General features: G+C 32.4%; 13 protein-coding genes, 2 long non-coding RNA genes and 1 pseudogene across 24 annotated transcripts; 8 read left to right on the top strand and 8 right to left on the bottom strand.

Moving 5' to 3' along the window:
• The first annotated feature begins 3,444 nt into the window (after window positions 1-3,444).
• Window positions 3,445-37,392, top strand: LOC148613558 (copine-3-like). Of its 3 annotated transcripts, none has more exons than XM_088586941.1 (18): window positions 3,445-3,570; window positions 13,339-13,414; window positions 14,506-14,729; window positions 15,368-15,447; window positions 16,549-16,661; window positions 17,576-17,700; window positions 20,691-20,785; window positions 23,539-23,622; window positions 23,843-23,908; window positions 24,582-24,686; window positions 26,218-26,296; window positions 28,098-28,154; window positions 28,768-28,938; window positions 29,322-29,474; window positions 31,318-31,428; window positions 31,994-32,125; window positions 34,043-34,241; window positions 36,968-37,392. In XM_088586941.1, exons 3-18 carry the CDS (start codon window positions 14,535-14,537, stop codon window positions 37,042-37,044), a joined length of 1,842 nt encoding a protein of 613 aa, XP_088443067.1. In that variant the 5' UTR covers window positions 3,445-3,570; window positions 13,339-13,414; window positions 14,506-14,534; the 3' UTR covers window positions 37,045-37,392. The 3 variants fall into 3 exon arrangements, with proteins under 3 accessions (XP_088443067.1, XP_088443066.1, XP_088443065.1); XM_088586940.1 differs by having other exon boundaries at window positions 13,339-13,417; window positions 14,502-14,729; XM_088586939.1 differs by having other exon boundaries at window positions 13,339-14,729.
• Window positions 7,461-8,367, bottom strand: LOC148613559 (uncharacterized). Its single transcript, XM_088586118.1, has one exon. The coding sequence runs from the start codon at window positions 8,331-8,333 to the stop codon at window positions 7,722-7,724; it is 612 nt and encodes a 203-aa protein (XP_088442244.1). The 5' UTR covers window positions 8,334-8,367; the 3' UTR covers window positions 7,461-7,721.
• Window positions 37,393-46,669: 9,277 nt separating the features above from the next.
• LOC148613557 (potassium voltage-gated channel subfamily KQT member 1-like) lies at window positions 46,670-102,121 on the top strand. 2 transcript variants are annotated; one of them, XM_088586937.1, is made up of 15 exons: window positions 46,672-47,699; window positions 64,141-64,231; window positions 70,010-70,136; window positions 71,540-71,618; window positions 75,260-75,356; window positions 75,680-75,808; window positions 76,380-76,490; window positions 83,062-83,157; window positions 83,407-83,635; window positions 85,970-86,090; window positions 92,743-92,772; window positions 95,445-95,520; window positions 96,752-96,846; window positions 100,382-100,481; window positions 101,472-102,121. In XM_088586937.1, the coding sequence occupies exons 1-15, from the start codon at window positions 47,377-47,379 to the stop codon at window positions 101,571-101,573; spliced, it is 1,806 nt and encodes a 601-aa protein (XP_088443063.1). In that variant the 5' UTR covers window positions 46,672-47,376; the 3' UTR covers window positions 101,574-102,121. The 2 variants fall into 2 exon arrangements, with proteins under 2 accessions (XP_088443064.1, XP_088443063.1); XM_088586938.1 differs by lacking the exon at window positions 92,743-92,772 and having other exon boundaries at window positions 46,670-47,699.
• A 7,802-nt stretch (window positions 102,122-109,923) lies between these two features.
• Window positions 109,924-117,403, bottom strand: LOC148613556 (uncharacterized). Its single transcript, XR_015923413.1, has 5 exons — window positions 117,192-117,403; window positions 112,855-112,983; window positions 112,026-112,180; window positions 111,010-111,076; window positions 109,924-110,540 (listed from the first exon to the last, which is right to left on the bottom strand). It is a non-coding gene; the product is annotated as an uncharacterized LOC148613556 (long non-coding RNA).
• LOC148613555 (uncharacterized protein CXorf65 homolog) lies at window positions 117,399-127,295 on the top strand. Of its 2 annotated transcripts, none has more exons than XM_088586933.1 (6): window positions 117,399-117,538; window positions 119,672-119,758; window positions 121,540-121,656; window positions 124,260-124,334; window positions 125,037-125,078; window positions 127,098-127,295. In XM_088586933.1, exons 1-6 carry the CDS (start codon window positions 117,514-117,516, stop codon window positions 127,202-127,204), a joined length of 453 nt encoding a protein of 150 aa, XP_088443059.1. In that variant the 5' UTR covers window positions 117,399-117,513; the 3' UTR covers window positions 127,205-127,295. The 2 variants fall into 2 exon arrangements, with proteins under 2 accessions (XP_088443059.1, XP_088443058.1); XM_088586932.1 differs by having other exon boundaries at window positions 121,537-121,656.
• Window positions 127,296-130,557: 3,262 nt separating this feature from the next.
• Window positions 130,558-177,362, bottom strand: LOC148613554 (nucleolar pre-ribosomal-associated protein 1-like). The gene is made up of 34 exons (XM_088586930.1): window positions 177,123-177,362; window positions 175,493-175,632; window positions 174,566-174,853; window positions 173,036-173,132; window positions 172,575-172,657; window positions 168,923-169,081; window positions 167,880-168,010; window positions 167,179-167,374; window positions 164,994-165,131; window positions 163,098-163,265; window positions 161,809-161,899; window positions 161,269-161,510; window positions 160,024-160,125; window positions 159,274-159,598; window positions 157,077-157,137; window positions 156,059-156,126; window positions 154,016-154,164; window positions 152,198-152,404; window positions 149,415-150,384; window positions 147,455-147,568; window positions 146,199-146,419; window positions 144,841-144,905; window positions 143,801-143,958; window positions 143,369-143,479; window positions 141,729-141,792; window positions 139,829-139,991; window positions 138,935-139,031; window positions 137,892-138,164; window positions 136,872-136,978; window positions 136,526-136,669; window positions 135,233-135,342; window positions 133,891-134,052; window positions 131,310-131,953; window positions 130,558-130,716 (listed from the first exon to the last, which is right to left on the bottom strand). The coding sequence occupies exons 1-34, from the start codon at window positions 177,253-177,255 to the stop codon at window positions 130,643-130,645; spliced, it is 6,255 nt and encodes a 2,084-aa protein (XP_088443056.1). The 5' UTR covers window positions 177,256-177,362; the 3' UTR covers window positions 130,558-130,642.
• A 197-nt stretch (window positions 177,363-177,559) lies between these two features.
• On the top strand, window positions 177,560-200,550 carry LOC148613552 (charged multivesicular body protein 1b-like). The gene is made up of 7 exons (XM_088586931.1): window positions 177,560-177,668; window positions 180,710-180,807; window positions 183,236-183,382; window positions 193,559-193,627; window positions 194,825-194,976; window positions 197,429-197,510; window positions 199,119-200,550. Exons 1-7 carry the CDS (start codon window positions 177,662-177,664, stop codon window positions 199,158-199,160), a joined length of 597 nt encoding a protein of 198 aa, XP_088443057.1. The 5' UTR covers window positions 177,560-177,661; the 3' UTR covers window positions 199,161-200,550.
• LOC148613553 (complement C1q-like protein 2) lies at window positions 187,737-189,991 on the bottom strand. 2 transcript variants are annotated; one of them, XM_088586934.1, is made up of 3 exons: window positions 189,887-189,985; window positions 188,479-188,547; window positions 187,737-188,249 (listed from the first exon to the last, which is right to left on the bottom strand). In XM_088586934.1, the coding sequence occupies exons 1-3, from the start codon at window positions 189,957-189,959 to the stop codon at window positions 187,936-187,938; spliced, it is 456 nt and encodes a 151-aa protein (XP_088443060.1). In that variant the 5' UTR covers window positions 189,960-189,985; the 3' UTR covers window positions 187,737-187,935. The 2 variants fall into 2 exon arrangements, with proteins under 2 accessions (XP_088443060.1, XP_088443062.1); XM_088586936.1 differs by lacking the exon at window positions 188,479-188,547 and having other exon boundaries at window positions 189,887-189,991.
• A 3,414-nt stretch (window positions 200,551-203,964) lies between the features above and the next one.
• LOC148613551 (nucleoporin Nup37-like) lies at window positions 203,965-221,911 on the top strand. Of its 2 annotated transcripts, none has more exons than XM_088586928.1 (7): window positions 203,965-204,153; window positions 206,656-206,786; window positions 207,913-207,985; window positions 208,776-208,961; window positions 210,751-210,932; window positions 214,618-214,753; window positions 221,626-221,911. In XM_088586928.1, the coding sequence occupies exons 1-7, from the start codon at window positions 204,001-204,003 to the stop codon at window positions 221,755-221,757; spliced, it is 993 nt and encodes a 330-aa protein (XP_088443054.1). In that variant the 5' UTR covers window positions 203,965-204,000; the 3' UTR covers window positions 221,758-221,911. The 2 variants fall into 2 exon arrangements, with proteins under 2 accessions (XP_088443054.1, XP_088443055.1); XM_088586929.1 differs by having other exon boundaries at window positions 204,088-204,227.
• A 3,634-nt stretch (window positions 221,912-225,545) lies between these two features.
• Window positions 225,546-231,309, top strand: LOC148613550 (uncharacterized). The gene is made up of 6 exons (XM_088586925.1): window positions 225,546-225,696; window positions 226,315-226,692; window positions 226,958-227,311; window positions 227,626-228,153; window positions 228,481-228,584; window positions 230,733-231,309. The coding sequence occupies exons 1-6, from the start codon at window positions 225,648-225,650 to the stop codon at window positions 231,216-231,218; spliced, it is 1,899 nt and encodes a 632-aa protein (XP_088443051.1). The 5' UTR covers window positions 225,546-225,647; the 3' UTR covers window positions 231,219-231,309.
• Window positions 231,310-231,518: 209 nt separating this feature from the next.
• Window positions 231,519-248,308, bottom strand: LOC148613548 (uncharacterized). Its single transcript, XM_088586926.1, has 7 exons — window positions 248,149-248,308; window positions 242,973-243,060; window positions 242,182-242,258; window positions 237,519-237,644; window positions 237,134-237,224; window positions 234,607-234,785; window positions 231,519-232,349 (listed from the first exon to the last, which is right to left on the bottom strand). The coding sequence occupies exons 1-7, from the start codon at window positions 248,212-248,214 to the stop codon at window positions 232,164-232,166; spliced, it is 813 nt and encodes a 270-aa protein (XP_088443052.1). The 5' UTR covers window positions 248,215-248,308; the 3' UTR covers window positions 231,519-232,163.
• On the top strand, window positions 234,785-236,856 carry LOC148613549 (uncharacterized). Its single transcript, XR_015923412.1, has 2 exons — window positions 234,785-236,422; window positions 236,790-236,856. It is a non-coding gene; the product is annotated as an uncharacterized LOC148613549 (long non-coding RNA).
• On the top strand, window positions 248,298-251,902 carry LOC148613547 (uncharacterized; annotated as a pseudogene). The gene is made up of 2 exons (XR_015923281.1): window positions 248,298-248,433; window positions 250,770-251,902. The product of XR_015923281.1 is annotated as an uncharacterized LOC148613547 (transcript).
• On the bottom strand, window positions 249,350-256,568 carry LOC148613546 (uncharacterized). 2 transcript variants are annotated; one of them, XR_015923411.1, is made up of 5 exons: window positions 256,484-256,568; window positions 254,445-254,553; window positions 253,244-253,443; window positions 252,047-252,760; window positions 249,350-250,165 (listed from the first exon to the last, which is right to left on the bottom strand). XR_015923411.1 is itself a non-coding variant. In XM_088586927.1 (4 exons), exons 2-4 carry the CDS (start codon window positions 254,479-254,481, stop codon window positions 252,650-252,652), a joined length of 348 nt encoding a protein of 115 aa, XP_088443053.1. In that variant the 5' UTR covers window positions 254,482-254,553; window positions 256,484-256,568; the 3' UTR covers window positions 251,961-252,649. The 2 variants fall into 2 exon arrangements, 1 of the variants encoding a protein (XP_088443053.1); XM_088586927.1 differs by lacking the exon at window positions 249,350-250,165 and having other exon boundaries at window positions 251,961-252,760.
• Window positions 256,569-260,139: 3,571 nt separating this feature from the next.
• LOC148613545 (monocarboxylate transporter 12-like) lies at window positions 260,140-272,025 on the bottom strand. 2 transcript variants are annotated; one of them, XM_088586922.1, is made up of 5 exons: window positions 270,156-272,025; window positions 267,939-268,160; window positions 266,362-266,505; window positions 264,199-265,332; window positions 260,140-263,087 (listed from the first exon to the last, which is right to left on the bottom strand). In XM_088586922.1, the coding sequence occupies exons 2-5, from the start codon at window positions 268,144-268,146 to the stop codon at window positions 262,903-262,905; spliced, it is 1,671 nt and encodes a 556-aa protein (XP_088443048.1). In that variant the 5' UTR covers window positions 268,147-268,160; window positions 270,156-272,025; the 3' UTR covers window positions 260,140-262,902. The 2 variants fall into 2 exon arrangements, with proteins under 2 accessions (XP_088443048.1, XP_088443047.1); XM_088586921.1 differs by having other exon boundaries at window positions 270,300-272,025.
• A 143-nt stretch (window positions 272,026-272,168) lies between these two features.
• On the bottom strand, window positions 272,169-277,490 carry LOC148613544 (uncharacterized). The gene is made up of 9 exons (XM_088586923.1): window positions 277,366-277,490; window positions 276,007-276,140; window positions 275,488-275,580; window positions 275,316-275,401; window positions 274,794-274,890; window positions 274,478-274,547; window positions 273,810-273,846; window positions 273,176-273,239; window positions 272,169-272,421 (listed from the first exon to the last, which is right to left on the bottom strand). The coding sequence occupies exons 1-9, from the start codon at window positions 277,409-277,411 to the stop codon at window positions 272,263-272,265; spliced, it is 786 nt and encodes a 261-aa protein (XP_088443049.1). The 5' UTR covers window positions 277,412-277,490; the 3' UTR covers window positions 272,169-272,262.
• Between the last annotated feature and the right edge of the window lie 2,483 nt (window positions 277,491-279,973).

Here is a 279,973-nt window from a genome sequence, read left to right as displayed (position 1 = left end):
AAAAATATAGGGGAAACAAGACGTCAGACACAAACAAAATAAGCCCAAGCCAGTAACAATATAAACTGCCACAAACTTAAAAAAAGAACGGGAATGACATCAGGTTCTCCGGAAGGGTAAGGATGTCCTGCTCCGACAGTGGCACCCGCAATATTGCTAGTGACTACAATTATATAATCCGGTAATAATCTAGACACAATAATGCAGTTTCATAATGAACTTCTATTTCTTATATTTCTAATGATGTGTGACAATGTTATAATAGCATTTGCATTACTAATTTCAAATTTTTGTATAGCACTTTCATTAAAAACAGTTTTACCACGATCTACACGTTTGTCGCAGAAGACAAGGATCTAGATTAAACTTTCATTCTAGAATCATCGGCTGAACCTTAAGCAGTGACTGTGAATCTACCCATCAGATTACTTTTACTTTAAACCATTGGCTATCGTGGATAACCAAAATATGACCACTCGTGCCAATAAAGCATTAAGGTTTAACTCGCGTACTCGTTAAATCTAGGCGTTCTTCGGCAATCGTGATCATATGTTGGTTATATCCAATGACGTAATCGTTTTTTTTTTTGTGTCGTGGGTGGATATTAAACGTACTTAACGTTAATAACATTTACCAGTTTCTCTATAAGTCGGTATAAAATAGGGCTAAGGGAAGTAACTCAATATTATCTTTATTGTCGTTTGAATTGTACAGTCAGTATTTCCTGATCACGAAGTAGCTTTAATCCTTTATGGTATTTTCCCGACGCATTCGGTATTGAGTTCGTTTTGACGTCACGTGATTCCCATGATGCTTAATCATGGCAACGTAACCGACTGAGTTTCATTGGACAAAAGTGATAGCAACCGTGGAATTCAATGCTTCATTAGGCACATTAGTGTCCGGAATATTTTCAATCAGTTTATAGACAATATACAATAGACAATTTTATTTGCACAAACACATTTACAGTAAATGGTTATGGCATAAACAAAAACAGTACACTGTAATATACATTACATATAAACTAAATTTATGACCATGGTGCGACAGTGGTGTAAATCTGATCAAAATATATAATATATAGTTTGAACTCTGACGTTATATATTGATAAAATTTCTGTTGAATTAAGTTGACCTTCGATTCCAACATTCATTCATGAATTTGACAGTTATGTTTAGTATTTCTTCAGAGCTACTGTTTATATGCTATATATCTTGGTGTGAGGTGAGGTTTTGATGAAGATATTAAATTATGGTTGTCCAATTTCATTCTGTATTGATTTTATATTGAATTATGAATAATAATCTTTTATATATCGAATAATTGGAAATAGCTTACTTGTTGAAAAAATTAAATAATTGAATTACAAAACCTGGCGCAATGTTCACAAAGTTTGCAAATAAATTTGGAATGAACAAAGCGAAAAAAAACCAGATTTTTAATGACAAGTACTTGTTTCTTTTGGAGTCTAAACTGATATTCAGATTCAATTTTGTTATTTTCTTTTATAGTTTTTTTTAGCTTTCTTTAAATTCTTTATTTGTTATCGCCATATAAAAAAACTAAGTTTTCGCAAAACAATGAAGTCAAAAAGTACAGTATAAATACACTATAGGATGTAAAGGTTTGATCATTTAAAAAGTACAAATACCTGTTTATTTTTATATCACTGGTCTAGTAAACTAAATAATCTTTAAATTGATTTAATTAAGTATTCACATGTAATTCTAATAAGATAACACTAATAGTACGTGTAGTTGCTTCGCTTTGTGCAAATTTGGATTGTAAATGTTCGTATACATGTCTCCTGCATATATAGACACACCAGTATGCAGGAGACATGTATACGAAAATGCTGTTAAAGATGAATATAGGCAACTACATATATTTTCCATCACTTAGGACAAACATATTATGGTGTACAAAGATCCGTCCGTTCGTGCTTACATGTACATGTCGCATCAAAACTTTAGAATATATTAAATTTTACATAGTATTGTTTATTATGATGGTGGCAGGATCTGCATGACGTATTCTGTTTTATAATTCAGTTGACATTCAATTATTCCTGAGTTATGGATTTTTTTTTAAACATGGAAATGGTTTTTCAAGTTGTTGCTTTTTATTTTAAGAACATAAGTTAAAAATGCTTCAAACTTAATTCATGCAATTGTTTAGTGTGACGACTTCAAGGTCTGCATGTAAACTTTAGAGGTAATATCCTATTTTTGTTCCAGAGTTATTGAATTTGGTTTAAAACAATTTGAGGGGGTGTTTTGCTCAAGCCATGTCGAATATCAAAAATGAAAAGAAAACCTTCTTTCAATTGCTTCAAACTTCCTTTGTACACGTGTAATCTTAAATGTAAGTAAGAAAGGAAATGAACGTCTGTCGCTGCGTGGAGCGTGGAAAATCCAACTTTTGTGAACGAGTTCGGGTAGTTTTTTGGTTTGCTTTCATGACGCGACGGGTGTGTCATGCTCTCACGACACCATACGATATGGATGGAACATGTATGAGAAATTTTAACCCATTGAATTATTTATTCCAATGTAATATTTATATCATATGTATGTCAAATAGTACAAAGTTTTTTTTGCAGATCAACATTGGATTATTTTACAGTGCCTTAAGAAAACAACCAAATTTTGCAGTATTTAAAAAAGTTATCCCACTTTATCAACGAATTTAAATGCTTTTTTTGTTATTTATTTTTCTTTAACCGTTGCAGTTAATCAAAGACCAACATTCAACTTTGAGAAAGAATACATTTGTGATATGAAGTATTTTAATTATGAAAATTTTTGATGTGCCACCCACTGCCTGATTTTGCGTGGATGACCTCTTAATAGACATATTAAAAGGTCATGACATCCATTACACTTATATAATACATCATTTCTCTATTTTCTCTCACATAATTTCTGCTCACATCCCAGTTTAGAACGTGCTTTTATCAAATTATAAGTATATGAACAGATATTTTGGCAAGTGCTATCTTTTATCTCGACTTCTAAGATTGTTTTTATTTTGAAATTAATTTGAGCTAGTCTAACTTTATGCTGGTCCTTACGTTTATTACGTATTCACTGGATTAATCGCACATCTGATCATTTTCATTAGAAGAAAGATTTGTTACACTATATTTCAACCTTGTTTGTTGGGCGTTTTTTTGTTCCAATTTTACATTTTATTTTTTTGTTTGTTACATCGCTGACAAGGTTTGTTTGTTGATCCGTTGGTAGGGGCTAAGACGTTTTTAAAATTAATGGATTAGTAATAGCCGACTTTTATTCATTTAATTTATTACAGGAACTTTTAAAACAGACATTAAACAAATAAGTATAGTTTACTTTTATCGTTATTCTAGTTTTTAAGCAATAGACCAAATAGAAACAAAATAGTAACTATCTAACTATCTATTCTTTCCTAAAAGACCTTTAAATAACAATGATCAAGTCCTTGCTTGGATTATCATGGGTGACGACGCACTCGTATATGATTTATTTAAAGATATCGAACACTATACAAAGTTTGTTTACATACGGGCATCAGGTGTGCTTAAGGTAAGAAATTAGATACTCTTTTCATATTGTACTTTATTGAAAAAGATTTAGAAAGTGGTATTGTACAGTCAAGTAGATTTTGTTTATAACATGTATATATCATTCTGGTACCATGCTCCTATGATTTCGGGATTCTACAATGTACCTGTCAATATTGAGAACGCCAAGTATTGCACGTGTTCATCATTTGCATAAATATATTGGCAGTTTAATATGCTTTATGATGTGTACATAAGTGCAAAGATGTTGTACCTGTGGACTTAGTGGTCGAATTCGTATAGGTACACGAACGCTTTATTTAAATTCGGAACATTTTACATTTGTACATGTATAATACATGATATTAACTCTTATGAGTTTTTAACTGAATATAATAATAAAAAAAACTTTAACAAAACAAATCAAAACCAACAGACAAACAAAAACAAAACAAACAAATAAAATATTCCGTCGGTTGCTTTTAAGTACATATCTGAAAATAACAGAATATGCCAGAGATTTTGTATAATGATCTTATAATGTTTTTTTTGTAACGTTATTGGAAATGTTATTACAATGTAATAAATTAATAAATAATTAAATGCAAAGCGAAACAAAACGAAACACAAAGAAATTTGATTGATGTTTGTTCAGCCTCTAGTCGCAAATACTTCTTACACTACACGGACGAGTGCAAGTAGCAAAAATCAATACAGATAATATAAACTAAATGAGATGACATGTATATATATCCGGTGATAGGAAAATAAATGTTTAAAAATATTAAATTTGTAGATAAATGGCATGGAATTGTCACTCCAATGTAATCCTCTAGATATTTTTTTTAGACACATTTCCCAATAATATTCAAATAAATATTTTCTTTCGAGATTGTAGTTAAGTAAATCAACCAAGAAAAGACATTTTAAAAAGTTCTAAATTCTCGATTTAATTTCATCAGGTCGGTGTTAAAATTTGTAGAATCTCCTTTATTGTTGCTTATCATATAGATAGTTTTAGAAAGTATTTTTGCATAATGATATTGTCTAAAATATTTTCGAAGTAACTAACGTTTTGGTAGAGGGTAAGTTTAATTTACTGTTGACATGATGACAAATAGGAATAGTGACAAAGTTCAAAGTACTTACATGTACATGTATGTACATGTATTAGTCTAAGATCAGAAGACAGTTTATTGTATACGTAGTAAAGAGATTAGCCAGTGTCTAATATATCCTGATAACTTGTATAAAATTCAATTTGCATCTACACAAAATCAAAATCCCCTGGGTAGTCAACATGTTATTCGATTATCTAATATTGTAATTTCAACTGGAAACATTTTTCTGGACCTTTGTACATTACATTCATTTTCATGTTTATATATTTTTTCCATGTATTTTTCTCTGTACCTAATGTGGTAACTGGAGAATGAAAATATTAATATAGATCGATGACAATAACGAATCTAATAGTTTGTAAATCGGTACTGATTTAATCATGAACATCTGTAAAGTAAAGATATTACTTATAAATAAGAATTTTCATTCATAATATTGAAAAATCAAAGTACTCATGTACTGAATTAATTTATATCGATCGCTTGAATATTTACCTCTCAAATAATCGTCATATTGCAAAAAATATGAGATAAAGCAGAGATAAAAGGAAAGTACATGAATAGAATTCAAACGTATCTTTATTGTTGTAAAAGGTTAATATTGAACTCTGATTTATTTTTAAATTCGCCATTCTGATTACGAAGGACATTTAATAAACACACAACAAAATTCGCGATGCATCGTAGGATGCAATGCACCAGTTTGCGAAATATTCAGGTTCGATGATGGTTTACATGGAGCACCTAGATGAATTAATACAAAACATCCAACATACTACATAATTGAACTATTGACTGGTTGGCCTTTCCCAGTTTCTAAATTTTTAATTCGAAATTCAATTTAAAAATCTTCAGGTCGAAACTGTCTGTTAAATAATTCAATCTTAAGCCACAATCATGGAAATAAACAATACCCTTAGATACATGTCCCTCTCAATTAGCCACAGTTCTCAGTAGTTAAGCTATGTATCCAGTTATTGCACAGACACCTGTGTGTCATATAAAAGCGCTTAGTTTCTGGCCACCTAGTTCCACGTACATTAACATAAACACAAAAATCTTCGAATACAATTTTAAAAATCATGTCTGGTGCAGGAAACACTCGCCATGCACTTCTACGGCCGTGAAGCACCTAAAACTCTATCATTATAACACATGGCCAAATAGCCAAGTAGATTTATCACATCAAAAAGCAATATTACAAGACCACTAATACCATTCCTTAGAAATGCATTATCGAAATTCCTATGCCATCGTCTATAAGCAAAGTTTCATTTTTATTTGTCATCTCCGGGCTTCCGATGTCACGAGGCGTTAACCGTAATAAAAATACACGATACAGTGGGTGGTAGGTCAGGGTGGTTTCGGGGGTTATGATACCTTTTTGTTAAAAGTTTAGCAAACAAATGAGCGACAAATATTAGCCTGGAACAGGGAGTGTAGTCCTTGCCTGCCCTGGGATCATCTTTCTTTATATAAGTTTCTTGATCGAAACCAATGCCCCCTGCATGGAATTTCTGAAAGACATCCTTTCCAATTGACACTCAGCATTGCTCTTTTTCATTTCTATTAGCGATGACTATTTATAATCTCGCAGGGTTTGTATTTCTAGATAAACATCAAATGGTTTATTATGCTCTAAGAGTATTGTATTTGTAGGCGACATATTGAATATAAAATAAAGAACGATTTGTTTATCATGGTAAATGCATAGATTCTGAAATAAACAGGTACTGGTGATGTTAGAGATGTTTACTTTTGCGCCACTTTACTTTTCGATTTTCATAGTTAAATTACGCAAATAAATTCATGATCCTTTTCCTCAGAATACAAGTTAATTTATATTTGTGCTACATTAGATGCGTGGTGTGGTTATTGTATTTTATTCGCCATTTTTTGAAATATCTTTATAATGCATTGGCTGTTTATCTTATATTTTAAGTCAATCTAAATGACTGCATTACAAATTTACATCCGTAAACCAGTGAATTTGGCCTTCTTTTTTAATCAGCTATGGCACATGTTAGCGACAGACGGACGGACAAGCAATACTTTATCCATTATGAAATAGGAGAACTATTAAACCATTTACATATAAGTTATCCAGTTATTTCTCCTTTCTTTTTTGTTAATTTTAAAATTTAATGTTGAAAATTGAAAAACAAATGATTACAATCAAATTAAAATAAAAATAAAAGTAATGAATAATTATAATAAATAATTTATATTTGTTTTTTTTATTCAGGATACATTTTTAAATATATATGTATTTTTTATGTTTCTTTCTTTAATTCATTTTTAGTTAATTTTCTTTATTTTATGATCATTTAACTTTAGATTGTTACTTCTTTGATATTCTTTATTCGTATTTGGTGCGAAAGGTAGTCTCTCTTTCTGGCGGAAAAGGAGTACACGGAAAAATATTTTTTGGTGCAGTTTAAGTGCGATTTTATATCCAATTGGCGCAAAAGGACTATGCCCGTTAAAGGTCAACTATTTTTTAATTGGATCGTTGTTAATACAAACCAATTTAATCATCATATTTAGTTCGCAGTAAAAGTTGTTTATTGGGTTTGTTTATTGGCGTGAATAGCATAGAATTAAATATGACATATTAGAAATACCTATAAAGTGGACCTACACTAGTGTAACTATCTACATTTGAACTTTAATAGGGTGTGCCAGTGGGACTATTTTCCTGCGGTAGTATAAGATAATTTCAGATGCTTACAGGTTTTACAAATCTTAAGGATCTGGCGACTGCTGTATCAGTTCTGATCTTCGATCTAAATTGATAAAAAACATTTTATTTTAGCTTCACCCATAATATATGAATATTCCATACGTCACTTTCTCGTTGATCAAGATTTTGGTACCATGTTAACAAGTACACAATAGTGGCAAGTTTGAAAGAGATTCATACTGATAAATGACATTGTTCTTAATTATTAATAAAATTATTGAATGGGCAGCAAACTAAACATTAATAAGCTATTAGTACTTTCATTACACGAATCTAATATACTATATTCTGTTACAAATCCAATATCTTTTACTTTGGCATTTCTCTTAAGCATTCATTAACAAGGTTCTGGGTCATTAAACAGTCTTTACAAAAAGCTGAATGTGCTGCTATAAACTTCCCATAATAATCACAAATAAATTGTTTTTGATGTTTTTGTAGAATTTCTATTCTTCCAATAATCATGTCACCGATTTCTGCACATTCTTTTTCTTTCATGGATAACATTTGGATAGCATGTTGTCGTTCGACCGTTGGTGCACGTTTACTGTGATTAACCTTATCAGCCTGGTCCTTTACATGTCTTAAACCTTTCTGGACATCCTTCCAAAGTTTTCTGGCTTCCATTACAATGCTGAATCTGTCTGCGAACTGTTGGAATTCTTTTCCAAGTTTTGTAATATCATCCTCCAGGAGAAGGTATAGGTTCTCACTGTCTTCCAAAACACCTCTGAACATTTGATAACGAAACCAGTTCTCGTCACACAGAAGGAGTATCGTATCATTAAATGTTTTAAGTGTACCTTTCATGGTTTTGATGCTATGAATGTATCCAGTTGTTGCCCGACTGAGATGTTTGAACAGCCTTACCTGCTCGTAAAATTTAGGCATTACTTTATCAACGTCTGAATCCGGCTCCATTTCTTCTCCGAATGCTAGGCGTTGCTATGGACAAATTGTTTGTGATGTTAAACGTTCTATGACGCTGTACATGTACTTTCCGACGTCTGGAACTTGCTTTTTAGAAAGAAACGAATTACAACTAAACGAAATACCTGTTTAGCACGCTTAATTTTGACTGTCGTTATTTGCAATCGGAAATGAGAATTATATGTCTGACTATTCCATTTGAAAATGTATGATAGTTTTAAGCCGTTTCTACGTTTCTTTTCTGTTATATACATATATGTCAAACGGTAATGTATGTTTTATTTAACGTGGGTGAACACACATGCAATAACAAAACCTTTAGAATTAACTGCGATATTTACGGCCAATTGGAAAACAAATTCAATTTGAAGGTCACCTTGTCTCTACAGTCTGGGATGACAGTCTTCACATTTTGAACTTTTTGCCTCTGACGAAGGCCGTAAGTCCGAAAATTTGGGCCTCATTCTCTATATTTTTATGTATTGTACTTATATTTCATTTGCATTTTGTCCCCTTACTTTTCAAATGCGATTATGTTCACTTATTTATTATTCTTATTTCATGTTAAATGAGCCACTTGAAAACAAACAAACAAAAAAAAAAGCACTATTCATATGGAAAGCACAGGACGAGTTTCTCTTACGGTCGCCAGGTTTCAAACCCTTTGTATGTAGGAAAGGCCGATTTACCAAGTTGGAAAATCGGTAAAATCTAAGCTAAGGTACAGACGTAAGCGTAAGTAACTATCTGGAAACCTATTGAGAAACTGTGCATGTTGGAGTCGAACCCACACTTCATGATTGTAAGTCCAGTGCCTGATACATTCTGCTCCCTACTTGATACAATCGTTACCGACCGTTCCGGGGCAAATCTTAAAAATAGGCGCCATCGGTAGCGGCGTCTGGCAGTGTTAATAGCTAATAGGCGCTACAGAATCTAAAATAATCCCGTAAGGATATTAACCACTAGTAAGGCCAATATTATAACTTTTTTAAAAAGGCAAAATTTTAATAGGGAAAAGCACATTGTGTTACTTAAATTGCAAATTTGTTAAAAATCAGATGATGGAAAGGTACAAAAAATAGTAACAAAAATCGTTGAAAATGCAGTTTCGATATATTTGCTCTAAATTCGACATTTTAATCGGGAATTTTCAAAGTAGCACCGTTTAATACAACCAATATAGCGTAAAGTTTTCCGCGTTCTGTGATTAAAGAAGATGTTTGTTTGTTTGTTGGGGTTTAACGTCCGAGCAGCAATATTCCAGCTATATTCAGACAATGAACATGAAATGAAAAAAAGAAAGAATGGGTCACAAGGATAATAGGGTCGACAAATTTTGATTGCCACTGGAAAAAGGGGGGGATGGGTAAGGTCGGGCAAGTTAGCCTCCTGTGGCGGAGCGCAAAGGTTCCTACTCCTATCGAATACCACAGCAGGGTTCTTTAACGTGCGAGGAACGTGGCATCTTTCCCAACACGGTGCACCACTATGGTTTGCGGTCAGGTTTTCCGTATTATAGCCTGACAACCCCAGCATGTAACACGCCAGGGGTACCCCATTCCAACACCTGGGGCACACATCCCAGTTGCTCTGTGGGCAGAGCGCCTAGCCTCCGGCTAGGTTTCTGAGCACTATTTAGTCGCCTTATACGACAAGCTTAGCGCTGCTGCAGGCCTATTCTTTTAACACCCGGACCTGCACGGGGGATTAAAGAAGAACACATCTTATAACAAGTTATTATATCCCCTTCTGTCCCGAATTCCCAAATCGGCCAAATATAAAATCAATTCATGACGTATAAAAAGAGCCTAATTATAGTATTAATTTGTGAATACTTTTCTATAATCGAACGAAATCAATGGGAAGTTTACCCAAGTCTTTTGTCAATATCCTAGATACGTAGGTGTACGCATGCTCAGTGTCTCCTTGGTTAAAATGATTTTCCCTTCCTAAATTTTCTGAGAGTCGCGGAAGCTTGATACAATCAAACTCCTGATCAACGACAATTGTGGAATGTATATTATTCTGTTATTCTGTTCAATACATTCCCTCTGCACTCTGGTTTCTGACACGATGTATATAAAAATGTCTGAGTTTTAACAAGTCATTTTTTTTTACAAATGCAGAATCCAATTAACAATATTAATAGAACGAGGAGATCTATTGGTAATATTTATGTGAATTAGTAAAGTTTAAATCAAGAAAACAATACCTGCGTATAGAGATAGCTATTGACATTAAAAAGACTATAAAATTACATTTTTTTTCGCATCTCCTATTTTTGAAGCAATTGCGAAAAGTTATTTTTTTTTACCGAGGAACTGTACGTATAAGTTTATACATGTAACAGAATCGATCATACTAATTTACAATTATCAAGTACATGTATATTGTTAAATCAAAAATCCATACATTTATCTTTATGAACAACCCAAGGCATGGTAAATTATATGATATTACATCTTAATTGGTGGTCGTCAAAATTCTGGCGTGAACAAACCAATACTGGGTGTTAAGGAGGTATACCTAGGAGAAGAGACACAACTCTTACAAATCATTGGAACGTTTATGTAAAGCATTTTATGTCAATCTCATCTAAGCATCAAAGTAACTTTGATTTATTTCATTCTATTTCAAATGAAAGCTTGATAGGCTATGATGAAATTGAATATAACATATCACTAATTTCAATAGTTACATATATGTATGTCCCTTACTCTAGGTCTACCTCCTTAAGTATTGCAGTTCATTGGCCCTTAACATCATCCGTTGACGATCAAACTGCTATTGTTGATAACTGTTATCGAAATGTTCAAGCATCACTTCTATCGCGTGTCCGTCGGATGGGGTTGCAAAGAGGTTCTAAACACAAAAATACCAATCATATGTATTGCAACTTTCGATATGCTGTACACGTGTTTCAAGGAGTAACCTCTCATCAACAGCATAGAACCAAATATGTAGAAAGTCAGATCTTAATCCAAAATTTAATGGTATACAAGAAGTACTCAATAGTCCGTAAGATAGTGGTATTGACTGCGACAGCGATAATGACCTCGCCTGCTGCTCGGTCATTATCGCTGTCTTAGTCACTACCCCTGTCCTGTGGGCAGTCTAAATATCACGAGCTCTTGACCAATCTACAATGTTGTGTTTCGGGGTCTTACATGGGAATTTACGTTATTTTATTGTTTCTGTTTATCTCGACTTCATATTTTCTTTACTGTTGGGGAACTCGCTTCGCAGGTGTTACTTTGCGAGGGACAGGGACTCGGCGGGAGGGACCTTAAACAAACCAAGTTCAATTTATAGTTCACATCTTTACTCTTGTCAACAGCTAAGTCAATATATACAATAATAATAATGAATAAAGTTACAAAATAAAAATTATATATAATTCAATTTATCTTTTAAACATTAAACATAATCAAACATTAACTCAAACTTTGAGCAGTATTTTATTCTCTGAAGTACTTATTTCCAAATATAAAGAACTGAGTGAAATACAGCTTTGTCTTGGTTTAAATTAGCTTATTTAAAGAAATACTTTTATCTTAAAAATGAATGTTTTAACAAAATAAATCATATTAAAATCATTCGAAATGAGTAAGCACCTTAAACTAACGAAGTTCAATTTATAGTTCACATCTTTACTCTAGTCACCAGCTAAGTGACAAGAGTGCCTTTCGTCGAACTTAAATAGTGAACTGGTCAGGTGCCTTAAGCCAAAGTGTACATTATCCGAAATATTGAATATCCGTATTAAAACTTTCCCAACAAGTATTTTATTTCCTAAAGAAGTTTAAGTCAATAAGAATAATACTTTTTGCCTTTAAGAATTATGTAAAATTGTTTTGATTTAGCAATACTTATTCTATATACCCGGAGGTTATCTTTAAAACTTTCTTGTTGAGTATTTATAACCTAATTATCGCTTTTATTACTTATCACTTTTGCCAATAAATAACATGAATCTTATTAATATCAATAACTGACATTTATCATTGAAAGAAAACAAATCTAAAATATTACCGAATATATCAATTAAAAATAAAACATTATTTCTTAATTTTGATATTCTAATTTAAACCAATCTCTCATATAAATGCTAGAAATCTTTCAATTCATTTAATTCGTAATTTATACCCAAATTCCAACCTTATAATTTGATCAACAAATATTATAAATGCTGCGGTAACTAAGGTACGCGAGGACCACATTAAAATTATAGACTCATTCTGGATATTTGATGGTTGAGTTTTTTTATATTACAATAGTGGTTACAAGATTTGATTATAAACGTCTTAATCTTGGATTGGGTTGCTTGGTACTTCACTTTTAGTATATAACGAGACGTTAGCTTGATTCAACTTTTGTATAGAGTTTCAACGTATGTATGCAATCTGACGTTAAAATAATTAAGCGTTTAACAAAAATGGCGTTATTGTAGTAATGTCGGTAGCAGTTGTCCATTGTGATATATTTTTGACAGTCTTGGGACAACTACGCCTAGCACCACAATGTACTTTCTCTTTCTGCATTAAATGATCTAAGATAGACCAAAAGTACTATATCAACAGATTACAAGCGTTTAATCGATTTACAGACCACATAAACCATCTTCAGTCGTCTTGCATCTTTATTTTATTTTCGTAGTCTTCTTGTTTTTTTTTCTTTTTTCTTCTTTTTGTTCGCTTTCTTCTCATATCATTATATAATGATAAAGTAAAGAATTTCTGGCCTCTGTATATATTTTTTTCGTTTTCTTTATGTCGTTGGGGGGGGGGGCAACTTTTTCGGTGTACCCGTGTATAATGTTGTTTTAAGGCCAGCTGCAGCCCGCCCTGTGGTGTGAGGCTTTCCCTATCATTCATTGTTGACCTATAGGTGGTCTTGGACTAACATTTTGGGGTTGTTGTCTTTTTGACATATTCGCCATAACCATTCTCGTTATACTAATATAGTAATTCAACCTTTAACAATATCATTTCAGTCTAAGTTTCATGTACATGCTAGAGAAGTTTATTGTTCTGTCACTTTAGACCATGAGAACCAGTTTTACAATACAAGTAAGTACAATATGCATGTATAGTACGGTTTTTAAGAAGCACTGTACTAGTATTACCATTGAGATTCTTTAAGACTGAAATCGTCATGAATAAATTTGAACAAATTGTTTATTTCGTGTCTATTATTGCTATATGTCATTGGTCAAGGAATAGATTGTCAAAACTATATTCGTTGGCTCTTTAGACATATCTTTCTAAATTGCGCTGAATGACGATCGAGTTTCAATGAATTGGCCGAATTTGATCTGGATTTTATTCCGAAAACTACTAATATCATACTTTTTTGTATACTGGATACTTTTATGTATGTACCCTATGTCAACATAAAAGTAACTCGGCATGCTTTATGTTCATTCAAACTTTTTTTTATTTTCAAATGGGTTTTGGGCTACCCTCTCCATTGATGCATAGAAATACTCTCATTTCGAAGATTGAATTTGATGTACTGATACACATAATTGTTCACTGCTCGTACATGTAAATGGCGAACGAAAAGAAGCCGAGATTAAAGGCGGGAAAAAATGTCGAAATAAGATATTTGTATTGCGGAATAATACACATGTACAATGCAGAAAGTACAAGGGTAAGGCACATAACTCTTGAAATCAGTTGTATGTTTGTATCATATTCAATTTCACCAAAGCCTATCAAGCTTTCATTTGAAACAGAATGAAATCAATCCAAGTTACTTTGATGCTTACACGAGATTGATGTAAAATGCTGAATACAAACGTTTCAATGATTTGTAAGAGTTGTGTCCCTTACCCTAGGTCAATCTTCTTATATACGTGTATTCATAAAACGTGTGCAAATTCTACAACAGGATGAATAATTACATACAATTTAAATTTTTGTTTGAAATGTGAGATTTAAATCCGGAAACAATATGATACATAGTTACATAATGTTTGATTCCTAACATTAAACTTTATATTGTCAAAAACTTATTCATTTATTAGTGCCGAGGTAGGGGGCCGGATAACACAGACTATTTTGATGTTGTTATGGTCTTGTTATTCATTTTTTTTGTTTGAAAATTAATGTTTTATTGACTAATATTTAAGTTTTGTATTTTGTTCATTATGTATGAGAAAAACAAGCTTAGTGCGTACGAAAAAACATGACGACAGACCTGGACCCAGCCCTTCGGGTGCTCTCTGGATGTAAAGTAGAGATACTGATCAGTTGTACCAACCTTGTTGATCTTGATGAATTCACTAAGACTGATCCAATGTGTGTGATGTTTATTAAACAGTTTGGACAGTGGAAAGAATATGGAAGAACTGAGGCCATCCGCAACACATTAAACCCGAAGGTGAGCAATTAAGCAATTGTCTTTGTAAGAATCATGCAAATTCTGTAATATGTGATACACCTCTAAAAGGCTAAACATTTTTATTTTTGTTATTAAGTTGCTTTATAGGTCGACATGATGTAATGTATAATTGTTCATTTCTATCAGTCTGCTCTTAGGAGATAATCCACATTGAAAATACAATAGTTTCTATTGCATTTTATAGTCATTTACAGAGTTATCTTCCTTAATTTTGAATTCTACAGTACATTCTATATAATGTATATCTCTTAGGAACAATGGTTATATAAAAACCACATGTATTTTTTTAGTATAACATTTTGAACAAAATATCAAAAATAAAAATATGTACGCTTTCCAAGCATGAATCACATTTTGTATGATTCTTATATGGAGTGCTACTTAACAGATCTGAAGTTTAATAATGAGATAATATGAGGCAGATGCACTATTTGCTTTAATATACGCATCTTCATGTCGACAATGTATAGTAGAATTCCAATTTCAAGCCGAAACAACACGAACATTTTAAACTCCTCAATCACTTTTACTTGATACCATAGCAGAGAGGTAAACAAGAACACATCACAATTAAAGATAAAATGATAACTCGTATTTTTATTTCAATGTACTTACAGTTTGTTGGATCATTTGTTATTTCACTGGAACCATCAATTAGCCAGCTGCTCAAATTTTCTGTATACGACATAGATAGTAGGTAAGAGAAACTTTATAGATATCCCATACCAGGCATTCTATAGAAATTGACCGTTACTGTTTCCCTGTTACCTATGCAAGAGACCATCAATAACATCAGTAATAAGTTACTCTTCCCTCTGGTAATTTAAAAGGCACATCGATATGTTCTGTAAATTCCCCTGGTAAAAGACAATATTTATTTAGATAGTAACTCGGCCCCTGATTAAACACCATCAGTAGTTAGTAATTCGCCCCTGGTATATAAAAACCTTTCAGCACCTAGTGATTCTCCCCTGGTAAAATATTAATAGTAGTAAGTAACTCTACCTTTTCGCCGTGGTAATAAATCATCAGTAGAAAGTAACCTTCGCCTTAATTAAAAAAAACATCGATAGTAAATAACTCTCTCTTTCCTCCGTGGTAATAATCATCAGTGGTAAGTAATCTCATCCTTAATGAAAAAAACGATAGTAAATAACTCTCTCTTTCCTCCGTGGTAATATATCAGTAACCTCCTCCCTTAAAAAAACATCGATAGTAAAATAAAAAAAAACATCGATAGTAAATAACTCTCTCTTTCCTCCGTGGTAATATATCAGTAACCTCCTCCATCAAAAAAAAACATTGATAGTAGAATAAAAACATCGATAGTATATAACTAACTCTCTTTCTACGTGGTAATAGATCATCAGTAGTAAGTATTCTCCTCCTTATTAAAAAAACATTGATAATAAATGACTCTCTCTTTCCTCCGTGGTAATAGATCATCAGTAGTAAGTAACCTCCTCCCTAATAAAAAAACCATCGATAATAGGTAACTCTCACTCCTGGTAAAAGGACCAACAACAAGTAATATAATCTCCCCTCCTGATAAAGATACTAGATAATAAATGCAAGTTACTCTTCCTCTGGTTAAACCATTGATAGTAAACAACTCACCTATCCTGATAAAATTCCATAAAGAGCCCCACGCCGGTACATTTTTGTACTTCGCTGTTGTCCAGAATGACAACAACTGATATTTTGCTCTCGTTTGTATGGTCATACATTTTATAAATGTACATCATGTAAGAAAATGAATATTGCATCTTCTTAAATACATGTTAATAAATATTTTCAGATCTCAGGATCTTAAGCACCATGATTTTGTTGGTTCAACTGAAGTTTCGATATTGAAGTTGCTTAATTATCCAAAGATGGTGTGTACGACGAGCCAAAACCTTCGTATAGCAGGTCTGCAGTGTAAAATAACGTGAACTTGAAATATTGTAGTATTTTATTATAATAATCAAATTATTAAGTTTATAAGGGTACGATGACAAAATTTGTTCATACCTAATGTTTTGGAAAATTATTTTAAATAAAGAATCAAATCAACCAATGCAAGCATACTATCGATTGCAAATAACACAGGGATAAAATATATTTTGTATTTGGTAGCAAACAAACAAAAAAAAACAAAAAAACAAAAGGACAAAACTAAATAAAAAACAATAAATAAATACGACCAAACAAAAAAAAAAAAAAACATAACAAACAAAAAAAAAAAAAAAAGACGGAAGCAAGAAAACGGACAAATTTAACTGCCACTGGAAAATATCAGAAATGGTTAGGACGTCCATTGATGGGATCTTTAACGTGCATGAAATGTGGCGTTCTGATCACTGGTTGAGCCAGCATGATTCACGATCAGGGTTTATAGAACGAGCTGTAACGGATTGTTTCTGTATAAAAAGAAATAGGATCAGCCAATAGCTACCTGTGGCTCTTTTAAGCAGAGCGTTAATTGTTTCCGTGCTCCTGTGAAATACAGAACAATTCATCCGGCATTTTAAAAGAAACCATATGAACAGATATTTTAAAGTTTCCTGGTTCCATCATGAAAGTTACAGCAATAATCCAAAATTTTCAAGAAACTAGATTTTTACTTGGTATGATCTTGAATTTACAAGTTTTTGTCTTGAAACTTAAAGTTATAATAAAATTATCTTGAAATTTCAAATTATTATGTTGAATTTTCAGCGTGTTGTCTTCAACTTTTTATTATATCTTGAATTTTCAAGAAATTAGCATGAAAAAAACATGGATGGTCGAGAAAAGCTTCTGTTATATAACAATCATTTTATGGTAGTTTATGTATGCTTTAGGTGATTCTAGACCACGTGGTATGATCAGCATAACTACAGAGATATTACAGGACTCAAGGAACAAAGTCTACATTCACGCTGGTGGTCATAAACTCGACAAAAAAGGACTATTCTCTATGAACAAGGTACTCATTTATCGGCATTTATCTTTGAATACATGAAGTAAATCTCCTCGGGGGGGGGGGGGGCACTTCCTTTAATTAAGATGATAGGACGTGCCGTTGGAATAGGTACCAAATATGTGAATAGGCGGAAAACAAGCATGCTTCTATGTTAGGTTAATAAAGTTTACATAAGGAATTATATGGTTTGTCAAAAATATCCTTCTCCTATCATCTGTTGTGTACGGAAGCCCATTGAGCTCATTTCGAAAACTAAAAAAAAATATTTCGCGTTATAACGAATGAGTTTCGCATTATTTTGCGAAAGTTTGGCGTTATAACGCGAACAAAAATGTTTTTAGTCTATGAAAATGAGCTGAATGTGCTTTTGTAGTTGCAATAATTTTTGTATTTGTAGAATAAATGTATGATGTATATTTAGGGGCAAGGCTACTATTGGGTAGTACTTAAGGGGCGAGTCTTTGTCTGAAACGGGACATGTACCCAGTTCATCGTCCCAGAACAGGAAACAGAACACCTAAATCAAGTATCAAATGCATATTGCTCACCTGTCGGTAATTTCTAAATTCACAGTACTTTAAATAAAATGTTAAAAATTTTCCTTCTCTTTGAAAATAATCTTCGAAAAGTTACTTCTGAAAAGCAAGATTTTTTTCTCAAATATGTTTACAAATATCTCTTGAAATGACAGAATGATTTTAGAAGATCTGATCCGTTAAACAGAAACTAATGGATCTGACGTTCCAGTGAAGTAACCATCCCGCAGTGACGATGGTTACAGGAAATCGTACAAAACATAATGTCAGACTTAAATTACTAAGTGCATCATTATTCTTATGTGTCAATTATCTTGATATGTTCTTGTTTAAAACAATCTGTTTTTAGAATGTATGATCCTGTATGCTTGTTATGGCAAACATATAACGATTTGTTCAAATTAAAAAAAGAAAGTGACTTTGATATAAACAAAATCTTTAGTCAGTCCTTTAAAGTGTATGTGTGTGTGTGTGTGTGTGTGTGTGTGTTGTGGGGGGATGGCGTCCGGTGGCCGTTGATCCGCCACTGGACAGAAAGAAGTATTCGTGTTCTATTACGTGTACATATTACAATAATCTTTCCTTATGTCTTTTCGATTGTGATGGCTCTACTAGGTTTGTGACTACCATCCAAAACAGTTGGTCCACCAGCAGTTTTAATATACATGTATATAAATATAAGAGATCTTCACTAGAAAATGTTTTTAAGCATGTCACTATTTCACTATTTTAGTCCTGTCATATTTGTAAAACCGACTCTTGCGGCGTACATCACTTTTTTTTACTTAAGTACCTGTCCACATAAAATTCAGACACTACCAATGGTAAAGTGATTCATGGTCAAGAAAAACCCACCAAACAAACGATGCTTTTTTAGTCTACATATGCTATACTTTCACATAACAATAACCCTTTTCTGCGTTCAGATTTGCACTTTGTAGAAAATCATACATTTATCTCCCACTAAAAGCAACCAAATGAAGCCAAATAAAGAAGGATAACTCTTGCAAAGTGCAAAGTTCATGCACAATATACGTAATTTTTATCTCAAAAGTGCAACAACCAAATGAAAAACTAAGACTGGTTACGTAATCAGTTACTGTTTATGAACAAGAAATACAACTGAATTTGGTGTTTTTTGGACATGCATGAATCACCTTCTGTCTGATTTTTAGAAAGACTGCTACTTAATTCTCTAAAATATTATTTTGTTCATGATACTGAATGTAAAAGTTAAACATTTAAACGCGTTTCCTGGTAATCAATATAATTTTATTTCGCTAATAGTCAATTGTGCCTGACACGGTCAAGGGCTTTAGAAACATCACAAAATCTCTCATCCCTCTAAAGGTGAACATATATGATGACTGGTGTGAAGTGTTGAGTGCCAAATCATAAATGACGGGTGTTTCTAGAAAAGCAGAAGACGCTTACTCTACCGAGGCACTTGGTCCGTTCTCACAGTTTGTAGTGTAGTCCGAATTTCTCATTTACTTTTGTTACTTTGTACTATTATTTTGGTTAATTTATGTTCTTTTATGTCTGGTATTTGTTCCTGGATTGGTTTTTTTTTAAATTTCCGCCAGAATCTTGGTTCCCTTGATTTCTTTCCGAGATACCATAAGGTAAAAGCAATAAATATGTTTAAATACAACTTTCATATACCGAAATGAGTTTATGATGTGATGGACCAGTTTGAACTTTTTTATGTGACGCAATAACTATTATAGCCTGATTTCTATGTTGGTGGAAATTTATCAGTTTGGAGCCGTTTAAAATTGGATTCGATCTGACAAAGGTTTAATATTCCTTTTGGATTGATACTTTAAATTTTCAACTTCTCTGTTTTGATTAACGATTACGGATTCTTTTTCTCTATTCGTATTAGTGATGCCGAAATTTTCAGTATTAATATGAGTGGTATTTTGTTTATTTTGCAGCCACTATAGGTTGATTTAACCGCTAGTGGACCAAATAATCACAAACCTAGTATTTAGAATTTTCTTTTACAATTTTTGTCGAAATTTGCAGTTTTAGGAAATTCAAAAGCCATTATCATAACACACCGAGGCTACTTTGTTTGTATTGCACTTAGTAGAACGTCTCTTTGAATACGTTTGGTTTTGAGTAATTATATATAATTTCTTTTAAATTGTGATCTTCCTATGCACTATGGTGAAATGTTACTCCTTAAATGTACTCTGATAGAATGATACTCCTCCACTGAAACACGTGAATAACCTACCAAACTTGCATTATTAAAATGGGTAGTATTTTTTTTTTGTATTTTTATGGAGAACGATTCTAGAAATCATGAAAATAAACAACAATGCTACAAGTAGAAGTAGTGTACATTATTTCCCCACTGGCTGAATTTTTTTCACTAACTACTGAAACGTATACTTTGCACCTCTGTCTCTAACGTGTGTTAATTGTGGCTTTTGCTTTGGTTTACAGCCCGATGTTTATTTGGAGATATCACGGAGTATCGACAACGTCGTCTACCACCCAGTGTATAGAACTGAAATTGTCTATAAGTCTACACACCCAAGGTATTGTATAATTTACTCCTTTTTGTATGTCATTACATGTAGCCCATTCTTTAAATGTTAAAATATAGTATAAATTTACGGGAGGGTTTGCTAGCCATAAATTCTGCTTTGACCTATCATTGCATTTTTAAAAAGCTTGTACCAATTCACAGACTTTTTGGTGGCTAATTTCGTTTTTTTTTCGGTTTTCAGGTTACCTTGACTTAAATGTTATGTCAGGTTTTGTCATCACTTGGTGTCTGAACATTGTCGTTTTCATCTGCCGCCCATCATTAAATTTTCTTTAAAAAAATTTCTCCTCTGTAACCATTCGGTGGATTATTACCAAACTTAGTCACCAACATCCTTCGGGTATTTACTTCAAAAAATGTATCGATTATATAGATCAAGCGTAAAACATGTCCGCCATTGCTATTTTTAGACCACAGGGGTCGTGTTACCATTTCTACACATATGTCAAAAACTATAAGAGATATTGGAAAATAAATAAATAAAAATTCTTCAGCTTGAATACTGTGGCTCTAAATAAAAGTCTGTATTCGGTCAAAGTTGTCGGGCGACTCCTTGTTCGAGTTATTAGCCTTGAAAGGTGAAAAAAAAATGACATTTTTTTTGCAGTTTTAACCCAATAATGTGAAAACTATAATAGATAGGGGAAAAAACTTTCAATGATGAAATGATCTTTATAATAAGGAATACAAAAGTCTCTTTTGGGTAAAAGTTGTCGGACAACTTAAAAGGCGAAATATGAGTTGCTTTTTTTGTAGTTTTCAGCCAATATCTTGACAAATAGGAAAAACTTACGATTGATGTAATGATCCTTATGAGTCTATTTTGACAAAATTGTTGGAAGACTCCTTGTAAGAGTAATTGCCCTTGAAAGGCGAAAAAAGGTCGTTTTGCAATTTTTATTAATTGGTTTATGTGTCAAGTTTGATATCTCAAGTTTATCTGGCATGGTTTGCAAGGTGAGCAATGCAGGCTCTTGAAGGCCATTTGTTACCATTATTATTTCATTCCCGATTTGTTAATATAATTTTTGTTATAAAAATGACACGATTCATATGCTGAAACATTCTAAATAAGTACTTGTATTTGTACACTATTCAATATGACCTATTGCAAGGCTTTGAGACCCAAAATGTGATGAAATACCAGATAATCTTATTGTTGTTAAATTGATTCAATCACGTCAAGTGATAAGCAGATTAGCCCATTGACAAGATACATTTCAGCTCAACTTTATCTTGTCAGTCATTGTTGTTTGAGGATAATGCAAAATAATACCTCGGGCTGGGTTTTGAAATAGAATTCATTTTTGAGCAGCTTACTGGTATACAGTTACAGTAATAATTCACGTGACGTTTACGAGTTAAATTAGTTTTGGGATTATTAAAGAACAAACATAGCATGTGTCCAATCTTTGAAGTCGCGTATAAACGGAGTTTTTCATTAACAGGTTTTGATAATAATGCATAACGTACAACTGAAATTGGGCATAACTTAGACTAATGTTCATTAAATCTTGAATTGTAGCTTGGTTATCAGAAAGCCATATGGTGACAGTTTTCCAATTAAATTGTAACAATTTAAATACATCTGCCGCCTCAGCATAAAAAGGATTCCTCTCAATTAGACCCTTTCGTTTTTAAAACTTTGCAGACCTGTGAATGATATCTAAAGTCGTGTAACAAAACCAGTAAAATAACCGTTTCTCTTTCATGTTTAGTTCAACACATAGCGATAATCTTTTTTGTAGCCGAACATTAATTTCGACAAATATCAGCCCCGTAAGTTGAAGATCAAAAGCTAATTGAAATTGTAATTATTTAGTATTTGAGATTGAATTTGGCAAGCTGTTCTTAAAGTATATCTAAGTAAAATAACTAGACATTGATTTTGAAGATAGGAACCCTGGATAAAGTATTTGCTGAGTATTTGCAAAAATGAATAAACAGTCCGTGTATTTGACAATGCTGTGCATTCCACTTGTAATTAAAACTGCCTCAATTATTGGATGGTTAAAACCACACTCTGCAACGTACGTGATAGATTACCCGTTCATTGTTTTATGTACTCAATCATACTAGTGTTAACATGGGCTACTTATTGTCTAATTAAACCATATTTTTTGTTTAGGTCGAAAAAAAAAATGATTAACACTTTCTATGGTTGTGGTAGACAAAAAAAAGTAATTTTTCATGAGTAGATAAATCGTCATTAAACGTCTTTGAATTGTCATATCAGTCATTATTATGTCTAGTGGTAAAGGCTCGGAGACGTAATATTGGCTTTAAGTTTGCAGCGCCATGTACAACATCTACAGCGTGCTTGTGCCAACATGGTTTGAAAAAAGTTTACGAAATACAGGTTCAACAAAATAATCAAGAAAAGTTTTTTTATGCCACCCAGTTGAATATTCTGGAGTCGCTAACAATTGGTTTCAGCTAGTGGTCAATAGGGGTTATCTGTTAAACCAACAATAAAGTAAACAACATATCACAATTTTAAATTAAAGAGTTATTAAGGTCTTATCAATCCATAAAATAATGAACCTTTAATATGGCAATGCATTTCTAATTATAATGATAGTCTCTTTTGCCTTGTTTTAGGTATTTATGTAATAGTTATATGTCATTTCGACACATGCCATCTCTGATCAGCCCGAGTATACTAGCTTAAAATTTTTCTGTTTGTTATATATATGTAGCAGAGAGTTGTTTCTTAGACTTACCAAAACATGTTATTTACAGATGGCGACCATTTGAGATCACTGTACAGAAACTGTGTAATACAGACTGGGATCGCAATATAGAACTGTCTTGTTGGCATTTCAAGTATGTTTTTTTTAATTTCATAATATTCAACATTTGGGATTAAGCCTATCAGCTTGTAAAAGTATAAAGACTCTAACATCTTTGTGAGTGCTAAATATTGAATTCGGAGACATCATAAGAAACTTGTTTTTTAACGACGTCCCACAGTTTTCTTTGATTTACTGTTTAGCCACACAGTATTTAACACAGTATTCTTTAACAAACTTTAATTTGATTTCAGTGGATCAGACTACCAAATGATAGGACGACGGATTACCTCTCTTAGAGATATAAACAATCAACCTATGTAAGAATTCTAACCATAGCGTTGTATTTCCAGACGTCATGGATAGTTTTGTAGGGATATAATAGATAGTTTCTGTTGGAGAATTTTTAAAAGAATCAATAGTCAAATGAAGAAACGATTCAAAATTAATTCAGATATTCAAATAACCTCTTGGATAATTGATGCATCTAAAATTGCAAACAAAGAGAGATGCATAGACAAGGAGTACTACAATATGAATCCTTATAACACGATTTCAAACGGTCATTCTCTAGAATGTTTATTAGTTACTGTACAACCGGTAACATTTGTACATGTTCATACTTAATTTACACAAAATCACACCAAACTGATCTATTCATATATATTTTAAGTTTATAAAATACTTGGGTAGTAATGAATTTTTAGATGAATTTGTTGAAATATTTCACATGTACAGCAACTACATTTTAATGCATAGCCTTATAGCTGATATCTTTGAAACCAAGTGGCTGTGGTGATGTAGCAAAATTTGTAACCTCTCGATCTCTATCTGGACTCGAAGTAATTACTCTTTTTCACATGACGATTGCGCTATTGCCACTCATCGGAGGCGATCTTATTTGACTACCCACAAATTAACTTTTCTCACAATACAATACACCTGCAACACTCTCTATATGAGTTAAGTAAGCAAAATTATGCTTCTTTACAGGAATTGCAATTATAAAGATGTGTATTTATCTAGTCCAAAGAAGGAAAAATCGGGTAAAAAGTCTAAGTCCACTCTAACAGGAATGTTGAGATTATTCCAGTTCAGGTTAGTATACTAAAACATGGCATACTGCTAATCGCCAGTTAACTCAATTTAAAGAGTATTAGTAGGATAATTAATTGGAAGGAGTGAATAACCAAAATATGATCACGAGTACCGAAGAACGCCTAGCTTTAACAAGTGTGCGGAATTAAGTGATCATATTTTGGTTATTCACGATAGCCAATTAATTATTCTATTTTTATTATATATTTTCTCCATTAGTCGTTGCTATTTTCAACATAAATTTCAAATTTTGTGAACGGCGGATTGACGTTTTGGCGGGAGGAAGTCCGGCAGTGAAATTATCGAATTAATTTCACAGTGTGAATTATCGATATATATTACACTGGGAACTTTCGATAAAAATGCTATCTGTATAATAAATAGTTTTTCTGGTATTGTATTATGACCACTTTATGGTAGTGATGTATTTTGAGCTCCTAACATTTCTTGGTATTGAACCACATTTACCGCGGATGTAGATCTAGATAAATTAACAATTCATGTATGTATTTACATTATATGAAGGATAAAGGAGGTAGACCTAGTGTAAGGGACATAACTCATAAAGGCGGGGATATGTTTGTATCATATTCAATTTCACCAATGCCTTTCACGCTTTCGTTTGAAGCAGAATAAAATGAATCCAAGTTAATTAGATGCTTAAATAAGATTGAAGTAAAATGCTGAATACAAACGTTCCAATGATTTTTAAGAGTTGTGTCCCTTACCCCAGGTCTACCTCCTTAGGTAATATCGGAAGTTCATCTTTTAATGTTGTATTGTCAACTGTTGCAGATGCCACTGTGTCTCTTACCATTACCCATTATTATACATATTCATGCTTTACTCTAATTGTAATCGAATCAATCAATTGAAACCGAGATATTTTTCAAAACTTTAAAACATTATAGAATATCAGCGTCAAAATCAATAGTTTTGCCTAGCCTTAACCAAAATTTTGCAAATAAGTAGCCTGAAATAATTTGCCTAGCCAGAATATTTTACCAAGCCTATGCTAAATTTATCTTGAATTTGGGTTACTGAATTTGTTTTACCTAGCCTCAAATACTTTTGAATAGCCTTGACCTGAAGTATTTTAGCCTACGCATAATATGAATTTATCGACTTTTTGAATCCTACTTACTCATGGTAAGGTTAGCTTCTTTAGGCTAGGCATAACTATTTTAGGCTAGACATAATTGTAGTTGAAGCAAGGCATCACTAACTTCGTAACATTTTATTATTTAAGGAGGCAGAACTAGGGTAAGGGACACAACTCTTACAAATCATTGGAACGTTTGCATTCAGCATTGTACATCAATCTCGTGTAAGCATCAAAGTAAATTGGACTGATTTCATTCTGTTTCAAATAAAAGCTTAATAAGCTTTGGTGAAATTGAATATGATACTAACATATCATTGATTTAAAGAGTTATGTCTCTTAAACTAGGTCTACCTCCTTTACACTAACTCCGCATTTAGATAGCTATATATTTTAATTTGTATTCAGTCATTTTCATTTTCGTTATAGGGTAGATATACACTTCACATTACTTGACTACGTGCGAGGTGGTCTGGAGTTTAATCTCGTAGTAGCTATAGATTTCACGGTAAGTCCGATTGTACAATTGAAAATGAAAAACATTCACACGTACAATATATACAAGGGAGAGATGCAGCTTTCAAGGTAAGTCATTTGTTTCCGTTGCTTCTTTTCTGAGGTTACTACGTCTATTAACATGAAAGGAATTCTGTGGAAACATTCCTTCAGCACCTGCGTATGGAATTTTCATATTACTACCCATAAGTTATGCTTGTCGTAACTACGCAGACCGTTTGCGTCACGCTAGACTTCTTACAATTATGCTTCTGGAACAGGTTTGTGTTGCTACAAGATTAAAGTCATCACTACAGAAGTGTTATGGTCGTCACCATGAACTCGTGTATCGTTACGTCCATCTGTACCATGAAAACTGATTCGTGTATCGTTACGTCCATCTGTACCATGAAAACTGATTTGTTCCCAGTTTTCCTTTCCACTTCCATTACCCTGGACCTGACTTTTTATGAGCAACTCGCCGGGTGCTTCTTGAAAAAAGAGAGGACGCTTACCTTACCGGTGCACTTGGTCCATGCTCCCAGTTTTTAGTGGCGTCCGAGTTGCTCATTTACTTTTGTTACTTTGTATGTATTATTTAAGTGAATTTTTGTTCTTTACTGTGATTATCTGTTTTCCATGTCTGGTCTTTGTCCCTGGATTATATTCTTTTGATTTCCGCTAGAATCTTGGTTCCCTCGATTACTCTTAGATACTTTGAAAAAAGACATTGTACAATATGACTCCATGTTTAATTTGATATGATGACCATACTCCTCCTTTAGTCACTACGTGCATTGAAATCTTAATGATCATTGATTATATTGCCTCGACAATCAATATTTATTGGTGACTTATTAGTATGGAAATGCCTGACAGCAACACCAGTTTCCTACAGTTCATTTCTAAAAATACAGGATTTTGCATTTAAATATCACTTCACAAATTTAAACGTGTGCTATGTTGAAAGCTGTTTTCTTTAATTGAGGGAAAGAATTTGAAATCAGAAAGTTTTTTTGCAATTTTGGTATTTCGTTGCAATTACATAATTCTACTGGTTGTGTCTTAATTTTCGTGGGTTTTGATACCTAGGTGTCCGGGATGAAAATGTCGAAACCATTTTTGCGTTTTTCCTTGGAATGGTACAAATGTAGTTATTGTTAAGAATTATGAAACTTTGTGGCCGTGTTCTAGGTGGTGCCACTTTTATCTGTAAAGTTTCTTTCAAATTTAACAATGCATCTCTTAAAAGTTTCGCAACACATTCATTGCTAAGAACCACAAGCCCTTTCATAATTAAGGAAGTTTTGATAAAATACTGTTTATTGATTTATTACAGGAGGGGGTTCATTGGCAGAACAATGTTGTGTAGAGTAATTTATTGGGATTTAATAGTTTTGATTGTAACAAGAAAAAATGATGGCCTCGACTTTTCTTTTTAAAATTAAAAAAAATGTCAGATGAGTATTTATTTTGATTTAAAAAAAAAGAAAATGGTATATACCTTTTTTTTTAATTGTATGCCAAAATGAGAAAATTCCCTACATAATATATTGAATTTCTGTATATTAAGTTCGATGGCCTACTAAAATGTTTTTAAAACTTGAGTTTTGAAGTACACGTTTTTTCATCAAAAATCATCTAAGAAACATAACAAGAAAACTTATTGACATAAATATTAGGTTTTATCTATACTATAAGAGGACAGTTATTTAGAAAATCTTTTTGTCAGTTATGAAATGTTGGTATAAAATGATTTTTTAAGTGTCTATCTAACGTATACTGAATGCATTCTATTCTATTTCTTTCCCTAGGCGTCCAATGGAAACATTGACGAAGAGCTCTCACTACACAATTTGACTGATCTACGGGTAAATATCTCTGTTTAAAAAAATAAAAAAAAATATCAATATAATTTAAAAAATTCCTATTATACTGTATATTTTTCTAAAATATGATAATTTCTATCTTTAAAGTATCGTCGGAAAAGTATTAAAGAACGTGCTTTTGTATAAAAAGCTGGTAAATAAAATAATGAGCTACAATGTAAGGGATAAATAATATTGAGTAATTTTTGTTGTAAAAGTAGGGATTTAAATGATGAATTATATCAGGACTCATGTTAAAATGGCATAACTGCAACACAGATTTTTGTTATAGAAATGATACGAATCGAATTGTAAACTAATTTGGTCATCTCGATAACTGATTTAAAGCTATACTCCAGAGAGAAACGAAACGTTTCTTTGGTTTAACAGGCACTTTGTAAACTATAGACCATAATAATAATATTTATACCAAACAGCCTATAATATCATTAAAACGTTTGGCAAAATATTGAGAAATTTTACTGTGCCAATAAAATGTTTGAATAAAAATTTTCTCATCATATACTTAGTTGGCCTTAGTTTTTACATAGACTAAATGAACGTTCCCTAAAGAGACTTATTAACAACACATTGTCGCTTTTAAACTCTGTTTTAGGAAAATCAGTATTTAGATGCAATAGAGACTATAGGTTCATTAATAACGCAGTACAATCCTGATAGACCTATCTCAGTATTTGGCTTTGGAGCTAAGTGGAAACATAAAGATCTGCCTTATTGCTTTCCAATAACTGGAGACAGAACCAACACAACTATAAATGGCATCAAGGCAAGTTGCGACAGCCAGCTAAGTAAAACATTATAGAGAAGCTGATATGTCGTACATTTGTACATTGTACCTATAGAAATGATGACCACAATTTGTATCATAATATCTAACATAGTATTGAAGATAATATCATATTTAACACCAAACGCTTTACAAGACAAGACAAATAATAAACAAAAATGTATCCGTCTTATTATAATAAAGTTCAAATTTAGTTTATTGAATAACATATGCTTTGTACGTTCTGCACCTGCCTTGCAAGCTTTGGGAAGAAGTTGGTATTCTAATAATCCCTCATTTTGTAATATAGATTGTTTGATATTTTTACCCTGAATTTTAATTCCTTCAGATATCATTGTACCAATTTTTCTTAATATCTGTAGGCAATACAAGAACCATATGAAAGGGCGGTGAGAAATCTAAAATTTGGTGGACCAACCTACTTGGCTCATGTAATAGAAAAAGGTGCCAATCTCGCTGAACGAGAAAACATGTCTCAAAACAAACAGATATACACAGTTCTTCTAGTTGTAACAGTAAGGTTGTTTTAAGAGTACGTAGATCGTGTAGTTTCATTTGGGTTTTTGCCCTTTCAATCTATACTATCTAGTTATTCAAGTCATCATACAAATTATAAAAAAGACAGCAATAAGAATAACTGCTGTTTCTTCTTTGACTTTACATTCTACAGCATTATGAGTCTGGACTTCTTATTATCCTATTGTAACGCTTGATAATCAAACAAATAATGCTTATTATATTTTAACGTTGATATTTCTAAATTGATTTCTGTTAAAAATATTATATTCCTCTATAATTGATTATAGCGATGATGATCAATCATAAACATGGCCATAAATGTTTATTCTTATAATTGATGTGAACTTGCCAATATCAAATAATATCTCATAAAGTTGAAAATGTCTATGAAAAAAATCAGGTCTAATGTTAGATGTTTAAATAGATTAGTTCATTTGAGTTAAATTTACAAATTAATTCGAATAAATTGCAGAAAGAGTTGTAAATATTTAGTTTCTAACTATCAATACCACTCTAAATATTCATACTGAACTGGAAAAGAAAAGTTACAAGTTTAAAATTTACTTTCAGTTGTTATGTGAGGTACATTGGAACATTTTATTACCTCGTATATGTAAATTGACATGTCATTTGTTTGGATTATTTTGGTGGAAGTAAAATTTATAGTTGACTAAACATTGGTAATTACAAACTTAGCTTCAACCACTAAATAACCATTGGGGTGCACGTTTGTGACTGTAGGTGTACGCACGTGACAATTGGTAAGGCGTTGATGCCTTTAAGACATCTGACTTAATTGAATATCTTAATACATCTGGATACAAAATATATGACGTAAAACACTTTAACCTGCAGACCATTTTTTGGAGTTATACAATTGTTATGAAATGCCTCAGTTTCAATTTTAAGGAATTGCACGCCCTATTAGTAATGGATCTGTTTGTATGAAGGCAATTTGACGTGTTTAAATCAATTTATGGAAAGTTTGGAAACGCTCACTCATATAATCAAGCAATAGATCTATTTGTGCCATAATTAGCGTCAAATTGGATCATTTCGAATTCAATAACCAAGGACCATAACGCACTCAATTATATTGGTGAGAAATGAGTTTTTTTAAAACCAATTTAATTACAGCTCAAATATTGATATGTAATTTTTTTTATTATATACGACGTTTCTTTCGCTGTTCAGTATGTTGCATTAACAAATGAAGAATATCTATTTCTAAATGTACAGACAATTGGATTGGACATAAGTTACACATACTTACAAGGTCCTTCTTCCACGTAATTCAAACATGCAGTATGGTTCTTCAATTTTCATGTGCCTCTAGATATAATGAGTATTCCAAAAGGTAATGTATGGCATCTTCAACCATCCAGCCGCAGACGCAACATGGATCATTTACAAAATTAACACAGAATAGATCTGCACCTATGTCGAAGTTTCCTGTGTAGAATGTTATATAATCTACAACCTGTGAAATAATAAGAAGGAGGTTTATTATATATTTAAAATCGGTTTGCTTTTTTGAATCTAGAAATGGTTGGGAGATTGTGTATATTTGATTCAAAATTGTTCCAAAGTCTACTTGCGGACGGAAAAAAAGAATTGCATTAGTGATTACCTTCTGTTGATATGGTAAATGAGTCCTTAACTTACGTGGACGAACTTTTCGGTCTGAAGTTTAAAATCAATTGAAAGCTAGTTTGTATTTTTTTAACCATTTTAAGTTATGAATCATAGTAAAAAATTTGACTACATATTGTATATGTACCTCACGGTGGTAAACATAGTTTCGCGAGCAATATCTATTTTTATTTGCTTTTTTTTTAGGACGGTGTTATTAATGACCTCGATCGAACTATTCGTCGTGTTGTATCTACCAGTCATCTTTCATTATCAATTATAATCATTGGTGTTGGACCTGCTGACTTTTTATTGATGGTATGTCACAAGGGTACTATTAAGTAGCTATGATCATTATGAAGCGCAAGTATTTTTTTTCAGTTTATTCTGTTCTACTTTACTCCTTCGGTAACGTTTATCGGTGCATACACACTTTGTTACAAGTCGAATTCGTCATATGGTTGTAGGCTTACACTTGAAATATTATTTGATATCCAGTTATTGTTGTTTAGATTTTGGTAGGTTCATTGTGGTTCTTTCCAACTTTCCAGTTTTTGCCGTGAATTTTCCATTTGCTATATGAAATTTCATTCATTAGCTATTCTTGTACCATTGTTTGGAAGTTTTTCTTAATAATAAGTGTGATGATGTTTAATATATGATTTTGAATGGGAAAAAAAACTGTCTGAATTTACATATACTTTCATATGGCGTGTTCTTTAATACGTATATACACGTTAGTTTCAAATATGTTATTTCAAATGAAAATGTTGTACACCTGCTAGCGTTTAAAAGGATTGATCAAATTGTTATGTTTCATAGGCATTTAATTTTTTATTAAATAATTATAAGTGGATGTTTATTTAATTAAATGTTTTTGAAGGAACAATTCCATACTGTTGATAAAGACATTAAGTTGAAGAATAGTAAAACAAAGGAAGAAGCTATACGACACAATACTTACTTCACTGCAATCAGAAAGGACAATTATGTAACTGGTGCATTAAATTCAGGGGTATGTTTTTTTTTGCAATATACAAATTCTATGGATAGTATATTACCTGTAAATGCAAACTGATAGGGAAGAAGTATTTGTTATACATGTAAAATGGTTATTATTTCATATAATTCAGCATTTAGTCTAAATTGGTTATATGTGTAAATTTTTGTAAGAATCAGGCAATATTGAGAAAAATCAGAAACATATATGTCAAAACTCCACCGATCTGACATCATAATTTCACTGAAGGGTACTTTCTCTACTTGAAAAACAAACATTATTTGATATCAGCTTCACTGGATTTGGTCAGAAATTTTTCAATAGAATGTCAGGAAAATGAGGTTTTTGACAGAGATATCAGTCATTGAAATGTTAACTTTCAGTGCATTTCTATGAAATTATAAATCAGTTTACCAAAATGATGGGGAATATTTCAAAATATCTTTTTTCCTTGATTCTGATAGTCAAATAGTCAAAATAACTATCAAAACGTTGGATTTTTTTATACCGTGTTGCACACACTGCCTGATTCTTACAGAGACTTACATTTAATTTTTTAAATATTTTGGTTAATTGTATGCATTGAATCATTGAAAAACAAACTGGTAGGTTATAAACTTCAACTACTGCACTGTAATTAAACATGATACCATTTATACACGTACCACTAACTATTTATCGATAGAATAATTACATTGTGTATGAACTGCATATTCGTAATGTGATTTAAAGTCTTGCTTAGAAATTCTACATTATGTATGAACTTATCATAAAATAATTTGGCAACACTATATTTTGTGTATGTCAGAAACATTTACAATAAAGTCTGTTTTTGACGTTTAAAGATATAACTAAAGCAACTTTAAAGTTTTGTCTTATGAAAGTTCGTGACCGAAGCCTAACAGAGCGTTATATCGGATTTAAATCACACTCAATTTACAATATTATTCAGTTGAAGTCGCACCTAAAGATTGTCATGAAGCCAAGTAAGGCAACTCGAAGAAGTAGTGTCTAGAATTCTAAAATCATTATGTTTTTAAGTAGTATTCAATATAAGAATCATGCAATATGTGATTCGAGGTTGGAAAGCCTACATATTTTTATTTTTGATATTTTGTTTAAAATGTTAGAGTAAACATGAATTAACATGCGGCTTTTCATATAACCCCTGTTCATAGGAGGTATGACTTATAAAGAATGTACCATAGAATTCAAAAGTAAGGGAGATAACTCTGTAAATGACACTTCTATTGAATTTTCGATGTGAGTTATCTGCCAAGAACAGACAGATTGGAATGAATGATTATACATTTTATTATATACACCCTTAAAACAACTTAATAACAAAACGAAAATGTGCAGCCCTTTTTGAGTGTATCACATATTAACATATTACAGAATTTGCATGATTTTTTACAAAATACTGTTACTTAGATGAAAATACTTCCATGACAAGCAAAATAGCTGTTCTTGTTCAAGCATTGTTGACTTCTTTTCATGACTCATTATATAATTAATGTAATATTGACAAATTAAATAAATGTTCTACTTTGATTTAATGGATGAAATATATCCCAATTAAAATCAACTCATTATTTACTGTCTTTTATAAATCTTACTTTCCTATACAATGACATTCTGTGCTATTTTTAATTAACTAATGTATTTGTTAATCATCAAATACTTAATAAAAGGTTCAAATCGGATACAGTTAATGTACATATGTAAAACTTATTTCAGTGTATCATAAATTAGGAGGTAACTGATGAGAACAATCAAAGATTTGTTTATGACTTTGCGTATTCACTTTTTACTTCAAAGCAGTGTGGTCATGAGAACGAAAAGCCTTTATCAACAAGTAAAGTGAAAAAAAAAACATGTTCACGGTTGTGTTTTGTTGCTTTCGTTTCTAAACTTCAGAATTCATTTTAGGCAAGAGAATCGTTTGCGGCTTTGTCCATGCAGGTTGTTGAATATATGAAAATGAATAATTACCATCCAAATAAACCAAGTTTACTACGACAAGAAAAAACATGGTACGACCCTGATGCAGAGAGAAGTGAGATCGAAAGTACAACAACTTTACTGAAGACAGTATCGTCTGCATCGATTTCATCAATTGCATGCAGCGGTAAGTATCAATTATGATTACAAAAGTGCCGTCGCTATAAGTCTTAATAATGACATTTATATAAAAATACAGTATCGTCTGCACTGCACGAAACGCATGTCATTGTTAATAAGGGAAACTATGTATAAGATTGAAAGCTTCTTCTCCAAACTTGGATTCTTTTAAACTTTAAACATCTGAGAAATCCAAAAAAGAACACGATTTGATTAATTGTTGGTGTAACATTTTACGTAAAAGATATGTAATATCATAATGGTATTAATAATGTTATATTTGAAAAAGTGAACATTTGTATTCAAGTTTTATATAGAATCTTATGGTAAATTCACAGTGTGACTTGTATTTTTAATCAGAAAGCTTAACTTGAATACTCCTTCAAACGACTGTGCAGCTTTTCGAAGTTTGCAATGTTTAGTATTCTTGTGATTGTTGTTTTTGTGCTTAAAAACCACTGTGTCGATTCCACTGCAAACGAACCTTATAGCTCTGACGGCATTCATAAGCCTAGTAGTCAGATTCTTTACTTGAACTGTATGCATATTATAGATTTTTTTTTACCGGAATTTGAAATTCTTAATATTATCAGATTGCAATTCTTTTGTTTTGAACTTGGTAGAACTCGTGTGGTGGATTAGCATTTTTAATTCGATATTATTCATATTAAGTGCTTCTTTTATAAATTGACTTTTGGATTAAAATATTTCAGTGTTGTTGGTTTTTATACTGCTGATAAGAGGTTAATCCTGTGACAACCGACATTTTCCATATTTATATGCTTTGTTGTTTTGCATTTACCAGTCTATGCATTCAAATGATTATTCTCTGAAAAATATGCTGTTAAAGCTGTAAATAGCTAATGCATTAGGAATGTTTTCAAGCATATATACTTTACTTTGATTTTTTCTAGTTTTCCTCAATATTGTGCCATAATCAATTTAAGAAAACAGTATTGCACGTTATTCTACACATTCAAATCACCTGAATAGAAGTATAAAAGAAAGTAGGCTACAAAATATGCCTAATTAAGTTAAACCCCCAAAAGTACGCTATAAGTTATTTCTGTATCAACAGATTATAGAATTGAAATTAGTTTTCGTACGATAAAATAAGAAAACAATGTAAAGTTTGCGTGGAAGTAACATGTTTTAAGTAAATATTTATAATTCTATTACAATGAATAAATCTTGCAGTTTTTTTCTAAGATAAAATTCAAATACAAAAGTGACAAAAGTCTTTAATTTGTTTGAAATGTCTGCAACAGTTTATATGATATCATAGTTTTGAAATTTTTTTTCCAAGCAAATTTCAATAGGACACTGGCAACTAACACAGAAGTTTACATCTGAACAGTTTTCAATGCACAGAAATCCAATTAGATTAGGGAATAAGAAAATATCGTTGACGAAATTTCATAAAAACTGGTACAAACGGAATCGGTATCAGCATTATCATGTATAGGATTAGATAATTTGTTAATTCCTTGTGTTGTGAAATCATTTAGCAAGACTTTGTAACGCGCAAATAATCTTAAACATTTAATTAAATTAACACTTTAATTTTGTTAATTAAAAAAATAGTAAATATCATAACGCACTTATTTCTCCCTTCGTATTATAATACCTTCTAAACTCACATGTCATTGGTAACATCTATAAAGCGACCTTTTACAATCACATATGTGATTACAAAAGAACATGAACTTTAATTGAATATTCGTTTTAGCATCATGTGATCCCGCAATTTTAAATGAAAACAAAGTGGTTTTTATTGTCAATCTTAACAATAAAATGATATATATTGGATACAACATTGCAGGAGACCATGTTGTGATATAAGAATAACGTGAAAATCAAGCTCCAAAGAAAAAAAAAACACACCATGGTCTAGTTTCATTATTGTTATGCTATACCTCGAGTATGCCTTCCAGTCTTGACATATCAAACATTCCGTTCATTAACTTGGCTGTTTTGTCTTAAAGTAAATGAAATTCACTTATGGAATTCTTTAATATGGCCCAGGAAAATCATTTTGTGACTAGACAATGTATCAATACCGATGGTACAAGCAAAGGACATAACAATGGTAGGATTAAACAGAATAGTCGATAAGCATACCATACATAACGATACACAAACACACTCGAAACCCAAAATGAAAATTACTCTAGGGAATTGATAAAAATATAGTACTAGTTTATGTGTTTAAGGCAAAAAGACAAGGCACACACACACAATTGACAAAACAACACACACACACACAAAACAATATGCAGAAATGGAATTACGACTTCAAAATATGGCGACACGAACCTTGACCACGATTCGTCGTCATGGAAATACTATATCTAATCTCCTCAACGCAGTGATTCAATTTAATTTTGTCATATTCTCTTAATATTTAATTATATTCCTATTAATGTAAAAACACCTTTTCCTGGGAGTTTAATTATTGCTTATTGCATTAGAAGAGTAGATATCATGTTTACATATAGAGCTTATCAAATGCAAATAATGCTACATGAAGGTTGTTAATTATATATAATCAGGTAACACTTAAGTTTCCATGATAAAAGTTTCCAGAAGAGTGTCTGGTATATGGATCCGTATTGAAATCATTCATTCCTTTAATTACAATTTCCACTGTAACTGTTTGCTAGCTAAAAATTCCTTATTTAAGAATTGTGGTTATTACTGATTATTTATTTATACATGTCATGCGTTTTGCAGGTCCATCATGTCCAACATGTGGTGCTCCGATAGAACCAGGGACTAACTTGTTTTCTGAAGTAGTCAATATGACCTGATGAAAGCTTACATCCTTCTGCTAATAGCTAGAATTATAAGCAAGAAATTGTCTGGTGTATGCGTTTACATGCCACAGTCAGATACCAATTTCAATAGAAAAGGACGTTACATGGTAACTGGAATAATTCAAGCTCTTTTCGTCTCCGATTCTCTCTACTTGTAGGCTATGGAGCAAATGTAGTTCACCGGAATTGCACGACTGATGTTATTCGGTTTAGTTACATAATACAATTCAAGGCTACTAACTGAATATACCAACTTATACCTCGTTATTTGAATATGCTTCCATTGTATTTTTCTTGTTATTAGAATCATTTATTAAAACTAAAAAAAAAGATTGTGTAAAACATGTGTTTATGTTTATTTATCATTGAGTCATATAAGTAACAGTATTTTGTCATATTTCAACGGATAGAATAAGCTGTTCTTTATCATTAATGTGGTATCATAAATAAATTTTAAGAAAAGTTTTTTTTTAAAAGAAAGCGTGGTAGAATGTAGAATATAGTGTGGTCCTCAATAGAGATACTAAAGTTGATAAAAAACCAAAATAAAACAACACAACTAAGCCTTATCTTTGATACTGTTTAGTTAAAATCTAGTTAGAATCTGTGCTATTCTCTTTTGGTCTCTCTACCAAAGACGGTGATCTACCCTTTACGTACTGGAATCCTTAACTCCATTAGAATCCATAAAAAAAAAAAAATTGTGCTCCTCTAGTTGCTGACCTATTCTTTCTTATGAAGCTGACTTTATAGCTGATTTGTCCAAAAGAAGGACCATCGTTTAGCTAGATCCTTTAATCTCAGTTTCCGCTACATATGTGAAGTATTCTGGTAAATTAATCTAGTTTCTGAGCTTTTATACTTTGCATCTACCCGAGAGAATTTGAGATAAAGGATACTACAGACACTGTGAAGACAACTTCATATCTTGGTCAACACTTAGAGATTGATGGTAAAGAAAACCTATTGACCAAACTATACGAAACACGCATTGACTTTCCATTCCGTATTGTCAACTTTCCTTTTATATGTGGCAACATCCCTTTTAGCTTCTGCCGGCGTATCTATCAGCCCCATAAGAACTGATTTGTTCAAGGTATCATAGTTTCCATTTCTTCCTTTGTCTACCCTGGGTTGAACTTTTTATGAATAATTCTGTAGGTGTTTCTAGAAAAACAGAGGACGCTTACCCTACCGGTGTACCTGGTCCATGCTTCCAGTTTTTTGTGGAGTCATTTATGAGTTGCTCATTTACTTTTGTTACTTTGTATGTATGATTTTAGTTACTTTATGTTCTTTGTTGTGAATGTCTGTTTTCTATGTCTGGTCTTTGTCCCTGTATTACATTATTTTGATTACCGCTATAACCTTGGTTCCCTTGATTACTCTTTGTATTATTTTTTGTGTTCTTTGTTGTGTTTGTCTGTTTTCCATACTTACCACTTTTACTCACGTACTGTATCAATTCAATGTGGTTCCTTAAATATCCGAAAGTTTTTCTAGAAACCCTCAATGCTAGATTATTGTCAGAATATAATGGCATCAAGACTTATGATTCTTCAACCCTTTATACTGCTATTCCCTGACTATACACAGTTGAATACCGACTCTAAAGCACCATACATCGTTGTTACTCTAAAAAATGGTACCGAGTTTTAGTAAACTCTGGGTTGCTTATATGCTTTTGTTTCTACTATTAATTTGATTATTTTATGTTCTTCGTTGAGTGTCTAATTTCCGTGTTTTTTTCCCTTGTAATTTGAATTGTGTTAATTATCCTTGGTTTCCTGGATTATTTTTTCAACACTGAATAATATTTGGTTGCATTTTAAGGATCTTTCTCTTTACAGAACAGATCGCCTCGTCGGTATGTTATAAACAAATGAGGCTAACTTGCATGTTATGATACCTTTCTGATTGGACCTAAACAAATTCTGAAAAACATAAACATTCACAAACCAGCAGGGCCAGACCGAATACATGGTAGAATCAAAACAAAAATGTACAAATTCAACCAATTAAATATTAATTTTTATTTCCAAAAGTTTATTTAGATACAGGCAAAATACCAAATGACTTGCGTCACGCCAGTATATGTCCAGCATTTAAAAAGGTGACAATAATGTCCCAATAAACTACAGGCCTATATCATTGACATGCATTTGTTGTAAGCTATTAGAGTGTGTAATTATATGTAACGTCATTAAACACCTATAAGATAGCAACATTCTCTATAACTATCAGCACAGTCTCAGAGATTCCTGTTCATGTGAAAAACTTCATTTATTCCGGACCTGTCAAAAGCCAAAAACAACAACATTCACACAGATATTATTATAATGGATTTCGCCAAGGCGTTCGACTAAGCCTCACACCGCCATTCCTCAATAAAATCAGTAACTTTGGAATAATTCGCAATGCTTTAACTGGATAAAAGATTACTTACACAACAGAATACAACAGAATACAAAAATGTAGTCCTCGAGGGAGAAACATCAAGAAATATACCAGTAACATCAGGAGTCCATCAATGCACTACACTTGTCCGTATTATTTCTAATTCATGTCAATGTCTTATCTGAATAAATGCAATACAGTAAACTGAGATTAATTGCAAATGACAGCATAACCTTTAAAGAAATAAAAAAAAACCTGAAGATGGTCAAAAACCACAGGAAGACTTGAAGTCCGCTGGCAAGTAGGAACAGAATTGGCTCATGCATTTTCAATCTTACAAGTGTAATGTTCTCAAAGCATATACCCATAAACTGCAAGGCCATTCTCTAGAAGAAGTTGCCTCCAGAAAATATCTAGGCTTTGCTCTACAATCAAACTTAAAATGAGAAAATTATATCAACATAATGACTACAAAAGCGAATCAATTTTAGGCATCCTCAGAAGAAATCACAGAATATCGTCAGAAAAAAGTAAAGCACATGCATTTAAATCTGTAGTACGACCAAAATTAGAACTATTTGGGATCATAATAATAAACAGCAAATATTACTAATAGAAGAACAGACAAGCATTCCGCTTCCTCTTCAACCAGTATCACAAATTTAGCCAAAGACATGCTTTCAAATTTAAACTGGTATAATATTCAAGACAGACTTTAAAAGATAAAGATTTGTTTTTCTTTTATGATATTGTTTATAATATTGTAGCAGCATTTACATAAAATTTATTTATTCCATCAGACAGTGGAACAAGACCCAGTAATCCATGAAACTATAAGCACATTCAGACATCAAAAAGACTGCTACAAACACTCGCGTTTACCCAAACAATTACACAATGGAATACACTACCAATGCTGTACACTCCGGCCAATACAGTAGAGGGATTCAAGGCTCTGGTCACAGAACCAGCTTTCATCCCTACAATCTATCCATAACATACACCAAATAGGAATCCAACTTAAATAGTTTTAATATGTATATATGTTTGGTTTCAATCATCAACCGGTTTAAATTTATGATCATCATCATTTTGTAAATTCATATTTAGAACCTCATAATCGGCGTATAATCGTCAAAGGAACGCTAGAAACTGAAAGAAGAGAAGAGAAGAACCATTTCTGATGATGTTTGATGAACGTAAGTTTTACCACAGTTAAATAAGGGAAGCATCGTACGCTTCTCGTGTTTAAGTAATAATTGACAAGTCACAAAATAAATAGTTGTGTACATATATCAAAGTTGTCGCTTGTTTTGTCTACTTAACCCTTACTTGCAGTAGGTGTTGTTGTATATCTACGGAGAGTTTTTTCGCCGATGAAATGTTCTATTTTATCCAATGAATATTGCATTTTGGGGGCTTTCTTAACAACACATTATTTCTTCTTAAAAGCTGAATATAATATTCCGTTCTGGTAAGGGTCATTTTGATTGGTTGGTTCATTAGATTGAATATCTTATAAAAGAGTAATCAAGGGAACCAAGGTAATAGAAGTAATCAAAATAATGTAATCCAGGGACAAAGACCAGAGATGGAAAACAGACAAACACAACAAAGAACATAAAGTAACTAAAATCATACATACAAAGTAACAAAAGTAAATGAGCAAATCGGACTCCACTAAAAACTGGGAGCATGGACCAAGTGCACCGGTAGGGTAAGCGTCCTCCGAAACACCCGCCGAGTTGCTCATAAAAAGTCAAGTCGGGGTAGACAAACGAGGAAAGGAAAACTATGACCCGTTGAATAAATCAGTTTTCATGGTGCTGAAGGATACACCATAACGATCCACGAGTTCATGATGACGACCATAAAACTTCTGTAGTGATGACTTCAATCTTGTAGCAACATAACCCTGTTCCAGAAGCCTATTTGTTAGAGTTCTAGCGCGATACAAAAAGTCTGCGTAGTTTCGGCAAGCTCTGGCATAACGTATGAGTTGTGACATGAACACTCCATACGCAGGAGCCGAAGGGATGTTGCCACAGATGAAAGGAAAGTTGACAATTCTGAATGAAAAGTCATCACGTTTGTCGTAAGTTTGGTCAATAGTTTTCCTTTACCATCGATTTCTAAGTGTAGGTCAAGATATGAGACTTCACAGTGTCTGTAGTATCCTTTATCTCAAGTTCTTTTGGGTAGATGCAATGTATCAAATCCCCGAAATTAGGATTGTTTAAAGATAACACGTCATCTATATAGCGGAAACTGAGATTAAAGGATCTAGCCAAACAATATTCTTTCTCTCTGATCATATCAGCTATAAAGTCAGCCTCATAAGAGTGAAGGAATAGGTCAGCTAGTAAAGGAGCACAAATTGTTCTCATTGGAATGCCGACCGTTTGTTGAAAAACACGTCCACCACACTGGACAAATATGTTGTCGATTAAAAATTCCAGCATTTTGTAAACATCTTCCTCTGTATATTTGGAAGATGATTTGGAATTATTTCTTACAAAGTATGAGGAATCTCTACCAAGAACTAGAGATGTGCACTATCCAACGAGTTAATGTTTATTCTACTTTTTTCATTGAAAAACTTGAGTTGGTGGACGCAGATGATGTTCCTTTGTGAATCTTAAATAAATTTTAACATACATTTTAATTAGTTCGGATTCACCTGAACAATAACAAAAATGTAAGTTTGAATGATATTTCATAATTTACATGATATTTTACGTCTTCATAATAAAATCGTGAATAGTTATGGTGAATGTATCCATCTGTTCCATGATGACCGATTTTATCAATGGTCGCAGGGGAGGTAATTATTTTAACTGCTATTCATGCTTTTCGAAAAGTGACTGTTATATACAAAATAATTTTTTTTCAAAACATGCAAAACTGAAATGGTTTTTATGGTACACTTATCTTGGCGATATAGGGTCTGTTTGTCTGCTATTTGGCCAAACCAGTTCAATAGACTGTAATGAATCTGTTATTATACAAGACTTGCTAATCAACAGAAATATATATTGTTAAATGCCGATGAGTGAAGATAATGTTATGCATAATACATAATTATATCTAACAAAACTGTATTGTTGAATTTTTGCACATCGTGTGAAAATCAGAGGATAATACAATGATAAAAAGATAATAGGTTAATATGGTGAAAGTTGGTATCGAATTAGAGAAAATGACTTTTATGTTGATTATATCTGCAAAAACAGTATGAAAGTCATCGTTAGTACAAAACTTGCATTCATTTCAACAACACATATTGCCTCCAGATTTTTATTTCCTTCAGTTTTGACTCAAATTCAATACATTTACATTTCAATGTTCGTTTAATAGGACAATATATCGGGATGATATCTTGGTAGTTAATAATTTATCCAATTATTGTGTTGGAGAGGAACAACTCACCTGTGGTATCTATGGTCATTTTTCCGACGTAAGGAAACAACATACGTATTAGTTGAAATCGAGGAATCCTTATTTTGAATAGCTTATGAGAACCAGGGGGAATAAATCGCAAAAAATAGTGCTTGACCTCTTTATAACGACCTTAACCGTTTTCATGAACTTCTGTGTTGGAGAAAGCTTTGAAATAGGAAAGCAAAAAAAAGACAGTCAGATGAGTGCTAAGACTGTAGAAATAATTTGAACTCAAAAACACCCAATAAGTTCTAACATGGGATGATCTTTCCGAAGTAAACTGTAACGCTAGCTATGCTTCATACAACTTCCACTCTAAGTCATTTTCCAACTGAGCTGTTTTTTAAATACTTTTTAGCAGTATACAATACACATTTTCTTTTCATCGAAATTTACATTTTCTCACAAATTGTCGACTAACATGGTAATTTCACATGGCATTTTTTATATTCTGATAAAAAGCCAGATGTAAAAATCAAAGTGCTTTGCTTTTTACTTTGCGCCAACTATATTATGTTTTTTTCACAAAAAGGATGTTACATTTTCGCAACAAAGAAACAATAATGCGCGAGTTGTAAATATCGTACAATTTATTGAGGAACGTTTTTGTTTTATTTTGTCTTTTTTTTTAATTTGTTTTGCATCTTTTTGTCGATTTGAATTATTTCAAAATGAATATCGTTTTTTACGCACTTGTTAAAAGCACTTTCGTTTACATTAAAGTTAATAAAAGAACCCTTATAGACATAAACTCTTGATCTATAGATTCCAGAACACGTAGTTAATCGTAAATATATGAAAATTACTGCTTTCTATATTTCAATATGAAGGTTTCTCATGAGATTAAAGACTTTGATCAATGAAGGACATGATTGTGACATGTTCTATGAGCAAATTATAATTGCAGCATGATTTTATTATTAAAGTACAATTAAATCACGGAGAGTTACTAATGACTAAGAGCTGTATGAACCGTGTGAGAGTTTAAGTGCTCTAAATCAGTACACTGCGATAATCAAACGTATCGACTCAGTAGCTTTTATAGTCTCTTACATTATCGCAAAATAAAGATTGAAATCAAGTGCAGTATGTTTGAAAGTATGATTCGCTGCTATAATAAATACAGATTTTGACATATCATGTTCATTGTATCATTTATTTAACTATACTTTAAGTATGGTTTGAGAAGGGATGTGATATAGAGTATGCAATATAGGTCTAGGGTGTGATATAGGGTGTGCGACATAGGTTTAGGGTGTGATATAGGGTGTGCGATATAGGTCTAGAGGTGTGATAAAGGGTTTGCGATATAGGATAAATGATATAGGGTGTAAAAAACACTTATAATGCATATACAAACAAGTTCTATTTTTATCTAAACATATGATATATTTGAATACTGGTTTTGCAAGGTAACTGGTACAAGGATTCTGTTTAGATAGAAGTAGAAATTATTGAATGTATTTGATAAGGTTATCCTATATTCTGTTGGTATACAAGTGCCTAAAGTGCAATTTTGGATAATTAAAAAACCAAATCTCACAACGAAGGTCAGATCATTTGCAAGTTACATGAAAGGTCAGCGCAGATGAATGGAAATCTACATCAAAATTAGTAAATCGGTAAAAAATAACAAATAAAGACACTTTCCTACAATCAAAAAAGTTTGTTGGACTAAAGATTAAGTGACAAATGTGGAAATGAATCAATTAAAAGACAGTAAAAATGTCTGTAACTCAGTAATGATTTAAAAGAAGTGAAAAGAGTAATGATATATTTTTAAATACATCCATAGTTAAAAAGCCAAAGAAAAAACATTTGAAGCAAAAGTATAATCAAGTTGTGTTATTTCTGACCATTTCTTAAGCTTATTACAACTTCGAACCTTTACATTATGTTTCTTTGTCAACATATTGTGCTTCGGTAATTAGACCTCAATAAAGGACAATAGCAGCTGGATATTGACAGTCTTTATGAGGACTGGTATAGAAGTGTTGTACGATTCGAGTATAAGTAACGTCACTGCTGATTTTGAACAGTAAATTATTTTATGTGATAATAGTATTGCTGTTTACTTGTTTCAGTATAACGTTGTGCTACTAAATCTACTTCTTGCTCTGTCAAATGGATATATTAGAAAAAGAAATTAATTTTGCATTCAACAAAACTACTAAAATTCTCCGAGAAAGAAGTTAGACGCAAAAGCACTTCTATGGAAACTTTTCGTGTCAAAATGACTCCATTTATAATAAAAAAATCTCAATATTTTGACCAAATGAATGGGAAAATGGTACCATATATGTTATTGAATATTAATTTTAAGGAAACATCGCGATCGAGGGATATAATAGGGTGGATCCATCTAAAACATATAAAAATGCTACCAATTGCTCGATTATTGTCTTCATTTTGTTCAAACCTAACGATTACTCATTACAACCCCTTCTCCCCGCACCGGCACTGGTGATCTAGTTAATAATGGTTGTTTCAATTTAAATTTTCTTGCTTTTGTTCTTGAGATTATTTGCCTCGGGCAATTTTACAAACGTACTTTATTCCAATTATGGGGAGATATATGGTTTATTTTGGTTTTTTTTGCAGAGTAAACATATACGGTAATTTGAAATTCGTTTTTGTATCAATTTATTTTGAACAAGAAAGTAGCCTTACTTTTCAAGTTTTTGGCAATATAATGACATTGTTTAAAACATTGACAATGTCATAAGATCAACTCTTGGAATGCCAATCAAACTGGTCACTTGACGTCTGTTTACGCAACGTAAGGAACAGAAGAAAACAATTCTATAATGGATAAGAGAGCTATTCGATGATTTCCCGAACTCTGATTCGTCAAAAAATGAAAATTAAGTTATAATTGAAATCAATTTCTTTTAGTCTTGATCACTTTATTTAAGAAAACTGTCTTACTTATTTTTTATTTACAAACGTGTCGTCACTAAAGTTAGCTGCCGCCCACTCTCTTTTTACCGTGGTCTCACAACCACAATAATGTTGATTATGATGGAAATGATTATTTCCGTGTCTTTGTATAATATACGAAATTGCTGTTACATGTATGGGTGAAGATACGACTAGCAAGGATTTGTCAAACTTTTCGTCAGCGTAAGTAGGTAAAATAATTACTGCCGAGTAATGTCATTTTTGACAGATATATTTTGAGTGATTTAAATTTTGAAACCCTTCATATATTGGACATTGTAAAGATTCCATCCCTTTAATTCGATATTTACTGATATTTTCTACTTTTAAGGAAAGAGCTATTTAATTTTGAATTTGATACAATAACAACTTTTTGTTTTGTTGTGCGCGTTTTTTTTCTATCATTTTGTATGTGTGTGTGTTTTGTTTTTGTTTTTTTTTGTTTTTGTTTTGTTTTTGTTTTTGTTTTTGCTTATTTTGTTTTTGCAAGAAAATGTTGAAATACAAAATAGACCTTGAAAAGTATAGAACGGTGCTGCGGAAATCTAATTTGTATGATATAATAATTTAACCATTTTTATGATCTCTAGCTTTAACAATGACGTTAACTGCCGACAATCTTTTATCTTATCGGAAAATGATACTTCTAAAAAAAAAAACCAAAAAAAAAAAAAAACACAGACATAACGGTTAAAATGTCATACTACCTTTAGGATAACAATATCAGTTATTGATCAGATATTTAAAATAAAAACAATTAAACCCTTTTGTTTAATATAAACCAATCTTGATGAGTTGGATGATAATGATGTTGATTTAGTATAGTCGATCACAAGGGACATCATCGACCGTGTAATGCTTTGTGGAATTATGAGTTTTAATTAAAGTTCCGTTGCGGACAGGGATCTCTTTTTGTTTTGTCGTTGAAATTAATTGTAGCTAGCAGTGTTCAGTGTATAATCTAATGCGACAAGTCTACCTGTATATTACCGAACGCTCCATTTACAAATTATTTGACGGCTTCATATTGCAAGGAATCAGAGATAATAGCAGACAGCTGGTAAAATTGATTTTCTCTACATATATTGTTTGGATTACACAGAAAATATAACACTTTCTTCTACAGTGAAGAAAAAACATTGTTGTAATTCAGGTTGTCTTCAAATTTAATTGAAGATTTCAGATTTGGTCTTAAGTTCAGTTTCTGTTAATATTAATGTTAACATTGGGGATAAACGATTTCGTTCAAAAATGCACATTCAATAAAACACATGTATTTGACTAGAAAACGTGTATTGGAAATTCATATACGTGATGGGACTAATGAATGACAAGAGTATGATGGGATTCTAATGACAAATTGACTTTACATTTATTTTGTGGCTGCTTGTAGCAATGCATACTTTTTTCTGTTGTTATTTTAGACGAATATAATATCTGTATTGTTCAGATGTTAGATGCTTTTAAAGGATGTAAACCCAGTGGATGTTTTTTTAAGAATTTTTATATCATTAATGAAGTATCATACAATAAACATTTGTCTGAAAAATGGACATTTTAGACGATGAACCGAAGCGATTCTTTGCTTCTAAAACTGAAATGCGTGGGAATTACCGAACAAATACAAACACAAGAACATCACTTCTTGGCAAAGGAGCACCATTCTCTGTGAGAGAACAAGAATATGAGGAATCTGAATTTAATGAAAATAGTTATGGCAGTAACGCTGAGACTAAGCCATGTTTGGAAAGGGAACCTAAGTTGAATTTCCCACTGTACAGAAGACATCCAAAAACTTCCATCCAAGCTCAAGTTTATAATTTTTTGGAAAGACCGACTGGTTGGAAGTGTTTCATTTACCATTTCACAGTGTAAGTTATATTTAATCAATCTTTACATTATTATATTATAAACATTAATTCCCTTGCTTACTGTAGGTTAAAAATCGTAAGCTCTTTAGTGGAAGACATGATAAAAAATGTAATTGTCGTTAGATATTCAATTTATAAGTTCGATGCAGTAGTTGATGTAATTTTACATCCTCTTATCTTACACTTTCATCTTTTAAATGTTACAGGATTGAGAAGCATTTTATCCTCTTTCTGCGCTGAAAAGACATAAATCATTAGATATATTGTTAATTTGTGCAATTAAATCATAATGCTATTATAGCCCGTGACAAAAGTTTGAATTGTCAATTCATATGACTTAAAAAATCAAGGTATGATAAATACCTCGTACATCTAAACGAACAGAAACGCTAACAATCCCGCCTTTAAAAATTGATGACAAAATAAAATATATCAATAAAACAAACTGGCAGTAGATGTTGTGTTTTTCATTTTGGTCTACGGTATTGTTATTGCAAATGTGTGCAATTGATTTAATTAACTAACAAACAAAATATAATAAATTGATCAAAAATCATAAATATTCGCAAAATATCATTAATGGTTGTCATGATTATTACTACAGGTTGAGGATGCATAGCACTTGTAATTCCATAGCACTTTATTCTTACAGCATTTACATCTTCCGTCTTACAACTGCCCTTCTTACAATAGGGTATGTAAATCTCGTCATGTGACTCCGTGATTTCACGAGAATGGGTCATTCAAAAGCATGGAGACTTGTCATTCAGAAAGCGTTTAGTTCAATGTTGAGAGCAAAACATCTTTTTGTTTAAAAAATACCGATAAAAGAATGACAAATACCTATTTCTATATGATAAAGTTATTAAGAAAAAATATAAAATAGAAGATTTTGCATTGTTACACAGAGTTTCGAGTACCCGGAAGTAAACAATAAAATGCAGATCGGTCTTCGGTTTTCAATACGTTCTACGTAGTAAATTCCGGTAAAGAAAATGAAACTAGAACGAGACTTACATACCCTATGACAAAAGATAATCCCTTGCCTACCATTCACTGAAATCTCAAAAACTCTTCCAAACTGCACTATACTTATGAATATCAACTGCATTCAATTTAACACCTTCTCTAACTTCGATCTTTGACCTACTCATATACCTCTTATGTTGTCCCACTTAAGTTCCTACTTTGTAAATTACATGACCATTCATATTCACCTTTTGTCACCTGATTACGTTTTCACCAGCACTTAACACACCTATATTTTTATTTGTTATGTGGAGGAGCAACATTTGGGTTACTTATACTTGATATGAAATTGTGACACCAATGATACCGCCCAAGAGAGCTCGTCTCCGACCTTCTCTAATGTCATCTTGATGATGAAAAACTTCATTGTTGATTTTGTCTCTGTTTTGTTCGTGACTGTCTAATTATAAATGCTTGTCTGATTATATATCTTGGCTTTATTTGCATTTGAACCGCTTTTTGCCCGTTTCATGTCTTGTATGAGAGTTCAGATATTTTAGTCTGTGAATAACCTGTTGTGAGCTGAAAAATTACATTCAGCAAGTTAGGCAGTTTCTAAATTCAATCAATGTTTTGTACATGTTGCAACTTATATGAAACTCTAACTTGTACACAACAAATATATACGATTGTTAATGCTGTTGATAAAAAAAACTGAGTTAGACCATTTACTTTAAATTAGTTAAGTACTCCAACAAAGATTAGAAATTTCTAAAATAAATTACTCTACATAAGTTTAGACCTGTTAGATTAAACGAAAAACCCTTTAAATTTAGAGTCTTGTACTTTATATTGAACTCCATTTTATTAAGGGTTGGTTGGGATGGTTTGGAGGTATGTTTTGGTGAGTAACCTGAAGTATATCTAGTTTTTACCAATACTTTTTATACACTCGGCGGGTGTTTCTAGAAAAGCAGAGGACGCTTACCCTACCGGTGCACCTGGTCCATGCTCCCAGTTTTTAGTGGAGTCCGAGTTGCTCATTTACTTTTGTTACTTTGTATGTTTGATTTTAGTTACTTTATGTTCTTTGTTGTGTATGTCTGTTTTCCATGTCTGGTCTTTGTCCCTGGTTTACATTCTTTTGATTCCCGCTATAACCTTGGTTCTCTTGATTACTCTTTGATATGCAATATGTTTTGGTATGTTTTGCCGGAAGTGTAAAGAACAGCATTGTACCAATATATTGATCGTTCTAGTACACCTGTTATATCAATATCGAAGATTAATAGAGCATTTAAATAGCATTGCTTAACAAGAATATACAATGAGTGTATTGAATTTTTAATATGATAAAAGGTTATAATAGTAGTACGAGGTATTGCTAACATGTTACATTTTGTTTTTTACTTTTACAAAGTGCGAAATGTTTTCCTTTAAAATGTGAAATATGGCTTTTCAGACACGTAACTCGTCCGTATCATTTGTAATTTGTTATAATTTTGACATACATATTATTTGTATAAGTTGTGCTTTTCCTGAAATTGCTGGAAAGTAGACTGAATTGTTGTCCCCTTCAAGTAAAGATATCACGATTGTGCCCTTCTTGATAATGTGACGGGTAAAAAAAGGAGAAATACATCTTTCAAATAAAATTATTCAAAGCTGTTCTTGTGCTTACACTACTGCATGATTCATTAGTACATCAACATAGTTTTTTTCAGTCCCATATGTTAAATGGACATAATTGTAAAGTTTAAATCACAAATAAGTCAGTGTTTAAGGACTTTTGAATAGTGTGATACTGCAGAGTTTGGCAAACAGCCTATGATTTAATTAAAATAAAATTAATGGACATATGGTTCATTCGCTATACTTGAATTATTTTTCAGATGGTGGACTTTCTGTTTGTTTGTTTTTTTCAATATGACATGGAAACATTAATCAATTATAATTCATGGATCGATCGACTCAAAATCTACATTTTCGAACGATAAGTCGTACAAGTTTTAAAATTTACAATATCGATTCTTCGAATTTGACTTCTTACGACATAGTTTTGTTTATGAATATTCTCATTTTGATAGTTTAGTCGATCGTCTTAATCCCCCAGAAATGTCGCGGGTACCAAAATAATATATATATATATATATATAAAAATAAAAAAATAAAAAATAAAAAAAAACGGCGCATCTGTTCATGTTTGGATTGCTACCAGTAGGAAATCGAATCCCTTATTTTTTTTTATTGGCAGCATTTCAAATTAACTTACTTCACTCTTCCCTCATGTGGTGAATGTAGATTACCATAATAAAAGAACAGCCAGAGCCATATTACAGAGTTGGACTACAAACCTACTTTATAAAATGGACCATACATACACAATGTGGTACGTCCTTAAGACTCATTTGATTTTCAATCATTAGATATTATGCAACAGCTGGTACCAATTCGTTCACCGATTACATAACTGTGATATGGAATAAAACCAAAAGACATAAAAGTTTTGCAGCTGTTCGTAAACAAAGGAACACATATTATAAGCCACCTCAAGGGACATCAAAGACAAATATCACCTTTATGTCTAAACAACGAATATTTCCCTTTAAACAAGTGCAACCCATTGATTGTACTGCAGTTGCTTAACTTATAAATCAGGGAATTTCTCAACCACAGAAAAGGTAGTATGGAATATTTACTACTGGGCTACAACAACTGAAAAGAGACTATAAAAAGCAATAGTTAGCTCATTACCATTTAGTACATTTAGTACAGCATAATTTATAAATCTAATTTATAAATGCAGATTGTGTTATTTTTAATTTGATTGCATTGCTTGATCAACATTTATCAAATTACATAGATTTTTTAGCATATCTGTCGAGATTGTTTTTCTTGTTTTCAGTTGTATTTTATTTCGTTTACTAGATTGTGTTTGTCTCCTGATTTCACAGTCAAGCGTTATACTTGGATTTTGATGCATCTAAATTGTCTTATAATCAACGTTTCGGTATTTTTTTTCAATATTTATATTTGATATTTATTTACAAAGTATACAAAATTGGTAACAGTCTACTTAAGAATCATGCATAGTAAGCAACATGTGGTTCATTGCGTTCCATATGAAATTATGATATTCATAATAAATAAGGTTTTGTAAAATGATTTGTTATTGCAAAAAATAATATTTCTTAATTAACTTATAACTTTTTTCTGTTTTAAGGGACTTTTCATATGGGAAAGAAAAATGAGTATTTTCATGTAAATTATAGGACGCAAAAGTGACACTTTCTCCAATCTTTTTTACATAAAAATATAAATTCAATCTAACTGAACCAATTAATAGAAGCTATTCAGTTATATAAAGTATAGATATTTGTTAATATAAAGTGAAATAATGAATAATTTAATCATAGAACAGAACAGTCGGAAAACACAAAGGAAGATACATTATGAATAAATAAACAAATAATTAAATAATTCGGCTCATCAGACAGTTATGATTACGTCGTTGTTGCTTATTCGTTGTTCTTTATGAGATACCATTGTTATAAGGTGATTGCAGATTTCCTGCATATGTTAGACATGTTACATTATATATCAGGTTTTGCGTTTAACAATTCAGGTTTGCATTGACCTTGAAAACCTCTCCAGTACTAAATTGTAGTTTATTTCCCTCATCAGGAAATGCATTTGTGCCACACAAGCGGATCGATGCATTTGGTAACGCTTTTGTTCCCACCAGCAGAGAATACCGCTGTAAGTAACTGCTACGGTTTTAAATTAGGAGGTTACCAATGATCATCGCCGATTCCGGTACATACATATAGAAGAAAGTGGAAACGGTGAAGGGGAAAAGAGACCAGTTCCGACAGAACAGTGACAAAAACAACCAAAGGCATTTTGGGGGCCTCAAAATGACAGTGAGCGATGGGAAATTTCCTACACCCGGAGTCTGCCTTCAACTGACCCCAGATTCATCAGAATTTACATCAAGCTTTATCCTAAACATATAAAACCCAATCATAATCACACAAGATTAAGAAGGACGTATAACTGGGGACACAGTCAAAAGATGTAGTGGAAGTAATCTTGCTTAAAGGGGTTTAATATTCTCTACTTCTTACATTTGCAGACACCAAAGTAAAAATAATACACGATGAAAAACTACAAAAATATCATGAATCCAAAAAGCTAAGGATTTCGTAAAACATTACAAATTGTACATTCTGTTGTGTTATACATCAGTTTCAACGACTATTTGTTTTTTAGAGAATAACATCTATATAGTAGTATGAGTATGAGGAGCTATCTTTATATTCAAAATATGTTGACACTTTAATTCTAATTATATGCACAGATTCGGATAAAAACCGTTTATGTTTTAAATGTTAACTCTCTGCCCGTGAACTTTATTTATGGCAGAAACATGATAAGGAAAGAAGTTTTATTACCTTTATCTCTTCATTTCCTGCATATGGTGTTTATATTTCACAATTGATTCATTACGCTATAACAAGAACTAAATATCTGCGTAACATTCTCCTAATCAGGGGTATGAAAATTGCGTCTCAAAAGGTATCTTACACGTGCTCGCTTACCAAGTTCTTTTTTAGATATCATACCTTGGTTGAAAAATACTCAGTTTCTTGTAAAATAATGAGTAATGATTGTTTTTTTTTTGTAAATTATTCTTTGTGCTGATGTGACTGTTGATTTACCGATTATAACGCAATTATTGCAGCGGACGGCTAGGGATTTTTTAAACTTTATCGGGCCTAGAGGGTATACGGCTATAGTATATATCAATGGAAAATATATCAATGTAGTTTTTGAATATTATTCTTTTTTAACTGAAAAGTGGTAAAGTTTTCTGCTATTTTGCATTAATTAGAGGAGGGGTCAAAGATCAATCGACCCAAATACACTTTGATAAGTGATTTTACTGAAATCGTTCATTGTTGGTATGGGGAAACAAGTAAAATGTAAAGATCACATGTATAGAATTTCAAAAATATAAATTCCAATTTCCTCAACACGAACATTGTTGAGCGCTCAATAATTGAATAACAGAAAAATGTGTCAAACTTTTATCTATCTGCTTAAAAACCACTTAAAATATCGGTCATGTCAAAAAATAAGTTTCTTTGAACAATATTCATGTTTTTCTATTGTATCAACAATTCGGAAACAGAACAGGTTGTCCGGGAATTGATTTGATATTTTACAATATTAGTATAACTAGCAGTGGAATATGTGAAAATTTGCAACTTCAAACGCATTTTGCAAACCTTATGTTGCGGATCGAATCTAGAACGTTGTGTTTATTTCATTTGTTATTTAGTACAGAATATTTTCATATAGATACACATTGTAATACTCTACAGTGCCTCATTATCTCGGAATCATTGAAAAACACAAAGATGCAACCATTTTTAGAGGCAATTCTGTTCTGTGATTAAATAGTCAACATTTGACGGAAAAAAGTAATTATTTTATATTTTTGAAATTCTATACATGTGATCTTTACATGTTACCGCTTTTCCAATACCTACAATAAGCGATTTCACTTCAATTATTTATCAAAGTGTATCGGGTTCGATTGATCTTTGACCCCTTTCTAAATTAATACAAAATAGCAAAAATATACCGTTTTTCACTTTTATAAGTTCGATATTCAAAAACAACATTGACTTATCTTTTCATTGACATATGATATAGCCGTATACCCTCTAGGCCCATTAAAATCGCACTAAAGCACTTTTTGATATCTGTCCACAGCACTAAATAGCATGTAAATGCGATTTAATCTCCACCGGTATATTCACGCCGAAGTGGAAGAGTGATGTTTAGCGCGCTGTAAAACCTAAATAACAAACAATGTCGTTTGAAATGTCTGTGCCAAGTCAGGACAATTGCAGTACCAGTTGCGCCGATGGTGTAATATATATTTTGCCAGACTTGTGTATTACAACTTGACTTGATTATGGATCGAATTAGTGTTCGGTAATTTTATTGTTATCCTTATTTTCGAAAATATACCTGTTCAAATATGGAAAAAAAACTTGCTCGCGTTCAATACGTAATATGATTCAGAACAAGTGAACATATAACTTATTGATCTGGTCCGCTTATTGATATTCACAGATAGTCATGGAACGGGGGAAGGTGGGATTTTTTAAGATGGAAAAGTATTATGTGGAAACTAGGGTTAACATGTAGATGTTAAATACAATGATCGACGTGTTATCAATTTTAATAGCATACATTAAAACAAAATTTTGTTCAATAAATAATACTTTGTAACGTTGGAAAGTTTTAATCACCTCAAAACAACCGTGTTGCACATGCGGTCATTTTACAATCTATCAATTTCTGTACATTTTGGTGACATTGCACATTAAAAGCACCAGTTTTAAATGTAAATAATACATTATTTGCAAATCTTTGAAACGTTTACTTTATACAGTAGTAGATGTGTTAAAACAGTTACATAGGACAAACTGCACCATTGCATGTACATGTATCTTCAAGTTAAGTTTAGTCTGACTGTAGAGTTCAGATATTGGACAATAATGAAAACATTAACATAAGGTAGATTAATTATTATATAATATGAGGCAGGTGTAACATACAAGAGGACGAAGTAGAAATATGAATATATTTAAAACTTCCTTGTCGCTATTTTCCCCTCTTTTCGCTTTCAACATTTCTTGATGGTTCTTGTCACTTCTTGACGCTAGTTGACATTGACATGTCTTGTCGCTAATTAGTGAGATCGGTGTGACTTAGTTTTGTTCGTATGTCGGGCTCTTATTGCATGTAACAAACGAAAATAGTATCTGAATTAAAATAAATTGTTGAATACCCTATTATGAACGGTTTTTGGTGAAGAAGATACGAAAAAAGCGAACCTTGAATGGGAAGTGGAATGAAATTGTATGATCAGCTGTCAATTAAACTGTAAACAAATTGTGTTTCAATTTAGACAAATTATAAAACGATTAATATCGGCAAAATACATCAAATGAATTCCTTTAATCTGTTTATTAAACTATAACGCTGACCATCGGAGAGCTTCAAATCTAGTTCATTCTTTATACGGTCTTTAAAAGGAATACTATACATTTATTTAGGTAAAGTTAATATTACATTATAAATTAAGTAAAAAGTTGATTAAATGCTATCGTTAAAGTAGATACATTTTTATTTCGCTATTTCAATTGGTGTTTAGCTGTATTGTGTGCACATGATAAGTTGGACTAGATTATTAGACAGGGGGTAAGCCCACCGTTTTCAATACAATGGTATGGCCGTAAATTTGCGAACACCCCTTAGGCATTAATTAAATGCTCGTCATATGGTTAGGTCATGTGATCTGTGCATATAAAAGCCGTCGAAATCATCAGTTTGTTCTCCTCTTAATCTTGCGGTCACAGAGCTCAGATGTGTCTCGCATATCGATCGACATCGTCTGAATTATTGTAATATAAAATTTATTGTGTTATATTGAGTAATACTTCCAATGTGATAAATAATCTTTTGGCGAGAGTCTCTCGCTAAACGATAGACATCGTCTAAATACCATTTAGTTATTAGTGTTTTATAAGGATTAAGTACAAATATAGTTCAATATTATATTTTCTTCTTTTTGTTTCTATTGAGTAACTCACTGAGCATACTCGATGAGAAGTTTTTATTTAAGGTTTAAGTAAACAAATAGATGTATTTTCAATGAGGAAATTTTATAGTGTTTGATTTGAAGTAAATAGTTTATGTTTTTATCATCATCTAAAGCAGTTGTGAACACATATATCCTATCATAAAACAGTTCTTAACTATAAGAAACAGTCCTGATGTTGTCAGAATCTCCTGGCCTTACATAAACTCTGTCACATTTTGTCTTTGGTCGTCACACTCTCTGTCATGAACTATTCTAGTTAGAAAGAGTAACAAAGAGAACGACGATTCTAGCGGAGATCAAAATAACTTTTTAATAAAACTTAGAACTTAGAACTATTCTGTATGACGTAATACAAAAAAAAGCTTTACCTAGCCTATCATAGAAACATAATCCTATTTTCAATGACGTATATTGGAACAGTTATTGACATATCCCGACAGTCAATCGTCATAAAATCCCTTTCTGAATTACGTTATTCAGACAAAAAATATGAATGCTCGCACACATATATTTAGCAAGAATAATTGTATCATTTCTAAAGATGCGTGTCGCAGTCGCCAATATGGTACTAATATTGACAGATTCAACCCCTAGTGTAAATTGAAAGTGCTAGCATTTGATTGTAAAAATATAATAACTTCTTAGAATTTTCCTTGAAGTACAAATGTATACGCATCGCAGTCATCAATTACATAATTATTGACGATTTCAACTTTTTATAAAATTATTATTTAGACCCTTGTGTAAGTTTAAGATATACCCACAGTCTTACATTCGCAACACTACATTATTTTAAAAGATATCGGACAGAAATATATACGTTGCAGTAATCCCCTTATATTTGACTTATATTCACCAATTTCAGATTTTATTCAACAAATTTAGACCCTTATGTAAATTAAAAATGCTCAAAATCATACCTTTCACAAAATATGTCATTTTCAAAATTTCGATTGGAAATATATTCGACAGTAACCGATAAAACATTAATATTTACAATTTTATACATTTTATACAATAATTTTAGACCTTTAGGAAAAGTTGAATTGTTCGCACTCATACATTTTGCCAAAAATATGTCACGTTTAAGACTTTTGACTGAAATATATGTATTACAGTCACCTGGATGATATGACTATTGATAATTTTAACATCTAATACAATAATTGTAGACCTTCATGGAAATCGATAGCGTCCACACTCATACATTTTGCAAAAAAAAATATATAAAATAATAAAAATTACTCAAATAATATTCAACTTTATGAAAAATTAGCAAACATCTAAATTTTTTTTTTGGCTACCGATTTTACACAGCAGAATATAAATGGATTATAATGACCCAAAGATAAATTAATGATAAAATATCCGGACAGGCGCACGAAGCTAGTGATGGGATTAAGGTAGTAGACCTGGATACCCCCAAATTTTCTCATTTTTCAAATTTTCTTTACATTTGTACATGATATTACATTAACTGTAGTATAGTACATCTTCTGTCAAATTTTCAAGAATATTCATCATGCAGATTTTGAATTATAAGGACGGAAAAAATGCTATTTTCAGAAATCTGAATTATTGGCCAAACTTACATCTAACCTATCTGGTATTTCTTGGTCATTTTTACAATTTATCTTAATAACCAACTTAAGATATGTCAAATTCAATTTAAAAGAGTCTATAAATAAGATTTAACATGGATTTGTTTATTCTATTTATATTAAATACGAGATACTGGGCTTTTATTTTACAAAAATATCGAAAAATGTGAAATTAGCTGAAAATTGTTTATATAAAAACCTTTATTTTTCAAAGACTTCATCATTCAGCTTTCGTACAAAAGTGATATTATATTGGGTATTCATAAGCAAATATAAAAACAAAGTTTCAGAAAAGTTCACCGCGTGCTTTTTAATGTTTAAATGATTTTAAGGAATGGCGTTCGAACAATTTCTTTCTCAGTCAAATTAAGAGCTAAATCATGTAAATATTCAGTAAGGTTACCAAATATCAAATTATGATGACTTATATTGAAGAAAGTACATTGCTGGACACAGTATGATTCAACTAATGTTGCAAAATAATGTCGTCATAAATATTCATTTTCTGCATTTAAATGAAAAAACTTATATTATAAACAAAGTTAAGTTTAAAAAGAACTGAGTTGCTTTAGTCGGACATATTTGTTATAGAAGTTAAACCATTTCTTGGAGTTTTCCCTAAAACATCAGTATCGTTTTGAAACTTGTATATTAGTAGTCGATCCAGTGACTAAAAACCTTTCAATTTGGATTACTTCTCTTATCCCAGGTCTACTACCTAGAATTAGTTTTTTAAGGCCTAAACAATCCCCTATTAATTAAAAAAAAAAGAATAATCAAGGGAACCAAGGTTATAGCGGTAATCAAAAGAATGTAATCCAGGGACAAAGATCAGACATGGAAAACAGACAAACACAACAAAGAACATGAATTAAAGGTAAACCATCATATTAAACAACGAACAACATACAATACAATTCAGGCAAGAATAATCCGTCCACGGAATTCCTGAATGACGGGTAAACGATATTTCCTTGAAGAATGATTTCAGTTCAGGACATATTAAGAAGTGACGAAACTATTTCAACTACTAGTCTTTGGTTCTGCAATGGAGTTTTCAAATCACATCTTAAATTTATGATAGAGACTGGGTTGCCCTAATTACGATGACTTATTGTACCATTTTAAGTTAATTATCTAAAGAAAGAACAACATATGTTATTATTGTTGCACCTTGAATTACATAAACCATAAGCCCTTACACATTTAAAAATAAGATTTACAGCCTGTTTTGCAGCTGTACTATACAAAGCATAATGTTGACGAACAATAATAAATACTGATATCATCGATTCCAGCTGCTCTGGTGGTGTAATAACTATTTTCCATATTTGTTTTGGACTTGGCTTGATTAGGGATCGTATTAGTGTTCGGTAATTTTGTTGTTACCCTTATCATCTTTAGATATTCCATGAAAAGAAGAAGCCGTAAACTAATTTTAGGAGAATGTTGACGCAATAAACTTGTTTTTCTTTTTTTATGTACTGAGTTTGTGCTAAAACGTTTAACTTCGTAAATGGCCAGGATTAATTATTTGTACATATGATCTACATGTATTGTACTTTTAATTTGAAAATGACTCATCAGCTAAACTGCGTAGTTCACTTAAATGTTCAATTTTCAAATATATCAAAATTCAATATATGCTTAGTAAATAAGGGTCAAAACGTCGAATAAGCAATAACTAGAAAAAAAGAAAATAGATGTATTTTCCAAACCAGCTAAATATTACTATAATATAACCACATTTTAGTAATTATGTGTAATTTCTTATTACGGTTACTTACTGTAACATATATTTACATATGCACCATGAGAACGGATTTGTTTAAATCTGTCTACCTCAGCCGTAACATTTTATGGAAACTCGGCGGATGTTTCAAAAAGTCCATGTTTAAGTGGAGTCCGGTTGCTCATTTACTTTTGTTTCCATTTGTATGTTATTTTGTTAAATTCATGTTCTTTGATGATTTTGTCTAGTCGTTGTCCCTGAATTGCTCCTGGTCCATGCTCCGAGTTTCCGAGTTGGTCATTTAATTTTGTTACTTTGTATGTATTTTTTTTGTTATTTCATGTTCTTTGTTGTGTGTGTTTGTTTTCCATGTCTGGTCTTTGTCCCTAGATTACATTCTTTTGATTTCCGCTAGAATCTAATTTCCCTTGATTACTCTTTAATTATCGTTTGAATCCTAACTAACAAGACGAAAAGCTAAAATCAAACTATACAATCATAAATATAAAAAAAACGTATAAATATACGAGTCGATCGGTTTAAGGTTCTTAAGATTTGGCCACCACGGAAGCGCACCACAATCTGTTTACAAATTAAAATATTTTATACTGCTTTTTGATATGACGTATATCTGTATAATTATATCTGTGCTTATAGAACAATTTGCTATTAAAACAAATCTACGCAGATTGGGTTTTTCGTTGTTTTATTGGTATAGTTTTACAACCTGACGTGGCTATTGATTTAGAACATATCTATACTTCTAATAGCTAAAAATAGGCACGCAAATATCTGGGGAGAAATAGAAAATAAAAATAAAAACTTCCCAACCGCCTCATATCATTTGTGAAGGTTGGATGAGAATCTGCCATTTAAGTTTAATATATTCGATTTTTGCGTATTTATTATTTAATATATCAGAAATCCAGACTGGATATGACAAACAATGATATGAGTGTGTATTGTATGGAAATGCATGTGATCTTGATACTATTTTTCTTGTGAATCTGTTTAGCGTCGATAAATGTCTGGTCTGACGAAGTTCTGTCTATAGCACCAACAGCGGGAGGCAGTTTGCTCCAATTCGGAAATTCCAAATTCTTTAAGCAAGGGTTCGCAACTGAAATAATACACGGCTCTTTTCCTAGATGATAGAAATGAGCCGTTAGACTTTATCATGTCTTTACACTTATATCAAACAAACAAAAACTACTATTAATTGTGTTGGACACCAACACAGTTTCCAGTGACGCAGCAGGTTCTATGAGTCAGTTTTTTTATTTGACCGGTGGCAATGTTTTTGAATTATTAATACAGCCGACTAGATGTGATATTAAACGAAATTTCAAGTCTCTGCGATTTTTTGTAGAAAATTCAGATAGTGATTGCACATTTGCATAATTTTGATTACCCATATTTGTGCCAAATTTGGTCCTAATCCGTTCGGTTGGTTTTTTTTTGATATATGCGGACAAATGCATACGGGAAAGAAGAATTATTAAAATTAAGACAAAAACAATATGTTCATCCCTACGTTTAGGGAACATAAGATGGTAAGATGGGGATGAATAAAGCCACAATGTACTCTTTTCCTTGATGACTATCGATACATACCGTTCGTCCGGTCGTTTGAAATGTTAAATTTTAAGCGGTGTAATTACATTGGATCTGATGTTAAAATAATACAGTTCTGCCGAAATAATCGAGTTAAATTCTCCTTACCAGTAATAAACATCGTTTGTATAATTTTGTAATCTAATCAGATGGAGGTCGGAACATAGAAACAAACAAAATAATTTGAAAGAGAAGACGAAAAACTCAATGAAACAATTTAACAAAATTGCATAGAATAAGTGCCAAAGTTTTCCAGTTATCAACCCGAGATCTTGATATTGGCCTCGAGGTCTTTAGCCCGAGGAATGAAATAAATCGGAGAGATAACAAGGACAATATAAAAAAGGCCAAGGTACATGTCTCAATCTGTTTATCACATATTTTATACCAGTTATGATATGCTTACCATTTTTTTTCTTTTAACCCTTTGACTGTTTTTCTCTAAGAGAGTGCGAAGCGTATTTTCAAAACTAAATAGGACATTATGTAAAATAGTGTCATGGACAGTGCTATTCACCCGATAGTTCTAAAATATAATATTTTGTTAAGTTTTTATCCAATTGTCTTTCAATTCAATTAAAAGGTATACGTGGGCTGACATGATACCCCAATCACTCCACTACTCAACCAAAAAATATAGCTACCTTTATACCTCCCATTTACGAATCATTTTGTCGCCAAAAATAAATTGAAGCATTTTTGTATTTTTTGGCTACTTTTTGTACCTCCTAGAGGCGAAACACATTTTGTTTAATGTTTTTGATTCTTCGAATTTCTACTTTCTACAAAACGAAGTAAATTGACATAAGTAGGTGTCAACATGTAGCCCTATGTCTCAGCTTTACAAAAGTACCCAGAAAGTTGCGGTAAATTTAGGGCGAAGGAAAAAAAATACCCTTACTTCACCGAAAAATCGTTTAATTGACATATCCTGCAATGTCAAAACCCCTAGGGTGTTTATGCCTCAGTTAAAAATGACTTATTTGGTATTTTCTGTTTAGTATTATCTCAATTAATACTTCTGGGTTCTTTTGATGACTTGTGGCGATTTTCGTAGTCAGAATTGATCAAAAATTACAAAAAAAATAGGATTTTCAATTTTCCATTCATTGCAATGTCGCATAAATCGACTCTACAAATTACTGCTCAACTAAAACGTCTCAAATTTGAGATCATTCGATAGATAATTTGATTTGCTACATAAATAAACCACAAAACTATTTCTCAAGAGAGAATTTTCAAAAAAGTGTTTGAAATATTACACCTACCCCCAGAAATCTGGTCTCAGTATCAAACAGAAATCCCATTCACACATTCATACCGAAAACGTAAAACTCATACTTTAGGCATCAATTATTAAGATAACGATCGATGTACCTAACATGTTTGATATATTGAGACACTTAGATTTTCTTTTATTTTGTGTTACAATTACTATTAAACCTTTTAAAGGGGAATTTTTAAAGAATTTCTTCTATTACTCGTTATTGTCATTTTTACAGAATACTGTAGTTTAAACATGCTTTTGTTTGGCATAGTGCATTTATATAGTATTGTAGCTTTCAAATGAGATCTGGTAATAAATATTTTAACTATTTCAAGTCAAGTTAGGTGATAAAGTGCCATCCCTACCTATGAAAAAACCTACCTAAAAATGAACCAAAATATTAATTTTTAGCATATAAATGATGTTAGATAGACTTGTTGGGTACTTTAGTTTTAATTATCGATATATTCAACATTTCTGCCTATTTCATTCCCAACAATGTTAGAACTGTCATATTTGCGAACAAATATTTGGTCGTTCCATCCGCGGGACACAAACTCATACCACTGTGACAGCTGTGGCAACACTGCCTGCACAAAGTCCAGCGCCCTAGACTACTGGGCTATATAATATTTTCTTCCTAATTTATCGATATTTTCAACATGAATATTAAATGTTGTGATTGGCGGAATGATATCAAAGTTGTGAAGTTTTAGCGGGAGAAAGTCCGAGAGTGAAATTACCAAATTTATTTCACAGTGTGAAATATTGAAATTTATTACACTTGGAACATTCGATAATACACTTCTATCTTTATAATAAATATATAAGAATTCCAGGAGGCGAGTAAAAATTGCAAAAAATTGTCAGAACATACTTTTAATGGTGAAAAACTATGATTTTTTTTTGGAAAGAAATTAAAATTAAAAAATAAGCCTGGACCCAAGTACCTGTAAATACATATGCAAGAGTAATCAAGTGAACCAAGGATATAGCGGTAATCAAAAGAATGTAATCCAGGGACAAAGACCAGACATGGAAAACAGACATACACAACAAAGGACATAAAGTAACTAAAATCATACATACAAAAACGATGTTATTTCAATGAATATATGTAATAAACCATAATACGTCACGGCTAAAAAGACGGGCGTATAAATATATCGATATACGCCTCAAAAACTTTGTGTAGTATTGAAAATTCAAAAAATAGTCAGAAATTTAGCTTACATATGAATGTGTACATAAAATTAAGACTGAGCAAAGCGGGGCAAGACAATCAGTGAAAAATCAAGATTTCAAGACATAAAAGTATTCTACTCATATGGTAAGAGCGTGCACCGGGTCAATCCTGTATTAATTCGCTTTTAATTGAACGAGACCTTTAGAAATTGATTGCACTGTTTTTTTCTTTAGATACTTTTTTTCTTAGAATTGTAATCTGTCCCTTCCAGTCTAGAAAATATTAACCTATAAATAAATCTCGATTATCGCATTTTTCATTCATTCCTTATACATTTCTTTCTACACTGTGAAATCGCACTATGATGACTCTCGAAATATTTTTCCAGATTTATGATGGTGCTAATTTGCCTTATATTCAGTGTCTTATCAACCATTGGAGATTATGATGATTTCGCTATGGAAACATTGTTTTGGATGGTAAGTGTCTGTAAATAGTAATCACTTTACGCATTTATAGTTCATACGCGCACATGGTTAACCAAAAACGTAAAGGTTTATATTGTAACACGGTAAAAATGACAATTTGACGCCAATGAGTATAAATTTCACCTGTCTTCTTTTTATTTCGTTATATTGCTTTATACGTAAATTATGTGAGTGTTTAGCGAAAAGCATGACCAGTCTTTCCTTTCATAATGCTATATCAACCCTTTATATTGTATGGTTCACGCGCCTGTAATTTGCCTGTAATTTGCGCCATTTGGCGCTTTTAAAACGACAGCAACTGCCTTTTTTATACATTTTATAAACTGATTCCAATTTACTTAATGGCGTGAAAATAGTAAAAATACAAGTATTAATTGTTTTTTCTGCACAAACACAGATATTCAGTAAAGTTCCTATTGTCACAGGAGTTCCCAAAATCAATGATTTTTTCCGAATTTTAAATAAAAAAAATTGACCGTCGGCTGTCTCGGAATGGCAATAATTTTTTTTCCAAAAATAGCCGACCGAAGCAGTTGAGATGACCTATTTTTAAACCAAAATCAAGTCTACGATTTTTTTCTTTCGTGATTTTTTTTGTATTTAAACGACGGCCATGTTGGAAAATTCTGATACTGATTGCAAATCTGCATATGATGTAATTTTTCTCTGCCAAGATTGGTTCCAATCCGTTCGGTCTTTGTTGAGAAGATACACGGACAAAAGAATACGGAAAAAATAATATTATAAGATACTAGTAGAACAAAACAATATGTCCTCCTACAACGTTTGGGGAGCATATTTACTAACTATGACTTTGTTGAGGCAGATAACATAAAACATGTTTTGCATGTAATAGTATTGTTTTATTACAATGCAACTGAAATGTAACATGTCGAAAAGGTTTAAAACTTTCGGTCCAATCTCAGGCTAAAATTTAAATTTTGCACTGAAAAGTTCGTTTAAGTTTCATTTTCTACATATGTATTAGTATGAGATTTACCTCTAATTTGTAAAGGTTAACAGGGTAATGGACTCATCTTAATGAAGCACAAACTCATTACTTTTCCCCCAATATCTATTTACAAGTTTTAGCCTTCTTAAATGGTTAAAATCGTTTTAAACTGAAACCATTAACATGGGTGATATTAAGATTTAGCATATATTTTATGAAATTAAAGAGGCTGTTATTACACTTAAACTGATCAATTAACTGCAGTAATGGACCGAGTTCATCGTCCGTGTACCTCTTCCACTTATCATTGGATATAATATTAGTTTCCGGTTCACTTACATTTCTCAGTTATGAGTCAATTAGTCTTCATGAATTAATAAAACGTTTTTCGTTTGTTTTTGGGTTTTTGTTTTTGCTGTTTACTATACTTCATTAGTCCTGAGAGGATAACTCCAAATACTTAGCTTTTTTTTATTTTTCATCCTTTACAATTTACGATACGATGTTACTTCTAACCTCTCTTAAATTATGTCAGAGTCTCTCAGAAATACTGTTCTACGACATTAGATAGAACAGAAATCATGACAGGTCCTGCCAGGGTCTGACAGATGCTGTCCTTGGTCAGGACACATTTTGCCGTATTCCCTGACACATCCTGACAAAAACTGTCCTGGTTGGTGACAAAGAAATACGAAAAGACGTTCTAAACTGTCATACCCCTGGACAGTTCCTGACACAAAATCTTTCAATTGTGTGTGGCGCAATTTAGAACAGGAAGTCGATTAATCATGGAAACTGTGTGACTAATAGAAATTAGCAAGTCCGATTAGGAAAAAAAGCTGAATTTCAAAATTTATATTGAATTTCCAATTATATAGAGTTCGTCGCGATCATCATCCAACAAGCACTCGATCGTGGTTCATTTTCCAATTTTCGTCGCTCACGGCCCAGAAATCGTTCAGGAATTTCCATTGTTTACATGGATTATTTTGTTTTACATTTTGTCATATACCTGTAATTCAATTAAATTATTTAATGATAAAATTAAAAGTTTATTGTCTGTTCTAAGTGTAAAAACGGTAATCAATAATTTTTAGATGTTTGTTACTTCTCACGGAGTTCGAGATTGACAAAGTAGTATTTGAGTGAAAGCACTTTTAATTAACATAAGGGTCACAAAATCATTCTATAAAAATGTTAAAATTGACAACTTCAGCATTAAATGGGTAACTAATACCAATATATTTCAGTCAAAAAGCCATTTTTAGCAATGAATATGGGTGTGAGCACTTCCAATTTACCTATATGGTCTTAAATCAATGTAGAAAATTTAGAAATTGTAAATATTAGTTTCATATTAGTGACTGTGACACCTGTATTTAAGTGAAAATTCTAAAAATTCTGCAAAATGTATGAATGCGAGCACTTTTAATATCCATAATAGTCTAAAACTATAGACTAAAATGCAATTTTTTTTAATTATACTATCATGTGGGTAGCTGAGACGCATTATTTTAGTTATTTTGTTAAAAATGTCATATTCTTGCAAAATGTATGAATGTGAGCACTTTTGCATTCCATAACAATCAAAAATACTGTATAAAATGTAAAAATTGTAAATAAAAGTATCATACTAGTAACTGTGACACATATATTTCAGTCAAAATTTTCAAAATTTACATATTATTGCAATATGTATAAAATCAATGACTTAAATGATTAATTTTAAATAAAACTACCGCGTGGGAGGGTGCGACACATATATTTATAAATTTCAATCAAAGTTCTTAAAATTGATATATTTCTGCAAAATGTATGATTGTGCACACTTTTGATTTCCATGAGTGTCTAAAATTATTGACTAAAACGCTATTTTTTTTCTTTTAACTATCATGTGGGTGACTGCAACAAATATATTTCAATGAAAATTCTTGAACTTGACATATTTCTGCAAAATGTATCAGTGCGAGCACTTTTAATTTCCATAAGAGTCTACAATTAGTGACTAAAATGCTATTTTTGTCATTATAATTATCATGTGGGTTGCTGTGACTCATATATTTCTGTCAAAATTCTTTAGAAATGTCATATTCCTGCAAAATGTAAGCATTCAAGCACTTTTAATGTCCATGAGGGTCTAAACTCAATGACTATGTAACTATCATGTGGGTGGTTTCGACACATATATACCAATCAAATTCTTAAAATTGACATATTTCTGCAAAGTGTATGAGAGTGCACACTTTTAAATATCCATGAGTGGCACCTAGCTAGCTGGTGCGGCAGGCAATAATTTTTGTTGGTACGACATGCCATACATAAAAGTCTCTTCAAAAACTGAAGAAAAAAATGTCAAGCTCAAACATAGCAAGTCTTCCTTCTCGTTGTACGATTCGGGAATCAAGTGCTACGCCTTTTTTGGAATCACGCACATGTACTGTATGTAATTCAGTCAGATAATTATTCTCTGGCTAGTGACTGTCATAATCTGTCAGGAACTCTTCTAATCCACGTCTCAGTTCTACACCTAGAACAATTCCTGAGTGTCAGAAGCCATGACAGATAATGACAGAGCTTGTCAAAAGTCCTGACATATCCTGACAAGGCGTGTCGCAGGTCAGACCAGTTTAGAACTGTTCTATGACAGCGAATCCTGACAGAATCGAAGAGAGGTCAGAAGTGATCGCAACTGTAATGTATACTAGGTACATGCATAATCGTGTGGCCCAAAGTTAAATCTTTCCAATGAAACCCTGGAGTATTTGATTTGATTTATCTGATACTTTCTGTTACGTTGTTGTATCAGAGGTAACTATCATAATTCTAAATTTGGGGTCCTTTTGGTGACTTGCGGCGATTTTCAGGATGGCTGTCATAATTGTAAAAAATCATTCAAACGACAGTATATTTTTTGATATAAATGTCACACAAATGCCACATGTTCTCTAAGATTGATTATCCGATAAGATTTTTAATGTTCTCAATCATGAAATTAAGGTAAAACTAATTTTTCATATACGCTTTTTCAAGATAAAAAATAGAATATGTAAATCTGTATCCTACTCCTTTAAAACAGGTCTCAGTTTGCAACAAGTATTTTGATAGTATAAAATTTCAATACAAAGTCTCCTACCTGTTCAAGAGAACAGAATGCAAACGAAAAAAGTGCAGGGAACACTAAGTCTGCATTCACTTTCTAAAACAAAGGGCAATTTCAGGGGTTGAAAATTCCGACGCCCGGGACTAAAACAATTGCACCTCGGACTTGCCTTTTTTCAATGAAATAAGTCCGTCGGGCATGGCAAATCTAAAACAATAAAAACTGTTTTTTGAAAGATTTTTTTGTCATTATTTGTACCATGTTTCTCGATCTATTTGCGACCTATAAATAGTTATAACTTTATTTTTAGAATTTGTATTCACTATATCGATCTATTGATTAGTCAAGTCATAATCACACCTGCGCTTGATCAGACGCATTTTTGACATACTACAATTTTCATTAATCAAGCGCTGGAAGGATAAAGATCAAATTTCGTTAATAAACTTTTGAGGAAAATATCGTTGCTCAATTACAATTTCACGGTTAACGCAGAAACGGAAAGCTGATGACAAGGCATCAGACCTGAAGACGGAATCAATTGACACTGTGTCTTCTTCCCTGCAAACATAGAATTATATATAAGAATATCAGATAACAAAATTGCATTTATATTGATTGGGACTTGACACAACATTGTTCGGGCTTAGTGTACGAAAGATGAAAAAGTCCAGGGCTCAGTTTGTCCCAAAAAAATTTTCAACTCCTGGCAATACCTCAGCAAAAAATCAACGGACCGAAACTTGATCTGTAATTTGCCATGGTAAAGAAATGTACGGAATATCAAATGAATATCTATCTGCAAACGTGACGAAAAAATATGCGGAAACTTCATGCTTGTATTAATATTCTTAGTCCAAGGGCCATAACTCTGCAAAAAAAAAATCAAAGGACTGGAACAAAACTCGAATTCGATCTGAAATTTGCAATGGTAAAGAAATGTATCAAATATCAAATGAACTTAATGTAAGATTTATATAAAAGTTCGGAAAACTGAGTTATTATGAATTTTCTAAGTCAAAGGGCCATAACGTTGGAAAAATCAACGGACTGGAACAAAACATGAAACTAGATCTGTAACTTGCCATGATTAAGCAACGTACTTGATGTCAAACTTGAACATTTTCAAGCATAAGGGAAAACAAGTGAAGAAAACTCAAATTTCATGTAGGATCTTAGCTTTCACTATCCTACCCCGCTAAAATGACCCTCAATATGAACGCAAATGCTTCTTTATATCATACAAAAACGAAGTTAGGATATTGTGGTATTTGAACTGCAAAAAACTATCAAACTTTAGGGTGACTTCTAATTTTGAACCTTATATATTAAATTTGAAGTTTTGTTTTTATTCTAAATGGATTCTTTTGCCATTAGGACTGAATTTCGATTTGTTGTACCATTCGATATATTTCAAATTTGTGTTTAAATGAACAATGCAAACATTTGTAAATCTCAAATACAATAGGGAAGTTACTACAGCATGTGATAATGTTAGGAAATAAAGATATAAAGAGTGTGATTAAGTTCTTCTATCAAATAAATGAAAAAAATGACACTTACGTTTTGAACTCATAGACATTAAGAATATTAAGTTTTTCGTTAGTAGCGTTTTTTGAATAATCCTTATTATTCTTATTTGTTCTCTCTTGGGCTGGCATATTTGTATCTATCTCGATATTTACTTGGTAATCAGTCAAAGTTTTCATGATTTCAGGAAATAGTCCTTGTTTGTTTTTTTGGGTTAGAATACGTAATTCGCCTTTGGTCAGCAGGATGTCGGAGTAAATATATGGGTATCAAAGGACGATTTAGATTTGCACGAAAGCCAATTTCAATAATAGGTAAGTTTAACACATCTTCTCAAAATAATGATAAAAATAAAAATTAAAAAAAACAAAAATAAAGCAATTTTTTTAAAGTGAAATGAAAAACTTAATAGAACATAATCTAGGAATAACAACTAACGCACACAATGATGACCATGAAATAACCAAGAATAACGCACATGTGAACAAAAGTAAAGAAAAACTCAGTCTCCACGTAAAGCTGGGAACATTTAATTTGATAACATGCACTGGTAGGGTAAGCGTCCTCCTCTTTTCTAGAAACACCCATCGATTGGATTATAGAATGTCTTATTTTGAATAGACAAAAGAGGAAACCTATGACACGATGAACAAATCGATTTGGAAAGTCAGGGAGGTTAAAAACTTATGAGAGACTAGATAAGAGGAAAAATTACAAGAGAAAAGACGCTGCTGTAACACATACATTAGTAAACATGCAATCAGTCCTACATACGCTGTTAGTATAAAGAAAAACAATGAGAACGTGGTAGGTCAAAATACATAACATATAAACGTTAAAAGAATGTCGAACTTGTTTGTTGAACGGATTCTGAAAAGAAAGAAAATGAACCGTGGGACTACGCATACACCAATCCGTTCGATTGACATCACGCGCATGACCAAAACACAGCATATAGTCAAATACATTTCAGTCCCCTGACACACAAGCTCGATTCATGCATATTCCTGGTGCCTTTAGCCATTAATTTGGTCTAGGCATGGTAAAAAAAACCGGTAGTCGGTCGAAATCTAATAATAATCATTTACGAGGTACGGATTAACTTTGTTGACCCATAACTCTTAAATGATTATTTCAACGCAGTGTAAACATTTATCTGAGAGCTATGTAAATAAATATGTTTCTGTTACCTTTTAAATAGTATATTGAAATATTAAGTAGCAGTCTTTGTAAGATTCATGCAAATTCTGGTCTTTGTCCTTGGATTACATTCTTTTGATTACTGCTATAACCTTGGTTCCCTTGATTACTCATTAATATGTAATACACCTAAGAAAAGCTACATATTTTCATTTTTGTTATTAAGTTGCTTTATAGGTCTTTATAATGAAATGTACAATTATTCATTCCAATTTGTCTGCTCTTAGGAGTTGAACACATAGTTTCATTTGAATTTAGTAGTTATTTCAGCTTTCTCCCTTAATTTTGAATAAAACAGTACATTATATATACTTTTGTTATGAACAAGGGTTATATGAAAAGCAACATTTTACTTTCTGTTTACTATCACATTTAAAAAAAAATATCAAAAATAAAAATATGTAGGTGTTCCAACCATGAATTACATTTCGCATGATCCTTATGTGGAGTACCACGTAATAAACATAGTATTATTTGTATTTTTATAAAATTTTATTTACTTTATACATGTTTTTAGATTTGATAGTAGTGATAGCTTCTGTAGTAGTATTCACATTTGGTTCAGAGGGCCAGGTTTTTGCAACATCAGCTATAAGGTACGATATATAATCAGAAGTGAAACATTTTATATAAACCCGGTAGTAATTGAAAAAACTATTACTTTACTCAATTTGCCTTTTTCTTATCTTGAAATGAGGGAGTAAGCATAACTAACTACATTGTAATTGTTTTCCCTAAAATTAATTAATTTGTTAATAATTTCAAACACTTCTATATATGAATTGCACGCATCTATTTTTGGGTCGACAGAAGACCCAATTTTCTCCTACATCTATTGAAGTGATTTCTATGTTTAAGTTTATGACATGGCATTAAGATAAACTAAACGTTGATGGATTGATTAATGTACAAAATGAAGGGTAATAACAAAATTCCCGAAATGATAAAATCTAGGCTGTAGTCAAAATGAATAACTCAAAAAGAAAATGCCCAAAACTCCGATTAGTAAAACTTATACTTGAAAAAACTTCATTTTCATTTATTCATCTTACCCTGGCATAATACCGATCATCGCATGCTCGGCTAACGATAGACGTTCAGTCAGACACGCATGTATTATTTAAATAGCAGTTCTTTACTCAACGTTCCGTGTGTAAAAAAATAATCCGATAATTCACACTGTGAAATAAATTATGTAATTTCACTCTCGGACTTTTTTCTATAAAAGGGTTCCCTAAAGCGGAAACGACCCCATAGGAACCCCTCTAGAATGTAAGTGCCCCTCAATAACGTCACTCAATGGTAGGATGTTTTGTAAACATAAAAAGGGGGATGGTATAGTGACTAGAGTTATCTTTCTTTGTATGGTAAAGAAACTGTTATATTTTTATTTGGTTTCAATCATTTACTTTTATTATTATTTTTAAACTGTTTTAAATACATTTTTGTTATCGAATTATTTTTGTGTTATGAAGTTTAATTAATTATCTTTGTGTGATAATTTTAACTTGATTGTGTTATTCAGTTTGAATACTGAAGTAAAATGTTTCACCCAACCTTATCGCTGTGATTGAAGTTTGCCACATCCTTATGTTTGATCAATAACCCTGAAACTATTTTTATTGTATCAATTCTACGGGACAGAAAAACATTAAAGCTTGAAATGTAAGAATTTATATATATGAAAGTTATTATTTTTTTTGTGAAATATTAAACATCTTGGGGTTAGTATGATAAAAACTTAACACTTTATGTAAATTATATGATAGCCAAATTGTTTTATCCATTATAATTATTATATACAGAATTTTTTTTAAATGTACAAAATTTTCTATTCCGACCAAGCGGAATTTTCGCAATATTAAATTTGATCGACATAAATGATATTTAAAAATAAAATGTCGCGTAAATAGCCATTCAATAATACCATCTGAGAAGCACATTAAATATATCTCACCAACAGGTATAATTTATAGTTGTACACATAGAAAAAAGTTAAGCACCTCTCGTTTTTTTAACAAAATATTTATTCAAGGATATTTACTTGAAAAACAAAGACAAATTTTAAATACAATGAGTTAATATGCTTACGAAAAATTAACGACGTAAAATAAAACTACGATCAGATATAAAAGCATAAAAACGGTTTCATCACAAATTTCATGAAACAAAATGTCTGTTTTCAGTTTCTCGGAACAGTTTAAATAAACATTTTCGGCTAGAACAATAAAAAAGTTAAGAAATACTCCAGCTAAGAATCATGCAAAATGTGATTTATGATTGGAAAGCCTACATATTTTTGTTTTTGAAATTTTGTTTAAAATGATATAGTAAACAGAAAATATCTCTATGCTGTTCATATAACCCTTTTGCGTAAGAGATACAAATTATATTGAGTGTACTATAGAATCAAAAGTTAGGGGAGATAATTCTGTAAATGACACTGAAATTCAAAAGAAACTATTGGAATTTCAATATGAATTATTTCATAAGATCAAGCAGATTCGAGTGAATAATGATACTTTTCATCATATAGACACACAAAGCAACTTACTAATAAAAATAAAAATGTGTAGCCTTTTTTAGGGTGTATCACATACTACAGAATTTGCATGATTCTTACAAACACTGCTATTTAATTATGCACACTGGTAGCATAAGTCCAACAAACAGATCAATAACGCGTATCATCGCCATTTGCACGAATGACTGCGTCATCCCTTCGTCTCATACCCAATTGCACGGATTTGTTGAAAAGGCACGTGTTGCCATTCTCGGTGAAACGCTGCTTTTAACTGCTATTTAATTTGAACAGGTCTATATAAAACATGTACCCGTCTTCCAAGCTGGTCCTGCTGTTGATCATTTGGATTAATTCCAGGGTTTCTTGCTGGCCAAGGAATCCTAATTACCGATTCGTTCTGGGGATAAGCTTGAGCTGCTCTTGAACAACGCGGCCTGGCATTATCATCCATGAATTATCGACTAGACAGTGGGTAGTTTTCAGAGTGAGGCACCACATGTAGTTCTATTACCTCCCGGATATGACGTTCTCCTGTCAAATTGCCTCGGACTGTCATGAGGTCCAATTTACAGTCATGGGAGATGGAATCCAAATACCACCGCTAAATGAGACAGTAGGCATTATGTTTCTCGATGAATTGGCTATATTCCTTCCTCTCCATACCCTTACTGGTCCGTCTGTTACAATCAATAGAAACCAACTTTCGTCAGACCAGTGAACTGTTCGCCATGTTTTTTTATTTCATCCTTGTCTCGCCAGGCACCATAACAATCTGTACCTGCGGTGGTATTCAAGAAGTGGACGTCTAATGACCCACCTAAACCTTAATCCAGCTGTTTTCAGGCAAAACCTGGCTGTTCTGGTAGACAAGTGTCTATGCAGCATCCATTGATGTTTCAGGGCTGTACTGGTAGCAAATGAATTGCGCCGTACCAATCGACCAAATCGTGTGTCTTCTCGAGCTGACCTAACTTAAGGTCGTCCGGATCTCGGTAGGTCCTTTATGTCATTGGTCTGGCTTGCTTTCTAACCAGTCGACTGACAACTGTGAAGCGGTAGTAAAGCTGACTTCCTATTGCTTTGTACGATATACCAATATAATGCATTCCTATCATTGCCATTTGCGATATCCTTTAAGCAACAATGAATTTTACATCGACACCATTCGAATTAAATACCAAATTCTATGCACGAAAATCATAAACGTGGATAGCATGATTCACTCGCGGTTTAATTCTACATTCGTTCCGTTCGTCATGGATACACACATAATTTAAATAATAATATGATTGAAAAATTTAAAAACTACTAACTGCATTGTAGTTAAATACGATAATGAGTTTCAAAAATGTGTTTAATAAGGGATGCTTAACTTTTTTCAATGTGTATAAACATCAATGTGTTACATTTTCTTTTGTTCAAACGCAAGACTTACATGTACATCAATGATTTAATAACCATATACGTAATTTAGAGGTTACAACTACTGTTGTAAAACCGTATTTAACTCATAAATGTGGCTTCGTGTTGCCCTGATCAAATAATTAATTTACATTTTGAATATTTTTTTTTAATTTACAAATCTGTAACAATCCTAGGTATTAAAAAAACTCGATCACGTACGTTAGTTAAATTATATGCATGAAAGATACCTATGTAAACTGTTTTTTTCTAATTTGCTATGAAAATATTAAATTGACTTCTAAATTTCAGAGGTGTGAGATTTTTACAAATTTTAAGAATGCTTCATGTAGATAGACAGGGAGGAACATGGCGTCTCTTAGGCTCTGTTATATATCTTCATAGACAGGTAACAGATTACCAATGTTGAAAAAGGGGAATACACCTAATTTCATATATCATGTATTATGTATTTCATATAAAAAAAACGAACCATTTTTCTCCAAAAATTTATTCTTTTTGTAAAGGAAAGATGTATCATATTACACTCCTTAAATTATTACACGAACTGAAAGTTAAATACAGGGAATGAGTTCAAAGAATACAGCTTATTAAATATCATCATGTAAGTAACTTGTGAGATTAAACTAAAACAACATAGTCTCCAGTAAGTTAATTTAATTGGTTTGTAAACCATGAAATAATAACAAATCTTAACTATTTTCTTTCAAGGAGTTGATTACAACACTGTACATCGGATTTTTAGGCCTAATTTTTTCGTCATATTTCGTATATCTCGCTGAAAGAGACGAGAAAAGAGAAGATTTTGCAAGTTATGCAGATGCCTTGTGGTGGGGAGTGGTAAGATTTATTTGAAAATAGAATTTAAAGCAATAAAATCAAAATAAGTTCTGCAGACAATTCCCTTAATAGAAAAAAATCTGTTATAAATTGATAAGCTGCTTATTGTTTTTATGTCCCGTATTTATTTGCACGATTCTGTACAAAATTTTAGGCTAATCATTATGAATGACTTCATAATGGCATAAAATTAATGAAAATGAAAAAAATATATTTGTTTTTGTAGGAATTCCTCATGTGCTTGTCAAAAAGACTGCGAACTTTGTGGAAACGTTATAAAATTTGAATTATTCAATCAATATTTTATTTTGACATTTTTTATCACATGTTCCCTGTCAGTGCTTTATATAGTTTATATGTGTGTAACATGTTATTTATAATTGATTTTATACTCAATGTTTGTTCGGTGATGTCTTGATAATGAAGTAATGTTAAAATGATAGAAGAAATGTTTTTTTCAATTTCAACAAATTAACCGTTTATCACACGAAACAGATGTTGACATTATGATTCTTACATTGATAAACAACATATCATGTATCGAATCATATTTTGTTTTTTTTCCCGAAAGATAACTGTAATGACTATAGGATATGGTGATAAGGTGCCACAGACATGGATGGGAAAAATAGTTGCCTCATGTTTTGCAGTTTTCGCAATATCATTTTTCGCTCTACCCGCTGTAAGTATTGTATATTTAAGCACTTAATGAAATAATTGGTAGTCGGTCGGTTCGTATGTCCGTCCTTCCGGACAGGAACTACGCGGTTTGTCCGGTTATCTCCGACATTTTGTAGAATGATTATACAAATTATTGAAGAGTTTGATTTTTGTACAACATTGCTAAAATTTGCAATGGGTTAAAAGGAGTACTTAGTTTCTCCTGCATTCAAAAATATATTTTCTTTAAAAAAAAATGTGAAAACTACCCTTTGTTAATAAATACGTACCAGGTTTAACTCAAAAATATATAAACCGTTTTTTTAAATCTCATTCCAGACGCCTTTGCCTATACATGTATATTGATTAAGACTGCAATCTGAGTTTATTTCATGATGTTTATGTATGACAAAGTATGTATTTATAACTCTTTAAACACAAAAATACAATTACAAATATAAGAATCAGTTAAGTGAAAAAGCTTTATATTAACATTTCACATTTTGAAAAATAAATAAATTTCAAGCTACTTGAAATAAAAATATTTACTTTCAAATTGTTTTGAAACATTTTACAAATGTTCAAATGTTTAAATCGAATAACGTCCGAAAAAAAACTTAAAAAGTTCGAGAGCAAAAGTAAAGTTATATATGCTTCTTACCGTAGTAACCGCTGATATAACGAGTTTCAATAATTAAAATGGAAATAGTATAAATCTACAATACAAACTAATATAACTTGGAATCTCAAAATAGACTCATATAATTTTTCATTATTGAAAGTTCACTTACTAGAATAAGAAAAATTAAATAAAGCAAAAACCAATAATTTAATTTGAAAAAACAACAAGTGTTTGATTGGATAAAAAATGTCATGTCATATATCAATTTTTGTAATGTGACTGTGACGTCATTAATCTTGATTTACTCGTTGAATTTTGATACTTAAATTAAAGTTTAAGGAATGACTGTTATATTTTGTTAGGCTTTTTGAAATAACCTCAGGTTATTAAATGTGCACAACATGATTGATGTTATTCCTTCATAGTCCGAAACAATAAAACTGTCATTTCTTAATCATAATTAACTTAGTAAAAGGAAATTTCAGAAAAGAAACAAAATATCATTTCAGAGCTGCTTAGATCTCGATTTAAGCAAACACCACTGCTTTCTTAGCATACGACATACGAAATAAAAATACTGAGTTAAATCTCATGAATAAAAACTAAAATACGAAAAATTAAAATAGGAATGCTGGACGGAACAAAGAAAATTGAGTTCTGGAAACAAAATGAAATTTTACGAATTAATTGGAAATGCAACTTTAACACTATTGCAATTATTGAAATAAAATGATTAAGAATTAATAATAAAATTTAGATTTTATTGGCCAATAATACATTATCTAATTAGGGCTTAAGGCAGAAACACGTATAGCACTTTTGCATTGAAGTTTAAATTCACAATAAACAGGTATTTTATATTGCCACCTTTTAAAACCAAGTCATCATTACATAATTTTTATGGTCGTCACCATGGAATCGTGGATCCATCTGCACCATGCAAACTGATTTGTTCAACGTGTCATAGTTATTCTTTTCTCTTCCGTTTACCTTTAATTTGACTTATTTTTAGCAACTTGGCGGTCATTATTAGAAAAGCAGATGACGCTTATCCTACCGGTGCATCTGGTGTATGCTCCAAGTTTTGAGTCCCAGTTGCTCAATTATTGTTGTTACTTTGTAACTTTGTATTTTGTTTTATTTTGGTTATTTTATTCTTTATTTTCTTTGTTGTGTGTGTCTTCCTTCAATGTCTGTTCTTTCTCCCTGGATTACACTCTTTTGATTTCCTCTAGAATATGGGTTCCCTTGATTACTCTTGAATAGAAGATAACTAACATGCGAATCATTTTAAAGTTTCAGATAATTATGAATTATTTTTTTTTAAATTCAATGTAATCAGAAGTAATTATGTTTACTTTACTCATGTTATCATTAATTTTATTCAATTGTACATTTGGCAAAGTAAATAAATTGCAATTACTAATCGCTCTTCAATTGTTAGGTAATAGGGGACATCTCAAAATAACAACAGAAACGAAATGTCGAATTTACAGTACAATCATTCTATGGAAATATTTCGATCACTAATTTAAGAAGGAAACAAAATTGTAAGAGAATTGTAGTATGGAACGACTTGAGAGAGGCAAGATTTTCAAAGGAACCGATAAGTAATAATACAAAAAATAAATAATTTGAATAAATAAAGAATGACAAACGGCTGGGTCGAAATCGAGTATATTTACTTCATTGTATATACATATAAATGAAGATTTCCCTCGTTTTTTGTTTTGTTTTGTTTTGTTTTTTGTTTTGTTGTTGATTTTTTTACTGCATGTTTTTGTTTGTTTATTCTACATTTGAATAATCGAAATCGTATAATCTATGAAAAAGCTCATTTACATGTCATGACATTTCATTTTGTTTAACAAACAGGTGGAGTTAACATTTTAACAATAAACTTTCCGTGGCAATACAATCCGTGATTTTTTGTATATAGCTATGGATGGGTAAATAAAAAATGAAATCGTTAAAAAAACAATTTACATGCATTAAATCGCAATGATTAAACAAAAATCATGTTGTTACTTTTCAACTATTCTTGACCATACAATAACAAAAATATTTGTGTGTATGGTCATTGGTAATTTGATATGAAAAATCGATAACTCACAAGGTTTAAATTCAAAATTCTCTTTAACGAAAAATTCGTGACACTTTTCCTAATATAGTGAATAATCCTCTTTATACAATAAAGCAAAGAAATTCTTTTTTTGCATGCGGTAATAATAAATATTGTAAAAGCTATGGTAAGAGGATTTCGTCCGTCTAGCATACCACTGTAATCGACCATTTGCCGCATTGATTACCATCTAAATTTGTATTTACTCATACGATTTGAAATGTTTTTTAACTTGGAAAGATTAGTGATGAATTGAAAGGTTCATTTACTTGCCTGTTGCTTATGTTATTACTACCAATTTCAATTTTTGGATATGCTATTATTTCCTTAATTTTCTTACACTTAGTAGTAGTTTAATCGAAATAAGATTCAGCTACTGCATGTAGAATCTACCAACACTTCATTGTTCTTTCGGTCCTGGTGAACTTTCTGCTCAACCAATCAGATTTCATCTTTCATGATTATGAAAGCATCATTCAAAGAGAAAACCTGGGGATTCTGCAAAGGTCATTTGAACAGAAACTAGAAAAGAGTGTTGTGAGCTCCTAAAGCAGTGACTGAATGGAACAATGAATAGGTTTAATTTTAATTAAATTTATTATGTAGCTACATTAACGTCGATATCGATTTTACCGTATATCTCACTGATATGTTTGCAAACGGTGGTAAACAGAACCATATTTAAATAACAGAATAAAAAAGCATTTGTATGTAATTTTGTATCGTAAATTTAGTGGGGAAAAACGTAACTTGCCTGACAATTCTTTATAAGTCGTCTCTAATGTAATAGAAATAACGTGACCACCAGAAAAGCAATCAGCACTACAACACAATCAAAATTTTAAGCGTCAATTACTTGCGCATTTTTGTATTGGCAATGAGAAATGTTCTAAGGGTACATAATTACAATCCTATATAAACCCAATGGCAAACCAAAGGAAAATGTTGTGTCAATGACGAAACGTATTCTATTTCAAATATCACGCGGAAAAAATATGCACATATATGGCAAAAGTATCGGTATATAAAGAAAAAAAATATACTAATATTGAAACGTATGCGCATTAATAGGAAATGTATGTTCGTATACAGAGACAAGATATGCATACATAGATAAAATATGTGTATATAAAAACCAACGTGCGCTTTCAGTTTCCAAGATGTTACAAACATACTATATGAATAAATATAATAGAAATAATTTTACATAATATAGCTGAGAATTGTAAACGTTGTTGTTTTTTTCGGACATATTTACATCCATAAAACAAGGACATGGTGTTCACACCCAAGAAACAACTTTTTGTTTTCATATATGATAAATGATGTAATAATTAATGTATTCACTAATTGTGAAGTTGTTTCTTGGGTGTGAACACCCTTTCCTTGCCAAAAATATAATATGAAAGTGACCAAAAAGTACAAAATTTGACAGAACATCTGAATATTGGTAAACTTCAAGCAATTTTTCTGTCCTTAAATACAAGAATGATCAAAAGTATTTTGTTTTCTCGTTTGTGATGGACACACGACTCCAAATTCACAATTAAATTAGTCAACACTTGATGATTAATTTTTTCAGTTGAATTTTAGGCCAATAAGACCCTTTATCGCCCTTCTTTATGCCTCTCGCTTTTCAATGCTCTTTTTGATCCATGGTCATGAAGATCATTATTGTTGATGATCTTGGTATGGACTAACTATGTAACAAATTTGATGATAAATCATTGAAAGATGTTAGTTTTTAGGTATTTACATAAGTATATCAATTTCTCTCTTAATTGATTGTACCCTACATTTATAAATGATAAAGGAAAGACTATAATGATTTCTGTCAAATTCTCAAACAGAAAATGCGCATCTTCAATATCTTGTATTTATTTACAAAAATTACATTACATTGACAAAAAGTTGTGTAGGAGGAGTTCGGGATAAGAGATGGTATATTATATTTATTTAAGGCTAATTCCATGCTATGCTATGGAGAACCCCTCAAAAACATTTAGATCAACGTCTGAAATAAGAGCGAGCTGCAAATCTGCAATATTTGGTAAACATCTTTAAACATTTTATTTAATTCCATTCAGTGTCGCAAGATGAGTTGTAGTAAGAGAATAGTCCATGTTTTGCTTATGAAACCAAACTCCCACACTAAATTACACGTTCAGATGAACATATGCATTAGAAAGGTGCACAACTCCGATGTGTAATAAATAATTTGTGAATTTTATTTCATAAAAAAATTGTGTGATGTAGGATTAGTTGTCGATAAAAGTTAGGTCCCCTAAATTCATTTCCCCTCACTCTTTTCAAAAGATACACATTTTTAATGAGTCATTTAAATCCATCTGTAATGGAATGAGTATACGTAGGTAGAGTTGCAGACAATAGTTGTGTATCATTTTATGCAATGGATGTACAGATGGACTGACGGCAATCGTTTCACTTTATGCCAACAATTTGGAAGAGTAATCAAGGAAACCAAGGTTATAGCGGTAATCAAAAGAATATAATTCAGGGACATGGAAAACAGACATACACAACAAAGAACACAAAGTAACAGAAATCATACACACAAAGTAACAATAACAAATGAGCGGGCATAATACGTTATATGCATACAGTGATAATAATATTTTATGGTTGCAAAGTATTCACGAAAATGGGATTGAAATACTTAAAATACACGGAATAACTTTTAATCTGAACAAGATTTTTTGTGATTTATTTTACCATCTTATAATCGGTCTTGCCTAAAAACAGTCGTTTTATATTTCAATGGGTAATGGATATCACTAAAGATATACCTTTAATAACTTCTTGTTCGCCAGCTTAAACCTTCAATTGCAAGGACTTTTGAAATATTGCCTACACAATAACTGTAAAAGAATGAGTGGCCTCAAAAGCACGAAATATTTGTTTATCATAACACACCAATGTCTATCAAATGCGAACAAATTAATCGTCTATATGAATCATTCTTATAATTGCTAAAAATTAATGATACTATTTGTAGAAAAAAACACGCCTCTATTAAACCATCACACTAAGTAATCCCAGATTTTACTTCTAAGAGATAGGACATGTCAAAAGACAAATTCCAAAAAATGATGACCTTACCCTTTAAATTTGCCATCCACCATCATAATGGACAGCTATTCAAACTTATAAGACAGTGTCCAAAAGATCACACAGTTGTTCTGTGATTGTTAAATAAGACACATTGGTATAATGTTGGGCAGATTTCTAGCTAATGAGCTATTTAAATTACTCACTAGACTACCTAAATTTGCATTGAAATCGGAACTGGTCTATTTCAACTAGCTGTAACTAAAATAAACAAAATAAACCTGTTAAAACATTTACGGTCATAACGACGAGACAATTTCTTTCGAAATTGGAAGATTTATGGGTGGTTATCGACAAATTGAAAACATTCTTCAAAGAAAAAAGTTTTCGTCAAAAAGTTGTTATCAGGAAATAGCCTTTAAAAGTCCAAAAATGTAAGTTGTCGACGCATGTGTTCACAAAACGTTTTCTGCGTCAGAAAATGTAAACAAATTAAAGTGCTATTCTTCTTTTGGCAAATTTAACACAAATTGGCACCAATTTGCATTAAAATTTCCCTGAAGAATTTGGGGGGGGGATGTTTTGCCAGCAAAACTAGATCCAGTTTAAATGAATATCATGCAGAATCAGTCTTAATTTTACTAAGCTTATTTTTTATGGTCGAATTTGATATAATCGATAGTACCTTTTCTCCATTCGAGCTTGTGTTTAATGTTTAATTTCAATTAAGATGCTTGTTTGTCTTTTGGAATTGAAATGTTTTTATTTAATTGTTTTAAGGGAATTTTGGGGTCAGGATTTGCCTTAAAGGTTCAGCAAAAACAAAGACAGAAACACTTTAACAGACAGATACCAGCTGCAGCAACTCTTATACAGGTATCTACTTCTAATATATTCTGGTTCTGTTTAAATTTTTATTCTTTCTCGAACGTTTAAAATTTTGTTCAGTGTTCGATTGATAATGATTACAATAAATATAACGATAGATAAATGTTGATTCATCCAAGATAAACAAACTCAATTTGATCTTTTGATAAACACATATTTTAAAAACCCAGATAATGTCATAGAAAAAAAAACTTTTTTTTTATGAATTACAAAAAAGTTAATATTTGTTATATTTAGTGCGTATGGCGCTGCTTTGCTGCAGATCCATCCTTCAGGTCAGATGCTACTTGGAATATACACATTCAAGACTCATCTAATGAGCATAATATGCTTGCAAGAATGGCAAGACGAGCAAGTTTAACTTTACGTAAACGACGAATGTCTAGAATGGATTCAGTTTCAATTCCAAACCATTTTGGAAGAGAAAGTGTTACTTCAACAACTTCTAACTTAGAGGATCGGATAGGTAATCTTAATATTATGTATAGGAGATTCTACATGTAAAATGCAAGCAAAAAGAAAAAAAACTAGTAAAATAGAAACTTTGATATCAGGTTAATACAATGTTGAATACATATTTCAAACATATAATTCAAATGTGTTTTTTCGTGTCTTTTCTCTGACATTCACTTCAAATTAGTCAAGTTTTGGTTATTCAGAAATTTTGAATTATCAATGGCCAATCTTGTGACAGCATCACTTAAGTAGCAGCCTTTGTAAGAATCATGCAAATTCTATGATTTGCGACCCCAACCCAAAGAAAAAAAAGCCTACACATTTTTATTTTTGTTATTGAGTTTTTTATGGGTCTATGTGATGAAATGTATATTCATTCAATCGAATATATCTGTTCTTCGTAAAAACAACAGTTTCTGTTGTATTTCTATGTTATTTGTATAGTGTCAAAAAATGTAGGCTTTTCAAGCATGAATCACATTTTGCATTATTCTTAGCTGGACTACTACTTAAATAGCATAAGAACTGTTACATGTACATACGTGTTGAACAACATTTTGCTTCTTTTTTCAAAATAATTTTCATGTTGTATTACATGTAAAAGGACTTGCTGTTACTGTTAAGGTTTTTATTACATTGTCATTTCTTTTTATTTGTGAGGAAAGACGGAGCAAAATAATTAAATTAAAACCTTTAAGTTAGCCGAACATATGCTTATTCCATTAAGAACAGTTTTAAGTTGAGAAAAAATGCACTTTAAAGGAGTAATTTTTAATATATAGTGCAGACTTTGAATTTTAAATATTCCTAATTTTGGATTTAACGTGAAAACTAGAAAAACAAACAATTGAAATGCGATTAAGTGTAAAATCATTGCAATTGATAATTTTTTCAATATTAAAAAACGACCAAAAAACGGCCACAAAGTTATTCTTCCTGCTTCACCAAAGATATAAAACTTTTTACAGACAGCCTAGTTTGCACACTAAATCACTTATTATGTTTAAAGTGGTAAATAATTAAATGTTCCATATAATAAATTTTGAGAAATTACAATGGAAAAAATTCACTCACGGACTCACACCAAAAAAACGTCACAGCACTCTTTCTTAGACATTATATTTATTTGATGTCACAGATGACCTGGATCATCAGTCCACTGACCACAACATTTAAATTTATTTAAAATTAACAAATGGGATAACCAGTGGGTTATTAGGATTATCCAAAATATAATCATCCGTGTCGAATAAATTTAAGATTAAATAAACAAATAAAATGTCCAAGCGTTCCTGTCACTCGCGATCTTGATCATATTCAGGTTACATATTTCCAATTGATTATTCTTTTAATATTTTTTATCTTAGGGTTTCAAGGAAACCAAGTAGAAATATTATTTACTGTATTTTTGAGCAATCCATGGCACGTGTATTTCTTCGACTTGTTGATATGTGATGATTTCTGATTAAGCTATCTGAACTATTCATGACAATTCTTATATTGTGCTAGCTGACAGACGATAAGAGATTTCATTACTGATTTATACTGTATTTGCAGTTCTTACTTCCAGATAAAAATAAGAACTTGAATAATAACGAAAGTTTGTGTTGCTCTCTGCTATAACCTTTGTGGTTCAGCTTGAATATTGACAAATTTCAGTAAATCACCGTTGTGCTTCATTGCAAGCACCGAAAATGCGAACATGATCGCCATTTATTTGTATTTATTTGTATTTAATTTATGGAGGAATTAGCACTGGGTTTAAGTTTAATAATAACAATTACCGAACTCTAAGCAATCATCAGAAGGAAAAGTTATGTGTATTGTGCAAACAATTGGCACCGGGTACAGTTGGTTTTTTAATAAGGCCTTTTTGAGATTTTGTTATTGGTAAGTATTGGTTTTTTCGGCAAGATATAAAATTTATCGAAATTTTTGTTATTTGGGGGTAATAGTCCCGGAAAGGTTGACTTTAAGTATATAATTTGATGTCCTTTTGTACAAGCATTGTTGCAATCTTATGGTATGGCTAACTGAGTTCTAAGTTCAAAAGGAAGGAGCATTTCAATAGATATTTTAAGATATTGATATAACATTGTAAACTGATTGGAACAGAAATATTTCTGACAAGTTTGACTAAGCACTCAGATCTTCTTACGTAATCCTATTTGACTTGTAAAATTGCTAAATAGGTCTCCTTTTACAGGCCCCCATATTAATTACGACAAGGAATAAGAAAAGCAGATAATAGCGACAAAAAATATAAATATGATAAAGAAAAACCTTTTAATTCTTGGACTTAAAATATTCATGCGTTCACAAAATTATATCATTGCATTTGTAGGGACACCGAAAGGAATAAGACGAGAGAGTGTGCGACCGTTTACTGGTTACAGTGGTAGTATTAATGACCAGTATGATGATATTGACTTTGATATAGAAGACCCAGCAGACAGAGTTGTACAGTAAGAGTATTTTGATTGATAACACGTTGATTCAATATAATTTCTGTCTAGTAACTTGCGGAAACGTTAGACGAATACGTTTTAAGTAGATACGCATTACAAGTTGGGCTTTTTATAAAGCTATGGAGTGCTTCGCTGTGTCATATCTTTAATTGATACAATAGTTGTTTTGTGTGCAGGAAGTATTGTATACAGGTATTTCATTAACTTTCTAAAAGGGGATTATGTCATTTTAGATGTCAGTTTTTCTATCTTTCTATACTTTAGATACTTGTGTCATATCACATACTGTTAGTAGTACTTAGTGTTTATTGAAAGTTCAAGTAAACTGGTGTTGATTGGTAACGGTGGTATCTGAGCTGTAAAATATAGGTAAAAAAAAACATACGGCAGGCAGTCAGTCATGCACTACCCAAATCCAACCTACAAACTGTTTTCTTATCAAACGTGTAGACCACCCTGTATAATTACTTGACCATGTGTTACTGTTAAGCTATTTTTCGAAGTAGTCGTATAAGCTGTGTTTTGACCTATTTGAGTAAAGAGATATCGATAACGCACGTAATAAAAATTAAAGTCTTGTGATTGCATAACATTAAGAGAAGGGTGTCGATCGGCAATCCTTCTTTATTTTGTAATATCAGCAAAGTCCTCTCGCAACTCGCTTTTAGATAGCATTTCTTTTTTACAATTCTATTTCTTTTTATAGATCGTTTGGCATACAATTTAAGAATTAATTTTCCACTCTTTCAACATAAATACATTTCAAATAAAACAGGTTTATTCATTGAATAGTTTTCTTGGCTACCTGATTAATGTTATTACAAACCATTTAAAAGTTATATAAATACTGAAGTCGTCTACTCAAGCAGATAGTTTTATTTATCAAGTTTGAAATTTCTGTCACAGTTTAGGAAGTTTGACTTTTTTCTTACAATATGCAGAGTAATGTACACGCTCCTTTTTCATGATTGACTGATTTATACATTTTATATTTGCTTGTTTTTTTTTAATCGGATCGGAATCGTTAAATCGTTTCTGTTCTGACATTGGTTTTCAGCGCTTCAGCAATAAAATGCCATGTTATAAATTACTATTTTCGAGTCGCAACTTCTGATTGTAAGCGTGTATATCATACGAACCTAAATGCTTCGCATCTGGAAGCAAAGCAGTAAGTGAGCATTGTGTTCATATTACTTATTTTATGAGCCCCTTTCATCAGCTAACCCCCAAGTTATCTGTTTTACAGCTTTCAGACTAATAAGCAATATTTGACCGAATGCCAATAAAGTTTTGATACGATAAAATGTGAAATAATGGCATATATATATATATATATATATATAAATATATATATATATATATATATATATTTATATATATATATATATATATATATATAGATATATATATATATATATATATATATATATATATATATATGTATGTCATTTTAGATGTCAGTTTTTCTATCTTTCTATACTTTAAATACTTGTGTCATATCACATACTGTTAGTAGTACTTAGTGTTTATTGAAAGTTCAAGTAAACTGGTGTTGATGGGTAACGGTGGTATCTGAGATGTAAAATATAGGTAAAAAAAAACCATACGGCAGGCAGTCAGTCATGCACTACCCAAATCCAACCTACAAACTGTTTTCTTATCAAACACTATACATTCTATAAATATCTCCGCAATGAGCGCATTGAAACCTTAGCCTAAGTTGTGGGATACGCAATTTTACTTTGACAATGTATTTATCAATTCACATTTTCCTAATGTACAGTATATTTATTTAGACTCTATTTACATTGTGTATGTGAACTGTTATAGTTGAGAACTAATATCGGAACGGTCAGGTAAATGAAAACTAAATTGACAGATAGATTATTTGAAAAGGGGGCATAAATTAAATGTCATACGACTGCAGCGCTTTGAGACCAAAGTGATTACACCATTCATAGTTGACACATTAGCTGTCTAGAATAATCAATTGATAATGCATGTTTCGTTTCAATTACTCAGTACCTATTTTAATTATATATAACTTTGGATCTCTGAAACGGTTATAAATGGAGAAAATTGTCGGCATGCATTAAAATGTCCATGTTAAGAAAAATATAAGAAAAATAATTAAGATTAAATGTAATATTAAAATATTGCGGTCTTTAAAACAATGACGATATTGGGAACTTTGACCCCTTGTAACTCAGAAAAGGTTCATGCGGACTAAAAAAAAAGATTCCAAATCATACAAAAAATTACAATTTTTTCCGGGCATGACCCCATTTTGCCTCGTCATGGAACCTGTAAATGTTAAACATTATGTTAAACCTGTTTAACACTCGTTAATCTGAAATAAATCAAAATTTCATGACATTCGGTAAACAAAAACGGAAACATTACCAATGACAATGACGGTAGCATCATGATATTTGCAGTCGTACATGTATAAACAGATTACTTTAAATAGTACATACTTATTTAAAAGAGTCACATCTCGGTTCATAAAGGTCGAAAGAAGCTTCATGTATATCATATTAAAAATATGTTGTCTCGATTAGCCTCAAACCTTGCATTTTAACGATGAATAAGATCGAAAGAGGCTTTAAGTTATCTCATTCATGTATATCAGTTTTCTCGGCCTCAATTCAATGCTTAAACCTTGCATTTCAACGATTAATTATAATCACATAAAGTGCTCCAGTGTATGCATGCAATACACAATCCTACTTCCGTAGGAAAGAATGTAAGATCATACTCGTCAATCAAACAACGAAAAACCCAAAACAAAACACAAGCAAAACGAAAAAAGAAAACAAACGGAAACAAACGAAAACCAAAACAAACAAACGAACAAACAAAACGGAACAAACTAAATATTAAAATTAAAACGAATTCAAGTTAAGCATTGGCCGAATTGAATTGACATAAAGTGTATTATATGATATATAATATGTATAATGTATATTATTGATTTGTTGTGACATGCATCATTAATTTGATCATCTATCTTACATAATAACACCTAGATGAACTGTCCCGTACTACCATATATCATGTACTAAGTTGCAGCCCTAGATTAATCCTACGAGGAGGAATGACCCGGCCAGCGAAAGCTATATTTTTATATAGCCTAGCTGGCCGAGTGGTCTAGGGCGCTGGACTTAGTGCAGGCGGTATTGTCATAGATGTGACAGCGGTACAAGTTCGAGTCCCGCGGAGGGAACGACCAAAAATTTGCTTAAAAAATTTGACAGTTCTAACATCGTTGGGAATTTTTCAGACCCTTCTATAAGTTTACGTTATCTTCCCTGTATCAATTTGATCCGATGGAGCAGTGTAGCGAGACATTCTGAGACGTTGTATAATATTGATTTGTTGTGACATGCATCATTAAGTTGACCCTCTATCCTACATAAAAACTCCTAGATGAACTGTCCCGTACTACCATAAATCGTGTACTAAGTTACAACCCTAGATTAATCCTACGAAGAGGAATGACCCGGCCAGCGAAAGCTATATTTTTATCCTAGCTGGCCGAGTGGTCTAGGGCGCTGGACTTAGTGCAGGCGGTGTTGCCATAGATGTGACAGCGGTACGAGTTCGAGTCCCGCGGAGGGAACGACCAAAAATTTGCAGTTCTAACATCGTTGGGAATTTTTCAGACCCTTCTATATATATATATATATATATATATATATATATATATATATATATATATATATATACATACAAATAAAGCATTTTATTTGTATTTCAAATAAGGACTCTTGATTTCTTTTCCGTTCCTATTATATCTGTGCTTTGTACACATATCTTTTATATTCACCAGAATGGTGGTTGGAGTTTGTAGTTTAATTAGTAAGGCTACAAAAGTGAACAAAAATGTAATGTATAAACTACCGTCAATATCTATAACAATCTTCACCTTGCAGTTAATACCAACATTGCGACATCACCCATAGCATCTTTACTTGATAGTTCATGCTTTCATCAAAAAAAAGATAATGAGCACAATATTGAACATGAAACTACAGTTAGAATGTCCTAATGCTTGGTACATACAAACAAGATCAAATAAACAATAAAAAAACAGGAAAATGACGAAATAAGTTTATGTTTTGATAATATAGAAATAAGGTAATGAGCAATTTCGTATATGTATAACGATTTCATAAATTAACCATAGCTGATGTAAATGTTGTCAAAAGGAAAATGTCTAACTTGAATCCTAATTTCGGGGATTTGATACATCGCATCTACCCCAAAAAACTTCGGATAAAGGATACTACAGACACTGTAAAGTCAGCCTCATAATTTGACCTGCACTTAGAAATCGATGGTAAGGGGAAACTATTGACCAAACTTTACTACAAACGTGATGATTTTTCATTCAGAATTGTCAACTTTCCTTTCATCTGTGGCAACATCCCTTCAGCTCCTGCGTATGGAGTGTTCATATCACAACTCATACGTTATGCCAGAGCTTGCCGAAACTACGCAGACTTTTTGTATCGGGCTAGAACTCTAACAAATAGGCTTCTGGAACAGGGTTCTGTTGCTACAAGATTGAAGTCATCACTACTGAAGTTTTATGGTCGTCATAATGAACTCGTGGATCTTTATAGTGTATCCATCAGCACCATGAAAACTGATGTATTCAACGAGTCATAGTTTTCCTTTCCTTGTTTGTCTACCCCGGACTTAACTTTTTATGAACAACTCGGCGAGTGTTTCTAAAAAAGCAGAGAACGCTTACCCTACCGGTACACCTGGTCCATGCTCCAAGTTTTTAGTGGAGTTTCCCATTTGTTTTTGTTAATTTGTATGTATGATTTTAGTTGCTTTATGTTCTTTGTTGTGAATGTCTGTTTTCCATGTCTGGTCTTTGTCCCTGGATTACATTCTTTTGATTGCCGCTATAATCTTGGTTCCCTTGATTACTCTTGAATACACAAATGTATAAATTACAGCCGTTATTCTTGCCGAATTTTGTGACTGAAATCAAAATAAGTCCCCCTTGTTTGATATGGATTTTTTCCAGAGGGCAAAAATGAGTTTCCGCTTTTCTTATGATAAAATCGTGTACTAGATAATTCAAATTACTATTCACATTGTTTTTTTTATCTTAAGTCATTATGCTTTCATTAAAAAAAATTACGTATCTTAAGTACTGTGTTATATCTCTCACAGTTAAGCTTCAGTTTGGATATTCAAAATTTATTTACTCACGTTACTGGAGGTAAAATGTACATATATTATGTCTTACTATTAATCATGGTTTGTTTACTTTAGAAAATAAGAGGTGACATTTCTAATAGGGAAAAACGTACCCTTTGCCTTTAAGCATTGCAAACTTCCAGCTACGGGAGAGGAAGCCTAGTCACCTTTTTTTTTTTACCTTTTTCCTGTATTGTGTCTCCCGTAGTGTTTATACGAAATGTACATACTTATTTATAGCCATTTTTGTCTTTATTAAATTTGGAATTTTTCACTGTGAGGTAACTTTATTTAAGTATATTTCTTATTAAACCTTATTTAACATTTTGCAAACATTTCCAGTAGCTCAACATCTAAAACATTGATCCATGCTTTATTCCTAATTTCCTCCATTCTTAGGTGGTGATTAAAAATGCACGTGATTTTATAACCACCGGGTGTTGATTACATTTCTGCGAGAGTTTTGTTGCCTTAAAGATCGTAGATTGAAATCTGAAGCTTAACTATCTGAAGAATTTTTGTACTTCAATCAAAACTGAAGGAGAATCTATATATAACCATTTTACACAATTATTTTGACATCATTGACTTTAATTAGTTCTTGGATACAATTTATTTTTAGTTGCGATGCTGCTGATAATAGGCTACTCCTACCAACAAGTGTTCGAATTAGCAATATTTATATGGACGGTATTTTTTGGTATCTGGTATCAGCGCGCTTGAAAATTATTTACTAAAATGTTGTTTCCAATGACTAATAAGAGTTTTTACCTTTCTTTAAAAGCGAAAACGTATTATTCGTAATGCGAAATTTAGACAATTTTTGTAAATGTGTTTTATTTCATAATTGAACATACAACTTGTATGTAGCAATGTACATACAAGACCTGAGTAGGAACCTATAGCCCTCGGCATGATAGGGATAAAATGAACCTTGTTTATTTGTTCTGTAGATACTGCTTTTCTTGTGGTGTATTAATGTGAAAGTACTATTGTTCGTGGGGTACCAGTTTTCATGTTTTTGTGGGTAGGGTAAACCACGAAATTTGGTTCCCAACGAAAAGGAGATTTCCATTGAGTGTAAACTGTAAACCTCAAAACCACGAATTCAAGAATCCGTGAACTTGTGTTTCTTCCATAATCCATGAAAATTGGTGTCCATGAGTTGAAGTAATTTCGCAGTACTTGGCTTTTCTGTAGCTATGATGGATTAGATGAGGAAAATTTGACTTTTCCTAAAGAAAAATAATTAGCTGAACGGGGATCATGTGTTGTGTAACCACTTTAAGTATTATTTCCATTCTGTTTATTTCGACTTTGTTTTCCTAATCCTTTGCTTTCCATAAATATGTTGATGATTAATGATTCCATTAATATTTCTTTTATATGCATGCATCTTAGATTAATGACTGTCATTTTTACGTTTCAGGCAGCGTAAAAATTCAAAGGGGCCAACGCAGTAAGTTAAGATCTCTAAAATCACACGGTTGTAAATGCTAACTAACATCTCATCATTTATTCAATATATTCGGATATTTTTTATATAATCGAAACTCACAATTTTAAACAACAAACAAGCATGTACGTCTTACATGTTGGTGAATACTTTTTATCAGTTTGAAACACGGCGCGGGCAATTTATTATTTTTTTTTCAAATCAAAATATGATTTTATGGATGTAAAGTAGTTCCAACAAGAGAGCGGCACCTTTCAAAGCAAATTGACTGAGCCAATGATTTTTTATGTCTACTTCTCTATATTTTTCTTTTCTTTTGTATACTTCCTCTATATTCGTTCTTTGTTGTTTGCTTTAAATATTTTCTCTCCTAATTTCTTCATTAAAAAAAGGATGCATAAAACAGTGAGAAGTTCATTATAAGATGATACAATCCTATATTTATACTATATATATAGGTATATGGTGATCATTTTGTCAGCCCGTCCGTCCGTCCGTCCGTCCGTCCGTCATCAGTTCTAATCCGCAACTCCTCTTTAACCGTTGACTGGAATTTAATGAAATTTTCAAAAATTCTTTATCACATGATACAACTTAGCACCTTATACTTTGTTATACCATCTGAATTATTTTTGGGCATTCCAGATATGGAGTTTGTCATTTTTCGACCAGAAAGGGGGCTCTGCCGTGGATATCACCAAGTGAGCTTTGCTCAAAGTTTTTCGTCATGTACAGAATGTAAAGAGTGATTAATTTTAGCACACTTGGTTCATACTTATCATTTTTTTCTTTCATGTCAATGAAGCGATTATTTTTTTTTAATTCATTCGAATAACACTTAGACAACAGTTTTTTTTTCTGTTAATGTGTCTGTTCAAATAAGGGTAACTAATATTTGTGTTTACGAAGTGTGCATACTATCAATTCCATTTCCATCTCTTAAAGCTATATTAGACTATCACTGCAATACAAAACAACAACACGTATCTATAAAAACAAATGTAAAATACAGATAAATCATATATTATTTTGTATAATTATATCAAAGTGTCCAAGTATTTTTGGTAGTTCCAATTACCAAGTACCAAGTATCAATTTTAACACGTCTGTCAAGTTTAACATATGGCTGTGACACAAGGGGCATTATTGTATTTTATGTATTTCTGAAAAATGAAAGAAGAAAATACATAATTTGTACAACGTTTTGTACTTATTCATTTCCATAAGTCACCTTGAATTCAGCGATTTTGGCAAGTGTATAAGTAATTTGTCCATTGGTCAACCATTAAATTTAAACTTCTTATACAGCGTTTGCAATTCGTTTAAAAATTACCTCTTTTCCGGAAATAATTTGTTTGCAAAATTCCTTGATTTGTCGTATTGATAAATAATCGGCCCTTGATAGACACTTTTAAAATTTTGGTTTATCATAAGTATGCAAATAAGAATGAAATGAATATCACCAATTTAAATTTGAATATATATATTTTCTATTTATTTTGTCCGGTCATAATTTAACTACTTCTGCATTTCGAATTTTCACAGAAACATGTTTCGTTTTAACTCCAAACGAAAATGCGTTGTTATAATATTTTGTTGACGGACCTTATATATTAAGCGAATTTGTCGAAATTTCGAATAGTAATTTTCGTTGCAGTGGTTGAGTATATACATATAAAACTGTTCATTTTAAACATAAGATACGAGAAGATACATGAACGTTGATTGACACCTTAAAAAACCGTTTCTCCAGATTATCAGAAATTTAGTGAGGTACATTGTTAAACCAGAGGCGTCCATGCATAGATATGACACGAGTAAATGTGTCTTAGTCCATTTCCTATAAGATATGGTAGTTCGTATTCTTTGTTGTGTGTGTCTGTTCATATCTGGTCTTTGTCTCTGGATTACATTCTTTAATTTCCGCTATAATCTTGGTGCCTTTAACTACTCTTTAATGATAAAATAGTATACAATCTAGGATTTCGCACCCAAAAGGGGATGTACATGACATTCTAGACAGCCATTGCGCGTCAATAATCTGCCATTGTGAATTTGGAATGCTAGATACATTACATATGTACAATAATTGGCACAAACATGGCTTTGACATGCAATTAATACATGAAAGGGAACGTGTTTCAATCGTAGTATGAAGTATCTTACTTCAGCTATCAAATATTGTCATTTCAAAGAAATCGCAATAGACCAAATTGTATTCCGTTGATATATGTATATGAATGATGCAAATAAAGACGTGGATTTATTGAATGGTTACAACTATAAATAAAGTACATTGTAAACTGGGGTTGAAATCTGCGCTTGAATATTTTGATGTAAATTAATTGTAGTATAATCACCTCGATATCATATGGAACATTTTGTCAACGGTAATGCATTTTTCTACTCACAACTGCCAAAATTCATTACAACAATGCATTGATATCTCGAGTTAATCCCACAATGCAACCGATGTTTAGTGTATTCGTAATTTTTTTGGTTTTGGTTTTTTGGTTTTTTTCCCAGTTTATTGGTATTTTTTTTTATCCATGTATTAAATTTTGCTCAACTTTTGGTCTTATAAATGTTGTTAATTAATTGAATTGTGAAAACCTTTAAAAAAGATTTCAATCGAAATCGTCTGTTTTAATGCTAGCAAATGTTTCTTTTTTTAGATTGACAGGTGCTCACAAATCTGCTATAAGAGTGATTAGAAAAATCAAATACTTTGTAGCCAGACGAAAATTTCAGGTATAATATTTAATGGTGTCACAAATGTTTAAGTCAAATTAATATTGAATTTCGAATATACAAGGTAATAGAGAACATAAGAGGCTGTAAAATTGACAGCGAAGCAGATTTTCTCGCAATGGTCTTTGAGTATGATCAACTACAGAAAATTATATTGTGTTCTTGTAAAAGATTCTGTTAATTTCTTTTAAATCGTTGAACGAAGATAGAGTACATAATTTGTTTTGAAACAAATATGACTATCACTAAGATACTACAGAAGAGGAATTCGGAATTATTTATAGTGACTGTCATTTAGACAAAATATCAAAATTTGAAAGGAATCTGCAAAATATTTCTTTCAGTTATTTCACGTACGATCTTTGGTAGCTGCCAGCCTGTCCACCGTACATATCCTAAATAATAACTTTTTTTCGTTGGAAGATCTCCTAAACAAAGATAATTCGCTAAATATTTGTCGTTAAATGACGGTAACACTTTAAAGAGACTTTTTGTTGTCTTTCTGTGTCACCTTTTTTATTTACAACAGTGAAATTACTTCAATACAGCTCACGATACCCTCTCCCCCTTCTTTAATCAAAATATTTGGCAAAGCATTGACTTAATTCTGTTAATTTTAGAAATAATGGGCCAAAAAGGGGGCCAAAACATGCGTTTTCTTGCAGTCCAGACAATAATTTGACTATTAGTGCATGAATTAAGAATAAGGGGCCGAGAGTGACCACTTCGATACTAGTAAATTTTTATCCTTATCAAAATTCAAAGTGTGTCAAGTTTGAATGGCATACTTGTCCCAACTTTTGTCTCAGATGTTTTATCAAGCTGTGCCTTATGAAACATTTATCTGATTTTGTCCATGCCCGGAAATTATTTAATCATTTTTTTCAACGAATTTTACGCTTAAACTAAATTGCACATATTCATAATTATCTTGAAACATTTTATACTCTCCCCCCCAAAAAAAAAACAAAAACCAAGAAACAACCAAAAAGTAAAAAGAAACATTTACACACAAACCTACCTCTTGTGTTGGCCTTGCAATCGTGTGTTGGCGTGGCTTCCAAAATATTAAGGCTGTTGACAGTAACTTTAATCGTATGTTAAATCAAGAATTTTTGTTCTTGTTTGCAAAAAGAAAATACAAAATGTTCTTTCTCTCATTGAACTAAATGACAAATTGGTCAATATATTATGATACGATGAGATAGTGAACATTTCTTTTTTTTATTAGCAAGCACGAAAACCTTACGATGTTAGAGATGTTATAGAACAGTACTCACAAGGGCATTTGAATATGATGGTCAGAATTAAGGAACTTCAACGAAGGTGAGTTTATAAATCAGAAATAGACTGTTGCCATCCGCTGTTATCATAACATCATTTTTTTTATGTTCATAAAGAATAGAAATGTAATAATCTGCATACAAAAACGTTCAAGTCCAGTTTATTTTTTACATCCCTTTGAGTTAATGCTAGTTTTGTTTTTTTTTTTTTATTTTGGAAACTTAGGTTAACTTATATTTGCACTATTTCAAGATATGAAATCTAAAAATAAATGGTAATGAATCCCCATCAGCTTTAACCCCCTCCAATTTTCTGATAGTTTGAAGAAACTTTCCCCGTTTCATATTATAAATTATGTTGTTAGTATAAAAAAGATAGTTTGTTTCGGTAAATATAACACTAGGAACCTTAACTGCTCTGCTAACCATCAAGTATGATACCGACCCTGTCCTTACGTAAAGCTATTTCTAAGTTTAGTATTTTGTATAGATTTTAACATAGCCATACATGTACTATGTTTTTCAGTGAAAATTAGTATTAATAAAAATTATAATATTTTTTTTCTGTATGACGGAAAGAATTTGTTCGCAACGACCCAGCAACATGCATTTCTAGTTTTCTTTTTCCTGGATGACGCCTTATCATCCTACAATAAAATTTTACGATGTACCAGATTTTTATTCGCTAATTCCTGGAGACGTGTTAGCGGGTTTGTCCAAAAATAATTAAGGCTACTTTGGGAGTCACATGATAAGATCAATTACAGACGTTTGGACTATTGACTTTTTCAAGCAAATGCTGTTGATTAAACGGAGAACTTTAATTACGTGTAAATAAAACCATATACATGTATTCCATTTCTGTATTGTAAATTAAACCTGTGACTAATATAGTTAATGTTGCTTAGGTGTTGTTTTGTCAAAAAATTATTATTCGCTAAGGATGTGTGCATCATTCTTTTTATCATAAATTTTCTTTTATACGGCAAATGATTTTAAAAAAAAGTCAAGTGATTTGGTATGGTTCGAAACATAAATATATTGATCTCTTTATTCATTTATATATCATGTAAATTACGATGTACAATATTTTTTAAATTGCGTTTTTTCTCTGCTGTTTCTTTTTATTTCAATTTATCCCATCGGTGAAAAAAATACCAATTCAGCTAAAATACTTGAAAATATCTTAAAAATTCCCTTTTATTTTGAAATGTCAGTATTGTCACTTCAACTTTAAATGTAAATGTCAAACTTGGAGAGTCGAAGTTATGCAACTTGTGTTTCAAAAATTCGAAATTCCCATTTCAAGGAGTATTTGTTAAATTTTCACTAAGAACAAAGCTCGTCTGAAAAACCTCAAAAGTGTCAATTACAATACTGATAAACAAAAAATTATCAAATAGTTTTGTTGGAGCACACATAAAAACGTTTTGACATTGAAAAATATGTCAGTTAAACTATTTTTTGTTGGGATTAGGGTGATACATGTATATTTTGCATTTAAGAGGGAGTCCATGCAAAAACCAGGCAGTGGGTGGCGCATAACAAATTTTGTTTAAAAAAAAAATGTTCACCCATGTTTTATCGCAAAGGCATCCTTTCTCAAAGTTGAATGTCTTTTTTTATTTCCTGCTACATTTAAAGAGAAATACATAGAAAGCATTAAAATTCATTGAAAATGAGGAGATAATTTGAACAAAAGTTTGTTGCATTGTAATTGTCAATTTCTGAGCCATCCGTTGTCGATTTAAAACAAACTTTATAGTATTTGATATACATATGATAAACACATAAAAAATTCAGTGAGATAAAATGTTCCCTTTACCATGTATATCATGGGATCTGCTTGATTTTCAGCTAGATCCTTTAATCTCAGTTTCCGCTATATAGATGACGTATTATCTTTAAACAATCCTAATTTCGGGGATTTGATACATATATACCCAAAAGATAAAGGATACTACAGACACTGTGAAGTCAGCCTCATATCTTGACCTACACTTACAAATCGATGGTAAAGGAAAACTATTGATCAAACTTTACGACAAACGTGATGACTTTTCATTCAGAATTGTCAACTTTCCTTTCATCTGTGGCAACATCCCTTCAGCACCTGCGTATGGAGTGTTCATATCATAACTCATACGTTATGCCAGAGCTTGCCGAGATTACGTAGACTTTTTGTATCGCGCTAGAATACTAACAAATAGGTTTCTAGAGCAGGGTTATGTTGCTACGAGATTGAAGTCATCACTACTGAAGTTTTATGGTCGTCATCATGAACTCGTGGATCGTTACGGTGTATCCATCTGCGCCATGAAAACTTATTTGTTCAACGAGTCTTAGTTTTCCTTTTCTTTTTCATCTACCCCGGACTTGACATTTTATGAGCAACTCGGCGGGTGTTTCTAGAAAAATAGAGAACGCTTACCCTATCGGTTCACCTGGTCCATGCTCCCAGTTTTTAGTGCAGTCCGAGTTGCTCATATACTTTTGTTACTTTTTATGTATGATTTTAGTTACTCTATGTTCTTTGTTGTGTGTGTCTGTTTTCCATGTCTGGTCTTTTTCCCTGGATTGGATTCTTATGATTACCGCTATAACCTTGGTTCCCTTGATTACTCTTTTACATTGAAAGCCCCTTGATTCAAGAACAGTAATTTTGACCGCGATATGTTGATTCCATATAAAACTGAGTCATTTGGTGATATGATTTTTTTTATATGGAGATGATTTAATTTTTAATAGGCCAATACCACTAAGTCACAAAAATCTAGGCTCACTGACCTAGAAGGATTCACCTGTATACTTTTTAAACAGCATATTGATTTGTCCATAGGGGACACAAAGGTACCTGAAAATCATAATGAAGTTTATGAGATAGACAGGGTGCATGGTAGACCCGGTTTTGTAAAGGTGCAAGCGATGCATAATAAAAATAAAAATGCTAAGTATTTTCGTTTGAAACAAGAAAGACTTAACAATTCCAATTATTATATGTTTTTGTTTTCTTTTAAAAAGATGCCATTTAAGGGATAATAACTATAGTCTTTAAAGTCTCAAGACGTCGATAATTCTCTAGATGTGAATATTCCCAGTTCAAACTTTTTAATTCAATGGTACTAACACTTCAAAGTCAAGTATACTGCCTTTTACATCGAACAGACCCTTAAATGAACTAACATGTTCCTTGCAGTTTCATTTGACACTTTGTTTTTTATCATAAATGTATGTTGACAAACGTATGAGTCGTTGAACACTTTAGTGACATAAGCTGAGAAATCAAATCGAATAATACAAAACAAAGTTTAAACAGATTATTTGGGTGAAACTCCCTTAATTATATTTATGTAGTTTTTAGAAAGAAAAATATGTAGATAATCTCCTTGAATTTATACAGTCACTTATACTGACAGATAATTAACATATAAATGCAACCAATCCATTTATTTATCAACTGGAATTATAAACAACTGATTTAAATGTTTCACTAATTTTAATCTGTCATATAATTTGAATATTCAACGTCCAGTAAAAAAGACGATCTTTTTCATCAAACGTTATTTATAATGTTTCAGATTGGATCAAACATTAGGAAAACCTGGGATATCATATTCAAATGGAAAAGACAGAGAACGAGTAACCCTTAGTGCAAGAATAATAAAAATTGAAAATCAGGTGATATTTCAGATACAAGTTTATTTTTATTCAAGATATAACTATCATGTTTGACTGCAGTTTCAACAGAGATTTTGTTTTTATTGTTAATCAATCTGTGTAGCACCGTTTGTGTGCTGATTATCTTTATGAATCTGGTGGTACACTAAGTATAGTACTTACAAACTTCGCATTCACATAACAAATTTGCGCTTCTTTTTCTAAAAGTTTTCAGGACAAGTGTATATATATTTTTATTATCATAATTATCTCCCAACTCATAATTTAAATATGTTTAATCATCTATTCCATCTTGCATGTAACAATATTTTAAGCAAATCAACGAAGATAGTTGATTAAAAAAACGGTCTTCATTAATGAAGGGGCAAAGGGAATATTAAGCAAGTGGTTCGTAGTGCTGAGGATCGTATGACAATAAACTAAGACCGAATGTTTAATGCCTTTCGTGTAAGAAGTGTTTCCGGGAAATCTATCAACAAAAATGATTAATTAATATGAAATTTAAGGTAATACGAAGTGTTGTTTCGACCAACATATTACGCTCTACATTGCCACAGCTCTTTTATGGTATCATTCCACATACCTTCTCCAATCCTTCATTGTCCCTATCCCCATTCCACATAGAAAAATCCCCATCCCAATGGATTCTCTATTGCATATTTCTTAATCAAATATTCATTCTATCAAATTGAATTGTATATCTGAAATTCTTCAACATTTTACTACAAGTATTTGAACTCATAAAATAAAACAAATTTCCCAATCTTACCCATTCAAGATGGGGATTTTTCTATAGGGAATGGAGAATAAGGATGGGGACAATTGGAATAGTATACTGTGTAAGTGGGAATTTCATACCATTCTAAGGCTGTAATAAGTCAAAGAATTTAACAGTTATGCAAGATATTTACTCTGATATAACTGTTGATAACAACGTGTATCATTTGATAGTTCTTTTTGATAGTATAATAATACATATTTTTTATCAAGATGCAGAAAATGGACCAGAAGATGGACCAAGTCATACTCCTGTTGACTGCAATATCTAAATCAAAGTCAACAAATGAAAGTGCCTTGGAGAAAGACATATAGTAAAATTATAGTATACATGTTGTGGTCTCTATTGGGAACACAACAAAATTGGAAATCACTGGTTCCATAGATATATTTTAAATATGTAACAGCTTTACGTCCTGTTAGTTTATATTGCACCACAGGATGTCTTAATTATATTTTTATAATATTTATTACATGTATGTTACTGACAATTACCAATAATTAATGTTTTCATTAAAATGTCGAAAAAACTTAAACAAACAAACAAACAAATTGAGTATAATGTTTCGTTTTTTTTTTTTTTTTTAATTTCGTAATACCAATTGTTCTAACAGACAGCCAACATATTTCCATTTCCTTACTCTTCATAAAAAATAGAATCTGAAACCACCTGACAAAAAAACAGAAAAAGACAAAAAATAACGGATGCTAAAAGAGAAGATAACTGTGTGTTTTCGATACAATTTTGCTTTGGAATGGAATGATATAATTATATTTGTAATGACACTAAATAAAGATTAACAATGATTGTGACCCACAAAATACACTTCAAATACAATTACTAGGATATAACAAAAAAATAGCTTTTATCGGTTTGTTTGCTTGTATAATTGGGATATTTTGTACAAATAGTCCAAACTTAATTATGTTAACGACGCACTAATTATGTGAAAATTAACACCAACATGATCAATGATATCAACACAATTGTATCAAAATATCAACAACAGACATCAAACATTACGATGAATAACATCATTCAGTATTGATTAGAAGTCTCATTAAATGGGCGTTGTCGGATTTTACAAATATAATTTTTAATAAAATCTCCAAACTAGAAATTGTTTCTTTCAGTGTAAATATTATATGAAGAACGCTTAGTAGTCAACCATGTGAAATAAAAAAAAAACACCTTTAATGAATGCTGAGTAGGGTTGGAGTTCAGAACGCATGACTTTGAAAAAAAAACTGCACTAACATTGGAAATATCTTGTTGTAATTGTTATAATAATGAGCTTCCACTCATCCTCTAAAATAATAATTCATAACGGAGAAACCTTGAAAATTACACCCTCTTTTCTTGAATAATAATCTATATTATCAGTTCAAATTACATTTATTTTTTTTTACTTTTTAGTCAAAAGATATTCTAAAGTTTAAGTTATGAGATTATCATTAGAACAAAACCACAAAATATTCATATTCTGAGTCTACATCAGGAAAACATACTGGAATATTTCACACTGAAACTAGAGAGTCAATGAGCACACCTGGATGCAAACAAGACTTGGAGTATCAATCGACGATCAAGTAGCATACACGTTTTTTGTTGTTTTTTTTTCAGAATTCCATAGAATTAAACTATACGGCTCCTCATCCTCTTAATTTCAGATTTGTACGTTTAACATTCCTTTTCATTTTCATCCAACAGTTGCCAATGATACACGGATTTGTTTGTACCGTAATTTATCTTACAAATTACATATTTAAGGTAATTTTGTAAAATACTTTAATTCATCACTAAAAAAAAAATATAAAAATACTATGAGCAAGGTCACAAAGAAAATATCCTGCTTCGAGTTGACTTAAATGTAAAACGATTGTTGGATTATCTCTCTTAGAAGTCATCCACCAGTATTTATAATCCCTTCTACATATGATACACAAACTACCTATGAAAATACATCAAAATCCATAGGGTGGTTTAGGAGGAGTTGCGCTTACAAACTTTTACAAAAAAAAACCGTAATTTTTGTTTTTTTATGAGTTTGGTAAACTACGAAATTTGGTTCTCGACGAAAAAGAAAATTTGTTTGATATAGTTCATCGATCAAATCAAAAATCTACGAACTGGTATTTTTTTTCTCTAAACCACGATGTTCAAAACTTGTAAGCGCAACTTCCTTAACCACTGAAAGGAGTTTGATGAAAATCTATTGGTAGGTTGGTATCATATGTAGATGTGTATGGAGTTTGAGAAATCCAAATAAGGAGTTTAACATCCCAAACTCTTTATAGGGAGTTTTTTCATTGATCGACCGTCATCTATTTAACAGAAACATAGTAAAAGAACCTGCATTGGCACAGTTCTTCGTGATGAAGGAGACGTACTATGAAGTCTGTCATTAAGGTGAAGGAACAGATCAACAAATAGAATAAATAGTTCTTATAACATGTGCCTGTTGAAAACATGCCGTCAATAATATTATAACTTACATGTTAGAAAATGATTTAGCTGTATAAAGTATATGTAATATGTGCTTTTAGCAAACATTTCAAAAATTCTCAAATTCTTATAGTTTGACCTTGCAAAATTCATCCTAGTCACTAGACAGAGAAAAAAGACATCTACACAACAAGGAAAATGAAATAACTAAATTATCACAAACAAAGAAAGAAAACTACCACTAAAAACTTGGAACCGAAGGAGCTTTAACGTCCTCCGGAATTTGTTTTTGAGAAAAAATTATTCAACCTTTCTGCGGACAAAATGTGACTCTACATGCATTTTGTTCAGCGATACAAAACACTTACGAATTCATCAATATGAAAAATCATCAAAACCAGGTGTTTTCGTAACAATTTTTAAGATGTAACATATTGGTATCTATAGAACAAAATTTGGATTTGAGAGATTCAATTAATCATCACAAACAATTCTGTACATATTAATCATATCCACCACTCAAATTAAATGATGTTTCTGTGGATAAATGCATGTTTGAGATTATACACAGCTAAAATTTAGCACTTTACACTTATCAGCAAACAAGTCTCATCAATCATTGTATCAAAATCATCGCAAATAAGGATCTTGTAGCAAATATTTTGACAAAAGTGTCAATACCATTTTAAAAGACTTAAATCCTTAGGTATGTATTTTAACACTATGACAAATGTAGACTGTAAAAACCTTGACTCTTGTATTGATAAAAATGATAATATCCTAAAATATGGTAGGGGAGACCCTTTTACTAACTGGCAAAATTACTATCTTAAAATCTTTAGCATATCGAAACTGATATATGTTGCTTCGTCTGATCATGTAACATCTTGTGATATGACAAAGATTCTAAATATTATTCCGATATTTCTATGGTCGAATTGTCCCTCAAAAATAAAACAAAGAGTCCCTCGGCAATAGATCAATAAAGACTGAAAGCACTTAATTTTGAAAACCAGATGATTGCTCTGAGAATTAAGTGGGTCAAAAGATGGATGTCACATTCCAACGCGAAATGGAAACAAGTCTCTAGATCATTTCAATTTAAAAGATATTTTTACAGTATATGCGATTTTGGAGACGTTATCCTAAATATTCCCCCTCCCCACCCCTTCTATTTAACTACACTAAAGGCATGGAGTAAGATAAAACGTATGTGTTAACCTGAATGTTCATTTGAAGTTAGAAAGGAGTTCATATGGTTCAATTCTTATATTTAAATAAATATAGCACCATTTTCTTTAAACATTGGTACAGGAAGGTATTCGATTTACAAATGATATAATAGACAGTGATACTGGAGAATTTCTTTCACTTACATCTCTAAATGAAAATTACCAAGTAGACACCACCTTTTTAGATGTTTGGTCTGTTAGGACAGCTATTCCGCATTCTTGGAAACTTTTACTTTTAGAAGATTATGTCAAGGTTGAAAGCAGTACTTTCAAAATAGGTTTATGCATGAAAACAAGATGTTACCACTAAGTAAGATTTGCTCTCAATCTGTCTGTTATATATTGTTAAATGATGAAAAAGTTGCTCCCGCAGCTGAAGAGAAGTGGAAAGAAATTTTCAATGTTCAAACTGAAAGACAAACATAGGAGAAAATTCATAAATTGGTTTTCGAGTGTGATTGAAAGTCGTCCTCAATCTTTTCAGGGCAAAGTTTTGCACATAATAGCCGCACAAAAGTATTTATTACAGAAGTTCGGATATGTCGCCAATAACAAGTGTATAAAATGAAATAAAGTAGAAACTATTGAGCACAAATACTTTGAATATGCAAAATTAAATCTTTTTGTTACAATTTCGAAAAATGGTGGATTAAAACTTTTGACCATACATTGATACTATCATGAGATAAATTTATATTTGGTAATATTATGCCAAACAACATGGAACTCATTAATTTATGTTTTTCTTCATCAATTGTATGTATTTGAATAATACCTCTCAGAATATTTGCTTTTCTTCCTTTTAGGTTTCCAAAGAGAAAATTGATACCTACATTGTATTGAATATGTGCATCTTTCAAAAGATAAACTAAACCTTTTTAATTGGGTCTATTAATGAATCTTTCTCCGGAATGATTACTACTCTCTAAATGTGGTATTAAATGAATTATTATGATAGTGTTTGCACAGTTCCAAGACATGTTTTGCATCTTAATTAACAAAATGTATGATATCATATTACTACTTAACATTGTATAATGGCTTGAACAATTTGAATACGTAACTTTATGTTTATGTAATCTGCATATTAATTTGTTATAATAATGCACTGTAGACTACCAAATAAAAAATAATTTTAAAAAATTGTTCCGACGTAAAAGATAAATGCTTGCCATGACGACAGTGACTTGAGAAATAATAAATTTAATAAATAAACACAAGTATCACCATCAAATACTCCTAATAAAATCAATGCAAGGATGTAAACATCCAATCCTTATATTTCTACAACCGCTTGGACCAAAAGTGAAACTTCTGTGACTTTGACATCGCTAGACAAACCGGGTCTTCTAGGCACTTATCTTGTGATCTACAATGATGCTAGAAGCGCAGGAAAACTTGTGTTCCTAAAAAAAACATGATAAGTGTCGAGGAAACTATGATTGCTAAATGCTGTCTAATTATCAACTTTTTTTCCTCAGGACCTATCCAATCTCCACTATTGTATGTTACTGTACAATTGATGTTAACTCCTACTCATCAGAGTGTCACCATGTCAGTATGTCATTTTTACACTTTTCGCAGCAGATTTCTTAGCTTCTATTTGAGAGAATGCTTAGATATTTAGTATTGTGCTTATGCATGATGACTTGTACAGTGTCTCTCCTTTTCTGGTTACTGGACTCAATTCACTTCCTGTTTACTGATCGACTTAGTAACTTTCATGTGGTACAATTTTTTTTCTGACATATTTCTCGGCTTAGATACTTGGTATATTCCTTTGCGTGACTTGTACTGTGTCTCTCTTCCCTAGGTTTTACTCAAATGATTTAGTGATGGTATTTCTAGCACGACGTAGTGTGCAACATTTTGTATGTCTTGATTTATATAAACTATAAGTTACCTTAGGCATTATCACTAATGATAAATCACTTTTTTTTAGGTTGTATCGGTAACTCTTTATTTCATCGAACAGAAATTCGTACAGAAAAAAACAACACACAATTTTTAAATAATTCACGTACATGTTATAGGACAATTAATCACCAGTGCCGAACGCCCAGATTTGACTGCAGGCACGTGTTATATCTTCATCCTTGGTATAAATAATATATTTTGGTTATTCACAATAGCCAATTGATTACCATCTTAATAGTTTATATTAAGAGACAATTTCTATTTTTAACATAAAGATTAAAGTTCCCGGTCAAATAATACCAAAGTTCTGACGGTTTTCAAGAAGATTGTATCTGTCAATATGATCACAATTATGAGAACTGACATGTCATCCTGCTGACCAGCCATGCCTGTCAGTTTGTTTGGTCTAATATCAATCAAATGAATGTATTTGGCGATTTATCATTCCATCTGTTACAGTTTCTGCAATACAAGGGGCCAAACAGCACCACGTCCCGAAAAATGGACTTTTTTAGTTTTGGATGCGATTTAGAAATTTTTTTATTGGATTCCATATGCACATCCCAGTATAAATACAAGATCTTTAAGAAGTATGCTTACCAAATTAACCTTATTATTTACATTTATAAGATAATGAAGTACAAAGCTATCCATGAATGCACCCTGAAGCAGACTTTTATACTAAAATTGAATTTTAATAATATTGTGTCCAAATGAGTTGTGACCATAATGAACTAGAAGTCCTCATGTTTAGTGTGTCAGAAACTAACATTCTGTCCACGCTTGCCTCAAGTAAACAGAGTTCAACTGGCTTTGGTCGGTTTTTTGTTATCATAATATATAGAAACTTAATCTGGGATATACCAACAAAGATGCATTATCAACCAAGTCAAATGCTCTTTAAGTTCGAAAGATTTTATTCCTCATAGACAAAGCCGGAAATCATATTCAAGAAAACTGGTATGAAATAATTTTCTTACCTTCAAATTTATTTTTATTGTTATTAATTTCAGAGTGGTTGAAGGCCGTGAGGTCTTTAATTTTGAAACAAATGAAAGTTTTAAGTAGATCAATGAGTGCCAAGGCCACATCAGTTTTCAAAAACCCCGATGTAGCAAAAACATTGTCTACTATACATGACAAATATGTTGTCGTACCAGCAGACAAAGCCCAAAATAACATTGTTTTTGTCTGCAAAACGTTTTATGTCCAATGTTTATTATCAGAGGTAGACGTAGAAAATAATAGCAGTGATAAGACCTACACTGCTACCACTCTATCCAAAGAAGAAATTGTGGAAAACCATAAATCTGTGCTATCCTCTTTTGGTCTCTCTACCAAGGACGATGATTGTGATTTACCGTCTATGTACTGGATTCCTAAACTTCACAAGAATCCATTCAAACAACGTTTCATAGCTGGATCTGCAAAATGTACCACAAAACCTCTTTCAAAACTGTCAAAGAGGGTCTACAGTCCTACCACAACACTTGTTACTCCCGTAGTGGTATTAATTCAATGTGGATCCTGAAAAATTCGAAAGATCTTATGGAGACAATCAGTTCAAGACTATTATCTGAATATAATAGGATTAAAACCTATGATTTTTCAACACTGTATACTTCTATTCCCCATACTCAGTTAAAATCCCGACTTAAAAACATTATACATCGTTGTTTTTCCAAAAAAGATGGTACACCTAGATACAAATATATAGTTCTTGGTAGAGATTCCTCATACTTTGTAAGAAATAATTCCAAATTATCTTCCAAATATACAGAGGAAGATGTTTACAAAATGCTGGAATTTTTAATCGACAACATATTTGTCCAGTGTGGTGGACGTGTTTTTCAACAAACGACCGGAATTCCAATGGGAACAAATTGTGCTCCTTTACTTGCTGACCTATTCCTTTACTCTTATGAGGCTGACTTTATAGATGATCTGATCTGAAAGAAAGAATATCGTTTGGCTAGATCCTTCAATCTCAGTTTCCGCTATATAGATGACGTATTATCTTTAAACAATCCTAATTTCGGGGATTTGATACATATATACCCAAAAGAACTTGAGATAAAGGATACTACAGACACTGTGAAGTCAGCCTCATATCTTGACCTACACTTACAAATCGATGGTAAAGGAAAACTATTGATCAAACTTTACGACAAACGTGATGACTTTTCATTCAGAATTGTCAACTTTCCTTTCATCTGTGGCAACATCCCTTCAGCACCTGCGTATGGAGTGTTCATATCATAACTCATACGTTATGCCAGAGCTTGCCGAAACTACGCAGACTTTTTGTATCGCGCTAGAACTCTAACAAATAGGCTTCTGGAACAGGGTTATGTTGCTACAAGATTGAAGTCATCACTACAGAAGTTTTATGGTCGTCATCATGAACTCGTGGATCGTTATGGTGTATCCATCAGCACCATGGAAACTGATTTATTCAACGGGTCATAGTTTTCCTTTCGTCTTTTGTCTACCCCGGACTTGACTTTTTATGAGCAACTCGGCAGGTGTTTCTAGAAAAGCAGAGGACGCTTACCCTACCGGTGCACCTGGTCCATGCTCCCAGTTTTTAGTGGAGTCCGGTTTGCTCATTTACTTTTGTTACTTTGTATGTATGATTTTAGTTACTTTATGTTCTTTGTTATGTATGTCTGTTTTCCATGTCTGGTCTTTGTCCCTGGATTACATTCTTTTGATTACCGCTATAACCTTGGTTCCCTTGATTACTCTTTCATAGCTTCCATATCATTATAGAATTCTTTTCTGTTAACAAATAACATCATTACAATATTTTTATTTGAAAATTTCTGTTGTTATACTCAGCGATTTGCAAGCAAATATATCAATATTATCCCATCAACTGCCTGGAACTTTATTATGGTTATCTAAAGCCAAAAACTTGCTTGCCATAGCACAACAAATACACCCAAGTGAAAGTTTTTATTTGTGGATAACAACCTTTTCCCCCATTTTTATACCCCTTCACCTGAATTGACAAGTATTGTGTATTACCGTCCCATTTCCCCCCCCCCACCCAAAAAAAAATATATATATATATAGTTCAGTGTCTGTCTGTCTTTCCATCCTCCATATTTTCAAAGGTTCTATTTCAAAATTTGTACAGTTAATTCGTATATAAAAATCACAAGCATATTACGTTGTTTTACAACCCCCTGCCATTTTTTTTATTTCCAGATGAAGGGAGGGACAATGCATAGAAAGACATCGAGAAAAACACTGTAAAAAGCTACACTGCACTGCTCATCAGAGTGGAAACACTGGCATCTCCCATCCCAACAACCAAATGAACAACTATATCTTCCATGTCCTTAGTATTTAGCACTTCCATTTTCAGCCTTGGCTGCTGTTCTTTATGGGATTAGTATGTCTTGGTTTATAGATTATAATTTGTGTGTATATTAGGAAGTACACAATGTGTGATCTAATTTTCTTGTAACATCCCTTTTTCTGCCACTACAATCCCAGCCAGTATCTTCTGGTACAATATCTCTGTCTTGTTTGAGATGCCAACTGTGACAAAATCTCCTATTTCGTAGTCCTTTACATTGGTATTTTCCCGGTGTAGTAATGCGCACACATTTTGTGACAGGCCTTTTTTGTAGATATATCTGCAGTCTCTCTTACATCGGCATGTCTCTTCCTCGTATTCTGTGAATAGTTATATTCTCATTATCTTTCAAGATATTTATTTTACAGCAAATAGTTGCTACTTTTTCAGTCTGCATGCAACCCCTAATCATTTAGGAAAATTTTAAAGATAGGAAACCACCACAAATTCCACATCTAATATTTCTATATATAATTACTGTCACATGACTCCGAGGTGCGTCAATAAAATTAAAGAGTTTAACATATTTAAACTTTGTAAACACAGAGTGATAAAATTTTACAGGAAGGTTTAGACTCATGTTTTTTCTAGTTTGGAAATTGGGGGGGGGTGATGTAGGCTAGGTTGTCAGTGTGTCTGTCTCAATTTGTGGATGCAAGTCCTTTGAAGCTTCTCAACAGATATCTAAAAAAATTGTAGAATTATTAACCACACAATATTGTGCCACCATTTGCTAAATTCATTATTCACCAATTCAATTGAAATTACTGAAAAGTATGTTTAACTAACCGTTTCTCCATATTCATGGTCATTTATAGGTGAAGAGTTCATCATCTTTTCAGACTTGTTCATTGTCCTAATTTGCAATAAAAAAAAACTAGAGGTAGGGTTTTTGCAATAAAAATATTTTTTAGCCAAAATATTTATGTCATTTTAATGCAATATTCAGCTGAATTGAGTTAGTCCCTGGCCAGTTTTTTTTGGGTTTTTTTTGTTGTTGTTTTTTTTGTTGTTTTTTTTTTTGTTATGGAGATTATTTTTTACATTTATGTTTGTAGTATAGATATTTTCGTTCCCTAAATATATAATATGTATCACAATGCTTAATGGTTACTTTTTAGAAACAGGGACGTAGGTTTGTCTAAAGTGCTTTAGAATTTAAAAAAAAATGGATCAGGTAAAATTTAACGAATTTGAATAGAGTTCTTGCAAATACTGTTCTAGGCTTTATTTGAACTATGCAAGTAGCTTATTAAATGAATATAAGGCCAAGTAAACTTAAATTATAGATTTTCAACCTCCTCACAAAACATGGGGCGGGTGGAAGGATTTTATTCCCTATTTTTTTTATTCTTTTCAGATATTTACTGGCCTAATTTTAGCGATTTGCGGTAAAAATATGTTCTAAATCCAAATTCTCACCAGTTCCAGAGAGGAAATTTCATTTAGGCACCAAGAAATGAAAGATTTGTGAGTTATAGTAACCCAACACTAGAAACTGACGCAAAAAAAATTTAAAAAAAACACCATGACTTTGAAATTCCCGCCAATTTTTTTCATCTTTTTTTTTTTGGTGGGGTGAAAATCCATTAATCATTTTTATTTGGCCTATTGTCCCCTTCCTATTTTGGTTGTTAAACTTTTTTCTCTCAACAATATCCTTTTTCGCCCTTTGGGAGAAGAGGAAGGACTACGGGTATATTTTATCATGTAACTTCAACTGTTGATATGAAGCTACTGAAAGGACATTAAAACGTCGTCATATGGTAAGTTTTGTGTGACAACTAAAGGGAAATTACAGTTACCTTTTGTCTTCTGAAGTTGAATTATTTCTGGAGGTATGTTTTCCCTCTGTTAGATTCGTAGAGGCATTTTTGGGAAAAGACCTGGTGGTCTAACACTAAACGCTACTTCATACGGGTGGAATTTATTGTTTCCTGCCAGGCTGTATTAAGTTCATCTGCTTCGAAAAATTAATAAGTTTTTATTCAATTTACCTTTTTACTTTGTAGTGGCGCTGTTGTTTAAGTTCTTTGATTTTCAATTTCAACGAACTGACAATTTTCAGCAACAATTCAAATAGCTTATAATTGTAATAAAGGAGATTAGGCCCATACTAAAAAATAATCCTTGATTCTCATCCAACTTGTCTTCTAAAATTTGGTAGGGGAGGATGAATGTTACTTTTTATTTTTAGTACAGTAACTTCACTCATGCCATAAATCTGGCATTGTTGTTATCATCTAAGTGTGCTCAATGATCAATTTTATTAGCACAAACGTGCTTAATACAGCTCTATCAATTTAAGTATATGCGTCTATACTGCAACATTCTTACCAGTTTTCGCCAATTTGGAACAATTTTTTAAAGAAATGGCATGTATTATAAATAGGTGTCCATTAAGGAATATAAAAATATAACTACTGTCGGATGAGATAAATCTGAATTAAAGGTTTTATATTAGTCCATTTGAAGCAGTGAGCTAATTGTTCACAGTATTCTAGTTGTTCTGTTCCTTGTATTAAAAAAAACAGGTATTTCAATATAGGGGGTAGTTTAATAACATGTTGCATACTCGCTTGGTATGTAAATCTTTAAAAAAGGGAAATTTCATTTTCTTTATAGACAACTTACCTTACTGTTTCTGCTACCTCCTGTGCACATTTTGATTTCAATAGCCACACTATATGAAGTTTTTAATAGTGGTCCATGTAGTGAAATATGCGTTTTATCATCATATGTGGTCATATTGATCAGATCAATCTGAAATAGAACATGAATAATTTTTAAAAGGACGTATAAAATTGTGTATTCACTGAATATATGAAAATAGAAAGGTAAATATAGGGAGATAAAATAGATAAAAAATCAAAGATAGAAGTCTTCAAAGTCGTCAAATGGTCTTTTCAAATCTCAGATTGTTTCTACGATTCATTACGTTTAATCTGATTTGAAAAGAAAAGGAATTGATGTCCCGTACTGATCCATCAGATAAATTCACATCGAGATACACTGGCAAAACATATTCTCGAGTTCAAAATATGGAAGGAGATGCCAGTACCTTTAGATATAAAACGAAAATATGACTCTTACGGGGTGATGGATCGTTAAAAACGATGCGAAACATAACAATAAATAAAATAAACGTCTAAATATGTTTAACACCACCAGAAGATGGTAAAATTTAAATTGAATATTTCGGATAACAGATATCCTTCCTCAGCATAAAACTCATAAAACTATATGAGCATAAAACTCACAAAACTGAACGAGCATAAAACTCACAGAGTTCAAGATCAAAACAGATTCAGAAGCTGAATAGCGTGCGCTGTGGGTGATTGTACCTTTATCAAAGGCTCACATAAGCAACTGATGAGGAGCCTGAATGAAAATAACAAAGAGGGTCTTTTTATCAAAGTTACAATTAACTGTGGAAGACAATTTGAAAAAATAAAAAGTTCAAATATAGTAGTACGGCGTATTGATGTATAGCAAGTAGTGCTGTACCAGCCTTAGATCCAAGACCTAAAAATGAATTATTTGTTCTCGTTAATTCCATCTGGAGAAGTTTGCAATTTCTTCATCCAAAAGCTTTCCCGAGATACTGTTTTACATTTTGACCAGTTTTTATTATGTTCTATGATCGTCACAACAATGTTGTGGAGATCCTCCTGGGTGTGTCCGGCAGATCTAAGATGGCGACTCAGAGGGAGGTCTGGTTTGCATTTGTAGTCACTGCGATGACCATTCATACGCCTGTTGAAAGGTTGTTCTGTTTCGCCAACGTACTGCATACCACATCGGCACTGGAGAAGGTATATGGTATTTTCGGTTTTGCAAGTTTCGTCGCAAAAAATGGCAAATTCCTTTCCAGTGCAGTAGCTTTTAAAAGTTTTGGTGTGCAGCATCTGGGTACAGTTCTTACATCTCTTATCTCCACATGGTCGACACTGGTCCGTTGTATTTTGTTTAGACTGAGATGAAATCTCTGCCCTTACTAGGACATATCTTAGGCTCCTCGGTCTACGGAATGCCAGGACCGGGGCAGATATAGATCGGGGATTTGAACGTGCTAACAAAATCAGCCGTAAAGATCTCCTCGAGTACAAACCTAAGAAAGAAAACAAAAGGGTCCCTTTTGTACTTACGTACCATCCAGCCTTTGGGAAACTCTCGCAGTTACTGCATTCAAATTGGAAAGACATTCAAAAACATCCCAAGCTCTCCAAGCTCTTTCCAGGGGCCCCGGTCCTGGCATTCCGTAGACCGAGGAGCCTAAGAGATGCCCTAGTAAGGGCAGAGATTTCCGTCGTTTATTATATAAGATAAGATCTGAAAAATTCCCAACGTTGGTCGTTCCCTCCGCGGGACTCGAACTCGTACCGCTGTGACATCTATGGCAACACCGCCTGCACAAAGTCCAGCACCCTAGACCAATCGGTCAGCTAGACTACATAAAAATATAGCTTTCGCTGGCCGGGTCATTCCTCCTCGTAGGATAAATCTAGGACTGCAACTTAGCTGAACGGGACAGTTCATGTAGGATAGATGATCAAATTAATGATGCACGTCACAACAAATCAATATTATACAAACGTGTCAGAATGTGACGTCTCTATTCGCTACACAGCCCTATCGGATCAAATTGACAAAGGGATGACAATGTAAACTTATAGAAGGGTCTGAAAAATTCCCAAGGATGTTAGAACTGCCAAATTTGCGACGTAAATTTTTGGTAAAATGCTGTTGCGTTAAAAAATGATGTTAAAGCTTAGCTACAACAGGGAATTTATACTTCTCACTTTTTTTATATTGTACGTTGTTAAAAGAATAACATGCTGTAATGTATATTTCAACATGGTCATATTTTATGTGAAAAATTAGAATAATATTTTTTTTTCAATTTTATATGCACTTTTTTGTTTATTCTAATGTTTATTCCTATATGATTTGAATATGTAACTAAATGCTAATCATACATGTATTTTGCTACTACAATAATAAATTAGTAGTGTTTTAGCAAAGTTACTGTAATGAGCAGAGATACTGTATATCTAATGAATATTAATAATACATTCTGTTTTTGTTGCATATGCAAAAAAAGTTATATTTTATACTTTTGGTACGCATAAAGAATCATAAGCTATACCCAGATATACAATTTAATATTGCTATAAAATACAGACCCATCGAAACCTGCCGGACCGTCGGACCTGTCCGGTAAAATTGTCCCGGGTCCGGTAAATACACGTTGCTTGTCGGCCCGGGTGTCCGATGTTTTTTTTTCTTACGTTAAAGAAGATTTTCTCAAAACTGAAGTGTTTTTTGTGAATAATAAAACTAGAACGTTTTAATAATTACGTGAATTAGTCTACAGTCTAGAGAGATAGTCAATCAATTTGATTGTAAACAATAATATGTAACTTCCGGTTCATTCGCTACACGACATTTCGTCCTTTGATATATCGTCCCTTCCGTTGTCTCGCTACTCGTTTACATGTGAAACATGCGGTCATTATATTGTCAAAATAATAATGAAAAAAATAATAAAGTATATTTCTTTTACATCGAAATTGATAAAGATTAATAATTGAACATCTGATAAAACAAATTTTCATTTGAAATTTTGTTGGGTCGAACTTATTTAACAAATTAACAAATTCAAGAGCCCATACCCAGTAGTTTTAAAATCAGCTTGATAATAAAATGTACTTGGGGATTCCCACCCCCCATCAAAAATGTTAGCGTGTCGATAAATTGTTCAGAGTTTTTTCGGTCAGACAAATTGTCGTTCGGTCAGACAAGTCATCACCTTGTGTCTGACCGAATGTCAGATGTGCTTAAAAAAATTTCGATGGGTCTGAAAAACAGCATATGCTACTTTAAAAAAAACCTCTAGGCACGTAACTGAAAAAAGGTAACCGAGATAAAACAATTTAGTACATGCTATTTTTAGCATATGTTACTCTTTTTACAGCATATGTTGATAAAAATAATTTTTAAGATTTTGGTAAATCATATACAGAACTGCTTAAGACTAAGAAATAGTAAGGTAGTACAATCCGCATGATAAATGGGAACGGATGCAAAATAGTGTTGTAATATCCGTTAAAATTATCAATTATATATTAAATATTTTAACAACTGTAGATTGTAATCAGTTGATCTAGTGTATATATTTTACTAATACATGTAATTAATCAAATTTTGGCAAGTGGAGTAGAAATGAGGAACTATACTCAGTCTGGCTTAGAATCTATGACTGTTTAAAAAATCGCAAAAGGCGGAAGCAGGTCTAGGATTTGGACCACTCCGTCCGTAACCGAACACTTTAATCACAAAAAAAAATCAGTTTTTACGCTGTATAAGAGATGCAGATCCTGTATGTTTTCGCACGGAAAAATAACTCCATGTGAATATGCTTAAGTTTTCTTAGAATGAAATATTAAATACAAAGAAAAGAAATGGGACAGCGTATTTCAGAATCATGCGTGTAATTTTCAATTGTAATAGCAAAAAATATCATTAGAAGGAGTAAAACACTTTATGAATCGGGAAAAAAGATTAAAAAAAAGAAAGAGACAAGCACCACCAATAATAGCTATATTAGAGGTGAACGAACCTTGCTTTTAAATACTAAAGCCTTAATTTTCTATGCCAAGATATGGCTAGTCAATAAGTGCAAAATCTTTTAGCTTGATTCACATTTGAATCTCTATAGGTTCAAAGCTTAAGGAATTATAATCCTGCAAGTAATTAATTGCTTCATTATTTTTTTCTGGTGTCAAGCAATGAGTACTATTATTTGTTTCCGTATTTTTTCACTGCAAACGAGATAGTCCTACTCGGGAATCGGACAGTCTAAATCGGAATAACCAAGCACCAAACAGCGTCTGACGTTCGAAATTTACTCTAGAAGCTGCAACTTATCTGGAAACCTGAGTCAATATACTAGGCTACCTTACAGTTACCTTGCGTATTTGAAGTATCTAACGGAAGCTATCAGATCCAGGATACCAGGTCATCGCTGCAGCCAGCCCTCTCAGAAAATGCTAGAATATTAAAAGTAGGGAAAAAGTGCATGACTTAACGCGATGTTAACCGATTGTCAAAGGACGTTAGATTTGAATAAGGTCCGAGAACTTCGAAATGCTTGTCTGCAGGGGTTAGTACAGTCTCCGAAACAGGGGTTTGTAGCACCTACACACCTGTACTAATATAGGCAGTTGGGAATCAGTCTTAACGACGTTTAATATAGTTTTTCTTTAAATTTGCCAGTTGTTTAAAAGAAGAATGTTTATCTTAATTGAATATGGAGGTGAGTTATTTCATAGAGGTAGCAGGGGCTTTGATCAAATCATCACATCAAAACAAAATTATTGAAGGAACTTTGCTGCAAACGTTGCATTTTAAAGAATGTCACTTTTAATTGATAATGTCTCATATATGATTCACACAATTTTTCACACTATTTGATAGAGTAATCAAGGGAACCAAGGTTATAGCGGTAATCTGAAAAGATAAAAATTCTGATGAATCTTCAAATGAGACAGTGGACCGTCTCCTAAATCAAACCACATCACAAGAACATTTGCTTGTAGATTGTATACTTGAGTCATGACTATGCTTTATTCAATTAACTAATTTGAATTTTGAATTTGAAATTAGGCATGCACAATAAGATACATGTGTCGAGAAAATACGATAAAATTAACAACCCGTATTTCGTTTGTCACAGACCTAGAAGCTCTTGATAAGTTTGGTGGTCCTGTGCTATGCATACTATCATTAATTGGAAATTATGTGATGTTAAAGGAAGCCAAGTTTCTTAAATTTTGCCTGGATGGTTTAAAAACTTTGAACCATATCCTCATAATAAGGCTCATTTGCCTAAACTTATCTGTCACTGCTCTCGAAAGTTGGTTGTGAACAGTTAGTTCATAATTTATTCTTGGATTTGTTGTCAGTTGAAATGTCTAACATCTTTGATATTTCAGTATTGGAATTTTCATTTTTTTTTTTTTTTTTTTGTGAACAACATTTTTACCTTTCTCGTTGCTGGAGCCATGATCTCAATATTGACCTTTTTGAAACCAAGAAAGCAGACGATCAATATCATATAGTGACGTAATTTGATGACCTTTATCTATGTAATTTATTAGCTACAAAGTATAATTTTATTTGTTAACACGTACCTCGGACATAATATGTTCATTAGCAACTTGGCGGATGGTTCTGGTGTCGAAGAAATTTGATCAGGGCTGGATGTAGACACTTTTAAAGGAGGGGTGCCAGGTCATCATTTGCCATTTTTTTTTGTCAATTTTACACATGAAAATGACAAATTTTCCAATAAAAGGGGGTACTAACCCCCTGCAACCCCTCCCTCCGGATCTGCCAGTGGAAATGGTGTCTGGTATTTGTTTGATTGCATTGTGCCAAGCTCATCCTAGAATAAAATTTACGATAATGATACATCATAGAATAAAAACATAAAGAACATACAATAACCAATATAACACATACAAAGTAAAAATAATTGAAAGTAAATGAGCAACTCGGACTCCACTAAAACTTTGAGCGTGAACCAGGTGTACCGGTCGGGTAAGCGTCCTGTTTTTCTCGAAACATCCGCCGAGTTGTTCAGAAAAGACCAAGCCCGAAAAAGACGAAAGAGGAAAGTAAAACTGACACGTTGAACAAATCAATTTTCATGGTGCAGAATAGATACAACGTAACGATCACGACCATAAAACTTCTGTAGTGATGACTTCAATTATGTAGCAATATAACCCTGTTCCAGAAGCCTAGTTGTAAAATGTCTTGCGCGGTACAAAAACTCGGCAAGCTCAAGCATATTAACCTACATGTATGAGTTGTGATGTGAAATCTCCATATGCAGGTGCTGAAGGGATGTTGACATAGGATCAGATGAAAGGAAAGTTGACAATACGGAATGGAAAGTCATCGCGTTTTTCGTATAGTTTAGTCAATAAACATATATGAATACACAGTGCATAAGTAGACTTACTGTTCATAGTAAAACTTCTTAGCGAAATGCATTACTGTATTTATACTGAAAATGTAGTACTGAGACGATACTGTAAGACGCAGTACAGAAAAACCTACTCAAGTTAATTTCCTTTATTTTTAAAATATTCCTATATGTGTCTTTTGGTACAAAATCGATGACGTTTAAGACACTACACTGTACGATAGTATTGTTTATAGTCAGTCGTACATGACTCAGTCATTTTATAATGCCCTTACCAATTGAGTTCAAAATTAAGAGTTTATTATTCAGTCGTTTAAAACATTGCAGTGATAGGGACATGAGAAAGTACATCTATGAAGTACTTCTTTGCTGATTTGTACCCATTTATTTAAACTGCAAGCAGTCCTATAACTTTCATTTTGAAGCCAATTATGGTCTGTTTTTTTTTTACTACAGACAATGAAAATTTGATTGTTAATCCAAACTGTTCAGCTAAAATACTTACAGACTATATTGTAGAGAAGTGCAGACTCCCAAAGACCGGTAAGTTAAACAATGTTAGATATTTGATTCTTATTCAATTAGAACTTATTTGGATGTTGCACGTTTAGCTAAGATCTTGCTGGGGTAAAATTGTTTAGCATGATGAGTTGTACCTATGCGGAAATTTTCAGAAAGATCCGTAGACAGATGAATGAGTTATGGGTTCTGAAAAGGATTTTTTCAGATTTTTACATTTCAGACTTTGAAAATATTCTCCTTTGAGACAAATTGTAGATGGATTGTGACCAAACATGGTATGAATGTTTTTTTAAGATATCATTAACAATCTTTTATCTGTCGAAAACATTGCCACTTCTACTAAAAATTGAGGATTTGTTGAAATTACAAGAAAACCAATGGGTTTATCCAAATTTTTAGTGGTGAGCATGGTGAGACGGACATATATCAAAATTTTCATAAAGATCTGTTGTTCTGGTATTGCCCTTGAAGAGTCAAAAAATGACTATGCTAGTTTTGTTTTATAGTATGAAAACCGAGTGGATAACTGAGATGCTCTCTATTGATTAAATGATACTTGCGACTATAGTACGGTAAGGTCAAGAGTCCAGCTTTATAAAGCTCAAACGACTATTTTTAACCAGGTGAGCGATTCAGGCCCTCTACAGCCTATAGTAATAGTTCGTTTTATTGTTGTATTCTCCCACCATTGGAGGGTTGAGCGATCACAAACATGTTTAACCCTGTGTTTATTTTATGTTCCTGTCTTCAGTCAGTAACCTGTAGTGCAGTGGTTTTCGTTGTTTTTCTCTGTTCGTCTTACGTTTTTTTTTCTATATATTAGGTCTTCTATCATTTATTTTTGAACCTTTTTAAAGTATGATTTATAATATAGTTTTGTCCATCATAGAAGACCGCGTGGTGACCTGTAGAAGTTTAATTGTTCCATTGCTTGGCTTTTGGTGGATGTCTGTCTCATTGGCAATCATACCACATAAATTCATATAAAAACATGTTTAGGGTAGTTAGAGTGGCAGGAAACAGACATGTTATTTTATTTCTTGCCTTATAAATTCGTAATTTGGCGTTTTTGTGCCATCCTCCCGGGTGACTGGTAGTTCAAAATTGTTCTTTCGGTTCATTAGTGATTCAACAGATTTTAGCTTGTCTCTACCTTTATGTAGTAACTTAGTCAGCGAATGGTTGTGTTGGAATCTTTTAAAATTGTCTTCTACTGATTCTTTTTAAACTAGAATATACCGCTGTTAGAGGAGCCAGTTGGTAATTAGTTGGTCCTTCATACGAGTATTGTATTCTTTTGTGCATTTGTAACTCCATATATCTCCACTTACATTGAGTATAGCGACAGTGAAATCAGTTAATATTATAAATGGTTGCATTCTGCACGACAAATTCATATTTGATGAAGAAAGTTCAAAAATGAACTGAGTTGAGATAGTGTGAAAAGGTAAACTTTATTCACATTGACATGTTGGGCAATAGAGGGAATGAGTGGACCATTTCAAATGAATCTCATGTGTTAGTATATTTTTTGCACTCACTGCAAAATTGATAAAATTAGCAAAGGAAGAGTCAGATCAGTTTATGATATAATTTCAAATTATGTTGATGTAACTTTTTCATATCTAGGGGGTGATATGTCTTAAAAATTTTCTAGATACGCAGGTTTGTCTGTAGTTAGAAACTTTTGGTGAAATTGAATACGTCATGTATATTTCATAAGCGAACTGTTTGGCTTCCGCACGTACAGGATGAAATCAAAAGCTAAAGTCTTTTTCTTTCTTTTTGTTGAAAAACAGCAGTCATTGACTTGACGGATGAAAATGCTGTTTTAACAGATATGTACGCGAAAGACCCGATGGAAAATGCTCGACATTGGTTCGTTGCTAAAAACACGTATCTTCTGTGCACGATAGAAAGTAAGTACAACTACATGGACATGCATCTTGTAGTCAAATAGTAGATATTTCACAAACTTGAAAAATTTGGAAAGCAGTAATTTGTTGTGATTATATAAGTCGTCATATGCTTAAATATACTGCAAATATAACTTGCAAGCCCTTATTCCATATGCATAATCTTCAATCATTTAGTAAGAAATATTAGTAATCAATTTCTATTCAAATCTTCTGATGAGGTTCCTTTTTTCCAATTACAACCCATCAAACTATCGACCTATTTCTCTGTTGAAGTGCATAGATAAAGTCATGAATAGAAAGAGTCATTTTCAAATATTACATAAATATCTGGATTTTAAAACAAAATAATCAAGTTTTGTCCAGGTCACTCAACAAATCACCAATTATAATGATATACATGTACCACAGGTGTTTAGCACTTGAAAATTATCAGATAGTATGTGTAGTATTATGTGATATTCCCAATGCTTTTGAAAAAGCCAAGAGGCATTGCGGACCATATTAAAAATTAATGGTTTCTTGAAACCTATTAGGATGGTTTGAAAGCCCTATATCAGATTGAAAGCATAGAGTAGACTACTTTTCGACGAAGGTACCTTAAATGTGGATGTTCCTCAACGATAAATTTGGGGACCTTTGCTTTTTCTTATGTATATCAATGATCTAGTAGATAATAGAGAGAGTCTTTCAATGTTTTTACCAACGATACAAATACCTCCCTATTTTATTCTTCAAAAAGTGTTGATAACATAATGAGAAAAAAGAAAAAAAAATGATCTAACTAAATTTTAATTAACACCGAATCCATGTTCTCCACACAAGAGTTATACATGTATTTCTAATGATTGTAAGTGGTGGAATGAACATATTTGAATGTTGACCAATTTCGCATATATGATTTAAATAATGTTCGAAATAGTACCGTGGATGCAATTTACAATTTTCTCAAGTACCACAAGATAGCATGACAAGTGGTATAGCGAAGGTTTTTTCAACCTAACTCCCGTTTTCACCTTGTCAGTTCCATCCGTGTGAGCAGAAAATGATGAGAATTAAGGGTTTTCTCCCTTTATTTCCAACAGACGATAAAAACATATTCAAACGAGTTCGAATGCTTATAACACCAATTCAAATTCAGGAAAACAAATTTCCTGGATTTATAAAAGATCTCTATAGAAGCCTGAATGATATATAGAAAAAAAATATTTCCAGTGTCAGTTAAATGTGCGCCGTCAATTCTATATAAACCCCTTTCACTTTCCCAAATATCGGGATGTCCTATACAAAGTCCCAGACTCAGATCGCTCATTATTTTCTTCACTGCGATGTTTATTCTTTTTTCTAGTTTTTTTCTATGGCAGAATGGTTAAATGTAAAATGACGGTAACGCCTGTACAAAGTTTAACTCCACACAAACTTAATATAAGGTGTAGGAGAGCTCTGAAGCGTAGTAAATCTAGTAGAGCTCCTTCCTCTTTATTAGGCCTAAATAATTTGAGCCTATGTATATGACAACGGCATCTGGATATGATTTTTCCTTAAATAACGTTCTATAGTCGGAACAAAACCCTCCCCTCTCATACCAAGTGTGCCGTATCAGTAAGGTCTTATCCTATTCGATTCCAGTCCTCTATTATATCCACAAATTCGAAATCAAACTACGAGTTTAATTTCTTGGGCTAAATCTTCAAAAGATGGTTCGGAATGGGCTCTCACTGGATCTGCGTGGGCTAAAGGGGCTAGCTCTCTTAATCTCTGAAAATAACGAGATACTTATATAAATACATCGGTTACGCTATCTTCAGCTGAACTCCAATGTAGAACTTTTAATCATATAATGTTCTGCAGTAAAACCAATATCCTCACAAGACTCGTAACTCTGTGTGACTTGCTATACTTTTTATTCAGAATAGTGAAAACAGTTTGATTATTGATAAAAAAAACAACAACAAAAAACAGATTTTTTTTGTTTACGATGTATTTGGCCGGAATGTACAAGGCAACAACTACCGGAATTAACATCTGACAAAAGACTTCTGTTTTCCCAATCATTAAGCATGAGCCCGATTTCCCTTAAAACAAATCCCGAATCCTTTATATCTTCCCCCTGCACTATAGATCAATAGATCCCATATTGCAACCAAATCTCTAAATCTCCTTTCATACTCCATTTCTTTGTTGTTAATGTTGTTTTATATGGCACGTTAAATCTATCAGTCGGCGACTGAAAGTTCTGCCTTCAATAACCTGGCATGTAAAATTCATATAAATCTATTTAAGAATGTAAACTGTACCAGTTGATGGTAGCGAAGCCCAGCCCCCAGGATACCTAAGGCCGACAGAACAATTCGGTCAAAGTATATCTCATACTGCTGTTTTGACGCTTTAGCCTATCCCAAGACTTCATGCGAGTCTGCGAGCGTATACTATTCTGAAGGTAAATTTTATGAAAAAAAAAATCGCGCTATAATTAGAAACAAAGCATTTCCCCGCAAAAATAAACGCGATCGGTTTTGAAGTATTAAAACAAGGGCAATTACGCTTCCGTACATATTATTCATATGTTCTTGAAAATGAATATTCAATTTGATTTCTCGTTCCAGTTAATGAAGATAAATCAATAAAGAAGATCACACCGAGTCTAAATGAATGGGAGAAGAAGTATCCTTTTTTAGAAAGTGAGTATCTCCGGTCATGATTCTGGAAATGTAAAATGAAACGAAAGTAAAACTAAATCTGTTCGGTTAAGAAGCATGACAATTTACGAAATATTTCAAATAGACCTTTTTCAAATTTTAAGTTAAGGGAAGTCCAGTTGACTTTAACTTCAAATACTTGATTTATTGGAGCTGCGGTAGATACTTGGATACTTTTACAGTGGCGGATCCAGGAGGTGGGGGGGAATTGCAATCTTTAAAAATTGTTCAAAAATTGTTCAAGACACCCGCATAATGCAGGATTTGGGGTTTAATATTTCAATTTTTTCTTAGGGGGCATGCCCCCACCCCCCCTTAGCAAATTCGGATCACTTCGTGATACTCACCGGTGATCTAGTCAAGAAATTTTTTTGGGGCCCCTTACCTAAAACTCTGGATCCGCCACTGTTTTAGATACATTTATGGAATTCTCCAATGAGACCGCTAACCAGGTTGTCGTTTGTTGGTGGGATAATGTCAATAATAATAATAAAATCAACTTAAAAGGTAAAGAGGGCGCATTTATATTAAGACTCTGTAGCGCCTACTAGATGAAATGAAATAACGAACTTATCATTATTACCACTATCTATGAAAACAATGTTTGTCTTTCTTTTAAATAAAGTAAAAAAATGATTTTTTTTTTGTATCATGTCTTTGATGTTCAAAATATTTTGTACCTAGGGAAACTACGACACAGAGACAAGAAAGCAAAACAAGAAGAAGGTATAATTAAATGAATTTATTATATAGATAGCAGTGTTTTGTCGAATGTTCCCAATAAAAAAATCGATGACTCACGCTAATTCGGTAATTTCACTCTCGGACTTTCTCCCGCAAAAACGTCACAACTTTGATATCAATCCGCCAATCACAGAATTTAAAATTCATGTTGAAAAAATCGATTAATAATGAAGAAAATATATATAATAAATAGAATAATCAATTGGTTGTCGTGAATAACTAAAACATGATCACTCGTGCCAAAACGCTTTAGGATTTAACTCATACGCGGAACAAGCTCCACACACTCATTAAATTTATACTTATTGTAGACGTTCTAAGACACTCGTGATAATATTTTGGTAATTCACACTTTCCAATTCATTATCCTATTAATAATGTGTTAGTGTGTACTGTTAACATTCAATTTATGTTCTTTTACTTTAACAAAACATATACATTAATATGTCTGGGTGAAAAAAAAAGCCTAAACGATATATTTCTTCACCAATCACAAGGTTTTCATATCATAGAGAGAAATATCTCCAGACCTGTTCAGTTGTGAAGTCATCCATCTGCAACTTAACACAAAGAATATCGTCCCTTCGTTATACTAACACATTTTTCAATGAAAGATTATAAAAAACTTTGACAGTATTAAAACACGGTATTGTAATGAATATGAATTCACCTGAGAATTAAGATTTTTTTTTATTGAAAGAGTAATCAAGGGAACCAAGATTCTAGCAGAAAGCAAAGAGCAAAGACCAGACAGGAAAAACAGACACGCACAACAAAGAACATAAAATAACCAAAATAATACGTACAAAGTAACAAAAGTGAATGAGCAACTCGGACTCCAATAAAAACTAGGAGCAAGGACCAGGTGCACATGGTACAAATAAAAGCTCCGAAAATAAATCAAAATATTACTGCAAGCATAAAGTAAAAGGTACAATTGCCCCATTACTTATACGTGTATGGTATGTGTACTATTTTAAGTTTTTTTAGACTTGAACTAATGTTTCTGAAACTTTCTTTCGACTAAAATATTGTGGTCATTTCTTTTATCTCCTTGAGTAACATAGAGCTTTCCCAATATTGCCTGAATTTCTGTGGTGGCATCCTCAATATATTTTGATAAGGATGTCGTTTCGTCATAGGACATACAATCACGTATTATATTTTTACGGTATATTTTAATATACAATGAATTTAATAAACAGACTATGAATTCAGTCAAAATAAGTGTCGTAGCATTAACATGTGACCAGACATTTTTTATGGTATTTCAAGACAAAAAAATTGTATTTATTTTCTGTTGTATATATTGAGTCAGCTATCATCGTCAGCAGAGTTATTACCCTTAAGCAAACCTCTAGGATGTAGCGTTGAGGTTTTCATCGTCCTGTCAATGACTTCTGAAAATACCTTCTGTGGCTTTTGATTGCAATTATATACTCCAGCACTACTAGAGGTTGTCTCAGAAGCTATTTTCTGACCATCCTAGCCTCTAGCATCTGACATGTTTAAAGCAACAGCAAATGTGAATAAGCTAAATATGAGTTTTAGGGTATGAAGGAACGGAATTCCAACCGTTTATATTGTACATGTAGGAATACCAATTATCCCGTTTCTTAACGATTAAATTACTTCGTAAGTTTTCCATGTAATATAAATACAAAGATGTTTCCACACGTCAATTGACATTTTCACTGCATCTCTGGTACCCTTGTTGCTCCGATATTCTTATGTATGTATATACTATAGCTACCTTTGACTAATCTGAGTCATGGCAATTCATGGGCAATATACTGGCATAAAGCTTACTTCATGCACTCATTTTCCTTTTAAAAATATATAAGCAAGCTTGTGACAACTGGTGAATGAGGTAGCCACATTTCAAATCCGTATCAGTGATCTGCACATAAACGATCAGCACACTTAAATTTAAGTTAATTGGGACACATTAGAAACAACCATGTTTGAAGATTCCAACATTGTCTCGATATTATTTTTCAGAACAGGCAACAAACATTACAGGAAGTAAAAAGGATGCAACGATCAAAGCATCGTCTATACATAGCAAGAAGAGTGTTGGGGGCAAGAAAAAGAAAAAACAAGGATAGAGCTGTCCAATCAAGTTGAAACATCAAGAGTTTTAGTTGTTGGCTTTCCTAATTCACCATTGAATTCTTGTTGTTTTTTAAAAAAAAATAATATTTGTTTCTTTGTGGTATAACTTAAATGAATGTGTTACTCATATATTGTTCTTAACAACATAAAAATATAAGAAAAAAATAGTTTTTAAAAATTGAAATAAAGAGCAATGCAGAGCGTAGCATGATACGACTGCAGCATATCGAACTACATGTATGTTCACCTAGGGGAAGTGTGGACACAATGTACGGACTTTCAGTGCATTATAACCAAAACAGCTGGTTTGGACACAATATAGCACAAAATTTATAATTCAATTAAAAAAATCATAATGGGTTTTTTGGGGTGTGGTCCCATTGACCCCTTATAACTTGAAAACTGTAAGAGATAAATGAAATCTTATCCAAAAATTCAGTCAGGGATTTTCATGTGGAATCCAGTGGAAAAAATTTCGAAATCGCATCAAAAAAAAAAAAGAATACTTTTCTTGGGTTGTGACACATTTGTCCCCTTATACCTCGAAAACTGAAAGATATATCTGAAATTTGATTGAAAACCGCAGGCAGGGACTTTCACAAGAGTACAATAAAAACATATTTGCTGTCATACTGAAATTGGACAACAATGAAAAATTACACGAAGTCTGCTAATCCAAGAAATACACCTTATTTATACATTTGTAAAAAATCCTCTCTGTGTTTTTAGTTGCACAGATGGTTGGTGGAGGGACAATGGAAAATGGTAAACCCTTTAGGTTTTACTTATGCCAAGACCGGCCTATACAATTGAAAATGACCAGTTTGGTTTTATGGTAGTGTGCTAGCCTACAGTTTGAGAGGTCATGGGTTTGACTGCCTGCTAAAAGAAGACACATTTTTGGCTCTGAATTAAATATTAGTTCCGTATAAGCACATCAGTATGTCGTTATCAAAGTTCACTCCATTTTGGTCCATCTGTATTAAGCTGGGATATAATGTCCATACTTACTCTAGAGAGATTGTGGAGATAAACGTGAATCATTCTGTTTGTTTTATTGCCCATCCATCTGTATGTCTATCCATCTGTTCACCTTAGAAGGGTTACTTCCTCTCAGCTGCTGAATGGATTTTGGTTAAACTCTGTAGACAGGTTAGATATGTTATGTACATGGACATGATGTTAGATATTTTATGTACATGGACATGATGTTAGATATTTTATGTATATGGACATGATGAACGATAATTAAGGACAACTGGCTACAAACTGAGAGAAACGTTTCAAACATTTTTGAGTCCAAGTAGGGTGTCTTACTGCAAACTTACATAATTTCTAGTCTTATTCTACATAGCATTACCATTACAGCTTATTTATTTTCTTTGATTTTCACTGAGTATCACAGGTGTGGTTTAAGTTTTTGTCTGGGGCTATTGCCTTGTATTCATACAACCACAAAAAGTTTGTGAAAGAACATTGGTATGGCACTGTCATCATTGTAGTGTATGCACTGTCATCATTGTAGTGTGTGTACTATCATCATTGTAGTGTGAAATTGATAAATCATAAACATGTTTTCAAGTGTACTGAGAATTAGGAATCTTATAAAAAGAAATTTAAAATTATACCACACTTTGCCCCCCCCCTAACTAGAAAACCATAAAAGATATCTGAAATCTGATTGAAAAATACAGGCAAAGATTGTCATGAAGATTCAGACCAGAAAAGTTTATTTTTTAGGGTGTGGACCCACTTTGCCACCCTGTAGACTGACAATCTATTTGGGTTCTGTTAGTTAAATATTCTTACAAAGAGATGTAAAAAATTAAATGAGAGCTCACATTAATAGAAAGAAATAGTACATCAAAGTATTACAAAAATTGGTGGAAGCATTTTTGGATTATTGTGTAAAGTGTGAACAATGAACAGAAAGACGGACACAGTTTCTAGGAATTCTATGTATATATGTACAACTAACACGACTAAAACTTTGATATTCGTAGGGATGGATGGTCAAACAAGTAAATATATATATATATGTATGCGTGGACTAAGAATTTATCATATTGCTTCACAATTCAATCAAATTTATTCTCATCCCAAACCTTTTCTAAAACTGCTGATTATGAGGAAAATTAACAAAGTTACCAAAATAGTCAATTTAAGGATATAATAAACAGGCAAGGTAAGACATACCATGAAGTGTCTTAATGTGGTGATTGCATGAGAATAATATACTGACTTTAAGTCCTCTTTACCATGTTTTGGCAATTTTGCTATTTGTTTTATTTCAAGACAAAGTATTTTTGGGAGGATTGACCTTGCACAATGATGTCACATATTGAAAATACATTTCATCATTCCATTGCCTAGATCACACATATTTTCATTGCCTGCAACACCAAAGAGTCAACATATACCCATTAAGTATACATTAAATCATTACTTTTACAATTACGATTGTTTAGTATGTCAAGACAGGTATACTTACTTGTATTTTCACCCAAAAAAGAAAATTTACAAATTTTTGTCCCTTTAAATTTTCTAATTCTGAAACAATAAGGCAACAATACTCAAATTTAATTCCAGCCAGACTATTGTTGCATTGCAAACAAGTTTTTCCCAGCCTTATCTACTAATCTTATCCCATTTCATAGCTTAGTTTTATATGCATTTTCCTTTTATTTTCCATAACAGCGAAAAAAAATTCTTATTCAAATGATACTTTTTTTGAGAAAGAGATATGTTTGGTTATGATATTTGAAATTGTAAATAAATTTTACAATATATTTAAACCAAGGCTACTTTCAAATTATTATTCAGAGTATGATTTTGTAAATTTTACTTTCATTTGTATATTAGTGTAAGTCATGTTTGGAAAAGGTTTACATCAAGATCCACTTTTGTTAGAGCTCAATTTCAAATAAGAATGTTCTCTTCTTTTCAATGGTGTTTTGACTACCTTTTTTTTTATTTCTAGAACTTGAATTGACAGTATTGTTGAGTATTTAAAAGATTTTATTAGAACTGGGCTCTGAAATCATACATTTTGTATTAATATCATTGGCAGATCCAAGGGGAAGTGCAGGGGGTTTGCACTTTCATTTTAATTAGAAAATTAGTCATTTTCATGTGTAAAATTGACAAAAAAATGGCAAATAATGTCCTAGCATCCACACCTTTTCTGTCACTTAAATAAACAAAATTATTTTTGTATTTAAGTGTATCTAATCATTATCTAGGATTTGTTAGTAGACTATAATAATTCTTGCTGTATGCCTATGTACATAAACTTGAATCTCTCTTACTTTATATTGGTTATGTTCTATAATAACACTATAAATCATCCAATTTATGTTTTTATTTCTATTTTTGTCTGCCTTATTACACATGTAATAATCTGATGTCCATTTCTTGAAGTAATCATACTCTCATACTTCATAAGATTTCTGAACTGTTAACCATTTCTTCAACACCAGGTTTGGTTTTTCTTTTGTCCACATACCTGTTAAAGACAATTGTAGAAATTTATCTGCAAAATAACACCCATGAAGGCAGAGCAAATTATTCATAACACAATCAAACAAAAATACACTTGATGCAGATGAGAACAGGTGACCCCAACATTTTTAGCTGACCAAAGGTTACTAAAAATATAGCATAGGGGTCAGACTGCAAGTCAATTTTGAAAGGATGTAATATGGTACATTTTTTTTTGTAAACCTCTGTCTGTCTGTCCGAACAATAACTCCACAGTGCCTTAAGCCATTTTAATACAACATTGGTCAATTAACATTCAAGGTTATTTTTCTCTATTTTGCAATAATTCCCTAGATCCTAACACTTTTACTCTAGCTATTGTCTAAAAACCAGAAACGTGCTTGTTTCATTATACATTTTTTGACACTGAATTCCTAAACAGATTAAGGTAACAACCTCCTAAATCAATACAAATTTAAACTACGATGTACAGAACCATGTGATACAATTTCAAAGAGAACCATACAACTTTAAAGTCTAATTTTATAAAATGCTTGTTTTTCACCACATTATCCTAAGCAGTTAGAAACTGATGCCATTGAATACAATGTATCTTACCTGGAACTGAAATCTCACTAAAGTTTGAAGTGCTTTCCAGTAAAAGAACTAAGATAGAATTGATTAAATTTTTAGTCTCATCTCCTAAATGCACATCTTTGTCTTTCCATCTGTTGACTACACTACCATATAACTGAATCAACTGCTCTGTCATAACATCAATATAATTATTAATTAGAATTGTCCCAGCCAGAAATGGTAAGGTATTTAGAATCCATTTTAAAGTAGGCTCAATAAAGTCTGTGTCCTTTGAATATCTAACAATATCTAACATCCATTTACTTATCTGTAAGCAAGTTTCAATTGTCTCTTCTGACTGATGTAACTTATCATTATCTGAAATTGTTTGTCCAAAAGGAGACCACAATAACAAAACTCTCAAAATAAGAGAATTTATATCTTTATGTGAAACAAGTCCTTCAAAACCTGATTGGCCTTCACTGTTATCCTCACTTTCATTAGACTCTACTTTCCTTGTCTGATTTGCTATATCCTTGATGGAACAAATATCAGCTAAGTTCATCATTGGAGCAATATAACTATGTCCTTGAACTTTTAATTGGGTACAAGTGTACTGAGAGTGTTGCAGAATTGATTCCACAGTTTCCAGAAATTTTGAGGCAGCCAACAGTGATACACTGTTACTGAAAAGTTTAATGTAAAACTAGAATTAATGTGATCATAGCTGACTAAAGGATACCCCAAGCACCCTTAACAAAATTCCAAATATCAAACTTCTAGAAGTTTCCACTTAATCCAACAATTTTGTACATAGCAAATCATGCACTGTATGCCATATACCATTGTGCAATGTAATGAATATTCTGTATCATAAATCCTATAATGTAAACTGGAACTGTGAAAAATAATAAACATTTCTAATTTTGTTTGGTTGAAAAATGACTTCATGCTGCAATATCTTATTGAATGTATACATTTTAGGCAATGTAAACATAGATGCATGAGACATAAAACATAGCATGGCCATAGGTCCCTCACAATGGCACATTAACTCCTTGAAATCTTGAAAACTTATTTTCGAAATACATTTTTCTTGGTAATATTTTGTGGTAATTATCTAAAAGTATGCCTAAAATTTCTAAATAAGTGCAAGTTTTAGAGAAGTTACATCCACAAATCGTCCAAAATTTCCAACAAAATTCACAAAAACTAAATAGCATATCTTAGAATGGTTTCAGTCTCTTTAATCTTTCGTTTTATTGAAAATCTGTACTTTTTTTAACTTTGATCTTGTTGATAGATATTTTTTTACTTCTCCTACATGACAAAATATTAAAAAATGTCCTTCAAAACATTGGAAGTGATTATGACCTTATCACACCTTCAATAGAGTATTGAATGAAATTGATGTCACACACCAGCAAATAAGTAATGACCTTGACAAGAAATTAACTTTCAAAAAATTAATTATTTTACCTTAAGATCAAAAGTCAAGGTCAAAGATTACCAACTTTTGTATGTGACACACCGTTTTCATATGATCTACCTACATACCAAATATCAAAGCCTATGTCAGAAGGCCAAGACAAACTTTGCATGGGAAGAAGAAGAAATCACACAAAAACTTCTGGGGAAGGGGAGAGAAAGAGTAACCAAGGGAACCAAGATTCTGGCAGAAATCAAAAGAATGTGATCCAGGGACAAAGACCAGACATGGAAAACAGACAAACACAACAAAGAACATAACATAACAAAAAAAATACATTAAAAGCAATGAAAGTAAATCAGCAACTTCAACTCCACAAAAAACTGGGAGCATGGACCAGGTGCACTGATAGGGTAATCAAGACATAATTATTTTAAAAGAGTAATCAAGAGAACCAAGGTTATAGCGGTAATCAAAAGAATGTAATCCGGGACAAAGACCAGACATGGAAAACAGACATTCACAACAAAGAACATAAAGTAACTAAAATTATACATACAAAGTAACAAAAGCAAATGAGCAACTCAGACTCCACTAAAAACTGGGAGCATGGAGGAGGTGCACCGGTAGGGTAAGCATCCTCTGCTTTTCTAGAAACATCTGCTGAGTTGCTCATAAAAAGTCAAGTCCAGGGTACAAAAATGAGGAAAGGAAAACTATGACCCATTGAATAAATCAGTTTTCATGGTGCAGATGGATACACCATAACAATCCATGAGTTCATGATGACGACCATAAGCCTCCAATTTTCAAATGTCAGAGTGACATTACACCTTAATGAATCAAACCGTCTTTCATTTAAAAAAAATGTTTTTGGCTCCTAATTTATAAATGGTTCAAGTCCAAACATCCCCCAAAACAAACTTAATTTGAAGACACTAAATGCCTATATGAACAATAAGGAACTATAAAATAGTTTTTAATAACTGGAAAATTGTGATAATCCACAGACTTTAGATGGACAGCAATTTATGAAAATTAATACAGTTTTTTTTGGTGTTGTCTTAAATCAAATCAGGTTGAAATTGACAAAAAGTTACCAAATCGAATCAATGAGTGAAAATCAGCTAAGAAACTTTTCATAAAAGCTCATTTACATAAAGAACTGGTCAATCTACTCATGCCATTGTATACCTAGTTAATTTGAGTAACTGTTTACAAGCAGTACACATCTCCCGACTGAATGCTGGAGGCAGAAATCTTGGTTTACCATCAGCCATCTCCTGTTTATTACCCAACATTGTCTTCCATAGTGTATTTACAATATCAGTCAGAATATCAAACCTTTTGTTCTCACTAAAACCATACAGCACAGAATCAACATTATATCTTAGAGTTATGTAATGTTAAAGTTACAGTTGCAGGCATTTTAAGTCTGGTATAACTTAAGAGGCTGACTATGTAAAATTCAGGTAGATCCTATATGGTTGGTTGGCACAGGGTAAATTTTATCACACTGAATTTTTTGTTCCAATGTAAGGTTTTTATGATATACATGTATGTCGAATGGTAAAAGTGACAATGGATGACTCGGAAAACAATTTTAAAGTTCCCTCACAAAGCAACCAAATTTTGCACAAAATTAATGAGTTATCTCCCTTTTTCAATGAATTTCAATGCTTTCTGTTATTTATTTCTTTTTAACCCTTGCAGAAAAAAAAAAAAAAAAAAAAAAAAAAAAAAAATTTAGCTTTGAGAAAGGATGCACTTGTGTTATGAAATGGATGAATTTTTTTTTAAACAAAATTTGTCATGTGCAACCCATTGCCTGGTTTTTGCATGGACACCCTCTTACCAGTTTAACTACAATTTAATTGATGTATCTTGTGAAGGTTTTTAATCTATTTGGTACTTAAATAACTGATATTATGACAATTAGTGTTGGTTTATTGTACAAAAGTCTTTCCCTTTATTTGTACTTTTTTGATTGAAAATACATTTTCCTGTTTGTTGCTAATAAACAACACATTACTTGCATGCCTGTTAACCATCTCTTTAGGAGGGAGACTCCTCTTTTTGGGTCAATCTCCCTCTCTGAGAAAGTCTCCCACATGGGAGACACAAATCTCCCTCTTCCACAAATCACCTCCCAAATCTCCCTCTTAACAGAAATATTGCACAAATTATATTCTAAATGGCTTATTAAATTAATATAAATACAATGTCAGTGTTTATGTAACATAATAATCATTGAGAATCAATCAACAAAAATTAATCCTTTTGCTGTACTAATTACTCACATTTTGATTAGAAACCTGTACTAGATTAACAAGATTATCACAGATTCTATGTCTTTGTCTTATATCTATATACTTGGATTTCTAGCAAAATTATCCTTTTTTTCTGCAGAAAAAGTCACCATGCTAAATCTCCCTCTTAGGAAAGAGGGGGATCTCCCTCTTTGACCATTCAAAAGGTTAACAGGTACGAGTAAAGGTATTTCTTCAGTTTTCACTACCTCTGGGTAAAAACTTACCTTGTACTTATAACATTGATGAACCAAGTAACTATCCCATGGTTTTTGGTTAACTCCATAGCAACAGTGCTCTCCTTACAGGCTTTGTGAAGTATCTTTAAGACAAGTACCTGACAATAAATGAATAATTAACAATAAATCAACTCCAATGCAGCACTCACTGTAACAATGCTTGATAGAATTAAAGATAAGATTGTTAGTAATGAAGATTATTCAGGCAAGGATATATATATCAAATAACTGAATATTTAAATTATATTTAAAAGGCCTATCAATGTGAACCATGTAGTGATTGTAACCAACCAAGAAAATGTAGGAATCACCTTGATATCTGCTGGGGCCAATATTCACCAGTATTCGTGCAATAACTCTATAACATCTAGCTGTCCAAGAAGTAGATAAAACCATCAAATCATAGAGATTAAATAATTAAATATGAAGTAGTTGTACCACAGTTAGTTCAAGGTAAGGAATATGCCTGAATTCACTGAATTATTGTGTATTGGACTGATGTTTTATACCAATATCAAGGGGACGTGATGTGTCTTTCCCAAGAAATATGATAAAGTATTTATTTTGGATGGGCAGAGGTATAACAACTAACACACCCATACCATATGAAGCCAGAGTATAATAAAAAGCTTTGTGGAGTGCAGCATGATACAACTGTAGCATGTCAAACACTGATCACTTGGGAAAGTGTGAACACAATACTAGTTTTTGAAACACTAACAGTTCAGTATGGACACAACAACTGGTTAAGGACAAAAATAACCAAAAATTAATATGTTAATTTCTTAGGGTGTGGACCCTTTGACTCCTTTTAACTTTTAATATGCAGGCACCAATATACATAAAGAAAAAAATTCCAAAGAAACCAATTGACATCTAAAATCATTAAAATTGGATAAACAATAAGTGTTTCCTATCAATTCTAATGATAACACCCATTTTTCCCCTTTTCGCCCCTTATTTCCAAAAGGGGTAGGGGTAAAAACCTCCAAAAAATGTAGGGCCATCCATCCTATCCCCAGAAACAATGTGTTAAATTTTCAAAAAGATCAAATAAGTTTTACTCAAGTTATCGTAAATAAACTAAAATAAACAACAATGTCGATGACAACAACAGTGTGCTAACATTATATGAATGAAATAAATTTTGTGGTTGTATAAAATACCTGCATTTGCTGCTCAGTAACTTGTTGTTTTTTTTAATATTAATTCAGAACTCGTGCAATTAAAAATATCTTGATTTGCAAAAAGTTAAATATACAAAATATTATTGCTATATACCTGTGAGGCTGAGTCACTAGTTGCTGTGTCGAAGTAACTTAATAATAGTTTGAAAATGTAACGTTTTTCATATATCCTATAATCTGCTGTTTCTCGTATACAGTCCAACAGTAAAGTTAACATCCATCCTCTTTCTTCTTTATACTTCAATAGCAGTAGAAAACATGGGTTAAAATAGTTATTTCAAGAAGAATATTCAATTTTCCTTCAACAGGATCATCTGTTTTAGTTATTCTAAAAAACTTTATCACAATATTAGCTCAAAGATTTAAGTCATGGCAAAAAATATTTACTCATTTGTATATATTTATATATCTATTATATTATATTGATATAATTTTAATACCTCAAGTGTTGAACTGTTAAATAGCTTGTAAAATTCAGGAACATTTGTGACATCTAGTGTTGGTTTGAGGTACAAAAAGCTGTTAATCATTTGATACATATGCTGCTCTGAAATAGTAAAATAGCCTTCACAAAAACTGGCTTACAAAAGTGATATTATTTGCATGAATATGTATTAGTCATTGTAGTTACTCTAATCTATTAAACTGAATGTTTGCCAATATCAATAGGTACCATTAATTTGGTTCATAATACAGTTCAACTAGTTTTCAGCACAGTAGCAGTGATATTGTCCCTTCATATATATTGCCATGTGCAAAAACCCTGGAGGATTTTCAGAAGTTGGCAGGTATGAATGATGCTGGTTTAGATTGACTTAATTACAGCTAAGTCCCCAGTGTTCATGCAGCTGATGTGTTCAAGCATTACATCACTTTCTATCATAATTTTAGTCTTTAAAAATGAACTTATAAAACCTGTTTTCCTTAGGGGCATCGTGTGTTTGCACCAATATTTTATATATTCACTATTTCAGTTGTGCCACAAGGTTGTATTTCATTTGCGCCAAAGACTGAATATTTTGTTTGCACTATTTTCGGGGTAACCTTTAGGTAAAAGAAGATAAATAAAGATTTCACAATTTGTACTCATACAAAACTGTCAGCCTCAGGTGCAAAAGTTGTAGATGTTCTCAAAGTTTCGAAGTGTCAAGATGGACATAAATGTACCCTAATCTGAGACAAATAGAGGGAATATTTGATGGCCTTACCTATAGATTGTCAAATATTTCAGTGTCATTTACAGAGTTATCTACCTTAATTTTGAATTCTACAGGACATTCTGTATAATTTTTATCTCCTAATATGACATATGGTAATATGAAAAGCCACATGTTAATATCTGTTAACTTTAACATTTTTAACAAAATATGTAGGCTTTCCAACCACACATCACACTTTGTTTGCATGATTCATACTTGGAGCACTACTTAATATTTTTTGAAAAAGAAAATAGATATAACCTGCTCTAAGCATCAGTTTGACGACTCTGGCCAGAAATATTGTGATGATACAGGGTAATTTCTGGTTAACTTTCTCTATACTGTTTTTCAGCAAGTCGATAATGTAAAGAACCTGGTCTTTTTCTGGGAATCTTGACCCCTCAAGGTGATGGAGAAAACTATCAAGAACGAAATAGGCAGCACCTCTCATGCTGTTGTCATGACAACTAAGAGCTGTAATGATATAGCTGAGGCAACCTTTGAAGATAAACTTTCTGCAGTCAATAAGTTGATCTGAAAAAGTATACAGGCTTTTAATAACAGATCTTAACATGTTTCTGAAGAAACTGCCAATAAAACATTTACTGTTGCACCATTTCGTCTGTCCAGTAAAAGCTTCAGAACAAAATTTAATCAGATATATAACATTCTTGATGAACAGACAAAAAAAAGCCATTATTGTCAGAAAAAAATGAGAGCAAAGATTATTCAGTGATATCCCCTGCTCCCTTCCCTAGAAACCATATAGATAATCCTATAAGTAATTAAGACAGAAAAGCAAAATAAGAGGTAAAAATTGTATCATGAGATAAAGAACACGAGAAAGTTCATAAAATTGCATTCAGCAATTTTAGCATGTTTAGAGAGAGTTGCAGATAAAATTTCCAAAATAAAACTGCTTTGCAAAGTGCTGCTAGATACGATCACAGAAGTTGAATCCTGAAAAGATAAGGCAAATATAGACAAAATTTTGTTCCTCTCTAGCTTGTAATTCTTAGATGGTTCAGTTCCCAGCCCCCAAATCTGTTCCTGTTTTGTTATTTCAGCATGGTACTATAACATGTATAAGAACAAAATCTATACACATAATTAAGTTTTTGTCTAGACACACTCCACAGACAATATTGATGACATCATGATCACACTATATGACCTCTAATATGAATCCTTCTGATTCAAAACCATACAGATCCAGGTTTTTTTTATATATATATGATGATGACAATGCTACAAAACATGCCACAACAAATGTTTGGCAGCCATACAAAAACTTCCACACCAACCTGGTGATAAAAGATGACCAAAAAGTGGTAGAATAAAGCAGGGGTCATACACCTCTGGCAGAGATTTACAGTCCTCACTATCTTGCACTGTACAGTTCTGAAAATAGACAATGATAAGCATTCATTACTTCAGCATACTGGCTAAACAATTAATGTTCAGATCACCTTGTTTTTTCTGATTCAAAAGTCGGGCATAAAAACAAAGCCTCTACGATACCTCTTGATAGACTAGCAAAGTACATAAAACAGCAGGATTCCAATGTCCCCCATTGTGCTACGAAATTGAATAAAGATAAAGTGTGAGAGCTCTTACCACGTGAAAGCAAGATTTTTTTAAGTTCTAACAACTGGCATGTAATGTTTTCAGGAAAATCTTAAATATAATGTCAAGTAAAAGTAACTGACTTCAAGGGAAATGCTAACAGTGCTGGATCATATTACCTGATTTAAATTTTGCTGAGACAATTGCTTAACTTTTAACTGAGTAATAAAATAAGAAATATTAATCTAATTTATTACAGAAAGAGGATCTCATATTTTGGGATTCGATTAGAATGAAGATCTTTGGATACTGAACTTGAAGTGTATTATAAAAATTCTCTATATACCCTTAGCAAAAAAAACTGGGATTCAACACCATGCCTTTTTTCTTTAAACTACGGTGGCTTTTGGGGTTTTGTACAAAGAAATCAATAATTTAGAAAATAATTGTGACAAAATGTAAGCTACTTAGTCAACATGGAAAATCTCGACAGGCAGACATTTCTATTTAAAGCAATATGGGCACAATAAAATCTTGTTAAAAAGGGGAGGGAAAGGGTACATTATAACAAATACATTTTCCTGTATTTTGCTTATTAACAACATAACATTACTTCAAGTAATTAAGCTTACCTTTAGCTTTCTCCTTAATGGGAAGTTCAGCATGGATACTAGTAACCTGTTCTCACTAAAATTCTCTAGGATTTGGTCAGCTGAAGCTTTCTTTAACAAAGATGGACCAATAGTTCTCAGTATTGAATATTGCTCAATGGACTTTGAACCCCACAGGTATGGTCTATTAATATGCAATAATAACATTAGTTATTGATTATTGAGTCCAATATCTCAAATATGAAAATTTTTTGAAACCTGACAAGGAATTCACATTATAGCAAGAATACATTAACCAAAATTTCATGCAAATTGGTAGAAGCATTATTTAGTTACATTGCAAAGTGTGAACAATGAACGGCAGAAGGACAATGGTATACCATTATGTATTTTTCTGGCATGATATATGCCAGGCGATCCTGTAATGCAATTGGTCAACCTGACAGGGGATATTAGGCCATACATGTATCACAATGGTGGACTTGAGGATATGAAAGCAGATCAGCAAATTATGAAAGTAAAGTAAAAACTAGAAAAACTGTGAGCGATGCTCAAAACATGATATCACAACTTCCCAATCTGATAACAATGAACTTTTTACCTCCATATTGATTTGGATCAAAAACTAAAATGGGAGGTACACAATGGGAACATGTAACATTGATTCCCTGAAAGTTTCATTCAGTTCCATTCAGTAGTGTAGAATAATGGATAAGAGATAGGTCCCCTCTGTGTAACAGAAGGAAGGATGGACACCCCTATTATTTTATACCCCAACTTTGCAACATCTTATGGAATAACTATGTGTGAAAATAAGGGGAACAATGTGGACATGCGATTTTTTTTTTGTGGATAGATTAAAGCACTTTTGACACACAATTTCTGCCATTTCTAAAACACCCAATTCCAAACAGCAATCAGTACTACTTTTTTGTTGAAATCACAATAACAAAATAAGAACAGTCCCTGACAACATGCACATCTGTTTTGTAATCTAACACTCTAAAATCCTTTAAGGTGTTTAGGAGGAGTTTTGCTTACAAGAAATGTGGACAGACGGATGGATAGATAGACAGGGTGATTCCCACATATCCCCTCCTCTAAACTTTGTTTTGGGACGGGTATAATTACTTTGGTATTTTTGTAATGAGATTTAAACCATAAATTTTATATTTTAAACCCAATATAAATTAACACATCCTTATACAATGAAATTGATTTATTCTAAACAAACTCTGAAATTTACATGAATTGACTATCTACTGTTTTACAGAACAAAACTGCCATCTGATCGGTAATCAAACTGATAACTGTCAATCAATAATTGGACATCAAACCCTAAAACAGTTGCATGGATTGGTTTAGGGAATGTACTTTACTGTACTTGGCAAAGTGATATATTGGGTAGCATTTACGAAACAAATTTGGAAGAATTTTCCATCTCCAAAGGAAATAAACCAGTCTTCACTGACTTTTTTTGCTTTCCAAATGTTTCAAGTAAATAACTAAGTAAAGTGCCTACAAGATATAATGGACAAGCACATGGATGGACAGCCAAATGCATGCAAGGAAGCCCATCATTTACAAGTCCCTAAGTCCCATTGCAGCAGGATGAAATGATCCTATATCAGGTAAGACTTCATTATACTGCAAATGTTCTATAAGAGAAAGCAAAATGCATCAACAGAATATTCCTTGAAGATATATGGAAACTGCCTACTTTCCTACTCTTGCATTAACTACCTGTTTATTATAGCATCACTATCAGGGGACACTAGCATTGGTATGAATTAAAAATAAAAACTCTTTGGCTAAGCCTCACATTTTACCCCGATTCTAAGCCTCATCTGTATACCCTGGTATTGTTGATACACTATTACTGTCTATATGAAGGAAACAAGAAGATTAACAATTTATATACCTGTACTCAGTAATTGCACATCCATTCTTCTCATACAGAAACATCAATTCCAGTAACTTTTGATCTAAAATGGTTACAGTGTACCTAAATCATCAGACAAATGTATTTGGAATCTAATGAATTCATACACAAATTCTCTTCACAGAGAGAAATACATGACATTTTCACAAATTTGCAATATATATCAATGGCAAAACCGTCGTATCAATGGATTAGGGACCGAGAGAAATCTACTAAAATACACAGGCATATCAAAAATCTTTCCAACATCTTGAAACCTGCAGATATTGATTTGCAGTAAAAATATCAAAAAATTAAGCAGGAGTAGAGGATAACAAAATGTGATGGAGGGAATGACAAACAAACAATTGTTTGAAGGACATTCTGATCAATATATCCAACCGGCTTTAGTCTAATGATTTACATACAAAATACGTTTTTACATAAACCAATGTTAAGCAACTATATTTTTTTCTTATTCAAAATTACAAAATAACCACCCATTTAAGTTTGAAACACAACCAAAAAATATACAACCTTGATATGACTTCCCTTCAAGAGAATGTCAGAAAATAAGGAAACATAAAAAATATGGAATACCAAAGGAGTCATAATTCTTATTAATTTCAAAAGACACATTGAATGCGTTTCATTGTAATTTTTCACTTTTTAAAGATAATTTTGTAGTTGTATAATACTACAGTTTAAAAGATTGCTTTGTAAAATTCAGATAAAATTAAAGTTTTTTTTTTTTGTCCTCAAAGAGGCATAACTCACACATAATTCAATGGATAATAATTTTTGGTAATATGCATAATTAAATACCATGTCTTAACTACCTACAAAGTTTCATGAAATAAGGTGCAGTTGTTTCCTAAAAGTTGTGCTAACAAAAGTGTGATTTACAATCAGTTGGATAGGTAGACAGATAGGGCAAAAACAATACCCCTCCCCACTAAAGTTGTGGGAGCAATAATGATGAATTTGAGATCTTCCCCAGTTATTCATAATAAGTAATAAAAATATATGTACAATCATTGTAAGGTGTGTTTACAACAACAGAATGAAGTGACTTTCTGGTACTTCATTGCCTTTTTCAAACATCTTTTTCAAATGCTTCAGATTATTATATTTCTAAATTAACCTAGATTATTTATTGACAGTCACAATTTTTTTTTTGTCTACTCGTTGTAACCCCTAAAGTCAATTGTAACAGACATTTTATGGTATAAAACTAAATGGATCAGATTTATAGAGATCCATTAACTAGCCCTTTCAGCCCCTAGTTCCCAAATGATTAAGTCATAAACCCAGGTCCTGACCTTTTTGGTATAGAATAGCGGAACTTAGTGTAAAATTGTACCAAGATCCAATAATTAACATTCAAGTTATTTCACACAAACCAAGAGTCTACAGAAGAGTGCTATATCATTATGCCACCTCAGATATCTGTCAATTGTTTAAAAATTATTATGTTACAGTGAGTTCAACAATTAAAAACTCTGAGAATTAATGAAACATTTAAGGCATAACATTAAGTTTTCAAGTATGACCCCCTAAGGTATTTCACAAAAATATGCATCCATTCTATTTTCTTTTCAGAGTTGTTTTCAAATTTCACCTAGTAATTGATTAGCTACCTGAGTTTGACAGAGTTGCACAGTAAGCTGCCAGGAACACACCAAAGTGCTGTGTGGAGCAACATGAAGAATCAGCTTCTACTATACACAACAGCAAGTCACACATATGTTCTGAAAAAATCAATTTAGTTAAATAAATTGATTAAAAAAAAAAACAAAAAAAATTACCTCTGACCAATTTATCTGCCAGCATGTAGTATATATCTTCTATAGTTTTTGAAATATGTGAAAGTTCTTATAATAGAAGACTGGAAAAAACTGGTTGATGGTACCAGTAATTTTGTTTTATGAAAATTATAATGAAATGATTAAAGCACACAAAATTCTGCTTCAAACAGTTTTCAAATAAATGTCATTGTAAAGAGCTTCAAGCAAAATTTAAATATTTGTAATAAATGCTTAAATTATGGGGGCTGTATATGATGGTCTTACTCTTTATATCCAAATGCTGTTCATCTAACATGATTGTCAAGAAGGAAGATAATGACATAACCATTTCGTACAATGTTGTCAATGGAAACTCTACAGGCCACTTAGACATAACAAGTTTTGTTATAAGCTCGTACGTCCTTTTGTCTCTACATCTGTTTCTACAAAACATATTATAAGTTAACATTATTCCATTTTCGTTGTCTGAATATAGCTGAAATATGCTGCTTGGATGTTAAACCCCAACAATCAATCAATCAATCAATCAATTTTCAAGTTTGAACATAAATATATAACTGATGGTAAATGCTGTGTGAAGTACAGCTCCATAAAACACCAGATATACTTAATGTCCATAGTATAAGAAACTCTAATCAAAGACTTTAATAAAATTCTTACACTTAACCAATTTTTTTCAAGCTTTGTGGTGCCATGGTCAGATCTATATATCTTAGCACAGACATCATTTCCAAGCTTACCCTATGGGTGCACCTGGTCCATGCTCCAAGTTTTTAGTAGAGTCCGAGTTTCTCCTTTGCTTTTGTTACTTTGTATGTATGATTTTAGTTACTTCATGTTCTGTGTTGTGTATTTTGTTTTCCATGTCTGGTCTTTGTCCCTGGATTACATTCTTTTGATTACCGCTATAACCTTGGTTCCCTTGATTACTCTTTGACAATCTTCCATTTACAACTAGATGTTTGATACACTATAGACTATCAATATAGTACATTAAATCTCATAAGTAAAATGAATTAATCAAAATCATGTTAGACTGTCATTATAAGGACTGGTTGGACACCCAAAAAAACTCAATGGACCTCAGCTACACTTGGGTCCATATAATTTATTTAAGGCAAACAACCAGTTAATATATTACCATATGTCCTGCAGCATCACAAATTATTTGCTTAATAAATGTGCAATAAATAAAATTGTCAGTCAATTTTCAGGAGTGAATAACTGAAGAGATTCAATGCCATTCATGACATTAAGGTTATAAGTACTCAAGCTATCTCACTAATACTGTTTTTTTAACTTACTTCAGAATACATTTTATAAACTTCTTTAACCGCTTGTATTCCAATTGGACATGCACTGTGTCATCCTGAAATATGAAATTTCATTAGAAGCATATGCATACTATAAGTAAGGTCTCACATTCCACAAATCATTTGATGGATGAGAACTTCTGCTTTTAATAAAAAAAAAATAAAGCCTCTAAAGACCTTGAAATTTAGAAATCTGGTGGCCATATAATCTGATCAAGCAGAAGAAAAATAAATCATTTTCATTTTCATCCCAACATTACCAGACTTACTTTGGCCTTGTTATAATGAATATTTCATTGATTGAGAGGTTTTTCTTCTATTATGGTTTACAAAATATTACAATTAGGCCATACTAAGTTCAATATTTGGTTCTCAGGCCTCTTTTTGTCAAAACTGATGAGGAAGGCTTTTTACCTTTTTTTCTATTTTTTTTTAAATAGAGATGTGAAAGAATTCATAATACATTTTTTGTATTACAAAAATGTTTCGAACTTCTTATTTGTACATGTTGCCGATACTACCATCATATTTATGTATATGCAGTGTTTTCATTTAGAACAGGCTGGAGGCCAATTTGCATGCTTCAAACATCTGTCTGGCCAGTTCAAGTAGAAAAAATTACATATCATTCAATTTAGAATTAATAGATTTGTCCTGTTCAAATCTTTATTTGGCCTTTTAAAAATAGTGAAAACACTGTATATGTGGCAGACCTCTTTACTGAAATACTCCTTATAAAAAACAGTGAGAGATAGAATTATGAAATTTGTAAACCGTGAAAGTATCATTGTTCGTGGGGTACTAATTTTTGTGGTTTTCGTTGGCAGGGTAAACCAAGAAATATGGTTCCCAACAGAAAGGAAATTTCCTATTCCTTTGTACGTTAGAGTTGTCAAATACATGAATTCAAGACTTAACTATCATAGGTGGAATCAAGGAAACTGCTGAGATGGGAAAATCCTTATTTTTCAATAGTAAATATCTTCTAACATAGAAATTAATATTTAAAATGCTCTGGATCATCTGTACAATAGATCATTTAAAAAGAAGAGTTTTTTTTAAATTAAGAATACAGCTGCTACAGATTTTGAAAAAGCTTTTGGGGTTCTATAAATGTTAACCAAAGGCACATCACCTTACTACACCTCCTAAATCTCTAAATGTCCAGATGTTTGGAAAAGAGAATATTCCAGTTAGTGCTTAAAAACATGTGTCCATGGATAATGATGATGATGATGATGACACAAATAACAATAACAGAGAAGACAGTGCCTCAATACATGATGACCATACATCCATTAATTGTTTGCAGCTAAATTAAATCCTTAGCATCAAAATACAACAATTACCTTCAATAATTCTAATACCCTATCCATCAAGTTATCTGTGAAAGTTTGGTCAGCATTCTCTTTACTACTCAGAGTGGTGGTGACAGTGTAAACTAACAACCTCAGCAAAGCTAACTTGTTCTCTTCATCACACAGGAAGTATAATAAGTCCAACTGACCATTACTGTTTAGACCATCTTCTGTAGCTAGTGCCATAAGGGATCTAAACAGTTTCTTCTTATCTGATAAATAACAAACATGTTTTGAGGTTAACTCTGTCATGTGTTAATCTGTACCATGTTTCTGCTTTAGATGGAAAACTGTTCATTTAAGTATATGATACAATGTAGTGGGTTTTTGACAGATTCAAATTTTGTCTATATTCATGAGGTTCATTGTAACTAAAAAAATCTTTCCATATTTTAGTTCTAGTATTTCAGATTTTTTTTATTTTGTATGTAACTGTAGTCAACATTTAGACATGTATTTAAAAAGAAGTATTTCAGTCTGTCAAGATGTCTATTTTAAGAAGGAATATAATCTTATTCTAGAAGGACCCAATTTTTATAAAGCAATTAGTGGATAGTGCATAAACCTAAAACATCATCTAAAAAAGGACCATATATATAATTACTCCCTTCAATGAAGATACTGCATGAAAATATGCAGCTGTAACAGGAAATCTGCTACAAAGTTTAGTCAAATCTTTGAAAAGATATTTAAGAAGAACACTATTCAAGATTTCAAAGGCATGTACTTAAAACAGACAAAATCAAAAGTACTTTTACTCATACCTGACCCCTTTGTTCTATTTTTACAAACAGGGGACATGTTCTTCAACAGATCAAAAACCCCACCATCAGTGCTATGCACAATACCCTAAAGAACATTCATGCCAAGATTGATTCAAATTGGTTGAGAAGTTTCAGAGAACATTTTATTAAAAGTAATAACATTAAAAATAGCCAAAAAAACATAGGAAAAAGGCAATCACTCGAACGTGGCTTAACAGATGAACACAAATTTGACCACAGATAGATCTCATTATGCTGAATATTTTTAGCCCATGCCAGAAGACGACAGACAACAAAAGGATGACAATGACAGACACCAACTGATGCATTGTAATAGCTCATGGGCCCCTTTGGAATACTTAAAATGGTAAAAATGCACTCACTGCATTAAAATGAAATTATTCCTATATGAAATAATCAAGCACTGATAAAATCCTATTTGAAATAATCAACCACTGATAAGTTCAATGTTATAAAACAAACCTAGCTGTCCAACAAGACATTTAACCAATCTTATAAAATTGTTCTTGTCAGTCCATTTATAAATGAATGGCTTGTACTTCTTCAATGCAGTCTTCTGTAATTTTCTGTCATCATCTACAGTGAAAATAAAAAATAGTATTCAAAATTTAAATTGACAGGCAGTGTATCAAAATTCCTTGAGCAGTTTAGAAGAAGTTCTGCTTTCAGAAATGGAAACAGACTAATGGATGAACAGACAGACAGACAGAGATGGAGATTCCTACAAACCCTCCAAATTTTGTTTCCAAGGGCTATAAAATAGTCAAAAAAAGGTGTTCATACACAGTTAAAAAACTAGACATTGACCCTAACTGATCTAATACCCCCACAGCCCGATGAACCCTGTACATTTGGGGATCAATGTAGACATATGATTCATATTGGACACAATTTTTATGGTGGATAGATTACACACTTTTGACATACAATTTGCTGCCATTTTTAAAGCACTCAACTCTAATCAGCAATCAGTACTATTTTTTGTTGACAACACAATAAATAATATGACTAATTCCTGACAATACGTACATCTCAATATGATAATCTAACACTCCATTGAGTTTCATAACAATCGTGCAAATCCTTAAGGAGGAGTTACGGACAATGCATAAGACCAAGTTTTGCTTAAAATTTGTAAGTTCCAACAGTCTTCATTTCTATAATATTTGTTCAAAAAATAATTCCTGACAATATGCACATCCCAATGTCGCAATCTAATACCCCATTAAGTTTTATAACAATCTTGTAGTCATTGAGAAGGAGTTGTGAACAACGCATCAACAGCAGCTTTTTCCTATCTATTTAGGTTTGCAAGATAAGAGCTAAATATCAAATGAGTTGAAACATGACAAAAGATTGGAAAGACTGAAACCGTTTACACATATTAATCTGTATAAAATACTGCATGTTGGGTTATCTTGGCAGGTTTTTAAAATTTGGTGATTTTGAGGTAAAAAGAGTATGTGAAAACTTTTGATGTTTCCAATATTAGCAGGTGTTAAGTAGTGCACTAAGAACTTAAGTCAAAAATAAATATTTTGTTGACTATGTTTTGGCATTTTTATTAAAATTGTTTAAAAATATGTCCTAATTAGCAACCCACAAAAATGACCCACTATATGGTACTACTAATACATGTATGTGATTACTTTTTACATGTTTTATTCCTATGCATAGTACAAACCAAATAAAAAAAACCTTCTATAATAGCATTTAATGCATATCTACATATGATTCCCAACCTTCCTATAAAAATTCAACAGCACTTCAGTGGTTAAGGAGATGTTGAGCTTCCAACATATAAAAACCCTCAAGTTGGATTATCTAACTGTCAAAATTTGTGATGCAAATTTTTGGTCGTTCCCTCTGTGGGACTTGAACTCGTACCGCTGTGACATCTATGGCAACACCACCTGCACAAAGTCCAGTGCCCTAGACCACTCGGCCAGCTAGGCTATATAAAAATATAACTTTTGTTAGCCAGGTCATTCCTCCTCCCACGGAGGGAACGACCAAAAATTTGCATCGCAAATTAAACAGTTCTAACATTGTTGGGAATTTTTCAGACCTTTCTATACATAATAACACCTAAATGAAATGTCCTGTACTACCATACATCGTGTACTAAGTTACAGCTCTAGATTAATCCTTCGAGGAGGAATGACCTGGCCAGCAAAAGCTATATATATTCCTTCATGTACACCTACACATAATGCTCAACCTTCCTATAAACTATAAAGTTTCATCAAAATCTATTGAGTGGTTTAAGAGGAGTTGCCCTTCCAAAAATTGTGAACAGACAGATGTACAGAAAGAAAGACTGTTAGGGTGCAGTCAATCAATCACTGATTGATGGGGAATAAAATAAAAGAATGCTTTACATCAGAATGTGTATGCAACAATTTATTAACCTAATTCATACCTCTGCCAAGAATAGCTGCCACAAGTGAAATTACTTTATCCAAGCTATCATCATAAAATCCTTCCAAAAAATCTGTTCTAAAACATTCTGCAGCCTTTACATTGTGTAGGATTAAATTCTCAGCTATCACCATACCACTGACAGAGGTGACAAAGTGTTGAACCAGACCTGTATCTACATAGATAGAGAGATGTGGTTGTTGTTGTAACAGTTTATCACAGCACTGAGTAAGTTTGCCATCCTGAACTTCTCTATGCATTGAGAAGAGAGATTGCACACATGCTTCATCTATTGTCAGAAAACCAGCAGTGTCTAGCATCTGTAAAAGTAAATCAATACCTACTCCTCCTATTACTGACAGCTTATCACCTTCCATTAGAAGGTTCTTAGGTATTTCCCATATTGTTTTTAACAGATTAATACGTCTCTTCATAGATATATCTTTGACTAGTATTCGCACAGCATTTTGTACATCATTGATTACTCTAGCTAAAGCTTTTGTTTTTATACTGGAAACATTTTGGAGGAAATTTTCTAACCTTTCAACAAATATCTCGAAGCACTGTGAGTGATTCGGAAGACTTATCTTAGCAAGAGAGTTCACCAGTCTACATAGACATGATGTCAATACTTTTGATGCAGTAGAAATAAACAGGTTTCTTTGTTTTGTTTTGTGCTCAGATTTCTGAATAAATAATAGAAAGTATTTTTGGATGATAGGATGCTTCAATACACCAGTGAACACGTCATTGACAATATCTCTGCTTGATTTATCTGCTACATAAAGCTGCTTTAACTCAGTATCATCAAATGTTGTAGACATATTAGACAATGGCACATTTTCCTCTGTTGATGTGACTTCTTCTTGTGTTTCACAGACATCTTCCTTTTCTATTTTCTGCAATTTGGTTTCCACAATTTCCAAAATGCATTTGAAATAATATGGAACTGTCTTCTTTATAGTGTCATCCTAAAAAAAATCAACAAAATTGTTTTGGTCACAGATTTTTTTATTGTTTGTAGCAAATCAGATATGCAATCTTATTTTATTCAGTTTGTTACACAGTGTATATATATTATCTTTGTTTCCTGTTTTTACATTCTGGCCATGTTTCTGGATTTTTACTTACTTGAATTCTCCCATTGTCCGTGCCTATTTTCTTGCCAGAATTTACATTTTAAGAAATGCTGGTTTTTGCCATTGTGGTCCCTAGTTCATCAAGGATAAGAGCCATTACCCCTAAAATTCTTACAAACTTTCCTTTAGAGTATGGAACCTTGTTATAAAATGTTATAAAGATCAAAACCATATGTCTATTGACAATAACAACATGCACGAACAATAACAGCACTTTTGTGGTTGTATAAAAATAGAAAACATTGAAAAACCAAAGTCCTTCCTTATTAACCTTTAAAAATAAACAGTGAAAATATACCATGATAGTTCAAACCCCTCAAGCATCTATTACACATGGTCTGACTGACAAATGAACAGAAAGACAAAGATTATTAGAGAATAACTCCATCATGCTTGGAATACCCGCACTCAACCCATATATTTTAATTTCAGCATTAAAAAACTACATGTATACCATTACCGAAGAAAATGAATCTGCAATATCTATTAAATAGAGAACAAAATAACTGAAAAATGTCCCTGAACAAAATACATATAACTGTAAGAGCTGCAACATATTGCTGATAACTTTGTTACAAAAAATAAAGACGGTGTCTTTCATGTAATGTACAAGTCATAATGAAAAACAGCTCCTTGCAACAGAAGCTGAGATGTTCCAAAATGTTCTGCCTGAAAAATTACTGTCTACTAATAAACAGAAATTAGACAAGGGGGGAACCTGAAAAGGAGAGATAGGGTACAAGTCGTCATGCAAAAGCAATATACCAAATATCTAAGCATTTTCTCTAGTAGAAGCTGTAATGGAAGAATGGTCACACTGATGGAAGAATGGACAAGGTAACTGCAATATACCCCCACTCTAATGAGTAGTACATGTAGTATAATAAATTCATTAACAGATGAGTGTAAAAAATTCAAAGCGTAGATTATAAAGTATTCTTTCCAATTTTATACATTTTGAATAAATAGACAAAAATTAAAAACTAGAAAAACTGTGCATGCTGTGGGCAACTTCCCAGCACTACCCCATTTACAGCATGCATATTCAAACCTCCATATTGTTTGAATCAAAATCTAAAATAGGAGGTGCACAATGGGAATGTGTAATAAAGATTTTGTTAAAGTTCTAGTACATTCCATAAAGTGGTGTAGGTGGAGTAACAAGTAAGAGATGGTACAGACGGACAGACATCAATATCACTATACTTCACACAAAATTCTACATTCATCATTGATTTACCAAGATGAATTATTCTGTTATACTTCCCTTTCTCAGCAATCTCAGGAAGGAAGTATACTTATACCGCCCTGAACATGAATACCATCCTTCTGTCAAGAATACCCCAGCTCAAACCAGATAAATTTTCTAATCCTTTCTGTTCTGTTGTCCTTTATTCATACTTCCACCCAAAACAAAACATCAGACAATAAAAGATCCCTTTGTGCCAAGTTGACGAGCATGCTCAATATACACTTCCACAAGGAAGAACTTGGGTAGAACAAAATAAATTTCGTCTTGGGCAATATTCTTCCTTCATGTGGTAATCCAGTATTATAATACCACCTCAACTGCAGGCAGTATGAGTATTGCAAGTGGGATTTATAAAGCAATTAAAATATTAAGTTTACATTTTTTATTACCTACCTTCTTATTCTCCAGTGAGTGTGTGATAAAGAGCAGTAGCTGTCTGGTTACAATAGAAATATCTTCTGATGCCAGAGATGATAACTGACTCAGTAATTTCTGCTCCTTGTAGATACTTCCTGATACATAAACAGACGCTAAAGATAATGTTACACTGTCTGTTAAAGACTGGACAGTCATTTCCATTGGTGATATCGTCACAGACTCCTTAAAAACATGTCATGATATTAAGTAAGTATACAGAAAGTGGTAAAGACATTACATATTTCAGCAATATGATACATGTTTCATTCACATAACAACAGGAATGATATTTTACAATACAGATAATGGCTGATGCAAAACTAGGAAAATAAAAGTAATAAAAAAAAAAGATCCCTGGTTATAATAACCATAAGTTCAGAAATGACAAAACTTAAAACAAATGTATAAGAACTTATAATGCATTGAAATACAAGCCATGTCTTCAATACATTCAGATCAGTTATCTAATGTTTAAGTGACGGAGAGAAATCAAGTGTCTACAGTGCACAGTGTAGTTTGCATGAAATTTTGTACAGATAATAATTTGCATGAATACAAATTGCAATATTAGCCAAAGAAACACCTCAAGGTTGTACAAATTTTCAGGGTGGTATAACAGAATAATTTATGAAAAAATTATCATGAATAACAGTCTGAACATAAACTCATTTGAATATTAAAGAGAACATATTTATGCAGTTTCACATAAAAATGTCAATTTGGAATGATTAAATTTCCACTTTTGTAAATTACTTATTAGAACATGTCAAAGAACTATATTAATGAGGATTACACATGACATTTGCCCTTTGAATTTTTACATCCACCTTCACGCTTGCAAGATTAGTGTTCACAAGTTTATACATCTTGCATAGAAATCTGTGAAAATGGAATTGCAGCCACACTGAGAGCAATACCATTCACAGCCTCAATTTGGTTCCTGCTAAAATTCCAATGTTCCAACTGGTGTACCTACATAATAGCCATTCCCAGTGACCTCTTCCTTTACATCCAATATATATTTTAAGACAGGTACATCCATAATGAATCTTTGGAATAGGAAGAGTAACATTGTTTCCAACAGAAAGTTCACTTAACTTTTGTTTTGTGTTTCTGATCAACTTATTACATGTATAATTTTGTACTAACTGAAAATACAAATTATTACAACATTGTCTTGTATGAGCAAAAACACATCATGGAAAAAAAACAAAAAGGACAAATGTAGCAAAACTTCTTATCAATACTATCACTTTCTCAAAATGACCACAAGTGTTAACTTGGCTTACATCAAGTCCCAAGCAAGGAAAACTATGTTTATTGTAAAACTGATCAGTTCTTTTATTCTTCCTTTGTAAAACTGAGCAATAAAACTATACCTTTTTTTTCAACAAATATCCTTGAAAAGCCTCAACTTCCACCGCTGACCTACCAACCCCCCCCCCCCCCCCCAAAAAAAAATGCTTTGCAGGGTGCATCTTGATATTCCATGTAGACTAACTGAACTTTTCTTCAGCTCTAAATCTTCAATTCATTCAGTACATGTGACCTTTGCCTTCATTAATGTCATTCTTATGAGTTAAGAAAGTTAAATTCTTTCATGAGAGGAAAAAAATCAGAACAGAGGGTCAATTCTTCCACTGAACAATACAATAAATTTACTATATTCCAATAGCTATAAAAAAGATACATACAGTCATCATTATTCTGAAAAACGCAATTATATACCTATGTAATAAAGCATGCCAGATATTGGCAAGATGGGTATATTAGTACCTTTAGAAGAAATATTACCTTAGTAGAAGGCTGGAAAGAGTTGATGTACAGGCTAAAGGACATATCTATATGTGTGTCCTGCGTTTGTAGAAAACATATCAATGGTAATGGATTCAGCTGACAGTGGAACAGATCACAAAGCACATTCATTAAGTATTCTGTTATAACTGTAAAAATAATAATAAGATGTCAAACAGTAGTTAAACAAAACTCAGTTGCATGGGGTATAAATATGAAACTATCAAAAAAAATATGAAACTATCAAAAAAGTTCAGCAGTAAAAGGTCAAATTCACATTTTCGAAGTAATTTCTGACCTTCAATTAAATTTTATCTTTTTAACATGATATTCAACCATTTCAAATAATTCACGATAACTGAAAATGACCAATGTGTGAATCACGCCTAGAATAGCCCTGCTGATTTTGATGGGACATTCCTGAAGCTCTACCAGGACAAAGGAGCTGCATCATTGTACAGTCCTTGAACCGATCCGTGCAACAATTTGACAGATCAATGACTACTGACTGATTGATCGCTGACGGATTGATGACCAATGACCAGTGACCAATCTGATTGTAGATTTGTTATGTAAAATGATGTAAAACGTGTTTGAAATAAAATATATGTAAAATAAAAGTACAAATTGATGTTTAAATCTATTATATTATGTAAATATGTGTAAAATTGACAAAGAAAACAATAAAAACCCTAAAATAGAGTGACCGCTCTAAGATCACATGATGCGATCACCTGTTTAAAGGATCAGTTTGACGGATCGATGACCGAGCGGAAACTGATCGGTGATCAATGACCGATCGCAATTTTTGTTGCACGGATGGTTCAGGTACTGTATCTATCGTCAATCAAGTCAAATTGGTTGGATATGCTTGTTAAACATCAAAATCATTGTGTGCTGTGCAACAATAATGTTTAACTTGAAAATATAGAATCTACAACGATAACGAGTTGATTATGGAATTTCTCACATCAAGTGAAATGAATTTTATAGTTTTGATCGCGAAGTTTGCCGAGCTATTCAAACTATAAAATTTATTTCATGAGATGTGAGAAATTCATAACCAACAAGCTATGAGTGTAGATTCTGTTTCTCTAATGCCCTAAAAATGTCAAAAATGCCCAAAAATGAAAAGCGCGAAACATTATGATTCAGATTTGTAGGAAATATGTTGACATCACACAAACGCAAACATTCCAAACAAAAGAAACCAGACAATTTTAAAGGCTTTTTCACTTCAAATCTTCCCGACTCCCTTAATAATTCTTATTTAAGGTAAGAAAACGCCAAAATTATCTCATTTAACTGAAATATAACTACAATGGCAATCGAGGCGATTCAAGATGGAGTCCAAGACAATCGATTTCTAAGCCAATCGAACTCTGAGAACAAAAAAGTCACTAGTAATGAGAACATTTTTTTCTACACCTGTCAAGTGGTATGAAGATTGAAGCAAAATTAGAGAAACATCTTTTTAACATCGATTGGCAAATGTTGGAAAAAAGACCATTGATTTTTTTCTGGATTGAATAAGTTCCATAGATTTTAAATTCAAATCCATGGTGTATGTTTCCATACAAAAATATGTAGAAAATGCTAGGCTATAAGTAAACCAATACCAGATTTCTTTTATAATAAAACCTTGTGATACAATTTCCCCTTGTAACCCTTAATTCCTAAATAGTTCAGGTGAAAATCCTAAAAATTAATCCAAGCTTTGCTTTAAAAGAAAGGGAATCCTGTGGTGTAATTTTATACAATCTTTCAATTTCACTCATGTTATTATACATACACAGATGTTTACAATTGAAAAAGAGGCCATTCAACATTAAAAAACAGCAAATTTTTGTCGTATTGAATTTTTATGATAATTCTTGCACTTACAGCGATGAAAGAGACAAAAGTATTACTCTATCCACTTGGTGACAGGATAAAAAAAGAATATGATAGATTTAAAATTCCATCTTCTATCAAAATGTTGCTGTAGCAAAGAACCTATCATTTAAACCCATGAGTTTAGCCCATAGTTATTCTATATTTTACCCTTAGCTATATCAGAATCTTTGGTAACTGTTTCAAAGGCAACAACCACTAAAGGACTAAAAGGGAACCTGCAAATAAAAGAATAGAACTGGAGAAAATATAGATAAAGCTACATATTATATATTTAGATTAAAAATATAGATTTTTCATATACACATTATAAGTGAAAGTTAAATCCCATTATCATATATATATATATGTTGGAAAAGATACTTCATATGATGTACTGAACCCTTAATTTTGACGTTCTAATAAGATGCTTACCCTACCAGTGCATCTGGTCCATGCTCCCAGTTTTTAGTGGAGTGCGAGTTGCGCATTTGCTTTTGTTACTTTGTATGTATGATTTTAGTTATTTTATGCTCTTTGTAGTGTATGTCTGTTTTCCATGTCTGGTCTTTGTCCCTGGATTACATTCTTTTGATTACCAATATAACCTTGGTTCCCTTGATTAGTCTTTCATATTGAGTAATATTAAAAGCCTGAGGTAAATGTATTGCAGGTGTCAAATATCATATGACATGGGTCAATAGTTTCAAACTATTTGACCAATGTTATCTCTGTATATGTTGTAACATTTGGAAGTAATCTTTATTAAACACCCATTAATTAACAGGAATAGTGAGTACCAGTATATTGTTTGGTTTGACAGAGGGACAATTACTGTAATAAACATCCATTCCTCCAATACACAGTAAAAATACAGTGAAATCAAGATAACACTACAATCTGACCAGGTTCAATATCATCAATGAATCATTCTAAATCTTATATTAGAACATGGCTATTTTTATATGGATTTTTTTTTCACTGACACATTTTGATACCATTCAAAAATATATTGCTTTCAGAAAAAGTATAATTTTCATGACACACAAAGTTCAAATTTCAGGGTAAGAGAAAAACTATAATGTGGCAATGAGAGTGTTTTAAGAATATCTGCTTTTATCTTATTTTACATATCAGTGATAGTTTACAAGGTTTTTTGACTTCAATAATTAAGCAGTGGTATAGTCACCTGATTTGGTCAAGAACATCATCATCTTCAATATCACTGTCTTCTTCCATCTCTAGTGAAGCTGAAATGAAACAGTTATCTTCAGTAAATTTTATAAAACAGACAGAACACAAAGAGTGTTCCCCCTTTTTCAGATTTTAAATTCCAATATCACAAAAGTTCAGAAAAAAAGCTTTGCTGTTCCAAACATGATAACACCCAATTCATTGAACTCAGTGCATAATTATGCATAGTTTTGTTTCAATTACTCAGGACCCATTTTTAAGCATAAAATCGTGTGCAAGGGTTGGAACACTTACATGTAGGACTCATTTGTCTCTTAAAGTGGTCAAAGACAGCACAAATTTGTTCACATACTTCAAAAGGTCCATGCGTATGTAAAGGAGAACAATTAGGGGAAAAATCATTAAAATTTAATGCATTAAATCCCTTTAAAATATGGTCTCTCAAAATAGAACATTTTTTTCCCCAATGACCCAATGTAACCCAAAGACTTTAATAGATAGTGAAAATCTGATTAAAAAATGCAGAAAGGGAATGCAGGCACGGATTTAAATGATTCAAATAAAAATTTCCAAATCGGACCAACACATTTGATTTTTTTGGTGTGATGAAACTATGGCCCCTTTAACATGAACTTCTTGTTATTGGTAAACGGAATTTCATAAGGAACAATTTTTTTTCTGAAAAAATAGTCAAAATTGAATAAGAAATAAGCTTTCAGATCTATTTTTTTCAGAATGGAAAGGACAACAGACCCTAAATAGCAAGCTTCTTCTGGCAGAAAGAAACAATACATGTACAATGTATATCAAAACTTCGTGACATTCCATTAAATAAAGCTAAAGTAATTGCAATGAACCAAAAAAATAACAATTGCATTATAACATATGACTGCAATATTTAAAGTCGTGTAAAAACAAATGAAGATTTTTTACATGATGATACTAAAATGCTTTGCAGGGCCTGCACAGTCAAGCCAAGGTTGGACATGCAACTGAAGCTTGATAAAGCTCTGAATCTTAATTGCTATTAAATATCTGAAAGTATATAAAAATTTGTCTAAAATCAAAGTGGTTGCTCTTTGGCTCCTAATTCCTTAAAGGTTAAAGACACAAGCCCCACCCCCCCCCAAAAAAAAAATACATATATATGCCAGCCTTCCATTGGTGGTATGGCAACTTGTGGTACAATTTCTTTAGAGATATACACAGTTATATATAAATCAAATGTCTAAGAACAACAGCAACAAAATGATACCATAGTACGACGACATTTTTTTTTTGCTGTTGCATAAAAATTGCACAAGTATAATATCTAAAACTCTAAAGCATTTATGAGTTGCTTGACAAAAGGACACAGGTATACAACAATACACCAGTCAAAAGAGTGATATATAACTAGATTGATATCTATCATTGACCTTGGAAAATATGGTTGCCATATTATTTGATAAAAAAGAAAACCAACAAATTAATCATTTATAGGGCCCCTTCTCCAATTTCTTATATTCCATAACATGATATGCACTTCTTCATGGTAATGCAACATTGAACAAAATTTGAATGACACTGGTACAACAAATTAAAAAGTTACAGATTACATAAATTAGGGACCCCTTTCATTAGGCGAACAGACATGGTTGAGAGGCCATTATACAGTATAACTATACGCACTAGCTCTTTGTGTCTGGGAAAAAAAAAAACAGGTGCCCAACAGCATAACCCTAAAAACTTCATACAAATCCATCTAGTTGTTTAAAATAAGTTGAGAGTATATGGACAGAAAATCTGTGACATCCTATATCTGTAGAATGTAAGACCAGAACTATGAATGGCTGAAACATATTCTGATGGAAGTCGAAATTTTTTTATATAGAATAAGATGATTGCGAAAGTGTGGAGGCACTGTTTTGGCTTTTAATATGTCAATGGATACAATTTTATATTAATTTATTTATTTAATAAAAAGTTGGAAATTATTGGCCGAGTAAAAATGTATCAAGCTTTTCTAGGTGAAAGTCTCACACATTCTGCATACCGAATGAGACTTTGCTCATAGCAATATGGCAGTGCACCATAAACAAAGAATGAGCTCCGTCCATCATAGGCATAGCCTAAAATTATATTGAATTGTGACATATAAACAGAAAGACAGAAGGATGAAAGTACCAACAACATACAAAAAGACAACCTACCCTCTAGATTACTATCAGTAATATTGGCTTTGTTGATTTCAGCACCTTTCAAACTGCTAGCCTCCGTCACCATGTCACTCACTCTGTCACTGTACGGGTAAGGATTGGCTTTGCTGATTTCAGCACCTTTCAAACTGCTAGCCTCCATCACCATGTCACTCACTCTGTCACTGTAGGGGTAAGGATTACTGATGAACACAGTGAACACTTTGGATAAGAACTCTGTAAGTTTATCATCAACATCCGTAGTCATCCTGGTAAAATGTCTTATCCATAAACTCAGTTCTTCTTTGTTTGAATCAAATAATCCTGTGCTGGTAAGAAGCTGGAAAAATAAAATTCAATTTTTACATTTAAATGAATTAATGCAAAAAAATATAGATTTTCAGATCTCAACAAAAAGTTTATGCCCATTATGACACATATGGCTTTCAATGCAAAACAGGATGAACAGATGAAAGCAGTATACAACCAAACAGCCCCTTGTATTTATTTGAAATATATAACAAAAAAATATCTGTCAATAAATTGTGTCAGTTTTTTTCTCTGAGATTCATTGTATATGAACAACTTATAATATTTGTTACTGTTAATGCAGCATATACTGACTAAATTTATTCTTATCATAAATATCACTGACTTCTAGAAATAAGTCAGAATGTATTTTCTTTTTTTCCTTCACCCAGTAATTCTATAAATGGGAATCTGGAGGCTGGATTTACCTCAGCACTTCAACAAATAACATGTTACCTGACAAACAAGTTGCTGAGTCATCTTGACTAATTGTGGCTTCATCCTGATTTTAGTTATCATAGAAAGTAACAAATGCATCAATGAATGGCCTTGCTGACTCTACAACATATAACTAGGTAATTTTAGTACTCACCAATACATCCTACACAAATATCAAATACTGCATACAAATACACTGTATTAACTATATGCAAGATGGCAGCAACCAGAAATCTGATCAATAGCTCACTAGTGATACCCTTGCTTTCAATCTTGATATAAGGAAAATAAACAAAGTCATCATAATACTAGAAAATAAATAAAGTCCTTGGTAAACAGGAAGTTGCTGTCGAATTTTTACAAAAATAGATCCCACCATATGGCATACATACAGGAAGAATTAATGTGTTAAATTTTCAAGCCACTGTGAGGAGTAGTGGTTGAGAAAATTGTGACAGAAAAAAATATTATGGACACATGGACAAGGGTAAAACCGTATAACCCCCCACTCTTTTGGAGCGACGTACGTAACTATACAAATACATTGTATTAACCAAGTTTTTCATATGCAGTTATAATACAAGCAAATGTTTAGATATAAGCATGAATAACATAATCAGATTTACTAATATTTACCATACTGGTGCACAATACTTCTAGTATTAAAGGAGTCTGTGTTGCTTATTTACTTTTTTTCTTTGTACATATTATTTTGGTTTTTTCATGTTCTTAGTTGTGTGTGTCTTGTTTTCCTGTCTATTCATTATCCTGATATAATATTCTTCTGATTACAGCTCAAATCCTAGTTCCCTTGATTTCCTTTTCATGCATTTTCCTCTAAATGAAGCTTCAAGGAGCCTTAATTACTCACCTGGGTACTGCATTGTACACAAATTATTTCTCATATACAAGTTAGCCTAGGACAAACAAGACTTCACTGACAAAAGTTTTGAATAAACATTCATTCAGTACGGATCAGAGAAAAATTTCCCATTTGTCAATGCTCTGAAGTTTGTTTACCATTAGCACACCGGTATAAGTAGAGATCAATGCAAGGCAATATGTTTCTCATAGGGTTTCAATGGCATCTTTAGGTGGCCGCAGTCAACCAGTGAGCCACCTAAGACACACAAAAAAGAGAATTTTTCTTAGATAACATGAGGTCAATAAACCTTTAAATTTACAAAATATTAGCCCCTATAATAACATAGGCTACCATAATTATTCTCTGGTCAAGGTGATCAAATAACATGTCTTGTTTACCTCTTTGATCCATGGTAATTTTTTTGAGTCAGCCCCAGACAGTAACTTAACAAGATATAGTTGCGGTAAGTAGCCAATTTCTTCACCTTCAGTGTTCTGGTCCATCACTGATTTAACCCCCTCCATTATCTTACTGATGTTTACTGGATTGTCAGTCAAGCAAGAAGGAAAAACTTCTTGGTAAAGTGAGATAACCTGCTCAAGTCTGATCATGTTACTAAAAATAGAAACTGGTAACCAAACTGAAATAGAGTAAGGTTTACAGCAAGGATAAGAAGTAATAAAACTACAAATATGGTGAGCAAGCTCACATAGAAGATGCCCCCACTTAAAACGTTTTAATGTAAAACTTTTTTGAAATAATAATCCCCTTTTGGAGTCCTTCTATGGTAATTATGTTCCTTCATGCTGCTGAGAGTTCCAAGAATGTCCTAGACTGATGGACAATGGAAAGGAAGAAATGCTAGCTACTATTTTTAACCTATTTAACACTAAAATATGTAATTTGGTTTAAAAATCATAACAGTTATTTCATCTTACCTTCAGGACGTTTCTCTTCTGTTACATCTTCTTTACTATGAGATACTAATTTCTCCCAACATAACATATAAGACTGGATGTCAGGTAAAGTCTAAAAATAGAAGTATAAACATATTTACACTATAAACAGTAAATGATAAATTTTATTTTAAACCAGTTAAATATTTTTAACACAGAATAATATATGAAACAAAAAAAAAACAAGAATTGTCAGAATTGAATAAGAAATAAATATGCTACATAAATTTTACCCCTTTTTGACCCCTGTTTGTAGAGCGGTAAGGTCAAAGACCCTATTTTCAATAGCAAGCTTACTCTAGCAGCAAGTAACAATCTGTGAAAATTTTGTGACATTTGGTTCACTACAACTAGAGTTATTGTATGGAAACAATAAAATTAACAACGACAATGACAATAACATGACAGCATCATAAAATGATAGAACTATATTTTTTGCAGTTGTATAAAAACAAAACATGGGGTGCATTATTTGTAAATCTTTCATTATAAATTGATTAGGTAGGATTTACAGAGACCAAATATAAACCCATATCATTGGGAGTCGTGCACTTGTGCCAATACTTGAAATATTCACTACTTCATTAAAAGGGCACAAGGCTGTATTTCATTTGCGCCAAAGACTAATTATTTTGTTTCTGCTTTTTTCCAGGTAACTATTTGGTCAAGGAAGATGAATAAAGTTTTAATGAATTGTAATCATACAATACTGTAAGCATTGGGTTTAAAAGTTGTGTAAGTTCACAAAGTTTCGAAATGTGTCAAAATGGACATAATCCAATCTGAGGCCAATAGAGGTAATATCTGAGGGCCATACATACAGAATAGATTGTTAAATGTTTTGATAAATGATGATAAATCATATATGATGATGACAATGCTGTAAATGCGTTTTTGGTGTTTTAATCATTTTAACATTCCTGCTTCCACCTCCCTGTGGTGAGCAGGGGTGACATATAATGCTGGTGAACAGGAGAGGAACCAGTAAAATAACAATATTAAGAAGTATTATTATATAATATTAAATTCACCAGTAATTGGCACAAATACTATAATTAATTTTTGGTGCCAATTGAAATATGGTTTGTGGAGCATATGAAATACTAATTGGCTCAAAAGCAATGTGTCGATGATTCAAACAATGATCTACAAAGGCAACACCTGAAGTCACTAACATAAAATATTATACTTATTGTAAACCGTCACTGCAATGGTCAGACATCAAAGCATTCCTTTATTTTTCTCATTACACTAATTATTAGTGATTTTACCTTTGCAGCCTGCTGTTTTAATTCAATCACCAAATTGACCAATTCTTCTTGACTGTATAGAGATTTCAGTGATGGGGCCTGTTCAACGCAGCTCAGTAGAGATGTTAAACGTTGTAACACTATCCTTAGAAAATCTAAGACCACATGCCTTACTGTTAATTCTTTATTCTGAAAATTTAAAATGTAATGTTAATTCATTATTTGTTCCCTTAATGGTTTATATGTATAGATTTTTCCATTGTAATGAGTGGTTTAAAATATTTTTCCACTAAAGAGAGAATAGAGTAATGTTTGAATTATGGATAAGCAGAAAGAGAACTGGTTTCTCCCGTGAAATCTGTAGAAAACTTGCCAAACACGTCTCACAGAAATTTAATCACCAAGTTACCTCCATTTGTAATCACTGGCTAAGAATGGGAGAAAATAGTTTACCAGCGTATGAATTAATCCATCCAGTGTGGTTAACTTATATGTCAGGCTATGTAACCTCAAGTTTATCAAAGAGGAAAACTTGGTTCATTGTATATCATGTTTTTTTTTTTGGTGTATAGATAAAACCTTAATATCAATCCATTATTGCAAAAAATATTGCTCACATTTATTCTTTGTATTACAGGAGCAACCCATGTATTTTTCTAGTTTTCTTTTGTTGGCTAATGTAAAACAGATTTCTTTTCTCTTTTAATGTACTGTGAAAGTACTTATATTCGTGGGTATCAATTTTCGTGATTTAGGAGAAAAGCACAATTTTGTGGATTATTGAATTTATGGTTTTGATGATCCTGTTATACAATTAAAAGTAAATATTCCTTTTCGTTGGGAATAAAACTTCATAGTTTACCATAACCAAGAAATCCACGAAAAATTGGTACCCCACAAACAATAGTACTTTCACATTAAAAATATTCAGTTCATACCAATGATTTACAGATTTAAAGTACTGAAGTACTGCTCTAAACTTCTAAGACAATATTTAGAACAAACAAAGGCTAGTTTTAACAAGACATTGCTCCTAACAGGACTAATACTTCCCCTTGCAGCCTCTTTAACCCTGTACATTTGGGGGAAAATATGTAAATAGAGTTCATACAGAGTTCAAAAAAATTAGACATTGCCCCTAATGGGACTAATACCCCTGCAGCCTGTTGAACCCTGTGCATTTGGGGACCAGTGTGGATATATGATTCATATGGGACACAATTTTGATGGTGGACAGCCTAAGCACTTTTGACACACAATTTGCTGCCACTCCTTAAAAACCCAACTCAAAACAGCAATCAGCATTTTTTTTTTTTTGACAACACAATAATAGAATATGCCTAATTCCCGACAATATGCACATCTCCATATGGTAGTCTAACATGTACTCCATTCAGTTTCAATAACAATCCTGAAGGACTTATGGACAAGGCATCAGACCAAGTTTTACTAAAAAATGCCTAAGTTCCAACGGTCATCATTACTATAATTTATGTTCAAGCATAAATTCCTGACAATATTCACATCTCAATATTGTAGTTTAACATCTAATTAAGTTTTATATTAACCCTGCAAGTCATTGAGGAGGAGTTGTGAACAACACATGAGAACAGGAGTTGCTGAAAAAAATGCTTAAGTTCAACAGTCATTGTTTCTACAATTTTGGTTTAAACATAAATTCATCACAGTATGCAGATCTCCATGTTATGTTATATCCCACAAAATTAAAAAAAAAACATGGCTGCAAGCTGTTTAGAAAATAGTTCAGACAGATGAACAGACTGACAGACAGGCTGAAACCTACATACCAAAAAATTAGCAAAAATTACTACACTGCAAAAATTAGCATGTTCACAGTACTACATGTATATCTAAATCAATTTTTGTTTAGCAGTTGTAAATAAAAGAATACAATACCTTTAATCCTTGAATAACTGTATGCCAGATCTGTGTTGGGGGGATCACAGTGGTCAGCAGTATAATAATCAATTCCTTTATCATTATTACATCCCGTATTCTAGGAATGTTAAAAGTATCTGGCAGGCAGTTAAAAATCTAAAACAATACAGATAACATGTCAAGTTCTGCTCCATTACTATGTGTATATTTGACAGCTCATAAGTATCTTTAATATATATATATTTTTAACAAAATACAATGTGTGAATTTAATATCTTAAATTTTAGGTAAATTTATTTTATTTTATTTGGATTCATTCAAATGGAAATTCTCAAATTTACAAGAACCAATCATCTGTCATTTTACATAACAAAACTGAGATCAGATTGGTCACCAGTCATTGGTTATTAAACCGTCAGTCAGCCCTTTCCACTCTGTCAAACAGTTGAGCAGATCAGTTCAGGAACTGTATAATAGCATTAATTGCTGAAAAAGTGGCTTAGTTTAACAGGATGAAAATAAATTTGAATACTTGTCAAATCTGACCATAATAGGAGGTAAAATATGAACATGTACCGGTATATAAACATGAGGCTCCCAGGAGCCTGAATCACTCACCTTGTTGAATTTTGCCTTTCAAAGGCAATAAATTAAACAAGAAGTTGTCCAACAATTTTGACTCAAGAAGTCGTTAATAGGACTTATCACAAGATCTTTTCAACAATCTAAAGTTTCTTTTAATCTATCATAGTTTTCAAGATATTGACTGAAAACTATTAAAAAAAGTCATTTTTTTCCTTTCAAGGGCAATAACTCTTACAAGGAGTCTAAGGACTTTTATAGAATTTGGATAAACCTAACAGTTTTGGAGATATATGTGAAAAACTACTGTCTGACCCCTATGTTCTATTTTTAGTAATGGCGGCCATGTTTTTCAACGAATCAAAAATCGCCACAACAGTTCCATGCAGGATACCCCAAGGAACATTCATACCAAGTTTGTTTTCAATTGGTCAAGTAGTGTCAGAGAAGATTTTTGAAAGAAATAACATTAAAAATAGCAAAAATCCTTGAAAAAGGGCAATAACTCCAACATGGCTTAATGGATTAAAACCAAAATTTAACCAGCGATAGATCTCATCATGCTGAACTTTTCCCCATGTCAGAATTCAGCTAAACTTAATGGTTTAGGAGATATATGTGAAAAACTACTGTCTGACCCCTATGTTCTATTTTTAGGAATGGCGGTCATGTTTTTGACGAATCAAAAATCCCCACATCAGTTTTATGCAGGATACCCCAAGGAATATTCATACCAAGTTTGGTTCTAATTAGTCAAGTAGTTTCAGAGGAGAAGAGTTTTGTATAATTGTTAACGACGACGGACGACAACGACGACGACGACGATGGATGCCAAGCGATGGTAATAGCTCACCTGGCCTATGGCCAGGTGAGCTAAAATGTGCAAAATTATCTTTATATTTGTTTAACACATACTGAGTACATATGGAAAATGCAAATTTTTTTGGAAAATATCAAAATTTGAAGACCGTCATTGGTTCGTGTGTTATAATACCCTTTGGCGCATGCTCAATTGACGTACTGCTTGGATCATGTGTACATGTGTTACACAAGTATTGTAAGTTCATTATTTTGCTTAATTAAATGACATCCACCATTTTTCTGGGGTGCAAAACTGTCCAGACATGGAAAGGCGTAGAACATGTCGAAATAAACCTGCCCTCTTCTATATGTAAACATCTGTGCCTTTACTCCGGACCCTTCCTCCTTTTCATGTGTTAACTGGCATGACACGAAAACCCCTACCAATTGTTCAATCCATCAAAATTCTGTTAAATTGATTTATCAAGGGGAGGCTACAGAATTTCTGTTTCTGCAGAATTGTGGTCAAAGTAAAACATTTTTTTTCAAACACTGGCTGTCACCAACCTCTTACATATTTTCTTTTTTTAATATACAGACAATCAATATAATTTAATTCCACATCTAAAGGACCACCTCCCTGATTCTTTATTCTGAAATACAACCACCCACAAAAAAAAAACATTACCGGTAACTGCATTCCAGGGGGACATAGTATTTTTCTGGAACAGCCCTAAAAGGTTACACCTGTCACATATTACTATACATTTAAATGCAAACTGCAATCCCATCTTCTAATTAAAGAAGATTGAATATTCACCTTAGAAAGAAAAGCCATAGAAGTAATCCATTTGTTTGACATCCTAGGAGTGACAGAGGTCTGCAGACAAGGAAGGTAATACTGTAACTGGTCAGGACATGCAACAAGAGCTTTAACTATCAGGTCTTGCTGTAAAGGTGTCTCTAAAGCTTTAGATAGGGACACCATAAAGGATGTTAAAATATGGTTCTGATTCCTGAAAAAAAAAAACAACATATATTTCATTCAAAAAAGCTTAAAGACCTGGGACAATTGTCATGAGAAGTAATCTTAATACCACAATATTATAGGCACAATTACACAGGGGCTGTGTGTAAATATCTTCTACAAATTAATATGAAGCAAAATCCATTAAAAGTATTTATAGAACAGGCATTATTATATAGTTATAAATTCTACCCTATCAAATTTAATAGAAGTTAAAAGTGCAATATTTGCTGGATATTAACCGATTTAGTGAGGAAAACAAAATGAGAAGTGTTCAATGTGACAAATATTTAATAAGTTCTTAGTGACTTTATTAAATCCTCATTAACTAATCATTTTTAATAAAACAAAACTGTCAAGTTAAAAAAAAATAATAATAAAATATTGGAAATGATTATTTTCAATATGAACCAATAGTTTAGATTTAAATTTTCTTTCATATCACCAAAACACAACAAAATGTGAATTCTATATAGACTTCTACGATCTCTTACTTTTGAAATGTTCCAAAGGATTTGTCAAAAAAGATTATTCCATGTTTAAAAGAGGAACACAACTCAATCAGTACTTTATGAACAGTCACTGCAGCTATGCTTTTCTCTTCTGGATTAACATCATCATCAGCCTAATTATACAAACAGAAAATCAAAAGCAAAATTACACTCAGAGTATTGTTAATGGCAAATAAAATGTCTAATATCACAGGCCATAAATTCAATGAAATATTTTGCAGGGTGCAGCTTGATACAACTGCAGGGTTAAACATTGAATAGTAGGGATAATCCAAACTGTCGATATAGCACTGAAATTAGATTTCAAGGTAAAATGTTTGACACAGTGTAAGTTCCTGACCATAATGGAAATGGTCAAAGATTAGACAATGATATCAGAAATTTATGTATAGTTGAAAAAAAATGCTTATTCTGACAATTTTTTTAATGGCCCCTAATTCTAAAAAAGTTAGCACAATAGCCCTTTAAATCCTTAAAAAAAACTTTTAATTAAGCTTTGACTCTCAAAAAGGAGTATTTTTTTGGCCACTACTGGGGTCCTCATTTTTTTACCTGGTTCCATGTCCATCAAAGTATTCCCAATGTAGTATGGCACATAGTGGTACCAAAGAAATCCATTCACCTTAGCTTAAGTAATTGGCCAGATATCAGGTCATTATATGTTTCTGGCCCCTTTTTCATTGATTTTTAAAGATTTGTGTTATTTTATATGTTGTTTTATCTGTTGGCCTAGACTTTGTTCCCAGATAATGTATTGTGTTGTTTTATATCATGTGTTTCAACAAATGTGTCTATCACGTCAATTGTGCATGTAAACAAAATCAGTAAACAAAATCAAGTTTAACATTGCATAAATGCATGAATGAAGAAGGATTAACAAACACAAGAAAAACAAAGCATGAACACTGAAATAAGAAACCAAACATTTAAAGAAGGTTCAAATGTTCAGTGTTGTGCTATACATTCAGCATTCAATACTTAAGTTAACACATTCATTGCTAGGTATATTTTTTATTATTTCTAACCTCCATAATGTTTTCCTCTTTACTCTTATCTCCAAACTTTTTCCAGGCCTGTATGCCATGTATACCTTTCCAATGATATAGACTGCCCAAGTGCTTTAAATTCTCCTCAGTAAACACCTTTACTTTCAGCGTTTTACTTATTCCTGGATTCTGTATAACCTAACAACAAAAATTTATTATTATTATCAATTAAAGAAACTTAGTGAGAAAACTGGTACAAAACTGAAGGTGTAAATAGGTAAATGCAATTCTGTGTACATCATTTTGGGACAATTATTGTTTTGGAAATTTTCTTGGCAATTCCCTTATTTTTTCATGCTCATTTTTTTCTATTCTTCATTTTTAGGCAATAATTCAGATTCTGCATCTTAGTTTTTTGGGGAATCATTATCTTTTAATCTTCTATAACAGAAAACCCCTTCATACCATTAAATAGCAATCAACACAATTGATATTGGGTGCAGCCAATACATTGAGAAGTATGTGGATGAACTTCAACTTTTTTGCACACAATCATAACATATCATGTAATGGATGGCTAACGGCTTTTTTCTAGTAGTCCCATAACTCAAGAATGATGGAATAAGAAATCTATAAAAATTGAAAGGGAGCTCTCATCAATCAAAAGAGACAGTTCACGATAGTATCACCAAAAATGGAGGCAGCATATTTGAGTTATTGTGTTATTATGATAACAGCTTCAACCACTTTTGAGCTCAAGTCTGAAAACTGTGAGATTCCCGAATTTTTATGAATAAAGTCCCACAACTTTAAATTGCAAAATCACAAGTTTCAAAAGGGAGCTTTTGTTAATGTAAACAAGCAATTCACCAAAGTTTTATAGGAATTGCTAATAGGAATTTCGAGTTTGTAGTCTTTGAAAACAGAAAACCATTTTTGTACAAATAAAGTCCCATAACTCAAAAGATGAAAAATGGGAAAACGGAGCTTAAGTCAATCAAAATTGTGAAAGAGGACAACAGACACCAGTATACCATAATACATCCTGTCTTAAAATTAAAAGGAGGGCATATTAAACTCAAGGATCATCTGCTATGTCCGTAGTACTGATGTGATAAAATTTTAAGAAGATCAGTTTTACTCAAGTTGTCCTAAATAAAGAAAAGATGCCAGTGATGCAAACAACAACGACAGGGCGATATCATTAGGCCTAAAAAAAATTGTTTGGTTCTGGTTTCATGGTCTCAAAAAATAGGTAGGGTAGGTAGGCATTTTTTTTGTATTATAATGACTGATATTTTTGATAATGTAATGAAATGACTGAAGTTTTTGGTGAGATGTCTGGATTACATTCTTTTGATTACCGCTATAACCTTGGTTCCCTTGATTAATCTTTTATATTTCAGTTGTTACATTTGCATGTTCATACAAGACTTTACTCATTTTCATTTTGTAATAACTCATTTTCATCTTATTTGTAAAAGGGTGCTGAACTTCTTTTAATAAAAAAGAAACACTTCCAGAACAGACAGGATGAAACCAGTGTGTACACTATGCTGTCAAGAGTTATTTTATGAATAAACTCTATATATTAAAGAAAGGTTTCTTTTTATTTTATGCCTTAGTATTTTTCCCAAAAGTGAATCCTCAGAATGTCTGTTGGAGCTATTTGCATGCATTTCTTTTAAAATAAAAGGGTATAGAAATTGTTCCTATAGATTCAAAAACTTTATTATTACAGTTCGTCATCATCATCCAAAGTTGTCCAAGGTCCTTCTTAATTTTTCGATGCGAAATTTCCATTAACCCATTCTCGGAGCACAGATAGTGTGCCTGTAATTTCTCCATTGAAGTAAAGAAGGAGATGGTCTTGAACTGACGAATTTCCTTTGCATGCTGGCATTTTTCTCGCCAGACTGAAACAATATTGGCCACAACACAACAATACCGTATATACTAGTGTATAAGTCAGATTTTTTGGAGTAAAATTTGAGTTGCTGAGGGATTTCAACTTTTAAGCGAGATCTTGGCTGTGGGATCTAGTCTGAGCAAGTGGGAGAATCAAGGTATTGACACGGAGATGACACCTACTTTTAACCGTCAGACCGGTGCCATACTTGTGTATTGTGAAAGTCGACCTATATGTCATATTTGTTATTTTTGTGTATGCTTATAATGTGATGAAATCAATGAATATTTGCAGTTTTATTTTTATTATGCCTTACAACTAAACTATCTTTAATAAAATTTGTATTTCCTGTATAGCTTCTTGTGTTTGTTATTTTCACTTGCATGTCACATGGTTGTTGAATATATATGAATACCAAAAAGATGGCATGAAACATGACTAAGCGATGTACTGTAGTCTACAAGTAATATAAGCAATGCAAAGAAATATTTAAAATTGTAATAAAAAGACGTTAACATTATCTTTATTGTTAATTTCATAACAATATAACAATAATAGGTATGGTGTATATGTCAAAGAGAACCATCTTGATGGACTTGATTGAAAAGAAAACAATGAAAGATGATTACCAGGTAAAAAGGTGTTATGACATTAACGAGCAATCAATCCTTTAATCACATTAATTAATTTATTAAAATCATTTGTTCTAAATAGGTGTCCAAGTTTCTGTTAAAAAATTGCTCTTCACAATTCTTAGTTTTTACTTATTCTAAGCTGGTCATTAGTTGTATAAACAAATTGCTTGCTTGGGTCACCGATAAACATAGAAGAATGATGACAACTCAAATGGCTTCTTATATTTATTATGTAAATCATTTCAAATATGTACAAAGCAATTTGATTTAAAAAAACAAACCAAATAAACATGTGTTTATGTTGATCAGACACAACATACGCCCTGGATATAAAAACGTCCGCAGCACAAAAAAAACAAAAAACAAAAAAAACAAACACAAACACTTGATCATTCTTCACATTTTCCACCAAAAATTGTGCCCTTCCTTACAATTTCACTGATTGTTGTACCTGTAAAAATTCAGTCCGAGTTCAGTCTGCCTTATAAGCGGGTAAAGGCTAGATTCCAGAATTTTGATCCAAGAAAGGGGTTCCGACTTATACATGTATTGAGTTATACGCGTGTATATACGGTAATCTAGAGACATATCATCTCTATGTTTAAATTAAACGTATAATGATAATGCTTTCAAGCGTCTATTGACATCAATCAATTTAAAATTAAAGGTCATCTAAGTGCAGAGATTCTCAGTTCGGAAACTATAAACATCGTTTTTTTTTTTTAATATTGAAAAAAAAAAGGTCGGTGTTTTTTTACAGGTAGGGTCGGGAAACCCAAACCAAACAATTTTTTTTAGGCCTTACTAACTACAAATTACAAATACAAATATATTTATTACCTATTCAAAGAGCCAAAAAGAGGCTTAGTAATTAAAAAGATATTATAACATTATATTTCATTTAATATTTTCCATTATGACCAAAACAATTGTTTGCAGTCATGAAAAAATTTCGCGAGTTTGTTTAGAACACAATATTACAAACTGATTAAATTGACCTAAATTCTATTCAAAATCAATTTATATGGAGAACACCAAGTTCTAAAATTCTAAATTTTGCCAAAATTTGTCCTTGTATTACAAACAATCAAAGTAAACAACAAATTATCTTATATTAAAGAAACTACCATCAAAGGCATCTACTGACCTTCTCTAACACAGTATTAAGAACCAGTTGTACTGTTCCTATTCTATCAAACTTCAAACCACTGAACAGACCTGGGGACAAGGCTGCAATAAATGTTGAATGCAATAACAATATTCTAAACTAATCATATCAATGAGTAACTTAAACAGATAGACAAAATAGAACTCCCCAAATGTATAAATGTTATGAGTCAAGTAAAAACAAAATTACAACTTGTCTTTGACTTGAAATGTTATAAAACATTTTTTTTTACTGATAGGACAATTGCTTTTTTTTAAATTTGCTAAATTATTAAGATTTAAGGATAAGAATGAGTTAAACTTGAAAAACTTATCTTTCCAATACATACAAAAATTGTCTGATAAGTATATCTGACACATTTTTAAAGATTCTTAAAAAGAATCAATAATAAGACTACTGCCATATTACCTACATCTTAAAACAATACGCCAGGATTATACCTTTCGTGTCAAGTAACTGTCTGATTACACAATCACTATCAGTCAACACAAAACCCAGAATAAGGTGTATCAAGCAAGTTCTAACATCTTGTGGATCCTGAAATACAAACTCTTCATTTTTCAACTGGACTTAAGATGTTTTACATCCATGAAATTTTTAAAAAAGTATCACTATTATTCTCCTGAATTTCATCATCTAAAATGACTTCTAAAACAAAAATACTATCCATCACTTGAACTCAGCTTCAACCTTATTAAATCATGAAGTTGGATTATCTCCTCTTGCAGTGAGCTAACAAAAAATTATCTTCTATCATGCACATCTGCGTATGACACCAAACCTTTCCATGTTTAAGAACAGTTACAGCAAGAGTAATTTAACTTGTATAACCTTGCTTAAGTTGGATAATCTCCCTTTGAAGGCAATGTCTTACCATCCTATCAACATTTCATCAAAACACATTGAGCAGTTTAGGAGTTGTGATTTCAAGGTTTTAACATGTAAAACCCTTATGTCTCTTTGCATGCAACAGTTAGTTATAATCATCATTCAAGCAATCTTCATTTGATGCCTAACCTTCCATAAAATTTAACTGAATTAGCAAGATTTTCTAAGACTAGGGCACTGAGACTTTCAAAAATAATTTTTCAGCAAGTTGTTACAAACTTGTCTAAGCAATTGGTGGTAACAACCTTGAGAATAAATCTTATAACAACGGGTCAAAGACAAAAATTGCAAATTTGCCGTAAAATACACCACGCCGTTAACTTACAGGAAGTAGAAGTGAGACAGACCTGAAATTGCACACCAAGATATGGGACCCCAACCTACTATATATCTAGTGGCTGTGATTTACAGTTGCTAAGAAAAATTGTTAGAAAAGTTTCTCATTTGACCAAAAATGTTGAAAATATATGGTGAAAGAGTAATCAAGGGAACCAAGGTTATAGCGGTAATCAAAAAAATGTAATCCAGGAACAAAGACCAGACATGGAAAACAGACATACACAACAAAGAACATAAAGTAACTAAAATCATACATACAGAGTAACAAAAGCAAATGAGAAACTCGGACTAAAAACTGGGAGCATGGACCAGGTGCACCGGTAGGGTAAGCGTCCTAAGTCAGTAAAAAAGAAAGAATATGTGTGAAAAACCTGAAATTGTGTCCCAACATATGGGACCCCATACTGAAGTTGTGTACCAAATAACTAGTGGTTGTGATTTATAGCTGCTGAGTTACAAAAATATATTCTCTACCCACCTGACCGACATTCACATGCTATATGCTGATTTGCATGAGTGCAACCCTACCAAAATTCAGAAAAAAATGTATGTGTGATAGCACTAACTAGGTTGTACTGGTGTACTGACTAATGCATGGACAGACTGATGCCTGGCATTTATAAGACTTTTCAGTTCAATTCAGAAATCACCCAAGAACTTTAGATTATGAGAGTGTAAATTATCAGTACTTGCTAAAGTTAGCTCGCTGAAAAATTTCTTAAATTTAATTCCAGAATAAATACCTTGCTATCTCTCCTGTGGTAAAGAGCTTGTATATTGTCATTGCTGAAGTCAATCTGAGACAGTACTGCCTTAGCTGACATCTCACTAAGCATGGACATGGTTGTAAGTAACTTCAATGTTGTTTTGATATGACTTGCTTTGTTCCGTGATGAAAGACAGGTGTAAATACAGCCACTGAAAGAACCCCATATCTTCCTTACTATATTCTGACCTACAACTTGATACTGGGTCAGGTCATCCACAAGTCGAAGCAAAATACACTCCAATGTTTCAAATATCAACTGCACCTTCAAATGAATAGTTACAGAAGTTAATAAATAGAATATGTAAAAAGCAATTGAATTGAAACATTCAATGGTAGCGATACTTCTTATTGTCCAAGCTGTTTACTCAGATGAATGCTATTATTACACTTTGTAATTAATATAATTGATCAAACACTTCACAAGGTGCAACTTAGGAGGTTGTGTTAGTGCATTTTTTTTTGCGTCTTTCACACAAGTAATTTGATCAATACACAAAAAAAAAAATAACAGCTTGCAGTTTTTTGCATGCATATTTTTTCCATGCTAGCTTGACCTCTGAACTTTATAAATTTTGATTTCTGAACAGTTTGGGCAAGTACGGACATAAAAATTACAGAGAAAATTAAACATTAGTTGTACTCGAAAAACTTTTAATGCAACATTAATTGTAACATTTCAAATCAACTATGCAAAAGGCTACAAATAAGCATTGCAATATACAGAGATGATTTTACGGGGTCAACAAACAATGTGGAAATTGGCAAGATCGGAAGTAAATATACAGTAAAAAAAGAACTGTAACAGTAAAATCCGGATTTGAAATAGACGAAATCCGCTAAAAAACGGAAGAAAATCATCCCGAATACAAAGTATCAGTGACATTATTATACTGCTGTATACTTCTGATGGTTTTCTCTTCCCACCATCCAATAGCTGAAGTATTTCTGTACATTCCTCGGATGACCTACAGTATCCAGATACAATGTCATATCCCTCTCCTTCTAAATATTGACCAGCTAAAGAGATAAACTTCTCTAAGGCTGAAAAAAAAAGAAAACAAAAATGATTACACATCATATATTTGTCAGCACTTCTAAAAATATCTTAAATAAAACCTGTAAACGTTAAACATATCACAGAACTACAATATAGGTTACAAATTACTTAAAATAGAAGCATATGTACTTACATGTACATTTTTGTATGATAGCCTTTACTGCTGAAAAGAGATTCAACAGGCATGGCAAGTAAAAGTTCATATAAAAAAATTCTCAATAATAGGAGATGCACATCTTCTATGTGTATTTAAACAAACAATTGAAAACAACAATAATCTACATGACAATTTAAGGCCTAATGTACAAAATGTACATGTATGGCTGCAAAGTACAGTGTACATGTATGTTCCAAAAGGTTAGTTAAATAACTGAATATCACCTATGCTACAGAATCACGGTCAAGTTAACCATGTAAAAATCTGAAATACTACATCTGTACATGACTAATACCTTTTGGAATTTGGAGCTGGAGATTTTTTTTATTGTTTTAACTACTACCAATCAAAAAAATGTCTCCAGTCCCCAATCCCAAAGGGGATTACAATATAATGTTACCTGATTTGAATAATTTGAATTGTGGCAGCAGGTGGCATTAACTTGTAGATGTTAATTTTATTTTGAATTAAACAAATTTGTCTTATTTACCAAGTATGTCCTATACTAAACAGATACTATACAGTGTTCAGTAGAGACAAGAAGACTATTAAGAGTCCACTAGCAAAAAAACTTATTTGTAATGCTAATATGTTTATACTTGATAATTTCATCCGAATTATATCAACATTACACCAAATTACACCAACATTTATATGATTATTGTATTTATGATGTTAAATATTGAAACAAACTAATGTTATAGACTCTGGGTAGTATAGACTTTCGTTAGGTAACTAGAAAGTGTTGAAATATTCATAAATAACTATTTTTTTCATGAAAAAATGATTTCAAGTATGTTTAAATTATATAGGGAGCAATTATACCACCAAAAACATACTTTATTGAGTTTTTCAGATTTTCTATCTGGTTTTCAGTTAATAGGTGAACAAAGCTAGCTCTTAAATGTATAGTAATTGGTCTAAAAATTCAACTTACTGTCACTAGAGAAACTTTCCAGTAAAATAAACTTTTCAATGAAAAATGTAATTTTTGTAGCAAACATGGTATCAGCATACAGGAAAATGATTCTGGAATCGAACTAGGGAAGTGTGAGGTGCACGATATTAACTTAAAAGTCATTAGAAGTGGTTGAAGGGCTGTAACTCTGCGGGCTGCTGAATCTTCTATTTTTTGTATGGCACATCGTTCTGTCTACTGACCCCAACCCAACATATCAATAAAAGAGGGTTGTAGGGTCAGAGAAAATCCGTACTAATGCAAAATAAACTGATGTAGAGGCCTCAGTGGTATCAGTACATCTTGCATATAATCCTGTAAATAGTGTATTGAAGACGACGAAACATTGAATTTCTCACCTGAAAACGTTGTTATGGGATCTTTGATTTCAACTTTGAAATGTACTTCCGTGTATTGATCTCTCTCTACTTTCTTTTTCTTTGATGGTTTTGAGATTGTCTTTTCCAATTTTCTTTTTTCTGCTGTTTGCATGATTATTTTATTAGTTTATTTTGATTTTGTGATGGTCCATGTGGTTCTTACATCCTCCATTCAGTTCAACTCTAAATTATTCCAAACACCCGAGATGTTGCGAAAAAAAGATAATTTCGGTACTTGATTCCGACCTTTTTAAATTTATTCCAGTTAAATTAACATTTAATAGTAGTATCAAATTAAAGTGTTTTATAAACACCATCCATATGTATGGTTTATTCATAATGAAAAGTTTAGAGCGTTAAACATCACGATGTTAAACTTTCTTGTCGAGCACGGTTTCAAGCTTAGGTTTTTAGGCACACCTTGAATGACATCACTTACGAAAACAATAATACAGATCACAAGCTTATAGATCATTCTCTTTACAAGAAGCCAGTTCGTTCTAAAGGTTTTGAAAATAATGGACAGTATCCTTGATATACATTTTTTTCATGTCTTATAATTAGCTTATGTTTTAAAAATGATTATCCCTGGGTATAAAATATGCGGAAATGTACCAGGGACTAAAACTGTCCTTATACAGGTGCTGGTTACTCCTTAGTCCTAGTCCAGATAATTATGACATTCGCTGAGGCATTTTTTTAATCAGATATTACGAAGGGACCAAGCAAAATAAAAATTAGCCTCTCAAGACGGCTTAATTTTTTGATAATGTCACTCCTAACAAAGTCTATATCATGTACAAAATTAACAGTGCCTTCCTGGTCTTTATACTGGGTCAGGTTTATATTTGACTATGTTTATTGGGCAAAAGAGTACTTTAGAATTCTAGATACATAAAAATATGTACGTCATAAAACTAAATTATTTGTTATGACAAAGTTATGATGAAAATACTGAAAAAGAGTGTGTTCTCAAAACACTGAAATATAATAATTATGTCAAAATTTACCTATAAAAGTCATTAATCCTGGTCAAATGTAGGAAAAAAGTCACAAGAATTAGAAATAAAGTCACAGTTTATACATAATTGGAGGTTTTACATAAAACATTAACTGTAAATGCTAAAATTTATATTTTATCATTCACTTTTTATCATTTAAGACTAAAATTAAATACTTATATATCATATTTTCATATTCATGTTTTAAAAGATTCAAGCGGAAATCAAAAGAATGTAATGCAGGGACAAAATCCAGACATGGCAAACAGACAAACAAAACAAAGAGCATAAAGTAACTAAAATAATACATATAAAGAAACAAAAGTAAATAAGCAACTCAGATTCCACTAAAAACTGGGAGCATTATTCAGATGCACCAGTAGGGTAAGCGCCATCTGCTTTTTGAAACACTAGTTGAGTTACGTAAAAGTCGAAAGTTTAATTTTTATTAATAAGTTATTTTACATTTTAAAAAATCATTAAAAGTAAAATCTGAAAACAAACCAGTTTTGAATATTTTTTTTAAGTTGACCAGGAGCCATTTGCAGTGTACATGTAGGTTCTTACTTATTTACTTATTTCATGTACAGTCGAACCTCGATGTGTCAAACTCGGATTAGTCGAAATATCGGATAACTCGAACTAATTACAAAGTCCCAGCAAAACTCCCCTTACTCCAGTGCAATTTTACCTTGGATGACTCGAACTTGGATGAATTGAAACCTAAGATAACTCGAGGTAATCAATCAGTCTGCTCGATAGGACTTCGAGGTTAATTTACCTGGATTTCTCGAAGTCAACTAATTAGTCAGAAAACTGATTTTTTTATTACAAACCATGATCAAAGTGTGTTTTAACAATAATTAACGTGGCTTTTAAAATTAATTTGTTGACATTCTTTATGGTTTGATTTGTTTATTTAATTAAATTAAAATTGTGCGTGTTGTTTAAAGAAACGAATTTTATTAATAACACATCAGAATTCACACTATATATATCGGATATTTTGAATTTAAAAAAAAAAATACAAATGAATTGTAATGGTATCTGACTATTTAATGAAACATCAAACAGACGATAGTAAGAGTATTTCAACGACTACATTTGTTTCGCTAGTAAATTTGAAATTTTATCTTAATATTGTAGAGCACATGGTTTGACGATACTCCTGATTGTGAATCAAACAAAGCAGCATGTTATGAACATCTAAAAAATCATTAAAAATAAAATCTGAAAACAAAACAGTTTTGAATATTTTTTTTTTTAAAGTTGGCCTGGAGCCATTTGCAATGTACATGTAGTTTCTTAATTATTAACTTATTTCATGTATTCAAAAGGGTGAGGTCACATCTTCCAGAACAAAAGTGACAATACCCAGGGCCTGTCCTGTGTTGCTAAATTGTTTTACAAACTAATGGAATATGAATTTGAGACAACATGGGTACAATTGACATATGCATGAAACCATACATGTGCATGTACTTTCTAGGATGTAGGATGTTTTTGAGGGATATGTATGATTTCAAGTATCGTAACACATCAGTATATTTTTGGTGACTTTTTTTCCTAGCAAATATTAGGACCTTTTTTCCTGTGATTTTTTTTTCTTGTGACTTTTTTCGTTTACTTGTACCTCCAGGTCTACATGTAACTTAAAATGTAGATTTAAGAAACAATATGTTAGAAAGCCTGAGTGGCGAAACACATTATTTTTTTTCGGCCTACCTGCTAAGGAATTAGAGGTCAAAGGGGGCAACAGTCTGCAAATGAAATATTTCCTGATTTCTGGGCATATTATAAAAATACAAGAGTAAACATGTATTAATCTCCGTGAGATCATAAAACAAGGTTTCATTTTCTGAACCCATACACTGTATGTCTTATTGCAAATTTATTAAAATATTTTACCACTTCCATCCTTGTCAGAAACTTCTGTATTGATAATTTTATCACTATGCAAATTTGAACTTCAAGCTATAAATGTTGTTTCTATACATGTACTTGACCAACTTGTTCTTGCTTAAACTTTTTGGTGTTATCAAGCTGTGCCCAGCAAAGTATTTTGTTTTGTTATGCCGAATAATGACCCCGTTATTCAACACTTTATTTTTGGATCATTATACATGTAGATAAATTTGTGTTGTTCATAAATTTTTACTTATAAGACCACATTATTTCTGTGTTAGATATTTAGTCACATCCACATGCATGTATGAGAGATGCATTAGGCTTGAATGTACTGGCAATATTTACCCTTTATGTTGATGGGTTGACTTCTGTAGTCCATCAGGCTGTGTCCTGTGCTGGCCTGTGGAGCATTTTACTTCAGGCTGAAGTGTTAATATACAAAAAATGTATGTCTAGCTAACTTCTTCTGTATAAAAAATTTCTGCCTAGCTACATGTAACTTCATCTGTATCAAAACTATTAGATAGAACAAGTGTATACCTAAAATTACATAACTTTACATTCACTTCATTTGTTTTCAGCTCCAATGTATATCATTTTGTTTTGTTTATGTAGTAAGGAATGTTTAGTAGGAAATTCTCCTTACATTTCTCTCAGAACATTTGTTTAATTTGAAATTTGCCTCCAAGGATTTGGAAAGGAATGCCAAAAAGTGTGAGAAGTCAGAAAAAGAAGAAAAGACAAAGTTGAAAAAGGTACTAATATGAAATTACCGAAATAAACTTCAATAAAATTACGGTTGATACAACTAGCACGGAAATAACATGAAGTTGCTTATACTGTGTCTGTGATCAAAGAACGTATTGTATGTCAAAACTAATTTAAAAGTTACAGTTTTAAATTGAATGAATGAAATTTTGTTAAAAGTACAATGTGCAATGTCTTTGTCTTTGTTTTCATGGTTGAACATCCAATAATAACCCAGTTTCCAGACTCTTACTTCAGTGACAACAATCATAACTTCAGTAAACCAGAAATTTTAAGATTGTTTGTTACTGATGTAAAGAGAGCAAAAGCTACAGTGAAATGGCCAAGCACAGTTAAAAGGACGCAGAAAAATATCTTGGAGCTAATCATCCTACTTCCAAGAAAACAATGAACCTTGCCATGTACGAATAGTCTGAAGACAATAAGTTTTTGTGTTATGATAGTTAGTACAAAGTTCAGGTTTAAGCCAAAAACTTGTGATACACTACTGCGAAAGTACTTTAATTTGTGGATACCAATTTTCGCGGATTAGGGAAGAAACACAAGTTTGTGGATTCTTGAATTCATGGTTTTGAGGTTTTTAGAATACACATCAAGATTCAAGGAAAATCTCATTTTCATTTGGAACCAAATTTCATGTTTGGTTGACCCACGAAAACCACCAAAATTGGTACACCACCAACATTTATACCTTCTCAGTAATCTGAAAGCAAGACTTGCTTATGTTACAAAAAGTACCTCTAATGTACATAATACAATATTAGGAAAGGCTGCATAACTAAGAAAGTATTATTAGCTGTTGTTCTAGAATCAGTTTGTCCAACATCATTTTCATTTAATCACAATGTATCAGGTTTGAATGTTGTATCCACAATTGATCAAGCTGTTCAGTGTTCTAGGATTCCCATTACCCGTAACCAGTGGTAACTGAATTTTCAGGTCAGGAAAGTTCTTTATGAGCCTTTGGTTACCCGTGGGGAAGTCAGTTTTAAAGTTTGGGTATGTTGAAAACAAGTCCTTACTTTCCTGACCTGTGACAATTATTTCTGAATTTATTTCTGCAGAATTTTAAGTTTTACTCTTTAGAAAACATGATTGTTTTGTTTTGCATTTTTAGTCATCACAATCCTATGGGCGCTTGTAATTAGATCTCTTTTCTTCCATTGAAGTCAAACACAATCGTAATGCAAAAACAATAATTTTTTATCTGAAAATGGTAAAATAAGAAATACAGATTTTAAAATTCGTAATTTTGAACAGATGGTTAGATTCTTTCATCATTATATATTTGTTTGCAAATAAATATGAAATGTATTGAGGGGAAAGGGGACACCTGAGCCTGAGAAAGGTGACTAAAGAGTAAAAAGCCATAAAAATGTATAAGTTCCCATACACTTCTTGAGACGTTCACCTTTCCCATTTTAGCCTTTGTGCATTGTTTATCGTGCGTTTACACAACATTTTGCATTCCTTTAAACACACCATAGAAGCGTTCATTTAAACGCACGCTGGGAGCATTCGTTTAAACGCACGATGGGAGCATTCCTTTAAATGCACGATAGGAGCGTTTGTTTAAACTCATGATAGAAGCGTTCGTTTATCGTGCATTTGGTGAGCATTTAGCATGCGTTTAGGTATCATGCTTGCAGGAAACCTAAACGTCTCAAGGAGTGTACAAGTTTTTATCATAGTGATGCCCAGCAATGTTTTCTAAATACAATACTAAATCTTTGAATGGTGGGAAATTCAAAATAAAAAAGGATCTCCATAGTTTTGGGTCCACATCCTCAAAAGAGGTAGAGCCCTCCCTGACTAAGAAACCAAAACTTGATAAAAATGAAAGAAATAAAATTTATGATTAAGAAAAGAGAAATTAACATGTAAGGAAGAATTTCCTTGGGTAGAATCTATTAAATTCAAGCACCATATGATCTGCATATGTTGTAAAGAATATCCTATTGTAGCTAATCATAGCAAATTCGTTACTGTGGCAACAACAACTGTGTTGCACCTGTTACCAAATCATATGACACTTTCAATGTGGGTACGTTCATTTAAAGTCTGAGTAAGTCATTTTTTGGAGGTCACTTACCCATGGGAAGTCAAGTTGACCAAAAAATCAAGGAACGCTGCTGTTTAGGGTTCGACCTCAGCAGGCGTATGTAATCTAGCTGTTCCCTGCAAAGCATTTTATTGTGTATGATACATTGGTGGCCATATTGAAAAAAGGTGGACTCACTTTTGACATTGTCTTCAACTGTAAAAAAAACTTCATAGTTAACACAAATTACTATTAATTTACATACATGCATTACTCCTTATAACAGAATTCTTGATGTATTTACCTAATATGATGTAAATGTGTCAATATCAACATGTATATAACATATAAACTTTTATGTCAAAACTTCGCAGGCTATACAGAAAGGCAACTCAGAAGGAGCAAGAATTCATGCTGAAAATGCTATAAGACAGAAAAACCAGGCATTGAATTACAGGAGAATGAGTGCCAGGATAGATGCTGTAGCTGCCAGAGTCCAAACTGCTCTTACAACTAAACAGGTGATACAGTATTTTCAACAGCCATTAACAGCATTTTTTTCACAAGGGTCAACCAATTGCACTACATAATATTTTCTTAGCTGCTTACTTCCATCCTGACTAGTGGGAATAATGGCTTCCTCAATTATTGTCAGTGATAATTGCTATACAGGAAATTATAATAATTAGATATGATATTGAAAAATTCCAAAAGAACTCACAGAGAATCTTAGATTATGTTCATGTCATATCAAAAAAAAACAATTTTCCACTTGTTACATTACTGTCCCACATTCACAGTTAAGAGAAAAACAAGATATTTAATTCAGTGCTGTCTTTTTTTTCAGAGGCAAGACAATTTATTTTTGATAGGGCTCAGCTATTTACACAAAACCCACTGAAACAAGGATATGTTGCCAATTGATTGAAGTTATCTTTTCAAAATTTCTAGGGTCATCACCATTAATCCACATGATTTGATTGGCCTATATTTAGTGTTAGTTTCAAATATGGTCCACTACATCTATCTGTCATAGATATTCTTTCAATTTTTTTACAACTTGACCTTCAATGCAGAGTGAGTGTCTTGCAAGAAGTAGGAACTGCTCACTCATCAGAAGCGTCTGAGTTCATCCCAGTTTGTATTGGGTCTCTGTACTGGGACTTTAGTTAGAACAATCAATGGCCAAAAAATGCACTAAAATGTTGTTTTAACCATTTTTAGCTCACCTGGCCAAAGGCCATGTGAGCTATTGCCATCACTTGACGTCCATCATAGTCTGTCCTCGTTGTGTCGTCGTCTGTAACAATTTTTCAAAACTCTTCCCCTCTGAATTGGAACCAAACTTGGTATGAATGTTCCTTGGGGTATCCTGCATAGAACTGATGTGGGGATTTTTGATCTGTCGAAAAACATGGCCGCCATTACTAAAAATAGAACATAGGGGTCAGACAGTAGTTTTTTGCATATATCTCCAATACCGTTAGGTTTAGCCAAATTTTGACGAAAAAAAAGTATTCAGCATGATGAGATCTATATGTGGTCAAAATTTGGGGAAAATCTGTTGACCCGTGTTGGAGTTATTGCCCTTTTTGAACATTTTTGCTGTTATTAATGTTATTATTTTTTTAAATCTTCTCCTCAGAAACTACTTTACAAAATTCAATGAAAGTTGGTATTTTTGTTTTAAAGGGTATCCTTAACAAAATGACCATATGGATTTTTTGATCTGTTATAAAGCATGGCCGCTGTTACTAAAAATTGAATATTGGGGTCAAACAGCAGATTTTTGCATATATCTCCAAAATGGATAGGTCTAACTAAATCTGACATGGGGTAAAATTATTCATGAAGAGATCTATCTGTGGTCAAATTTTGGTGAAAATTTGTTGACCCATGTTGGAGTTATTGCCCTTTTTTGACGTTTTTTCTGTTTATGATGCTATTACTTTAAAAAGTCTGCTCTACAGGATTCAATGAAAGTTATTATTTTTGTTTTATAGGGTATCCTTAACAAAATGACCATTTGGATTTTTGATTGGTTAAAAAACATTGCTGCTGTTACTAAAAATAAAACATTGGGGTCAGACAGCAGATTTTTGCATATATCTCCAAAACAGTTAGGTTTAACCTCAAATTCTGACTTGATCAAACTATATTGCATGATGAGATTTATCTGTGGTTAAATTTTGGTGAAAATCTGTTGACCCATGTTGGAGTTATTGTCTTTTTTGGATGTTTTTTGCTGCTTTTGATGTTATTACTTTACAAAATCTGCTCCTCATAAACTATTCTGCAAAATTCAATGAAAGTTGACATTTTTGTTTTATAGGGTATCCTTAAAGAAATGACTGATATGTGATCGCTGTCGCATGTCACATGGCTGTCGTTTCTCAAAATAGAACTATTGGGTCAGACAGCAGATTTTTGCATATATCTCCAAATCTGTTAGGTTTAGGCAATAGCTTTCAGTTGCTGAAATGATCCTTATTATAAGGCTTACAAATGTGTCCAATGAATCAAATGGAGTCAAAATTGTCTAGACCCGTGCAGGTCCGGGTGTCAAAAGAATAGGCCTGCAGCAGCGCTAAGCTTGTCGTAAAAGGCGACTAAATAGTGCTCAGAACCCTAGCTGGGGGCTAGGGCACTCTGCCCACAGAGCAACTGGGATGTGTGCCCCAGGTGGTGGAATGGGGTACCCCTGGCGTGTTACATGCTGAGGTTGTCAGGCTATAAAAAGGAAAACCTGACCGCAAACCATAGGCATAGTGGTGCACCGTGTTGGGAAAGATGCCACGTTCCTCGCACGTTAAATAACCCTACTGTAGTATTCTCTCGGAGTAGGAACCATAGGGCTCCGCCACAGGAGGCTAAATTGCCCGACCCTACCCATCTCTCCCTTTTTCCAGTGGCAATCAAAATTTGTCGACCCTATTGTCCTTGTGTCCCATCCCTTTTTCATTTCATCATCAATTTCATGTTCATCGTCTGAATATAGCTGAAATATTGCTGCTCGGACGTTAAACCCCAACAAACAACAAACAAAACAAAATTGTCTGACAACTCCTTGTTAGAGTTATTGCCCTTAAAAGGCAAAAATTTAACCAGGTGAGCAATTCAGGCTCCTGGGAGCCTCTTGTTTTTAGACTTTGTAAATAGATAAATAAAAAATAGGCTTGTTGCCTTGATAGCGCCTCAGTTTTTGATGGATTTCCTTCAAATTTTGGTGTATGTTTAAAAGCAATAAAAACTTAAATGGAATTGATTTTCACAGAAAGTTGTCAAGGAGGACCAATTTTCTAGGTAAAGGGACTGATCTTACCTAAAGAGTGTAAATGTAGGTGTGTGGTACATTGTGTTCACTTCTATGTGATACATGACAAATTTTGTTTTCAAATAATTTTTCACCTGTTTCATATCTTAAATGCATCCTTTCTCAAATTTGAATGTTGGTTTATGAGTAACTTCTAAGTTTGAAGAGAAATAAATTACATGGAAAGCATTGAAATTGAATGAAAACAGGGAGATAACTCTTTAATTTTAGCAAAATTTAGTTGCTTTGTTAGGGATTTTAAAAACCATTTTTCGAGCCATCCGTTGTCAATTTAAAATTTTTTTATACTATTTGACATACTTATAATATATACATGTACATTACATTTAGACAAATAATTCAGTGGGATAAAATTTTCCCTGTGCCACCCAAACCATAGGATCTGCATGATTTTTATATGGACAGCCTCTTAACCAATACTGTTCAAACTTTGTGCAGTGTTTAATATACATACATGTATTGAAGATGTGTTCCTCCTAATGTGGACAAATTTGACGTATTTAATTTTAATTTTTGCCTGGCATATATTATTTTCTAGGCATTTAATATCATAAGTACAAATGTACTTACTTTATGTAATTTGTAGCTGGCTAGTTGTTTGTTTACACATTTAATAAAGTTGTGTCCATATTGTATGATTTATGATGTACCATGTTTCTCAACCATGTATGGGAAGAATAGGGATTGATATTACATACGATGGGGACATAACTTTTTGTAGGTTTAAACTGGTCTGGAGCTGGCATGTCAGTTAACTGCTAGTAGTCCTTATTTCCTTTATAACAAGGGACTCGGACCTTTTTGAACTGATTTTTAGATGTTTTTAATTGTGTAATATTTTTTCCACAGTGGCCATGTTTTAAAGGTGGAGGGTTGTGATCATGCCAAAGTACTTTAACCCTGCCGCATTTATTGGGCCTGTCCCAAGTCAGGAATTCTGGCCTCTGTATGTCTTGCTTTGTTTTCACCTTTAGTTTATTTTTTTGTTACTTGAGTATATAGGGCAACTGTTTTGCTCTACCTGTGTATAATGTTTTGGGTCCAGCTGCAGCCTGTCCTGTGGTGTGATGGTTTCCTGGTTGTTCATTGAAGACCAGTTGGTGGCCTTTGGGTGACATTTTCATCCAGATGGGGTTGTTGTCTGTGTGACATATTCACCATACTTATTATCGTTATATATTGACGATATTTATGTGCTGACAAATATATCATCACAGTGATGGGAACACAGGACTAGACTGTTCATCAGTGTTATTTACTTTGAGTTTACTATGTAACTCAGATGGTTGGATATATCTGCACTTCTCCTAATAATGTTTTGTGCATCTTATCTTTGATTATTAGTAAGTTATTTAGTTGGTTGCTGGAGAATAAATGTGTACATACTTGACACGTTGAGGGGTGTCCATCATAATTATTTTTTTTTATGACAGGTAGAGGACAGTGTATTACTATATGATTTATGTAAGAATAAAAATGTCATTATTGAAAATTTTTCAATCAAAACTTAATTGTTGATTTTCTTACTGTATGGGTTTAAGAGTTCTGTCACTTAACTTGTTTTGATATTCTGCTGCTCTTTTCGATAGTTATATATCAGCTTATTTTTGTAACAGTACATTTATATATTAAAAGAATTGATGACTGGACAAATTACTAAAGAAGATATACCATAAAATATGAGTGATGGCCTCCGAATATATTTTCTTTACCACCATTGTTTCTGCGTGTATCAGCTACTCAATCGCCTTTCTTTAAATCCATGACCAAATTCAAAGTAGATGAAGAGGCAAGACCTGCATTTGCATATCCATAGACAAATAATTGTCCATTCTTTTTTATATAGTAATGCACTACATTTGTACCTCTGGAATAAATAAGACAACCTATGACATAAACACCATCCTTTGGGCTGACAAATTCTCCTGTCCTAGGGTTGTAGACATTTCCTATATTTGTAGTAACTTGGTCAAAGCTTATAATTTCATTATTATTGAAGCCCTTACTACTCTTAAGGAGTGCAAAGAATGCAGGTTTTGGTCCAGTGTCAGGCTCTGTAAATATATGTAGAGTTAATTTGATTGGTTGTAGTACAATAATTTCATGACTCCTAGCTGATAAGTTACCTAGTTACTATATTAATGATTTATTTGACTCTGTTATTGATTAATGAGGAAAGTCCAATTGATTGAAACTTAATGTCTGTGTCTTACCATATTTTATAGGTGTAATATAATTTTTTTTTTATATCTGGATAACTTTAAATTTTGTTATTCAACTTACTGTGGCAACTGTAATATCTGCTGGATTGTAATATCATCTTCAGCAGACTGTCTGAGATACATGATCTTTCTAAAAATGGATTTTTTAAAATTTAATTCATTGAAGTAAAGGTTCACCTAAGTATCATGCAAAGAAAAAGACTGCAATAAATTTGTTTTTTTTTTTGTGTAAATTTTTAACAACATAAAAATCTTTCAGAAAGCCTCATTTAAAAATGATAAAAGTACCAATAAGAGTATTTAAGGTTGGAAAATGAAATCAGTAGACACAAGAAAGGAAATCTATGGAAAAATATTTCCCATAATTTTTTTCGTGTCAGATAACTATCAAACAAGTCAGAATTTTCTCTACTTTTTCAACATCTTTTAGTACTTATAAGAAAGATGTAGACTTATCTCACTCTGCATGCATCTTAGGTGGACCAATACTTTAAATGTCCTACTCTTGACAGACATTTTATAGGGTACCAACTATTTAGTTAAGGTATGAGTACTTATGCATATGAATTTCAAAAACCGGTGTCTGATCAATATCTATGTCCGGAGCGGTTTAACCATATCATACTCTGCCTATTGATGTGACATTGAAAATGAATGAAATGGCTATAAACAATGTTGGTCATTATAGAGCAATTAAAGTAACTGATATATTTTAGTTTGTCATGAAACGGAAAAATATAAAACCAAAAGTGGGACAGAATATGATGTTATGATATTCAAAAAATGGCTAAGCGGCAAGGTGTATTTAAAGGAATCAAGATTCTAGCAGAAATCAAAAGAATGTTATCTAGGGACAAAGACCTAACATGGAAAACAGACACACGCAACAAAGAATATAAAATAACCAAAATTATACTTACAAAGTTACAAAAGTAAATGAGCAACTCAGACTCTACCAGTAGGGTATCTACACAGTACAGACCATTATTAATATTGACCTTGTACTCATTTTTAGGGGACATGATATAAATATTTATACCCAATGCAATCAAGTTCAAATTAGTGATTATTAATAGGATAAATAATTGAAAAGAGTGAATAATCAAAATATGATTACGAGTTCCCAAGAACACTTAGCTGTAACAAGTGTGCAGAACTTGTTCCACATTAGAGTAAAAATCTTAATGCGTTTGTGGGATTATTATTATCGATAAACAATTAAATACTCTATTTTTTTCAATTATATAAATTTCCTCCATTATTTGATGCTGTTTTCAATATAAATTTTAAATTTTGTGAAACACAGATTGATATTCATGTTTTGATATTTTGTGGTGTTTTGTTAGAAAGTGCGAGAGTGAAATTACCAAATTTATTTTACAGTGTGAACTATAAACAAATTTTTACACTGGGAACATTCGGTAAATTACTGCTGTCTTAATAATAATCAGTGATACTTAATTCTTTACCTTCTTGACTTCCTCCTGCAGATGTTTTAAATAGTCCTAGAAATAATGTTGCCAGAACAATTGTAGTGAGCATGGCTGACTGTTATGTCTCTCAGCTGTTCAAGAAGATACTTCATGATAACTTTTTACATATGGCAATTTTATATGTTTTTGATATCATTACGATGAAATTTGATATCTTCATCATGACTATTTATGCTCAAGTACTAGTGACATATGTTATGCAGCAATTTGTTTGTAACAGATTCTATGATATTCTGAACATTTTGCTATTTATTATACTATTGCATAACAGTACCACCATTCGGTGGTGGTTGTTTGTTGACTTTCATTTATTTATGACAGCTTGAGTAAAACTTATCAGATCCTTTTAAAAATTGAATGCATAGTTCCTAGGGACATGGCCAGCTATATAGTTTTTTTGAAATTTTGAGCCCCCCACTTCCCACCCTTGCCAAAGACCTTGTGAGCTATTGCCATCACTTGGCATCCCCCGTCATCTTTAACAATTTTTCAAAACTCTTCTCCTCTGAAACTACTGGACCAATTGGAACCAAACTTAGTTTGAATGTTCCTTGGGGTATCCTGCATAGAATTAGTGTGGGGATTTTTGATCCGTCAAAAAACATGGCCACTTTACTAAAAATTGAACGTAGGGGTCAGACAGTAGTTTTTCACATATATCTCTAAAACCGTTAGGTTTAGCCTAATTCTGAAGGGGATGAAAGTGTTCAGCATAATGAGATCTATTTGGTCAAATTTTCATTTTAATCTGTTCAGCCATTTTGGAGTAATTGCCCTTTTTCAACTTTTTTTTTTTGCTATTTTTAATGTTATTTCTTTCAAAAATCTTCTCCTCTGAAACTACTTGACCAATTGAAACCAAACTTTGTATGAATGTTCCTTGGGGTATCCTGCATAGAATTAGTGTAGGGACTTTTGATCCGTCGAAAATCATGGCCATCGTTACTAAAAATAGAACATAGGGGTCAGACAGTTTTTTGCATATATTTCCAAAACTGTTAGGTTGAGCCAAATTCTGAAAGGGGGGGATAAAAGTGTTCAACATAATGAGATCTATCTGTGGTCAAATTTTCATTTTAATCTGTTAAGCCATTTTGGAGTAATTGCCCTTTTTCAACATTTTTTTTTTTTTTGCTATTTTTAATGTTAATTCTATCAAAAATCTTCTTCTCTGAAACTACTTGACCAATTGAAACCAAACTTGGTATGAATGTTCCTTGGGGTATCCTGAATAGAATTGTCGTGGGGATTTTGGATCCGTCGAAAATCGTGGCCATCGTTACTAAAAATAGACCATAGGGGTCAGACAGTAGTTTTTTGCATATATCTTCAAAACCGTTATGTTTAGCCTAATTCTGACATGGATTAAAGTGTTCGACATAATGAGATCTATCTGTTGAAATTTTCATTTTAATCTGTTAAGGTCTCACTGACTACTTCTAACGTTTCCATTACTTTACATGTTAAAAAAGTAATTTTCAAAGTTTCACTGTGAATTCCCAGGACAAATGACATCTTAGAGTTGCATACCGTTGCAAAGCTTGGAAAATAAGGCTTCCAAAATCATTATGCTAATGGTACGATGATAGTAGAAATTCTTCACAAAATTTACTTGAATAAATAATACTGAAAATCCACATTTTTACCTGTTCTGCTAACTGACAGCATGGAGGCAAATTACTCGCACATGTAAACAATATTCAAACACTTTTGTAGTTAATTACATATATGATTTTAAAGTACACATTCTCAGCTTTATTTTGACTACTTTTAATCATAATACACACAAATAATGCACTTACAATGCATATGTCTAGGTTCAGTGTGTTTTTGATACTACATAGGGGGGTGGCCATTTGACCCGGAAGTGGTTAGTGAGACCTTAAAAACAATTTATGAGTTTTTATGTTTTTCTTTTTTTACATTTTATGAAAGCTTGTGGTATTGTGAGTCTAATAAGACCAAAACTATCAAAATCAGACATAGGACTACAAAGAAATGGTCATTTTTATATCATGCCCCTCAGTGATATTTTCCCTAAATTACTAAAAAATTACAATTTTAACTAACTTGTCACACCAAAGTGATACCTATGATAATTCAAGAAGTTGTAATAGTAAATATCATTTATCATTATGAAAAAAGAACAGATTTCAACAATTTATATCATACCTATTTTATTACTGTGTGATTCTAAGTCTGTGCTGTGTGACTATTTGAGTTCTTTGAATATCCCAAGCAGTGACGTTGTGTATTTCATGGATGACATCAAGTTGTGAGTCACTGTTACTGATAAAAATCTTGTTGCTATGTTGTTTTTTAAAATACCTTGCACAATGCACCTCTTAAAATATAGCCAGATTACCAGTATCACTATACTGTTTTGATGGGAAAATGGAAATAATGACCAGGAAAGACAATTTTCCCCAAATTATGCATTTCTCTGAAATATGCCATAATTTAATTTATGGTCTCACTAACCACTTCTAACGTTTCCATTACTTTACATGTTAAAAAAGTAATTTTCAAAGTCTCACTGTGAAATCCCAGGACAAATGACATCTTAAAGCTGCATACTGTTGCGAAGCTTGGAAAATAAGGCTTCCAAAATCATTATGCTAATGGTACGATGATAGTAGAAATTCTTCACAAAATTTACTTGAATAAATAATACTGAAAATCCACATTTTTACCTGTTCTGCTAACTGACAGCATGGAGGCAAATTACTCGCACATGTAAACAATATTCAAACACTTTTGTAGTTAATTACATATATGATTTTAAAGTACACATTCTCAGCTTTATTTTGATTACTTTTAATCATAATACACACAAATAATGCACTTACAATGCATATGTCTAGGTTCAGTGTGTTTTTGGTACTACATAGGGGGGTGGCCATTTGACCCGGAAGTGGTTAGTGAGACCTAAGCCATTTTGGAGTAATTGCCCTTTTTCAACGTTTTTTTTTTGCTATTTGTAATGTTATTTCTTTCAGAAATCTTCTCTGACACTACTTGACAAATTGAAACCAAACTTGGTATGAATGTTTCTTGGGGTATCCTGCATAGAACTGATTTGGGGATTTTTGATCTATCGAAAAACATGGCCACCTTTACTTAAAATAGAACATGGGGTCTGACAGTAGTTTTTTGCATATATTTCCATATATATGGGTTTCAATTGCTGAAATTATTTTAAGGTCTTATAAAGTTTTCAGGGATCACTCTTGTAAGAGTTATTGCCCTTGAAAGATGAAAAATGATGTTTTCTTTTTTTTTTGTTTTTTTTTAACAATTTTCCATCAATATCTTGAAAACTATAATCGATAGAAACTTTCAATTGCTGAAATTGTCCATATGATAGTCCTACCAAAGTCTTCTTGAGTCAGAATTGATGGACAACTCCTTCTTAAATTTATTGTTCTTGAAAGACGAACTTTAACCAGGTGAGCAATTCAGGCTCCTGGGAGCCTGTTGTTACATTTTTCTATCAATAGCCATATACGAAAAAATTTAGTGTATGGCTACTTATTTTTTCTGCATTTACAACAAAACAGGCTACAAATAGTTCACAAAAATAATTTAAATAAAGTATAGGAAACTTAGAACAGTGTTCAAAATAACTGTTTTATCATATATTTATAGGTCACAGGTTCAATGGCTGGAGTTGTAAAGTCTATGGAATCAGCAATGAAATCAATGAATTTGGAGAAGGTAAGATTTGGCCAGATTTCACATGGAGAGAAGATATATAGTCCTGCTGCTCCTGCATATCAACTTGTCAGTTGAAACTTTATTACATCAAATTTAAACTACGATTAATTTTGGAGGTGTTTACAGTATGCTTGAGGGAATAATGGGCCAATGAAGAGAGGCCAGAAACAAACTCCTGGTTTCAGAGCAATAAAAGACTATTTTTTATTATTAACTTAGTAAAAGTATACAGATCTCTTTGAAATTGATATACTGAACTTTTATTTGTTTGATTTTTGTATTTTTACAATATTGTATAATACCATGCAAGTCAGCCGCATCCTCTATTAAGAGAATCAAAGCATGATTCCATTCTTCATTGTTGTCTAAAACTATCATCCTTTCCTTTGCTTTTTATTAAGTGGCTATTTCCAAAATAAATGTTGTCTAAAACTATCATCCTTTCCTTTGCTTTTTATTAAGTGGCTATTTCCAAAATAAATGTTGTCTAAAACTATCATCCTTTCCTTTGCTTTTTATTAAGTGGCTGTTTCCAAACTAAAGTTTATTATGATCACTCTTGCACATCTCTCCTTAAAACTTTGTTTCAGTTTAATTTAATTATAATTGATGTTAGCTCTTCAAGAGACGGAGAACATTCTTTAAATTTATAAAAAGAAGTTGTCTGTTGCCGTTTTTTCATTTATTTTTTTTTAAGACATGAACTCTGGTCAAAACTATTGCCCTGATCATTGCTACAGTTATAAATTCAAGCAAGTTCCAAATGTATCAAAATCTGGAGACTGACAAAAACAATTAACTTAAAATTTATTTAACATCAAAATTATACTTTTCTAAACTCCATAAGATCTTAAAATGTCCCATAATGATTCTATTCCAACAAACTTTTAGTCAAACCCCTTGCCCCATTCCACCCTGCTTCCCAACCCTTTCACCACCATTCCCGCCCTCTCTCACTCCTGTACCCCCAATCCCCTGTCCACCCCTTCTGATATTGTACTATTGCCAGTGATCCCCATGCAGTATTCTGTTGTGTGGACAGAAAATTCAGTACAAGTAAATACACTTTATCTCATAATTTTCTTTTAAACCCACAGATGGAAGAATTAACTTCATAATTTGTACTTAATGAAGCTTCAGACTGAAAGTATTGATATCATATTTTGTATTTGATATTTTTTAACTATTTTCCTCCAGGTTTCTCAGTTGATGGACAGGTTTGAACAACAGTTTGAGAACTTAGATGTACAATCACAAGTGATGGAAAATACCATGTGTAATTCTTCTACTCTGACGACACCCCAAGGAGAAGTGGATAATCTGATGCAACAAGTTGCTGATGAGGCTGGGTAGGTTATCTACTATTACATATAAAGTTATGAAGTATAAAAGTACCAGTACTTGCTAGTGTGTCACAGGTTGTTTAGCCAGAGACAGTAGAGGGTCCATATATACCATAAATGTACAGTAGATTCCATGCTCAATGCTATCTGTAGGTATTTACTTTTTCCTTAGCACAAAGAGTTGTTGAGGGATAAAGTAGAATCATTGGTAATCCCTTGTAGTATCTGGGCTGACATAACCCCTAGTGCACCCCTACTACTCATTAAGTCCAGTCAGTTTTATCACTTTATCACCAAAAAAAATTAAACATTTTTATATTACCACCAAAATTGTGTTCATACAATGGTGCTGTCATTCATGTCTTTGTAATGCACAGACACAGCGTATTATTGGGAACATTAGTTTGTCTTGTTGAATTTTTTCAACATTGTTCAAAATCATAAAAGGAAGGTAGGTGTTAAATTTTAGGGTTATTGCTCCAAGGGTTTTGGAATAAGGGCAAAAAGCAAGCATTTTAGAGAATTTAACTACACAATTCAAGTAAATGTTGTGAAGAAAAGAATCTTTATATTGCAACCAAATGTTAGGGAATTAAGGACTCAAAAAGGACCAAAAACAAGAATTGACTTTTTTCCAAACATTAGCATAAGTAAAAGTGTATGGATCTTGATGATATTGTATCAAAATGTTCCATACTACAAAATGTTGGTGTTGATTGATTTTTTGGGGTTATAAACCTTATTGGTAAGATATAAGGGTTAAAAGGGGACCAATATGTGTATGAATATCTTGACAATTGTATCAAAAGTTTAAAAACTCACTATGTCAGGCTGGTATTGATATTAGGGGATTTAAGGCAAGAAAAACACATTTGTGGTTTCTGAACAATAACTTGATAAAAAGTGTATATATCTTAATGATATTATGTGAAGGCACTGACCACTTTTATACTTTGGGCTGGAATTTTTTAAGTTATTTTAAATTTTAGCAAAAAAATTTATTCTTCTCAGCCATGGACAGAAAAAAATATAATGATTCAATATTCCTCCCATCACTTAACACTGTAGATTTTCAAATAAAATTTTAACTCTTGCTGCTGCTGGAAAAAAAAAACTCAAAATAAAATCCCAGGCCTCCTCAATAAGTCAGTGGTTTGTGCCTAATAAGTTCAATACCAAGGAATAAATATTTTGCTGGATTATAGGGTTATACAGGCCTTTATGATATAGGGAATGAGAGTCAAACAAGGTCTGAAATAATGATTTTTGGCTGGGTTGCACTTGCGCAAATTGGTTGGTACGATGGGTGGGCGGACAGGGAAAATATTTTTGTGTCATTTTTCTCAGCAACTATAAATCACAGCTGTGTTTCACTGCCACTAGATATTTGGTGCACAACTTATATAGTGGGAGCCATTTCAGGTCTGTCATACTTCTACTTCCTCTTTATTTACTTGGTGTTTTTTTCAACATTTCTAGAACATTTTTTTCCTACTATTTTTAATGGCATATTGATTTTTTATTGCAAGGTTTCTTTAGGTATGCTATAAAATGGGGTCTGTTTTCTGACCTCTACTTCCTGTTTGCCAAAAAGCAAACAATCTTCATCTGGATTTTTACAATCATTATTAGCAGTTATGTAATGCTGGTCTTATTATGAAGTGTCATGTACTTCTCTTTATAAAATGCAATTTTTGGCCAGTTTGCACTTGTGCGATATCAGATCTGTCATCAAAATAAACGATAGAAACAGCTTATGCTAGTCACAGTTCTTTACTGAAACCGGGCCATTTCTGTCTTTGACCCATTTTTTGGATGAATTTCAAATGTAAAAATCTGGTTATAATATAATGATAGTCGGGCAGACAGGCCGCAAAATATTTTTGTAACATATTTCTCACCAGCTACTAATCACAGCCTCTTGACATCAAGTACGAGACCCATATAGTGAGAATTAGTTTCAGGTCTGTCAAACATTTTCTTCCTTTTTTTTTTGTCTTTGACCCATTTTCTATAAATTGCTTTCTGCAAACTATATGCTCTCCTCGATTAAAGGCTAATTTGGACTTATGTCATCAGTTGGCATTCATTGCCTGCCATCGTCTGTCGACTTTTTTAAAGAAGTTTCTCAGAAACCACTATTCTGACAAAGATGATTTTTTTGTCACTATCTTCAATTTTGTAGCTGTAGCATAGTCGGAACAAAATGGCAGCCACAGCTATAAATAGAAAATGGGAGTGAATTGCTTTACTAAATTTTCTATAATGAGATATTTAATTTGAGAATGCAAACTTTAGATTTGTTTAGGTAGGAAATAATTGTTACTGTTGCGTTTTATTTATTTTATTGCGTGTGTTGGTGTCAGAAATTATGGGGGTTCTGATGTGCCTATAAAAGTTTGTTTTCAGTCCTTCCCGTAGCAAGACATCTTGTTTATAGATATATTGTATTTTATAGACTTGACTTAAACATGGATCTACCAGCAGCTCAGGGATCAGCAATAGGAGCTACATCATCTACACAAGCTTCCTCAGAACAGGTACATATAATTCATTTTCTTCTAAAAGACATATAAAAAAATGCCTCATGAGTTTTAAATACATCCTATGGCTAGATGTCAGTTTTAAAAATTATCATAAGACTGCAAAAGAAATGTGGTTCTGTAAATGTTATCATATTGTTGTTGTTGTCTGTCCATAGACAACTAGATTTCCAGATGACAACTTAAGTATAGTGTATGGATTCAGGGATCACTTTGGGAGGGAGTCATGGGCCACTGGCCCTAAAAATGCAAAAAAATACCCCAAAAGATAGGGAAGCATTGGTCAGTGGCCCATTCTTTGTGTGAAAATAATGCATGATTTGTATTATTGGCCCATTGATTTATTTGAAATCACCAATTTCATATCACAAGAATGGGTCATTGACCCAGTTTGGGAAAATTCAAGTTATCTCTAAGGATTTCTTTCAATCCGTACCATAAAGGTGCCTTTCCACAATAGAAAGACTGGGATTTGTTTTTTTTTCCAACTTAAACCCTTTAGGAATTAGGGACTAAAAAAGGGGCTATAGTAAAGAAAGACTGCAGTGGGGGTTACTACTTAAATCATGTAGGAATAAGGGCCAAAAAGGTGACAGGAAGAAGTAATTCCTTTATTTCCCCAATACAACTTAAGTACATTAAAGTCTATCCATTTCTTTGAAATTGTACAAGGTACCATATCATAAAAAAAGCTTAGAGTGCTATTGGGGGAGTCAATGACTTGTTGAGGACAAAAATGGGACCAGAAGCATATTCTTTGTTTATGGGCAAAAAAACAGTAAAATTATATGGATTTTTTTTTTTAATTGAAATTTTATTAAGTATTTTCCTTTGATAAAAGAAGCAAAATATATAATTTTCAAGAAATTTCAACCACATGTTTCATGGGAATAATTTCAATGAACGTATAGTAGCTTCATTAACAAAACTTTTGATCACTAAGATGCTTTGATTTTAATATCAAAATGTCACAAAATAAAACATTTTGCTGATTTATACAGAGTTATTCCTTTAGATGATGGGTAGGTACCCCCATTACCTACATAATTTTAAGTTCTTTTACCACTTTCATTTTATTCAGAAGCATATAGGGTGTTAAACATTTATTTACATTACAATCTGAATTTTTTTCCAGTTTTGTGTCGCCAAAACATGTTTTGAACTGAGTAGGAAAGTTCCAAATACATGTAAAAGCTGTTGAGATTTTAAGGGACAATTGTATTTTTGAGTGTTTGAACCTTCAGGATCAAAATACCTTATGTCACTATTATATGTCAGGAACTTACCTACTATTTCTTAATACCACACAAAAATATAGTCCAAATGTAATTCAATACCTCTTTTATAACCAGTAAATATGTTTCAGGTAATAATTCAGCTCAATAATATTCTATTTTTTCTGCAAATGAAATAGAGATCTACCAAAGTCTTTAAATGAACTGATGATAAATAATGAATTTGCATTTAGGGAATTCAATTTATGATTGTGTCAGGAAAAGGAACACTAAGATTCAATAAATTGTAGTAGACATCTTCATATTATGTTGATTTTGACTTTTTATCTCCTGTATAGCATTTGTAATTTTTTGTATTCTTACTTTTAAGGATGAACTTTCACAAAGACTGGCCAAATTACGACAGATGTAAGCAGAGAACATCACTGAATATGACGATAATATGGAAACATTTCCTACCCATCTTAAAGATCAAATAATAATGAAAATATAGGCAATTATTACAACTCTATCTATGGATATTATATTGTACTGTGAAAGTACTTTAATTTCGTGGATACCAATTTTATTGGATTAGGGAAGAAACACAAATTCCTGGATTTTTTAATTTGTGATTTTGTAGTTTTCAGGATACACATCAATGGAAACCTACTTTTCGTTCGAAACCAAATTTCATGGTTTAACCTACCCAAGAAAACAATGAAAATTGGTACCCTATGAACAATAGTACTTTCACTGTAGATTTGAATGCATGTAAATTTAGGTATGATGAATGGTCTGTGAGTTAATGAGAGTATGCTGTGTCATCTTGATGGTATTCTCTTTGTTGAAATGGGTATTTGAAAGATAAAAAACAAGTTCATATCAGTTGCATTTGATGCATTTTATCCAATGTTAATTAGCACATGTAAAGGTCTGACTTTAAGATATATATGGTTACATTTGGAAAAGTGATGTCTGAGGCTATCTAAACCATTTTTTTGCAAAGAAATTAATGGTGACATGCTACTAATATTTATTGAATTTATTGAGACTGATCTTGTTTAAGACATGGTTCAGACCAACCAAAGTTAAATGTTAAAGGTTGGTTAAGACAAGATATAATAATGGAGAGAATGAGTAATACAAAGTTAAATAAGTTAAAACACATTGAGACAAGTCAAGACAGGCTTGGAAAAGTTCAGACACATTGATATTTTTCAAGAGGCCAAGACAGGCTTGGAAAAGTTAAGATGCATTGATGTTACTAAAGATAGGCTCAGAAAAGTTAAGTGTCATATCATTCTAGGGTAACTGAAATCAATTTTCTGCATCCTTTAAAACTTCAAAGACAAACAAACTGTCAATATGTCTTCATTAGACCATAAACTTTGTACCTACATGCATTATTCATTATTTTTTCTATTATGTCTGTTTCTTTCTCTCACTGATTGGCCATTTTGGATCAGTACGTCTATAATGGTCAGTTTTAATAGCCATCAGAGATGGTGTACTTCCAGTGACAGTTTTGCTCTTGCAGATAACTTTTTCTATGTATTCATATTAGCTCAAAAGGTTTATGTATGTCTTTTTATATATGGAAAACATGAAAATGAAGAAATTTTTTTTTTTTTTTTAATTTTTTCATATTATTTTGACATGGTTTTATAAAAAAAAAAACATCTAAAAATGGGGAATGTTGGTTGGCCTGTGAGATAAAATAGTATTCTTGTAATTCTTCAGATTTTGTACAATTTTGATTGTTATGTTAGATGTATGTGTTGTGGATGTATTTGTTTTATTTAATAAATGATATTCATACACATATTTATATTTAATGCAAAGTACTTACATGTATGTTGTACTCATTTATTGATCAGAAGCAATATACATGAGAAAAAGGAACAGATATGGTGAAATGCAACAAATTCACAATTGTGTAACCTTTATGAAAATAGTAAATACTTAGATATCACCAAAGTAAGTGTAAACACACCTATAAGTAAGCTTTTAAAAGGCTCCAACAAAACAAATCTGCTGTAACAGACAGTGACATACTAAAAGGTAAAATAATGACAGGAAGTCACGTTAATGATCAATATCTCCTAACTGTGGACATGTGCACATCTGTAACAGGTTAAACTAGTTTTATAAGGCCATAACCATCTCCCTTTAATGTGCTGAAACAACAAATAAACACACCATATAATTCACTCTGTAAAATGACCAATCCTCCTTCATGGAGTACTTCAAAATATAGACAAATTTGATATCCAATTTAAGAAAGCACATACTTGCTGAAAGCTAGCTCAGAACAAATTAAAAAATGACAATACCATCAAAATTTCCAGCATCAGAAGTGATTAGTCAGTATGTGCAATTGCAGTGGACTGGATTTCGAGTTGTAATGTCAAGTACTAAATTTGATGTAGTACGATACTAAGCATGAGGCTCTCAATAGAATGAATCTCTCACCTGGTTTAATAACTTGAAAAGGTTTGAATACATGCAAAAACTAAAAATGGGCTAACACCAATGACCAAATTTGCACAGGATATTTGTCATGATACTAAACATTTTTGCTAAAAAAAAAATTAATCATTCTACTTGTGTTAACCTAATAACAGGCTAAAAGTGCAAAAAATTAGTAAAACTAAAAAATGCTGTCAACAGATACTTGCTGAATTTGCACCAATTATAGATCTTTACACACTTGATTTTTTTTTCTTCAAATTTTCATTAATTTGCAGTCTTCTATTGTTTTATTAAAAACAGGCAAAAACTGGGAAAATGTTCAAAAAGACATTTTCTGGTGCAATAACTCTGATTTTTCTGTAAATTGCACCAAGAATAGATGTTGAAACACTGAACATTTTATCAACACATTAATAATCAATCTGCTTTCCTGTTCTAACTAATCTTGAAATTATCAGGGAAGGTAGATTCTTCTCTAAATAATAAGCAAACATTGATAAAAACATCAAAAATGACACTTTCAAGGGCCATAACTCCTTGAAGTGTCAACAGATTTTTCTGACAATTGCACCAAGATAGATATTGAACATTTTATCAATTTACATTAATCATCAATCTGTTTCCCTTTCCTGACTGACAGGCAAAAAAGTCTCAGATTTCTTCCTTATATATATATCTGTACTCCTACAACGTAAGAGGTTGGAATTCCGTTCCTCCATACCCCAAGTCAGGATGGCACCAAGTCTGAAAATAGCTTACCAGACAACCTCTAGCATTGCTGGAGTAATATATATGTTATGGGTTTTGAGATATTGTGATGTTCAGTGGTTTCAGATCGAGGAGATTTTTTAATAAAAGTTAACCACGGACAACAGACGACAAACTCCAAGTGATGACAAAAGCTCACATGACCTTTTCAGGCCAGGTGAGCTAAACAATGACCTAGTTTTTACGTAAGGTTGCAATTAGTGGTCAAATGTCTGTATTTTGTGAAGGAAAGACCATGATTTGAAAATCGCATCCCTTACGAATAAATCTATTAAGGTCATTTATTCTTAATTAGTAGGTTTACGGTTTTTTTTTTGTTTTTTTTTTGGGGGGGGGGGTAATAAATGGGGTCGGTCAGTTGAAAAAAAGTTGTGGAAAGCCATATGAATTTGAGAATGGTACTTGCCATTTTCACTTGACCAAGTTTTTTTTATGATAAGTAATGAATTGAAGTTTTTAAGCCCCTTCTTGTAATGGTTTCATCACACCCTTACTTGAATTCTAGTCTAAATTTTCAAATCACAAGTATGTTCAAGATAAACTGTGCTGATAAGGTTAACGGATATATCAATTGAAATTTCATCAAAACTAGGAATTTGTTGCTACCAAATTCCACCAATGACGTATAAATGTTTCAGGAAATGTAACAAATATTCAAGATTCCTGCATGCTACCAAGTGTTCAAAATCATCAAAACTTTAAAGGAGTAGTATTTCTTTTAACAACTAATACCAACAAAACTGTATTGTTGAAAATACAAAAAATAAATAAATAAATATAGATGGAAAATCGAAAGGGAAATTACTGACATTTTGAATAAACAAACGTGTCTTTTTTGTTATTTGTTAACACGCGTGAGTCTAGCAAAAATTAACAGTATTTGTCAAATTAATTGAACAGTAACAAATGATGTGGCTGTCCATAAAATGATGGCAGCTCCATCGGGGATCAATTTTCTACTTGTCAATAATCATCAACAACTCTGATCAGCTGATAAAGCTTTTCCTCATCTGTTTGAACAGAAATAAAATTTCATTGAGTTCAACAAGGAGAAAGTTTAAAACCTACCATGTTTAATTGTTTTATTAATGATCTACATTCATATTTGATATATCTTGTGACCCTGTTGGGCTGAACAAAAAAAAAAAAATCAATGCGTTGAGCTTTGCAAATGATCTTTAGATTTTTATCTGCTAGGGGTTTACAAGTCAGCACTTCAAATGGTAGAAGACTATATTGTCAATGTTTAAAAAAAACTGTTAAGATATACTGTTAATATTAAAAAGATAATTAATGGTTACCAATCATATGATAATTTTTATCATAAGCAACAACTATTGCGAGAAGTAAAGGAATTAAATTTATTAAGAAATAATATTGACTATAAAGGACAGTAGAACTTTAAAAAGGGTCTAAAAGCTTTGTTTTCCCTTAAGAAATATACTATGTCAAATTTCAAACATATTTCAGTGATTTTATCTTGTAAATTATTTGATACTTTAATTGGCCAGTAATTTATATAAGTTTTGAAAATGAATTGTACAGTCTATAAAGCTATTCAGAGATACGTTCTAAGCGAAAGAAATTTAGATAAGTTGTCTCTAGCTGACATACTCACCTTCGAAAAAAGTGCATAAAAAATTTTGTGAATGTGTTTTAGGTGTACGAAAAACTGCAAGCATTATTGCTTCAAAATGGGAACTGGATAGATTGGATTTGGCATCATTCAAAAAACACAAGTTGATATTTTTTATATTGTATTATAAATTATTATTAGTGAATATGGTTGCCGCTTTGTAATATTTGTTTTATTCATTTGCCTAAGCTGTAATTATAAGGTTTATTTTTGTAACCAATATATAAAGTAATAGTCTGTGAAAATATTTATATCCATAGGATCAGGACATGACAAGAACTTGTCTTGTAGATCATATATAAATATTTTGGAAATAATCACGTTGTCTCACAACTGTACGGACCGAAAGGTCCATGTGTCGAGTTGTACGCAATTACTTTCGCATCTCATCGAGATGATTGAAAACAACACGTTTTCGAATTTTTCGGTGCCCTGTCACGATATTGCGAGTTTTGTTGAGTTTGCCCCGTATGACTGGTGCCCGACTTTGCTTGCAGTCGGTACAAACTCTAGAGTGTCACTGTTTCAGTGTGTTTTTGACCAGGAGGTAACTTGATGATTGATTTGTCTTGTCACTTTGACCACAGCCGTGTTCGATCCTCGGTGGCCGAGTATAATTTTGTGAGTCAAATCATGCTCTCCCATTACAAATTTTAAGAAGTTGCACATTCATCATCATGACTGTATCTTTGACATGTATGAGGCCAATATACATGTATCTTTCAGACAAGAACACAGATACAAATGTGTGTTCTCTTTGAACCCCTTACTGTATTTTGAACAAAACTTATTTATATGGTCAGAATGAATTGGTTCAGTAGAAGCAAGGAATTTTATAGACTACTACTTCGGTTGAAGTTGGTTCCTCACTCAGTTGCTGTTCTCATACATTAGTAGCAACACCATATATAGCAGGAATTTACCATAGTTGCAAAAATAAAGATTTAATGAATTTTGACGCAGATGAGAACTGTTGACTATCACAAACTTCTACTAATTTTGAAAAAAAAGTTGCTATGTTTTCTTTTGCTAAAATACCATCATGGTATCCTGATCTAACTTGATAACCTAAAATTTATTGTCTAGAGTTTGGGGGGTTATACATTGTAGGACTGCCCATCCGTCCATCTGTCCACATCTATTGTAAGCCCAACTCCAAGCAAACAGCTCAACAGATTTTTTTTATGAAACTTTGTAGGAAGGTTGAGCATCATATGTAGATGTCTTTGAAAGAATATAGTTACTGTCCCAGAACTCAAAAGGGAGATAATCCAACTTAATGGTATTTAATGTTAAAATCTTGTTAGAGCAACTCCTCCTAAACTGCTCAAGGGATTTTAATCAAACTTTATAGGAAGGCTGGGCATCATATGTTGATTTGTGAAGAAATATAGTTACAGTTGGGTGACAGCTAAATAAGAAAGTTGAACCTATATAATGGGTTATATATAAATTATGTCAACTTCATTTTAAGTGGGGTATTCTCTTTGTGAGCTTGCTCACAGTATTTCTAAAATTGTTTGTTAATCAGTTGTATATGGAATGGAGCTATTTATACTCCAATGATATTTGAATTTGTTGATAATGCATGGCTATATTGTGCTATTGCCAAATTTCTTCCTAACTGTATGAATCATCTCCATCATTTCTGAAGTAGTCCGTTTTGAGTAATTCATTTTTAGAGCATCTATTGCTACATATATATAGTACTTGTTTGATTTAGGTTTTATTATACTTTACAGTTACTCAGTATGTTGACACAAGCTTTATATATGTATGATTTTGTAGTGACCAGTTGTGATAGTTAATTGGTATGGCATCCAAAATAAACAGTATCCAATGCTAAAAGTGATAATTTAATAATTGTAAACAATAGCGGTAAACGTATAGACAAATGTAGGCATCCATTAGGAATAAGTACATTGTAAAGTTGAATGATTACTCATGAGTAATGCCTGTGTTGAAAAAATGAAATGCTTATTTTTGCTGTGTGTCAATATAAATGTATGTATATACTTAATTTGGGGTGTGGGGTTTAATCATTAGTTGGCAATTGCTCATAAATTTTTTGAAGTCATTTTATCCACAGCAGGATAGAAGGAACTTACCGAAGGATTTTGAAATTCACTTTCTAGACCCAGCAATGAAACAGTTTTTGTATGATCACTTACAATGTTACAGGTACAGGTATCCAGTACAAAGAAGGAAGATCACAATCTATTGTTGAAAGATGGAAGTTGATTGTGTGTCCTTTGAAAGCATTATACAACTAAATTTTGGGAGTGTCGTTTGCACTTCATTCCAAGTTGTTTTATCCATCTATCTATATAATAGGTCTTTTTACAGATAGAGACCATATTATTTGATGCTGTATCTGCAGGACAACAACACATTTTTCTTGAATGATTGAGATTATGTGTATCTGTAATGTCAGGATCCAGATACATATAAATGCTGTATAGCCTTTACTACAGATGATTTGGCTGTACAAGACATACTGTATGTCTGAACCTTTAATGTACATGTATATAGTACATGTACTAAGAAATACTTAATCTATAGTGTCTTACACAAATATAAGCAGGCATGTTTATAGTATCACACATTTTGAAGCTGATTTGTAGGCATTTTACGATGACATAGCTACTGTGAAAGTACTTTTGTTTGTGGATTCCAATTTTTGTGGTTAAGGGAAAAATATTTAGTTTGTGGATTTGACAACTCTGTCATACAAACAAATGAGAAGTTTCCTTTTCATTGGGAATCAAATTTCATGGTTTACTAAACCCATGAAATCCTCAAATAATTGGTACCTGTGTGCAACAGTGCTTTCACAGTATTGTTCTTTTGCCTTTGGTCTTTCAAATTTTTGCCTAACCTTGCACATTTGCATAGATGGTAGGCTTGGCAGCCCTGTGTCAGGGAAGTAAAGTTAAAACTTTTCTTAATAACAATGTTTATGAAAACCACAGAAATTAGTACCCCATAAGTATTGATATAAGTCCTTACATATAGATAAGCTGCTTCATACATACATGTATGGTTTCAGAAAGAAGAACCCGATGGTGAGGATTTTGTATGGAGATCTGTATTTGAGTTTCAGAATGGATCCAGGGTTACTGCTATTGCTTGGTGTCCTGATACAACATTTATGACACAGGAAAGAACAGATTTCATCAGGTATTGTACTATTTATTCCTCTGGCGTCGGTTTCACAAAAAGTCATAAGTGTGAAATTGATCGTAAATCATGACGTCACAATACTATTTTAGTTTATGACATCATTACTTGCGATCAATTTTACACTTACGACTTTTTGTGAAACTGACGCCTGGACTGTAACTTGTACATAAATTGAACGCTAATTATTTCTCTGGCCTGTAACGTGTTGTTACACGTTCTGAACATCTTGTAACATATGTACATGAAGCAGTTCTTTTAGCCTTTTTATGTATTTGCCTTAACTAGTTTGATAATTTAAAATTCCAGATAAAACTTGGAAGGAATCACAACCGGTATTTGTGAGAAAAGGTAATTAGTTCAGATTTGCAAAAACACTATCATGTGATTATAAGTGTAAAATCAGTGTACTATATTTGGATTTAAATTGTACACATATATATACTGGTAATAACAATTTTACATGACAGCCAAATGTTTTCCATTGTAAAATACTATGGCAGTGTCGTTGTCCTTGTCACTATTTGCAGACGCAATAACTTGATTATTAGTTGGTGCACCATGATAATATTTTACAACAATTGGGTTTCAAACCACGAAAGGAAGGTTGTTTTGGTTTTAGGGTTATGGCCCCAACCATACTTGAATTATGGCCAAAAGCAAATATATCATATAATTTACCTACATAGCTCCAGTACTAAGGCATATGGGTCTATTGAATTATGACAAAATGTTGCATACTTCAAAAGGCTGACTGGAATTTAGGGGTTATGGCTCACACTTTTCAGGAATTAGGTGCTGAAAAGGATAGAAAAACAAATAGTTTTGCTTTTTTTCCATACATTAGTATGAGTCGAAATATATGAATTTTTATGATTTGTACTACAAAAGGATGGTTTGGAAATTAAGAGCTGTATCAAGTTAATATGTATTTGTCAATTTATACATACAAGTTTGTAATTTTTTTAAATGTCACAATTAATTTAGATTTGTTGTAATTTATTTCAATTGTATTATGTGCTTTGTTTATTTGCCTAACTTCTAAAAGGTTTAGTTTGCAATAACCTTTTTTAATCTATAATTACATGTAGCTATGCTTTCCAAGCACTTATTTTTCTTGTAATAGGTTTGCAGTAGCAGGTAGTGACAATAAAATCAAAATTGTGTCAGCTGATCTAAGAGGAAACAATCAAGTACAGGTAAAGGCTATGATTCATACACAGTTTACACACTTACACAATTTAAACACTCACAATTTACACACTTTAGAAACACAAAATACACACACTCATGTCAGGTCCAAGTTAGGGTATGTTATTACTTGGCATCCATATTCTTTAGTTCAATGTCAGTAAACTACGTATTTGTAAACTAATTTAAATAAATTTTCACAGTTGTGAACACTAAAAACTGGGAGCATGGACCAGGTGCACCAATAGAGTAACTTTGGTGGCTGTGGCATAGCCACTTAAAGTGTTTTTATTTAAACATTATTATAACAGATTTTAAGCCTATATGTCAGGAGAATTGTTCCAGTGGTAACCATGGTTGATTGACCTCTTCACATAATATACTTTTGTTTATGCCTAAATGAACTAGACGTCCAGAAACCTTGGTTGTTTCAGATTTTCTGTTTTTCTGAATACTTGTATACATAATTACTTAGTGGGTCTCTTAGAAACTGTAGTGCAAGGTTCTACTCCACAAAAAATTGAAAAAGAATTATTTATCCCTAGATACCAGCTTAAGGGTTCTCTTCTTTCAACCAACAAATTCAGACACACTACGAAATGTAAAATTTCCATGTGATGCTATTATAAAATCCACTAACAAACAAATTGTTGACAAACTATGAAAATAGATACCTACTTTTCTAAAAGTTCCTTCACAATATTTTGTTAACACTTTCAATGGGCTTTGTTTAATAGTCTTGAAGTATAAGAATTGAAAGGAAAAAAATCTTCATTTACTGTTTTTATTCTGTTGCAGATATGTGAAGGTCACACTGACTTCATCAATTCTATAGCTTTCCTACCAGAGAATGGTGATGGTTTGGTGAGTACTGGTGATGACCACACTTGTAGAATGTGGAACCAGGAAGGGGAACAGCAGGGATGTTTCCAGTTGTCTTCCCCTGGTATGAGTGTCTGTGTTCATGAAAAAGAGCCAGGAAAGGTGTGTTTTGTAATATATGTAGGCATGAAATGGATATGAAGAAACTGTTTTATTGTTTAAACACTTGTATGCATTGTTAAATCTATAGAAAGGCTTTTATTATTCCCCTCCACAAACCAAATTTGAGGGGAGTACATAGGAATCACCTGATCTGCCTAACTGACTGCTCAACCATTGTTTGTTTGCTTTTCTGACTGTTTATTTGTCTGTCCAACCATTTGTTTGTCCACTTTTCTTTCCAATTACAAATGTATTTTGTAAGCCCTACTACCCCTATTGAAGTGCTTAATGGATTTTGATGAAATTTTGTATAAAAGTTGGACATCATGAGTAGATAGACATAGAAAAAGAAAATTATAGTTTGATGCCTTTCAAAGCAGAAGACATGCTTATCAAATTCTGAAGTGCATATACATGTATAATAATAATGAATAAATAGAAACAAATATTCATTGATTGCTACAAAATTCAAAAGAAAAAAAGGATTATTATATCCCGCGTAACAAATCAATGAAGGGTGTAATGTATTTGACTGATTTGTCTGTCTATCAGTCTATAATTACCATATTGTGGCCAGGATACAGCCTTCATTTCTTTTCTTCTTTATTTTCTTGCGAAAAAAAAAGCTTTCATGGGAATGAATTTTACAGTAATCCATTTAGTTGATCTATTGTGTCAAAACCATTTGTTGTGTCCATAATGAATCTATTGTGTCAAAACCATTTGTTGAGTCCATAATGAGTTGTAAGTCCCTATACTTAAGTGTGTCATAAACTAATATGGTGTTCACACTTGCCCCATTTCCCCGTGCAGGTCCGGGTGTTAAAAGAATAGGCCTGCAGCAGCGCTAAGCCTGTTGTAAAAGGTAACTAAATAGTGCTCAGAAACCTAGCCAGGGGCTAGGTGCTCTGCCCACAGAGCAACTGGGATGTGTGCCCCAGGTGGTGGAATGGGGTACCCCTGGCATGTCACCTGCTGGGGTTGTCAGGCAATAATACGGAAACCTGACTGCAAACCATAGTGGTGCACTGTGTTGGGAAAGATGCCTCGTTCCTCGTACGTTAAAGAACCCAGCTGTGGTATTCGATAGGAGTAGGAACCTTTGCACTTCCCCACAGGAGGCTAAATTGCCCGACCCTACCCATCCCTCCTGTTTTTTTAGTGGCAATCAAAATTTCTCGACCCTATTATTTTTGTGTCCTATCCCTCTTTTCATTTCATTATCATTTCATATTCATCGCCTGAATATAGCTGAAATACTGCTTCTTGGGCGTTAAACCCCAACAAACAAACAAACAAACACATGCCCCATTTAACAGAGTTCAACATACTGTGGTTGCATCATGCTGCACTCCACTGAGCTCTTTATTACACTTGATAAAATTTTGCTTTGGCTTTATTAAACAAGATGGCTGTCAGAAGCCATTGATACTTCTGTTTGGCCAATTTTCTATGACCTGCTTTTCTGGAACAAAGGGTGCCCATGTCTTGAAACTTGATAGGTTCGATGACTCAGTGCCATCTACATTAGTGGCTCAGGTGGCTTAGTGAAGTATAGGAAGTAAGTATAGGGACCTCCTTAATGTGATAATCTTTTTGTTTTAATAATCAAATGTTATGACTACATAGTCCAGATTCTCCAGGTGAGCAATTCAGGCTCTTTAGAGCCTTTCGTGTTATTTGTGCTTTTAACATTTCATAGAATTTGATTTTATCCAGAAACCATATTCTGTCTATACAAAAATAAATGTTATTCAGTATGAATTTGACATGTAATCATGAATTTCAGATTCTGGTTGCCCAAAAAAATGGAGTTATCAAGATATTCAGTTTAGCATTACAGAGGCAGATTATGTCCCTTGATTGTTCTCAGGCACCATTGATGTCAGCTGACTGGAGCCATGTAAATGAAGATTTTGTGGCAGCAGCAGTTGGTACTGAGTGGTTAATATTTCAGTTGTCAAGGTCAAGGTAAATGTTATTGTTGATACTAAGAGGTTTATATTTTAGTTATTAAGGTCAAGGTAAATGTTATTTTTGATACTGAGAGGTTAGTATTTCTGCTATAAAGGTCAGGGTAAATTTACTATTGGTGTATGTACTGAGAGGTTAATATTTCAGTTATAAAGGTCAAGGTTAATGTTAATGTTGATACTGAGATGTTAATATTTCAGTTATAAACACATGATAAAGGTCAAGGTATATGTTATTGCTACTGAGAGGTTATTTCAGTTATAAGGTCAAGGTACACATGTTCTGAGAGGGTAATATTTCAGTTATCAAGGTCAAGGTAAATTGTGATGGTGGTGCTGAGAGCTAGGTTAATTTTAACCTTTAATCACCATCGTTGCAAATAGGTCCAAGGACAGCTCAACTCCATCTAACCATCAGGCTTAAGGGGATACCTGTTGTAGTTTTAACTTAAAATGTATTGACTTTTTTCAAACTTTTGGCAGTGTTTATGGGAAGAATAATGCAATGATCTAGTTAACTGATAAAAGATTTTAAGCTATGTCTAAGGAATGGCTTTTTAGGCATTGAACTTAGTGGTTTTTACAAGACAAAATTATATAGGAGTATAGAATGAAAGGCTTAATTCTTTTCCAATATATTAACAGGTGCTCTATGGAAGAAAATTTGACTTGCAAATTTTTTGCTGACAGTGGACACATTCGAGATTAAACTTTTTAATTTAATTATTTTGGGTATTCTTGATGTTCATTTGATTAAGTGCATATTTCTCTAACTCTTTTCTCTAGCCTTTGTAAATTTTAATATATTTTTGTAGATTTAGAATTTTAAAATACCTGGTACATGTACTACTTTGACCTTAAAAGTTATGTTCCCAAAAAAAAAGTGCCAATTGCCAGTTTTCTGATAATCATTATTATCATTAATAAAGACAGCATAAATAATGTGTTGGGAAAGATGCCACGTTCCTTGCACATTAAAGAACCCTGCTGTGGTATTCGATAGGAGTAGGAACCTTTGCGCTCCGCCACAGGAGGCTAAATTGCCCTACCTTACCCATCCCCCTTTTTCCAGTGGCAATCAAAATTTGTCGACCCTATTATCCTTGTGACCCATCTTTTTTTTTTTTCGTTTCATGTTCATTCTATCGTCCATTTCATGTTCATTGTCTGAATATAGCTGAAATATTGCTGCTCGGACGTTAAACCCCAACAAACAAACAAACAAACATCAGTAACAGTGACTCATAACTTGGTGTCATCCATGAAATACATAACGTCACTGCTTGGGATATTCAAAGTACTCAAATAGTCACACAGCACAGACTTAGAATCACACAGTAATGAAATAGGTATGATATAAATTGTTGAAATCTGTTCTTTTTTCATAATTATAAATGATATTTACTATTACAAAAAGGTATCAATTTGGTTTGACAAGTAATTGCATGACAAATACATCTCAGATTTGGAATCATTGGATAGATAATTCAATTTCCTACATCTTGAAACCAAGAAAAGCATTTTTTCATGTAAGAATTTTACTATTATACAATATAAAAAATATTACCCCTACCCCTAAAAAAAAACAGGTTTCAGTACAAAATAAAATGGCCATTCACAACATACCTTCACTGTAAAACTCATATTTTTGGCTTTTATATTTAAATTAGCAATGTATCCAAGATAAATGTTCTGTTGAAGTCCCTCAGTTTTTTCGTCCTGGGGTTACAATTACTATATATAATGGTAAAAAGGGGAATTTTCAGAATTTCGGATTTTTCCTCCATTTCACCCCTTTTTGACAATTTGTTGAGATACTGAAGTTAAAACAAGCTTTTATATGATACATTGCCTTTATAAAGTGTCATTCAAATGAGCCCAAGTAATACAAGGTTTTACAGTAAATGTATGCTTACATGTAATCAAACTTTTTTTATGATTACAGATTACTCATGACTAATTGTAAATCTGTCATCAGAAATACCCCACACCAAGCTGTGTAGAGTGTAAATGTGCTATAGCTATTCCTTCTTCTGTTCTGATACGGACACGAAGAAGTTTTGATGAGGTCTGTCTAACCACTTCTAACGTTTCCATTACTTTACATGTTAAAAAAGTAATTTTCAAAGTCTCATTGTGAATTCCCAGGACAAATGACATCTTAAAGTTGCATACCGTTGCGAAGCTTGGAAAATAAGGCTTCCAAAATCATTATGCTAATGGTACGATGATTGTAGAAATTCTTCACAAAATTTACTTGAATAAATAATACTGAAAATCCATATTTTTACCTGTTCTGCTAACTGACAGCATGAAGGCATATTACTCACACATGTAAACAATATTCATACACTTTTGTAGTTAATTACACATATGATTTTAAAGTACACATTCTCGCTTTATTTTGACTACTTTTAATCATAATACACACAAATAATGCACTTACAATGCATATGTCTAGGTTCAATGTGTTTTTGGTACTACATAGGGGGGTGGCTATTTGTTCCGGAAGTGGTTAGTGAGACCTTAAAAACATTTTATGAGTTTTTATGTGTTTTTTTTTACATTTTATGAAAGCTAGTGGTATTGTGAGTCTAATAAGACCAAAACTATCAAAATCAGACATAGGACTACAAAGAAATAATCATTTTTATATCATGCCCCTCAGTGATATTTTCCCTAAATTACTGAAAAATTACAATTTTAACTAACTTGTCAAACCAAATTGATACCTATGATAATTCAAGAAGTTGTAATAGTAAATATCATTTATAATTATGAAAAAAGAATAGATTTCAACAATTTATATCATACCTATTTCATTACTGCGTGATTCTAAATCTGTGCTGTGTGACTATTTGAGTACTTTGAATATCCCAAGCAGTGACGTTATGTATTTCATGGATGACGCCAAGTTATGAGTCACTGTTACTGATAAAAATCTTGTTGCTATGTTGATTTTTAAAATACCTTGCACAATGCACCTCTTAAAATATAGCCAGATTACCAATATCACTATACTGATTTTATGGGAAAATGGAAATAATGACCAGGAAAGGCAATTTTCCGCAAATTATGCATTTCTCTGAAATATGCCATAATTTAATTTATGGTCTCACTAACCACTTCTAACGTTTCCATTACTTTACATGTTAAAAAAGTAATTTTCAAAGTCTCACTGTGAATTCCCAGGACAAATGACATCTTAAAGTTGCATACTGTTGCGAAGCTTAGAAAATGAGGCTTCCAAAATCATTATGCTAATGGTACAATGATTGTAGAAATTCTTCACAAAATTTACTTGAATAAATAATACTGAAAATCCATATTTTTACCTGTTCTGCTAACTGACAGCATGGAGGCAAATTACTCACACATGTAAACGATATTCATACACTTTTGTAGTTAATTACACATATGATTTTTAAAGTACACATTCTCGCTTTATTTTGACTACTTTTAATCATAATACACACAAATAATGCACTTACAATGCATATGGCTAGGTTCAATGTGTTTTTGGTACTACATAGGGGGGTGGCCATTTGACCCGGAAGTGGTTAGTAAGACCTGATTTGACACCACTTGTCTACTCTTTAGTGTACTATGCTTGTTTTAAATTTTATAGGTTGTATTTTTATTAATTACGCAAAAAATGCACCAAATTGTTTGGATTATTTCAGCCAGCCTTTAGAGAGACGACAAGCCCACAGTGAGGGATGTAAGGAAATACGATGGGCAAGAAGTCATGGTACTTTGCTGTCCACGTGTGGTCGACCTGGTAGACAAATCAAAGTTTTCAGTACACGACACCATCAGGTTAAGAAAATGCTTTTCTATAGTAGTATAAACAAGAAGAAGGGATACATTTTATTCAATTGAGCATTTTTCTTCTCATTTATGTAAAACAGAAGTTTTCAGGACATCATCAGTTTAATGAAATGCTTTTCTGTAGTAGTATGAACAAGGAGAAAGGATACATTTTGTTCAAGTGTGCATTCTTCTTTCCATTCTTCTAAAACAGAAGATTTTTTCCTTGGCTATAAGTGTTAGTAGTATCATTTAAGGGTCAATAATGGAACAGAAACCAGCTTATTCCTGATGTGGGAAACAAGTCAAGACAACTTTATTGATAACCTCAGACACAATAGGTGTACAAGAGGACACTATCATATCATACAAATTACACAACTATACATAATTACAAAACCTGAAAAAAATGCACAACACAGTATTGGGATATAAAGTATCTAATGGATAAAAGGTTGGTTTTCACAGCAATTTAGCAAGACTTCTAATAAATGATGCCAAATTAATGTTCAGTTCTTTATGACAAAATTGAAGAAGCCTTTTTAATTTATACATCTGGGGATTTATAGTGTAATATTTTGGTAAATATTTATCTCGAATTTCTTTGATCTTTTCATGTTTACACAGAAAGAAATAATGGAATTCATTTCCAATTCCCTGCCCCCAAAGATGACATATTCTTTGACTTTTTGGTATCTTAGACCATCTACCTTTTTCAAATGGGATTTTTAAATTGGAGCATCTCAGTTTGGCAATTTGGTGCATTTCACCTAATTTAAGTTTTAACAAGTACGATTCTAACTTAAATTCTTTTTTGAATTCAAAATAAAATTCGCCTCTTAAAGAGTTATTAACATTTGAGAACCATGATTGAATGAATTGATCTTTTAACTGTCGTTCAACAATGGTTTTCAGTACATTTCTATCCACAGTTTTTTTATCATTGCAAATAAAAGTAAGTCCTACGTCGTTTAGGACGGACTTAGCAAATGATATCCACTTAAAGTTATTTGGATTTCTGGGATGCAGACATTACCTTATGCATGATAGGTGATAATTTATTATTGTCAGTCAGTAAACTATTCCAGTATAAAATAAGTCTGCTTTTAATTATTATTTTCATAGGAAATCTGCCTAGTTTACCATAGATTTTGTAATTTGGGGTGCTTTTCCTAACCTTTAAAATGTTTCTAAACTGAAGGTGTAATTTTTCAAGACTATCTGTATTTTCAAAACCCCATATTTCTGAACCATATATCAAAATTGGTGTAACTAATGAGTCAAATAGTTTCAACTGTAAATCAATGGGAATAGCAATAATTTTTTATTTTCCTGTAAAGAGCGTATAAAGCCTTTTGTGCTTGCTCAATCAACTTTTTCTTCACTTTACAAAAATTACCATTAAGTATATGAAGGTAAGTATAAGAATCTTCAATCTCACTCTCTTCACTACAGATTTTGAATATGTGGCTAGGGTTAAATTTCTTTTTACTAAATACAACAACTTTGGTTTTACTAATATTAACTTGAAGCCACCAACTTTCAAAAACATCAAGTATTTTCTGTAACCCCTCAGCACAGTATTGTCTGCATACAATATAATTAACAGCTTTACAAATATTTGCATTTTTTCTTGACATAAAACTGATAAATCCTTCAGTGGTTCCATGTTATTTTCAGCGAAAAAAGCCTCCAGGTCATTTAAAAACACTGAAAATAGAAAAGGTGATAAATTTTCACCCTGATTATCTCCAGTATATGAAATAAAAAAGTTTGAATATTCGTTTCCTAATTTGTCACAGGTTTTAATATTCTGATACATATTAAAAATGACAGTAAATGTTTTTCCTTTAATATTCGATTTCAATAATTTTTGCCACAATCCAGCCCTCCATATATTGTCAAAAGAACTTTTGAAATCAACAAAGGTACAAAACAATTTTTTACCATAAGAAAAATGAATATAGGACAAACATGCTATCAATAGTAGAAAAGCCTTTGCGAAAACCTGCTTGTGCATTAGATATTAGGTCAATTTCTAAAGAAAATTTATTCAGTCTTCTATTCAGTACCACAGGGAAAGTTTTACTGAAATGTGAATTCAATGTTATTCCTCTGTACGTGTTTGGGTCCTCTTTGGAACCTTTATTTTTATAAATACTTAGCTGTCATAATGCCAGACAACCAACTTTCTGATATTATTCCTGTATCTAAAATAATATTAAATAATCTAACATATATTGGCATCATTTCCTCTAGAGTAGAATTTATATATTCATTCAGTATTTTGTCATTGCCAAAAGCTTTCATATTTTTCAGACTTAAACTACTTCTCTAATTTCCGACTCTGATATCGGGCTATTTAGATGGATTTCAACTGCCTCACTTACGTTTTCATTTACAATATAATTTTGTAAGTCAGCATCGTATACTAAGTCATCAGTTTGATTCAAATTTTTGAAGTGCTCATATGTTTCAAGTAATATATTAGAGTTTTCATTCGTTTTCATTTTATTTATATCGTTTAAGATTTTCCATAATTCTTTTGGATCATTTTTGGACATATTGCAAAGATCATCAGCTGCTTTTTGTTGAAAGTCAGCAAAAGATTTATTTAATGTTGCTTTATGTTCTTTACTCGCCTGTCTCATTCGGAGTCTATTATTAGTGTTTTTCAAAATGTTATATTTTTTTCTGTGCTTTATGAAACTTCTTTCTGGATTTTGCACATTTTCTATTTTACCACGGTTTCGAATTTTCATGTTTATTAAATGGTTTACGTTTAACAATTTACCAAAAGTATCGGCTGCTGTGTTTATAAAGTTTTTACCAATATCCGACACAATGTTGTCCAATTCTATTTGAGTTGTATGCTGGCTATTCATAGACAGCTATTCAGGTTTAAATGAAGTATTTGATAATCCTTCCAGATTTTCACAAACACGGATTTTGTATTCATTCTGCTTGTCGGTATTGCATCTTCGATATCAAGAATCAATATTTTTATCTACACTATAAGAGGAAATGCTGCCAAGAGATTTGATTTGAAAACTGAAAGATATCATACAATGACAATCTGAATACAAAGGTATGAACTCCTCAATATCAAATTCAATTAAAAGTGGGAATAAAGTAGAAGATATAATTAATCAACAACACTAGAATCTCTGCATGTCTTATTACCGATGCCCCTGTCCGAACCAAGTCTAGAATTAACAATATATAAATTATTCTTTTTACAAATTTCTAACAGTCTATTACTGTAATTAGGTCTCACTAACCACTTCTAACGTTTCCATTACTTTACATGTTAAAAAAGTAATTTTCAAAGTCTCACAGTGAATTCCCAGGGCAAAGGACATCTTAAAGTTGCATACCGTTGCGAAGCTTGGAAAATAAGGCTTCCAAAATCATTATGCTAATGGTACGATGATTGTAGAAATTCTTCACAAAATTTACTTGTATAAATAATACTGAAAATCCACATTTTTAACTGCTCTGCTAACTGACAGCATGGAGGCAAATTACTCACACATGTAAAAAATATTCATACACTTTTGTAGTTAATTGCATATATGATTTTAAAGTACACATTCTCAGCTTTATTTTGACTACTTTTAATCATAATACACACAAATAATGCACTTACAATGCATATGTCTAGGTTCAGTGTGATTTTGGTACTACATAGGGGGGTGGCCATTTGACCCGGAAGTGGTTAGTGAGACCTTATTTGGAGCACATTTGCATTTTGACACCCTTTCTAAAGGAACATTCTGATAATTTCTCAAAGTCATACAAGTATTCTAGTATATTTTCATCATCATTCAGATTAAAAATATTAACAACAGTTTCATCAGGTATTACAAAATCTGATAATGACCCAGTTTTCGCATTGAAATCACCCACTAACGTTACATAAGATTCTTCAGAATTTGACAGAGTAATCAACTCATTTTCGAGTTCAAAGAAAGCCTCGGCATTTGAATATATATCGAATTCTCTGGTGGTATATAAACACAACCAAAAATCAGGTTTGATTTAAGCGAAAGAAATTTTTCGATATTTGAAACCAAAGAACAATTTCACTTTCTGTTTGTGAAATTTTAGATTCAAGAATTTTTTAAAAATTACGATTATTCCTCCCGATGCTTTTTTGAATTTCTTTCGATTTTCTGTGACGTACTCGTAACCATCTGGTACGTTTAAAACATCTAGATCTGTTAATTTTGTTTCTACAAAAAATGCAAATACATTTGTATCATGTTTACAAATTAAATCATTAAAATCTGGTGATAATAATCTATTCTTTATGCCACAAACATTTAAAAACAAGCATTTCAAATCATTAATACTACACTTATTTACAATTTTATTTTTTGGAACATTTTTATCTGGTTGTCCCCTTGCACCGAGTCCCTAAGTGTACCCAGCTCTACCCCCTGAATGCTGAGGAGATGGTCCATGTTTTTGTCGTTTGCTTGGTGGTGTAACACTAACGGATGGAGCCTTTGGAGAGGTCTGGTGATTTGCATGGCTATTGTTTAGTATATCAGCAGTTGGATCGTTAACTGCTTCATCTGGTACATACAATACATTGTCTATAAAGGGCTTGTCACGAACCATGGTAACTTGCCTATTGTCTCTTTTTATGACCAGATACAGATCTTTTCGTCTCTGTTAATTTTTTGCGGGAACTGTTCTTTTATACCATGTGGTTTACCTCTAAGTTTGTAGGCGCAACTTAGAACGCATTCCAGATTTTTCTGATAGAGGAATCTAGCCACAATGGGAGGTCCTTTATCACCATGTGGAGCTCTGAATCGCCGATGCACATTCCCGAATTCAAGGTGGTGTTTAATACCTAGCTCGTTATAGAGAAAACTAAGTATTAAAAACTCGGTGTCATCATCTTTCTTGGTACAGACCTGTAAGTATCAAGTTGTACTTTATTGATCGACATTTCAGATCAAGAACATCAGCTTTCAGTTTCCTAACTTCATCAGACTCAGCAGCAGGTTGTATAACTGGCTGTAAGACAGGTTTCTTCGCTAACGCTTTTATTGTAGTATCTTGATGGATCAAGGTATGAGTGTTCATTTTAATCTGTAAGTCAGCATTCATTATTTGTTTCTCAGTTTTATCAAACAGATTGCTAACCCCCTGACAGCTTGACTTGCAATCAGAAATTTTCACACAAATGTATGCAATAGCACTTTCTAGTGTCCGTATACACTTGCTGATATAGCTAAAAATCCCTGTCTTATGTATTCAAACTTCTGATCAGTGCCAATTTCCATCTTTTTCATACTCGACTCCATACTTGTCATTATACTGAGTATCATATTCAAAGCTGCATTGGCATTAAAGTTTTCCTCTTGGTTAGCCTCAAGGATTTTCTTACTTTCCTCCAGAAGGTGTAAGGTATCTTTCCGAGACATTTTAACCTAGTTACTATTGATTCGTTATAAGGTCAAAAGGTCAGCGCTTTATGAATGAATACCATAAAATACTATAAAGTCCAAAGTCCAATCTCATTCATTCAATATTGAGCAGTTTTCTGATAGGCACAATCAAGCCCCAGGCTAAGGTAGTAGGTCTCTATGATCTTAAAACTATTTACAATATTTCAAGTCAGTTTTAACAATGTGAAAAAGGGTATCTAGAACTCCCATTTCTTAAAAAATTCCAGTATAGAAAGTAAATAAATATTGTTATATTCACATATGCGAAAAATTAGTCCATAAATCATGTTATAACTATCCAAAATCCATAGTTTTACGAAGTCACGTGGGATACAGTAACTCGAAAAGATGCGATCAAGTCTCTTTGAAATTGTACTACAATGTCCCATACTACATATGGAAGGCTGGGATTGATTTTGGAAGGTTGTGACTAGAAACATTTAGTAATATGAGGCCAAAATGGGACTAGAAACAAGCATGAGTTAAAGAGTGAAAGGGCCAATTTTCTGTGTTAGATTTATTGCCCTTCAAAGAAAAAGAAACAGATCTGGTGAAACTCAACAATGCACCATTGTATAACCCCATTAAAAATAGTAAATACTTGCAGAGCTAACCAAAAGGTCTTCAAAGGCCAAACATTACATTTTGTGCATTTTTTTAGCCAATACTCTTAATTAATGAATCTTAGTGTTGTTCTATTACTATTTGTTTGATTTGGAAGTATTTTCATCATTCTGTTACCATGGATTTTATTACTTTTGTCATTGGAGCCTCTGAAAGTTTTACTATTTTGTATTTAGGTTTATGCTTTCATGCATTTGTTAAGTTTTACCATATCAGTTTTTTTTTCTCTTGAAAACATATATATAGAAAAAAAAATTATTGATGAAATGATCTGCAAGTCTCCATTGGGTCAAAGTTGTGGGAAAACTTGTATTGCACTTGAAAGGAAAAAAATGAAACACAAGAACAAGTCTCCTTGGAGCCTCTAGTTAATTATGTCTAAACAATAACTAGACTATATTAATGAATCTTTTTTGAAATTGTACCATATGGTTCCATACCGTCAAAAAAAAGTGGGATTGATTGTGGGGATAATTTCTTAACTGTCTATAACAGCAATATCCTATTTAATCAATCAGATTATATTTTAACCATATACTAAAGTTGGGATGGAGTTCCACTGTCGGGCATTAGCACACAGATTTCTTGTTTCATGCACCGACCATATATTATTATGTTTCAGATGAAATGTCTTTTTTTGTTTCTTTACACATTTTTAATAGAATATACTGAAATACCCTATATCCATTTCAAATACTACCTTTAAAAACACCAATTTTCTCATGCAAGTCACTGCAAATCCTGTAAAAAACCTATTGTGAGTTACTAAACAATTTGTGAATTCTATTGTAGGTACCAGTAAACACATGCTTACAAGTGGCGTATGGGATGAGTTGGCACAAAAGACTTCCTGCATTTGCTGTTGGTGGAGATAAAAAAGTTAATGTGTACATGTTACAGACTTCAAAGGCACACCCAAGCTGAAAATACATTAATATAATGACATATTTGTTATCTCGGAGGATACATTATGATATTCATGTGGTCTGATCTCCTTTGTATCTGATAAGTACAGTTATGATCTAGTATGTACCAATGTGTTCATTTTGTATTTATTAAAAAAAAACATATATCACAATTTTTATGTTTTGAATTAAGTACAAGTCCATACAAAATTCAGACACTACTAATGGTAAAGTGATTCATGGTGTAGAAAAAGCCACCAAACAAACAATGCTTTTTCAGTCTACATATGCTTACAGGTAAAAATTAGGAAATACAAGCTGGTAGCCCAGACCACATTTTTGTTTAATTTTTTCTATATGTGCAACTAAATTTTACCCAAATGTGTGGTAGCCAAGCTCAAAATCTAGTAGCCATGAGCTACTGGGCGACTGCTAAGTTTTATCCCTGATGCTATATTTTTACCTAACAATAGCCCTTTCTGTACTTATGAGAAAATCATACATTCATCTCCAACTACAACCAAATCAAGAACAATAATGCTTGCAAAATGCAAATTTCATGTACAATCTATATAATTTTTATCTCAAAAGGCCAACAAACAAATGGAAGACTAAGACTGATTACATGATCTTTTCTGAACAAGAAATATAACAGAATTTGGTGGGTTTTTGACATGCATGAATCACCTACTGTCTGATTTTTATATAGACTGCTACTTTAAACTTTGTTTTCCAACATCACTGTGAATGCAAGATCACAATCACTCAAGGGTTAGATAATATCTGCTTGGTACAATATTTACCAATTTAAATGCAATAACCTTATATTAATGTTCTGTTAAACTGCTTTGACTGTCCCAATCACACAATCAATTTAAAATTGATCATAAAGGTGTTATATATTACATATGGTAGTGCAGTTGACCAAGAAAATGTACTTTCACCAGTTACCAGTTAATAAATATATTGTTAATGTAAAATGAACAGAATAAGGAAGAAATAAATTGTGCAAAACCATGAACTAACCCATCAAAAATCAACTATCAAAACCATGAACTAACCCATCAAAAATCATAACTATCAAAACCATGAACTGACTCACCTAAATCACCTAAAATCATAACTAACAAAACCATCAAATAACCCCTAAAATCATAATTAACAAAACCATCAACAAACCCACCAAAATTCATACCTACCAAAATCATCAACCACCAAAACCATCAACCAACCCACCAAAACTCATACCTACCAAAATCATCAACCACCATAACCATCAACCAACCCACCAAAACTCATACCTACCAAAACCATCAACTAACCCACCAAAAACTATACCTACCAAAACCATCAACCAACCCACCAAAAATCATTACTACCAAAACCATCAACTAAAACCAGGTTAATATTAATGGTACATATATATATGTACAAGAATAAAGGGAAATAAATCATTTTTAATGTAAATCAAAATGTCTTTTAAAAAAACTGGGAATGTTTTATCGTTTCAATTATTTAACAAATTGTATCGTAAGTACAATGTAACCAAAAAATACACACTCTGAACAATATAATGATAGAGCACAATCATCATTGTTTTTTTAAGAAAAATTTCAATGGTGTTAAATTGAAACCTAGAGTTCTTTGACTCATTGATAATGTGGAGTCACCAACATTTTAATAGGGAGGAGAAGGGCCTTAGGAAAAAAGTGACAAATTTGCCAAAAAGTGATTGTCATTGACAGAAAAAAAAAATGAATCATTTTCAAATAAAGAAATGAACTATTTCTGGAAAATAAAATTTGCTTGCGATTGATATAGAGACCCTTTTTATAACCAAATGTCTGAAGAATTTCCTTCAAACTTAGTAGGAATAAAATTAATTTTCACAGAAATCTGTCATTGCATTTTATGACATAGTGGAAAAAATGATTAAAACTTGCATTGATATGGTCTTCTATTCAAAGTTTGCCGAATGGTTACTATTTTTAAAGCTTGGGTGGGATTGACTTTCACAGAAATTGGTACAATGTACACAGGCGAAATTATTTCACATGATTTTCACACGAATTTTCAAAAGATTTCGTACCGAACTCAGCAAACAAACTTTGTAACAGAGTTCACGTGAATTGTTCACATGCAATTAATGTTAAGTGAATTTCATGTGAAAATCACGTTAATTTCATGTGAAGTTCACGTAAATTTCATGTGAAGCTCGTTTAACATGAATTTCACGTGAAAAATATTTGGCTGTGTATAGGGGTCACTTTTTGAGGGGGGGCTTAGTTTAAGTACAATGTAATATACTATAAAAGTAATTGGTCTTGGGGGGGGGGGGTCGCTCAAGGCCCGCAGTGAGTCATTGCATAAAACCTTTATTTCATCTTTAAAATGTGTGTTTTTATTTTTGTTACTTTATCCGAAAGTACGCAACTACGTATTTGCGTATAGGCAGCTACGCCCCTGGAAAAGTTGTCGAAATTTCAATAAAACAATTGTATCATTGTAAATATCATGGTATCAGCATACAGCAAAATGAATACGATATCGAACTATATGTAGCTATGACATAATTTGAAATTTGTTGGAAGCGTTTAAGTTGGCATTTCGTTTTACCGCTAAAATCCAACTGTTTGCCAGACACATCGTTAATAACCCAATGCGACGTTTTAGAATCCACATATAAAAATGGAGATGGTTGCAAGGTAAGAGGAAATTCGGTCTGTACTTAATAATGAGAACAGTTAAACAATAGTCCATGTCTGCTTTCTCAGGTTACTTTATTGAAAATCTTGTGTTAATTGTTACTTCCCAAGTTTTGATGGTCCTTCGGAACTTATCTTATTAACACCCCACTTTTTAGATTTGGTATTTGAGATATTTTGATCTCGATTAAGGTTACAGACCACCAATTCAACCAATGAGCATTTGGAACGTACGCAAAAATAGTCCTACGCAGAAATTACCCCTGTTCCTCATAGTGCTGTGAAAAAAGTTCTCATCTTATTTAAAAAATTTAAACAGTTTCTGAAAGGAAAAACATTTCTGTACATTTTATAGGTGCATTTTGCTTCTTGTGATGTGAAGCCTAATCTCCTTAATGATTTTTAAATATACCCCTATCTTGTGAAAACACTGGGATTTCCCATGCTATTTATAGACCCTTCACTTCCGGTGACCAGTACTGCACTGCAAGTCTGCTAATCCCACATGCCATTCTGAGGATTGTGAGCTGACATATGTAGAATCATGCTGATATATAGTCCTCTGCAGGTTAAAGTTAAGGTAAAGTCCAGAGAAGCCATTGAATATTGTGAAATTAGCATAGAAGCCTATGGAAAGTGGAATTAGTGGTTTTTAGCCTTAATAGCTAAATTCTCCGAAAAAGAGGGAACTAATATTTAGAAACTAAGCAGTCTACCATTTACTGTCAGCAGCCGAGAATAGATTTTTCCATCGGAATATTTTCTTTTATAATAAATTAAGGTTTAAAAGTTATGGCGTTTCCTACTTGGGAAAAATTACCGATGTTTTCAAAGGGCAAGAGGATTCTATATGAAACTGTCATCTGCGCAAGCATGGTCAAGATACCATATTTGGTAAAAAGGAAAACTATGGTTAATAACGGAACAAACTACGCTTGAAACCCGGCCTTAAGTTAAGTCAAACGAAATTCAGTCCTGGTGTTTTAACATTGGACATAATTTATACAGAATTATTTATTGAATTGCCGACTCTAACTATTTGTAAATAGATGAGAAGATCGCCAAATTTAAACTGAATATTCTTTTGTTTAATGCAGGAACTTGATCGGGTTCAATGTGAAACGATTGTATCTGTATAAACGTATGAGTAAAGCATGACTTACTGTGATGAGATAAGGTTAAGGATAAAAATAATGGTTTGACGATGACATCTGTGTTAAAATTTGCCTGTGGAATTCTTTATATCATCCAAGGTACGTTCTTAAATCGAAAGAGGGAATTCTGTCTGAAAAAGAGCTTATTCCCTGTAACAAAATCGAATTATTTGCTCAATCAGGAATTTGTATGTAGTTGTTAAAAAACTAGACAACTTTGTTTCATCCATACATATAGCGATTTCCATTATCAATAGACTCTCACTCTAATAGAGGACGTCACTGAAATCACCTTGATTTCAGTGAAGTCCTCTCTTAGAGTGTGAATATGTATAAGTCAAGTTGGAACATTTTACAAATTGGTTGAAAAGAGACCGCGTACAACTCATCACGTTTGAATAATATACCAACAGTAAAGTTATTATAATCAGTAGAAGCCAGTGAAACTACAGTACAATACTTTTTTTCAAAATAATAGCTGTATACATGGTATGTAGTTGTTTAAACATCTAGACCGTGTGATCAAACTTGTCATGACTGGAATTTTATGGGACTTCAAACTAGTATTACATTTTCGCAGCTTTGTTTTTCTTTGTTGTGTATGTCTGTTTTCCATGGCTGATCTTTGTCCCTGGATTACATTCTTTTGATTACCGCTATAAACTTGGTTCCCTTCATTACTTTTCCACTGCTGTATTTCATTTTTCTTAAATTTAGGAGTATATCCACTGACTTTGGAATCGTATACTGCATGCTATGGAAATACCGGTTTAGACAACTTTCTACGACCAAAGTGTGCTGACGGGAACAAAATGGCAGCTGTAGGGTTATCTGCCTTTGGGAAAACTTTAGCAACAACCTGTCCGATATCAATAACACATACTAATAAGGGAAATGTATCGGAGTCCTGCTGTCAGTACGACCCAGATGACTGTGCAATCCGATACGACACGGCAGTCTATAGATCTTACTACCAAAATTGCAATGGGAAAAATAATTGCACAATACAAGTATCCTGGGTACCGACACCATGCAACCACTCAGTCTATCTCGACAGGACTAACTACATGAAACTTGATTATTATTGTATTGCTAGTAAGTTAAAATCAACACAAGGCCATTAATATCTAAAATAAATCATACTTTAAACATCCACACAATTGACGGTGATTGTTAGGGGACACATAGTTTCTAAGTATAATATAACAAAATAGAACATGTATTTTTTATTAGATTTCAAAATACACCGATGACATTGCACCTGTTGTGAGAAATTTTTAAACGGTGCATGATACTAGTAAATATTTTAAGCCAGATAAAGGTTGCTGTATCATGCTTGTAACCTTTGTATTATTTTTAGATCAAGGTTTGGACCCGTGTTCAAGTATCAACACGAAAGACAATCAAGTCTTCCTTTGGAATTCTGGTTATCCTACGGCGTCATTAACGGGATCATCAAGCTGCACATGCTCTGTCGAAGCTTCTTGCAATACCAGCATTCAAATAACTGCAATTGACATGCGCCTTGGATCCACTAGCTCCTGCGGTCAGAGTATTTCAATAAATGACGGTGGTATACTTAAGACTTTCGACTGCAGTAAGAACAATGACTACCTTCCAACGTTGCTGTATACTAGTTTGTCTTATTTCATACGGATAAACATTTCAGACAACCATGGCAGTGCTGCGGGATATTATTTTCTATTGCTTGAAGGTAAGAATCTTTTGGGGCAATATATCGTGCCAAGCCAAAAAAAAAGCAATGAACACACTGACCTCAGTAATACTACATTTTTGTATTGTGATACTATACATGGACTTATAACGGACATTGTCCTCGCTTTGCCATTCTGTTGTATGGTCGATTGAATTTGTTGAGACCATAATTTTTCAATAATACGTTAATCAGTAGCCATTAACATTTCCACGCACAATGTTTTATACTTAATGGTATAAAGTTTCAACTTTGTACAGACACCCATCTATGTGTTCATGTATGACACACTTTATAGTTTATATTTACTCTAGGTTCAACCAAAGGTTCAGAATTAACACTATCTTGTTCAAGTACATCAATGACTTCACCTTCAACACCTAAAGCAGACCTCACATCATGCCCTGGTGACTCTACAACTACGGCATCTACAGTCTTATTAACATCTAAGAAAATAGACACATCAGAAACCACAAATACAGCCTCGGTAACAGAACAAACACTTACATCAGATGGGGAAACGTTGACAATAACCGAAAAGAAAGGTTCGACACCCACAATTACGGCAAACACAGGTTCACCTCGGACAGGTAATACTATTACAAAGAGTACAGATATTTTACCAACATTTGTTTCCATTACACCGACTTCTACGGAGAAAGATGTCACTGCAACTTCTCTATCCACAGAGGACTTTCAAACATCTGATGAAACTGCTGTAAATGTGACGGGTATATCAATGGAAATAACATCTACAATAGTTACAGAGAGTACAGACTCGTCATCTCATGGTACTGTCGGCAAAACAACAGAGAAAGCCGACTCCGAAACTAGTAACAACTGTAAGTTACATCTGCTGTGTGTTTAACAGTCTTATATACTCGTATTCAAAATACAATACAAAAACAAATGAAGCATTTCGTTAATTTGAAGGTTACTTTATGATGTATAAAGCCTTGACTTGGGCTTTTTCTTCAAGCCTTTACTAGTTTCTGTTAGAGGGACTAGTCGGCTTATATTGCACATGACTAGCCTTTGGCGTGTTCGTGTTACGTAACCAAACTATAGGATAAGTATGATAACATTTTTTTTCGGTACTATTTTTTTTCTTTTTATATTTATTCATTTGATAACAGCATTTTATCTCTTGATTAATTTCTCTTTTTAAGCGATACTTATTGGTGCTGTCGTTGTTGTCTTTGTTCTGCTGGCATTGATAGTTGCTTTGATCTGGTACAAAGACAAAATAAATGAATGTTGCTGCAAATCGAAGGTAAGACTGTTATTTATAGTAAAGTAGGATTTGAATATAAGACAATGGATATGGTGAAAATTTCACGGCGACAACAACCCCATCCGGATGAAAAATGTCAGCTCAAGGTCACACATGGGTCTTCAATGAACGACATTGAAAGTGTTAACAATCAGACTTAAGAGTAGGGTGTAGCTGGCCCCAGAACATTATACACATGTACAGCGAAATAATTGCCCCTATATATTCAAACAACGTAAGAATAAACTTAAAATGAAAACGAAAAGGAAACATACAGGAAGGAGGGGGCAGGGACAGGCGGGAAAAATGCCGCGAGGTTAAAGTACTTTAAGTGATCACACACCCCCCCTCTTTTAAATCTGACCACTTCGGAAAAAAATATTACACAAGTCAACACATCCAAAATCAGTTCAAAAAGGTCTTGAGCCCTTTGTTAAAACAGAAATAATGAAACTGATTATTCGTTACACAAATGCATAAATAAATGGACTAGTAGCAGTTAACTGACATGACAGCTCCAGACCAGTTGAAACGTTTGAAATTCTTTCCAAGCAGGGTTGAAAACCACCGTACATCATAAGCTTTACAATAAGGACACAACCCGTGTCATGCCGAAAACTGCTTTTAAGTATATCGTGCTTATTTGTAAAGGCCTTATGAGCGAATTAAATGTAAGAGTAATCAAGGGAACCAAGGTTATAGCGGTAATCAAAACAATGTAATCCAGGGACAAAGACCAGACATGGAAATCAGACATACACAACAAAGAATATAGAGTAACTAAAATCATACATAAAGAGTAACAAAAGCAAAAGAGCAACTCGGACTCCACTAAAAACTGGGAGCATGGACCAGGTGCACCGGTAGGGTAAGCGTCCTCTGCTTTTCTAGAAACACCCGCTGAGTTGCTCATAAAAAGTCAAGTCCGGAGTAGACAAACGAGGAAAGGAAAACTATGACCCGTTGAGTAAATCGTAAATACCAATGGTATCTTAAACGATTTGACAACGATATCATAACTATATCCCTTAGGAATTAGCATGTTTAATGGTTTAGTCAACTTATTGAGTGAGTATTTATGTTTCCGTGCTTGGTCAAGAATATTACCATAAAATATACCATAAAATAAAGTATAGATCGTTTACATTTGTACTTGAGAATGAGTTTCTTGTATCGGTTGAAAAAAATTGTGAATATTTTTACGAAATTGCTATATCGAAAACCTTGATGTAGTAATTTTTCGGTGATATAAAATGTTTTTTCGTTAAAATCGGAAACATTGTTACAAATACGAGGAAATCGAATTAACTGTGATATGTAAACACTCTATGATGGTGAAAAGGAGACGTCACCATTTAAAAACGGATAGTTAACAATAGAGAATGAAAACTCATCCCTTTTATCGTAGCCTTTAGTATCAAGTTTACCATTATTAATATGAATAATTAGAACAAGAAATGGACATTTTTTATTATCAATATTTGCTTTATTAAAAGAAAGTTCAGCAGGATGTATTATCTTTAGAATAATCGTCGTTGTTTAGAGCCAAAATATTGTCCAAATTTTTGAAGGTGTTATTAAATTTATCTACCAAATGTTGTTTGGAAGGTTGAATGTTTAATTTATTGACGGTATATAAGGGACTTAACGATGCTAGTTTAATTTTAGAGGAGACTAAGCAAGGAACATGTTTGAACTTTTACATCCTTTCCCTTCCGGAGCACCTGATATCCCTCCCTTTTTGTGGGAGTTCATATTGCAAGTGCTTTATTTTTTTTTGTTACGTCTTGTTTTGTTTAGATTCAAATTCGATATGTAATTTATTTTATTTTGGTTCGCTACATTGTGTATGTAGATCGTATTCGTCTTGCCATGAGCTAGTATTAGGATTTTGACGTGCTTCAATTGTCACATTGTTCGTGCCTCGGTATTTTTTGCCGATATTCAAATAGAATGACTAAGGCTGCTTAATATGCATGCAATATATTCGACAAATACAACAATGATCAAATGTTGGTCACACGCTTCTTTAGCTGTTATATTAAATAGGTACATGTAGATATTTTTATTTAAATGTGGTTTTCTGACATTTTTTTGACTTAAATGAGATACTTGTGCGACATGTTATTTTTTCACTTGGTTTAACAGGTTGATTCTGCAACAAAAGGTGACCAAGAAGATTCACTGCCGATTTACTATACCATATTTGACGAAAACCTTAACATAGAAAACCGAACAAAACCCCATCATCTGCCTCCTCTACAACACCATGTCTTCAACAGAGGTAGTACGAAGTTGGCAAACAAAAGGAAGAAAAACAAAATACAAAACAAAGACCCCAATGACGGAAAAGTTACAGATACTGGTCAACCTACACAGAAAGTGAATAAACAAAAGAAAAAGAAACAGTCTAAAGGCAAGCAAAAAGAAAAAGAAGTCACTGGACCATTACCCAAATTAAAACCGTCCCATGATAAAAGTACTTTTCCTGTGATCAGCATTCTAGTGGATTCTAATGCCGGTATGAGACGGCAATCTGTGATTGATATATCTGACGCAGATGGACATCTAGAAACGTCAATTGCAGTAAGAGACAATTCGTCACTTGGCTACCTACAACTCAGGAGGTCATAAAACCTTTCGTAAGATTTTGTAATTGACAAATACTTGTTTCTTGACTACCATACAGTATTATTTTAGATTTAGTAAAATATTTTTTTAGCAATCGCCTCAATCAATATATTATCTAAAGCGATTTGGGATTGCAATTTCAGATACTCATATTTTCAAGCATTAATCGTCTGAATATAGCTGAAATATTGCTGCTCGGACGTTAAACCCCAACAAATAAACAAACATCAAGCATTAATGTTCCTCTCTAGTAATATGTACCCACTCTAGGTCAGTTTCTTGCAGACATGACAGATACATATATCCAATCAAAATTCCATTTATTAAAAATGATAAAAGGAAAACACATTCGATACTTCATCATATGGAATCAAAACGGGATAATTTATATAAATGCAAACAAACTATTTTCAAATTGAAAAAAAAATCCCACTCACAAAAAATAGAGGAGTTAAAAACAGGCCAAAGTGAAAATTAGAGTGAAAATTAATTATTATGATAAATGAGCGCAACCTGGCAGGTTGAAAGACAGAATTATCATTTCATGACTGATTAGAATCCCTAAGAAGGTGCTTTGTGTTAAAAGGAAGAACATTTTAGAGTATTCGTTATGTAAAAAAAAAGAATTTTAATTTCGCCAAGTTAATATTTACGCACAGATATTTCATTTTTTAAATACACATGTAGTACAAAAAATTATTAAACAATTTCATTTGCTGTACGCGTGTTTCCATTCAGGAGTAGCTTCTCATCAGCAGCATTAGAATTAAATATTTAGTAAACTCTGATGACAATACAAGACACAGTGAACATACAAGGGCTGAGGATTTTCATGACAATTTTGTTCTTTGTAGATTATACATGTGAATGTAGTCTGTCCATTCTGATTAAAAGAATTGTCAGTGTTACATATCATCTCAAACTATAACTCCTTTATTCATGATTAAATTACACTTTCCTGTAACTATAGATATCGGTGTAGAATGGCAATTGTATTGTTTTTCTTCCTTTAGTGTCTTCGTGTGTCAGTAAAACCTGACGGATGTCTTCCAGTTTTTCCTCTCTTTTTGCTCCCTCAGACCTTTTTATTTCAGAATGCGTTGAACAGTGTTTTAGTATAAACTCAACATCCCCCTAAAATGAATCGCAGTAAACATACTTATTAATGTAATAATCTTCCAGTTGATTTAGTGTGTCCATCATCACACTGAAAACAAATTAATTTCACTCGTCGTGCGTATTCGAGAGAGGTTGATTTACAAAAAGCCAGTCACTGCTTTTTTGGTAGTGGTAGATACAAAAAATCTGAAAAATGGGGCTTGCCAACTGTCCTAAAGATGAGGAAGACGCTCAAGTGGTTTTTTTTTTATATTTTTTTTGTAAATAACCTACCAAATTGATTAAGCATTAGGTGGACCTCTTGGATCCGCCTATAAAGGTGGGCCTAGTGCGTGGGATAGTGTAGGGACACATTTTTCCTTTAGAATTACGAGAGAAAAACAGTTATATATTCACTTGTGTTACTTTTATCGGGCTTAATTACGAATTTGTTCAGATTATTTGTAGAATCTTATTATTAAATGGTTATTTTTCAAATTCATAAGGGGAACCGGGCGACCACCGCCATCTTTTCCCACCTTGGATCTACATATACATGACATATTGCCCCAAAACACAAAATGAAAATAACTAGCGTGAATCGAACCAAAATTCTTAACCACACATCGTAATGATGGTACGACTGACTATCAGAAAGAGTAATCAAGGGAACCAAGGTTATAGCGGTAATCAAGAGAACGTAATCCAGGGACAAAAACCAGACATGGAAAGCAGACATTCACAACAAAGAACATAGAGTAAATAAAATCATACATACAGAATAACAAAAGCAAATGATCAACTTGAACTCCACTAAAAACTAGAAGCATGGACCAGGTGCATCGGTAGGGTAACCATCCTCTGCTTTTCTAGAAACACCTGCCGAGTTCCTCATAAAAAGTCAAGTCCGGGGTAAATGAAAGAGGAAAGGAAAACTATGACACGTTGAACAAATCAGTTTTCATGGCGCAGATGGATACACCGTAACGATCCACGAGTTGATGATGACGGCCATAAAACTTTTATAGTGATGACTTAAATCTTGTTGTAACATAACCCTGCTATTTGTTAGAATTCTAGCGCGATACAAAAGTCTGTGTAGTCTCAGCAAGCTTTGGCATAACGTATGAGTTGTGATATGAACACTCCATACGCAGGCGCTGAAGGGATGTTGCCACAGATGAAAGGAAAGTTGACAATTTTGAATGAAAAGTCAGAACAATTGGGCTACGGACACTACAATTTACTTGTGTCTTAATAAGCTATATAAAGTGTGATGTTTATATGTTTGGAGTTTCCAACAAAAAAGTAACATTTTCACCATAAAGCACATCATCAACAATACACTATCAGAAGATGTGTTCTTTAATAATAGAGCGCTTAAAACCTTACCCCTATATTGGTTGTAAAGGTGCTACTTTAGAAACTCCTGACTTTAATTTAGAGCAAATACATAAATACATTTTCAAATTTTGTGTTTTTTTTTTTGTTTGTTTTTTTGTTTTTTTGTTTTTTTTTGTTTTTTTTGTTTTTTGTTTTTTTGTTTTTGTTACTAAAGTTTGTACCTTTCATCTGATTTTTCACATATTTGCATTTTTCGTAACACTTAAGTGTTTTTTTCTACAGATCCCAATGAAAATTTGGGCTATTTCAATAATTTTCTGTAGTGGCTCTGTTAGTACTATAGTGATCAGAATCCTTGGACAAATGGCCCAGATCCTTTAACCATAGCAGTCATAATTCGATGCTTTTTAATTCAGCATAGATAACTGAATTATTGTATCTGTGTATTGATACTCTTTTTGTTCGTATAGGTCTCAGTCTTGCATTAATATTCCCATAGACTTCTGTAGTAAAGTGCATTGTTTTACTAAATAGGATTAAACAAAAACATGAATTTTGATTCAATAAAATTTTCACGTATGTAGCATTTCTAAAGACATACGAAAAATTAATTTGCCGCAAAAAAGAAGGGTGAATCCATGAAGATCGGACGGAAAGGTAGTCTTGTACTATAAATAGCCATTTTCACTACTGTAACTTTCGATTTGCTCTCATCAAACTAACCTTTTTAATGGAACATTTTTATGTTATAATGTTAAATTTTCTTAACAAAAAGTCTGTCATCTTATAGTGTTATGTTTGCTCAATTCTATAAATCATTGTTCTTATCTTTTGTCAAAACAAAAAAGGCAAAAAACAACAACAACAAAAAAAAACGCACTATATTTTTATACCTTCCATGTTTTGAAAAAAAAACTGGTACCTTTTTAAAGAGAAATTAATAAAATACCTCTAGAATTACTCCTTTAATTACTTGATGGTTATTCATTCTGAAACCCGAATAACTATCAATGACCGTCTTCCAGGCCATTGAGAAGTACTGGTGTGGATCATTAGGGCTGGCATCAATTCTTCTTTTGACCTGATCTATCCAATCTATTTTTCTGTCGTTGAAATTCCATAACAGTACTAAATGGAAGTTGATAATAAATACCAAAAAGGTGTTATAGTACAATGCTAAAGCATATATTATTATTATTATTATTATTATTATTATTTTATCATAGTTAAACAGGCACTCAAGTCGACTTTAAGAAATTAATCAAAGGCTAACTGCCCGATAAATTGAATGAATTAACAACAAAATATATTTTTTTTTTGCAATTTTATATGTAAAGGGCTATAGTTGATTGATTGTATGGTCTCAACGCCATTCAAGCAAAGCTATAGTTGATTGATTGTATGGTCTCAACGCCATTCAAGCAAAGCTATAGTTGATTGATTGTATGGGCTCAACGGCATTCAAGCAAAGCTATAGTTGATTGATTGTATGGGCTCAACGGCATTCAAGCATTGTTTAAGCTATTTAGACTACTAAGTGATATCAAAGGTAACAAATTATGAGTAGAATGTTCATTCTGAATTAGAATGCCAACGTATATCTCGAATTAATTGTTTTATCTGACGATATACATGTACACAAAGACAATACGACAAAAGATTAGGGAGACAAAAATGATAATTAGCATAAATGTTAAAAAAATAAAGACGCAAATACAAACCAGAATAAATGCTGGCTGTAAAGAGTTCAAACCAAAGCCCTTCAAGTCGTCAATAGTAAAGTTTTATAGAGAACCAAGACAAAGGAATTTAATTCGAGCTACTGTGATCAATGTACAAGCCCAATGTATAAGCTGGAGAGTACATTAATAAATTTTGGAAATGATACTAATCGTCAAATTCTACACTGAAGCAGAAATTGAACATTTTTCGCAACTTCACTGTCAACTGTAGAATGCACTTATCATTGTATGTACAATGGTCAGAATATTGGATGGTATTTTATTAAAGTTTTTTTTGGTAAGGTGGTATTTTTGGTATGTATATTTATAGGTTTACTTGTGCATTTTTATTGTGTTAATTATTTTATATTTCAGTACAGATTATATTTGTATTGTAGTGTCATATTCAAGGTATATTTGTACTGGGAGTAGATTCGGGTCGTTCAGGTATTTCAGGTTCGTTCATGTGTGAAATTGGTCAAGTGTTTTAGGTATTGAATTTTACTGGTTTGAGTTCAAATTGAAAATTGTTCGGCGGGAATCTTGTCTGAGGGAATTCAATAGTCGAGCTGATCAGATGTGCTAATGTTACAGGGAGAATTGTAGAATTTTGCATACTCATTCTGCATTTATTCCCAGGTTAGTTTTTCATTCTCTTTACTAATTATTCTAATCGTCTAGCTCTAAAATTCACGATTTATCGTAAGTATAGGAATGAGTGGCTTTGAGCAGATGTGCGATTGTAGTGAGTAACTGACAAGCGCTAGTTGGTAAAAAGATTTTAACGCAATTTATTTTAAAGAAAACCAATTGCGGTTTAAAAGTTAAAATATCTAAATCCTGATTCACTAAAATATGTGCGAATGTACATTTTTCATTGGTGCTAAATATCTAAACTGTATTCATTTATAAATATGATGCGTTGTTTTACCGCAGCACTATTTCTGATAAAGGTATTTATGATTCGTGTGTTGTACTGTAGGTATGACTGTTTGATACCTGTTTATTCCAGATGTACAAAAAGCCTTTGTACAAACTTACAAGGTATAATTTAATTGCTAAGTTATTTTAACAGAATAATTGTGTTTTATATTTTCTATATTTTGAACTGCGTAGTTATATAAGCAATTCGTATAATGTGAATTCTGGAACAGTACATAATTGATTTAGTAGTTTATCTGTATTTTTGAGAATCAGTGTAAAGTTGGCAAAACGTACTATATTCATTTTGCAATGTAGATACATGCACTACTTACAAGGCGCAAATAGCTATTTTCTTTTTAAATGCAGTGCCCGATTGTTCTAAGCGAACTCTGCTATGCGCTTCAAGGTGTGAGTACTTTTATGTGTTATTATTTATTATGGTGTACACTTTCCATGTATGTAGCTTATTGTCATTATTATATTACAGGGTGTTTTTCTTTCCTGTATGTCCGAAATTGACGGAAAGTGCTCGAATAAATGTAGTTATACATGTAGTGAGCAGTTGATTTTTGTTTGGCCTAGTGCCCCAACCCTACTACATTTTCAAGTGTGGTCTGTTCTTTTACCACATTTTTTTCAATGACAATAATATGTGTAAAAACACATGTTTATTCATATTGCATTACACAGATACCATACAGCTGTAACGTAAACTTTTGACTTCTAATATTAATTTCTACCTAGCGAGTGCGAGGGTCCTGCTGCACGTATCATTTGGATATTATTGTATGCTAATATAATCAGTATACGAGTCGTTTTAAGTCGACATACCTACACTACAACCAGGAACCAAAACCCTGTACATCTCATCCAAGGCTTGTTTGTTATAGAACCAATGAAAAGATTGCGCAGCAACTATTCCCTAAATAAATTCATTACCAAAAAATCATACTTTGAATAAATCGGTTAAAGTCACATAGTTTAAGAACATTCAATATTTGTTTAAAACGATATATAGCAAAATTCTAACCAGCATAATAGCATAATTTACCATTCATATTTGATTAAATTTCTATAGATACATGTATGAAGTAAAAACGCAAATTATATAATGAACTTTGCAAATGGAAGCAGTTATATTCAATAAAATATGTATTGTCCTTAAAGCATGTAGCAAGTAATTTTAATAACGCACTTTCGCTCATTGTCAACTTACGTGTACAGATTCATTTTCTAACGGTATTTGTTCTGCAGCACAATTGAGTACTTTAGCATCAGGACAGTTTTGTTTAAGCGTATGAAGAAATTCTGGTACTGGCTCCGACGCAATTAAACACTCATTCTATTGCATAATTACGTGATTAATCGACAGTAAAAATATGTTGTAACAGATTAGTATGAAATTGATATCAGCATATTAGCATGCGGGGTGAGATAACCCCGTGCACCCAAACTCATCAACCCCAATATAATTTCCATGTACCCCATTACTTTCCATTTACGAATCAATTTTTCACAAAAAAATATCATAATAGTAAAATGAAGCATTTTAGTACTCTAAGTCACTTTTTATGGAGGAAAAAGTCGAACAAATATTGTTTTATTCTTCAAATTCCTACCCCATGGTAAATGGCTTAAGTTGATATATTTGTTCAATGTCAAAACCCCTAGAGTATTTATGTAATTGGTATTTCCTATTGAGTACTATCACTACTGATACTTCTATTGCTCCTTTGAAAAACTGTGGCGATTTTCATAGTTAGAATTTATCATAAATTGCAGAAAAATAGGATTTTCGAATTGTCCATAAAAAGTCCCATAAATTCGACTCTACAAGTTATTCAATGTTTACATTAAGAATCATGGAAAACTAATTTTCATCTAAGAATTTTCCAAACAAAAACAATAAAAATATCACACCTGCTCTTGAAAAAAGGGGCATGTTTGCAAAGGTATATTAAAACTAAAACATGTCTTAGCGTGGTCTTCGGAGATATTTTTGTCACAAATCAAGACATAATGTTTAGACATTTTTGGTCCTAACTTCAACATCTATGAGTAGTCTTCTGAACATTTTAAAGACGAAGAGTTAAGATGTCCCAAATAAAAAAAAAGAAACATGGTTGCTGCCTTATTCCACATTAAACCTCGTAGGCGTCTCTTTTTCTAATATTTTAATTTCAGAATTAACACGCTTTCTGATTGGATAAAATTTTTTGTCCATCATCTCACAGACCAAATTTTGTAATGTGATTGTGACGTCATCAACTTATTTAAATCGCTAATATTGTTAGTGACTTCTTGCATTCGTAAATTCAGTACTGTACCTTTGTATATCATAGTCATATATTATAACACCACATTATGCAGATAGGTGCCATTCCAACGTCATTTCTAGCTTCATAGGAGATCGAAATGTACCTCTTTAATATCCTGTGTTCTAAGTTTTTTTTTATTTGCTTGCGTGAAAGAGGGAAGTTCACATTAATAGATGAAAGAGCAATTAAGGGAACCAAAATTCTGGCGGAAATCAAAAGAATGTAATCCAGGGACAAAGACCAGATATGGAAAACAGACGAACACAACAAAGAACATAAAGTAACTCAAATAATATCTACAAAGTAACAAAAGTCAATGATCAACTCGGACTCCACTAAAACAGGAAGCATTGACCAGGTGCAAAAGTAGGGTAAGAGTCCTCTGCTTTTCTAGAAACACCCACCGAGTTGCTCATAAAAGTCAAGTCGGGGTAAACGAAAGAGGAAAGGAAAACTATGACACGTTGAACAAATCATGGTGCAGATGGATACACCGTACCGATACACAAGTTAATGATGACAAAAAAACTTCTGTAGTGATGGCTTCTATCTTGTAGCAACATAACCCTGCTCCAGAAATGTTTGGTTAGCATTGCACTTTCTGTAATATAGCTGAGAAACGCTTAGTCTCCGAGTTGTTTTGATTGAGAAACCGACACAATTTAGTTCTAAATTGTCAAGTATATTTCCAAAAAAGAATACTTTGCTATTTTGCTAGTAATGTTCACATGTTAGTTTCAAAAGATGTGAAATGGAAAAGAACATGAACGTATATCCTTACATAGTCTTCCTTAAATCGACCCAAAATCTTCAAGTTTCAGCTCATTAAAAATAGTGATTTTTTTAATATTCTGAATCAAGAACAAATATCTACGCCAGGGTTTATGATAAAATTGATTGATTGGGAGTTAAGTTAATTTGCCTGGATTTTGAAAGCAAGCAAAAATCAGTGGCATAGAATATCTGAAAATAAGCGATTTTGAAGACCTTAGTCTAATAATTTACTCCTTGAAGTTTGATATTAAAATTAACTATAAGGAATGGCGTTTCGATTTACTTAACATAACTTTAATGCCCGTAGTGCAAACTTGAAAATAAACTGCACAATTAATCTTAAAATATGTTGAAAATTCAATATGAATGTATGTATAAACACATGTATATTTAAGGACTAAACACTAGCTGTCACGCACTTTTTTTTACTCCACACGAGAAGTCAACTTCATTTAAACTGGTCAGTAGTTAACCTTTTTTGTTGCGTTTTATTGATACAAATTGGCAATAAAAGTATACACCGATCAAGTAGAGCATGTATAAAGTAAAAACATATACGAGATCCAAATTGAAATATAATATATATATGATAAAATTTTACAGTTTGATATCCATTTTCTAGTTAAATTAACTTCAAAACAAAATGGATACACTACTTTTAAAATTTACATTACATGTACAAGCCATCCCTTTCATCAAAAATATGGTTAACATTATGACGTAATAAACCATATGACCGTCATAAGTCTATCTTTATAACAATGGACCTAAGATAGCTTTGTTGTGCAACTTAAGCTTCGTCGTAAGATGGTCAGAAGTCTACCCCAATCCGTGTCTTAAGATATGTCTTAATACGTGTTTTAGGATATATTCGTTAAACAGGCCATAAATAAAATGGTGGACTCTCTGAAAATAAAGATTATGTGGGAAAATACATTTTCGTACATAAATTATCAAGAATTCAAATATAGTGCTATTGACATCATCTTTAATAGTTGACTGTTACAAATATAACTATCATAAATAAAGACCACACATTTTGTCTGTTCTTAAGTACCATTCTGTGTAAGAATCAGCAATTGAATTTTTATCAAATTGGTCCTTTATGCCTCAAACATATTCAATACACATAGAAAACAACCGTAAAGCTATTTAAATATATCCTTAAGCATCAGTGATGAAGATATTTTTACTGCTTTTATAGGAAAAAAGTACAAGAAAATTTTCCCGCCAATTTTCCATAGTGCATTTCCACTAAATTTTAACTTTCAATATCTTATAAGTCAATCGTTACAAACACTTCGGTGGCTTTATTCAGGAGGTTATGAGGTATACATACTTGGATAATGCAAACAAAACATCTGCGGTTTTTTTTTTCATGTACCACACCTTATATACACACCACACCTGTTTCTGAGACAGAGAAGTACTTAAGTAGGAAAATCTGAATAAATCTTTTAAGCAGTTTTTTTTAAATATATAAATACGTTATTGTAATTAATTCTGTTTGATACATTGAGTATGTAGATCGTCTTTTCCTCAGTTTTCACGTTCAGGTCATTTATTTCAAATCTGATGTATCCGAAGTTTCCCATGATTGACGCTTCGGGATTTTTGCCGATATTTTTGCATTTAAGTTGTCGACGATATCTACAGAAATATCTACAGAATTTAAATTAGTCCGACAAAATCAGACCATTGGAAATTTCAAATTTTCTATACGATTATTAAAATAGTGATGCAACACTGTTTTGTCAATCTGCTCATAAAGATGGATACATGTGTGGACTAATCTGCTGGGTATTTTTTTTTCTTTTAACTAGAATCTTGGTTCCCTTGATTACTCTTTCATAAAAAATGACCTACTAATCGGCATATCGAACAATTTGTGAATACATGAGTTACTCAAAAGAGGAATCTTGAGTATACATGTATCTAGAACCTTTTGTCTTATAGTTATGCTGAACAACTAATTTTGCCACACATTTCATACAGGAAAAAATGAAGTTAATATTTTTAACAAGAAAGTTACCTCCCTCATTTAATACTAAGTGGAAAGGAAATGTCTCTTGACCGTTATTTTTTTTTGCATTTATTTCGGTTTTGATTTTTTTTCTCTTGGATAATCCTTGAACACTCCCAAACCAAAACAATATACAAATTTTAGTGTAAGTGTTCGTAAGAATCAGGCAAAATGGGAAAAATCAGAAACATGCATCTTCATTTTGTAAAAACCCCATCAATCTGACAATAAAATATAACTCAAGGATGCTTCCTCTGTTTGAAAAGACCATTATTTGATCTCTGCATTATTGGACTTGCTCAGAAATTTTTCTAAATAATCTTAGAAAAAATAGCTAGGTTTTTGAGTTATCTGCCATTAAAATGTTCAGTTTTAGTGCATTTCAATGATATTGTAACTCAATGGTCCGGCATGAAATGGAAAATCCTGTCTGTTTTCCTTTAATCTGATGATGCAAATAGTCAAATGACACTATCAAAATGATAGGTGTTTTCATACCATAGTACACCTACACTTGATTCTTACAGGAACCGACTCTTAATTAACTTCTGTGCTTATTTAACTGACTGTTTTTTCTGGTAAACATAAGTTACTATTATAGAAATATTGTGGTTTGGTATTTATTTGAATATTCATGCCATTTCATAAACACTGATCCATGAATTTAGTTTGCACACAACAAAGTGCTATTCACTTTAAGAACATACGTTTTTACTCATTTATATAATGATTTACTTAATCTAAATTAATACAACGATACATACACTCGCCAGCTTTGGTAAAACTTTTTCTGTAAATTTTCCAGTACCAGCGGCAAGTTCCAGGATTGTTTTAACTTGATCTGTTGTAAACAACAAAATTAATACAGTACCAATGTATATCTTGTTGAAATTTATTGACACCGACAAAGTTTAGACAACCATGAGGATTTAGTACCTGCGGCAAGTTCCAGGATTGTTTTAACTTGATCTGCTGTAAACAACAAATATTGTATCAACGCAATATCTCTTAAAAGCGTGCTCGCCTATCGGAACTCCTCAGACTTTCTAGTTACACCGAAGAAAAACCTCGGAGACACTAGGAGGAAGAATCTGTCCGGACTTTTGACCGATCCGGTTCTAAAATTACAGTTTTACTGGTTGAAATTTTTAGTATTACTTTTTTCCGAGCTCCTCGTTTCGCGCCAAAATTCTTGACTGAGTTATTGTTCTTAATTTCTTATCTAACCAAATATTTAAGCGTCACCTGGTGAATAGAACTACTTTGAGCAGCGTATGACTACAATTCCAGCCAATTTTCACGACGAAATTCTCCTTTCTGCATCCAAGGTTATTTTTTTTTTTTGGTGTAGCTGAAATGGCCGAGTAGTTCCAATTGGGGTGCTCGCCTCAATGCAGGTCGTGGGTTTGATCTCCAGAAGGGAATGCATTAACTATCCGCCATAGGACATATGTAAGACCAATCAAATGCATGTAGATGTACTAAATACAGTGGAATTACAAATGCACTGTCTAGCAAATATTTGAATTTGTATGAATGGTGTTTAAGAACATACCGGTCCTAGATTGTAAGTCAAGCTCCTGAAGAACCTTGTTAGCTAAATCATCTGTATAGGTTGGTCTGTATCGATGATAATCGTCACCCTGGAAGGTACTATAGTGTGTACAGAAATGTGTTAAGAAAGTAGCTCGGTATATCTTATATTCTTCCTGTTAGTTTAACTATGTAACGCATCAATGTTTAGTTATAAAGGATACTGTTATCTCCCACAGTTTGATTTAAACATATTTTATTGTTAAAGACAATTGGATTAGACACAAGTTGCACAACTTATCAATGCCTTCTCCTAATATATTCATTTTAATAATACATACTTATGGCATTTACAATAAATAGTAGTATGGGGTAGGCATTGCCTAAATCAGCGAGCACCGTGAGCTTTACCGTACATGTACCGTCTGAACGAGACTCGTAAAAATAATAAAGGGCATTACAAAGAGGGAGTCGACCCGGATGAAAATTTTTGCATCGCAAGTGCAATATTTATTTTTATTTATATTTAAGCAGCAAGCAAAATCAATATTTCTATTTGGAAATATGTCTTGTTAATTAATGGGAGAATTTTATATCAATGCATGAATAACTTAAACAATTTTCCCCCAAAAAAATTCCAACCCCAAACCCCCTTTCCCCTCGCTCTCAAAATGGTCAATAACTTTAATAGCACTTCGCAATACTTTGATTTTTTTTTTTATCCCTTAAGGGCATCTCTAGCAACATCCATTTCAGTTTTGGCCTGTCAGATCAATCTGTACAGATACCGGAAATATTACAGTTCTCCACAGATGGTGGAAATATTTTACACATATCATGTGACGTAAACAAAATTCAGACGACAGCTGCAAATTCCAAAACAAGAAAATGATTGCCTTTCCTATCTTAGAAAAGTTATGCTTCGATTTTGATAATACAATCGGAGTTATATTTTGTTTCCAAGGCGGGTTAGGTTCTTGACAACAGCAACAGTGGAAGAGCAGAAATACACGTACGTATATCCACGTGTTTGCCGAAGTTTTTTTAAAACGTAACATTCACTTCTTTAAATAAATAAATAAAAATAGAAAAAGACTTGAAAACTATCAGAAAAGACGAATTTATTTTTACTGAAACGTAATCTTAACCTATATTTTTTTATTTGTTTGATTGAAGCCAATGAAGGTAATGATGAATTTTCTCCGTAAGGACAGTGCACCTTTTGTTACTTCCGGGACATGACTGTTTTTTTCCGTTAGTATATTGGGGAACCTTAAGGGAAATTTAGAAAGCACACGTAATAACCGTAGAGCTCACACCGCTTCGCGCTCGCTTTTATTTACAAAGTTACTATAGAATATATATAACCTAGGTTCGTACCAGGTTACCTGGATTTGTTAAGAACAGTTACATGAGTGCTATTAAATGATTTTCCAAATAATAACCGAAACAACCTAAATAAAATCTATATCAAAATAAATGTGACTATGAAACACGGTATGGTATGACTAACAAGTCGCACTGCTGTAGTGCGATATGAGGTCACCGCAAACCGCTGTACCTACACCATAACCCTATGACTTGTCACAACTATTACAAGGAATGGTATGGCCAGCACGTCGCACTGCGGTAGTGTGAAATGTGGTCGTCGAAAACCTTTGTAACAGTTCTGCAACTCTAACTATTGTCACCGACTACATGGAATGGTGTGACCAGCAACACGCACTGCAGTAGTGTGTTATGGGGTCTCCGCAAACCATGCAGCAGTTTATAAAGCCATATCTATGAAAACTTATTTGAATCCACGATTTTATCCTTCCAACAGTTTCATCAAATATGATCTAACTGTTTCACAGTCTAAGCGAGAGTGACAATTATTAAGCTACTCGCTTGCTTTTATATGCCCAGATCATATGACTAGATCAAATGACAGTTTTGTTCATTATCTCCTACAGGGGTGTTTTACCTAACCTCGATTATTCTAATATACTGAAAACTATGGGAATTACCCCCGCTAATGAATAAACTCATCCTAAAAGGCCGTGTGCAAGAAATAACGTTAAATACCAATAGTAACAATTGACTTTTCCTGCCAAACCAAACTTAAATAATCCTTTAATAATAATTTATAAAGATTATGCCGTGTCTTATATTATATTACAAATGAAAAGAATTCAAACAACACACTCTCCAGTGCGTTTGTTTACATAACGGATTAAAAGGATGCCGATTGAATTTTCCGTATCAGTGAAGATAATGAACCTGTTACTGGAATTTAAAATACAACTGTCTGCAGTATGGAAAGTTTAATATCATAAATGATTTTGTATTATCAAACCAAAAACAGTCACTCTCACGTGAAAACCGCCAAGTAGCTTCAGTGAACGTTTGAACATGACTAAAAATCAATTAGTTAAACTCATAACTCACATTATCATCTGCAAAAAACAGTGTTGAGACAAATATTTGTTCCTAGACCAGTCAAATTGTGAAAAAGCATGTTTCGTTACACGATAAAATTTGGACAGACGAGAAAAAATGTTCTGCGTCTTCTGTCAAAGCTCCACAAGAACAGCATTTAACAAAAATAATTTGTGCTCTTATAAAATATGTCGTTTTTTTCAAAGCACTACTCTTATTTCTAATTCGTGCATGAGTCAAATTCGTGAATCATTTACCAATAAGGTAAAACGGTGGCGGCCTACTGATAGCATTATTATTATGATATTTTAATTTTAAACGTAATTTAAATATATCAGAAGGTGATTCTCGTAAGGAGAGATCCAAATTGTTCCATAAGCAAAAGTGACTGATGATACAATGAAAATCTAGTTGGAGGGACGCTATAGTTGCGGTTATTGCGTAAGTTAAACACTGATATCTCTGATACTAATGGGGAAGTAAATCTGATAAATATTCAGGACAATGTCCATTAATCATATTATACAACAAAAGAATCTTCTTTTGTTCTCTTCTATCCTTTAATGTTTACCAACCATTTCGGTAAAGTGATATCTCCCACAGTATCGTTGCTATTTTAAATTACGATACATAAAGAAAGAGGGCAACACCTTAAGTAGGGCATTAAAATGTATTTCATCAGGCGGTGAACGTTCGGTTGGTTCAAAAGTTATACATATGACAAGCCAAAGTGGACAAAATCAATATTTTGTAATACTAGAAAATGAATTTCTAATATTACGAAATCATTTTTGAATATTAGAAATTCAATTTGTAATATTAGAAATTTATTTTCTAATATTACAAATTCCTGATTTAGTAATATTATAAAACATAAGACATTTTGTAATATTACAAATTAAATATGTAATATTACAAAATGAATTTGTAATATTAGAAAATCCCTTTGCTATATTGCAAAATCAGTCCCATTTTCTTATGTTACAAAATGATTTTCTAATATTTAAAAATCGTAATTTAATACCACAAATCCATTTTCTAATATTAGAAAATCAATTTTTAATATTAAAAACTCGCTTTTTAGTATTAGAAATTCAGTTGACTTTTTAATATTAAAAAAGAGTTATGTGATATTAGAAATCTAATTTGTAATATTAAAAAATGAATTTGTAATATCAAAAAAAGTCATTTTTTAATAATAGAAAACACTTATTTTGTAATATTAGAAAACATATTTTGTAATATTAGAAAACATATTTTGTAATATTAGAAAACATATTTTTTAACATCACAAAATCATTTTTTTAATATTAGAAAAGATTTTTTAATATTATAAATTCATTTTACAATATTAAAAATTCATTTTCTAATATTACATATTCCTGATTTAGTAATATTATAAAACATCACACATTTTGTAATATTACAAATTGAATTTGTAATATTAGAAAATGAATTTGTAATATATGAAAATGACTTTGTAATATGGCAAGCCAAAGTGAACAAAAATGAGCATTTTCTAATATTAAAAAATTATTTTTTAATATTACAAAGTCATTTTCTAATATTAAAAATTAGATTTCTTATATCACAAAACACTTTTTAATATTAAAAATCATGTTTTAATATCAACAATTCAATTGAATTTCTAATATTAAAAAACTATTTCTGAACATTAGAAATTGATTTTCTAATATTAGAAAATGGATTGTCCTATTCAATGACGATTTTTTAATATTAGAAAATCATTTTGTAATATTACAAAATTGTGACTGATTTTCTAACATTACAAATTAATTTTCTAATATTACAAATTCATTTTCTAATATTACAAATTCAATTTGTAATATTACAAAATGTGTGATATTTTATAATATTACTAAATCAGAAATTTGTAATATTAGAAAATGATTTTTTAATATTACAAAATGAATTTCTAATATTAAAAAATCTTTTCTAATATTAAAAAAATGATTTTGTAATATTAAAAATTCATTTTCTAATATAACAAAATATTGATTTTTGTCCATTTTGGCTTGCCAAATTGTAATATTAGAAAATCACTTTGCCATATTGCAAAATAAGTCACATTTTTTAATATTACAAAATGATTTTCTAATATTAAAAAATCGTAATTGAATACAAGAATTCCATTTTCTAATATTAGAAAATCAATTTCTAATATTAAAAAATCGTTTTTTAATATTGGAAATTCAATCGATTTTTTTATATTAAAAAAGAGTTTTGTAATATTAGAAATCTAATTTGTAATATTAGAAAATGAATTTGTAAAATTAAAAAATCATTATTATTAATATTAGAAAGAGTAATCAAGGGAACCAAAGCCATAGCATTAATAAAAAGAATGCAATCCAGGGACAAAGAACAGACATGGAAAACAGACACACACAACAAAGAACATAAAGCAACTAAAATCACACACACAAAGCAACAAAAGTAAATGAGCAACTCGGACTCCACTAAAAACTGGGAGCATGGACCAGGTGCACCGGTAGGGTAAGCGTCCTCTGCTTTTCTATAAACACCCGCCGAGTTGCTCATAAAAAGTCAAGTCCGGGGTAGACAAACGAGGAAAGGAAAACTATGACCCGTTGAATACATCAGTTTTCATGGTGCTGATGGATACACCATAACGATCCACGAGTTCATGATGACAAAAATACGTATTTTTGTCCACTTTGGCTTGTCATATATATCCGTGTACATGCATATATATTTAAACAAAACAAAACATAGACTTGTAGAAGTATGCTTACGCCTTTGAAGCCTTCTCGTACCCTTTCCAGCAGGTAACCAGAAACGTCGGATGGTTGAGAAGACATATTTATACGGTTTTGTCCTACTTATAACTAAAGGTAAACACTCGGTCGGTGGATGTACTGATATCAGTTACCGTCCTTGACAAAACGATGCGACCCTGAATTTAAGAAAAAGGGGGAGGGTCGCAATTAAAAGGACTGAAACTCCTACCAAAAACTTGTGGACACCAGGGCAGTTTGACGTTGTTTGTAGTGACCATTTCAAGGATACTGATTTTATAGGTTAGTTGGTATTCATTTTGTGTAGGAGTTCGTGTTGATTACGGTTTATTGTTAAGGTTTTTGAATTGTTTTTTGTATGGTATACATGTATTTAACTGTTGAAGTGTTTAAGGGGACAACCATCGGATTCTGAAATGGGGGTGGTAATTTTGTTGGGTCAGAATGTTTTTTTTTGGGGAGATTTTGCAGGTCAGAATTTTTTTTTTCATTTCCATTTTACTGTATGATGTGTCTTTTTGTATGGCAAGCCAAAGTGGACAAAAATAAGCATTTTCTAATATTAAAAAAACGATATTTTAATATTACGAATTCATTTTCTAATATTACAAATTAGATTTCTTATATCACAAAACACTTTTTAATATTATAAAATGGATATGTCGTATTCAGTGACAACTTTTTTTAATATTAGAAAATCATTTTGTAATATTGAAAATTCAATTTGTAATATTACAAAATGTGTGATATTTTATAATATTACTAAATCAGGAATTTGTAATATTAGAAAATGAATTTGTAACATTAGAAAATCAGTCATATTTTTTAATATTACAAATCATTTTCTGATATTACAAATTAGATTTCTAATATCACAAAACACTTTTTTAATATTAAAAATTCAATTGAATTTCTAACATAAAAAACGATTTTTTAATATAACAAATTGATTTTCTAATATTAGAAAATGGACTTGTCCTCTTCAGTAGCGATTTTTTTAATATTAGTAAATCGTTTTGTAATATTAAAAAATACGACTGATTTTGCAATATAGCAAAGTGATTTTTTAATATTACAGATTCATTTTCTAATATTACAAAATATTGATTTTTGTCCACTTTGCCATATTTTTGACAAGTTTTCTTTTTACTATTAAGTACTACATAAAATTTGAAACCAATAAAAACAGATTGCCTTTAATATCAATTTCATTATTATTTACATGTAATAATAATTCAATATAAAGGCCAATGTACAATGTTTGTATGCTGAATGAACTGTGAATGAAATGCAGCATTACATAGATGTACATGTGGCTATTGTAGACATTTAGGCTAATATGTTTCTTTTAACATTTTGACACATATAAAAAACATTAAAAATTCATACATGTACATGCATTTAAAAATGAAGAAAAACAGTTCCATTCAAGAGGCAGATACATATTGTACATATACTTGAATGATAAACATGATATAATGGTACAGTAAGCAAATTTACTACATTGCTAAGGTTGATTAAAATCATTCTTTTAAAGGTTGATTTTAATCAACCTTTGTGTCATTTGTTTTTTATCTAAATAATTTGTGATACTGGTAAACAAACACAATGTATATAGTTTGTTTGTTTGTTGGGGTTTAACGTCTGAGCAGCAATATTTCAGCTATATTCAGACGACAATGTATATAGTGCTTTGATAATAATGATAAGTGATGCAATAGTAAGCCAAAGATTTTATTAAAATATAGAAAATAGGTCTTGAATAAAATATTTTCAATCACAATATACATGTAGTTTACTTTTACAAAGTTCCATTGTTCAAACAATTTCACACATTGTTCAGTATTTTCATGTTCAGAAAATAATAAAATTGGTTTGCTATTGACTAAACAATCATCACAGGAGTGTAGGTCTAGGAAAGTGTTTTATAAGTTAAAATAAAACCAACATATGCATTATATAGTACTCCATAAACTGTATAATCTGTAGTGTAGAAAACTCAACATACATTGTCCTATAATGTATATAAATAAAAAATAAACCTTTTTAAGTATAATATTAACTTTTACTTGTACATACAAATGTACAGATGTGTGGGAAGTTTTTGTTTAAGTAAAATGTCATCACATGTATATATTTTCCTTGTCCAGCATACTATGCATGGTTTTGTTTTGCTCTGTTTGCTTTGTGGTTTTTGTTTGTATTTTTACAGAAGAAGAGAAAATTGGCTTGAATATATATATACACACACTAGGACTCCTACCAATACTACCAGTTATGAGATCCTTGATCAGCTTTAAAGTCGAACATCAGGATTTATCTGTATTCGTAAACTAAAGCATCTAATAGCATATTAATTTAGTAATTAATACTGTAAGTTTAAAATTTAACATAATAAATCAACAGGAACAGTAATGACATCCATATCATATTGTGAAGTTATCATAGAAGAATGAATGCAAGCTCACCAAAAGAGGTCAAACAAGCATTTAAATAAAATAAAAAAAATAAAAAAAATAAAAATGAATCTCGACCATCATAATCAGAGTGCTTACCAATGAATATATTTAAGCTTTAAAGGTAATAAATTATCAAATTATTATTATGACTTTTTACAGGGACAAGAAAAAGACTGCTCCCAAATGCTATCCGATCAGTTTTTACAATTCGCCAGGAAACTATTCCATCCAGAAATTGCAGATACACATAAAGGCAGAATACTCAACAAGATAAAAGATTGTTATTTGAAGATGTCCATGATGAAGTGACTATTATGGAGGAAAATGCTGATGATGTCTTAATTGATGGAATTGAGCCTTTACAGATGGACCAACCTGAACAGTGTTCATTATTAGGAACTAAATCAATTGAAAGTTTTATCAATAATTCCAATCAAGTTAAATTTTACACATCTTTTGAAAATTATGACCACTTCATGCTGTTTTTTAATTGTTTAGGTCCAGCTGCACTAGAATGAAATTACCAGTGCAATACCCTTCATCCTGAGGATCAGCTGTTATTAACACTAATTAAGCTACGTCAGGCCTAGGAAGATATTGAATTACTGTGTCTAAAATTGTAATTTGTTAGATTGTTAGATTAACTTTCTCTACTTTCAGTTGAAGGAACTGAATATAAGGCCATCAAGAAATGTCTTTGATGAGCATATGCCAGAAGATTTTAAGCGAAAATTTCCTTCCACACGTGTCATTTTGGATGCATCAGAAACTTCAATGCAAAAACCATCACAAGTAGATGCCCGAAGTGTTGTATGGTCTTCTTACAAGCACAAGAACACATTGAAGACAGTGATTGGATGTACACATAGAGGGACTTGGATGTACACACAGAGGGACTGTTTCTTATATCTTATGGTGGTTCAGCTAGTGACAGGCAAATTACCGAGAAGTCACCCTTATTAATACCAGAAATTCAAATGTTTGAAAGGAAAAACAGCATAATGGCTGACAGGGGCATAATGTTCTGGATTTATTTGCTGTTCAAGATGTGCAGGTGAATACCCCAACCCTTTTGAAAGGTAAAAACCAACTTCAACCAAGTGAGGTAGTTAAAGACAGGAGAGGATGCATCCAAAAGGATACATGTGGAGAGAATTATTGGTTTAGCCAAGCGCTTTAAAATTTTGAAAGAGGATCTTCCTTCTGGAAAATTAGTAATGGGCTCACGTATTGTATATGTTTGTTTTTGTATTGCTAATTTCAGGAAATCTATTGTGAACAGAAATGCTTAAAATTTTTAAAGTAAAGTTAGAATTTATATAACTACACAAAATTTCTGTCGTTTTTAGCAAGGAAAAAATGCTCATTTGACTGACCCGACAGGTGCTTTTGTCCTAATATGACATTATTCATCACTTAATGTAAAAAGTTATTACCTTCATCACTAATAGTGAAAGCAGATCTAGTAACTGCTGGACTCCATCCGTCTGTTCGTCCGTCACCCTTATGGGTAATTACATGTACTTTGTGTAATCTGCAACTCAAAAATTTTGCATGCTGCTCAGAAGTATAATGTAAAATTTTGAACTTTGATAATTAAAAGATTATTCATTAATTAAAGTCTAAAAAAATATAAACTATAAAATATAAAATAACATTGCTTTTTTAGACAGGAAAAGCTGACCCTGACTTTTTGCAAAGTACTTGCTGTCCTCACGCAGCACAATTTCGCCAGATCTCTTCTTTTGAAGAAAAAGGAAGTTCTTTCCAGGAATAATTAGTTCGTTCCTTCCATTATATGGACATTTTACCTCTACAGTTGGACTGTCTCCAATTACCCCATCTGAGATGCACCTAAATATGGGTAATCTGTTCGAATAAACATCCCTGCTTTATTGCACCTTAGATTATGTAATGATTCAAACTTTTGAATTGCCTTTTGTTCAAATTGTCGACCATGGAGCACTGGAAGGGTAAAAAGGCTATCTCGATTTACCAAACTTTAACAGAACTTCAATTTGTTCCTCCTATTTGTCATTTTAGTTATATCCCCAAACCTTCATGTGTGAGCCGCCACTTCCTATGGTAGAACCACTTATTTGAAGTATTCTGGTTATTTTCTCAATTACTTCACATTCATTTTCAGTTACCTTTGAAGGAATCATATCATAAGACAGCAGCTGAGAGCTAGTATATTGTGTACAATCAAAATGACATTAGAACCATTTTTTTTAAATTGAAGACATGATTTTTGTAGAAACTTCTTTAAGGAATTATTGCCCTTTAACTTTAAAGCTTTAGTACCATGTTTTTGCTTTACTTTATATAACATGATTAAAGGTTGCACTATACAGATGCCATTGAGGTGCACTGTTTCTTACACAAAGTTGACCTGGATCTAATTTTGTAAAACTAGAAAATAAAAGGTGAAACTTGTTGGAAATATTGATTGTGGATAGTAAAGCATTCTTACATAAATAGCTCCATAATGTAAGGATTTAAGAAATGTATAGTTTTTACCGTAAAAATTTGTTGGATGTTTCAATATAGCTTTATTTCCACAACAAAGATATTGGCGTGATATATCCATCAGAATACTGTAGTTGTAATACCATTCTATAAGAAGTACTTACAGCTAGAGCCTCATCAACCCAGTACTCTGTAAATGTTTCTTGTAGGTAGTTGTGATCACTACTGGCCTGCTGTATATCTGCTTTTGGGTAGATGTGTCGGAGTGCAATGTCTATGGATGTATGGGAGCAGAAATTTAAAACGGAGTTCCTAACATAGTCGTTGTATCCTCCAAGATTTCTGTATTTTGCAGGTCTAGGATCTTCAAGCATATTTTCTAAATGTTCTGAGTTTCATATAGAGTACCGACCGAGACATATAAATAATCAAAGTACGCGTGTACTGAATTAATTTATATCGATTGTTAGAATCAAATTAATTGAAAATTCAGGATAAAACAAAGGGAAAGAACTGGGGTCGATTTCAATAGTACCTAAATACTTGCTTGTTGTCGTATATTGTTAATATTGATCGCTTTGATTTAAATTCACCATTATGAATATGAATTAAAATCAATTTATCTTTAAAATATCATACAAAATTCACGTGGTATCTTGCGTGATATAAAGAAAAACAGACAAACACAACAAAGAACATGAAGTAACTAAAATAATACATAAAAAGTAACTGAGCAACTCGGACTCAACTAAAAACTGGGAGTATGGACCAGGTGCACCGGTAGGGTGAGCGTTCTCTGCTTTTCTAGAAAAAACCTGTGGAGTCAAGTCGGGGTAGACGAAAGACGAAAGGAAAATTATAACACGTTGGACAAAACAGTTTCCATGGTGCAGATGAATACACCATAACGATCTACGAGTTCATGATGACGACCATAAAACTTCTGAAGTGATGATTTCAATCTTATAGCAACATAACCCTGTTCCGGAAGCCTAATTGTAAGAAGTCTAGCGCGATTCAAAAAGTCTGCGTAGTCAACGGCAAGCTCTGGCATAACGTATGAGTTGTGATATGAAAACTCCATACGCAGGTGCCAAGGGATGTTGCCACAGATGAAAGGAAATTTGACAATTCTGAATGAAAAGCCCGGTCCCTATTAAAAGTTGTAAGCACGTTTTTCTGCCACTATATCTGAGTTTACCTTGAGAAAATATACACTTAATCCATACATGCATTAAGTTATCTTACAAATTAGTGTTAAAACAGAATCTACAAGTATGCTCGGTTGCTTCTATTTCTGATTCATGTAAACTGCTTCAATAGACACAGAACTTGAAAAAAACGAAAATGTAAATATATATTTACCTGTATAAGTGAGCAACCCGCCTCTCGTTGTCACCATTAAAACGAAACGTCACAAACGTACGTAAAATAATATGTAAGGAACCGGAACAAGACTGCTGTGATATGTTTTCTTGTAAAAAATATCCAATGTCACATGTTATAATAATTTACAAACTCAGAATGGAGTATTTTGGTTTTTTTTTCATGGTTTCCCAATAATGAAAGGATATGCAAAATATACATATTTGTTGGATTAGCTTATTTGAGTGACTCAATATAGCGTAATTCCTACAAACTCATAAAATTGTCTACAGTTACCTATCTATAGACACTGAGTGGAACCTAGCACAACAGCTAGGGGACTGAAACACATCATTTAAATTACACTTGTTCACATATATTACCACTAAATGTATAAACTCTTAAATACATGTCATCAATAAATCCTCCAAAATTCAACTTTAAGTTTTACAAATTAAATTAGAATGGATCAATTTTCTGTACGAACAGTGCGTCTAAATGTAAATGCGTAGTGCACCCTACATAAACGTTTTTTTTTTCTTCTTCAGACGAAAAACGACGCACCAGTGGCGGATACAACGGACGGATTTTGAAAATTGAACCTCCCGAATATTGCGTTTTCTTTTTCTTTCAAAAATGAACAAATGATAGCCTTGAATACGAATACCACTTTTTGTTAATTTTTGGATCTGTCCTACTCTTAACCAGCATACCTCAGTAACTGTTGCTAACATACTACATTTCATGGAATTTCGTGAACTTTTAAAAAAATTAATGTTGCCGCGAGACCGCGTGTTTTAAACAGAACCGGATAGGCTGTTCAGTTTCTGTCAATTTAATCTTCAAATCTTTTAACGTTTTTATTTGCTTTTTAAAGAAGTCGTGGAGCTCAAACAGGCATTCTAGACTAGTCTTTAGTACACTGATTTCTTCTGTTTCATTGTCAAATAAAATTGAGAGATTTCCTTTCAGTTTTGCAGACTGTTACGTGACAAATGTACAAAAATACATGTACATACACTTGGCACAGACTAAAAGCACGATCAATGCAATCAAGCCGAATAGCAACTGACTCTAAATACACATAATCGAAAAAAGACATCCCTCCCACGTCAATTCAAAAATTACATTCAGGAACTCAAACATTTTCAAAAATTACCAAACAAAAATTATCTAGCTAAATAAAAGTGCAAAACATCCCCGTAAACCGGGATGGTTAATTTTGTAAGGACCTGAGTTGTATTTATACTTGTCATTTCAGTCAGGAACAATTATCATGTTATACCTAAATTACGTGGTTTAAAAACGTTTGATGTACGTATCTCTTTTTTGATTGGTCGACGATATCCAGAGATAGTCTGGCTTAACACTGTACTTTTGGAAGAGCCTTTTTTGTAGTTAAAAATTGTCTTCAGCTCACCGTTGATAGTAGAAATGACTAGGGCAAACTATAACCCTCTCAACTGAATAGATAGTAAGTCTAATAAATAGGCATTTATAAAAATTTTGCAAAAGTAAAAAAATAAGAAACCTTTGCAAATACACGTTTTTTTTTGTAGAACTTGTATTTCCGAAAGACAATTTAGCTTCGACCGTATTAAAAACAGGCTTGTCATCATTGAAGACTGAGGCATAGATCTCTGTCACATTAAAGACGACCTGCCCATGATTTCGGTCCCTGTTAAACTTTAAGCACATTCTTCTACCCCTATACTTGAACTTCCCTCGAGACCATATGCAGTAAAATTACCTCGCAAATTTACATCTTTGCCTATGTTGACAAAACATAAAATTAAATATGCACCAACACTTGTACACGATTCTTGCGTGGTTCATCTTTTTATAATATTATAACTATGATCGTGATTGGGGTGGTAAGAAAATGTATATATTATATAATCATTCGAAAAAATCACTTATAAATTAGTGTTAAAATATATACATGTAGCTACTAGTATGCTTCTATTTCTGATTCATGTCAACTGCTTCAACAGACACAGAACTAGAAAAAAAAAACGAAAAAGTAAATACATATTTACCTTGTATAACAGAGCAAGCCGCCTCTCGTTGTCATCATTGAAACGAAACGTCACAAACGTATATAAAATAATTGTTACGAACCGGAACTAGACTGCTGTGATATGTCAGCTTGCAACATCAGCAGTATAATTTACTTTCGAAGTTTTGGCTAGGGTTAAGAATTGTGGATGTTTGCTATAGGGTGACTGATAAATTATTCATATATCATTTCAGATAACTTTTTTCTTATAAAAAATATCCGACGTCACATGTTTTAATAATTTACAAATTTAGAATGGAGTATTTTGTTTTGTGCATGTAGCAATCAGAAGTTTTCAGCGTTTCTCGTTGCACAACAGGTCTGGAAATCATCGTACGTCCCAGGCACATTATTTTTAAACAATATGCCTTTAATTTGGACGGTTATAGGTCGATATTTTATATCTCGGCTTTCGTATCGTCAAAATCAGCGTGTCATGTAGCGTCGGTAGTGTAACGGTTAGCATAGTTGCTTTAAAGCAAGCGATCCGGGTTCGACTCCCGGCCGACGCATATACATAAGGCAGCACTATACAGTTGGGTCTATTTTGAAAATTATGTCTCATTTCGTTAACTACAGCTGTTTTGAGGGAGTCAAAACAGAAATTTCAAGTGTATCATTTTTTTTGTTTTGTTTATTTGTTTGTTTGGTTTTTTTTTTATTCATGAAAAAGTACATACTTTGCTTATCCTTGATGTGTGGAAGTTCATTTAATTTATAAGTGCATTGTGAATATTGGCATAAAAACCAGTAGTCATGGAAACATATCAAGAAAAAACAATATCACTGAGGTGTAGTGCAAGTCAGGAGTGCCTTTCCAAAACTACTACGTTTAATAAAATACCAGGCACTAAGAAACTAGCATAGGAGGAAAGCATGCATTGAGGGGGTTGGAAATTGGCCAAAATAATAGCATCCTGTTCAATTCATTTTATCGCCATGTTAATTCCTAAAGTTCGAGCTCAATTAGATATCAATTTGAAAACCAGCCTGTTGACGCATGGTGAGGGGAAAACCTTAGGTTGCACTATACATGTGCGATTGAGGTGCACTGTTTCGTACACAAAGTTGACCCGGTCTAATTTTGTATAACTTAAAAATAAAAGGTGAAACTTGGCGATAATATTGACTGTGGACAGTAGAGCATTCATACATAAATAGATGCAATACTTATGAAATCCAAAAGGAGTAAAATGCTTGCTTTAAGCTTTCCGGAAAGAATCATGTCCTCGCCGTATTGGGTTCTCTCCTTTGTACCAACAATGCAAAATTTCGCACAAACTTTAAGAATTAAAATCTTGACCAAATAAGCAGATGTACACTTATTTTCATTTCATTTTATTTCTTTTTACAACAATACCATGCCTGCTTACTTTTTCAGAGAGTTTCGCCTGATATTTTAGAAAAAAACTTTTTTTTGTTGTTGTTAATTTTGGAAAGGCATCCAGAATTCGCCGGTTTTGGTTTATCTCCTATGCTTTTAAAAACTGTTTTATATTGATATGCACAATTCATATACGTTACGTAATAAGATATCCTATATATTTTTTAAAAGATGTCATATATATTTTGTAAGATATCTTATAAAAAATAGAAATATCTCCTAAAATATATAAGATTACTTATATCCTTCGTAAGATATAAAAAAATTAAAAGATTTCAATTGATAAAGTTAATGAGAATAATATCTTTATAACTTCATAAAATATCTTATTTTAGATATCTAATATCTTTTATCAGATATTTAATATACTTTATATATCTTGTAAAAAGAAGACATCTACTTAAATAATTGGAATAAACATAAATACCGCATGGCATACAAGTCTTTACAACCATCATTTCACCTGTTAATTAAAACTGAACAGTGAACATTCTACCAGCAAAATCGTTTTTGTAAATCATTTCGAAAACTTCTTGTAGTAAGTTATCCTTTATCCTACTGTCCATATGAATCTTTAGACATCATCTGGAAACCCTCAATTTAAGATTATTGTCAGAATACAATAGAATGTAAACCTATGATTTTTCAACTTCTATTCCCTGTACTCAGTTAAAATCCCAACTCAAAAACATTATACATCGTTGTTACTCCAAAAAAGACGGTATAACTAGATACAAATATGTAGTTCTTAGTAGAGATTCCTCAAACTTTGTAAAAAATAATTCCAAATCATCTTCCAAATGTACCGAAGATGTTTTTAAAATGCTGGAATTTTTTATCGACAGTATATTTGTCCAGTGTGGTGGACGCGTTTTTTTTTTTCAAACAAATGGTCGGCATTCTAATGGGGACAAATTGTGCGCCTCTACATGCTGACCTATTCCTTCACTCTCATGATGCTGACTTCATAGTTGATCTGATCCAAAAGAAGGAACATCGTTTAGCTAGATCCTTTGATCTCAGTTTCCGCTATATAGATGATGTATTATCGTTAAGCAATACTACTTCCCGGGATTTGATACAACGCATTTACCCAATAGAACTAGAGATAAAGGATACTACAGACACTGTAAAGTCAGCCTCATTTTTTGACCTACACTTAGAGAACAATGGTAAAGGAAAATTATTGACCAAACTATACGACAAACGCGATGACTTTTCATTCATCTTTGGCAACATCCCTTCAGTACCTGCGTATAGAGTTTGCATGTCACAACTAATACGTTATGCTAGGCTTGCTGTAACTACGCAGACTTTTTGCAACACGCTAGACTTCTTACAATTAGGCTTCTGGAACAAGTTTATGTTGCTACAAGATTGAATTCATCACTACAGAAGTTTTGTGGTCGTCATCTTGACCTCATGGATCGTTACGGTGTATCCACCAGCACCTTGAAATTGATTTGTTCAACGTGTCATAGTTTTCCTTTCCTCTCCGAACTCGATGGGGTTTCTAGAAAAACAGAGGTAGCTTACTCTGGCCCATGCTCCCAGTTTTTAGTGGATTCCGCGAGTTGCTCATTTGCTTTTGTAACTTTGTATGTATTATTTTGGTTATTTTATGTCCTTTGTTGTTTTGTTTGTTTTTCATGTCTGGTCTTTGTCCCTGGATAGCATTCTATTGATTTCCGCTAGAAACTTGGTTCCCTTGATTACTCCTTTAGACCATTTACTCAGTTTATTCATGCCACACACATATTTCTTTATGTTTCTTTCGGAGCCTGCATTTTTGCAAAGGAACAATATTATTACTTGTCATTGAGTATATATTTTTTTCATAATACATATTTTTACACGACACTAAACCCCACAAACTGTACACATGCCACTCGTGACATCACTGGAAAATGGAAGGGACTTCAAGGGAATTAGGACCCGAACGGCAATCAAAAAGAATACAGTTCAGGGACAACAACCAGACATAAAACATACACACGCAACACATGAACAGTGTCGAGCAGAATTAGATACAACGACCCAATGGCGGATGAGGAGTGTCGAACAGCTCCTATGTACAACAACGCAATGACGGATGAGCAGTGTCGAATAGGTACGAGATACTACAACCCAATGACGGATGAGCAGTGTCAAGCAGCTACTAGATACAACAACCAATTATACGAGTAATCAATGAAAGCAATGATGCTATGCTGAAAGGCAAGAACAAGCCCATAAATTTTTAAATAGTTTACTATTTTAATTAACAATTTTCACTCATACAACATACCAATAATATATAATTAACACGATTAATGCATAAAAAAACTTGAGGTATACTGTGTTCATACATATGCATATAATTTAAATACAGTGTACATGTATATTTGAATAGTAATTAGTAATAACAATGACTAATTCCTTACTGGTATTGATCCTGTCTATATTTTCTTTCTCTTATTGTTATAGAAGTTCTATGCATGTCAGTTATACGTTGTGTCACTCATGATCAAAAGATGGTTTCTTCCAAAAATTTCACAATTAAACGATCTGCAGGCCACAGCTTTATATGACCCCAAAGTTGAATCAAAATCAAGTTTGGATAACTAATTATTGGCACAACTTTCAAGCTTGATACAGCTCTGTTTTTATTGCAATTCAATTTTAAGATTAAAAACTCAAGATCTCTGGGTAGAATGAAAGGGGTGAATGAAAAATCAATTGAAACAATGTTGAATTACACGCTTATTTTTGGTCTTTTATTTCTAAAAAGTGGCCCCTTAATTTCATCAATTGCCACAAATGTTCATTTTGTGGCATGGAATCTTGCTGTACAATTTTATGACGATCAGTACGATTCTACTCAATATTTTGCCAGTAACCAAGAAAATACTTGTTTTGACCCCTAATGGCTCTTAATTTCTCCTTGGTAAAGATCATAGTCCCTAAAATGAATCCAAGCTTCAGTTTCGTCATATGGAACCATGTATATTTTTATTTCATACAACAGTTAGGTTAATAAGTTGCTGGCATTTTAGGATCCTTTTTGCCCCTAAATTCTGAACAGATGACAAACTTACCACTTTCCCTATAATGACTAATATAGATAAAATGTTTTTCAGTACAATTTCACTTAAAAAATTTTACTTCCTGGAAAAACAACATTAACATGCATCCTGAGAGGTAAATAGTTGGCTTCAGTGAAAGTTCATCAAAGCAGACAAATATAAAATACAATTCAATATCAATATAAATATGGACTCAGACCTTTTTGAACTGATTATAAAAGGTGTGTTAAATTATGTTATATTATTTCTGCAGTGGCCAAAGGGGGAAGGTTGTTATCACACCAAAGTACTTTCACCCCACCACATTTTTTGTGCCAGTCCCAAGTCAGGAATTTCTGGCCTCTGTGTGTATTGTTTTGTTTCAACTTTCCGTTTACATTTATGTTACTGGAGTATAGAGGGCAACTATTTCATGGCATAGGGCCCAAAGCTGAGGTTGCGTACTAAATTTTAATTGGCTGTGATTGCTGTTGCTGAGACAAAAGCGACAAAAATATTTGTTTCAGATAGACACATGTAGAAAGACTGAACACAACGTGCCAAGGATGGCAGGCAAAACTGATCACTGTAAACACTAATAAAAATGCCCTACAAATTTTTTTATGTAAAGAAAAAAATTAAAAGTATTAAAAAAGTAAATATTCCAACATTAAACATGCTATCACAAGTATAAGATAAATGAGGTAGTTAATTGTTTTACAGAACACAAATCTGATAAAATTTCAGACAACTATTACATGTACAACACAAAAAGTAAATTGTTTCATCTGGTGTACAAAATAAAAGAGTCAACAGAACACTACAAGAATTAAAAATCAAGTAAACATTAAAATGAATACAGAATTATATGAATACTTAACAATTATTATTATAAAGTAAAAAAAATACATTTCAGAATTTTAAAAAATTCGAATATCACATGAAAGATAAATTTAGTTTCATAAACCCTTTGATTCACAATTGTGTCTTATACAATGTATAATGAGGTATATTTTATTTAATTCCACAAATTAAGAAAACCATTAATATTATAAATCCAAAGACTAAAAAAATAGAAAATCAATTGGCATAATATAAAGTGAGTACACCATAGGCCATACGTTTAACCTTACTGGGTACAAAGACAAAAAATCGATATCAAATATGTACAGTGTATGTAAATATACTAAATAACCACAGAAACACACTATACAATTTTGAAGATTTCACATATTTTTTACACCTTGGGTCAAATAGTTTGAAATACTACAACAATATAAGCATCTGCTTGGCATTGCAGGAAGATTAGGAGATTAAATTATTAGTTACACGAGGTCTGAAATTTCATTAACCCTGAACCTGGACTTTCAATCCTTTTCCTTGACACTTTATTGAGGACTAGGTTTTCCTCAAGTGGTCCATTTATTTCAGACTTGGAAAAGTCCAAAACCTACCATCATTGAAAGTAAATATAAACCCTAGAATACATGTATGTACTTTGGTTATGACAATAGGGGATTTTACCCAAACAAGTAAAAAATTGTCTAAAATTTAGTCTTGGAAATGAGTGGTAATGAAAAAGTTATATAATAAACTCATCATCAATAGGTAAATGAATGAATTCATGATCATATGGCAATTCATGGACCACCAACTGCTTAAAAAAACATTTTTCTTTCCTGATGAAAAGACACATGGTGCATCATTTCTTACATGTAGATAAATGGCTTCATTTATTATTTTAGCATGAAAACTATCACTTTTATGAAAAATCAAAACAAAAAAATTGGAAAATCTTCATTTCCACAAAATTCGCTAGTAGGAATGTGGAATTTTCAGCATGTATGCATTTGAATTTTGTACTTTAAAAAAATAAATGAGTTTCTGTTGTTTAATATATTTTTTAATGAAAATGATTATATCTTTGAAAACAACTCAAACGAATGAAATATACACATTGTACATTGTCAATTACATACAATAAACATGTAAACATTCCTTGGTTATCTTCTCTGGTTTCTTCCTGATAGGTTTGGGTTCCAGATAAAAGTAATCTATAACAGGTATGAGGATGATGACCAAGCCTGCAAGTATGATAAATCCTCCACCAAGATAGAAAGCCACCTCAATACTACCTGTTGTCTCAAAAACCCAAGCTGTAACACAATAACACACTATGTCAGTCAATCATACATTTTATTCACTATTTATTGCATGGTATCTGAAGAGTTTTTTTTTTTGTAATTGATCAAAAAAAGGGGGAGGGCTTGTATATTGACCTAAGCTAAGGGGACCCACTCTAGTAATAATTTTCATTTTTTACTAATGACTAAAACAAACCTTTCCATCAAAGGGGGCCACCCCAAACCTTGAATCCACTTATGCATTCAACATGTAAACTGTCTAAGTTATATTATCTTCATTTACAAGCATCCAACTATTTTTTTTTCTATGTGCATCTACATATCGTGTATTAAATTCCTATTATTAAGTTACATTAATATGCATTGAATGGTTTAAGAGGCACTTACAAGATACATTGTCAAAATTGACAGAAAATTGTGAAGGTGGTTGCTATATACTACCTATAATAGAAAATATTTAATTTGGGCTCTTCGAAACTGAATGAAGACCAAGCAATTATATAAGGTCATGTGTGACCATAGCACCAAATCTGTCTTCAAGTCATTTGTCAGCTTACCCAGTGGCTGTAGAAACTAATCAGAATACAGTATATACATTGAAGTATTTATAAATAAATAATTCACTATGAATATTTTTACTGTTAGAATAGATGCCAAAGTTTTATTTCATCTTGGATACAAAATTTTCCTATCACCTGATCAATATACAAGGTCATGAACTTTAAACCACGCCCCTTTTAAAAGGACTATACTTTCATCAATGAAATAATCTTGTCCAGTGGTGTGTGTACTGGAGTACATTAGTATGAACTTATCACAGTTTCTTTGCCAAAATATTAAATTATAAGGAATGTAATTAACATCTGAATATATTATCTTTACCATAACATAAACTGCTTCACGGTTTATTCTGTGTTAATCCAACTTAAGTTCTATATACAAGATAATATATCCAGATACTAGTTGCATTCCTTAAGAAAGTGTTAAAAATCCTATTTAACAAATAATACCAGGCAGATGATATGTTAATAGAAACCTGTGTATACCAGTATTATTGACAAATTTGTTAAAGGATAAAGTATGTAATTCGCAAACAATCTAACGAATGTAACTTTTTACTTACCTATAAGTGGAGGAGCAGCAACACTACCAATTCCGTTAGCCAACATGACAAAACCCATGCCGGTACCAAGAGCTTCTGGTCCTACAATGGCAGCCACAGCAACTACTAATAACCCCATGATGATATTAGCAACCACAGAAAATATAACATATAAACAGGTTAAACCTTCAAAGCTGTGAAATGCAGGGATTGGAAACAGAAGGCAAACTGTGCCAGTTATTACAGTCATAACAATGTACACCATGTCTAGACGAAGTGTTTTAATGTTGCCTAAAAGTCCGCCTAATATACTACCAGCAAAAGCCCCAAATCCACCAATACTGAACACTGTAGCAGCTGTTTGTTCATCTAAGGCTACTGACAGGAAATATTGTGGACCAAACAGGAGAATAATAACTACTCCCATGTTCCAAAGAATATTGTTTATGAAATATATGATGAAAGCATAGTCACAGAGTACAGCAAAGGTACTCTTCTGAGTCAATGCAAGTTTCTCTACTTCATTTAGACTATTTCTAGGAGTACTATGATCATCACTAGGTTCTTGTTTCAGTAAATGGAGTGGACTACATGGTATGACTTCTTCATTTTTATCTGTACTGTTTTTCACAGTCTCCTGTGTATTTTCTTGTAGCATAATATTTTCAACATCAGTGCTTGCTTCTTCTTTTGAATCATTTGAAATCGTACCATAAACAGTGTCATGTTCCGATTTATCTGTTTCTTCCTCTAAGCTTAATTTCCTTGAATATGACAACAACACTATGGATGAAGTTTCTGTCAATTTATCTGTTTCTTTCACTCCAGATTCTCTGTTTGATTGTTCCTCACCTTCTGAACTCTCGACCTGTAGTTCTCTATCCTCTGCAGCCTCCTCATACTTTTTCTTTAGACTATCTGGTACAGGTCTCAGTAGACTGGCAAAGACAAAGTTCTGCATGCTGATTCCACACACTATAAAAAAAGATCCTCTCCATCCATACTTATCAACCAGGAAGTTGACCAGCAGAGGGAATATAATAGCTCCAACTCCTGATCCACTGGTTGCTAATCCAGTGGCCAAACTTCGCTTCTTGTCATAGTAAAGTCCCGATAAAACATGAGATGGTACATAAACCAAACAAAATCCAAGACCTGAAAAATATCAGCGATAATAATTGTTTAACAATAATAATATACAATAACTTCAACTGAATTAAATATCTGAAACTGATATAAACTAGGTATAGAGATATTGATATGTATTTAAATACAGTATGATAATTTTCATCATATAGCAAGGTAAAAGTATATGTAGAGGTAAAACAAGTTAAATGTGAACAGCTAAATAAATCTATTTTGTGTAATTCTTATAAATTTACCCAACTAAATGAAAATTCAATCAAATCATGGAATTTCAGCCTGTTTGAAAAGTACAAGTACAGTTTCAAAGGCTCCTTTAATTTCTATCAGACTGTAAAGACTGAGAACAAGCCAAAATATCCCCCAAAAACTGTATGATGATGGTCGATCTTAACATCATTCCCACAACATAAAGAACAATATCTGTTAGCAACATTTGATCAGTTTATTTTAGCGAGATACTTACTTTTTATTTCTCAATTCGAAGTTTTGTGTTAAAGCTCTAATGATGAGTAAGAGTCCCGGGTTTTACATCATTTTTCCTTAGCATACTTATCCTTACATTTCAAGCAGTTGCTCCCTAATGGTCTAAATATTTGCAAATACTTTTAAAGCTTTATTCTATGTGTGTGTTATTATTGGTAAATTATGTGTGTGCTGATTTAATTTTCACTGATGCCATCAGAACCAAATTATTCCATATGTTATAACAGATCAAAACATGAAATACATGAATGCAACCATTTACATGTAAACTGAAGCCAAATTATTCCATTTTTCCACTCCAAAGACAAGACATTTTTTTAAAGTACTGCAAAACAGATAACTGACAAATTAAAGCTCATACTATTTTTCTTATATATCCCAAATTTTTTTCTCAGGGAATTTTTTTTTTTTTTTATAGCAGACCTAAAGTAGCAGTCAATACGCTACAGATGTGAATATCAAATTAATACTAAAAACCTAATGCATGTGACAGACAGGTCACAAACCTGAATGTACATAGGCAGTGTGTTTGGCATGACTAATAGTTTAACATACCACTAATAACTCCATAAAATCCATACATATACATTATGTTAGGGGCAAAAGGCATGGCTAATAATCCAATACTGCTGAGAGTAGCTCCTATTAGTGCAACCTTCCTGTGACTAAGGTGGTTCATCAAAAATGTTGCAATAGGTCCTATAATAAAGATCATCATTTAATAGATTCAACAAGTTTCTTTTTAAACCATATAAAATAAATATATAAAAAAGTACTTAAGATATTTCCTATCAATGCTACCTATCCTATCAATGTATGGATCAAGCTCCATGCAGCGGCAAACGTTCCATCTCTTACTAATAGCTGTAGACAGGCCTTTCGAAATTCTCTGACACTTTTCCAATAAAACATCATATGACAATTGGATAATGTCGCATAAAATCATTCACTTTTTCCTGACTTTGCAAGAATCTTGCATTTTCTGAGAGGGCTGGCTGTAGCGTCTAGAGGGAATTTCAAATGTCAGATGCTGTTTCAGAGTTTGTGTATGGATATGTCTTAATAACGTAAGAACAGCCCTTTTATTCCATGACTAGTCATCTTCAATACTTACAGTCCCTGAACTGATTCATACAACTATTTTACTGATTGATGACTTGTTACTGAGTGATGGTTGACAACCAATGACCGATCTGATTGTGGTTTTGTTATATAAAATGAGGGATGATATATTTATCTAAATTTCAGATTTCATTGGAACAAATAAACATAGCAAAAGATATTTTAGGTTTATTCTTCATTAAAAATACTAAGTTCTTATTTTCCATTGTACAATGTATTTGCACAAGGATTTTCATAGTAAATTTAAAACTATAGTTCTACCAAAAATCCCTGATTTACAAAATCTAATAAAACATAAAATGTAATTAGATTTGTTTATATTTTAATATATGAAGAAACAAAACATATCATTCTATAAAATATAGGAATTGATCAGGAATCACATGATTTAAAAAACAAGCAATCGCTGGTTTAAGGTTTGGTTTAGTGGATGGACAGATGACTGATATTTAACTGATCAGTGATCAAAAAAATATCCCAATAATGATTGCATGGATTGGGTCAGGCTCTGTTAGGTAGGTACTGTGTTTAGCATAACAATATAGTAACAAGTTGCGAATTCTGTTCTTACACGCTATTGTCAACCAAAATTTTAATTTCTCCACTCTTCACAGTAGAGTCACTCATGTCCTTCGCTGTGACTTCACCAAGCCAGGATAAAATTGCTTCATTTCAATAGTTTTCAATATTTTTTTCTGTCTATTACTGAGGTGTTATTAAACAGCTTGAACCATTAAATATATCTTTGTATAAAGACAGGAGAAGTTAATTACAGACAATTTTTTAAATGGTAACTCCACTGTGGAGAGTGGAGACACTGTGACTCCACTCCAAATATCTCCACTTTGGAGAGTGGAGAGGTTAAAATTTGTGTTGACAGTAGTGTACAAATGAATAAAAATTTGAAAAAGAATAACGCCTAAGCCATCTTACATTGAAATAGTGTCCAATTCTATCAACTCACTATTAATAATGCTATGAATGAAAAAAAGTTTAGTACCGCAACTGACCTGAACCAAGAAAGACGCCAACATTAATTGAACCAATCAAAGATATTGCAGCTGTACTGTCATCAAAGTACTGCAGAAAAAACATGTTGTAGATACCAAAACTCTGTGCTGTTCCAAACGATGGAATCTGTATCATAAATGCTGATAAGACAACCACAGCACCCCAAAACCCGCCCTCTTTCTCCTCTAACCAGGCATACAGCCCCATTACCAGATGAAATTCTAAAATATACAATGTAAATGCCACTGTTATATTATTATTATCATATGGCACAGATATTCTGTAATGTTATTTACATGTACACATACAAAATTTACACCTTCTGAAAAATTAACATTGAGCAACCACTAACCAATTGCCTCTCTGTGTCTTGTTTGTTTTCTGTCTGTTTTTTTTCAACTGGTAAAAACATTTCGTTTTAGTTGTCACTTCAACACTAGTACTTGTCATGTGCTTTAATAGCTGTTAAAATTCTTTATTTAATGATTTTGCAATCATCAAATAAAAAGGGATAAACATTTTGACTATTTTGTAATTAAATAGCTGGCCTACAGTCTTCACAACAAACTTTCCAGTTCACAGGCCTATTTTTTTCAGAAATTTGTATATAGTGTTTGTTGGCCTGTAGTAGTTAATTTTACAGGCCCACCTCCATTTTGACAAGCCTTGGGCCTCAGACTACTGCTTAATAGTGAAGACTGGACCTACATGTATGTTATATACTATTTAATATCATGGCTAATGTATAATTAAGAACAATCAGTCAACTAATATCAGGGATTTTATACATGTATAAGTATTATATAGTCCCTGTCAAATATTTGAATATTTATAAATGAAGAATAACAAATATACATCTGTATATTAATTTGTATCTAGTTAATGTCAAGTAAAAATAACAGAACCATCCATGTAACAGTAAGAAAAATTAATTATTTTTACTTCTATTAAAGTGTGCTTGCAACAGATCTGAATATTAGTCTCCATTAGCCTCTCAAGTAAGTTGTACACATGTAACAATAATTATTTTTTCTTATTGTTACTTTGCCGAGTAATAGGGTAGAAAACTCACTCGAATTCTAGCCAGTCCTGAATACAATTTTTCAATATATTTACTATATGGCTATATAGATTTTTGCTAAAATTAGCCAGCCCTGCCCCGAAATAGCCAGTCTCGTGCGGTAGGGTCTAAAATGTGTAACCTGTACCTGTACCTGTGCCCGTACCAACTTCCCCTAACCAAATAATGTACAAAAATATTCATTCTTACCCTATGTTAAGAACTGAAAATTGCATGAGATGTGAAATAGTCTGTTTCAATTCATTTCTAATCAAGAAAATACTGTATTTTTTTCTAATATTTCTTGTTTGATCAGTTTTCTGAAATCAAAAGGTCTAAAATGTGTAACCGGAAGTTATTGTACCAAACTAATTATTTACTATTTCTCACTTTCCTATCCAAATTTTACTGTTTTATAAAATCATCAAGTGGTTAAAACTTCACTTTAAGACTTGGGATGAAGTTTTGAAAGATTTGATATTTTAAAAAAAAAGAAGTGATTGAGTTTGAATTCCATAGTGTACCTAGCATCAATCCCTGTCCAAACAAAGAATGGATGCACTCTTATCCAAAATGAAAAAACAGTCTCATAAACAGAGTCTGATGTGATTTTAATTGATCATCAATGAAAGTTTTTATAATATCATGATGTTCTAATGTCAAATATGCATTAAAATTGTACAGATAACAAAAATATGGAACTTAGATTTTTGGTACAGGAATTTTGGGTTACACATTTTAGACCTCTTGAAAATAGAAAATCGAATAAAATCAATTTTTTCAACAAGCATGTTAAAATCATTAACTCTAGCCCAACCATCATCTCATTTTGTAAATATGTACCAATTTTCTGCTGGAAATATCATGTAATAATGAAGAAATTGACAAAATAGTATTTAGGTATGAAGAAAAGTTGGTACGGGTACGGGTTACACATTTAAGACCATACTGTCTCAGGCTGGCGGGCAGGCTACTATTTCTAACTATGTGAGTAACTCCATCCAGTGCCTATTTTATGCATCGAACAGGGTGGTGATCATGACCAAGGTAAATACAAATTACATATACATTGAAGCCTTCCAAGATGGAATTGTTATTTGGACTACAGAGGATGAGTCCAAATAAATATAAAGTTTATTGCATTTTTTAATCTTACGTTTATGCCTCGAGATCGATGCGACCAAACAAAATAAAAATAAGCTTTCCAAAAGACGCTATAATCATTTTATGCGATCAAATCCTTGACCTTTTTAACAGGTATGCAATACACTTGTATGAGTATTTGCTCTCACCACCTCACCTGCACCTGGAACGAGATAAGTTATTTAAGCTGATTTTTGGTTTATATGTAAACACAATATGGGGTCATTATATAGGACTATAAATTAATACCTCTCCGAGTTCGGAATGGAAACGATAAATTTGCGTAAATGGCAAAAATAACGTACCATGAGGCTGGAATTTCGAGCCTCCGATGACTTCAACTAGCAAAAAATATATAGAAAGCTGTGTGAAATTTAAATTCCCTATTTATTGATATCAATAATTCATTTAGACTTTTAACGCGGGCCAGAAATTTCAGCAGGTGCAAAGTGTGTAATCCTAGCTTTGGTATATCAAATTATTGTTTAAACACTATCTGACGTCGTTTAAATTTATTGTCTTAATTTTTGTCGAAACGTAACCTGACGCAATGCAAATTTTGTAACAACATAACCCTGTCTAAGGAGCCTAACTGGAAGTTGTCCGCGTAGTTACGGCAAGCTCTGACATAACGAATGCACTCCATACGCAGGTGCTGAAGGGCTGTTAAATTGTCACAGATGAAAGAAAAGTTGACAATACGGAATGAGAAGTCATTGTTTGTAGTATAGTTTAGTCATGGGGTTTCCTTTTCCATCTATCTTTAAGTATGAGGCTGACTTCATAGTGTCTGTAGTGCCCTTTATCTCATTACAAGTTATTCGGGTGGATGCGGTGTATCAAATCACAGGAACTACGAGGGTTATTTAAAGACAATACGCCATCTAATATATAGCGAAAACTGAGATCAAAGGGTCTGGCTAAATGGTGTTCCTTCTTTTAGATCGCTATAAAGTCAGCTTCCAATATAAGGGGGAAGGAATATGCCTAGATCAACTAGTAGCGGAACACGTTGTACCCATTGGAATGCCGACTGTTTATAGAAAAAACGCTGCCACCACAGTGGACAAATTCACTGTATGTTGTCGATCAAAAATTCAAACATTCTGACAACATTTTCTGTATATTTGGAAGATTATTTGGAATCGTTTTTTTTCCTTCCAAATTAATGATGTATTCTGTTTTTTGAGCCGGGATTTCAACTGAGTGTGGGGAGTAGTGGGTTGAAAAACCATAGGTCTTGATGCCATGCTATCATATTCTGATAATAATATAGCATTGCGGGTCTCCAGTAGATCTTTAGAATTTTTCAGGATCCACATTGAACTGGTACCATTAAGGGAGTAACAATAAATCGTATATTTATGTTAATATACAAGATATCTTACATAGTTCACATGCATAACATCTTAAATACTCGGTAAATTAACTTTCTTAATGTATGATATATCTTTAATACTATGTAAGATATTGTATATGATATTTCAGATATTTTTTATACAATCTGATATATATAATACCCTTTAACACATTATGATATTCCTTATATATTTTAAAGAAAAGAGATATCTTATATACGATATTGTAATTAATTGATGAGATATCTTAATTTAAATATAAGATATCTACAGAAAGGTCAGAAATAAACATGTGCTTGAGCTCAAAAGTTGATGGTATTCATTTTTCACGTTCATCGTAATCAGATTTGCATGCTTCTGAATGGTCATCTTGATATTCTTTAATTTGAGTAAACAAAAATACTCACAGCATTCTATAAGATGTATAAGAAAAAACGGATATGACGGTTCCTGTTTATGCTTAAGAAAAAAACAAAATCTATTCAGATCATAAATCAAAATTGTAAAAAAACTATCATTGTAGGTATTTTGCAGTACATGTTGTTTTTAAAGTGTGCGAAGATGCCATGCATGTTGTGACAGTCTCTCTGTACATGTGTACATGAGTATATGTATACTCATCTTTCTGCATCAGCCGATGTATAATTGGTATATAAGTAAAATTAACGGAATATTTAACTGTTTAATTGCAACAACCACAAACATAGAAGAAAAATCCAGTTCGTGAAAATACATGTTGTCTTTATTGTAATGTTCTATAATTCATCGAGGACAAATGCAGTGTCTTCCCCCATCGATTGGTACCTGTGCTCCGGTCATGAAGGAGGAATCATCTGAAGCCAGGAACGCAATCATACCAGCAACTTCAGATACTTCTCCCGGACGTCCTAACGCATGGGTGAATTTCGTCCTCTCCAGAAACTACAAAACAATATTTATTTCTCTGACTGTACTTTCTATAGTATGTTTGCATGTACCAATGTTAAATTTCGATTTTATAGTTATGTTACATAGAGGTTAAAATTCAGAGGTGTAGCACATAAATTCAGGATTGGTACGGCGGAGTTACACATAATTATTATGTGATGCTCACAGTTTTTAGTGGAGTCCGAGTTGCTCATTTACTTTTGTTACTTTGTATATATTATTTTGATCACTAGTATTTTAAGTTTTTGTTGTGTGTGTCTGTTTTCCATATCCGGTCTTTGTCCCTGGATTGCATTCTTATGATTTCCGCTAGAATCTTGGTTCCCTTGATTACTCTTTGAACTTAGTTTAATCAGTGACCGAGTAAATACCCTGCGTTTTTTAAATCTTTAACAAGAATTATAGGTATGGCCTGCCATACCAAAACAAAATATTGTACCGCTTTAGTCTCTGAAATTGAAAAGGAGGTTTTGTCAAGTGGTACAGACAAATGTTTGTGAATTCTGGTTCTAGGTTTTCTTTTCTTACACGTTGAATCAACTGAATAATACCAATATTTGATCGGGTCAACATTCAGTGTGTAAGGAAAGGAAATTAACGAAATTAATTGGTAAACTAGTCCATTTCCGTTACTAAATTAATTGTCGGTACAACAGAACAGTTACTACTTAGACTCAGACTAACTAGTATTCAATAGTTAAAAATCAAATCCTATCACCATCGGAGTACTTTAATTATATATATATACCTTCTGATATGCTTCTTCATCCATTCCACCCCTCTTGTGTATTTCTGTTAAAATCACTCCTGGACTGAAACATATCATTTTGATTTAGTGATCGAGTGAATTAAAATCAAACAAAACGATGCTAATTAATAAAAAAAAAATAATCTTGGTTTGGTCAGATTTAAAATCACTTGATCACAAAATAAAGATAAAAAACAAAACACAAAAAAAAACAAAACAAAATCTGATAAACAAACATAAAAACCGTAGAGCAATGACGCAAAAAGAAAAATAAATAGCTGAGCAATATTTAGACCTTACCAAGAATTGGAGTCTGGGCCTCGGGCAATACCTAAATAAATGTGTAATGACTAATTGGTTTCTACGTACACGGTCTAATATTATAGTGTTGTATACAAAAAGAGATACAAGACACCAGTGGACGACAGTCGAGGTATCATCATATAAAACATTCAATACAACAACAATTGAAAATCGCAAAAATACGAGATTAATACGTATCTCAATGAAAAAGATTAATACTTTCGATACTTACTCTCAAGGAACTGACATAATCAACGATTTATTTTAGCTAATGGGTCGGATATATATTCGAGCACAACTGTAAAAATTACGAACTGTCCTACATACTTACTTAACACTATTTACTCTGATTTGTTTTGGTGCCAATTCTGAAAAAGATAATTAAAACCATTTTGCCAAAAAAAACCTTTTGAGCGTCTATTGGTGGTCGCTAAAAATGTTTGTGTTTAAACAACATAAAGTTGCACGTGTTTTCGTGCTAGGCATATCCCCACACTCATAGAAAAAAGTTAATATTGGACAGCATTTATACAAAGCCACATTATATATATTTTGAAATCAATCCATCCGTTGGGAGCCGGGACAAAATTTCTTAATCATTCGATATAGCGAAAAACGATTATGTCCCACAAAACAGGAGGTTAACAAAAGTTGCTTATATTACAGCGTACATGTATGCCCCATCTATATAAAGACACAAATCAAATTTGAAATCAATCCAATCCTTTGTAACGAAATACGGACTAAAGAGGTGATACCACCCACTAGACACACACTTAATGTCAGATTGATTATATTAAAGTTGTTACATGTATATGTTAAAAAAAAAGAACAAATAAAAAAAACAAACAAAAAGCGATCCCAACTAGTTCATTCCAAATTCTAGTATTATTGCAGAAATGCTTGAGGTTATACATATACTGCTTCCAATTCGGTTGGGGGTGGGGGTGGGGGTGGACAAACCAAACCGTCCATAAAAATATTGAAAGGTTTACTTACCAAGAGCTGCACATCTTGTAAATTGGTCAATGGCACTTTTAGACATACAATAAGCTATCACATTGGGGAACTGAAATACAATGGAAAGTAGCAACCATTAATGTAAAACATGCAATTTGTTCATAATTATAACAGTTTTTTTATTATGAAGATAATGAGGATAGGGATCGATTTCTATAAAACAGTACTTCCATAGATTATAGATAAGCCAGAGACCCATAACTAGAAACATATTGTTGCTTGTACATATTTCATTAATTATTGGTGTAACTGGTCTTCATTAGCATTTCAAGATAGAAAAATGACAATGCTTAACTGATCTGATCCCATTTACACTTGACACTATAACTATACTGCTACCCTTGTTTTTCTCCAGATGTGGCACACACAGTTGGGTCATATGGAATACAGACCTGAGAATAAAATTAGACATATATAAGAAGGTCGAAACAAAATAGACATATCCATATTTATTGATGAGAAAAAATTATCTCTATAATTTTCACATAAGTAGAAGTCCCTAAACTAAAGTGGATGAGAGATATTTAATGTTTCTTTGAATTAGAGTGGTATTCATCGCTGATTATGAAATCTATAATACTAATGTTACCCGTGAATATGTAATTGTTGATTCAAAACATATTTATTGCAACACATCTCTGATATAATTGGTTGATGGCTCTGAGCTCCATAGCATTACATCAGATATTATTCGGTTCTTTCTGAGCTCTATATATATCATTACACCACTAAAATAATTTGTTGGTGACAATGCGCTCATTATCATTTCATCACTGATATAATTAATTGGTGATTTTGAGCGAAACATTGTACTGACCTCGCATTGATGTTCATGACTCTGTCGTATTGTTCTAAAGTCTGTGTTTCTACACTGCCTACTTCTACAATACCCGCAGAACACACCTGAAAAGTGAAACATCCGGTTCAGTCACTATAAAGTTACGGTGGATTATTGAACCTACTTAGTATGGATACTTATGCTAACTTACCAAGACATTCAGAGTTCCAAAGAATTTTATGGTCTCATCAACAACTCGAACATTATCTTCCTCCTTGGACAGATCTGCTACTACCATTAATGGCTAAAATCAAAAACACGAGTTATAAAAATGACAAATGATAAAAAGCAGAACAATTATGCTCAACACAACCTACCGGTGCACCTGGTCCATGTTCCCAGTTTTCAGTGGAGTCCGAGTTGCTCATTTGCTTTAAATTTATTACTTTGTATGTATGATTTTGGTTACTTTATGTTCTTTGTTGTGTATGTCTGTTTTCCATGTCTGGTCTTTGTCGTACCATTATAACAAAATTATAGATTTTCTTTTATTTATGAAACTGAACGCAATGAGCGATTTTACGATAATGATATTAAATGATGAACGATACCAATACGATTGAACGATAAACGATAAATCTTGATGACCGACAGTTAATATAATAAAACGATACATTCTCAAAACCTTGTTATATGACATCTGAAGAAGTTCGTACATAATCTACACAACCTTCTTGCCGCTGTTCTTTTCGCATTCATCAGCGGTATGCTTAAGATTAGCCTCATTCCGCCCGGTTATTGCCAGCTTGGCTCCAAGCTTAGAGAACAATATGGCAGTTCCTTGTCCAATACCTGAACTGGCACCTGCAAACATCACACATTTAAAATACATGCATGCTAAAATACTTACGGCTAAATGAGTACTTTTCAAAAAGAGGTACACTAATTCCGCTAAAATAAATGAGTTTCTGCGCTTCTTCTAATAGTAAGACAGGTGACACGAGGGGACAAGTGGACCCTTTGATTTTAAGGTGAGGGTAAGATAATTTATCAATATTTTTTCCTAAATTTTTCGACATAATTCCATTCCCGACTTTTTTATTTTTTTATAGACGATTAGCAGTTTCATCAGTTTGCCTTGAGTTCTTTGTCAATACTCTATTTTTATATTTCGAGTCTTGTATGTAGTTTAAATCCAACTGTCGCTTTTATGCTCTTAAGTGATGTCAAAAAGGACACAGAAGGATAAATATGTACAATGAATAAGAATGTATCATTTATTTTCGTTTTTATATGGTAAGATGATGAAATTTCTATACAGTTATATGCAAGACTTTGCGGTTGTGTATGCGTGTAACATGTGTGCAAGTTTTGTTTTGCAGAATCAAATATTAAGTAGCAGTCCACATAAAATTTAGACATTGCCAATGGTAAAGTGATTCATGGTGAAGAAAAACCCACCAAGAAACGATGCTTTTTCAGTCTACATATGCTATACTTTCACATAACAATAATCATTCCTGCATTCAGATCTGTACTTTTTAGAAAATCATACATTTATCTCCCACTAAAACCAACCAAATGAAACCAAATCAAGACTGATAACTCTTGCAAATTGCCAATGTCATGTACAATCTATTTAATTTTTATCTCAAAAGTGCAACAACCGAATGAAAAACTAAGACTGGAAGTGTGATCAGTAACTGTTTCTGAACAAGACATAAAATTTAATTCGGTGTGTTTTTGACATGCATGAATCACATTCTGTCTGATTTTTAGAAAGACTGCTACTTAATACTTCATGCATTCCTATCAAAAATATTAAACAAACTACTTAAACTATAGACAAGACACAATGTAAAATACTTTAAACCGTAAGCCTGTCACTGGTTCTGATGCACATCAAGGTCAAGTAACGATTTACCGTTATTTTTAAACTCAATGTTGTCATCATGGCGCTCCATAGTTAAAGAGATTACTTTAAATACTGATCGTAAAACTCATGCCCGAGAAGGTCATGTTCAGCCTACTTCTTTTAACACACCATAAAAAGGTAAACATTACAAAAGCATAAAAGTCTTAAACGTACCTGTAACCAAAGCTACCTTGTCATCGAGTCTTCCCAAACTTGCCATGTTTGCTTTCGACCCGATTTACCACACAGACAAGGATATCATAAAAACAACTGTCGCTTTTATTTTAATGTACGGAGGTACACGAGAGGCTAAAAATTTATTGACTTGAATGTTATGTAATTATAAGTTCAAAGTATAATTTTACAACGGTATTTCTATAGCTTCTTATAAAAATTCAAGTATAGCTTAACTTTTGAACGTCTGAGAACAAACAATTTTGAAGCTGTTACAGATGACAAAGCTTTGTAAACCCTCCAATTAAAAACAACGCCAAGTAAGCAACGACATGGTTTAACGAACAAACATGAAACAACTTGTAAGCAGTATTGAGTGTTTCTGATTTTTTTAGCACAGTGAAAAGTAGTTCATTTGAGTGTTATAAATTGCATATTATAAATATTTTATAAATAATCTCATCCAAGCAATGATATATAACTTCTTAAACTAAACAGATAAGGGAAAAGACAAATAAAAGAAAACGATAACAGAAAAAAAGAAACAAACCAAAAACATCACACACCGAAACTAGAATAAAAAAAATGTCTACATTTTTAACAGTGTTATGGTATCACAACCAATACTTTATAGTCAAAGAAAAGACCAGAGACATTACTATAATAAAATAAGCAATAGCGAATCTTCAGTTGCAGATTTGTTCCATTCTTTACGGCTTCGGGTCCAAGGAAAGGTGTGCCAAGCGTACATGCCCTAAAACTGAGAAATATTTTTTGCATGAAATTCTGATTCTTTACTAACTGTACTCCCAATATTATCTTGTTTCGCTTCGCTCGGATTTTAGTGCTGTGTACGACACGCCCAAAATAAGTAAAGACAACTGGCAGTGTTCTGTGATCTTAACTCTTGACAGATTTTTCCAGTTTGTGCTCCATGCCAAACTCCAAATAAAATCGATATATACGGTGGCATAATAGCTTTGACAACGCAATTTTCAAGGAATTGTATCAGCTATATGGCTTGATGTATTTAATATATAAGATGTGCGTTTTGAAAACTACATCTAGTATATAAAGGATTAAATGTGATACAAGAGCCGTGGGTGCTTCATGAATTTTAAACTGCATGATTAGAATACTTGTTTCTCCCAGCATACCTTATATGCACGTGTCATGAAACTAGGCGATGTATCTGTGTGACAATATCAGTGTGTATGTAGCATAGGCGCTATAGATTATCAAATAAATAATTGTGACTAGTTGACAGGTTCATGAAGTATATGACAGTTTAAGTTACGATTTGACTGACAATTTCGATCTGGAGGTTGTTAATTAAATTTCGACTGGAAAACTGAAAAGGGCTGACTAGTGGTTTGTATGATGCCCGGAATTAGTCAAAATCATCATTATTTAAGGAGGTCCTTATTCATTTATAGACCTCCACTATTCGATTTCAGGACCTCCATCAATTTTTGAGGAGCTCCATAATTTGATTTCAGGACCTTCTCGATTCTAATTCGATTGTAGGACCTCCCGAATCATTTCAGAATTCCATAAATAGTTTTTGTTTCAGAAGTTCCTCAGATTTTTCTTGACTTCCACTATTCAATTTCACGAGCTCATCAAATATGTCTGGACCTCCAAAATTCAATTTCATGAGCTCCTCATATATTTCTGGAGGTCCTGAAATCGAATTGCCCCGTGCAGGTCCGGGTGTCAAAAGAATAGGCCTGCAGCAGCGCTAAGCTTGTCGTAAAAGGCGACTAAGTAGTGCTCAGGAACCTAGCCGGGGGCTAGGCGCTCTGCCCACAGAGCAACTGGGATGTGTGCCCCAGGTGGTGGAATGGGGTACCCCTGGCATGTCAGATGCTGAGGTTGTCAGGCTATAATACGGAAAACCTGACCGCTAACCATAGTGGTGCACCGTGTTGGGAAAGATGTCACGTTTCCTCGCACGTTAAAGAACCCTGCTGTGGTATTCGATAGGAGTAGGAACATTTGCGCTCCGCCACAGGAGGCTAAATTGCCCGATCTTACCTATCCCCCTTTTTCTAGTGGCAATAAAAATTGTCGATCCTTTAATCCTTGTGTCCCATCCTTTTTTTTTATTTCATCATCATTTCATGTTCATTTTATCATCCATTTCATGTTCATCGTCTGAATATAGCTGAAATATTGCTGCTCGGACGTTAAACCCCAACAAACAAACTGAAATCGAATTGATGAGGGCCGGAAATACCAGTAATGAAGGAGTTCCTGCAATCAAATTGTGGAGGTCCAGAAATATTTGAGGAGCTCCACAATTCGATTTCAGGAGCTCCGCAAATATTTCTGAAGGTCAAGCCTTACTTATTTTTAAAATAATAATTTATTTAAATGATAATTGTTATTTAAAACATATATGAATATTCAACGATCTCTGTTGATTTGGTACTATTCTTGCATGTTCTGCTCTATTCTGCTTGTCCAATTTACAGTGAAACTTTCACACTCGTCACAAAGTAATAATGTGCTCGTTTTTATGTCTACTCCATATAAATTTTCACCAAAAAGTTTATGTTTAGTAGATACGTTTGCAGTCTCTTTTTATCTTACCCCTATTGCTGTT

The sequence above is a fragment of the Perna viridis genome, chromosome 6, assembly GCF_037379345.1.
Source record: "Perna viridis isolate PV_CMFRI_1.1 ecotype Kerala chromosome 6, ASM3737934v1, whole genome shotgun sequence".
NCBI classification, from domain to species: domain Eukaryota; kingdom Metazoa; phylum Mollusca; class Bivalvia; order Mytilida; family Mytilidae; genus Perna; species Perna viridis.
Note: the sequence above shows the minus strand (reverse complement) of the source record. Positions and strands in the feature narration are given on the sequence as shown.

Excerpts from the sequence above, each read along its gene's own strand:
- LOC148613559 (XM_088586118.1), bottom strand. The coding sequence starts at position 8,333 with ATGGAGCCGGATTCAGACGTTGATAAAGTAATGCCTAAATTTTACGAG.
- LOC148613558 (XM_088586941.1), top strand. The coding sequence starts at position 14,535 with ATGACGACAGACCTGGACCCAGCCCTTCGGGTGCTCTCTGGATGTAAA. Across the intron at positions 20,786-23,538 it reads TATAAGTCTACACACCCAAG|ATGGCGACCATTTGAGATCA; the intron begins GTATTGTATAAT and ends TGTTATTTACAG. Across the intron at positions 31,429-31,993 it reads CTGCTGACTTTTTATTGATG|GAACAATTCCATACTGTTGA; the intron begins GTATGTCACAAG and ends ATGTTTTTGAAG.
- LOC148613557 (XM_088586937.1), top strand. The coding sequence starts at position 47,377 with ATGGACATTTTAGACGATGAACCGAAGCGATTCTTTGCTTCTAAAACT. Across the intron at positions 75,357-75,679 it reads TTATATATCTTCATAGACAG|GAGTTGATTACAACACTGTA; the intron begins GTAACAGATTAC and ends TTTTCTTTCAAG. Across the intron at positions 92,773-95,444 it reads AATTCAAAGGGGCCAACGCA|ATTGACAGGTGCTCACAAAT; the intron begins GTAAGTTAAGAT and ends TTCTTTTTTTAG.
- LOC148613555 (XM_088586932.1), top strand. The coding sequence starts at position 117,514 with ATGTTTATCTTAATTGAATATGGAG. Across the intron at positions 119,759-121,536 it reads GTGCAGACTCCCAAAGACCG|CAGTCATTGACTTGACGGAT; the intron begins GTAAGTTAAACA and ends GTTGAAAAACAG. Across the intron at positions 121,657-124,259 it reads TCTTCTGTGCACGATAGAAA|TTAATGAAGATAAATCAATA; the intron begins GTAAGTACAACT and ends TTCTCGTTCCAG.
- LOC148613554 (XM_088586930.1), bottom strand. The coding sequence starts at position 177,255 with ATGCAAACAGCAGAAAAAAGAAAATTGGAAAAGACAATCTCAAAACCA. Across the intron at positions 175,633-177,122 it reads TCCCATAACAACGTTTTCAG|CCTTAGAGAAGTTTATCTCT; the intron begins GTGAGAAATTCA and ends TTTTTTTTTCAG. Across the intron at positions 150,385-152,197 it reads ACTCACTGGAGAATAAGAAG|GATGACACTATAAAGAAGAC; the intron begins GTAGGTAATAAA and ends GATTTTTTTTAG.
- LOC148613552 (XM_088586931.1), top strand. Across the intron at positions 180,808-183,235 it reads AAAAGACAAAGTTGAAAAAG|GCTATACAGAAAGGCAACTC; the intron begins GTACTAATATGA and ends AAAACTTCGCAG. Across the intron at positions 197,511-199,118 it reads CACAAGCTTCCTCAGAACAG|GATGAACTTTCACAAAGACT; the intron begins GTACATATAATT and ends CTTACTTTTAAG.
- LOC148613553 (XM_088586934.1), bottom strand. The coding sequence starts at position 189,959 with ATGCTCACTACAATTGTTCTGGCAACATTATTTCTAGGACTATTTAAA. Across the intron at positions 188,548-189,886 it reads TGCAGGAGGAAGTCAAGAAG|AAAGATCATGTATCTCAGAC; the intron begins GTAAAGAATTAA and ends ATCCATTTTTAG. Across the intron at positions 188,250-188,478 it reads CAGATATTACAGTTGCCACA|AGCCTGACACTGGACCAAAA; the intron begins GTAAGTTGAATA and ends ATATATTTACAG.
- LOC148613551 (XM_088586928.1), top strand. The coding sequence starts at position 204,001 with ATGATTGAAAACAACACGTTTTCGAATTTTTCGGTGCCCTGTCACGAT. Across the intron at positions 204,154-206,655 it reads AGTGTGTTTTTGACCAGGAG|AAAGAAGAACCCGATGGTGA; the intron begins GTAACTTGATGA and ends GTATGGTTTCAG. Across the intron at positions 214,754-221,625 it reads TCAGTACACGACACCATCAG|GTACCAGTAAACACATGCTT; the intron begins GTTAAGAAAATG and ends ATTCTATTGTAG.
- LOC148613550 (XM_088586925.1), top strand. The coding sequence starts at position 225,648 with ATGACATCTGTGTTAAAATTTGCCTGTGGAATTCTTTATATCATCCAA. Across the intron at positions 226,693-226,957 it reads TGATTATTATTGTATTGCTA|ATCAAGGTTTGGACCCGTGT; the intron begins GTAAGTTAAAAT and ends TATTATTTTTAG. Across the intron at positions 227,312-227,625 it reads TTATTTTCTATTGCTTGAAG|GTTCAACCAAAGGTTCAGAA; the intron begins GTAAGAATCTTT and ends TATTTACTCTAG.
- LOC148613548 (XM_088586926.1), bottom strand. The coding sequence starts at position 248,214 with ATGTCTTCTCAACCATCCGACGTTTCTGGTTACCTGCTGGAAAGGGTA. Across the intron at positions 237,645-242,181 it reads TTTTACCAAAGCTGGCGAGT|AATGAGTGTTTAATTGCGTC; the intron begins GTATGTATCGTT and ends ATTATGCAATAG. Across the intron at positions 234,786-237,133 it reads GGTTCCTGGTTGTAGTGTAG|TACTGTTATGGAATTTCAAC; the intron begins GTATGTCGACTT and ends ACTTCCATTTAG.
- LOC148613546 (XM_088586927.1), bottom strand. The coding sequence starts at position 254,481 with ATGGTGACAACGAGAGGCGGGTTGCTCACTTATACAG. Across the intron at positions 253,444-254,444 it reads CGGGTTGCTCACTTATACAG|ATCCTAGACCTGCAAAATAC; the intron begins GTAAATATATAT and ends ATATGCTTGAAG. Across the intron at positions 252,761-253,243 it reads GGGTTGATGAGGCTCTAGCT|GTAACTGAAAATGAATGTGA; the intron begins GTAAGTACTTCT and ends ATTCCTTCAAAG.
- LOC148613545 (XM_088586922.1), bottom strand. The coding sequence starts at position 268,146 with ATGGGGCTGTATGCCTGGTTAGAGGAGAAAGAGGGCGGGTTTTGGGGT. Across the intron at positions 266,506-267,938 it reads TGGCGTCTTTCTTGGTTCAG|GACCTATTGCAACATTTTTG; the intron begins GTCAGTTGCGGT and ends TCTTTATTATAG. Across the intron at positions 265,333-266,361 it reads ATTTTATGGAGTTATTAGTG|GTCTTGGATTTTGTTTGGTT; the intron begins GTATGTTAAACT and ends GATATTTTTCAG.
- LOC148613544 (XM_088586923.1), bottom strand. The coding sequence starts at position 277,411 with ATGGCAAGTTTGGGAAGACTCGATGACAAGGTAGCTTTGGTTACAG. Across the intron at positions 273,847-274,477 it reads TACAAGATGTGCAGCTCTTG|AATTGGCACCAAAACAAATC; the intron begins GTAAGTAAACCT and ends TATCTTTTTCAG. Across the intron at positions 273,240-273,809 it reads ATCAGAGTAAATAGTGTTAA|TCCAGGAGTGATTTTAACAG; the intron begins GTAAGTATGTAG and ends GATATGTTTCAG.